Source organism: Podarcis melisellensis, assembly GCF_964234715.1.
Source record: "Podarcis melisellensis genome assembly, chromosome: 2".
NCBI lineage: Eukaryota > Metazoa > Chordata > Lepidosauria > Squamata > Lacertidae > Podarcis > Podarcis melisellensis.
Window position 1 is genome coordinate 39,386,058 of NC_138529.1, and position 248,240 is coordinate 39,634,297.

General features: G+C 45.3%; 4 protein-coding genes across 21 annotated transcripts; 1 reads left to right on the plus strand and 3 right to left on the minus strand.

The window, feature by feature from the left end:
- Positions 1–1,653: 1,653 nt before the first annotated feature.
- Positions 1,654–21,580, minus strand: LOC309360639 (cytochrome P450 2B4-like). Of its 4 annotated transcripts, XM_081895320.1 has the most exons (12): positions 18,159–18,330; positions 15,342–15,600; positions 15,065–15,226; positions 11,753–11,974; positions 8,680–8,842; positions 7,854–8,003; positions 6,803–6,963; positions 5,770–5,946; positions 4,602–4,743; positions 4,068–4,255; positions 3,276–3,417; positions 1,654–1,857 (listed from the first exon to the last, which is right to left on the minus strand). In XM_081895320.1, exons 4-12 carry the CDS (start codon positions 11,927–11,929, stop codon positions 1,670–1,672), a joined length of 1,488 nt encoding a protein of 495 aa, XP_081751446.1. In that variant the 5' UTR covers positions 11,930–11,974; positions 15,065–15,226; positions 15,342–15,600; positions 18,159–18,330; the 3' UTR covers positions 1,654–1,669. The 4 variants fall into 4 exon arrangements, with proteins under 4 accessions (XP_081751446.1, XP_081751447.1, XP_081751449.1 ...); XM_081895321.1 differs by lacking the exons at positions 15,065–15,226; positions 15,342–15,600; positions 18,159–18,330 and adding exons at positions 12,291–12,489; positions 21,181–21,580; XM_081895323.1 differs by lacking the exons at positions 15,065–15,226; positions 15,342–15,600; positions 18,159–18,330 and adding an exon at positions 21,181–21,580.
- Positions 21,581–27,133: 5,553 nt separating this feature from the next.
- Positions 27,134–117,430, plus strand: ARHGAP44 (Rho GTPase activating protein 44). 10 transcript variants are annotated; one of them, XM_081895023.1, is made up of 23 exons: positions 27,135–27,742; positions 75,282–75,321; positions 78,266–78,370; positions 78,682–78,758; positions 79,534–79,645; positions 81,258–81,334; positions 89,127–89,244; positions 89,724–89,792; positions 89,933–90,014; positions 91,478–91,605; positions 91,820–91,931; positions 92,764–92,845; positions 94,555–94,635; positions 97,028–97,141; positions 98,140–98,231; positions 99,077–99,257; positions 102,055–102,072; positions 103,042–103,263; positions 106,261–106,719; positions 108,355–108,503; positions 110,403–110,780; positions 112,813–112,864; positions 115,381–115,519. In XM_081895023.1, exons 1-22 carry the CDS (start codon positions 27,690–27,692, stop codon positions 112,818–112,820), a joined length of 2,757 nt encoding a protein of 918 aa, XP_081751149.1. In that variant the 5' UTR covers positions 27,135–27,689; the 3' UTR covers positions 112,821–112,864; positions 115,381–115,519. The 10 variants fall into 10 exon arrangements, with proteins under 10 accessions (XP_081751151.1, XP_081751152.1, XP_081751149.1 ...); XM_081895025.1 differs by lacking the exon at positions 112,813–112,864 and having other exon boundaries at positions 27,134–27,742; positions 110,403–110,456; positions 115,381–117,430; XM_081895021.1 differs by lacking the exon at positions 112,813–112,864 and having other exon boundaries at positions 78,685–78,758; positions 115,381–117,430.
- A 2,932-nt stretch (positions 117,431–120,362) lies between these two features.
- LOC309360797 (testis-expressed protein 47-like) lies at positions 120,363–137,201 on the minus strand. 5 transcript variants are annotated; one of them, XM_081895690.1, is made up of 8 exons: positions 134,204–134,879; positions 131,401–131,473; positions 130,391–130,497; positions 128,540–128,601; positions 126,625–126,829; positions 125,734–125,890; positions 122,415–122,474; positions 120,363–120,752 (listed from the first exon to the last, which is right to left on the minus strand). In XM_081895690.1, exons 1-7 carry the CDS (start codon positions 134,357–134,359, stop codon positions 122,437–122,439), a joined length of 798 nt encoding a protein of 265 aa, XP_081751816.1. In that variant the 5' UTR covers positions 134,360–134,879; the 3' UTR covers positions 120,363–120,752; positions 122,415–122,436. The 5 variants fall into 5 exon arrangements, with proteins under 5 accessions (XP_081751816.1, XP_081751817.1, XP_081751814.1 ...); XM_081895691.1 differs by lacking the exons at positions 122,415–122,474; positions 134,204–134,879 and adding an exon at positions 135,728–137,201; XM_081895688.1 differs by lacking the exon at positions 122,415–122,474.
- A 126-nt stretch (positions 137,202–137,327) lies between these two features.
- USP43 (ubiquitin specific peptidase 43) lies at positions 137,328–226,230 on the minus strand. Of its 2 annotated transcripts, XM_081895016.1 has the most exons (15): positions 225,267–226,230; positions 206,958–207,098; positions 183,497–183,603; positions 173,285–173,377; positions 171,342–171,477; positions 170,813–170,957; positions 161,770–161,932; positions 157,737–157,848; positions 148,859–148,962; positions 145,789–145,866; positions 145,145–145,274; positions 143,331–143,658; positions 141,415–141,573; positions 139,809–139,967; positions 137,328–138,845 (listed from the first exon to the last, which is right to left on the minus strand). In XM_081895016.1, the coding sequence occupies exons 1-15, from the start codon at positions 225,876–225,878 to the stop codon at positions 137,806–137,808; spliced, it is 3,507 nt and encodes a 1,168-aa protein (XP_081751142.1). In that variant the 5' UTR covers positions 225,879–226,230; the 3' UTR covers positions 137,328–137,805. The 2 variants fall into 2 exon arrangements, with proteins under 2 accessions (XP_081751142.1, XP_081751143.1); XM_081895017.1 differs by lacking the exon at positions 206,958–207,098.
- Positions 226,231–248,240: the final 22,010 nt, after the last annotated feature.

Genomic DNA, 248,240 nt, shown 5'->3' on the forward strand with positions numbered 1-248,240 from the left:
ACTCTGACAGTACCATGACCAGATGCAACATAAGGCAGTGCCAGAATTCTTGTGCAGAAGAAGAATCCAGTTTGACACAAGTGAGAAAACCTTCACCTGCTGAAATTCCCTCTACTACCCTACTATGAAAAACACAAGAGAGTTCTCGCCTTCAATTCAGAACATTTTAATCGTAACCTCTATATTTGCTTCTGACAAAACACAAAATAGATACAAGTTCAGAAAGGTGGAATTTCTGGTTTTGGAAGTATCTACAACCTTTGTCATCTACCTTTTTCAGAGGCTGTTTACGCTTCTCCAGGGTTATCTGGAGGATAAGATGAGGAATCGGATTGTATTTCTGCAATTGGCACCACATCTAGTTTCGCCCTCGGAGAGGTGGGATTCAGGCGTCTAAAGGATCTGTGACTTTTGCAATCTGACCAACACTTCTGACAAATGGAAAGAAAAACCTACAGTTCTCCTGGACCAACACTGCCCCTTCACCTACTCCCCTTCACCTTCAAAAGCATGGAGCTGTACTCACTTCACTAGTTTTGGCAGCAAAATCACCACCTTTTTGACTTGCTTTGCAGAGGTGACTCAGCCTACTGAGCCTTATCATCATGAGTTCGTTGCAGTTTAATATTATGTCACAGTGACATCTCTGCAAGGGGCTTTGAACTGGCAAGGCAAGCTTCCCCCTCACACAGTGAGCACAATTTGGACAGTGAGGGCTTGGGACTTAGGCTCTTTTTGTGGTATTTTTTTTGGGGGGGGGGGCGCTACATAGAATTAGTCAGGAAAATGTGGCCAGCAGCAATGCATTGCCACTTCCAGGGGCTTTTTTACTTAAAACATTTCAATGAACACAGCAAACACTGTGCTTTCTAGCTGCTTCAAGTGGCTGGAAATAGTTTTTAAGGAAAAGGGGGAAATTGACAGAAAGCCCACAGACTGCCGTGTTAAAATGAAGGGGTGGGGTGAATAAAAATCATCATTCTCAGAAAGGTCTATAGACACGGAATCCGATTTGAATGCTTGTGTTCCAATCCAGGCATGATCATTTAAAAAAAGAGAAAATGAAAATGAAATCCACTTTCATCCCTATTAGTAGTTGGGCAATATATTAATATAGCATCCAAAACCAGTTTAAAGTCTATATTGTGCTGTCGGTTTCACAATTTTTGACCTGGTAATATATTGTGAATCACAATGTGTGTGCGCCTGCACGTGTGCCATGCAAAACCACAATGGGGGGAAAACCATGAAGCCAGCCAATGCCTCTACATAGCTCCATCCTTATTTCAGACATTGTGATATATCGGTATATTGCAATATTTACCTGGGGATATTTTGCGATGTTGAAAACCAGATATTGCCCAGCCCTACTTGTAGTTAAACTGAAATCAAGACACCATGTATACTTGAGAGAACAAAAAACCCCTCAATATAATCTGCAGAAGAGAGCAAATGTTTATAACAGTATGAATTAAAAAACACATACACACACTGCAATAGTTGATGATGTGGAACATTTTATTAAGTGCTAATGATCCCATGAACAGTTGACTGGACATTAGGGATTGAATGGTCAAAGGCTCTTCTCGTTTGCCATGCTAAGAAAACTTTTAATACCTATCTAGGGCTGTTACCCTTATTTGAAACTGAGAGGTCTTTTGTCGCAAGATCACACTGAACGTCTGATGGCTTTCATTAGAGGAGAGACATTTTTAGCTCTGAACTCCGTAAACAAAGAGGCTAAATCCATATCTTTTGCAGCTCCAACCAGCTGGAAGGTGAAGTTCTGGAGCAGAGTACTGAAGAACAGGAAGAGCTCCATCCGCGCCAAGGCTTCCCCAACGCATGCCCGCTTCCCTGCCAAAGAAAAAGAAGGCACAGCTAACCAAAGATCTACACAGTGCGTAGGAAACTTGGACTCAGCTCCATTAGTCAACAAAACTATGTTTTGAATGCATTATAAACATGCAACACCAGGTGGTGGTGGAGAGCAAAAATCTTTTTCTATGCAATTTAATCATATAACATTTTAATTTCTGACTTATTTATAGCTTCACTCCTAGTGAATTCATGCAATGTTGGTTTGGGGACTGGAAATACTAATGTACCCCCAAAAATGTACTGCAGCTAGAGTATAGTATATTGAGTCAAATTATGGGAAAAGGTGAGGAATACTAAAATCAAGACTAAAACTAAGAGTAAGACTAAGACTAATAATATCATGATTGGCTTGATGTAGGGATGGGGAAACATGACATTCAGTTCACATTTAAAGCTCAGTCTATCAAATGCACCCTTTTTGAAACCATATGAGAACGGAAACACAACCAATCTTCAAAATTTTCACTTGTACAAATTTTCTGATGCAGTTCCCCAACCACAGAATGGGAGGAATTCAACTTCATGTTTTCCAAACATTCCAGTTTATTTACCCTTTTCTAGCTCCACACTGCATGCACAGTGACTCCTGACCCAGATGTACTTTAATTTTTTTCAAACAATATCATATGTTTTTGTGCCATCCCCTACTCACAGAAAATACCAGGGAGGGAAATATAATTATAAGACTGGCACATCCAACCAGGAAATGACTTTATAGCTCTCATTTTACTTCAAATCACAGTGCCTTTGTGAGGAGAAGCTTGTTAGAAGCTGGACAGAGGGCACTGCCTCCTTGTAAAAAGTGGTGCATGTCATCAGCTTACAACAGGGAAATTGCAAAACATGGGGTCTGTTGACAGCTCAAAATAATCTCAGCATCAAGGGAAATGATGCTGTTTGACTTCCTTTCCAGAGATACTGTACAGAAGAATAAAATGCTGGTCCTTTGTAAAGGTAAAGGTAAAGGACCCCTGACAGTTAAATCCAGTCACGGATGACTCTGGGGTTGTAGCGCTCATCTTACTTTACAGGCTGAGGGAGCTGGCATGTGCCTGCATACAGTTTTTCTGGGTCATGTGGCCAACATGACTAAGCCACTTCTGGCGAAACCAGAGCAGTGCACGGAAACGCCATTTACCTTCCCGCCACAGCGGTACCTATCTATCTACTTGCACTGGTGTGTTTTCGAATTGCTAGGTTGGTAGAAGCTGGGACTGAGCAATGGGAGCTCACCCCGTCGCGGGGATTCTAACCTCCGACTTCTGATCGGGAAGCACAAGAGGCTCAGTGGTTTAGACCACAGTGCAGCCATATCTCTTTCCCTACACTGTCTCTTGAAAGAAAATGGAAATGGCATTGTTTGCACATAAGTTACCACAGGCTCGCATAGTTACCTGCTGAAAAGGCTATTAAGGCATCTTTCTTCTTGAACTGGCCTTTCTCATCCAAGAAATGTCCAGGATTGAACTGTTCTGGAGTCTCCCACTGGAGAGGGTCACGGTGCACAGTTGTGAACATTGGAGCAACAGCTGTGCCCTTCAGGGATAAAAGATGGCAGATTTACATTTTTTGTCTCAATTCATGACTATCTAGGAAATAGCCACACTATGATAAAATAATAAAATGGGGAAGCTAACTTAGAAGAATGGGCTTCCACTAGGGATGAGCGGATTTATTCTGTTCCACTCCTATGTGTCCATAAGTAGTCCATAAGTACACACTGCCTTACATTTCACTCCAATCAATATGACCAGTAGAATTCCTCTTTAAAAAATTATATTCTACATCTTTTTGTATGCACTTTCCCCTAAAATACACATTTATGTACCCATTCTCAATCTAAAATATATTTTTGTGTGCTTTCTTGTGTGCTTCTGTGTGCATTTTCCCACTAAAACATTGATTTTAGTACACATTTTCCCCATTTTCCCCATTTTGTATGCATAGGTCTGTGAAAGACTAATTCCGTTGGTTCATTTTAAAATGTGAATCGAACAAGCAAAATTCTCCTCTATCACTAGTTCCTTCAGCTCATTTGCTTAGGCCAACAAAATCACTACTGATCTCCACTACTGATCTCATCCCTGCCTCCATGAGGGCAGTCCAGGGCCATTTTTACAATCAGTTCCTAGAACTACTCCATTTCTTCTCCACAATTATCATGGCAAAATGCTGGGCCATCATACCTTAGGGAAGGTGAACCCCCTGAATTTTGTATCACAAGATGTTGTACGGGGAATGGTCTCATTAATTGATGGTGGGTATCGTAGAATCTCATGGATAACTGCATTGGTGAAAGGCATCCTCACACGATCTTCCATGCTAGGGGCACGGGTGGCACTCATCACCTCATCAATTTCCTGTTGGACTTTTGCTGTAATGAAAAAGACTCAAGAGATGTATTTCCTGGATTCAGATTCTGCTTCTCATCTGACAGAGTGAAAACCTTGGGCACTCTCCGACATCATGAAAACTCATGCAAACACAAATTCTCCTCTTGGGTGATTTCCACTCATTCCTCTGTTCCAGAGTCTTACCACCTTGTTGATCTCCTGCTGGACTTCTCCTGTAACAAATATCGTTTGGAAAATATGCTTCCAGAATTCTGAGGCCCCATCTCTTCTGGCAATGTTTCTAGCCCTGGACATAAGTGCCATTTGAAGACACCAGGGAGCCCTCAAAACCCTTCCGCTTTAAACTTCTCTGGGGTATCTGAATACCTTGAATATGTGGCAACTTAGCCATCACCATGAGGCCAGAGATCAAGGCAAAGCTTGTGGTTCCTGTCCCAGCCAAAAAAAGTCCAAACACTGTCATGACAAGGTTTTCACTTCTGAAGGTGTCACTAGCAGACCTTTGTTCCTATGAGGCAGAGGGAAAAGGGGGGGGGGAGAGAAAATTTCACTATAAAGAAAGATGGCAAAATGGAGACTACTTAGCCTGTTTGAATGAGCATCATGGGTGAAATCCTGCACTCACCCCAAGAGGTGTTTAATCCAATTACATGTATTTAAAATAGAATTATTTTGAAATATAAAGAAAAGCACTTGCATATCATTTTATTACAAACATTGTGTTGTTTGATTACTGGAATGTTAGAGCTAACCAAGATTACATACAGTGGTACCTCAGGTTAAGAACTTAATTCGTTCTGGAGGTCCATTCTTAATCTGAAACTGTTCTTAACCTGAAGCACCACTTTAGCTAATGGGGCCTCCCGCTGCTGCTGCACTGCCGCCATGCAATTTCTGCTCTCATCCTGAAGCAAAGTTCTTAACCCGAGGTACTATTTTTGAGTTACAGATAGGTAGCCGTGTTGGTCTGCCATAGTCAAAACAAAAAAAATTCCTTCCAGTAGCACCTTAAAGACCAACTAAGTTAGTTCTTGGTATGAGCTTTCGTGTGCATGCACACTTCTTCAGATACTATTTTTGAGTTTGTAACCTGAAGCATCTGTAGCCTTAAGCGTCTTTAACCCAAGGTACCACTGTATATCTGAAAATATATGGGATCAGAAATTATAGGAGTGATAGCAGTAAAAAAAAGAATAACTGGTTATGTATTTTTGTTTGGGCAAAGTAGCTGTCTATGGTACTCATGTAGGCTGTAAACTGAGTGAACCAATTTTATTTTTATCGTAAGCACTTGCATTGTTTAGTACAATGGGCACAGGATACCTCAGCCTAATGAATAGGGCACAGGATACCTCAGCCTAATGAATAATGATAATAATTTAAAAAAGTCTTGCAAGGGGTGGCCGAGAGAAGTTGCTAGGGGAGGAGGCAAAGACAGAGGGGCACTCTGGTTGGCCTGGTATCCCTTCCCCACATGGACTAGGACATGACTGGGCACCCATGCCAGTGCAAATAATTTTTTTGACCCACATACCTTCTCAGACTTGATAAGAAAGCAGTCAATATAGTCACGGATGTTCTGAGGATCCAGCGTCTGCCTGTGTACTTTCACATTCTCACGGAAGAAAGCACACAGCTCATCACAATCAGAAAAAATCTTTTGGTGTCTTCCAGGAAAGCAGTCCAATATTTTAGGAACAGCAGAGTACAGCTGAAATGAGGATGACACATACAGCCTTAAATATTGCAAATCCATCCTTTTATACTATGCCACAAAGATTCTGGCTGAAATTGATAAAGCAGTTGTTTTTAATCACTTATTTTTGAAATCCAGCAGGAACTGTTGAGCTTCTGGTTCAATTTGCCTCATTCCTAAGAGCTGGGGATGATGGGGCTTCCCTTGAAGATTATTCAGAAATGTCAACTGGTCCAAAATCTAGATTACTGGTTCGGGTTCTGTTTAAGTTTCACATAACCTCTGTTTTAAAAAAGCTGCACATGTTGCCAATTTGTTTCTGGGCCCAATTCAATGTGTTAATATTAGTTTTTGAATCCCTAAATGACTCAGGCTCCAGCTACCTGAAGAAAATTATTTTTTTCCTTTCCTGCAGGCTTCCTCAGGTGCTAAGAGTGGCAGAGGGGGTCCTGTGCCTCTATAGATGTACAAACATTGCCCTTGCAATGTTCACAGTTATACTGCATACAGAGGAAAATGGTGCCCAGGCGAATGGGGGAGGGGGAGCAATGGCAAAGTAAAAAGGGGGGCAGGAAAGGAAAGGGAGATTGGCTGCTATTGGTGAACTCCAGGTAAGGTCTCCAACTTTTCTGCTGCCTGCCTTGCTCAAGGGTCCAGTTTCTCCCCTGAAATCCCTGGAACTTTGTGGTTGTGTTAATTTCCATCTCAACCCTGTTGAAGACATTTTCGGAACATTATTTCCATCTGATAGTTAGGCAGGCACACAATTCTGAGCCCTTCGTGCCATAGTTCATACACCAACAAGCTAGGTTTTGTTTTTCCTTTTCCTGATAGTGAGGAAAATGTTTGCAACTCAGAAGGAACAACCTACCAGTCCCAAGATAGTACGAAAAAGGCCAACTTCGTTCTCTATAATGCTTTGGTGCTTTAGGAAGGTCTTGTCTGTGTAGTCAAAGCGAGTCCCAAAGATGACTGATGAGATCACATTGGAAACAGCAGATGTGATTCTAGTTGTCGGATCAAAGCCCTGTCCTGTAGGAGGAACCGAAGACAGTCAGCAAGGCCTGATGAAAGTGGACCCCACCATCTTCAGACCCCAATACAAAATTAACTCTAAAAACTGTTTAAACAGCTTGAGCCTGGTATATTGCATTTCCATTAGTCCCAAGAACCAAATGTTAAAAAAAAATTAAAAGTAGTAAAGTTCACAGCTGTACCCCTGACACCTGAATCTGCCTGATTCTGGGTCCACAAATTGGCTCTGACCCAATATTCAGGGCAACCTGGGCAACACTCAAATTGTAACTAGTCCTAAATCAATTTGGGTGGCTGTGTTAATTTTTATTTTAAAACTGCAATTAAACATAATTTTTAGGAGGTGAGAGGCAGAAAAAAGAGGCACTGGGTTTTCTTCTTTCCCCACCACCACCACCTACCCCATCCACAGTCCAAATAATCAACCCCCCCCCCTTCATTTCTTTGCTGTAACATTCCACTTAATAAACTTATCTGATGCTGATTCTGCTAGCATTGCCTGCAACAGAGTTTAAGGTGGCCCACAAGGCCATGTTGACACTAAATAAAAATAAGTCCAACAACTTTCACTGAAACAATTTGCACACAGTGTGCACACCTAAGAAGTGTTGGTAGATTCTCTCTCATAGGCATTACTGGATTAGTGGAAAATATTACAGTGAAAGTACAACACATGAGTTGGGGTTCACCTGAATGTGGAGAGAGTTGAAAGGACAAATGGGACAAGCTTGCCTCTCTGCTGCCACTGAGCCTAACAGCCACATATTCTAACTATGTCAGAAGCTAACATACTATAAGTGCCCATTCCTATATTCAGTTTAATAAATATCCTCTCCTTGCCCTGGGATAGTGCTTTCTCAGTTTTATTTTTTAATGAGCTAGATTACCTTTTGTGGCTGCCAGTGCCTCCACCAGGCAAACAGCTTCCTCCTGCACCCTTTCAGACATTGATCTCTTCCCCATTCCAAAGTCTCTCAGTGTCATAACCGTGAATCTGCGCAGCTCTCTCCATTCTATGTCACTAGAGTTGACTATCCCTGGGGGAAAAAGAGGTGAAGGTCATTCTGTCAGTTCTTGACCTAACAGGAACCAGCAGGAAGTATCTACATGAAAAGGTAGGTCTGGTGCTTTCCACCTTAACATTTTATCCCCATTTGTAGTTACAATCCAGCAACTATTTGTTGCCCCCAAAAGCCCAGTCCCGTGTTGTGTAACGGATTTTTGTTTCTTTGGTTGAATAAATATGTCCAGTGTCGCATAACAAAGTAAATAATGGATGGTAAGAGACATGGTATCACCCCCTTGTCTGCCTCCAGGCCACAGTGTTGGCTGCTGTTGGGGTGGGAAGGTGAAATCATGTCACCCATGTTCAGAATGACATGCTATTGGCACAGGAGAGAGGTAGCAATGTATACGGTTGCTATTTTCATTTTGCAGACTCAATAAATGGGTGGTGTTTATTTATTTTTTTAAGTGATTGTGTAGGGTACAGCTGCCCTGGATCAAAAAAAGCAGCTTCTTTGGGGGGGAATTGATTTTCAAAAATGGTTCTTTGGAGAAGCAAGCCACAGCAAAAAATAATGCCTTGCTTGATAGTGTTTGCCTTTCTTTTCTTTCTTTCCTAGACATCATGCTAATTATCATGCACATTTTTGGGGACTGCATTACAAATCAAAACAGAGCTAAACTATACATAAAAAATAAGAAGCCTACCGTGGCCTTTGGTCACTCGATCAATGATGGGGCTGTTAATACGCCCACCAAATGCTTCAGCATGATCCACCAGCGCATCTTTTACCACATCAAATCCACAAAGCACGACCATAGGTTTGGGCCCCATCCAGATTGTGAACATAGGGCCATATTTCTCAACCAGCTGAAGGCACAAAGAAAGTGTTATTTAATTAGGCAATGAAACTTCCACTAGAGTAATTATCTTAAGAGATGGTTGCCATGTCTCTTAGGACTCCTGCAGCTTGTTTTGTGCTGGGTTTTGCAGGCATATGCTGCAACATGTCATTGATGCAGTAACAGTGCATTAGTGGCAGAATTCAGCTTAATTAGTTGTTCCGCAATACTTCCTCAGTGTTATTACATTATTGCCATCTGGAGGGAGACTGTCAAGGTTCAGGGAATCCTATCCCTCCCCTAGTGGCAGCCAAAAAAGCAGATAAGCAAGAAGAGTCCTTACCACTTAATATATTCAGTGAGAGAAAGGAATGTAGTCCCTATTAAATAATGGCATTACTCCAAGTAAATTCCAACCACCTTCATCTTTCTTATCCTACATCATCCCTGCGCCAGCTGATCTGGGCTTTCTGCCTCTGAGCTTTCTGCTATACTACTCTCAATGCATGCCTAGTCCTGGGAGAGAGGGGCTCAGGAATGCTTTCCAAAGATTCTGAGTCTGTCGGCTGTCTCTCCCCCGGTGTTTCTTCTTCCTGCTGTTCCTCTCCCAATATTCCCCAGCATTTCCCCTCTGCAGTCTCTGAACTATGTCCTTCTGCAGACCACTGTTCTAAATCTATACTATCATCCTGTTCCCGGGAAGGTTCGGGGGGGGGGGTGGCTCCTATCATTCCTCCTCAGTCCAGACCCTGACAGGTACATTTGTTTATTTCATAAAATTTGCATCCATACATTGTATATACTGTGGTGCAACAAAAGCAACACGCACCTGAACATTTGGGCTATAACAAGCTATAGGATTTGAACAGGAAGCTATGGGATGTGCACTGACTGAACAAAACAATGTGTCCACAAACAATGTGTTTGCAAGTGCAAACATTACTGGAAATCGGATTGTGTATGATGACTCCAATGTCATCATGAGTACAAATAAGCATGAATGCGTAATAAAAAGGACACCTGGATGGCTCCTTAGAGAATGGGCTGCTAGAAGGCTGTTCCTAAATGAGGCGAAACCGCATTTTGAACTGCCTCCATAAAAGAATGAGAATCTTGTGAAATAAATCTTATGTTCAGCCCCACCAACTTCATCAGGTGTTTGATTCACTTTGCAATACAGGCACGTGAAGAAAAAAAATTAGCTGCCCCTTTAACAGGTATGACACTGCAATAGGTATCACATCATACATTTCAGTATGATCAACCACTGCTTCATATCTCTAAAGCATAACCATATAATTATGCCCAGGCCAATCAATGAACACGGGGCCAGGCTTCTTGACATACTGACTGGTTCTGCTTCAGCTTGTTATTAATCACATTTGGTTAAAGGTAAAGGTACCGCTGAGCATTAGGTGCAGTAGCGGATGACTCTGGGGTTGCAGCACTCATCTCGCTCTATAGAGCAGGCATTTGTCCACAGACAGCTTCCAGGTCATGTGGCCAGCATGACTAAACAGCTTCTGGCGAACCAGAGCAGCGCACGGAGAAGCCGTTTACCTTCCTGCTGGAGCGGTATCTATTTATCTACTTGCACTGGTGTGCTTTCGAACTGCTAGGTGGGCAGGAGCTGGGACCGAACAACAGGAGCTCACTCCATCGCGGGGAATCAAATCACCAACATTCCAATCGGCAAGCCCTAGGCTCAGTGGTTTAGACCACAGCACCACCCGTGTCCCTCATATTTGGTTACAACTGCCCTAAGTGATCTTCTAACAATTATGTGGATTACAGTACAATACAGTTATGAATTACAGTACAATTATTTACTCCCATGTGACCTGCCAACCACAATCAGGGTTTTAAATTGTATAAGAGTCTCCATGAGTGGTGGAGAGCTTTTCACATGCTATAGGTATCATGCAGTGGAAGGGACAGGGCTTGGCAATGTGCCTACACTACCCTTTGACTGGATGTGTTTACACATACAGCAGAATACAGCTAGCTTGCAACTTAATGGTTTCAAAATCCCATGTTGGAAACCACCCTGTGATCCTCAGATGATAAGCAGTATAGAAATTTAATAAATAAATAAAATGAAATGAAGTAATAGTCTAATGTATATTACTGCTGCTGCTGTGCTTTTTCTAAATGAATATTGCTATTTCATTTAATGCCCTCTTCAGTTAGGGTGCCTCCAAGCTGTCATTATTATTGCAAGATAAAATCTTGGGTCTATGCAGTTAACAGAATCCTAGTGCAACAAATCCACTTTTTTAAAAAAATGGATTTTTGCTTGTTGGAAAGTAATGGGGAAATGTATTGAAAAGCATGGGGTGAATAAATGACTATAAGCAACCTGCAAGCTAACCAGAATGAATGAATGCTCATTATGATAGAACCGGCCTGCAAGCAAATCAGAACAAATGTGTGATATATATATAGTATTTTTCTGTCTATAAGACACCCCCTATTTTGGGGGACTCCGATTTAAGGAAATGGGGGATGAAGATGTATACGTGTATAAGACACCCCCAAATTTTTGACATTATTTTTTATGGTAACTTCTGTTTAACCTTTGTGGAAGCAAATCAGAATGAATGCTGAATAAACCAATTGTCTGGAGGGATCTTAAGTTGATTCAGGGAAGCTCTAAAGAGCATGCAAAATAGACACATGCCAACAGTAAACAAAACCTAGTAAAATCAAGTAATAAACAGTACAAATAAAAATAAGGAAAGAGAAAGGAAGCAGAAATATGGGCCCCTTCAAAGCATGCCTTTATTATAAGGAAGAATGGAAAAGTATATAAGCAAAAGAGGGAACAATTAACCTTCTGTCTTTCCTCTACACATTGCTTCATTCCAGACCATGGTTGTTTATGCCGTGCCACAGGGACATGGGAACAGAGAGAAACCACAACAAGAAACAGCCTTACCTTTGAATAGTTCTTGTTCAGAGGCATGACATCTTTCTGCAGCAGGTTCCCCAGGAAGAACCAGGGAGTGGGGCCTGGAGGTAGCTGGCTTTTCTCCTTGTACATTTTTAAGGAATAGAAAATGAAGATGAAGAGAACCCAGAGAAGGAACAGAGCTCCTGTTACAGCCACTTCCATCTTCCTCTGAGGCTCTTCTTTTGGTCAAATATATCCAGGAAACTACTAAAGAAAGACAAGGTGAAAACACAGCTGCTTATTAGAACCCCAGCCAAACCCCTCTTCAACCTTCTCCAAATAATCTTAGCTCCTTTATTTCCAGTATGTGCTCCATTAGGAAAGGTGGGTTAATCATCCACATAAGCTCTAGACCTGGGCTGAAAATAGGTTAATTTCTATGTCTTCAACATCAAGGTTGGGTACAGACTTACATGTTACTGACAACAATGCACATTTTCTTTAACACAACCACGAAATAATATTTTAAAACCATAATATCCATGTTCAAACACCACCACCCTCCCATCATTGACAACCTCACCTTTTTATCCATCCATGGGCATCCTAATACCAGTAAGGATGATAGGCCAGACCCCTTGGTGAGTAGATTCCTAGTCAGATCTGAACTGGCATCTCCCAATTTCAACCAGCATCTAGAAGTAATTGCTCTACTTCACAGCAAATAAATTCTGAATATGCCACCAAGTTTTGACTGAAATCAAGTGAGCCACACACCCACCCTGAAAGGAAATATAATGACTTACCAATCTATGTTGTAACACACTGTCCGGAAACTGTGTTACAACACGGATAGTGAAGCAATAACCCTTGTGAAAAGCAGCATTAATTTATACTGCATGGTACAAATAACCAATGTGCAATCAATATCTGATATTGAAAACATATTGGTGTGTTTGTACTTCATTTTCAGTCATGTTCCCCTGCCCTCACCACCAGTAAACAAGTTTCTTACCCGATGCATTTCCTACCTTGGGCATAAGATATGGAGGAAGGAAACAGAATATTTTTGTAGTAAGTTTATATATTTGAGAAATACTTATTGTCATGCCTGCCTCTAGAACATTTTTGTATCAATTAAAAATTAGGGCTAAGCTTTCTTTGTGGAAAAACTCCTGAGTAATCTTATTGCGCCTTAAAATGTTGATGTTATCTCAACAAAACATGTAAATAAACTTAGCAAAACAGGGTGGTCCAAGGGTCAGAGGTAGCCCTCAAGGTCCTTTTTGGTGGCCCTTGGCAACATCTGACGCCCCCCCCCCCAGCACTCAAATTCTTCCCAAAGCCAGGTAAGCAAGGCGCTGGGCTTTAGGAAGGAGGCATGAAGGCCGGCTCTGACAGGGTCCCAGAGTCCTCCTGTCTCCATCACAAAGCCTAGTTAGTGTTTTTCCAGCTTTGAGAAGGAAGTGAGGGGTCTCTAGAATGCTGCCAGAGCCTCATGCCTAGTGCCATGCTTAGGCAGCATGAGGGCTGGTGGGGGGTTGTCAAATTTTGGGCTCACTCACCCCTTCTGTGCATCAAGGCAGTGAGTGGCCCACAGGTTCTATGTCAAAACACTCTTGCCACCCGTTTGGAATGAAAAGTTGGACCAGTCTGGCATAGAACAACATCACCCATGAATAACAGACTGATGGACATGAATTAAAACTAGAAGTGTAGCCACAGAAACAATAAGCCCATCGACCACTCACATAGATGGTCCATTTCCATAACCAAGTGTGAAAGACTACATAAGTGTCAGATTAAGCTATACATGTGAAGATATTCATTTATATTGGGTGAAGAACCCATAGTCCTCCAGATGCAGCTGGACTTCAACTTCCATCATCCTATATCATTGTTCCTGCTGGCTGGGGGTTAAGGGTGGAATCCAATAACACTTGGGGGGTCACCAGTTCCATGCCCCTGGTTCATGCAATGGCATGTGTAATGCTTTTGGGGGGTTGTGTGTGTGAGAGAGTTACTGGACAGGGGAAGAACATTTCTCTTGCTGTGAAATTGAAATGAAGTTGAAATTTAATCCAAGCCAGAGGAAGCAGGGGAAAGTTAAACTTTCCTCTCCTTCAAGGGTTCTTCCCCTCAAAGGTATTTACTGGCATCTATAGCATTAAGTAACAGGTAGAAATGTGCTCTGTCAGTGCTTCCATGCCTGCGGTGAGAAAACCTTTCAGGTAATTCAAACTTCCTGAGGCACATCTTTTCCTGCAATGTTTTGGCGAATGGAGGTAGGGGAGAGAAGAAGCATATTCTTGAGCAAGGAACCCAAAAGATGCTTCCTGCCTTATGTAACAAAGTGGCAGAGAGGGGAAGTGGGGAAGAACAACCCCTGACCCCAAGCAAGTAAACCTGCTTACCTGGGCTACTTCTATATAATTATCTCTCACATTCTTGGTAGCTAAGCACAAGTCCCTGTGGCAACCCAATTGTGTAAGAGTAATCAAGCAAGAGAATAGATATATTCCTTTTGAGGGTGGGCAATAGCATTAAAAGTAAATTTTAAATCAAAGGCAGGAAGTAGAGACAGAACGTATCTTACTCTCATAAAATGAATTGGAACAGTTGTGTGGCATGACAACATGACCCAGAGACAAAAACACAATTCTAAAAAGTTTAGGGATGACAAGAAAATATTTCAAGATAGGCAGTCCTTACAGACCCTCCAAGTTTCCCTATTTTCCAGGAACAATCCTTAGGACGTCCCTATTTTCATCAGAGAAATGTTGGAGAGTATGGAGTTATGCGACTCCCGAGTGAAGGAGATGTAATTTTACAATCTTCAGAAGACATCTGAAAGTAGCCCTGTATAGCTTTATTATGTTTTTTTTTATGTTGGAAGCCAGTCAGTAACCCAGTCAGATAGATGGGGTATAAATATGATGGTGGTGGTCGTGGTGGTGATGATGGAGGGTATGGTCCTAACAATATTTATAGTTTTCCAAGGTGCATCAAAATCTTTACCATTTTATATGTCTGTCTATTTATTAGAATGCACAAAATATGAAATATAAAACTTATGCATTTTAAGACTTTAAAGCATGTGCAGAGTCAAATACAGAGCAACTGTAACACATCTCTTTACCAACGTATTCCTGTCTCAGGGATACTTTTAACAATCAACATTGACAGTGGTCTAGCAATCATCACAATGGCCTTCGGTAGTCAATGATACACCCAGAAGAGGAATTTATGTTGAGACATGGTGGCATGGTTTCAAATGTAGCATTCATATTTAGGTCCAACTTGGATGTATTCCTTAAACATCTTCAAATGTGCCACCAAAGCTTTGCCTCTACCTACCTTCTCAGATCTGAAAAGGAATCAGTCAATATAGTCATGGGGGTTTGGGGCATCCATTGTCTATGTGGGGAACTCCATTGTCTCATGGATGAAGGCACACAGTTTTTCACAATTTTTTTGTCTTACAGGCAGGTAGTCCATTATTCTGGGAATGATGTACATCTGAAATTGAGATGATATGCACAGTCTTAGATATTTTGAATATTTTTAGTGCACCCCAAAAAAGTTCTGGCTGAATACCCCAAACAATAATAGAGCAGCTTTTAAAATGACTTACAGTATATAGAAAATTGAGCAGGAACTTTGGAGCATCTGGTTCACGACACCTCACTTCTTAAGGGACGCTTATTATAAGGCCCTTTGTAACTTGTTGTAACTCTTGATCTAGGCTTGGTTCCTCAGGTTAGCAACTTATCCCACTGAGATGTATGACTGCACCGCAGTCTGTTCCAATATTCATTTGCACTCTCACCCAGCATTTTCCATTCCACTATTATTGGTGTCTTTTGCACAAGTCTTCCTTTCCTTTTCATTGTCTGCTGATGAAAAAATCATGTAATTTTAATGTATATTGCTGCACCTGATAAACATGCATATCTTAGCCATCAACGGATATTTACAAATCAATTTCCTTCCCTGGGTGCACCCATTCAAAGATAATTACTTTTCAAGTGATTCCCCCAACATCCCTAGATGCTACCCACCCCGTCTTCTTTGTCTCCTTCTTCCAGAAGCTGGAATACCAGATGTGCTTGACCAGGGGTGCCAACCTGAATGAAATATTGCAGGGGCCCAGGTAAGCCCCGCCCCACATCATTGATCACATGACACAGTGCGCGCAAATGATTTGCATGGCAATGCCCATCAACTTGGCAGGGGTCTGACCCCTGCAAATATTTTATTGTGGGGGCCAAAGCCCCCACAGCCCCTAGGAGTTGGCTTCTCCTATGTGTTGAATGGTTTATTTAAATACAGTGGTACCTCAGGCTACATACGCTTCAGGTTACATACACTTCAGGTTACAGACTCCGCTAACCCAGAATTAGTACCTCAGGTTAAGAACTTTGCTTCAAGATGAGAACAGAAATTGTGCTCCGGCGGCACGGCGGCAGCAGAAGGCCCCATTAGCTAAAGTGGTGCTTCAGGTTAAGAACACTTTCAGGTTAAGAATGGACCTCCGGAACAACTTAAGTACTTAACCTGAGGTACCACTGTATTAAGGTTCATTATTGTTTCACAAGATATGTATCTCTTTAAAGGCCAAAGTAAATATCATGACCTAGTTTTACAGCTGTGAAGCAGTATAGCAGGTGCTGTTAAGTTGTGTTAATTAAGCTGTGCCAGCAATTGGATATAGTATATAACGAGCAGTGTGTACCTCTCTCAGTACCTGGTGAATGGGTCATACTTATAGATTTAATGTAAGAGGAGTTTTTATTTTGTAATTAAAGCCAAGCAAAAGATATTTTTGTGTTTCTTCATGGTTTCCTGAACGTGTGGTCTCTCCAGCATGCTTCCTGCAGTGCAATTAATCTGCTAAATATGCAACACTATGTGCTTGACTACAAATCCTGCTTGTGGCCTATTTTCATCCTCATCTGTTTGATACAGAACCTGGACCCTTTGCAAAACATGAATGGCAATGGAGAGAGTTTATAGGCTGACAACTGTATGCTGGAAATCATCCTACCAATAATTCCAGCAGTAAACACTGAATTTAGAATTGTATCTTAAAAGGAAATGGGAAACTGCTTGTTCTCAGCAGGAAATGACACTCTAGATCTTGGGTCTGAGTCCAAATTGCTCCCGTTTTTCTGACCCCATTTATTGTCTTTGGAAATTGGAGGTGATTTCCTTGAGGTTTATGAAGGACGATGAAATTCAGGAAAGCAGATAGCAATTCATAGCAGCAATCATTCTCTCTGCTCCCACTCCCTTTCCAACACACCTTCGTTTTTACAAGCACTGCTCTTTCTTCAATACCTGAGGTACTATTTTCTTCAGCCAGAGAAACTTGTATGCAGCATTGTTCTGGGGTGGAGAATGCTGGCTGACATCCACCCCATATTGGTGGCTGCAATTTTGTTTTTAAAGTGGCTGTTATTTTCCCTTCCCTCGCCAGAGCAGCTTCATCACGCTGGCCACGTGACCCAGAAGTGTCTGCAGACAGCGCTGGCTCCCGGCCTATAGAGTGAGATGAGCGCACAACCCTAGAGTCTGCCAAGACTGGCCCGAACAGGCAGGGGTACCTTTACCTTTACCTATTTTCCCTTCACAGTACTCAACAATCACACTGCACCCAGGGGAAATGATAGTCAGGCCAGGCCACTAAAAAAAAATGGGCATTCCTACTGCTGCCGCAATTAAAGGTAAAGGGGTAAAGGGACCCCTGACCATTAGGTCCAGTCATGGCCGACTCTGGGGTTGCAGCGCTCATCTCGCTTTATTGGCCGAGGGAGCCAGTGTACAGCTTCCGGGTCATGTGGCCAGCATGACTAAGCCGCTTCTGGTGAACCAGAGAAGCGCACAGAAATGCCGTTTACCTTCCCACTGGAGTGGTACCTGTTTATCTACTTGCACTTTGACGTCCTTTCGAACTGCTAGGTTGGCAGGAGCAGGGACCAAGCAACGGGAGCTCATCCCATCATGGGGATTCGAACCGCCGACCTTCTGATTGGCAAGTCCTAGGCTCTGTGGTTTAACCCACAGTGCCACACTGCTGCCACCATTAGCTGTGGGAAATAAAAGGAGTAGGAGCAGCAAAATAAGATCTGGTGCTCATGGTGAACAACCCAACAATGTCTTTGTATCATTCATACTTGGATGCCTGAATACATCTTTTAATGGTTTTGGAGTCTTGGAGTCTCATAGCTACTGCAACCATAAACAGAAATCACTGCTTTGGGGTGTACTTATAATTTCGTGGAGCCTACTGCTGACCTCATCACAATGTCAACAATGTCTAGGCAACATGATGACCATATACATACGCAATAGACAATCTTTATAGAATTCCTTCAAACCATAACAAGTACAAAATGAAATCTTTAGTCTAAAGTCTTTGAAAATCTTTAAGTGAAGCAAGGTACCAGACTTTGTGCAATGATAGACATTCTGTGAAGCTTTGTGTATTCAGCAAATATGATGTCCAACACTGAACAGTGATTCCGGATATTGACTACTGTTTCATAGAATTCTTCATCAGCGTGGTGGGAGGATATAGAATTGCTTCATAAACTGAAAATAAAATTTTACAAACGATGACCTGCCTGCACATATCACTTTACAAAAATTATAATACAAACAGCAATGAAAAAGAGTACATATTGAATGAATGTATGTAAATGAAAATATCAAATGCTATGGAACAGTGCTCATGTAATAAGGTAGTCACTGCTACTAACAATATTTTTTTGAAAAACATATAAAGCCAACTCCAGATGGTGCTAATAACAAGGAGGTTGAGTTTAAAGGTACAGTGCAAAGTAAAAGACAAAATACAAATAATCAAATGAAACAATTAAGGTCTAACTTGTTATGGTTTGAAGGTACTTGTTATGGCTCTCTTTGCAACACAGGGGTTTGTTTGACCTCATCGCAATGACAAGTCTGTTGAAATTTTACAGTCCATTCGGAAAATGGATGCTTTCTACAACAAATGTACTTGTGATTTGAGGACTGTCCCCCCACGCTTGGAGATAAGAAAGACACACGGACACAGTATTTAAGGTTAATGGGCTAGAAAAGGCCACAACTTTATTGATTACAGCATGTGAGAGGTATTGGCTTAGGCATTGGAGAAACCTCAAAGTTTGACTCCGCCCCTCAGGGAGGGGTGAGTCTAAAAGGGGTTAACCATCAGTAGGGGGAGCCTGTTGATGCATTCTACAACAAATGTACTTTTGAAATACAATCCACAGCTGGAGCTTTGCATCAAGCCCTAAATCCACTGCTTTCACCCACAGGAATCACCCCATCTAAGTATCAGAAGAGCTATTGGCATGTCAGCATATATAATATGATGTAAGATCGTAACAGCCTTTTCCATAGCAAACGGTAGAATGGGCAGAATTCAAGCTCAAGTGCTTCTGTACTTTGATGTACTCTGAGTATCGGGGGATGGAGGAAATGCTATTCATTATTCATTAGCAATATTATTTCCCCTGAAAATCGGTGTCTGGACTGAATAAATATCACAGTAATCCAGAATGTGGAAGAAATTAACATTGCCAGTTGCTGCTGTTTAACAATATTTCCCCTTTCACTTCATCCTGCTGCAATGGAGTGCAGATGGATCTGAGTTTTAACTTGGAAATGTTTCAAGCAACTTTCCATGTGGTTTCCATTACATAAGAGCCTATTCCTTTTTCTAATTAAGCAAATTCCTTCTCCTTGCCCTGGGGGGCTGCTTTTGGGGTTGGGGGGGGGGTTGGAGGGGAGATAAGCTAGACACAAGAGGTGCTTGCATGGTCACCATTTCCTCCAGCAGGCAAAGAGCTTCCTCCTGCACTCTCTCAGATATTGATCTCTTCCACATCCCAAAGTACCAAAGGGTGGAAATAAAACAACTGGCCCTGCTCCCTCCATATTGCGTAACTTTTGGTGCGCAAACCTGAAAGCAAAGAGGTAGAGATCATTTTTCCAGTTTTCATCATAAGAAGAATGAGCAGGATGTCTCTACAAGAGAGGGGGGTTCTGTCGCTTCCCAATTCAAATTATATTTCCCTTTGTACATGTACACACACACAAACACACACAAACCATTATCTCCTTCATCCTTTTTCCTCTTTCATATTTTTTTCAATACTCCCTTGCACACCAATCTCCCTACATTTCCATATCTCTTCTTCTTTCTTATTCTGTAGCCCCGTCTGTGCACACAACCCATACAGATATACAGTGGTACCCCGGGTTAAGTACTTAATTCGTTCCGGAGGTCCGTTCTTAACCTGAAACTGTTCTTAACCTGAAGCACCATTTTAGCTAATGGGGCCTCCCGCTGCCGCTGCACTGCCGGAGCATGATTTGTGTTCTCATCCTGAAGCAAAGTTCTTAACCTGAAGCACTATTTCTGGGTTAGTGGAGTCTGTAACCTGAAGCGTATGTAACCTGAGGTACCACTGTATATTCTCTTTCTAATAATACAAAAGATGGGGCTATCCTGAGAATCTGTTGGATTATTCAGGACAGACATAAGGAAATACTTCTTCACAGAGCACATAGTTAAACTCTGAAATTTGCTACCACAAGACAAATGGATGTTAAACAAAATGGGTATTGGTAGTATTATTCAGTTTCTGTCTGCTAATGTTGAAAGTCTTAATATAGTATATGGAAAAGGGTAGCAATCAGTTGAGGCCCTTTCACCACAACAGCATTAAAATATCCATAAACATCATATACTAGTGTAAATGTGCACATACAAAAATATATTATATAAGGGGAAATTGCTTTTAGAAATTATTATATTGGCCAAAATTCATATTCCAATGCTGGTGAATTTTCATGAGAACCTAAAAAAGAAAGAAAGATGAAAACTGATGTGGAAATGGGGAGATCTGAATTCAGAATGGGAAACTGAGAAAAACTGGAATTGACAGATCAGTATCAATTAACAGCGAAACCCTATACAATGTAGATTCAGAAGCAAGTCCCATATAGCTTAATGCGACTTCCACCTAAGTTAAGTATGTACGAGATTGCAACCCAAAGCTGTAGCCTGAGACACACTTACTTGGGAGTAAGCCCCATTGAACTCAGTGGGACTTACTTCTGAATCTACACTGTATGGGAGTGATATTGCTGTCCCCTCTAACTAGTTCAGAGCAAGCAGAGGATCCATCATCAGATTTCCGCAGGCTTGCATCAGAGTCAAATCAAATTGCTTCCAATGATTTGCAATTAATGCAGTCAAGCGCTAGCCTTGTAATCAGAGATCTAGTTATTTGAACTAGAAAGGAAAAGCAAATGTACCAAGAGAATATAAGAATCCAAAAGATGCTAAGCTATAACGTAAAAACCAGCTTGCAATCATTGATTTAAAAAAAGCAGATACAAGTGGTTTAAATAAGTAAATAAAAAAAATAAGAAGGGAATCCCCATCCCTGTATATTTACCTGCAGGCTGTTGAAGTCCTTTTGAATTCTGGGTGCCACCATGATTAAAAGACAGGCAGAGAAGAATGCATATGGGCTATTGCTTCCAGGGGAAAGATCCAAGAAGTTGAGAAGACAATCACTGGGTGGGAGAGACCCAAATGTGGCCCCAGAGAAGCTGGAGGGGAGCTTCTCTGTGCTGCAGAAGAAGGGGGGGAAGCTTGGTCTTCGGGTTGTGACAGGGAAGCAAATAAGGGCAGAGCTGCAACATCTGCTGAACATGCAGAAGGTCCCAGGTTCAGTCCCAAGCATCTCTAGACCGGGCTGGGAATATTCCTTGCTTCAAACCCCAGAAAGCCACTAGCAGCCTGTGTAGACCGCATTGAACTAGCCAGCCCAATGGTCTGACTGTATAAAGCTGCTACCTACCTTTCTTTCCTAAAATTCAGGGGGAAGTATTTTCTTGTCTTCTGCTGCCATCTCCTGGTATACCATAGAATAGATAGATAGATAATTTATTACGGTCAAAGACCCACTCACGTAACATAACAATAAAAACAGCGTTCATAAAGATAAAATATACAATCGGAGCAGATTGCAACAATAGCTCATGAGTTAAAATGGAGATATATACCATAGAATGATAAACCACCAAATCTTGCTAAAGGAGAAAAAATGGGCACATCACATCTCCTGGTGCTGTCCTTGGATTGGACAGATTGTGGCAGTTGCTGCTAACTCTCTAACAGGGTTGGGTTAGCAAAACTTGGAAACTGGCATTTTATCATATGTGGTGGGATTGTAAGGTAATTTTAAAAAAATGGGAAATGATATATAACAAATTGAAGAAAATGTTCCATTTAACATTTGTTTAAAAACCTGAAGCATTTTTATTATGGATTGTAGGGAAAGATCTGTCAAAAAAGCTGAAAAACATCTTCATGTATGCGACAACGGCCGCGAGAGTTTTAATAGCACAAGTATGGAAGACTGAAGAAACCCCAACTAAAGAATCATGGCAAGAAAAATTGATGGACTATGCAGAACTGGCAAAACTGACATACAAGCTATGGGACAAGGATAACTGTGACTTTAAAGATGAATGGGAACCCTTTTTCAAAGTATTTGAAGACACAAGAAAGCAAACTGGACTCCTTGGCTGGTTTTGAATAAACATTCACAAACTTTTTATTGATAATTATTATCTAAATAGTTTGAGGATCTATACAACTGTGTAACATGCAAAAAAACAGCATTTTTAGAGAATTCAAAGACTGGAACTGAGGGAAGTCGGGGGTGGGGGGGTTCTGTGGGGGGAGGGAGGGGGAGGGAGGAAAAAAGGGGGGAAATAAGGATGATATGTTTCTGGATAATATGTTTTATTTTAATTTTGAATAAAAAAGTAATAAAAAAACAACCTTGGAAACTGGCAGTTCTAAGTTGGTGTCCAATCAGATCTCTTTCCCCGTAATGCATTCTAGTCCTGCTGAAGGACAAAACTACAGCTCTCAGCCTTCCCTACCTCACAGGGCAGCTGTGAAGATAAAAGGGGAAGGGGAAGACAATGTTGACAGTCTTGAGCTCCTGGGAGGAGAATCAAGAGACAAAGATACCATAAGCAACAAATGTGTGCAGTTTCACAGCTCTCAGCAAAACACACACACATACAACATTTGGACACCATTGATATTAAAGCAAAATCCCCGTGTTAAAAGTCTACAGCAGCTGTAAGATGTTTAATTATTTTATGGTTGTATCTGCAGATTCATTTTGCATATTCTATTTATGTTTTATGGTGACTGTATATAAATAAATCAGCCCAATGATGACAAGCAGGCCAGTGGTGGTTCTGTGGGAGACATGGAAATCAGGAGGGGGAGACTATAGTATCACATTTTTTTCTCAGCAGAAAGGAAACCTCGTTTATTTCAAGGGTGCTACTTCTGAGTAAAATCCATAAATTGTTTTGTTTTGTTTTGTTTAACCCTGTAAAGGCAGCACACCTAGGGAGTGAATGAAACAATGATCATGAGCAAAATGCTTTAACAGACATAACCCAGTATTCTGCTTTTTCTGCTGCCCTGGGTGGAGCCTCTCCCAAGTCTCAGGTGCAGATGGTCAACATTCCTTCCTCTGTTGCCATAGCAGCAGTGATTAAACATCCTTAGCAATGGTGCTACCTGCAGAGTGCTGAAGCATTGGAGCTGCCTTTGCCTTTTGTGCTCTAAGTTTCTTCAGAAATGCTCAACAGGCTTCCTTTTCCTTTTAATGAAAGCTTAGACTCTGTGGGTCCTGCAGGCATTGAGCCTACAACAATCCAACCCCTTCTACAAATCTGTTTGCAGCCCTGCTTTGGGGGTATTTTAGGATAACTCTAGGCATCCACCTAATTACTTAGTGACCTTGGGGGAGGGGGGCAGATGAGGAACCAGGACCCCAGGGATGTGACAATAATTGAGGGGCCCTGTGGCAATAATAAATATGAACTTTCTGTAAGTTTACCTTTTTAGTTCTAGCTGTTTCGAGAGTGCAGAACTTGCATTCTTCCATAATTGTAACCTGAAGTACCCACAAACTGCAACCTCTGCTACACCGAAGGCTTTGAAGATATCAAGAACAATTGATGCAGTTTCCAGTAGCAGCCATTCCCAACCTGATGCCCTCTTGCCATTTCGGCAGTGGCATAGCGGGGGGGTGCAGGGGGGGCCGCACCGGGCGCAACATCTGGGGGGGGGCGCGCTCGCACTCACAGTGCTAAAATCCACGGGTTAGGGGGCACAAATTACTTGCCTTGCCCCGGGTGCTGACAACCCACGCTACGCCACTGCATTTTGGACTACAATTCCCATCATTTCCCAGCCAGCAAAGGTGATGAAGAGGAAGCAGTTCTGGTTTGAGACGGCTGACCAGCCAGCAAAATCCATTCTAGTCAGTGTGGTGGTGTAGAGGCAGCAAGCATCTCCCACCTTCTAGGACAGTTTTAGTATTATTCTATTATGCAATTTGCATTGTTACAAATGATTAAAAGTATACCCCCAGTGAAAATTCCTTTTTTTAAAAAAGGAGCACTGTGATGATTCACACCTTTGAACCCATTCAGAGCTCACTTCTTTCAGGGAAGCTGTTCAGGAGTGACAGGCAAGGACACTGGCTGGGAAACAGAATACTTCCCACTGTTTCTCCCATCCAGCAGCCACGGTCTTATGTGCAAAGTAGTCATGCCACCCTCTGAACCCTGGGCTATTTGCACAAGTATATGCAGAGCTATCCTGTTAATTCTGCTTTACACGCTATGTGTAATTAGCACTTTTTTTAAAAAAAAAAAAGCATTAAATATGTTAATTTGAGCAGGAAAAAGAGACACTATACTCATGAGAAAATGATAGGTACAAGATGTTCTAGAAAACCTTGGGTACAGCCAGCAACTTGCCCAGGAAAAGCAGCAGGAGAAATAATGTAACACTGCAGCTAGCAAAGATTTGCAGCCGAGATGGAGCCAATCGCTCACTTTTAGAGAAACAATAAAACAGCTCGCAAAGCGCTACTTTGTATTTATATCAGGCATCTGCAAGGGATACATCAGTTTTCCCCAATCTGGTGTCTTCCAGCTGTTTTAGACCTACAATTCTCATTGTTCCCAACCAGCATGGCTGTAGCCCTATTCTTTAGTCATATGGCCTGATGGGAAAATAAAAAATGGTGGAAGCCCTGGTAGACACTAGCGGAGGAAGAGGAGTGCGGGGGGAGCGCCCCGCCCTCGGGACGTGCACCAGCCCCGCCCCATCTGCTCTCCGCCCCCCGGTGCCGGAGCATGAAGCTCCGCCACTGCTGGTAGATATTCTGGTGGATGTACCAGCAGAACGTTCAACGAGTTCAGCTGCTGTGCCAGCAAATGAGCTGGCAAAACACCTGAGAAAGAATGGAGCTGTAAGCAGGACCAGAATTAGCACCAGAGCAAAACCATGCCATTGTTGATGGTGCAACTTTTATTGTTATTATTCATTTCATTTTTTATATATTTTAAAGAAAAAAATCTCAAAGAGGTTTGCAACACATGAAAACGCCAAATAAAAGAACCCAGAGTAAAACAATACTGAAGAAAGTCAGATATGAAGCACAGGCAATGACTGTTTCACACATGTTCAGTATGTGCATGCATGCGCACATCTCCACAACCAGGAAATGGCTGGTGAAATGGGGGGGAGAGAGGGAATGGTAATGGGAACAGGGTGGAGTGGTGGAAGGCCCAAGGCATAGGACACCAAGGGAAAAAATAGAAGAAAAGAAGAGGAAAGAAGGAAAAAGAAGAAAAATATAAGGGACTTCTAAATTTCCATCTGTCAGTTACATAAAAGAAATTATTCACACTAGAATGACATCAAACTGATCTACTTTCTGTTAGGCAATATTCTCCCAATCTTCTGGCCCAAATGTCTCAAATTAATTCATTTTCCTTTTCACCCCAAAAGTCCAAAAGCGGTTCTCTAATTATTGTTATTTAAAAATGTCGGCAATAGTTTTTTTATCCATCTAAATGTATCCTTCAGTTTCCAATGCAGTTTAAGTAATTCTTCAAACAGTAAGGAGGAGAGAGAAAAATTCTAAAAGCTGAGGGTGTTTGATTTATGCAACTGAGCCTGCACCTCATCCAAGACCATCTTGGCTGTTTCTTAGTGCCGACCCAGGTCATGATGCCCGAGTTTTCACAACTGTCACCTGCCATGAACCACCATTGGCAGCAGATATGTTCTCAGCTTATGAAAATATTTTATTCTCTTGTTAATTCTGATTATTTCTGCTGTTAAGACAGTGGGGTTTGTTTTTGTTTTTTTAAGTTTTTCATAATACAAAAAGAGAAAATAAACTAATCTAAATTCTTTTATTCTATGGTTCTGTTCTCTGAATTTTTGAAGCACTTTCGCTTGGTTCCAATAAATTTTGACAATGTCACCTAGCTACAGTGGATATGTTCCACCAGTAGTGGTTACCAATGGCTGTTGCCCATAATGACTGTGTTCTCCGTCAACCACTGGAGGCAGGATTCCTCTGCATGCCGGTAGTTGCTGTCACTCTCAGGTCCTGCTTCTAATTAGCCACTGCAACAGGCTGCTGGGTGTAGATGGACCTTTGAGAGAAATCCTTTATGTAGAAAAAAACACACAATATTTTTGTTTTTCGGTGGGGGTGGACTCTACCTTTTATTATTTAAATTGTCTGTCGTGTGGCAATCACTGCTGGTATAGTAATGACTTTACATTTCCTCCCTTATCTTTACAATAGATAAGATGTTATCCTGCCCATTTCACAGCTGAGTTTGAAGCAGCGATTTCTTTGCTCGGCTGACACTGTGCGTTTTGGAGTCGGACGCTGGCAGAAGCCGGCCCAAAACAGAATCCCCTGGAGGAGCGCGCTTTCCCAGGACACAATCCCCGGGCTTTATAAAAAGCGTCTTGAGCAATCCCGGCCTATAGGGATAGATAGATGCCCAGATGTGTCCGTAGAGGGCGAGAGGCGGCGATCTGAGTGTTCAATCAGAATAGGTTAGCCAGAACCAGGTCCAAGTCGCCCATATAAGACGGGGAGCTTCCTTTGCGCTCCCGCTTCCGTGATGGTTGCCGACTTGGGCAGCTGCACCATCCATGCCCCCCGTGGCCGAACCAGGAACATTTTTTTGTGCGCGCGGGGTGGGGGCTTTCAATCCAGCCAGCTCTATCTTGAATTACAGAAACGCGGGCAAATGAGGATGAATAACTGGGTGGTGGTGGTGAGACTCACCGGTTTTTCGCAGCAACACCATCACCACTAGTGAACAGAGCCTCTCATTTCTGGCTCTTTTCGGGTTGAAAGGGCTCCCCACCCCGAGCAGGAATGGATGCTCGGCGCTGCTGTTGCTGCCTCCTTTCCCCTCCGCAGCCCCACTGCGCGGCCGCGGCAAGGTGCTCCGCAGCGCCCCCACCCGGCGCAAGTGGGAAAGCGGCGGCCAGGAGGCGGAGACTCCAGTTCCCAGCGCCCCAGGCCGGGCAGCCGCAGTCCGAGCCGCCGCTTCTCTTCCAGCCTTGTCAGCAGCGCAGCGCGTCGGGATCGCCGCTGAGCTCGGAGAGGGAGAGAGGGAAAAGAGAAAGACGACCAGCTCAGCATGGCCGGCCGGGCGTGGGTCGGGAGGCTGCGCTGAGCACTCGGGGCCGGGCGTGCTCGCTCGGCGGCTGCGCTTAGCCAGAAAGGGAGAAAGTGACGCTCCTGCTGCTGCTGCTGCTGCGCCCCCCAAGGATGCAGGAGGCGGCGATGGTGCTGGCCGGGGGCTGCCCCCCTCCTTCCCCGCCGCCGCCGCTGCTGCTGCTGCTGCAGTGCTAGAGTCCCCGTCTCCCTCCTCCTCCTCCTCCTCCTCCACCTTCTACCTTGAAGAAGAAGGGCCATGTAACCGCCTCCTCCCGCCTCCCCCAGCCCGGGATAGCCACCGATCTCCCCAGCTCTCCCTCTCCTCCTCCTCTTTCCCGAGCCCGTCGCGGCGCTCTCTGGCCAAGGGCGCAACCATGAAGAAGCAATTCAACCGCATGCGGCAGCTCGCCAACCAGACCGTGGGCAGGTAAGGGAGGAAAGTGGTTTGGGGCTGGGGGGTCCAAGGTAAAAGCACATCGCCTCGGCTTACAACGCCCCTTTCTGCCCCAGCGGACGCTGGTGCGCCAAGGAGCGGTGCGCGGGAGGGTGTGGGTTAGGTACCGAGTGCAAATCATCCCCCTCCCCGTCTCTAAACTCGGTTTGTTTGGAGGGCTGTTTTGGTGAAGCTGCCTCCATTACATTTTTTGGTTTCTATATTCCTTCGGTCACAGCTTGTGCATTCCCCTCCTCCCAATTTCCTATGCTTCTTCCCGCCTCTCTCTCTCTCTCTCTCTCTCTCTCTCTCTCTCGTTTACACACCCGCTGAGAGGCTGCTGTGGTTATATTGGGAAAGAGATCTTCATCCTTTGACTGCTAGCCTATGCTTAGAAAATGGAAGGGCTTCTTTCTGCTACCCCAAAGCCCTTACCTGAGGCTTCAAGGTGCTTCCTATGCTGCCTGGCCTCTGCTAGGCTTGTTCCCCAAGTAGTTTCATTCAGGAAGCTCTTGCTGTATGAAAACTCTGCCAGTTCCCCTCCACTTGTATAGGTTTTATCTTAACCAGCTGCTGACAGGCAGGAGGGACAGGTAAGCAAGCTAACAGAAACCACTGGAAGGCATAAAAAGTCTGGCAAGAGGCAGTAATGGCAGTTAGCAGACTCTGCCTTCTGAGTTAAGACTGTGGTCCTAACCTCACTTAGCTGGGAGTAAGCCCTATTGGTTACAGCTGGACTTAGTTCTGAGTAGACATGGTTAGGCTTGCAGCCTCAAGCTTGCAGAAAAATCTCCCTGGAGAGTCTATAGCTATGGGGTGTCCTTTTCACCTCAGTTATTGCTTATCTCAGAATTTCTATCTCTCTCTGCTCACCTCAGGATTTATTGCTGTTTATGCTAGCGAGAATCAGCTGTTATTGGTTGGGGAGCTGGCCTAGCTGGCTTTCACTCAGCAGCTGTCTTTTGAAGGAAGGAAGGGCCAGTGAACCCTGCTCCTGCATGATAAGGGAGACTTGCTTTTGGATATTGCAAATCTGAGCATCTTTCTTCTGCCCTTGCTGTGGCAGCCAGGATCAGTCTGGACCTGTGAGAGTGCTGTGCAGGCTCTGATGTGCTGGCTGGGCCTTCTGTTCACAGCATTTGCTTGCTTTAATGGGAATGCTTGCTGCAAAACCTTTTGAGAATTATACTAGATAGAGGTTCTCTACCCACCTCCCCAATCTCATTCCTGAATTATGTCCCATTTTTTGGATAGAGGTATGAGGCAGATGGAAGGGTCAGAGGGAGAGGGAGGAGCTATGTGGCTTTCATGGAATGTTATAACACAGGCGGCAAAAATTGTCTGGGTAGAAATCTCGCTGTGCTTTGCAACCTATTTGTTTGATTTCTTTTCTTCTCCTGACAGCCTTAATGGGGGGAACAGGGGATGCGCTGAGAAGCTCTTCCAGTGTTATGTCTGCGGACTGTCCAGATGGGCAGTGCATCATTAATTCGCCCCAATCTATCCAGCTGACATGTGTCCATCTTTGCATCGCTTCCGCTAGCAGCTGTGAGCACTGGCTTTCCCTACAGCCTCCGGGGATGGCTAGCCAAATGGGTCTGCCTCTATCTATGGCTTGCAGTATTAGGGAAGGTTTTTATTCTTCATTTCTCCAGATATTGCAGCCCGGCCCTGTGCTACAGCTCCATTGCTAGCATGCCTTTCTGGTAGTTGACTCAGTCCTTGTTGAGAAATCCAATCACGTCAAACTTGGGTTTAATTGTGGTAGCAGAGGTGGCCCTGCTGTGCAGGCTGCTTTTGATAAGTGTGGTGAAAAAGCTCTTCTGCACAGGCAGCAACAATCCCACCCCCAATTTAGTGGTCCATTTTGAATCCCCAGGAAAAAAATGACTCTGCCTCTGAAACAATGAGGTGGGGGTTGGCTTGATTTCCTTTCTCGGCAATCAGTTGGTGTAAGAAACCAAATGCCTTCTTGGTCAGTGACTTGGCTGTGAAAACAGGCGGCTAGGCTGTTTAGCCGAGGGCATGTGTGCTACTTGATGGGGAGACGGCTTAAGGCATTGGTTCTGCTGTTGCAAAGCCTGTCAATGGGACTGTGGAGCCAACAGGCATAATAGCAGCCAATTTGCTGAACAAATGACCTACATTAGACATTGTAGTGGGAGGTGGCTTGGTTGGGGAGGAAACCGATGGGCATAGATGTAATTGTACGATGTGCAAAGGTAATGTGACAGGCGTCATGTGATGGGTTGAAGCTCTATCTCTTTTGCTTGTTGTCTGAATAAAGGTACCACTTCGACCAGCACTAAAAAAGGGGGGGGGGCATCCATTGTGAGCCAGAAGGATGCACCTAGTTTTCTTGTTAGTTGCATATAATAATATTTGTGTGCACGCAGTTGGTGACCTCAGGCCTAGATGTATTATGCATTTGTGTAGAGTCCTTTGTCTAACTTTCAGCATGAATAGCTGCTTTTAGATAAGCAGCAATTAATTGCCCTGATCCAGCTTATCCACATGAGCCATGCATATTTTGGCTGTCCCCAGTGTGACAACCTCTCTTTAATTTTGGGTGGGGGCGGTGGCCAGGGGGAGGGCAGTTGAGAAGAACAGATATTTGACAGACCTGCTGAAACTTCCAGCCAGCTGATGTGACCAAAAGGTTCTGTTACTGACTATCCCTGGGTTTCAAAACCATGACTCAGATCTTTAAAATCACATAATAGGTTTAGAACCAGTGAGATTATATAAATCCTAGTTCACTTTTGTGCATTTTCCCATTTGTGGGAAACAAATTTGCTCTTTCTGGGAGCTTTTCTGCTGTCAGTGTTAACTTTCACTCCTTCTGTTCCTATTTCTATTAGTAAGCTGTTATTTCTGATTAAGTATCTGTCAGTTCTTAGTCACTTTGGTGCCATTCGCTATAGTTAAACAGGATGCCTCATAGACAATATCCCTTATCTTGTTTTGAGTATGTTTGTGTGCACATGTGGTAACAGATCTTGGGCATTGGCTATGTTGGAGCCTGGCCACATGGCAGCATTGCATGCATAGAGACTGCAATGTCCCTCAGTTACTTTGTTTGGAGTCTGTGAGTTTTATATTTATTTTCCATGGAAATAGGATGTATGATAGATAACCTTATGGCCTTTGTTCTGCTTGGGATTCAAAGATATTGAGAAAGAATTGCTGTTGAGTTCACAAGGCAACTTGGCTTGTGTTGGAGACAGTGAGAGAATTTCAGGTTCAGGTTCGTTTTGCTACCTTTCTACTCAAGGCAGTTTACAAGCTGAAGAAACAACAACATATACAACAAAGATCATACATCATATAACAATGCAATCCAATACAAATAAGCCATAATAAGATATGACTTTAAAATAAACAATTTATATTAATTAATGTAATATTCAACAATCCATTAGCATATAATAATACACAACAGCGTTAACTCTCAAAATATCAGCAAACAATAATTAAGCAGAAATTCACTCTCAACAATTACATTGAATAATTACTAAACTACAATCAATAAAAATAACAGCAAGTCACAATACCAAATACATAAAATGCATTACACAATACAATACATTTTAAAAAATTGACTTGAGCAACTGTTATGAAATTATTTTTGAGAGGCTGAGATGTTTTGTGGTTGTTAGAACACTAGTTTGAATTAGGTGGTCATTAGATGGATAAACCATGCTAGTTTTGCTCTCTGTAATACAGAACAAGAGATAATAAAATCATAGAATGATCAAGTTGGAGGGGATCACAAGGGCCATCTAGTCCAAGCCCCTTGAATGCAGGAATCTTTTACCCAGCGTGGAGCTCATGCTCTACCCACTGAGCTATCCTTTCACTTGGCAAACTTCTGTTGCACTGTATATATAAAGGAAATTTGGTTCCACTCATAATGGTTGGATGGGAGGTTGCTGGAGCCAGCGATTGCAGACCTAGAAGGGAACAGTTGTGGGGAGGATGTCATTAGAGGCCTCAGTCTTGCAAAAAGTGTCCATCTTCAAATTATATTCAGACTTTGGTGTTCAAGGTGGCAGTATATACAGGCTCTTTTTCATTAAGGCTCTGAAGTGGAGGCAGAAAATGCAGCAGAAAGTGGAATTGCTTATGGCTTCCTATTGTACTCTATTCCATCCCTGTGCATGTCCTCTGTGGCAAACGGAATGGGTTCTTTCCATTTCTCTACTGCATTCTGATGCCTCATATGGAAAATGAGGTTGCTGGGTGCTGCCCATGATGACAATAAGCTAGAGAGGAAAGGGCTTCCCCTTGCACCTCTTCATTTACATAGTGCGGTGGCCTTTGTTCCCAGGAAGCACTGAGAGGGATAGGGAGCCTGGCCTTCTAGATGTTCTTCGCCGCAGCCAGCATAGCCAGTGATGAAGGATGATGGGAGCTATAGGTCAAACAGTATCTTGAGAGCCATAGATTCCCCATCTCTGATGTAGGGTGTGGATGTGGTTTATGGAGTCTCCTTAGATCTTAACAAACCTTGCTATCTTGCATGACTGCCATTGCCTGGTGACAGTTCATCCTTTCCTCACTTTCTCGGTTGGGGGGTGTTCATCCATCTTATTTTCCTTTATATTCAAATTTCAGGATAAAATGAGGGAGGAGACACAAGGGTGTGACAACAGCACATCTTGCAGGCCTCTGGTACCACTGAGAAGATCTCCTTTTCCCTTCCTTTGCCTCCATGTATTACCTGCTTCAGGAAAGCCTCCAACACCATATGCTGTAACACATGCTCTAGCTGTGCACTGAGTGGACATCTCCACTGAGCTGTGAAATAAAGGAGGCACTGGGTGATTATTTTTTTCCTTTGCATTCTAACCAGCTTGGATCTGAGGCTTCTGCTTCCTTGACCATCACAAAAATCTATAAGAACTATGGCCCATGCCTAGCATCCTCTTCTCACAGTGGTTGACCAGATGCTTGTGGAAAGCCAGCAAGCAGGATTCATGCACAAGAACACTCTGCCTTCCTGTGGCTTCCAGCAACTGGTATTAAGAAGCATTGCAAATAGCCATCGATAGCCGTCTCTTTCATCATACCAGGTTGCCAAGGGAACCTTCCTTTAACAAGGGTGAGCCAAGGCAATCTTTCTCTGTTAGACACACACACACACACACACACACACACACACACACAAACTTTCCTGGATTGGCAGAGTAGATACTGTTTTCCCCCCTCTTGCATTTCCTTAGAACTTCCTTCTTTGATTGGACAGATTAAGGCTGTCACTTGCTCTGCAAAAAAGAGATGGAGAGATGAAGGCAGAGGAGACCATGTTAAGTTAATTTGCATCCTTTCAGCTATGTGTGTTCCAACCCTCTCCCCTTCCACAAGTTCATCCTTCTGGAAGGATGGTGTTCCTCCCTCCCTCTGCCAGAGTATAAGAGCAGTAATGGCTAATCTGCATTGCAATCTCTGCCTCTGCCTGTCAGATCTTGACCTTTTCTGTATAAAACAGAGGTGAAAAGCATAATAAACAACTTCCTGGCAATTTACTGTGGATAGCTTTTCTATCAAACTCCTTTTTTTTAGTGGTATGAAGCTGGTTTCAATCCAGATGCAGCAGAAACCCTGGTTAGTCTTAGTGGGTGAGGTGGGTGTTTGCTTTGGAGAAGAACTGGGACAAAAGGAGTCCCACAGACCACAGTTAATTCCTTATTGGGCTCTTTCATATGAGCGTACAGAATTCAGGTTGGAGTATTTGTCCACTTAGTCCTGTAGTGTCTACTCTGACTAGCAGAGTTTAGCTTCTCAAGAAAGATGTTTCACATCACGTGATCCTTCTAACTGGAGAGGCCATGCATGCAAAATGTGTGCTCCGTGACTGAACTATGGTCCCTGCTCCTTTTCTAACATTTGCATTAGCCTTCTGAACAGGGTTATGGAAGTGGATCCAGCCAGCGGGCCAGCTTATTGAGTTCCCCCACCCTTGGCAGGCTGTTTTGATTGGTGGGTGGAGCCTAATGACCTGTCAGTCATAGTGATGCCAGGTGATCCATGCCACAAACCAAGCCCAGCCAAGCGAGCCTGGAAGTTACCACCAATCAGCTAACTGGCACAATCTTCAAGCTCTACTCCCTGCAGGGGTCAGCTATACTATTGAGTTCCAGAACTTTATGGCATAGCCAATCCCAGTTGCCTTGCTCTGGCCACTGACAGCTACACTGGCAACCTCACCTCCACTTGCCCCATATCTGCCATCATACATATGGGTGGGTGTGCTTTGAGGAAAGTGGCCTCACAAGCCAAACAGAGACTTGTGCCAGCCCTAATTAGACCCAAGGGTCCCAGTTCCCACTGGCAGCTTTAGAGTTTGTATGCCTCTGGCTGGCATATGTTGGAGATTAACAAATAGCTGTATCAATCTCAGTACCATTCCCCATTTATGAATTTCTCAGTGTCATCTGACTGGCCTTTGTGGACTGACAGCAGGCAGAGGCACATGGACCGTTGATCTGACCCAACATGGCAATTCTTAATGTCTATGACATCCCCCCCTCTCCTTCAAACATTCCCGGGGGGGGGGGGGTTAGCCCTGTTCATCTCTTGTAGCAACCTTAGACAATAGCAATTTTTAAACGGCACAAATTTTCATGGACCGCAGGCCACTTCTTTGGATGCATGGCTGTTATCCTGGATTACAGGTACACACATAATTCTTTGTAAGGCTGGATGGAAGAGGAATTGTAAATGGTGAGGTCAGAAGGAAATGGAATGCAGGAGTTACCAACAATGATAACTGCATTATTAATGGTGGCTTCTCTCTCTCTCTCTCTCTCTCTCTCTCTCTCTCTCTCTCTCTCTCTCTCACACACACACACACTCACACACAAAAAATAACACAGCCATCCTGGCATTGGTAAGCTGATTAACACATGCAGCATGGCTAGAACGGATTGTGTCAATGATACAATCCAATTGGATGCCTTCTGAGGTCTGTCACTTGTGGTGGTGCATTGAAAGCAGGTATGGGCAATAAGCAAGGTTGGCTGCCGGTTCAGGAAGAGAGCAATATTCTCGCTCCCTCTCTCCGGCTCCCCTCTCCCCTTGAAACACACCATATGCAGGTTTAAAGCCTACACTACTATGACTCTAAGCAAAGATTAGATTCCACTGAAACTTGGGAAGCATTTCGTCTTCCTCGATTCCTACATTTCTCTGTTTCATTTACTAAGACTCCAGGCAATAAAATGCTGAAACTGCATGCTAAAGGAAAACCAAAAGGAGATGTAGATGACAGAGGAAATGGGCTATTAGGGGATGGTTCAGATGGTTGGAAAGGAGCTTTGTGCAGCAGAGAGGCCCCCTCCACTCCTTTGAGCAGGTGGTTGCCCAAAGACCACGCCATCAAATAAATTACCTGGTAACATTCCTGCATGCACCAACTATATTCTTGAAGAGCTTTCAGCCATGATGGTGGTTCACATGCAGAATGTCCTGTGTGTTTGGAGCAGGGACTGAGATACTAGGCACCAGCACTGGGCAGAAATGTTTTGTGCATGCACAACACTTAGGTGTAGGAGAAATCATGAAAACCTCATGTAGGTATTTGTGTGTGCCACATACAGCTCTTGCACCATGTATGTGTAAATGCATGCTGAAGAGCCACAGCTAGTCACAAATTCCTAAATGCATGAATGTGCATTGGATTAGATGCATGTTTATGCAGCTTGTGCAATGATCAACCACGTGACTTTCCTGTTGCTGTTATTTCCTCCTTTTTATATGCTTGAAGCAGTCCAGCCCCTCAGTTGCGTCCAAAGTACAACTTTCCAGCTTAAGTGTTAGGGCTTGTTGCTGCCCTGGGCTCCTTTGGGAGGAAAGGCAGGAAATGGACTGAATAAGTAATTGGCAAGATAGAGCTGGGTTTGAGTTTTTAAACCCTAAGCTACTACTTGGGGTTTGTAACCAATAAGAAGCAGGCCATTCAGGAATTCAAAATTGGTCATGAAATGATATAATATGTGTGAAATGATATGCATGCCCTTACCCCAAACAGCATACATTTGATTACTTCCATTTGCCTGGCTCTTAAGGCTTTCTGCTTGCAGCAATGCATTTTAAAAGCAAAAATAGTCAATTAAAAAGCAATAAATAAATGACCAGTTAAAACATACATCACCATCCTTTGTCAAACCTTTGCCAGTTGGCTTAACTCCTGCTGTCGAAAGCTGTCTCCTAATATCAGAGTCTTGCAATGTGTTCAGAAGATGCACAGACTCAATCTTAGCCAAATCTCCAAGGGGGGGGGAGTTATGGAACAGCTTCTGTTAGAAAACCTTTTCCCCCTACATGGAGTACAGGAATATAGGAAGCTGCCTTCTACCAAGAACTGATCCATCTAGCTCAGTACTGACTGGCAGTGCCCCTACAGGATTTCAGACAGAAGTCGTTCTCTGCAGTTTGCCTGGCCAAAAAACTCACACCCAGAATGTATGCGAAGGGTCATTGTGGGTCACAGTCTGTAGCATTCATGTGAATTCCTTTAGGGTTAGGATCTTTTCTGTTTCTTAATTTTATAGGGTATGGTGTTGCCGTAAATAGCATTTTTTAATACCATAAAGCAGAATTTAATTAGTGATCCCATTGATGACCTTCTTTCACATGCACTTCGGGAGGACATGGGATGCAGCAAAGGACATTTAGCTCCCTGGAAAAGAATTCAATATTTTGACTGATTCTGGTGATGTAGGTTAATCAGTGTGTGTGTGTCCTGGTCTGCATCATGCCATCTGAGCAAGTCAAGTGTTTAGCAGAAATCACAAGGAGCATTTTCTTAATTTTGTTATGACTTCACTGTTTGTTTAATATTACATTTATAACACACTTTTTCTCTAGTGAGCACCAGTAGCCCCTTTTATCTTCACAGCAACCCTACCAGGTAGGTCATTCTCAGAGATAGTGGTGGTTGGCCCAAGATTGCCCAGAGAGGCTCTATGATTCTTTTTTCTCCAATTAGTCTCTTCATTAATGCTGCCAGATCTTCTTGTTTTCATACAGCAGAAAATAAAATTCATGCTCCTAATGGCAGCTGAGCAGCTGAAAAGCTCTCCTTGAGATGAGAAAGGAAACCCTGGAGCAGAATTTAACTGTTCCACAGGTTGAGCCTGCATTACACAGGTTCCCAAGGTCATCTGGGTGTAAAAAGGGCACACCATAATAACCTTCAGCCCAGACTTCCAAACAGAGGCTCTGTGTCACTTAGGGCTGCTTCTGCAACTTGCCAGAGTGATTGTGCATCTATGTGCACACAGGCAAAGTTATGAGAGCTTGTTTTGAAGCTGGACTTGACTGTATTTTCCCGGGTAACTTTTTACAGACAGCATGCGAGTTCTGGTACTGGACACCATTTAAATATATGCTGCTACACATAGTGGTGGGTGGCAGTTGGAGGGGGGGAGAGAGAATGAATCATTTACCTACTGAACAGCTTAATTTGGAGGCTATGTATTTTATATAAAGCGTTGCTGCCTCAATTGCACTGCTTTCTTTCCTCCTCGTACTCTGGTATCTCCTTCAGCTGAGATTCCTGCATTGCAGGGAGTTGGAGCAGATTGCCCTCAGAATCCCTTCCAACTCTATAATTCTGTTATTCTATGATTAAGACTCCTCCCCCCCTTATTTATCTATTAGGAAAAGTGTTCTGATCATACCAATTTCATCGTCGGAGATGGCTGGAATCGGCTTTGTCTAACAAGGAGGAAGTATAAATTAATTCAGCCAGATCCTCTTCCATATTGCAACTTGCTTGTGAATTTCTCATATTATGAACATTTATTAGAGTAATTAGTCTTGGGGAATAAGTAGTTGGGCTTTTTCCAGCTGTGAGAATCAGTATAAATGTGTTTGAGAAGTAAGGGCTTCTTCTTATATAGCCCCCCTTTTTTTCCAAAATGAAGATGACAAATCAAATGATCAAATATTAATGGCTAAATGTGATGAGGATTTTGCTTTTGGATTTGAATATAAGACACACAAGCACTTTCTGCCTGCCTTGGGGAAATGGGAAACACAGTTGCAGTAAGCATGTACAAATTAGCAGCTGTTTTAGAGTATGTAGACAGGGAGTAAACAAGAACCCCTCAGGGATACTTCCAGGCAAAGAGCTTTTCCCAGAAATTGCAACAGGGAAACCTGCCCTAACTTTGGAGGGAACTCCTGCAGTTCACTCGCAATTCTGACAGCCATCTGAATCAGCTTCTCCCCGTCACCATCCTCCATCTGTTGACCCCTGATATTTTAGGACTCCAGCTCCCATTAGTTATAGCCAGAATGGCCTGTGGTCAGAGATGGTGAGAGTCCAACCACATCTGGAAGGCACCAGGTTGGGGAAGAGGCATGGAGTGGTGAGAGGTCAAGTCCATTGCTGCTTGGTAGCTGTCTTCCAAGGAACTAGATCAACCTTGTCCAATCTGGTGCCCTCCAGATACTTTGGATCATCCCTGATCACTGGTCAATCTGGCTGGTCCAAAACATCTAGGAAGCATCAAGCTGGGAAAGACTCAACTGCATGGATCAATGGCCTCCATCAGCCCTTTTCATGTGCTGTTGCTGTCTGTGTTGCAGACAGCACATCTGCCACAGCTTTGAGGAAGACTAAAGAAACAGGCAACCGCTACACAACACATCAAGCCAACAGCTTGTTGGAACATGAGGCTGGTCCGTACTTTGTATCTGAGTCTGCGGTTGCACAGTAGAGGTGTTTTGTGACATGCCAAGCAAGGCTCTTTGCCAAGGAGCCTCCGATGTGTGGACTGAGTATAGAAAAGGTTCTGCGAGGAACCTGATTTCATAGCACCTACATGTTGCACCAAATGAGGACAACTTGCAGCCCTTGGCCATTAGCTGCTGAGCCCACCAAGCCCTAGGAGAGACCTTTCCAATCCCCTGCTGCCCAGTTTATCAGCCATCAGCTGGGTGCTGAGGAGAACATTACTGTTCCTGTGCTGTGGGCACAGCAATCTCTGCTGCCCAGGGATTGCTGAGGAATGAAGGTTTCATACTCCCCCCACCACACACACACATCAACCCTGATTCAGCCTAAGTGAGGGGGCAGAGAAGGGAAGATATATGTTGAAAGAGGAAGGTGAATAGTACTAGACACAACCACTGCTGCATGTGGTTCTTGGGAACAAAAAGCCTGCCTCAAAATCCAGCAAGCAGAGGATGGAGAGGAAATGTTGGCCAGATAGGGGTGGGTGGCTGATGTGGCCAGAGAAAAAACAGGGGTCAGAACTGTGATTTGCTCATCCTTCCTGCTGACCAGGAGAGCACACTTCAATGTGACTAGCCCCAGTTCTCAATTTAATGTCATCCGATTGGCACAGAGTGAAGTTCAGGACCCTTATGCCCACCCTGGGTAATGCCGTGTGCCAGGGCAGCTTTGTCCCCTTCGACTCTCCCCACCCCCACCCACCTCCTCTTTATTTTTCGTCTGTGCAAGCAAGTTCATTCCATTCATCACATGAGCAGCACTGCAGATATTAATTTAATGTCACACGTGGCTGCAAATAAAAAATAAAAAAATATGGCTCTAGACCCACAGGAGTTTCCTTGGCAAATGCGGCATACATCGAAGAGTGGAGAGGCGCTCCTTTAAATAAATCATCCACTTCAATAATTGATGTGAGGAAACCATGGTGAAAACTTTGTGCAGGGAGCTGGAGGCAGAGAGGAGAGGCCTGCAAATGGGCCTTTCTTTATGGTGACAATAACAGAAGCAGGTGGGACCTGGTTCGTATTAGAAGGGCTGTGTTGAGAAGATGCAAGTTCAGCCCTTTGGGAGGTCCATACTTCTGGGGAGATATTGGATATGGTCAATGATGATATAAATGAGTTTTCTGAGAAGCTGTTAATTTAATGCTTCCTTCCCCAAAGGCAGTTTAAAGGCTTTTGGACCCGACGTCTGAAATGAGAATAGCTGGCTCCCTCGTATGGGTGGGGGAATTGAGATCCATTTTGTTTGCATTGGTTCTGTGTCTTTCCTTGAGAATGAAGTTGTTAATAAATAAAAAAAAATCTGCCAGAAGTATGACAACAAGAGTCCCACTAGTAATAACCAAGTGTACTTGCACGTACAGAAATTAATGTCCATGCTGGTATATATAATGCCAGTGGCAGTCATCTTATTCTTATTATTTATAGAACACCATCAAAGTGCATAGTGTTCTACAGAGCAATACAAACAAAAAGGGAGATCGTTACCCAAAGTAGCCTGCAATCTAAAGATTGACGGTGAGGGAGACAATAAACAGGGAAGGGGAAGGGAGGGAGGCAAGGTGGAAGAGACCAGAATAAGGAGGGAGGGATGTGAATGGAGGCACAGGGTGGAATCCAACATGGCACTGAGGTCAACGTTCTGTCAGCCCAATGATTTTATTAGGAGGAGGACTCATTAGTAGAAGACATGTGCATGAGCCTCTGCTTTTTCAGCGGAGGACTAGGGGCTTATCAGTTGAAGTATTCAATGGAAAAGGTGAAGTCTGAGAAGGGAATTTGAAGGAAGGTGGAGGCAAGAGGCTGTTCAGCAGCAGAGGTGTTCTGGGAATGAGTTCCTGGCTAGACAGAACCAAGTTGGGCTGCACCCAGGTGCACAAGTATCTTACTGTCAAGGGATCAAGCCAATGCTTTTCCTTGGGCAGCTTGCCCAAGGGGAAGGCATTGCCCCTGCCTAGAGCAGTGCTCCATAGTCAGGCTTTAAGGGGGTGCAGAGATGATATGTGTGAGCTTCTATTACTGAGCATATTGCAGCAACTTAGATGCGGGGAAGTCCCTGGGTAAACTGGTTGCCTGAGACTCCTAATGTGCAAGGGATGCCCTGTACTTCACAGTATCAGAATTCCTTTGATGACAGCCCCTTGTTGACATGTGATGTTTGAAGACTGCAGTAGAAGGACTTTTACCTCTTGCTGACTTGGCACTTCTCTCTTTGATTCTGTGAAAAGCAGGAGGAGAGTTATGAGGTCCAGTCGTACCTTGGAAGTCGAACAGAATCTGTTCCGGAAGTCTGTTCAACTTCCAAAATCTTAGGAACCCAAAGGATGGCTTCTGATTGGCTGCAGGAAGCTCCTGCAGCCAATCCGAAGCTGCGGAAGCCCCATTGGACATTCGGCTTCCAAAAATAGTTTGCAAACCGGAACAGTCACTTCTGAGTTTGCGGCATTTGAGAGCCAAAACATTTGGGAACTAAGCTGTTCCAAAACCAGGGTACAACTGTACTTTGGAAAAGTGATGTGGCAGGGAAGGATTTGTGCCAATGCCATTCCAGCCCCATGATTATGGCTTCAGCAGAGTTGCACCAGTGATCACCTCAGCCTTTTCTCTGGATCTCTGGCTTGTTGCTTAGGTCCTTGTTTCAGCTTCAGCCTGAAGCAGTCATTTGCTGCACATCCCATGGAGTTCTTGTGAAGCAGCATGGAATCAATCTTGCTACCTCAGGAAAATTGCCTTCTCTCTTACTGTGGACATTTTTCAGGGCACACTGAGTTGAGTATGTGCCATATGCCAGACATTGGGCTGGCGCAAGTAGAAACAGAGCATAGCACTTTGAGGAAAGATTTTTGTGAATTCTGTTCCTCTTGAAGCTTATAAGAGAAAACAATATACCTCTAAGGACGTGCAGATATGCCTCTGTTGGTGGGTGTGGGAACCACATGCCTAGGTGCTGAATGTGGCCCTCAATATCTCTCTGCTTGGCCCTCAGAGATCTCTCCAGACATGTGCCCTCCCTAGACCACACTCCTCACAACTGCTGCTCTGCAATTTCCTTAAGTGCTTCTGCCTAGCTGGAATATGGTTGTGAACTGTGATTAAGCCTCTTTGTTTGCCTGGATGGAGAGACGTGAGTGTATTTATGTGAGAAAACTCCAGCTTTTGTATGGCTGGAGTCTAGACTACTGTGCAAAAGTAAGAATCACATCTGGTGCTGTTCCCCCTGTTTTTTGCATTGGGACCCACCTACCACTTGCATGTGGCCCCCAGAAGGCAATGTGGCCCTCAGGCTGAAAAAGGTGCCCCAGTCCTGGTCTCAGACCAGTTGCTGCCTGACATAAGTAGCATGCAGGCCTGGAAGCCTGTCTTTGCCCTGTTGCCTCTTGTTACATTTTATTTATTTCTTGGATAACCCCTCCTTGTTTCCCATTATTCCATCCTTTGTTGCTTTCTTGCACATTTTGTAACATGCACTGAGATTGCAAGGGAGTCGCTGGGGAATTGAGTAATGCATTAATGAGCTAACAGATTTTCCAGAAGATGCCTGAAAAGTGAGCCCACAATTGGCAAATCCACTTAGGGTGAAGTGCAAGCTGCCCCACTTTTCCCAGCATGTCCTGGGGAGAACAGCTGGCGCTCTCATTTCTGGAGCTGGAGCTTTTTCTTTCTTTCTTTCTTTCTAGTATTTCTTAACAGAGAGTGGATGTGCTTCTTGAGCCCCGGGGAATGTCATGTTCCAGAAACAAAAGAGTGTGTTTTGCATTCTTTCCATCTATTCGGTGCCTGCCTGAAATTTGCCCCCTCATCTGCTCAGCTTTTCAAGCTCTGCCTTCCTCTTGTATCCAAAGGCTGCTGTGAGTATTTTGAGGCAATGTCAACAATTATCCAAAACAATGGATTCATTTCCAAAGCATTTTGGGCACCCAGCAATCTTAATTTCCTTACCTGGAGTCTATGTGGGACTTTGGACTAGACAGTGGTTTTTGATTGGCTGATTGGCATGCACTGCACTTTACATATCTTTAACCAACTCTGCCCCGAGGACCTGGTGACTATATCAGAATCTAAACCAGGTCTATAGTACAGAATGGAATGAACCATGCCAAATGTAAAACTGTCCAGCAATGCCTGTAGCCTGGACAGTAAAAGCTGGCCCATATAGAAAGATGCTAAAGTGCTTTGACTCAATTCTGAGAAAACAGAGTAGTTGCCAAGAACAGAAACATAAAAAGCTTCCTTATGCCAGGTGAAACTATTGGTCCATCTAGGTCAGAGTATTATCTATGCTGACTTGCATTTCTCTATGGGTTTCAGGCAGGGTTCTTTCTCAGCCACAGCTGGAGATGCTGGGACTTTCTACATGCTCTAAATCCCCCAGAATGCTGTTCTGTTTGGTTTCATCCCAGTGTCTTGATAAGAAAATTAGGTAGAGATGAGAAGGTACACTTAGACTACAGTCCTTCACACATTGTAAAGGTAAAGGGACCCCTGACCATTAGGTCCAGTCGTGACCGACCCTGGGGTTGGCCACATGAGCCGGCGTACAGCTTCCGGGTCATGTGGCCAGCATGACGAAACTGCTTCTCGAGAACCAGAGCAGTGCACGGAACGCTGTTTACCTTCCCGCTGGAGCGGTACCTATTTATCTACTTGCACTTTGACATGCTTTCGAACTGCTAGGTTGGCAGGAGCAGAGACTAAGCAACGGGAGCTCACCCGGTCGCGGGGATTTGAACCACCGACCTTCTGATCGGCAAGTCCCAGGCTCTGTGGTTTAACCCACAGCGCCAACCGCATCCCTCTTCACACATTGAAGGCGTAGTAAAACCAGTGGCCTGCTCCATGGTTTTAGCCTTGAATTTTGGGAGGGAAGAGAAGCAACAGCAGAAATGAAACACCAGGGACTGAGCTGTCCTCAGCCAGTTCTGCTTGCCTGTAACAATGAGAACTACAGATCATGCCCAGAATTCCAGCAAATTCTTCTCTCTGGTTCAAATTAGTAGCTGAATCTCATCCAATTAGATTCCTCCCCGCCCCCAAAGTACCAGGCAGATGTGTTCTTACAATAGGACATTTCCAGCCTTTCCGAGTTGCTAGCCCTTATGGCTGCAGAAGGGCTAGAAACCGTACTGAAATCCCAGAAGCCAGAGGGATGGCTTAATAACAATGCACAGTGTGGTGTAGTGGTTAAGAGCGGTAGTCTCGTAATCTGGGGAACCGGTTCGCGTCTCCGCTCCTCCACATGCAGCTGCTGGGTGACCTTGGGCTAGTCACACTTCTCTGAAGTCTCTCAGCCCCACTCACCTCACAGAGTGTTTGTTGTGGGGGAGGAAGGGAAAGGAGAATGTTAGCCACTTTGAGACGCCTTAAAGGGAGTGAAAGGCGGGATATCAAATCCAAACTCCTCTTCTTCTTCACAATTAAAAACCCAGCAATCAATTTCTGAACAAATGATGCAAAATGAGGGAGCACATAGTTTAGTTATAGAGGTTGCACAATTTGGGGTTTTCTTGGGGCAGAATTGGAATGGCTGTGGCACAGAATTATAATTTTTGTTCAGCATGGAATATCCGTAGTCTTGCCTGTTCAGGAGTTTGGCAGCATCAAGCTTAGAGATGGAGGAGCAATGCTCCTAGAATTTTCTTTGTGGGGAAAAAAATCCTTCCTGATCCTGTTCTGCATAAAAAATTAAATGTACCGCTACATCCAGCTACATCCCTGTCAGAGCTTTGCTGGCAATGTGCATGCAGAGTTGCTGCCGCTGGGGACAAAAGCAGCAATTTATGACTGCGATGTATATTTCATGTGGCTTTAGTGCTTTTCCTAGTAAGAGGCACACTACACAAGGAAAAACTTGAGTGCTAAAACATTTTCTTGCGTCAGAGGAGCAGGCTTCAGCCAGCCAATCTGAGCCAGAAAGCCCTACAATGTTTGTTCAATACTCTAGCTGCTGTGTTTACTACTCAGTTTTAGAAATCAGAAATGTCAGAGCCGCCATCTTCACTGCCTTGCCCAGCAGCGGCTTTCCCTCGTTGTTTCAGGGGTTAAAAGCTTTTGTAATGACAACTAAAAAAATAAATAAAATGGGTCTGCTAGGCAGGATTATCCTTGCCCCTGGTGGCTTGTTACTGCTCCAAAGATGGATGAGTGTGCAGTCTTTCACTGTAATATGTATCCCAGCTTGTGGGATGGGGAACAAGAATCTTTGCTGCCTTCCTTCTATTGTTGCCTAGTAATTTTATTCCTCTAAATGTCACAGGAACTTCCTCTTCTGTTACAGCCCTCAGCATTTGTCCACTGGAAAATGATAAATATTAATCAGAGAATTATAGAGTTGGAAGCGATCCCAAGGGTCATCTACTGAAGTTTGGGTGAGTGGAAGGGAGCCCAGGAAAAGATGCAATATTTTGTTCTAATGAGGGTTCTCTCAGGCTGCAATCCTAGACAGGCTCACTTGGGATAAAGTTTTATTGGACATGCTGTGACTTGCAGAGGATTGTACCAGGTGTGGATAATTTGTGGCACTCTGGATATTGGTCTACAACTGCCTTTGTGGCTGACCACAAGTTATGCTGGCTGGGACTGAGGGGAGTTGTGGCCTTCCAAATGCTGCTGTACTGCAAGTTCCCCATCCCTTCTCAGTACCAATGATGACTTCTGCAGGTGGAGTTCAGAAGAGAGAACACAGTCTGGAACACTGGTGTTCTTGGGAACTGGTTTCCTCAAATAAGCTTTGGTTGCAGAGTTAACCAGCACTTGCATATGGATATTGCATTTAGCTGTATTTGGTCCCCAACTGAGAGTCCAGAGGGAAGTTTGTTTGTTTGTTTTAACCTGCTGCTGTTTTGTTTTTTTGTGGGGTTTTTTTAAACTATTGTTATGGCATTAGTAGATACAAACACATGCCAGGAGGCTGTGGAACTTTAAAACCACAATATGCAGTAAACTCAGTCTGTGGGTTGGCTGGAGATGCGTTAACGGTATAAGTGGGAAAACACACATAAGACACCAGGAAGCACCCAGCCAATGAGCCACCCAAAAGAGAGACAATGTCTCAAGATTCTGATGAGTTTTTATTATTAGTTAAATAGCCTTCTACAGAGGCTTTCTACCAGAGACAGTATATGTATAATATATTTATCTGTCTCTGATAGAGAGCCACTGTAGAAGGCCTTTTGGCTGAAATGCCTAGGGCTATTAATAGAAATTGATCAGTGTCTGGAGACACTGCCTCTCTTTTTAGCATAACTGTATATAAGTTCCATGTCTGCTTGCCTGCTGCCCTGGAACCTCTGCCCTTGTTAAAACTGTGCTTGCCTGTTAATGGGTTTGTGACTGCAATGAAGCCATTGGGGGGTCAGCTGGATATCCATCAGACGCCTTTCTTAGGCTTCTCCATCAGGCGTTTCCAAACTGTAGCCCATGAGCTTCACTCAGGTCATCTGCAGCACATCTGTGGATTTGTGGCAAAAGAAGGCATTGAATATTCATATTGATTTTTAATAGGCATTTTTGTTGCTTCTTCTGATGATTGTACTACATTTGGAATTCTGTGGAATTCAATCTGTTACAGCGATGAAATACAATATGTAAGTAATAAAAGAAGCAATAAACATACAATTAATAATCATGCAGCAGCCACAGCAGATAGAAAAATGATTATGTACACCAAGCAAGTTTCAAGAGCCCCATGGGCAAAAAAATAAATAAATTTGGGAACCACTGTTTTACAGAGTCTGTGGCCTTGACCTAAGAATGTTTATGCATTATACTTATATGCTACCTTTTCTGGGAGAAGCTAAGATAGTAGTGATTGGACAAAGGTTACCTCAGCTCCATGGCTGACTGGGGATTTCAACCTGAATCTCCCCAGTCATAGCCTCTCTCATGACTGGCTCTATGGTTGTACCTCATTCTGTGCCTAGGATCCTCCATTCAATCATTCTCACTATTTTCCCTCCATGCTAAGTTGCCACCAGCTAACAAAACAGCTGCCTAGTCTTCCTTCCCATATGCCCAGCAGTGTGTGTTGGATGCACACTAGTGACTAACATACCAAAAGGGTAGGCCATCCTAGTTTTATGCTTGGGTCATCTGTTGTAGTAGTGTGGTGACCATCCTGGAGCATATTCTTCCTTGGAAGTTCATATAAGGCTGCATGGCTTATTTGCTATTGCTCAATATATTTTGAACCTGGTCTCTTTTCTTACCAGCTGAACTGCTGATAAATTGAGCAAACCCGAGCAAATGGCTCAGCTTCTCAGCTTCTCTCTGAAGCTGTTTTCTCTCTTCTCTACTCAGCCTTCCCTCCCCCCCCCTTGCCTCTTCAAAGTATGCAGCTCCCCTCAAATTGGGAATGTGTTTGGCTGAGAACATTTAGCTGAGTTCTGCGTCCTTAGATTTATTCTCTCCCATCCGCGGCTGAAGAAACATAATCTTCCTCCATGCTGTTCTGTCCCCCGTCTTTACCAAGTCATCAACCGCCTGCCTCCTCTTCTCCCCACCCACTGCCTTAAGGTCACGAACCTTTTCATTCCTGAAATATTTGATTTTAAGTCTTCAGATTTTAAATATCTCATGAGAATCTGTGAGGGGGAGGGATTACAGTGCAGGCGAAGGATGATTCAGCTCAACAATGTAGCTGTGGTCAGGTTTTACTGCTCTCGTGTGGTGTCTAGGATTCAAGAGTTGCCATGGCGTTTCTGATTCTCAGAACCATGGGGAACTGCTCTGGTAGGCCTGAACTCTGTGACTGACTTTGAGCAATTGCCCTCTCTTAAAGCACCATTTGTGTAGTTTTGACCCTGACTAGCCTCTTGGCTCTATACCAGTATACCCAGTTCCTTCATCTTTTCCTCACAGGAATTGTTTTCTATACCCCAGACCATCTTTGTTGCTCTCCTCTTAACCTGTTTCTCTTCCACTAAACCTTTTCAAAATTGTGGTGATCAGAACTGGACACAAGGAGAATAGTGTGCACTTGGAAATTCAGAAGGCAAACAGCACAATTCGCTTTTGTGGCCTGAAGAAGTCAGGATTTTAAGGTTCCCTCATGCAGGGAACTATAGCACTTGGTGGAGTAGAGCGAGAAGAAATCCTAGATATTTTGTTGTTTCCTGTTTGGTATTTGTATATGTGCTTAAAACTAATAAAACAGAATTACCTAGAGAGAGATTCAGGTAAAGAGAGAAACGGGAGAGAGGGAGATGGTATCATAAATGACTTAAAAGAGCACCTCTCCCAATATCTACCAGCCCAAGCCTTTAGGTCTTTGTGGGGAGACCCACCCTGCAGTCCCACCAGCAGGTATAGCTCACTGTGTATTGATGGAGCCTTCTTCTATGGCACCCCAGCTGTGTAATACCATCCCTATAAAGATGCAGGTGGTCCTTGGGCAGACTTTTCAGCATCAGTTGAAGATGCACCTGTTCCTTAAAGCCTTTGGAGAGCCAATATTATCTGGCGTACAACAGTTACTACGTATTCTGTTTACTTCTCTATTGAAGATTACTTATAGTAGCAAGATTTCCATATGATCTTTTTATGCTTTAATAATTGTTGTGTGATACCTTGTATCTCGTCTGATTACTTTGCAAGTCACTTGCAAGTCACATGGGATGAAGGGTAGTTCCGAAATGAAATAAATAAATAATGAATGAATGAATGAATGAATGGTGGTGGTTTAACATCAACTGTGTCCAGATCTGATACCAGAAGCATGACTTTCATACTGTTTTGTGAAGAGCCATTATTTTGCACCTTCACAGTACCCTGTCCAAGGTGCTGACAAATGGACCACCTTGTTTATACTGGACCCTGCAGTACTTGCCATCACTTCTGTTTTACCTGCTGTGACCTGAACCTGTCTTGAACTCACCTTACTAGATGTGACTCTGCCTTATCTGTTGTTATGCTGCTCATCCAGTAAGTGCCACTGTGCCATTATCACTCAGATACTGTGCACACCCTAAGTTAGCTGTGCAAATGCGAGACTGAGGGCATGAATATCCAGATGTAGACCTTTCAGAATGTGTGCTTTCAAAACCAGGATTGCAGGAGTTTAGTTTCTTCTTAAGCAGAAGAAAGTGTGGACCCTGGACCCTGAGAGAGCAGCAGGCAGAACTTTCTGCTTTATGGACCAGTAAAGGACAGAGGGCCAGGATTCAAGTGTTTGTTTCAGGTGTGGCTCCCTGCATTGCCCTAACCTCTCTTCTCCTCCAGTACTTTAAACTGCTGTCAACCTTTCAGCTTAATGGATACTGTGGAAAGGCCCATGGACTTCTCTGTTGCCATTTCCCTCACCATCTCATCAGGGAGCAAGCAACAGGCCACTCACCTCCTTTTGGCTTAACTGTAGGGTTCTACCATTGTTGGGCTTATGTATGATGCTGCTCTCTGCTGCCAGCATTCATTAGAAGCATGAGGACTGTGTGCATATGCAGTATTTTCTGTCACAGCAGGTTAAGAGTGTGTGCATGGGTGATTTGTTTGTTCAAACACTACTTTCTTGCATACCTCTATGGGTATGCTGGTAGGATGGATTTGACCGAATTCTTCCTCCTGTTTTCTCACACTGGGCATCTGCATGTGGGACATCCCATTTGAAAATAGGATGTCCCCACTTGCTCCATGGCAGCTGGGATTCTCCCACCACCCATCCTCAACCTAGAATATGAATCCAGCCCATTTAGTGTAGAGAACAAAGATCTTCCTGAACTGAGAAGCCACTTGGTCACATGGAACATGCTCAGCTTCTTTGTTTTCTTACCACGGGGAAAACAGAGCAGATGAGAGTAGGAGATGAGATGAAAAGCAAAGGCGGCATGGGGGCGGGAATGAGCCTCTCCAACAAGGAGAGAACATTCTCCCTACTAAGCCACCTACAAATATAGCTCTTAATAGAAAAGGCAGCTCATTTGGAAATGCTGTTTTAGCCACACGTTTGCTGCATGTGCCATTGCCGAGTCTGGATCTGCTGTATCTGGCTCAGGAACCTCTCTTTTTTTTTTAAAGAAAGAGAGAGAGAGAGAGAGAGAGAGAGAGAGAGAGAGAGAGAGAGAAAGAAAGAAAGAAAGAAAGAAAGAAAGAAAGAAAGAAAGAAAGAAAGAAAGAAAGAAAGAAAACTAAACCGTAATTTGTTTGTGAATAGCAACCAGCAAACACTTAGAAAACTGGTCTTAGTGACTGTACAGTACTTACCATGATTTAATTGTCTTTGAATGAAATCTTATTGTTAAAGGAGGACTCCAAAGATGACCAATCTAATGAGCTATGTTATAACTGTACCATGGTTAAGATCTAATCAAATGTGTGCAGGGGAGAGACATGCTTTTAAACGAACTGTTGTCTGTTGAAAGCTAAACAAAACAATCTACGAAGCTGGTTAAAAATGGAGAGTACTGTAGAAGAGAATCATGCTGAGTTGGTGCAGTCTTAATTGAAGTAATAATAATAATAATTAGCAGTGTGCATCAGAATTGGATGAATCATGAAGTGAAGCAAGGCAGCTCAGGTGAAGCAGGATCTGCATGAGTCAAAATAGGGGTTGGGGCCGAAGCGCTTCATGGTGCCTCAGTAATCCAGACATCAAAAATTGCTGCAAACAAGCTCTGCTGAAAGCAAAAGTAATGTGTCTCACATTATTACAATGCCAGGGTAGTGAGATGGAGGAACTGAGAGCAATCACTAGAGTGGTGGCAGGCCAGAGAACAAGCTCCATTGTGACTGACAGATCAAGCTCATAATCCAGCAGTGGGGAACCTCTGCCCCACAAACCTAATTAGGCCCACCAGCCTTCCATTTCAACTTCCAGATACGATGTCAGGTGTGGGGCAGGTAAAGATGGGGTTTCTTGCCAAAAGCAGGATTTTCAGGCCCCACCAATCAGCTGATCTTCAGTGCCTGCAAAGTCCTGTGCCATTGCAAGCACTGCTCTTTGCAAGCACTGCCAGTCTACTGATTGTTGCCGTCTGCAAAGCCCTGCAGTTTGCAAGCATCACCAAGCAAATGATCACTGGAACATGCAAAGTGCTGTGCTTTTTCCACAGGTACTTTGAATTCAAACTGCATGGACTAAGGAAAGCAGGTCACCTGTCATTGTGATGTCAGCTGACTGACAGTAGGCGTGACCTTGCCTGCAACTTTCATTGGATTCCACCAATTATTATTTTTTAAATCTATAGATGTTTATGTAAAAATATAAATATAAATAAATGTAACGTAAAGGGTGCCCAACACAAATATTCCGTTATTTGACAGGCTCTAGCAGTTCAAAAGCACGTCAAAGTGCAAGTAGATAAATAGGTACCACTACGGCGGGAAGGTAAACGGCATTTCCGTGCACTGCTCTGGTTCACCAGAAGCGGCTTAGTCATGCTAGACACATGACCAGGAAGCTGTACGCCGGCTCCCTCGGCCAATAAAGTGAGATGAACGCCGCAACCCCAGAGTCGGCCACGACTCAACCTAATGGTCAGGGGTCCCTTTACTTTTACCTTTATCCACTCTTCAGGGGCAAGTATGCCTGCAAATTTTGGCTACTTTGTCAAAAGTAAGGGTATTACCACTATTTTAAAAAATCAGTAGTAAATTGGGAAGAAGAACAATGCATACTTGAACAGACACTGAGACAAGTTAGGCAGTGTACAAGGCCATTTTCTAAAATGCCAGATGGGTCTCTGAACCAAATCTTGTGGTTGATGCACACCTCTAATAATAATTCTTAAAAGCTCAACAAATTTCAAACACAGCTGTTCTCAGAGTTTTTTGAGCTGTAACTTTCTGAGGATTTTCTTTGAAATTGGAGGAGGGAGGCACAAGGAAGCTATTGCTCCTGTGGATGGTTTTAATTGGAACACACTGGGCATTTTATGACTTCGGTTTTCCAAGAATAAGCTGCCTAGTACCAGCTTGTGACTCACGCATCCTCCCCTCTTTCTCGCACTTGCACACATTTCACCAAATTGCTGCTGCCTCTCTGCTTTGAAGGAACAGGGGAAGAATGTGTGGAGTAGGCATTTAAGGAAGATGATGGGAAAGGGAAGGTATAAGCCAGTTTTTAGTTAACAGGTGATTGAGTGCCATGTACTGGGGTGAGGAACCCGTGGCTCATCCAATGTCTCTGGGCTGTCTCCCATCATCATTAGTTATTACCATGTTGGTTGAAGCTGATGGGAGTGGGAGTCAAATAGTCCGGGTTCCCCATCCCTGGCTATTGCACACTAGAGCAGCCTCCAAAGCAATCTCCTTCCCCACTGTCTGGGAGAGGTGAGCACAAAAGAAAGCACCATGTGTGCTTCCCCAGCCTTTTCTTTTCTACTCCAGCTAAACAGCCCTTCATAACCAATATGGTGTGCAAAGAGTTCTCAGTCCAACAGTGATGTTATAGTAATGTCTGCAGTGTCTTGAGGATGCGTTTAGTCTTCTTTGAAAAATGTCCTTTCAAGAGCTGTAGCCCATAGCTATTCCCCACTCATGTGCAGAGAGCGATTTTATTTTTCCCCATCATGATGCAGCTGTAGTGACAACTTGTCGGACTGGCTTAGCATCACTTCGGAAGTGCTATGACATCCTCTCCTGCTCTCAGATGCATTCTTCCCTCCAGGCACAAGAGCATATCGAGAATGATATATCTAAGGAGCACCGCCTGACTTGGTTTCCTGGCCCCCACTCCCATCATCATCATGGCAGACCGTGGTTGGAAGTGACACGGCTTTGCATTTGTAGAATGTCAGGGTTCTTAGGATGGATGTAGCAAACTCCCTCCACCCACTGTCAGAGTGAGAAACCACCCACCACCTTTCCAGAGGGCAGGAGCAAACTTTTGTTTCTTAATAATGCCACACAATTCTCCTCCAGCCTGTACTTTCAGAAAGCTGTCAGTATGCAGGCCTGTTGCTAGTGGGTGTTGTCAGCCTTCTGCCTATTCTGTCCAATGCCATCTTGGAAGCAGATTTCTAGTGGTGGACAACAGAATGAGTTCCATTCCCATATGGCTTGCAGTGCCCAGATGGCTTTTCTGAGAAGTTGCTTCAGCTATTCATACAAATGTGGTTTCTGGTACAAATTTCAAAATTGTGGCACCCAATGAAATGTAAAATCCTGCTATCTGTCTCAAACCCGAGGGTGTGGGGCATCACCAAAGAGATCCCCTTTTATGCAATGCTAGGATTGCATCTATAACACGTTTGAAATTCTCCAGGCGTCAGGCACATTTTGCACCTGGCTATCGGCTGCTTGCAACCAAGTGAAGCTGCCCAGGTGCCAGGATTGATGTCTCCACCATCTGGAGGTGCATGCCTGAGGAACCTTGGATTTTGACTGTTTTCACACAGTAGCAACGTACCCTGTAGATTTCTTTTCATAATATTTTATCTGCATAGCCAGAATGAATTTCAGGAGCCACAGCCAAAATGAATTTCAGGAGCCATTGAAAAATATGACTTTTGAGCTGCCTGGCCTCCAAATGGCAACTAGGTATTATAATAATATAATAATAATTTATTATTTATACCCCGCCCATCTGGCTGGGTTTCCGTTTTGGCAACTGTAACTCTGGTTTAAGGAGGCATTTGGTACCTAGCTTAGTGACTCACTAAGCTAATATATCTGAGTTTCTAACACTAATCTGTAATAGCGAAAGTTTCCCAAAATGTGTGTCATGATCTCAGTGAAAATTGTAGAGGGGAAGGAATTGGGTACCTGTGGTGACATCCTGTAGTGGAACAACCAGTCCAAACTTTTCCTTAATCCAAACACTTTGCAGTTTGGCACTAGCTTTGAGGTGGTTTGAAGCACAAAGAAAAAGAAACCACCCAATTCTCATTCACCACTCTCTCCTTGGGAACTTCCATTCCTGGACTCAGATACTCCAAAGGCTCTGCACTTGAATCTGTTGCCAGGATCAGTGAATGGCCTTTGAATGTGTGACAAAATTGTCTGCTTCCTTAGCTGTTCTATTAACCAGTGAATGGTTAATTGAGAGATTGCCTGCCTATTTCCTGCTCATCTTCTTTGGGATTTGACACAGGGCTCCCTGTTGTGACTTTGGGGGAGGTGTGGCAACAAGGTCTTCAAAGCCCTCTCACCCCAAAAGGAATCTTGTACCTGTATGTGGCTTTGAAGTGCAGCAGCCCATGTCTAATGACTTCCCTATTCCTCTGACACTGAATGTTCCATTACCTCATCAACACACTGGAGATAATTGGCAGGTTGTGAGGAATCTATTGCCTCTCTAATTGGACCCATACCTTTTATGAATGTACAGGGCAAGGCTGATTCCATCTCTGAGGATAGCGTGAGTCGGTGTACCAACCTGACCCATATATTGACATCTGGTTTGTGTAGCCCTCTCAGTTCTTTGCCGGCAGCAGTTTCCACACAGGCCACGACAGGCTTCCGGCCATGTCATTTTGCCACAAGTGTATTGCCAATATGTGCCAGATTCAGCTCAGATCCCTGTTTGACATATGCCACCACAAATGTCGCTTTTTGAGTCCAGCTTGTGGCTGCAGCATACCAATGTCTTGTTGGGTCTGGCGTGGTTGGAAATCCACATGGACTGACTGAAAACCTGCTCTTAGATACCAAAATTGTGAATTGGCCCATAGGGAATGGAAAGTAAGAGCAACTTTTTATAGCTGGAAAGGGAATTCTCAATGGACACAGCTGAAATAGAACAAAAAATACCCTGCACTTAAATAGAATTCAGTATTTAATATTTACTGGCTGTGGGGGCAATGTGGGGTAGGGAGGAAAAGTTAGTGCTTCAGAATTTAGATGGAAAGTTTGCTTGGCAAGCATGCAAATGCTTCCAGCACTGATTCATTTTTTTTAAAATAATCCCCGTGCCAAATAAACTTAGGGATCACTTCCCACTTCTAGATAACATGAATATGCACAATATATGAGAAAGATGCACCTTTCCCCCAGGAAGAATATGCAGCCTGTTTCTGGAAGTTAGTTAGTTTGTATGGGATAGATCAGGCATCCCCAACCTTTGGCCCTCCAGATGTTTTGGACTACAATTCCCATCATCCCTGACCATTGTTCCTGTTAGCTAGGGATCATGGGAGTTGTAGGCCAAAACATCTGGAGGGCACAGGCCTTTTTCTTGCCACCTCCTTGGGGGGGAGCAGAGAGAGAGAGAATCTGAAGAGGCTTAGAACTGTGTCTTGTTATATGACTTTTAATAATGCTCCCCTCCCCTTTAACGTGCTTTTAAAAAACTGTGTGAATTTGTTCTAATGTATCACGTATCCAGGGAAACAGCCATTTATAGCTTGATCCATAGTCCCTGGAAATCTGGTTGCTGAATTTCAAGTCATCTAGTGGATATGTGATTTTCTTTCATACCCATTCTTAGCAATGCTGTGGCTCTGCCATATTTGCTCTAGAGCAGCCTTCCCGAACCTGGTGCCCTCCAGATGCTTTGGACTACCACTGGTAGGAGTTTTGGTCTAAAACATCTGGAAGGAACCAGGTTGAGGAAGGCTACTCTAGAGAAGCAACATCTGGGCTCTTCAAGCGAGGGGGCACATGCATTGCCTCTGCCGTGTTTGAAAACAGTGGGACTGAATATATATGAAATGGGGTGGGGTGGTTTAATTATGCAGGGGGAAAATTATGCAGGGGGAAAATTAAAAAATATGTTGGGTTATATTTGTGTGCCTGCATGGCACACCTGATTCTCAAATGTTTTTTAATAGCCCGTGTTACCTTACAAGCCTCCCCCTCTGTCTCTATGCTGTTTATGTCTAACCTTCTTCTATCTAATCTCTGTCTACTTTGATCTGCCCTTGGCAATCAAGACATTGCAAGTTTTTACCAATGTCCAGTCAAACAGCCGTGCAGAATTCCACACTTATAAACCAGCAGTCTCTAGAATGATTCCAAGTGGAATAAGCATAAGTAAAGTCCATCCATGTTGCCATTTCAACATTTGACCTTCTCACATACTTACATGTCTTTATTTATGGCAGAGCCTGATGTTCCAAAGAGAAAAGGGGGCCATTAAACCAGTTTCAGAATTTAAGGATGAGAAACCCTTCCTGACCCCAACCAAGACAGTTTAAAGCCTTTTATTCATCCTGTTCTGTTTAGATACTATTTCATGTGTATCTCAAATTTTATATTCCTTACCTTCACATCCCTAATAAGAGGGGAATTGTCTTTTGATCTTGATCCTTAATATATGAATGAGTTAGCAAAATGTCCATCATTGTCACCAAGGTAAATGGAAGCAAAAAGAGCGCCTGCAAATTGCAGGGCCCCCTGGATTCATTTGCTTTCATCTGTGGTGGTGTCAATCAGTGGAAGCTGGACCACCAAGTGTCAGAGGCAGCAGAGGGCAAGCTTTTCTCCCTGTGCAGTTGTATCTTATGTGCAGCCTTTTCCTTTTTCCTGTGGGAGAGGATGGAGGCCAAATTACCAAATACAGTGGTACCTCTGGTTATGTACTTAATCACGGAAAGACTATACCTGCCCCCTGAACACTCCAGTTGGCTTGGGAGCTCATATTTGGCCCAGCCTTCAACGGTCTTGCAAAGTGCATTCTACTTTTTGGCAGATAGGAGCCACTGACTTCTCTTCTCTTCTCCTACACTTCTCTTTATAGCCTGCTCCCTTGTTCCATTTCTCAGCTACTGTAGATGTCAGGGAAATGCATTAACTGCCTCTCTTTGTGACACAGATTACTACAAGTACGCCTCCTCAGGTTCTATGAAAAGTAAGGTACAAACATAAGGGAAAATATTAATAGCCATTATTGTACCCATTCTTCCCTTTAGCTGAAAGAGGTATGTTTGATCAAGCCTTTCTTGTAACATGAGTTCTTCACTTTTAAGATTGTTCTAGCTTCTGTTCTTTGTATTTTGTTCCAGTTCTTCTTTTCGGTTCATCATCGGTGCTCAGAAATGTTGCGCCAAACTTTTGCATGTGCCTACTTGTGCGCCATTTAGCAGCACCCAGTTCTAACTTGGCTGACGCTGCATTTCATTGCTTCCCTCTTAAAGTGAAGCCCACTCGGGATTAGGAACAGAAAATGGGCAAATGCAGAATTATTTGGCTCTAGGGTAATTCATCACTGCTTCCCCTCTTTCCTCTGAACAAAAGAGAAGGCAGGAAGCATTCAAGGAGCTTATTTCTGGGTGTCTAGTTCAGCTGAAACTTTCACACTGAGGAAACTTACCCAGCCTTTCTCAACGCAGAAGCTGCTCCCCATCTGTCACCAGCATTGTCAGCACTGCTGGAGAAGGAAAACACTTCGGTTCATTGACAGCTGGAGCTGTGACACGAGCGATTTGGCGGCAGCACAGCTGACAGGGAGCTGTGTTTTGCAAGGGCGAGCAAAGAGTTGCAAGATGGTAAGCTACCATCTTGCAGAACCCATATACCTCTTAAGCACAAGGCTTCCCTAAAGAATCATGGGAACTGTAGTTATGGGTGCTGGGTATTGTAGCTCTGTGGGGTGAACTACAGTTCCCAGGATTCTTTGCAGGAGCTGTGTACTTTACATGTATGATGTGGCTGTGACTCTCTTTATGTTTCTGATGGAAGCAACTAATGGAACCAAATGACCATGATTCTTAGGACCTGAGACACATGGCTCTTGGGAGGTGTTTCCCCACCACCACCCTCCACAATCCCTTGCCTACACTGGCTCCATGCTTGTGGTAAATAGTCTGGTTGTTTCAACAGGTCTTTCTGAGCAGAAGCTGCAGTGTCTAGGGAGTCACAAATTTTGACAGACCTTGGTACCCGCCAAAAATTGTTGCCACAGCCTACCCCTGCTCAGTCCGGCAAAAAGGGAATGGCTTTTATTTATTCATATATTTCTAGTATTTCTTACCTGGGTTTTGTTTGACATCACCCTGTACTCAAGGCCTTGGTGATAGAGTGAGCGTTTGCCCTTTTTCCTAGCTCTGAACTGAGGAGAGGTCTCGGCTTTGTTGTGCCAAGTCTCAGAAACAACCAGCAGCAGGAAAAGAGAAGAAGAAGAAACCTCACTGATCTTTCAGGTGTCTCCAGGGCTTAACACACATTCAGGGAGCTTGTGCTCCATGTTCAGCAGGAGATGGGTAATTCTTACTGATGCTGCACATGCCAAGTAAAATGATGTGAAGGACATTTGTAGACCCTTGGCACTGCAGTGTTGGGTTCTGCTGCAAACCTGAGCTAACACAGATGGCAAGTCACAGCAAATTTATGCTGATAAATTTAAACGGCATAATTTGTTCTAATCACAGAACTTTGGTTTCTTTTTGAAATTATGATACATTTAGAGGTATAGTTAACGTGAATAAAACCTATATAAATTGTAGCATTATCTAACATGTTCTGCTTATCATTGGAAAACTGGGCAATTCAGCTTGCTATGTACCTGGTTGTAGTTTTTTTTATATATATTTGCTTTAAATCAGTAACCATCGCCTTGCAAATCAAATGACAATCTTGAAATTAAGGATGATTTCTGCTGAAAGTGGTTGGGATTGCATCATAGTCCCAATGGCTATGGCAGCATTTTTCAATGGAGACTCGTTAAAGAAACTCGGTTTCTAAAATTCAAGCTGGATTTAATGTCCAAAGCTGCTTCTTTTTGTCAAAGTCAAATGCTTAACAACATCTATGCCCAAGAATAAACCCACCCTAGTAGATACTAATTTAGAAGGGCCCAATGCAAAGGTCTAGATGTAGCAAATGAGTTATTTGCCTTGGGATTGAGCAGGATGTCTAGGGGTAAGCCTTTTGACCATTTAGGTGTTCATAGGAGTTTATAAATGTCCTCGGGCATCCAATTTCAGTTTGCTTCTGGTCTAAGATAAGAAAGAGGCTGATAATCCCACTTTCTAAGTGTGTTACATGTTGGGAGATTTGTGTTGAACCTTTTGACCAGTCTTGGAGATGGAAGAGGCAAACTCCATGCTTGATTTCTAACATGGATCAGAAGTGGGGGGCACACTACAAATTGCTCTGACCAGGAAGCCCATACCCAGAGGTGTGGTGGGAAAGCATTTTGCACATGCTCAAGTGTATGCTTATCTCACCTCTTTCAGAGCTGAGCACTCACTCTGGAAATCGGTTTTGAAATACACTGGTTCAGGTTATGCCTTGTTCACACATCTTGGAAAGGGAGGTGTTACAAAGACGCTCCCTAGCTTCCACCACCCCACCCCCTGCAAGGTAGGACCACTGAAAGGAGCCCTTTGTGTAGTTCACACATGGGGGAGAACCACCACCACCTGCATTCTGATACCTCAGTCTGAACATACAGAAATATGAATTTCAAATATACGGCCGTTCAGTAGCTTTAGGCAGAAGAGTGAGCATGGGTGAGATCTTGCAAGTCAAGGCCTCATACTTGACTTTGTGTTTCTAATTTAGGTATTTCATTAAAGAGTTAGCATAAAGCAAGACAGAAATTATAGGCTGCAATGAATAAATATAAGCAATATATTCTGCTAACTCAAGGTCAGGGAACCTATGGTCTTCCAGATGTTTCTGGACATAGACTCCCTTCGTTTCTGACCACTGGCCAAGCTGGTTTGGGCTGGTGTGAGTTATAGTCCAATAACATTTGGAGGGCCACAATCCCCAACCCTGACTGTTAGGCTCCAACTCACTTCCTCCTGGCCCAGAGCGCCACATAAAATTTGCTAGCCCTTTGCTAGCCATTGGAAGTTTGCTTGTTCCCTGCCAGAACAGAACCTGTGCCACTGGCATGAAGAATTATGCTACACTGGAACTGATTTTAGGGTTTGTCCAGCCTCAAGATGTTAGACCACAAGACTGTCTCACTTGCTGCCCTACAGAGGTTGCTGCACTCCAACTCCCGTTGGCCCCAGTCAACATGACTTATAAGCAGGGGTGATGGGAGCTGTAGCCCAGAAACATCTAGAGGGCTGCAGATTAGCCACTCCTGGTTCTACAGGTATGCAGGATGGCCAGATTTAGCACGTTTTGAGCCCGTGGAAAAAGTTATTGGGAGGTGTAAAGGGAAACCATCTACTCCTTGTTTACCAACAGGATGGAACCAAGGGGAAAGTATCCAGGTGTGTAAGGTGTGTGATAAGATTCAGAAGGAGAAGATTGGGGTTTTGCCTTGTTTCAGGTGGAAAGGAAAGGAGGTCTTTGACTGTTTGAAGAATCAAAACATCCGTATCAGGATGAGATTATCAGGAAAGTTGCAGATGATGACCCCAGAACTACTGCAATACAGTGTTTTGCATCACTCTGGGTAGATTTACATATAAATGACATATGAATTATAAATTGCATATAAATGCATGTGTATGTAGTCTTCCTCTGTTCTGCAGTGATGGCCTGGAGCCTGCAAGGGTAGTATCTGAAGTGGTATATTGGACCACATCTGCTCATTAGGTGACTCACAGTTAGGGAACATCAGAAGATAATTCTAGAGCTGTGTTTAATGAACTAATGAAATTCGCACAGACACATGGAGAGGGGGAGAGTAAGTTTTTTTAAAAAAACAAAAAACCTAACAACATAGACCGCAGCCTAGCAACAGCATGATGCACCAATAGAGAAACTGGAACAGTCAATTCCTCTGGGGGAAAACAAATGTGTTTCCAGTTTGATTTCCTTTGAAAACTGCACAAAGGAAATAAGCAAGGAACTGTTCCTTCCACTCTTCCTGATTTGTTATAGAAGCAGATAAATGTTGTCTGTAAATACAGCGTGCAAGCTAATTCAGGAAGCCCCTTCTGTGCAGAATGATAAATGCCCATACAGCCACTATCCTTGCCTCTTGTGATCTGGACTTGTTTGTAGAAAGCATGTCCCAGAAGGAAGCAGTATGGAATTACACTCCCCCCCCCCCACTGCATGGGCATAGCAAGGTTGTACTGCAGTGGCCTCTTGTGGCACTTTTTTCTCCTTGGCAAAAGCAAGGAGAGGAGCTGGATCTCCTTAGGAAGGTGAGGCCTAGGCACATCTGGTAATGGAAGGCCTTGGGTCAGTCAGTCTGTTGGTAGGTGGCAGTAGAGAGATTCCTTTAGTATAGTATGGTGGAACCAATTTATTTGTAGGTCTCTGTATCTTAGTTCTCTGGTTTAAAATCTGTTGTCAGGAAACCATGTGGGAGAAATGCTCATTGTGCTATTGGCTCTTCTCTCCCATGTTGTACAAAGCTCTGTCCTCCACAAACACATATGTGTCATTTCCAATTCATCTACCATGGCTGTGGGGAAGAGAAGTAATATATCAACACTCTGACCTTCCAGCCAGATGGCATCTGTCCATGCCTCTGTGTTGTTCTGGTTATTGCCAACACCTGTCTCCTGTCTCCCACCCAAACTGGAGACTGATGACCATTCAGGGGTTGAAAAGGCAGCAATGGCTTCAGCAGAAGCTGAGGGCCCTCTAAGTATCAAGTAGGCAAAGGGAAGCATGAATATGGAAGTTGCCTGGCGGGTGATTCCTGGCCAAGTGACTTACCTCAAGGGCTTTGTGCACGTGTCATATTCTCAAAGGGCCTGTGATGGGCTTTGCCCAGAAAGACACTCCTTTAGTAGGGTACTCTGTTTGAAGAGTGGCAAAAGGATAAAATGGCTGCTAGCAATTAATTAAGTGTGTATGTGTAATTTATATGCTGCTTTTCAGGGCAAAGCTGACAAGAATAAAAACTACAACTCTTCCCACCAGCCACTGGCATTCAGAGGCATACTGCCTCCAGCCGTGGAGGTGGAAGATAGCCATTGTGGCCAATAGCTTTAGATAGCCTCATCCTCCACAAATTTGTCTAATCCTCTTTTAAAGTCATCCAGGCTGGTAGACATCTCTACCTTTCATGGGAGCAAATTCTGTAACTTAACTTTGCCCTGTGTGAAAAAATTCTCTTCACTGGATGACCTGAGTTCTAGTACAGTATATATATACCTCTCTAATTTATCCTTTTACTCACCTTTTCTCTAAATTAACCCCCTCCCACTGCTGCCAAAGGTTATACCCTTGCCTCATTGGGTAGTTGATCCCACCCTTGGTAATTTTGGTTTTCCTCTGCCTTCTGAAAGGAGTGAGGCACACTGTTTTGCAACAACTTTGTAGATTATCTACCTGATACTGCAGCTGCTGCATTGCTTCTGTTTGCTCTGTATAAACTGATTTATTTATTTTTTTGCATTGTTTACTCTCGCTAACATCCTGTCTGATATTTGAACCCTCTACTTTGCTCATTTTCCTTCGCCTGAGCAACCACAGTGCAGGTAGATGGCAGCATATGTCTGTTTTAATACTCCTTCCCTTGTGCAGCATGAGATATCAGCATGGTAAACTTGCCTCCCCCCTGTGCTAGCTCACCTACAGGTAGAAGGCCAACTCAGAATGACACCCTTGGGGAAATGCTCTCTGTACAATCTATAGGGGAGCCTCTACTGCTTCTCCGTCTCTGGCATTGTGTGGATTTTTAGGCCTTTCCTGTCCCATTTTCTTCTTCGACGGAGCATAATTTGGAAGTGTGTGAATATTTTTGATTCTTATCAATTCCATATGCAATGTGCCATCATTGTCCCTCTAGCTGTCCTTTCCCGCTGCACTCAAGCTGTCCCTGCAGACTGCTGGAGTGTAGTCACATTTCCTTCATGCCTTCTTGGTTGCTGTGTGCTCATTTTGCATCCTGGCCATCCTCTGCTTTAGAGGAAATGGAAGAGAGAGAGGCTGATTTGATGCCATTGCTTACAACTTCTTTAGAACCTGGGGATCTGGGTATGCAGTACGGGCATGATAGGAGCGCATTGTAAACATGTAGTTATCCAGACTTAGTGGGGTCCTTGATGGGACCAATGACAAACTCTCTGCCCACCTGACCATGGGGGGGGGGACTGGGGGAGTGAAGAAAGGAGCGCTCAATGAGCTTTTGATATTCCTGGCTTCTTTTTGTGATGGATTTGGCAGCTCTCCCCACCTCTCTTTCTCTCCATCCCTCTCTCTCATCCCTGCACCTGAAGTGACTGACTTACGGAAATTATGCTTGTGCGCAATTCTACTGTGATTGCAAAACCAAGAGGTATGTAATGTGCAGCAATTATTTGAGAGATTGGAGACCTTCCGCTTATTTTTTTGAGATGAGTGGTGAGATATTTCATTTCCTTTTACCTTGCCTGAACTATTATTCCCTTTGTCCCTTTCCATTATGTCCATTCCTGAGACCAGCCATGGCATTCCATGAAACCTGCCTTTGCTTGAGCTTGATATTGCCTTTGCTTGAGCTTGATATTTGCTTGAGCTTGATATTGGGGTGGGGGACAGGATAGTTCCCTTCATTCTCATCTCCTCCCCACCCCTTCCTCCTGGGAGCACCATTACTTTCTGCTACTAGAAATCCCTGTGCTCTCCATGTCTGTCATGTTCTGTTCTTCAGCAGATGTTTTTGCCCACACAGTCTGGCTTAGGGTGAGGAGAGCAGATTGCTGGCACACACTCATCGAAGCCATAAAGATGCAGCATCAATGTTTTCTTATCCTCATTTCCTTCTTAATGCTAAGTAACTGGATCCATGAGAGGAGCACTAGGAAGTTGATACAGCAAACCTTTTACTATTTGCCAACAGTATATTACGGATGCACAAGCATTCTGAAGGTTTTAGCCAGTCCTTTTTAATTGATGTGTGCCATGGAATCTGGATGCCCTGTGGCTGCTCCCAAGCTGAGGCTGATTCCTAGTATCTACAAGTGGTGATTCCTTTGGGTGAGTTATCTGTTCTGTTCTAGTCCTTCAGAGAAGCCCATGGAGCAAGTCAGGTCAGTTGTCTCAGCACCATGGAGAGCTCCGAGTGAGCAACTTGCACTGATAAAGATTGAAAGTGAACTGAGAGTTTTTGAGACAATTTTTCCAACCTGACACTCTCCTATGTTCTTCCTCCCTTTGGAGAACTAGAGTCTTTTAAGAGTATTAACCCTCAGGCCTGAAGATGGGCACTTCTCCAGCATACACTACCCACACCATTGAGCTAGTAGTATAATGTGAGATGCATTCAGTTCCTTAAGCCTGCAGGAAGGCACCCATGGCGCTTTGGTTCTATGGGCCATTGTGCTGTGGCATCAGGTTCATTGGACTCATGTCTGCCAAACTCTAGTTCAATGGTGCCCTGCTCACCAGCATCAAGCTCAGAGCCAGAAGCCTGCCTGACTCCTTTCTCAATGACACTATAGCTACAGACTTTGTTTTCTGGTCACTGTTGGACTCCATGGTCATGACATTATGCAGCCAACTTTGTATTTAATCCCCATTTTCTCTTCTCCCCACTTTGACCCACCACACTGCAGCATCCAGCTGTACTTCCATGTTTTCATTCGGCTGATGTATACACAAACGCAGAATTTACAGAAACTTAACTGGTTGGGTGTGGATTCCTCTCGTCATTCAATAACTTTCCAATGGGTGTTCATCAGTCTCTAGTATTTGGATGCTGGAAAAGTTTGAGAATGGATTATTCAGTAACCTGTCGACTCTGTGCAACAGTATGTGCTTTGTGTTGTGCTGTTCTTCATTAAATAAAATGGTTGTGCTTTGATCATGCAAAACCTACTAAAGTCAAATATTAGCCTTCATTAAATAAAATGGTTGTACTTTGATCATGCAAAGCCTGCTGAAGTCAAACATTCACCTTGCAGACTGAAATGCACATTCCTGGTATATGTGGGACCATTGACAACTTGATATTTGACTGAGATTCTTTTAAACGGAATGCCTCCTGATAGACTATGGGCAGGGGAAATTGGATTCAATCTGTCACTTTTTGTCAGCCCCCAGTTGGTTTCAGATCATTTGTCCAATTTCCAACAGTTTGGGGATCGTTTCAAACCCACCAGTTTTCATGAGATCACCAGCTGTACCTCAAACTAGGAGTTTGTAAAGGTGGGTGTGGCTTGTTCATGAGAGAGGAGCAATTTTGGGTAGGAATCCAGCTTGCCAGATGCCGTGTGTGGGAGAGATACTTATTTTGTTCTTGGAGAAGAACACCTACCTGCAGCAGAGTGGTAATTCTTTATTTAAGGAACCTTGTAATGCAGCACTACCTTTATCATACTTTAGCATATCATTTTGTTATTTCTGGCTAAGTCAGGCTCTGTAGGTAAAGTTCTATGCTATTTTTGTTACTTGTTTTTCTGATTCCATGTACTATTTTGTGTTCCTTTTTTAAGCTCTTTATTTACATGGCAGGGATTTTCCTGAAGTTCTTGCTTTACATGGGACATTGAGCAGAATTCAATTTTGTGATATTTCAAGCATTCCATTCACACATAAACCTTTCAGCTTGGCAGACAGAACAACTCCCTTTCCTTTGTGCTGTTCAGAAAGTTCTCCTGATGCCCAACCAAGCCAACTGTGGGAGCATGGGCGAGGAAAAAGAAGGGCAAAAGCCCCAGTGTATGAGCAGAAGCCCTTGGTGATGTTGGAAAACCTTGGTGTTAAAAATAAGGAAATAGTGCATTCCTGGTATTCATCATTTGTTGTTACCATTTACCTCTACCTTCTTGGATAGAAAAATGTGTTGGGATGATAGCCACTACCATGGATTCCAGTGTTTCCCAACCTTGTGCCTCCAGCTGTTTTTGAACTACAACTCCCATCATCCCTGACTAGCAAGACCAGTGGCAAGGGATGATGGGAATTGTAGTCCAAAAACAGCTGGAGGCACAAGGTTGGGAAACACTGGATTAAACAACCTGATTAGCCTTTTCACGTCTAAAAAGTCACTCAGGGACTGGTCCAAATGTGATCTTGGCAGGATCATTGCTTGAGACCATAATAAAGGCTGTCCTCAAATACCTCATTGTGAGGATGGCACAAAAGGCATAAGTTGCTCTCAAGACTTGAGAGAAAGTCCACCTCACTGGATGGTAGAATGAATAGGGTGCTAGAATGAGGGACATTGAGTTCACTGTACTAAACTATAGAGCAGCATTCAACAGCCTCTGGTGAAAATTGTTTTGGTCTGAAATAGCTGTCAGATGTAGTGCTGTGCTGCAAGTTCCTGAAGGATTAACTGTGAAGAGTGAAAATGACATCAAAGATGTGCCAGTGGGGACTCAAAAAAATAATAATCTACATACGTAGAAAGAAAGACATCCCAATTTCCACAACGCTAACTCATCTCTGGCTTCTGAATTGTGGCAAGTGTACCAGAGAGCCATGCTGAACTTGCTTTCACGTCAGTTGTGTTACGCTCAATAACATTTTCTTCCAAGCAACTGTTCTGCTTATGTCTGGTACCATAAGAGGTTGTTAGAAGCAGCCAATCCCAGGAGGAAACAGAATAAGCTCTTCAATATTTATGGGGCAAAGATATATTCAGTAATCCCACAGGGAAGGCACAAAACAGTGGGAAGTGTGTGTGTGTGTGTGTGTGTGTTTGTTTTAACCTTTCCAGTGAGTGGAAGCGTCATTGTGGAGGAGGCTGTATGCGACTCTTCTTCCTCCATTTTTTATTGTTTTCTCTCTCTGCCCCTGTTTGTGGAGCGTGTAGAACAGCTCATTTTCTTAAGCCGTCTGGGAGCTTCTTGCTAAGCCTATTTCTCGCTTTCTTTCCAGCTGGCACTTAGAACATGCTGTTAAAAATAAGCCAACTTGCACAGAAACACGTTGGCTGGCCATCCTTAGCTGCTTCAGAATTTGACCATTGTTCCATCCTCCATTCTTATTGCTGCCAATGCTTGGCTACGGTGCCTTGCTACCTTCTATCCTTTAAAGAAAAGGAAAAAACCAAGTTACAATTTTATTTGCTCAGGCTGACATGTGCAATTTGGGAACCACAGCTCAGTAATGATGGGAGATGATCTTCATTGCTATAGTGTTTGCTTTCTGATTAAGACAGAACTTGTTTGAAGATAGCAAGGCAAAGCCAAGGTTTGTTATTCTGCTTAAAACATACCCCCCCCCCAATTTCTTCCATACTGCTCATAATATTACAGAGTGCCCTATTATGAAAAGGAAAGGGCTCTAGCTTTTAAACCCCAAGGTGGAGAACCAGAATCCAAAACCTAGAGGTCCACAGGTTCTGCATACCTGTTTCGAGTGACTGCTACATCTGTATTTCCTTACTGCAGAGAACTCTTGCGTGGAGCACATGAGGTATCCAGATATCTGCCTAAAGCAGGGAATTCCAAGGCGTAAGTGCAGCCACAGTAAAAGATCAACCCAGCAAATGAATGTAGAGGAAGAGGGCATCCACAAATGATGTAACAGTGCAGGCAACTTGCTGTGGGAATCACCATTCCTTTGGGCACATTGTTGTATGCGGACAGGAGTAACCGAGAGAGTGAGAGGAGGCATGAAGTGGGATATTTGCTCATGCAAGGAATGGTGTTGGTTCATACTGGCTGGTTTTATTCCTCCACTGCCTTTTATGAAAGGGGGAATTGCTGTGCAGCAGCTGCTGCAGATCGCTCTCCAAAGTCTTCTGCTCCTTTTATTTGGCTTGCTGGCTCATAAACCTCATTGTGCTCTACAAGGCACAAACTGTAAATAAATAAAGAATATCACCGCCTTTTTGTCCAGACCTGAAAGGCTGCATTTCCTGAGAAACCAGCTGGAAAAGGTTGCAGGCCCAATAAATTAAAGAATTATAAGAGAAGTTCTCGTGGAATCTGTTTGTTTAGCAGCTTCTTTCTGATTCATGGGCAACCCAGCCCAGCCCAGCATTAGACAATCTGCTCAACTCATGGTCTGGAGGTTTATGAGCTATGTCACAATGAACAGTGGGTCCTCTTGAAAAACCAGGGAGAGCTATATGCAAAAGGGCACAAGTACTTTCTTGTGTGGTTGTTGTTGGTGGTGGTCATTGTTTGTTGAGTTCTAGTTTTGCCACCTTCTTGTTAAATTTTAAAGTGTGACAATTGGGAGCAGCTGAATGAGGAACCTTTAACTTGGCTCTTTATGAATGAACTGCAATGTCATTGTGGAGAGTCTCTCTAGGAGTCTCCCAGGTGCTCCCTCCAGGTCCAGAGGCAGTTGTTATGCTCTGCATATCAGTTGCTAGGGGAGCAGCAGTGGGAGGAAGGCAGCTACTGCCTTTTATGTCCAGCTTGTGGGCATCTGGCTGGCTGCTTTGGAAAATGGGATGCTGGACTTGATGCAACTTTTTGGTCTGATCAGTGAGGTTCTTATTTTCTTGCCCAGGGTCACCTGTGTTTGGAAGATCTGAGAATCGGTTGGCGTGCTGTAGCTGAGCTGTGGAGGCTTCTTTAATTGCTCCTTTGGGTAGCTTTTATCCTATGTTAAGCAGTTGCTCTGTGGGGTTTGTCATCTAAAAGACTGACCATCCAATCAAGCGAGAAGCTTTCTTCCATACAAGCTTGCATCCTCTCATAGTCCTCAGTTCCTGCTGGAAGAAATGCCTTAATAGTGTCCCTTCTCCTCACATTTTGTTAATTGTTTCGTCTGAGATAGTGAAGTATAATCCTTTAGAACTGCCTCAGAGATATATAACCATAGTGTTGATTGTAATAGCTTTCTTGGTAATATGAATGGTTCATGAGAGTGGATGGGGAATGGATTATTTTGAACCATTTCAGAGGTTTCTAGGCATAATAGCAGCAGTAACACTGCATAGTTTGATCTAATTCCCATCAGCCTTACTCATGCACATTTATTCTCCAGGGCAGAATCACATAAATACTTAAAGCACCCACAGCACATGTCTATAAAGATCTTTCTTTAAATCCTTCAGTGAATCACACTCCAAAGCTCCTTGTTGCTTATCACTTGCTTTTTCCTGATATTTAACCCATATTCACTCTTTGTATGATTGGGCCTATTTCTTCTTCTCCTTCACTCCATCCAAGTAGCTCTTCATTTTGAATACTGCTGGCATTCCTGCACAGAATCCTTGTGCCATTTGTGGGTTTTTTAGGCTAAACACATGCTCGGCGACATGCCTTCCGCACCTGTTCTCATCCTTGCAACATTTCAGCATTTTTAATTTGTGAGAAGTACTGTATTTTTGAACTGAGGTGTATAGAGCTTGCTACTTGCTCCAGTAATTCTTATGAGTGCTAAGCAGCAATAATGAATGCCCAGTGCAGTAACAGCTCATGGAGAGATGGGAATCTTTGACCTTATTTAGAATGAGGTGATCAATGGCTGCTAGCCACAATGGCTATGTTCTACCCCCACTATCCAAGGCTGCATGCCTCTGAATGCCAGTTGCTGTGAATTATAAGTGAAGATCCTGCCTGTTGGCTTCCCAAGGGCAGTGGTTGTCCACCGTGAGAGTGGGATGCTGGGCTAAATGGACATTTGGCCTGATCCAGGAGGACTCTTCTTGTGTTCTTAGGTCCTCATAGCCCTGTAAATCTGCCCCCTACTTATGTGCTAGGAAATAAGTTCCTCTGTGCATTACTATATGGCTCTTCCTACATAGACTTATTCTGCATTATTGCTACAGTCCCTGAGGCTGCATCTCTCCCTTCTTCCCTACCTGCCCCCTGCCTCTTGCAGCCTCCTGCGTGTACAACTCTATTGGAAGGGTAGAGGGTTAGCCCAAGCTGTGACTTTTAGTTGTTCAGCTAGGCTATTTTTTTAATGCAGATATTGCAGGGGGCTTGGGGATCACCAAAACTGTGATCATGATGTGGTGGCATCATAGTATCATAGCAGAAAGTTGATAGGAACAGTTCACATAATACTTGAAAATTAAGAATTGGAAAATTGGGGAAGTGGTCTTTAAGGGGGGGCATAAGAAACCTATTGGGGGCAGATGTGACTCATGGCTTAGGCACCCCTGATTTACCTATGCTCTATTCAGAGCATAACAGACGTTTCCTTGCATCAGAGCTAGAAGTTACAAGGCTTTGGCTTCTGCTCATTTGTCTAAAAGGCAACACAGAAAGTGTAAGTACTTCAGAAGCTTAGTGAAAAGCTTGTGGCACATTTAAGAGGTATTTAGTGATGCTTCTGTGTTGTGTGTGATCTGTGATTAGAAAGATAAAAGCCACAGGGTAGGGAGAGTGGTCTTTTGTAATACCATCCTCGGCAGCAGTCTTGTGAATTAGTGGCAATTTGGCTGGCCACAGGTGCATCTTCTGCATGCTTTAAATTGCTGCACGCATTCCTTAGCACAGAGCCCCCTCCATGAGGGAATGGGAAGGGATCTAGAGAAGTGTGAGCTATTCCTCCTTCTGATCCTTCTCCCATTGAGGGTGACCTTAGTTGCTCTGTCAACAAGCCAGCAGGGCTTGAAGAGCTTTTATTTTCATACAAGTTCAGGTAATCCTGGCTGATGACTCTGGCTTGGTTCACATTACCATGACCTGGTGGAGTTATTCTATCCCAGTTCACATTCTCCTGGAATCTCAGTGCATCACCAACATAAGACTTAGTTGTCCAAGAGGCTTTTGGAACTAACTGCTTTGCATGAGGAGTCGGGGGGGGGGAGGTGAGCGAGGTATAAATAAATATATTATAATGATGGTGATGGTAATGTGGCTCATCATTGATATGAAACCATTGGGGAAGGTTTTAGGGGGATTTGGGATGAAGTGTCATTGATGTGCTGATGACCCTCAACTCTTAATTACCCTTCCCATAATTCTCCCTTTTCTCTAAATTGTGAGTGCTGCTGGCAGAAGTTTTAAACCGATGTCCTGAGTTAGTATTGGGCTGGTTGAAAGCTAATAAGCTGAAAAGCAATTCAGATCAGAATTGTTTGCGGGTGGTCCAACTCTCATAAGGGCTGATATTCAAACAGTTCTGGGTGGGCTGGAACACCCCTTGCAGCTTGCAGGATGATATTAAATCCAGGTCTCACTTTGGATGTCCTGGTAGCATCTGTGGCATGAAGTGCTTTTCACTAGTGTAGGTTGGCTCCTTGCCAACAGAACCAACCACCTTTATTCAGGTTACTGCGATGCATGGTGTGTGGGGCTGCTTTAGAAAACCATTCAGAAACCTCAGCTGATCCAGCACACAGTTAACAGCTTGCCTGGTGTAATGGAACATTTGTTGCCTATACTTGAATCATCTTTTAAGAGCAGGCTAACTAAAACACTGCTGAGGCATATCATTGCAAGAGGACACTCTGACCGCACAGGTCATCTTGGAGGGAAAAGCATTCTGCTAGTGACAGTGTATAGGCAGAATAAACATAATGTTGTGCGTTCTTCTTAATAAGTTATCAGCGGACTGAGTGCCAAGGTAATGGTGACATGCTGAAGTCGCAGTGACTCTGTAGTCATGTTAATAAATTATTTAAAAAATTATCTGCACAGTGAGGGCAAAACCATAATTTATAAGCGACATGGATGGAGGAATTGAGGGGATGCTTCTCCAATTTGCAGATGACACTAATCTGGGAGGGGTAGCTAATGCTGCAGAAGACCTAATTGGGATTTAAAATGGCCTTAACAGATCGGAGAGCTGGGTCCAAACTAACAAAATGAATTTCAATAGGGACAAATGTAAGGTTCTGCACTTAGGCAGGAAGAACGAGGTGCACAATTACAAGATGGGGGACACTTGACTTACTAGCAGTACATTTGAAAAGGATCTAGTGGTCTTAGTGGACCAAAGCTTAACATAAGTCAACAGTGTGATGCAGCAGCAAAAAAAAGCTAACGCTATTCTAGGCTGCGTCAACAGAAGTATAGCGTCCAGATCAAGGGAAGTAATAGCACCACTCTATTCTGCCTTAGTCAGACCACACTTGGAATACTGTGTCCAATTCTGGGCACCACCATTTAAGAAGGATGTTGACAAGCTGGAATGTGTGCAGAGGAGGGCAACCAAGATGATCAAGGGTCTGGAAACTAAGCTTTATGAGGGAAAGTTGAGGGAGCTGGGTATGTTTAGCCTGGAAAAAAAGGAGACTGAGAAGAGCTATGATAGCTGTCTTCAAATATCTCAAGGACTGTCACATGGAAGAGGAATCATGCTTGTTTTCTCCTGCTCTGGAGGTTAGGACTCAACGGCCAATGGCTTCAAGTTGCAAAAAAGGAGATTCTGACTAAACATTCAGAAGAACTTTCTGACAGTAAGATCTATTCAGCAGTGGAACAGACTCCCATGAGAGGCAGTGGACTCTCCTTCCTTGGAGGTTTTTAAGCAGAGGTTGGATGGCCATCTGTCATGGATGCTTTAGCTGAGATTCCTGCATTGCAGGGGGTTGGACTAGAGGACCCTTCCAATTCTATGATTCTATTGATACAGCTAGCTACTTGTCTAGACATTCTGCCTCACAATACAGTATCAGAATGTAAGACCTGGGTGTGTCAAGATAGATTATCTGGAGGAGGGAAGATGCGATGCTTACACTGTTACCTTCTGGGAGAGTCATTTATCTTGCTAACTGTATTGCATTGCAGATCAATTTCACAAACAAATTTTACTGCTTGGCATAGTGTCAGCTATGTTCCACGTGACCTTATTAGCACCTTCATTTCATACTGGTAACTCTTTCACTAGTTTCAGTTGTGAGATGGGAGACATTCACATTAGTGTGTGGGAGCAAAAACAAGAGAGCCTTGCGACACCTTAAAGACTAACCCATTTATTATGGCATAATATTTCACGGACTACATTCCCCTACATGAGTTACATGAAATGTTATTGTCTGTGTGCGCATGCACATGCTCACACACATGCATATATGGTTGGCAGCAGCGATTGTAATCAGTGAAGTCCAGTCAGAGGGAAGTGTGCATGTGCGTTACGTGAACTGCAACCCCTTCCTCGGTTCTGCCTGCTTAGGCAGCCCATCCTATCTCTGAACAGCCGGTGCTGATGCAGACTTTTTGAGATACATTAATATGTGGTGATGATGTCATTCTGCAAACATGGTCCCCATCTGCATGGGCATCACTGTGAATGCTAATTGTGTTGGCTTGTTAAGCACGAAGTCACAAGGAAGCAAAGCATGAACAGTTCTGGGTTCATGCGGCTGCCTTATTAGCTGCAAGGCTGCGGGCGCTCAGCATTTAACGTGATCAAGTTTCTCTTTTTATATAAGTGTTCTTGTTAGGGATGCATGACGGACTCTGTGTCTGCTGGCAAGCTTTCTAGCCACAGTTTCCAATAGGAAGCTATGCAGAAGGAACTGAGATTGAAGCACAGCCTATAGAGCAGTGATGACCAGACTTGACCCTCCAGCTGTTTTGGGACTACAATTCCTATCATCCCTGACCACTGGTCCTGTTAGCTAGGGGTGATGGGAGTTGTAGTCCCAAAACAGCTGGAGGGCCAAGTTTGGCCATCACTGATCTAGAGTAACATGCTAACATGTGTGTGTGTGTGTTTTCCAGTGGAGAAGGATTTCTGTTGTGTGACTCAGGGTGATGCTGGGAAAACTCTTAAGACACAAAGGCTACCTGGGCTCTGACTTGATTCACACACACATTTGTTGCTTGATGACTGCAACCTCAAATCTTGGCTTGCATATATGAATGAGCCATCGCAGATAAAATGCTTCATGGAACTTTCACGTTCTGTCACCTCGCTTTACCTTGAGCACAATGTATTTGGTTTACAGTCTCCTCATTTCACCCTCTGCACTTCTGCAGAAGCATGCCTTGTTGATGAAATTCAGAGGTCTAGAAATTTTCTGATTCATTAAATCTCTGCACTCTGCCCCCCTGCCAAGTACCGTACTTTTCCGTTTATAACACACACACACACACACCGTGTATAAGACACCCCCTATTTGGGGGGAATCCAAATTAAGAAAATGGGGGGAGAGTGCCTGGAGTTGTTGAGGGTTTTTTAGGGGGGATTGCTGAAAATTGTTCACCTGACTGTCCTACGCTGCCACTCACATGCGTCACAAAAGCCACCGATCGTCTTTCCCCTCACCGGCAGATGCCAACCATCGCCCACCCAATTGACGCAGAGACACACAATCAAGAACAGCCCTTGCCGCAGCCACCAATAACATGCCCGATAGCCGCTGACAATCTCTGACTCGTGGAAGCAACCAATCCCATGTCCTCCCTATGCACTATCCATGTATAATACAACCCCAAATTTTAAACATCCTATTTTAATTTTAAAAACCACTCGTCTTATACACAGAAAAGTATGGTAAATAGAGTAATCCTTTGCTGTGTGATATATCGGAATCATGCATCTTTTTTTGAAGTACTAATAATTGGCTCTTATCCTGGGGTACTAGTGGCTAATGTAACCAATTGGTTGAGGCAGTGGGAGGAGGAAGGGGGTAGAAAGTTCATCTGATAGATGTGAATTTGGCAAACATCAATATATAGCACTTCTATTTGAAGAAAGGGAGCCTACACATCACAGCTGTTAGAGACAGAACTGACATAAGGTGTTTAGAAAGCTTTCAGATGGGTAAAGGATCTTCAGTGAAATATGAGTTTTGAAGCCTTTAGATTTTATGGTTTCGCTATGAAGATCAAACTGCTGTAAAGCTAAAGGAGAAAGATCTGTTCGGGAGGAATACGATGGGTATACATGGTCTAGAGATAAAAAAAAGATGAAGAGCGAAGAATAGCAGAGTGGGTGGTTACTAAAAAGAGATGAAGGTTCAACTATTATGTAGATACCAAAGGAAGGGAAAAGAAATAAGGTGGGAGTAGCTATAAATTTAAGGGACACGGGTGGCGCTGTGGTCTAAACCACAGAGCCTAGGGCTTGCCGATTGGAAGGTCAGTGGTTCGAATCCCCGTGACGGGGTGAACTCCCTTTGTTCGGTCCCAGCTCCTGCCAACCTAGCAGTTCGAAAGCACGTCATAGTGCAAGTAGATAAATAGGTACCGCTCCAGAGGGAAGGTAAATGGCGTTTCCGTGTGCTGCTCTGGTTCGCCAGAAGCGGCTTAGTCATGCTGGCCACATGACCCAGAAGCTGTCTGCGGACAAACGCTGGCTTCCTCAGCCTGCAAAGTGAGATGAGTGTGCAATCCCAGAGTCGTCCGCGACAGGACCAAACAGTCAGGGGTACCTTTACCTTTACCTAGCTATAAATTAGATATTAGCTAAAACCATCCTGAAGGACGATGGGTTGAGAAGGTTATGGCTTAGATAGGGTAGCACAAGGATGATGTTGGTTTTAGCGCTTTGTTAAGGCAACGGCTTGAGGTATATGCCCGAGTCAGGGATGCTAGGCTGATTTATGTACAAGTACAACAAAAAGCCACACTTAGCTGCGGTTTGCCACATGGCAGTTTTATTTACATTTGAGGAATGCATTATACACAAGGCAAAGGAGTACAAATGTTTGATCTGTGTACTATTATATTGAAAAGGGTCGTTTCTGTGTTGGGAACTCATTGGTTCCTCCCTCCCTTTTAAAGCAAGTTTCATGGATCTATAATGCAGCTATATTTAACATTATGGTCACCTGTATTGAAAAGGATACTGTAGTACTGGAGAAAATGCTGAAAGGGGATATTTAAATGACCTGGGGGTGAAGGCAGAATGTATTAATTATGAACAATGGTTTAGGAATTTTGGAGGGTGGGGGATTTTAATTTTAATTTGGTCGGTGGGGAATATGACTCCAGAATGTAAGAAGAGCCTTTCTAGATCAGACTCAAGGCTCATCTAGTCGGGCATGCTGTTTTCACTAACAAAGATTAAGTGGTTATAGTACACCATTATGTCTAAAATTCACTCAAGGCAACTTACACAATAACAGATAAAAAATACAATTCCATTTATGACGAAGTAGAATACATTTTTTAAAAACCACATCCCGTCAAATAAGAACATTAATGAAACCATTAATAAACAGACAACCAGCTCAAAGATAAAACTCATTCCCCCCCCCACCACAAAGGTTTCTCTGTCTTGAATTACATTTTCCTTCTTTTCTCTCTCTCTCTAGGGCTGAAAAAACAGAAGTCCTAAATGAAGATCTCTTGCAGGTACAGTGTTTATCTTTCTGACATCTTCTGCAATCATTTGATATTGTACACTACTCCATGCGCAAAACACAAATTAAACTTTGAAGAGGCTGGTTTAGCAGGGGCTGTCCTCTAATAAGAAATGAAATGAGCATGCTTAAAATGAAGTTGGTAATAACAAAATTGGATGTATGAGAAATCTATCCATCAAGTCTCCACAATGAACGTTGGAGGATTGTGGAATGCAGTCTCACTGGCAGGCTCTGAAGGTCAAAAAATTTCTCTTGCTTACACCAAGGACCAAGTAGATCCAGTTTCACAGAAGCCTCAAGCTGTAGCACCTCCATATTGACTTAGAAAATAGCATGAATGGGGTGGGGTGATCTTTTTCAGAATTCTATAGTAGCATATATACGTAGAGAGGATACCAAATATAATATGTGCCTCATCAGCAGAACAGTTGCCTTTTGTTCACTTGTGTTCCTTTGGTGGTGAGAGAGGTTGGGGTTGGCCTAGGGTGTGGTTGTTCATTTGTGATTGGCTGTGTTGAACTTTGTTTTCGTGTGTCAGTGGGGTGGGTGGGCGTTTTGGAGTGAACATTAAAGAACCTGCACAAGCAATGCTGACACCAAACCCTACATATAGTAAGTAAAATATTAACACCGTCACCCGACCCCACCCATCTTCCCCCCCCTCCACCTCTTTCCCCCTTTCCTTCCCAAAGTCTCAACAAATGAAACTGATTTGTAAAAATGTTACATGGGGGGGGGATATGAGAGAGACATTGCAAACACCTTTGTAAAACAAGAAAATCTTTAATAAAATAAAAACTAACCTCCCCCCTCCAAAAAAAAAAACCAGTTGCCTTTTATGGCTATCTTTCAAACAGGTGGTCGATGACTTTTTACAGGGCAGGTAGTCTCTAGTGACTCTTCATTTTTAAGAAGGAAAGTTTGGGGCAACTTCTGAATTTAACTTTTCACTGAAGTCAAGGATATTTTACGCTAAAAGTTGGCTCGCAATTGATCACTGGAGACATTGCATACAGCTCAACAATCCAATCTAAGTTACTAAATAAAAATGCAGGATCTCTTTGAATTGTGAAACTTGAGAACCTAAACATGAAAACCTAATACCACTGTCCCTTTCACATTTCAAAGGATTCTGCATTTTTATTTAGTATCTTTGACTTGGACTGTTGAGCTGTATGCAATGTCTCCAGTGAGCAAGTGAGAACCAAAGAGCCAGCTCCCAGTTCCTGGACATGAGCATCTGCCAGTTTATTTTTTTTTATTTTTTTAAAGTCTCAGTAGCAGTCTCTAACATCTTCTCTTTCCAGGCCCCCAAATCAATCCTGGGAGAAGTAAAGGGGTCCCACTACCATTTTTGCTAGAGTGCATGCCAGATAAGCTGTCTATGCCTATTTGCAGAAGATATGGCATCTCCCCTTATGAGATCAGCCAGATAATTATGCCATTTTCCAAAACTGACTAGTCTCTAGAAGCCAGTCACTTACAGTAGGTATTTCAACAGTGGCTTCAGGTACATTCTTCATTTGAACATTCACTTTCGGGTTGCCTCCATAATTCCAAGCCTTTATTTTGCAGTTGTCCTTTTAGCATCTCATTACATTGCTTCCTTTCTTAATACAGACACAGTTAGTTATCTCCATTCAGGAATCACATTTTATTAAGTTCCAGCTTTTGTTTCGAACTTTTAACCGCAGTGGTTTGTCTGTAAATTAATGGGATTAGAATGGGTAAACACACTTATTTTTGGATTACTAATGCACTTCCATAGCTAGAGAGTGGTGTTTGGGCTTGGTAAACCAAACATGGTACAAACCAAACATTGTACTAAGTGCATCATTCCTGAATGCTGAAGTAACATAGGAAGTGACTGAGGATGCCAAAGTTCAGATTTCGCTGGCATCTTGAGTGCCATTTCCTGCATTTCTGAAGATGCTCAAGTAATCAAGGAAGACTGGGAAGTATAGTTTTCTAGAATACTCATACACTCAAAAGTGCCCCTCAAGCATTTTGGAAAACTATATTTCTTGGAGATCCTTTTGCCTGGGATATAGTTTCCAGATTGCCTGGCATCTCTGCTATCACAGCTTATGGGCCTGGTTTTTCTTTTATGTTACTTGTAACTTTTTAATTTAAACACTAGTGAAATCCTATCCAACTCAGAGTACCCTTCTTTGTAACTTCATTTCGGAGCCTGATTCAGAGTGCTCACTTTGAATTTGAGTTCTTTCATGACTTGGGGCCACAGTGACTGAATAACCATCTCTTCCCATATGCACCTAAACGTGCCCTGTGGTCATCAATGTGGGCTCTTCACCAGGTTTTCCTGCTAGTTGGAATATTGTGTAGTAGCAACAGGAAACAGGTCCTCCTCAGCAATGACCTCACATTTAGAGAATGCCTGCCTTGTGGCATCAGGCAACTAACTTTTCAGTCTCACAGATTTTATTAAACCCTCTGTTATGTGGTCTTTTAATGTGTCTGTTTTATTTTCTGGAGACTTTTAAGGTCTGTAGTACCTGCTGCTTGGTATGATCTTTTAGCTTTTTGCCGTGTGTTTACAATGATGGTTATCTTGTTGTTGTCTATTGAATGTATTCTTTTTGAATTGCATTATCTTAATTTGCTTTAAATACTTGTGTACTTCACCCTGAAAATGATAGTTGTTGGGTGGCTAAGAAAAGAGCCAGGAAAGAAATAAATTGTGAAGTCTGATAATGTTAATCAACTATTTATTGTGTCATTTGTTCCTTAATTGTCATATAGTCCAGTGTGTTAAAATTGGCTGCTGATGAATGGAGTATGTAAGTGGACACTTTAAGGGGACCCAGAAGGCAGGGCCTATGTGAACTGAATTGGTTCTCTCTCTATGTCCAGATAGCTGAGAGTTGAGGACAAGCACCTCTGATGTGATGCCTTCTTGTGTTGATCCCCAGGTGGAGAAGCGTTTGGAGTTGGTGAAGCAGGTCTCCCACAGCACACACAAGAAACTGACAGCGTGTCTTCAGGGTCAGCAGGGGTCGGATTCTGATAAGCGCTCGGTGAGAGATTCCAGCACCCACCAGACAACAGAGCTGGGTTCATGTCTCTACGTGTTTCACATGGAGAAGAGGCAGGAGGGAGGGAATCAAGCTGAGAAAACAGCACAGCTAGCTTTCCTCCTCTCCTGTGTGTAAATTGTATGTGAGCATAAGAGTTAGTAAAAGAGGGGTTCGTGGGGTGTTTTTTTTTTATAAACAAATAATATTGTTTGGAAATAGTGTCATTTTCTGGGAATGAAGTGGGCTCAAACTGTGATGTGATGGATTTAAAAACAAACCCTAAATTCATACAGCAGTTGCTTTTGTTGCAGAAGAAATTGCCTTTGACATCGCTAGCCCAATGCTTGATGGAAGGTTCTGCTATTCTAGGGGACGACTCCTTGCTTGGGTAAGATTCTTCCCATTCAAAATACCCACCTATTGGGCAAGATACAACTCTCTCTCGCTCTCTTTTTTAATCTCTTCCAGTCACAATAATGTTCCTCAGCTGAAAGGCCACTTCAGTAGGAAACATGTTGGTGGATTTATTTAAAATATTTATACCCTGCCCTTTCCTTTATAAAACATTTAAGGCAGCTCACAAACAAGAACCGTAAAATGCATTAAAAATAAAAGGATCGCAAGTCTAGCGTTGAAATGAAAAATCCTTTTGCCTGAACCAATTTTAATAGCTTCTTGCTACTTTTCAATTGCCACCCCCTTTCCCAACCAACCTTTTTCAAGTTGGGTCTCCTCAGTCCTATTTCATGTGCTTTAAACATTTAGAGTCACCCTTTCATGTAAAATAGCAAGGCGGTTTATAGCATAAATCAATACAAAAGACAATAAAATGATACTAGGTGTTGCCTCTGCCACGGCACCTTGTCAGGATGCAGCAATAAGTTGTCGTTTCACACCAGCCTCTTTTATTACAAATAAACCAAAGCATGTTAGTGGAATGACACAGAACCATTTTGTGCCTCAGATGATATAGAAGCCTCTTGGCCTGCTGCCTTACAGAGCCTGTATGATTAGTGCTTCAAATCCTCTGTCTGCCACACATCATCTGTCTCAGGCCCATGACCATCTCTGTACCTCTCTCTGTCTGTCTCTCATGTTCGCCTTTCCATCTCTGTTGCTTGCCATACCACTTCAGTGCAATTGTCTGTTTTCATGCCCTGCAGGAAGATGCTGAAGTTATGTGGGGAAGCAGAGGACAAGCTTTCTCAAGAGCTCATCCACTTTGAGCTGGAAGTTGAGCGGGATGTGATTGAGCCTCTTTTCTTATTGGCTGAGGTGAGAAAAAACACAAGCGGTGGCAATTAATAGCTGCAGTGAGCACTGTTTTGGGTTGTTCTGATGTGTTGGTATAAGTCAGGCATAGGCAAACTCCAACCCTCCAGATGTTTGGGACTACAATTCCCATCATCCCTAGCTAACAGGACCAGTGGTCAGGGATGATTGGAATTGTAGTCCCAAACATCTGAAGGGCCGGAGTTTGCCTACGCCTGGTATAAGTGGTATGACCTCTAAAGTAGGGGGGACTTGTGGCACGCCAGACATTATGCACTTTTAACTCCCTTCAGCCCCTGTCAGCATGGCCAGTGATCAGGGATTATGGGAGTTCAAGCCCAGCAAGTTCCCTTACCTCTGCTCTAACAAGAAGGGCCTCTGAAGCAAGGGGGGAATTCTGAAGAAGATTCAAGAAGGATAAGAACCACATCAGCAATGAAGGACTTCTGGCATTTGGCCCATTGGAAGTTGGGTGCAGCAGGGAGCAGGACAGTGCCAGCTCAACAAGTTCCCATTAGGTGAAAAGACTGAGCAGCTAGTAAGGCTCATGGGCAGGTAGAAAGACATGAGTTTGGCTTTGTGAGAAAAACTCAAGCTATGGGTTCATTAAGCAGCAAGGCTGGGAGGGGTTGTGAAGCAGGAACAGGATTATGCAGGGCCAAGAAGTAAGGCAAGAGTAAAAAAAGAGGCAACTCTGGGAGCCAAGAACAACATTTACTTCAGGTTTTAATGTGTGTGTGTGTGTGTGTGTGTGTGTGTGTGTGTGTGTGTGTGTGTTGCAAGGAATATTTAAAAATCATGTCAGATTTTGAATGCTGCCCTCTCTAGGTAAATGCATCCCAGCCTATTTTGAATTAACTGAAGGAATTTCTTTTAAAAAAGCATTGTGAACTTTCTCCTCACAGTGTGGCCTTTGAATCCTGGTACTTTACACCAAAACATGGCAGCCACTTTAAGTTGCTCCATGTGGTTAGCCTTTCTGTTTGTATTTTGCTGCTCCCTTTATTGTCAGAGGAGGGATGTATGTGTTTTTGTTTTGCTGTTACAAGTTCACATGCACAAGACCAAACAAGGAAATACTCACTTTTCAGAAATGAAGCTACACTATTTTTTAATGAGAGGTTGAGTGTATTCCAGAGGTGCTCCATGTTCTTGTGGGTCTACTTTCAAATCAGGCATTTTGGAGCTGAGGGGATAGTAGATACATGCACCACTGGCTAATTAGGTATTCTCTGGGAAAGGGACACCACAGTTATCACCTTCGTTTTTTCCTTTCCTCCCGTCATATTTATTTAAAGTGGATGGGCTAAAAAGTAGCTTTCAGATCCAGATTGAGATAGCTGCCAAGCACTGCTGCCTGTTTCTTTTCCAATTTTCTGCTTTTAACACCAGCCAGAGAGCACTGACGGCAAGTTGTTCTGGGGGCAGTATGTGGCTTCATGTCATCTGGGAACTGTCCATCAGTGGTATATTCCCCCAGCTGCTGGTGTTGACTCTTGACTCCGAAACAGATGTAAAATCCTGAGAATTCACTTTGACCTTGCTTGGATTCAGTGGCAGGAATGTTTATTGCAGTTCTCTGCAGAAATACCCATGTTACTATCATTTATTTTAGGTAGAAATCCCCAATATCCAAAAACAGAGGAAACACTTAGCGAAATTAGTTCTGGACATGGATTCGTCAAGGACAAGGTAAGAAGCATGTTAGCTTTTTGTCTGCCCATCCTTAAAGTACCATGTCCCTTGCTTCATGTTAAAAATTCATGCATTTCTTTAAAAAATTATAAATACTATTGTTTAATGTACATAACAATAATAAAAAGCCATATCAAGTTCCAGTGGGTTAAGCAGCAAATCACAGATAAATGCACTAGTTTTGTTCATTCAATTTATGTGTTGCTTTCTATGAATGAAGGTGTCTTGAAGCAACTTTAAACCATAAAAATGCAATAAGTTTCAAAGGAATTGTTTAAATAAGCACTAAAAAATTCATCCACCAGCAATCAATTACAAAATCGTCAAAATACTATTTCCCACCCAGCAACAAGACAAACACCAAGATAAAATAAAAACAGGCACCATTATCAGAGCACAAATTAATACCCTAACACCTGGGAGAATAAGACCATCTGCCTGGCACTGAAAATATGGCAGATGTTGATGCCTGGCAAATTTACTTGGGGAGAGCATTCCACAAATGGGGGCTCCCTCCAGAAAGGCCCATTTTCTTGTTTTCACCCTCTGAACTTCTTTTGGAAGGGTCACATAGAGAAGGAATTGAATAGGCTCATACAGGGGAAGCTGCTGTTAGCCTTTGAACTACCAGTGAAAACAGAATTTTAAAAATCTGTTCCTGATGGATTTACTGCTAGAATGACATATCTTGTTTCTTGTGCTATTTGCCCATCAGGCTTCTTGTGCTGCCCTCAGTCTTGCCTGCAGTGGGTTATGCTCAACAGCAACACTACGCCAGCGTGGTGTAGTGGTTAAGAGCAGTGAACTCGTAATCTGGTGAACCGGGTTCGCTTCCCCGCTCCTCCACATGCAGCTGCTAGTAGGGTGACCTTGGGCTAGTCACACTTCTCTGAAGTCTCTCAGCCTCACTCACTTCACAGAGTGTTTGTTGTGGGGAAGGAAGGGAAAGGAGATTGTTAGCTGCTTTGAGACTCCTTAAGGGGAGTGAAAGGCAGGATATCAAGTCCAAACTCCTCCTCCTCCTCTTCTTCTACATGAAGAGGCCATGTTTCTGTTTCCCCTTTGGTAAAAGAAGGCTCCCTGGAAGATAGGGTGAGAGCAGTCTGAGATACTTTCAGCTCTTTCCACACACATAGATGGAGTCAGTGAGGGCTTTGGAAATTCCCCCAGCTGTTTGATCCTGTGTACTCCTCAGTCTGTCCAGCTAAAATGTCCTACAAAATTCCCATGCTTCCAGATCTTTTTCTGTCAGAGGATCCAAAAGAGAAGGCTGCGCAGGAGGTTTTACAATCTCCTACAATGGTCTAGTATTAAATTTCTGTCAGTGTCATTCAGTGAGGAGTCTGCATTTGCTCTGACTCTGCTGTTGGTGAAAGAGAGAAGGGATTACCACAACATGTCTTATTAGCTGGTATACTGTGCCTCTGATCCTGCCCAAGGAAGAGCTCTCTTTCCTGCCTCTTCAGCTGTGAAGCAGGTGGCTGAGACTCTCCCTCACTGGGGCAAACAGATAATCTGAAAGCCAAATCCTGTCACTATCACTATGCCCCCAAGCCAGCCTAAGCAGCAGGCTGGTATTTCTGATCATGTCTGGAAAAAATGTAAATTGTGTTTATTTCCTTCCTGGTGCTCCTCGAAAGCAAGCTATTTTTGCCTTGCGCAAGCTGATCTCATTCCCTGGAGGTGCCATTGATATGTTGCCACAAAACTGGAGAAATCATAAGGTCTGCAGACAATTGAACTGGTATTTCTGTGAAGTGAAAAAAAATCTCACCACAGCCACCACCAGGCTTGTTTTGTTTTGATTATTACATTTATGTCCTACCTCTTCAAGAAGCTGCAGGTGGCTTATATGATTCGCCACCTCCTCCTCCCTGTTTTATCCTCAAAACAAGCCTGTGAGATAGGTAAGGCTGAGAGACTGTGACTGGCCTAAGATCATCTCGTGAGTAGGGAATTGGAAACCCTGGTCTCCAGGTCCTAGTCTAACCACTCTACACCACACTGGCTCTGTTCCTCCCATCGCCAAAAGAACATACACTTCTTCACGCATCTGCCAAAAAAGAAGAAGAAGAAGAAGAAGAAGAAGAAGAAGAAGAAGAAGAAGAAGAAGAAGAAGAAGAAGAGGAGGAGGAGGAGGAGGAGGAGGAGGAGGAGGAGGAGTTTGGATTTGATATCCCACTTTATCACTACCCTGAGAAGTCTCAAAGTGGCCAACAATCTCCTTTCCCTTCCTCCCTCACAACAAACACTCTGTGAGGTGAGTGGGGCTGAGAGACTTCAGAGAAGTGTGACTAGCCCAAGGTCACCCAGCAGCTGCATGTGGAGGAGCGGGGAAGCAAAACCCATTCGCCAGATTACGAGTCCACCTTAACCACTCTTAACCACTACACCAAGGAGAAGCTCATGTTTCAGTAAATAAGCTCAACTTTAAGATACAACAAGATTCTTGGTCTTCTCAGACAAATCGGCAGGAAACCAGGGGAGCACCCTGAACTGCCTTTTGCCCACGAGATAGTGTGATGCTGCTGCAGTCAGCAAAAGAACTTTCAGCTGGTCCAATGTCATAGTGTGATCATGGAATGAAGCCTCTTGGGTGCTGCAGCAAAAGGGAACAAGATTAGAAGGGATGAATTTACACATGTGAAAGTCAGAGGGAGGGAGAGGCGGTGTTCTAGGTTCCATAGTGACAGGTGACTATTTTCTCTGTGCCATAAAGGAAAATGCATTGGATATAAAGATGAATGGCTTCTGAGAGATTTGTGTTCTCCCAAAGTTGGGAGAGCCTGATATGGATGGCACTCACCCTTTCACTTTAATTCCACTAAGATTATGGATGTGGTCCACCCTTAAACACATAACGTCTGTGTCAGCATTTAAGCACCGCAAGAACTGACAGCGCCTGGCCCTCAAAGGTGGGAGGGGGAATGATTTGAGAGGAGCCAGAAGGCACTTCTGTTTTCCCTTCAAATTAGGTTTGCTGATCTTTGGGAATAATCTTCTTATTTGAAACTGGTTATAAACAGCTGGTTACTCTGACTAGAAGTATTGAGTTAACTGAGGATTAAAAAAAAATCCTCCCTGATCTCAAGTGGAGGACATCTTCCCACTGCTGGCCACATATATCTGTCTTAATCCTACATGAGACAGAATGTGCTGCTGCTGAATACAGGCTGCTCGTCCATGTCATGGATTTTGGGATGTCTGCCAGTTCACCTGGGAAACCTACTGATGGCTACCAGCCATGATGGCTGCGTTCTTCTGCCACAGTTGGAGGTAGCAGTGTTTCTGGAAACCGCAAGAGGGGAGAACGTTCTTGTGCTCATGCTCTGTTTGCTGGTTTCCCACAGCAACTGTGAGAACATGATGCAGAACTAGACGGGCCCGTGGCCTGATCTAGCAGGCTCTACTTATGTTCATTCATGGCTTTCAAGGATGGGCCCTAAGTTTTTCATCAGGCCAAATCTATGTTTAGAAATAGCTGCACACCTGGTGTCAAAAAGGGTTATTTATGTATGCCACTACTGCGGCCCATGTTTTGTTAACACAAAAATGGAAAACAAGCGAGGTCCCAAACAGAGAAGAATGGCAACTTAAGTTGACCGAATGTTTGCAGCTTGCAGGAGAACAAGAAGAACATGCGTTTAGAGAAGATTGGAAAACGTTTATTGAATATATGGGAAATAACTGTACAGCTAAAAATGCTGGCAGCATTAAGATAAATTCAACAGTGTGAATAAGTTTTGATGGATGTAATAATGGAATACTGAATGGTATAGTTTTTTGTAAAATATGCGGGGATTTGTGATATGCAAAATGAACCGTGGAAAGAGGAGAACGGAAGTCATTGACATCTTAAGGATGTAAAAATGAGTACTTTAAATTGAAAAACAGAAAATTTAATTATGTATATTATATATAATTAGAATTAGAACGGATTGAAATAGCTGCACAATTATTTAGGCCCAGTTCTTGTAGCACGGAAGTTGCTTCAGGGGACCAGCTTTGCCTGAGCTGTCAGGGTAACGTGAGAGGATAACTTCTAAATCTTGGGCAGGCACTTTTATTGTACTGTTTTTAACACCTGCTTTTAAAAACAAAAACAAAAAACCCCCCTCTTATTTAGGCAGGCTGTGATTTAGAGAATAAGACAGCTTGGGACGTAACATTTTGGTTAGAAGAAAGTGGGGAGTTGGAACCGCTCCAGTGGCTTCATTGCTGTAGGAATGGCCCACTAGGCAGCTGTCATAAACCGGCATCCTCAGATCAGAGGCAGGCTTAGTCTGACAGAGGCAGCTCCATTCTGAGCTGGCCAGTGAGGTCAATCAGTGGAACATCTCTGTCTCTCCTCAGCACAGGACTTTACTGCATGCTTTTTAAAATGTTATCTTCTTCAACAAAGCAGTATCCTATTAAGTTCCATCACAGGCAGTAAAGATAAGGATGCAAGTAGCAGATTTTTAGGCTCCCTCATGGTGTTCATTGGGTTTAGGAGGTTTCCATCTTAAAGGCAAATTACTCCTTAGATTATTGCATCCCTTGAGTACTGCTTGCATTTTGGAGTTTCCCAGGTCATTCTTTCCTTTTTTTTTTTTTTATAAAAATTTTTATTAAGATTTTTTACAGATACATATTTAACAAACAAAATAGGTTTCATAACATCTTTTCATTCTATTGCGGACTCCCTCACGTCTCCCGCTTCCACTCTCATCATTAAAAACGAATTTTCCAAGCAAATTATCATCTTGTTTATACTCTTAAGTGCAATATTTAGGTTAAACTCAAATAAAAAATTATAATTTAATGGTAGACAGTTATTTCTGCTCTGGCTTCCTTGTTAGGATTCAACCAAATTACAGTACTTTTGTAAATAAATCTTAAATTTCTTCCAGTCTTCTTCAACCCTCTCCTCTCCCAGGTCGCGGATTCTGCCAGTCATCTCAGCCAGTTGCATATAGTCCATCAGCTGCATCTGCCATTCTTCCAGTGTTGGTAGATCTTGGGTTTTCCAGCTCTTAGCAATAAGTATCCTTGCCGCCGTTGTAGCGTACATAAAAAATGTTCTATCCTTCTTTAACACGTTCTGGCCGACCATGCCCAGAAGGAAGGCCTCTGGTTTCTTGGTGAAGGTATACTTAAATACCTTTTTTAACTCATTATATATCATTTCCCAAAAGGCCTTCACTTTAGGGCAGGTCCACCAGAGGTGAAAGAATGTTCCTTCATTTTCCTTACATTTCCAACATTTGTTATCAGACGAATGGTATATTTTAGCCAATTTCACTGGGGTCATGTACCATCTATATATCATTTTCATTACATTTTCCTTCAGAGCATTACATGCTGTGAAGTTCAGCCCGATAGTCCATAACCTTTCCCAGTCCTCAAACATAATGTTGTGCCCAATATCCTGGGCCCACTTTATCATAGCCGATTTAACCAATTCGTCTTGTGTGTTCCATTTCAGCAGCAAGTTATACATTTTTGAAAGTACCTTGGTCTTAGGTTCTAGCAGTTCTGTCTCCAGTTTCGATTTCTCCACCTGGAATCCTAACTTTTTATCAATCTTAAACACTTCCTTAATCTGAGCATAGTGTAACCAGTCTCGCACTTTATCTTTCATTTTCTCTAAACTCTGCAGTTTCCAATTGTCTCCATCCCTTTCTAGTATTTCCCAATATTTTGGCCAATTGGCCTCCATATTGGGTCTTTTTCGGGCCTTGGCCTCCAAAGGTGACAGCCACCTCGGTGTTTTGTTTTCTAATAAGTCTTTGTATCTTGTCCAGACATTAAATATTGCTTTTCTGACAATATGGTTCTTAAAGACCTTGTTGATCTTAACCTTGTCATACCATAAATATGCATGCCATCCAAATGCATTGTTAAAACCTTCCAAATCCAGCACATCCGTGTCCTCCAGAAGTAGCCAGTCTTTTAGCCAGCAGAAAGCTGCGGCTTCATAGTACAACTTTAAGTCTGGCAGGGCAAAGCCCCCTCTTTCTTTTGCGTCCGTTAATATCTTAAACTTAATTCTGGGCTTTTTGCCCTGCCAGACAAATTTGGAGATATCTTTCTGCCACTTCCGGAAGCACTCCGTTTTATCTACAATCTGCAATGTCTGAAACAAAAATAACATTTTTGGCAATACATTCATCTTAATAGCAGCTATTCGACCTAACAATGAAAGTTTCAATTTTGACCAGCTATCCAAGTCTCTCTTAATTTCAGACCAACATTTTTCATAATTATCTTTAAACAGACTCAAATTCTTTGCTGTTATGTTTACCCCTAGGTATTTAACTTTCTTAACCACAGTTAACTCTGTCTCTCTCTGAAACCGTTCCGACTCAATATCTGTCAAGTTTTTTCCCAACACCTTGGTTTTTTGCTTATTTAGTTTAAATCCCGCCACCCGACCAAAATCCTGGATTAGTTGTAGTACTCTTTTCGTACTAGATTCTGGCTCCTGTAATGTCAAAACTAAGTCATCTGCAAACGCTTTAAGTTTGTATTGTTTCGCTCCGACCTGTATCCCTTCCACCAACCTGTCCCCTCTAATCGTGTTCAAGAGCACCTCCAGGACCGAGATAAATAGTAACGGGGAAATCGGACAGCCTTGTCGTGTTCCTTTTTCAATTTTAAACTCTTCTGTAACCACATTGTTAACTATCAGTTTAGCCTTTTGTTCTGAATATATTGCATCAATCCCATTCTCAAACCCCCGGCCCACTCCCATTTCTTTTAGATTCCCTTTCATAAACTTCCAGGATATGTTATCAAAGGCCTTCTCCGCATCTATAAAAATTAAAACAGCTTTAGTATTTATGTCTGTTTGTAAAAGCTCCAATATATCTATAATGTTCCTTGTATTGGCAGACATATGTCTACCTGGGAGAAAGCCTGCCTGGTCTTTATGGATTACTTTGTTTAAAACCCTCTTGAATCTACTTGCCAAAACGTCTGCGAATATTTTGTAATCCACATTTAAAAGGGAGATGGGACGGTAGTTCTTAAGCTGTGTCTTTTCAGTTTCCGATTTTGGTATCAATGTGATGAAAGCTTCTTTCCACGATTCTGGCGCCTTCTTCCCTTCTAAAATTTCATTGCTGACCTCCATCAGTGGTTGTATCAAATAGTCTTTCAATGTCTTATAGTACTTGGAGGTCAGCCCATCTGGTCCTGGTGATTTGCCCTGTTTCATATTTTGGATGGCCTGCTCAATCTCTTGTCGTGTTATTTTGCCATTCAGAATTGATCTATTTTCTTCTGACAACTTTGCCAGTCCATTTGTCTTTAGAAATTGTTTAATCGCTGCTTCATCTTGTGGCCCTTGAGTGTATAATTTTTTGAAATATCTCTGGAAACACTTTCTAATCTCTCCGGGGTTCTGGATACATCTTCCTTCAATCTCTAAGTTTGTCACTGTGTTTAACTTTTGTCTCCTCTTCAACTGCCAAGCTAGCAGTTTTCCACATTTATTAGCCGACTCAAAAGTTTTTTGTTTCATTAATTTGATTTTCCATTCTTTCCAAGGGTTTGTTATTGTTGCTTCTTCTGATAAGAGAAGCAATTGTTTAGTGGATATATATGAATTTACAAATGGTGATTGAGGGAGAGTCTAAAGACAACCTGAGGAAAGGGCGGGATTGAAAGGTTGTGTGCCTTCAAGCTGATAGTGTGCCTTCAGGCTCTTGTACTGGTGACTGCCCTTGCTAAAAGTTCTGCCCCACCTACAAGTAGGAGTCCTCCTCATCTGTTGCTAATGTCATTTAACTTCTTTCTCCGGCAGGTGGCAGCAGTCAGCCAAATCTTCAGGTTTGTCAAGCAACTTGCAGCCTTCGGGTGCCAAAGCGGATGCTCTCAGGGAAGAGATGGAGGAGGCAGCAAACAGAGTGGAGATTTGCAGGGTATCTATCATCTATCATCTGTCATCTATCATCTATCATCTATCTATCTATCTATCTATCATCTATCTATCTATCTTTCTATCATTTCTTTCTTTATCTCTCTCTGTCTTTCTATTCCTGGTGAAGCATCATTTGTGCCATCTGGAATGTGGCTCAGGAGATGGCTCCAGAGCCACTGTTCTTAGCCCATTGAAGCCTAGTATTGTTGGTGCAGTAGCAAGTACTATCGCTTGGGGAGGAGAGTATTTAAAACTACAATTTTCAGCCATTTGCCCTAGTTTGATGAATAGAACTTTGGGCAAGAGGTAGATCAATGTGTGACTTGTGATCCAATTAACATTCTTACTATAGGTGTGGTTTTAGATTTCATCTGAATTTCTGGAAAGGAAATGCGTATTGCAGCACCACAGCTGTTGCAGTGAGTTTGACTTGGCCATTTTGCATCTGTGTAACTCTTGTCGTTTCTGTACTTCCCGCAGGATCAGCTCTCAGCTGACATGTACAACTTTGTGGCCAAAGAGATAGACTATGCAAACTATTTTCAGACTGTAAGTAGCAGAAAACTTGGCTTTTCATGGGGGGGGGGCACTCATGCACCTCTCCTTCCCCATCTCCCTTTGGAAAACCATAATGCTTTCCAGGGCATGAGTTTTCTTACCAGCTGCCTCTTGTTTCATCTTTCTCCCAGTTAATAGAAGTGCAAGCAGAGTACCACAGGAAGTCATTAGCACTTTTGCAGAATGTGTTGCCTCAGATCAAAGCACAGCAGGGTAAGTGTGATGCAGTGTCTCTTACATTACCATTTGTCACATATTACATGAGAGACTTCAGGGCTGCTCGCTGAGGCAACGTGACTACCATACCAAGCATCAAAAGTCAAGGTGATTCTACCCATCAATCCAGAGCCCCCAGCCTGCTAACGGTTGCCTTTGTGGTAGATGAGACAGTGTGACAGCTTAGTAGTCACAAAATGAAGTAGGTCTGTGGATTGCAGCCAGCCAGAATACTAAAAATAAGAATACCGCCATATATATCATTCCTAGAATTGTTGCCAGCACCTTACTCTAATCAAAATGTAAGGACTCATTTGGGCCTGCTCTTGAGCTCACAAAAACTATAAGGAATCAACAAGGTTAGCGCTATAGGATGTTATCCGGATTAAGGCTCTTTTCTGGGTGTGTTTTGTTCAGTTTGCGAACCACGCTTCATCAGTGAGATCCTAGGATATTATACCAAAATATATTTGAAACCTTAGCCAATACTTTAAACTGACCAAATCTCCTGGAAGAAGACGTTCCATAGGTTGGCTGTGACTGCAGAGGAAAGGCCTAAGTCACTGAGGTTTTTTGTAGACATCAAAGCCTTGAACTGTGCCCAGTACCTTCTTTGCAGTCAGTGCAGCCTGTGTAGAATCAGTATTAGATTTTTACCAGCTGGATATACCCCTCAGCGCTCTGGTGTCTGCCTTCTGCACTAGCTGTGGGTTCCACCCTATCTTCAAAGGCAGCCCCATGTAGACCACATTGCAGTAGCCCTGAGGAAAGTGGAAGTCTAGGTTCTCAACTGTGTTGACGTACCCCCATGGTTCTGCGGGTTCCTCCCTTTAATCAGGCAAGGGGCCAGAAGGAGTTGAGCACAATCCCATGTAGCGAAGTTAACTGAAAGTCCACACTGTACCCTAGGTAAAGGTAAAGGGACCCCTGACCATTAGGTCCAGTCATGACCGACTCTGGGGTTGCGGCGCTCATCTCACTTTATTGGCCGAGGGAGCCGGTGTACAGCTTCCAGGTCATGTGGCCAGCATAAGCCGTTTCTGGTGAACCAGAGCAGCGCACAGAAACACCGTTTACCTTCCTACTGGAGTGGTGCCTATTTATCTACTTGCCCTTTGATGTGCTTTCGAACTGCTAGGTTGGCAGGAGCAGGGACCGAGCAATGGGAGCTCACCCCGTCGCGGGGATTCGAACTGCCGACCTTCTGATCGGCAAGTCCTAGGCTCTGTGGTTTAACCCACAGCACCACCCGCGTCACACTGCACCCTAGTTGCCTCTTAAGGCACTGTTAAGGTGATGAGGCCTGAAAATGACTTTAGACATGTGCACAGAGACACATGGCATTAGCGACAGCTCTGCAAATAAGCCAGGGGTGTGTAGAAGTCCAGCTACTGCATGTTACTGAGAGGGTGAGTTGTGGGTATATCGTGATTGCTTCCTATTTGGACTGCCTTCCACAGAAGCCTGGATTGAAAAGCCCTCCTTTGGGAAGCCCCTGGAGGAGCACCTAGCTGTCAGTGGCCGGGAGATTGCTTTCCCCATCGAGGCGTGTGTCACTATGCTCCTGGAGTGTGGCATGCAGGAGGAGGTCTGTATCGGGCAACTGATGCCCCTTCATGCTAAGGCCTGGGAGTGCTTACCACCACCACCCCCCCCCCATATTCCCATCCCTAGCCCCAATGCTGTGTTGCCCACACTACCTTCCTTGGGATTTGCAAGCTGGACAGACATGTCATTATCGTCTCTGCCCCCCCCCCGCCCCACAACCACACACACTTTTATTTCACATCTTGTGTTTGCAGGGCCTATTCCGGGTGGCCCCTTCAGCCTCTAAACTAAAGAAGCTTAAGGCAGCTCTTGACTGCTGTGTTGTGGATGTTCAGGAGTACTCAGCTGACCCACATGCCATTGCAGGTAAGAGCTGCTCTTGTCTTGGCATACCAGACTGGTGTTGTAGTGAATACTATTAGCTTGAACAAATGGAAGAAGGTTGCTTTCAGTGGCAAACGTAGACAATTAATCAATTATACACACAACTCACTAAGCATCCTTATCAAACCAAAGGCAGAATTGTAACTTGAGTCAATAAGTCACACGCAAACATATACACACCAGACAAATCCTCAAACACACCAAAACTAACATTAATAGTTTTTAAATCTATATTATATTTAAAGCTATAGGTGTATAATTACTGCAGTTTTTAAACTCTTTTCAAATACAGAAATAGCATTTGGAATAAAATCTGAAAAGCAGAGAAAATTTTGCTTCCCCCCCTTTAAAACACAGCTGTAGTTGTGAAACTCCTACAGCTCAAGGCAGTCCACCCCCCCTCACACTAATATGGATACAGAGAGTCATCTAGCCATCTTATTTATTTTATTTATTTATCTAGCCTTGCTATTTATTTTAAGAGCATACGTACACACCGTACTTCATCATATGTTGGGATGAGTAGCAAAAAACCTGCCACATTTACTTTAATACAAATGACCAAGTGGTAGGAAACTCTACCATGTTGTCAGATGGTCATCTATATTAGTTCTTGTGTCCAGAAAGGGAAATATTGATCTCAGCATTAGGTAGTACATTATTTTTGCTCCAGTCAGTTAAGAGCTGGTTTGTCGCCTTCAGCTGTTGCCCCAAACCAAAGAAAGTTCAATGAGGGGGAAAAATTCCCTCCAAATTAGGATGAGGCTTTCTGCTTTGGTAATGCGTGTTCTGTGTTTCTATGTCTCTTGCACAGGGGCACTGAAGTCCTATCTTCGGGAATTGCCAGAACCGCTCATGACATTTGAACTCTATGAAGAATGGATCCAAGCCTCAAAGTGAGTTGTTCACCATTGCTTGAGCCCTGCTTCTTCACCTTCTGGTATGAAAATAGAATATCAAACAAGGTTGAAATTCTGGACGCTTCCTTCAGAATAAGTCCTATTGAATTCAGTGAAAATTGCTTCCAAGTAAACATGCAGATGATCAGGCTGAAACTTGTACCTTATCAGCTTCACTCAAAATTATTGTTTGTTTATACCTTTTTCCCTGACGGGACTCAAGGTGGCTTAGAGATAAAAACAAGAACTGCTCAAAACACAGAAAAATCAGTCATTAAAGTATAATCAAACATGGATAGAATTACAACTATGCACATATATAGAATCTGTTTTAAAACTTACCAATGGTTACAATAAAAACAGCCTGGCACGAGCCCTTTAATTAAAAGCAGTCAGTTCCCAAAAGCCTGTTGAAACAAAAAGTCTTCATCTGCTGGCAGAAGGAGAGCAAGGAGAGAGCCAATCTAGCTTCTCTAGGGAGGGAATTCTGAAGTCTGGGAGCCCACAATATTTGCCATGCAGAACCAGGAACTTCATGGGACAGATCAAACCCATTTGGTGTAATTTATTGTGGGAAATTCCAATCCCCACCCACCCACCCCAAAATTGAACATATTCTAATTATTTCTCCAAGAGCCTCTGCCTATGGACATGTATGTCATTATCATTTATTTGTTTCTCTCATTTATTAGTCACTTTTCAGGGCCACACCCTCACACATTCAGGGCTTCGTTCAATATGCATATATATTCAAATTCAGGGCTCATTGGTGAAATGTGAATGAGTCCCAAGCAACAGATGTCTGCTATGCATAGAAAGGAGACTATTCTCTGACATATGTCAAAGCTGTATGTCTAAGGTTGCCCACCTTAGTTTTCCAAGGAATTCCTCTGCTTCCCACACCAAGACCAGAAAACATTAGTTGCACCTAAGTCACAATGTGATCAATCAATTAGGGTTTCAGCAGGACTCAAATTTAACTAATTTCCTTTGGATCCAGGGCCCAATTCTCAAGAGCTTGTTGTTGTGTCCCAACTACTCCAGCAGATTCAAACGAATTACTATTTTCTTTAATTGGTTTTGCTTCAAATGAATTGCCTCAGCTTGTCCTCTCTTGAGACTAAGAAATGACTTCTCTGCTGCAAGAAAGAGAAGCTATAGTCTGGCCTAAAGCTTCCCTAATAAGATTGGGAATGAAGATGTTATTCCAGCCCTCATCGCCTGATGTAAGAAAAGTGAGCCAAGACTGTCCCTGATCTTACCAGGCATTTAAAGTGGCTACACTTTTCAAAGGTCTGCTTTAAACATTTACATAAATCTGATGCTGAAGTGCGATCTGGGGCTTGTCACTTCAGGGTAAGTGATTGTGCAAGTAGGCCCCACTGCAACTGTTGCTTCCAGTACATGACAAGGAGCAGAAGTCACATTCCCAGAGAGGTGAAATGTGAAGCGCATTGGCAGCTTTCCCAGCAGTGACTGTCCTGTCCTGTCTGTAGTGTGACAGGTTTCAAGTGCGAAATTAATGGAGGGCAAGGGGGCGGCTCCCTCGGTGCCTCATCTGTTCACAACTTGTCTCTATGCCGCTGCCTCAGCTCAGGCAAGCTTAGGAAAGAGAGGCTGAAGGTGCAGAGATATAAAATCCCCATATGGTTTATCCATCGTCCCACTGCTGCATTAATCCCAGTCATCTCATTCTTGCTTCACAGCATACAGGACCAAGACAAGAGGCTGCAGGCCCTGTGGAATGCCCTTGAGAAGTTGCCCAAGCCCAGCTACAACAATCTAAGGCAGGTGTACGCAAGCCAAAGCATATACCTTCACTTCTTCACTGTCTGTCTCTTGCTGACATCAGTTTTACAATTTGCAATTGCTATATGGCCAAAAGGTCCACCCAAAAGGCTATACAGTCATACCTTGGTTCTCAAACACCTTGGCACACATACGTTTTGGCTCCCGAATGCCACAAACCTGGAAGTAAGTTTTCCAGTTTGCGAACAATTTTCGGAAGCCGAACATCCGACGCTGCTTCGGCTTGACTGCAGGAAGCTCATGCAGCCAATCAGAAGCTGCGCCTTGGTTTTATGTTCGAGAACCAAGGTGCCACTGTACCTTTAAAATAATGGTGGGTGGGTGGGGTGTAGGTTGATTAATATTGATGATATTTTGCATTTCCTGGCCTGGAAAGTTTCTGATGCAGCTTCAGTCCCAGCACGCAAGAGAAGAGAAATATATGTGGATGGGTAACCATTGCTCCAAGCACCTATCACATATTTTGTGCCAGGAGTCCTCTTCTCTCACATGGCTTGCCTTGCAAAAAGAGACCAGTGCTTCTCATTTCAAGAGCCAGGCTGGCCTGAAACTTGATCTTGTCTGCACCACAGTAAAGGACTTGCTACTTCTCACCCACTGCCAGCAAGACGTCTTCCCTGTACTTGGGTGTTGGGGAGCCTCAGGGGGAAGCTTGTAATGGCTTTGAAAGCTTGCTGTGTCTAAAGTTGCCACGTTAATTCCACCAGGAGGCCTCTCTGCGACAAGCATTGCAATTAAACAGAGTTGTGTCAATGAGACACAAGAGTGCTTGGCACTGCTGACTCTTTGCAATGCAACTCGAGAAAAACTTTGCCTCCAGCTCACTGCCTTCTAAGTAGCAAGGGATGCTTCCTACCTCAACATCCAAACCAGTTTCACAAGGATCCTCCCTAAGAGACAGGAGGGAGATCTGGCATGCTGCTTTGCTAGAATGATTATACAGGAGCAGATACATGCAATATTTTTATTTATCATTTATTCCTTTCCATTTAGGAATTGCTTCCTACGACATTTCTCAAATAAATTCAACAATACAAAAGCATCCGTAATAAAAACTTATGTGGAACCATTTAATTTATAAAAACAACTTCAAATTTAATACAGATATGGACCAGGATTTATTTTTATTTTTTTGATATTTTTTAAAATATCCTCTTTAAAAGGCTTGGGGGAAATTGGCACCAAAAAGACAATAGCAACGGTGTCTGTCTGATATGTACTTCCAAAAGGTAGGCAGCACCATGGTAAAGGCCTGATTCCTATACTGTGTAGAACAGGCCTCCGGATGAGATGGTATCTGCAAGAGGCATTCTCCTGCAGAGAGAAGTGATTGATTGGGTATATAAAGGGTGAGAAGTTCTTTTAGGTTTCCTGGCCCCAACCTGTGTACAGGGACCATTATCAGCACCTTGAACTTAAGGCCAGTAGTAGTTTTTCAGCTGCGGCATAATACGATAGTGGTTGTCTGCCCCAATGTCATGCCACCAGCTGCAGCTTCCAGGCCAACTTCAGGGGTAGCTCCCACATCGAGGTATTGCCTACAAGTACACTGATGCTAGGGCTAATATACCGTATTTTTAGCTCTATAAGATGCACCAGACCACAAGACGCACCTAGTTTTTGGAGGAGGAAAACAAGAAAAAAAATATTCTGATTCTCAGAAGCCAGAACAGCAAGAGAGATCGCTGTGCAACGAAAGCAGCAATCCCTCTTGCTGTTCTGGCTTCTGTAATAGCTGCGCAGCCTGCATTCGCTCCATAAGACACACACACATTTCCCCTTACCTTTTAGGAGGGAAAAAGTGAGTCTTAAAGAGCAAAAAATACAGTAAGTCACCCTGCCCCTCTTGAAATTCAGAGGTAGAGATCTACAGGCGGTGTTGCAATACTATTTTTCTCCTCTTACGGACTACAGGAGGGGCACCAAGAGGTCTTGATTCCTTAGTGGCAAAGTCAGTATATTTCTTGCTGGAAGTTAGATGTGCCCTGCATAGAAGGGCTAGAGGAGGACTGCAGCCACCAATAGCAGTCACCAATAAGCCATCGAGAGAAAGTGGTCACTACTGTGGCAAGCAGTGCATTCTCCTTGGCTTATATACAGTGATGCTTGAGGCATCCTACATTGCCAGCCCGATACCCAGTAATTTGTACATTATACTAGTACATGTATACTAGTCAATGTGAGCTTCTCCCCCTGGTGGTTGGTACGTGTAAAATGCAAATAATGGCACTTGCCCATTTATTCGTATGAACCCCTGGGAAAGTATCCACTAGTGCATGTCTGTTGGTTAGCAATAGTCTAATGACCCAGTCAGTAGCTGCTGAATGTACACCCACCACTCCATTTTAACTCTGTTGCCTTCCATTGCAGGTACCTGATCAAATTCCTTGCACACTTAACAGAGTACCAGGATGCAAACAAAATGACCCCAAGCAACATAGCGATTGTGCTGGGGCCTAATCTTCTCTGGCCTCAGACAGAAGGGTAAGCGGCTGACATCTAGAACACTGCAGTTCTGAAATGCTAGATAATATAACTAAGAACATACCGGTCCTGGGGCTGGGTTTTCTTACCTTCATTTTGCAAGCCTCTTGTTCAATTTTTATGTTTTGATCCATTTACAACATCTGGATGTCTCTCTCAGGGTGAAGAGCAGGGATGAAGTGAGGGCAAAATGTGGGAAATGAGTTGCAGTAAGGTATGAGAAAAGGATAGGCAGATTGCTGAGTGGAGGAATCACCCTCGCAGCACAATCCTGTGCATGCTTGCTCACAAGGATGTCCCAGTGTGTTCAGTAGAGCTTACACCTGTGTCAGCGTGCATAGGAATGTATCCTTAGAACTCTTCTCTGTATTTTTCAATTATTTGCATTTCAGAAACGCAAACACAGTTGAAGAGAATGGGTAGTTGCTGAGCATCAGCATGGGATAGATCACACCCATTGCCACCATTAATGTATACAAGTCCGATAGTTTGTTTAACAAACACATCACCACAATGCAAATCATCACTATTGGGCATCCGGTGAACAAATGTAGAATATAGAAAGCAATCTGTCCCAATTCCTCTGAAAATGTCTGGTAAAGTATCCAGAGCAGTATCCTACCTTTCGTAGCTGACCGACCTTGGCAGGTTCCTGAGACCAGCCCCTTGCAACTGGATTTGGGAGGAAACAGAAGAATCTGCAGGAGACATGTTGCCTTAGAACCAGGAGCTGGACTTTATCCTCTAGTCCAGGCATCCCCAAACTCGGCCCTCCAGATGTTTTTGGGACTACAAATCCCATCATCCCTAGCTAATGGGACCAGTGGTCAGGGATGATGGGAATTGTAGTCCCAAAACAGCTGGAGGGCCAAGTTTGGGGATGCCAGCTCTAGTCCCTTCAAACCCTGTGATGTTGTCATTTTGTTTTGCCCTTCGGAAGGACCTGTCTTACTGCCCTCCTTAGCTGTCCATTTCTCTCTCCCACCTTTTTGTTTCAGAAACATCACCGAGATGATGGCGACCGTCTCCCTGCAGATTGTTGCAATTATTGAGCCCCTCATCCAGCATGCAGATTGGTTCTTTCCAGGAGGTAGGACTGTCTTTTGTTTGCTAGAGCCCAACTGACCTAAGGCAAAGTGGGCAGAACTGGTGACAGCCAGGCCACAGATTTTATCCTTTTTGGATAGATCACCTCCTGTAGGCACCATTTGTGGTTCCTGCTGTTCCTTTCCCTGATGGCTCACATTCTCCATAGTCTTGGCTACGGATCCTAGAGGTCTCAGCCTGTGCCTCCTAAACCAAAGGTCTGTGCTTCTGATCATTTGCTGTTCCAGACAAGTATCTTTCCATGGGCTTGGTTTCCCTGTTTATGCTTTGCATGGTACTATTGAGAACAATTGTTACCTAGAAAATCCTATATGGGGCTGCTAGGTTCCCCAACCACATTAAAAGTGTTCATGATGATGAGTACATCATCGTTGTTGTTATTGTTGCTCACCTTTCATGAGCAGGTGTCAGGTCGGGTCACAATAATTTAAAATCCAGTTTAAAACCATTCAAACAAATTACCGCCACAGGAATAGGGTGGGCGCTGAAAACACATGTCTCCGGTTTCAAAAGGCCAGGTGAACAGATGCATCTTCTGCATCTGCTGAAAGTTGTATAGTGAAGGGTCCAGATGCACCTCTGTGGGGAGAGAACTCCACAACTTAGGGGGCTGCCACAGAGAATTGTCCTTTTCTTGGCTGCCACCACCAAAACCTATGAGGGCAGCAGAACTACCAAAAGGTGTGTATATGACCAGGAACATCTGCCTCGGGGGGGGGGGTGTATATTTGATTTATACTTATCCTTGCCAAGCCTCTCTCTGTCCTCCCTCTGGCTTCAAGTGGGAGCCACAAGCACGACTTGGCCATTTTGCTCTCTCCTAACTAGATATTGAGTTCAACTTGACTGGGAACTATGGCAGCCCTGTGCATGTGAACCACAACGCAAATTACAATTCCATGCCATCGCCTGATATGGACCACGCTGACCGCAAGCATCCTGACCAGGCCCGGCGACCACTTAGCGTGGCCACAGACAACATGATGCTGGAGTTCTACAAGAAGGATGGGTAGGGGGTGCTTTTTATTTTGCTGCAGGAGGAGTAAGGGGAGGGGAGCTGGGAAGGGGCTGTGCTGGCCTGGAGTCGCTGCTGCTCCGTAGAAGTAGTGCCCATGTTTTCTAGACGTGCAAACACACTTCACTGCCTTGCCACTAACATCCCACCCCGCTCCTGACGCCACACCATCTGCAGGCACCTGGCCCGTGGCCTCTTTAAAGGGAAGCAGGGCTGTTGCACCTGGTCTGTCTGCCTATTCACCTGGTATGTGCCTGGCCCAAGCTAGCTGTATGGCTCTGCGCATTGACTCAACAAGCAACATAGGTGTTCCTCGGGATAGGAAGCAGATATCTACCTCACTGTACTAAAACTGGTCCTGATAACTTCCAGAGTGAAATTTGTCCTACACAGATTTCCTAGTGATGCAGTGAACGTTTCAAAACATGTTATCAGTTGGTTGATGGGTGTTTGCCGTCATTTTCTAAGAGCCTAAATAATAGGTCACATGATCAGCATGCTGGGACATTTGTAGTTTTTGCCATCCAGAACTACTTTGGCGGAGAGCAAAAAAAAGGGGGGGGGAGACTTGTCTTCCACGATTGACAACATACCACCATAGCACCGTTTGCTTCTGCTGCCCATGAAAGGAGACATCTGTGCTGAGATCAGGAGAGGGAGCAATACAGCCATGGGTGAAGAAAGATGCTGAGCTACTGAGATGCCTATTGGGTCCTGTTGACTCTAGCTTCGCATGCATATTTCTTAGCAGTTGTTCCTTGCTGTGGTAAGGTTAGCACAGGGGAGCAGCACTCTGCCTGCTCAGTTGGCCTGAGCACATGCAGTAGTTACAGTGCTGCTCCATTCTCTACCATCTGTAGACCTGAAGAGCTCTTGGTAGCTCTTGGTAGCCAGGGACTAGAGGTGAGAATGGAGTGAGGGAGGAGAAGCTTTCCACCTTTCATACGTTAGAGCCTGTCCTGCTCAGGCTATGTGCATCTGGTCATGGGTCTACAGGTTCTCGCTAACATCTTCTGCATCCTCTAGGTGTGAGCTAATAGTATTAAATGTGTACTGTAAAACACTGATGGTGGTAGCTTTACCATTCTGGAGGAGGAGAGGGAAGAGTGGTTGTTCATTTAGTGAGGTCTTGAAATTAAAAAGCTGTCATTCATTGTTAGAAGAAAGGACAATGTTTCATCTTTCTTTTAAATATGGAAGAGATATTTTGATAGGAAAGGGTAACAAAACATCTCTCAAAAATGAACTAGGTAATGGACCATGGATTAATGGTCCATTGGTTTTAAAAGACACATTGGGTTGTATTCAGCTGTGTCCGTCTCAGAGTAGACCCACTGAAATTAATGGACCCAAGTTAGTCACATCCATTATGTAAGTAAAAACTTCATGTGGCAAGTCATGCACTATCTGCTACCTTCTTGTAAGTTTCTATTTGTCAAAGCAGGCTCAGGGAAGAGGGGGGTGCCATGAGTTTTGTAAACAGCTTTGATGTTTTTAGAACCAAGTGGTATATAAATTGTTTGAAATAAATAAATAGCATGAATTTTATTGCAGGGCGGGGAATGAAGTGTAGCCTGCATGGTGAAAAGTCATCCAATAGTTCCTAGGCCTGCAGTCCCTGCTTGTATCACCTCCCCCAATTAATTTTTTTTGGGGGGGGGGGAATCTTAATCAGTGATTGGAGAGCTTAATATTGGTATGCAGTACACCTTATGCATTCCTGCCTAATCAGTTTAAAGCTCACATTCCTATAATAAACATATGCCGTTTAAAACTTCCTACTTGCAATTCCTCAGTTAGTTTAGTGATTGTTTTTCTTTTCTTGGATTTACAAAGACATTCTCAATTTGGACCTTTTCTCTCCTGTGACTTGTTTTGATCTCTTCAGAATGGCCATGAATGCCCTACTGAGTTTGCCATCCATATGCATAAAGCTTGAATAGTAAGGAACGCCCTTGCCTGATGGAAACTGCATTGTCAGATCTTTTGTGTTTAAAAAGTCTCTTGAGGGTTGGACTTGGAACTGTTCTCAGGCTTAGTTTTAGTATGCTTTACCTGTGTCAATGTTATAGTGATCCCAAGGTTTAGGAAAGGCCTCAGTGAGAAATCTCAACGTTGGTTTTTATTTTTGCATGATGCATGCGAAGGAAATTTAGCTCTCTGTAGAAGGTTGTGGCAAGTACCTGGAGCTGTGCAGTGCAAGAGAAGTCATAGGTTATTTTCCTTATTCCATGAAAGAGCTCTGACAGGAAGGCACAACCTGGAAAAGATCCCAGATAGAGGCTTGATACTGGCTCAGATTAGTTTTGGAAACATTGTAATCCCACTCTTGATGAGCTTTCTGTATGTTGTGGAGTCTTACAGTGCTCAGTGCAGACATCAAATATTGTTAGGTCTAATTTGCAAAGCAAATTCTTCTGGATCCCAGAAGAACAACCATGCAAAGATTATTGTAATCCCCTATTAGGTTCACCTCTAGCCAGCTCATTTCTCCTGCATTCTACACACACACACACACACACACACACACACACACAACTGCAAAACAACTGGCATTGCTTTCACAAAAACCTTCCATTTCCTCAAATTCTACCTTTCACTGAATGTCCTGCTTCTCCACTTAGCAATATGCTTCTCTGCAGCCAAATTGCCCCAATCCCCCTGCTTTTTGCAAGCTGCGGCCTTGGACTTCCCAGCCCCTTTCCCAAAGGCCTGCCAAACTGACGCAGCAGGAGAAGCATTTGGCCTTAGTTTCTGTTACACTAATACCTGTATGTTTCTGTCCATGCAGCCTTAGGAAAATCCAAAGGTATGGTATCCTCTGGGTAGCTCTTGAACCATTCCTACCTTCAGTGTCAAGACCCAGTCAATTCAGAGCACCCACGGCCTTGCCAGCAGAGCAGAAGCCAGCTTCTCCCCGAAGGCACTGAGACGGGAGCCTGTCTTTCGAGTGCCCCGTCAAAATTTGAAGCTGCCTTATTACAGAGTCTGCTTTGCTGGACAGCAGCTTTCCAAGGTCTAGATCAGAGTTTCCCAAATTTGGATCACAAGTCCCACCATCCCTAGCTAGCAGGACCAGTGGTCAGGGATGATAGGAACTGTAGTCCAAAAACACTGGAAGACCCAAGTTTGGGAAACCTTGGTCTTGATAGACAGAAGTTTTTCCTAGCCCTTTTCCCCAAGGTGGTAGCGATGGACCCTGGGCGCATGTGCTCTGTCATTGACCTATAGCCCTTCCCCCTTTCCTGCAGGATGTTGTTTTTCCAGTTTTTTATCATCCCCAATACAAAGGGCATCAATTAATCACAGGTGTCCTGGCTGCACGCTTTTTTAAGATTCCAGATGCTCCCCTTGCGCCCCGCCGTAGATTTTTTATGTTCAGGTCTGTGGCTCTTTGGAAAGGCCTCGTGGTCCCAAGGCTTCCTGATTCTTGTTGATGCCTGGGAGAAGGGTTCTTGTTGATGCCTGGGAGAACCTCCCTTAGATACAAAACTTTACCAACCTTGGAAGGTCACTGCTTTTGCGGCTGCCCTGATGATTGCAAGTGGCCACTGGGTGTCCCAGCAGAGCAGCCTTTGACCCAAATGACCCTCACGGCCGTGCCAGAAACCCCTCTCTAGAGTCTACAGTTAAGTAAATAAGTACGTGGATCCTTTCAGACCTTGGATGCACCTAGGTGGCTTCCCTCCTTCCCCCTGCAATGTAAATGCGTGTGTTTAATGCTCTCAATGATTGCTTCCGAGTTGGTAAGGGACTATCTCTGTGTTCCCCCCCATAGCATGGGCGTCCGGGTGATGGACACCTCATGGGTGGCTCGCAGAGGCACCTCCGTAGTTCGTAAGGCATCCTCCACCCCTCCTGCCATGCAGCCCCCCGCTCCGCCTTCCGATCTTGCTGCTACTCCTCAGTCACCAATTCCTGAGCAATCTCTTGACATTTCAGCTACTCCCTCCCCTACTCCAACTAGCTTCGGTTTCCCGCCAGGGACTGAGAGAGCAAGGTAAGTGCTGGAGGGCAGCGCAAGCAGCTGCCACTGTGTTCTGTGGTCCTGGAAGTCTCTGTGGACACGTCTGCCACTCCCACACCTGCATGGGCCCTCTTTAGTTACGCTTCCGCTTTCACTTTGCAAGAGTGTGTGTGTGTGTGTGTGTGTGTGTGTTCGAATGACAGAGAATTGAGGCACAAAATAATACTTTCCTGTGGCCCAGCTGAATGTAAGCAATTTAAAAAAACAAACAGACCTGTCTGCTCCAAAGATTTTAGGCAAGCAGGGAGACTGGCATCAGGAATAGTAACATAGAACAAAATTCTTTTCCTGGTTTTGCGCTACAGAGACTGGGCAGACCTTCCTATTTTGCCACCTCGTCCTGTTGGAATTTGGCACCAGTAGCATGGAGAGGCTTATTCTGACCCGATATTTTACTGATATCCATTTAAGGCAAAGGTCTGGCTCTGTTTTTAGGGCCCAGCTTCATCCAGCTGCCATGTTGTCATTTTTAGTCCTGGTTTTTCAGACCTAATGCAAGACTTGTGTTATTTTGTGCTGTGGATTCATTCATAAGGGTCAGCTCTGTGGCAAGCTGGAAATGACTGGTCATGTTTGCCACATTCATATGTGCAGAGAGTAGGGGGTTATCCATAGGGGGTATCATGCATATGTTTCTGGTCTGTGCTTCTGCCATAGATGTGCTCCCTGCTGAAAGCAAGCATGGAATTAGACATTTAATGCGTTGCATGTCAACATACCCACTAAAAGCAGGGGAGGGAGTGAGACATGCATGGGAATAAGAAGCTGGCAAAACCATCCACAAAGGCAGGCACTCTCACCTTTCTGTTGCACATATTCTCACAAAACAGGAGGAAATGTGGGGTAAATCTGAATTGAGATCCCTGATATTAATATATATATATATATATATATATATATATATATTGCTTTCGTAGATTTTCACGGGTACAGGAATGCAGGTTTTGGTGTCCTCGGGTGTCTTCCTGTGTAAAAGTTGGGGTGTCTAGGCGACGTTTCGACGAGGTCTCACTCGTCATCTTCAGGCTGGTGCTTTCGGCTTCTTGTTACTGGAACAGAGCAGGATCTCAGTGTTTGAGTTCCTATAAATACTGTTGAGGGGGTGTGGTGTATAGCCTCCAATGTTCTGGGCAGAGATCTGGCTGACACAAGCCACAAAACCACAGCTCGCCCCTACACACGAAGCCAAGCCAGAGCACAACTAAGTGCAGTACAGCCATCTTCTCAGAAAAACTCTTCACAAAGTTCAAGAGGTCAAGACACAAAGACTTTAGCAACTAATCCACACCTAATGACCCACCTAAGTGGTACTCAGGATATCACTCAAGAAATCACTCAGGATATCCCTCAAGTAATTAAGGAACTCAGGATATCCCTCAAGTAATTAAGGAACAAAAGAAGAAAAGGCACACTAACCTGGGAACTTCCTCTCTGCCCAGAACATTGGAGGCTATACACCACACCCCCTCAACAGTATTTATAGGAACTCAAACACTGAGATCCTGCTCTGTTCCAGTAACAAGAAGCCGAAAGCACCAGCCTGAAGATGACGAGTGAGACCTCGTCGAAACGTCGCCTAGACACCCCAACTTTTACACGGGAAGACACCCGAGGACACCAAAACCTGCATATATATATATATATATATATATATATATATATATATATATATATATATTCTGTGTTTATACTGGCAAGAAGAGAAATTTAGTCCCACCCTTGCTACTTCTGCAGCCTGCGGGCTCCAATATTGGCAGCATTCGTCTTGTCCTTCAGGATTCAGAATTTTGTAGTCTTTTCTTTTGACTTTCTATGACATTCCTGGTTCTTTCTCAACTTCAGTTTTTCCAGGCTTGTTCCTTTCCAGTAAATTACCAAGCACCAGTTTGGATGGCACTTCTCTGTTTGTGAGCTCACATTAGCCAGGGAAAGAGGCCAAGAAAGAAGGATGGGGGCAAAGTCAAGCCCTTGATAGAAGGACATGCAACTTCATTAGAACTCATTCCATGCTTCCTTGACTCCCCTGGGGTCTCTCTCACCTGCAATTGCATACCTCACACTTTGGAAGGAGTCTAGCAGTTACACGGCAAACCTTGATGCTTGCCTGGCATTGCATCTCGGTACACTGTCCCGCTGTTTTCTCTGCCATGCTTTCCTCAGATCACTAGTTCTCAATCCAATATTCTGCTTAGGGTTGCCTGGCTTCCCAGTGTAATGAGGCAGCAGGTTCTACTATGCAGTGTGACCCACTTGTTTTGTGACAGATTAGTTTGTCCCAAATTAATTGACAAGAGTAATCAATTTTCTGAATTGTGGGGGACCTTGAATTCCATAGTGAACCCTCAAATGCCCCCTGGCTTGTTTTATTTTCAAATTAGCACTTATGGGCAAAATTCAACCCATAGATACCCATTTCCTTCATATGGAGGAACATTTTCCTTGTGGGATATTCCTCCTCCCCCTACACACACACACACACACACACACACACACACACACACACACAAACAAGCCCCTGAGACAAAACCACCACTCAGGACAACTGGCATCTAGAGATGTTTTCCAGATCTCCCCAAACAACTGTTTAGGAATAGGTGACGTTGGCAAGGCAGACTTTGCACAGGCCTAGTTTCTGTTTTCCTGCAGATGAAGTTTCCAAGTGCCATTTTCTACATTTGGGTGGCTCATGAGAGATAAGCAGAAACCCAGGCCTGGAGCTGTCAGCTCAGGAAGGTGGGGATTGTTGCCCCAGCCACTGTGTACCTTGCAGTTGAAGAGGCCCTCTTGCTTTCCTTGAATTTTTGGTTGTTGTTCTTCTCTCTTCTTCTTCTTCTCTCCCCCGCCCCCACCCCAACCCTCTCCTGGCAAATGCTTATGGGCTGTTTTCGAAACTCCTGTTCGGTTCCTCCCTGTACAAACGCTCTCTGCTCTCTTTTTTTGTTTTTGTTTTGTTGTTTTGGACATTTGCAGCACGGATGGTGTGTCGTCTAGTTGGTCGGATTCCTGTTACATCTACCCATCCCCTGAGGACGACAAGCCTCCCCCATACCCCTGCTACTCATCCTTCCACCACCACCACCCCAAGACTGGCCCACGCGCTAGGCCAGAGCCCCCCTTGCCACTGTACCGGTGGCCAGGGTACAGCCAAACGCTGCCTCCCCCTTCCTCCTCCTCCTCTTCTTCCTCTCCTTCCCCTCAGCAGCTTGACATTAACTCTAACCCGAAACCGTATTTCCTGCACCTCCCTAAGCAGAGCTCCTTCACAGAGTTGCATGGTCCTGAGACTAACCTCTCCTCCGTCTACATGAAACCCCCCCTCACCTTATCCAAACCCGATCCTCCTGGCACTCCTTACAGCTCCCATATGTCAGTCTCTCCCCCCTGGGTCAGCTGCACCTGTGCCAGAGACAGAGGAACCGGGCTCACTAGGTAAATAACCTCTTATTTGACAAATGCTCGGGCAAATTGGGCACGGTGGTGGAAGGGTGAGCACCACTTGCTTGCCACGTACCAGAGGTCTACGCACAGGGACAATGCCTAGGCCCTCCACGCCTCCTCGGTAGGCAATGAGGCCTTCCTGTTGGCCTCCACATTGCTACAGATCTCCTGGAGAGAACTTCAGCTGTATCAGCTGATGGAGCCTGCAAGGGAGGCAGTTCCTTGAAGCCAAATCCAGGCTTAAAATAGGTTCCATTGGTCACCTTTCTTCCCCTGAGAAGTAAAGTTCTGAGACATGCCCAAAGTGGTCTGTAAGATAATTTTCAACACCGTCCCCAAATTACAATTCTCAAAATTTCTTGGGGGAACTATGACAGCCATAGAATCCCACATCACACTCTTTGAATCATTCTGTCTGCATAAATATTGCAGTTTGCCAGATGTAACAACCCTCCCTTTCCTTCCCCCTTCCCACACACACCAGGGCCAATTTTGACAGGCTCAGGGAGCGCACAATGAGGGTGGGGGAAGCCCCATTGCACAAGCAGGATATGTTGCACAGAACTTCTGCTTAAAGAAGTTCATTTAGGTGAATCCCATGCAATAGATATATCTGTAGCTTGGGTAAGCATTTAGTGTCAATAGTCCAACCAACCAGCCCTTTCTTTGGACCCCAAGTTGCAAAGACTTACATCAGAAGTGGGGATTCTGTGGCCTTTCAGATGTTGTTGTTTCACTACAGCTCCTATCATCTCTGTCAACAGTCCATTCCAACTGAGGCTGATGGGAGCTGGAGTTCAACAACATGGGAGGGGGCACATGTTTGCCTAGCCTTGTATTACAAGATTTTGAGTCGGGCCCAAAACAGCTGTGCCAGTCCAATAGCTTCTTTGGGTCCAACCTATTTAGAGGCGCAGGGGGCACCCACCTCGGCCTGGCAAACGTTGAGGCCTTCACCACCCAGGTTTCCAAATACCACATTGAGTTGCCTGGTCTAGCCAACCACCTTGAGTAGCACCTTTCTTGCAACAGATTATTTGTGACAAACTCAGTTCCCTCATTGAGGTAAGCCATGGCTTGCCACACTGCCTTGGGGTTGGTGGCCACTTGTAAGCTAAGTGCAAAGGAACAAACTTGGACAACTGACATGGCCTCAAGTTCAGCATAACAAGTTCACCTCTTAAATCTGTGAGGTGCTCCAACCCATCCCCACCACGAGGAACAGATCGTATTGCTGCTGCTCCTCCTCCTGCCCCACCTGCCCCACAGAGTGGCCTCTCTGGAAAACGGCTTCCCTCCATTTTGTTTCGTCTCATTGCTGTGTACAGAGTGACTGAGAGGGCTGCAGTGCCATTCATGCTCTAGTCATGCTCAGATCTGCTTTTGAAGGTGGATGTGCAAGTTTGTCTGGTCCTTTGGGCGTATGTTCGGGAGCAAGGCATCAAAACGCTTTGCTTTGCAAGCATCATTGGCTTATCATAGCGGAGGGTTATGGGCCTGCACCCTGGGACTGTGGGACAGGAGATGGGGGAGGCCATGGGAGAGGGGGATTTTTGCATTTAAGATGCCCTTCGTACAAAGGGGCTCATGACTGCTGCTTCTTGTCCACCTTTTGTTTCTTTTTAGCACACTAAAAACCAAGGAACTCTCTCCTGTTTCTGGGCAGAAAGGGAGCCCGGTTTGTGGCCCTGCAGCACCATGTGGGACCACACAGCAGTTGCCTGGTCTCACACAGCAGCTGTCCACAGAACAGAGCCCACACACCCTGCGGAAAGGTAGGTATTCACACCTGATAGGGCAACAGGAGTGGGTTCAGCTGGGTGAAATGAACAAAGCAACAACTCTCAGTGTGGTGTAGTGGTTAAGAGAGGTAGACTCGTAATCTGGTGAACCAGGTTCACGTCTCTGCTCCTCCACATGCAGCTGCTGGGTGACCTTGGGCCAGTCACACTTCTCTGAAGTCTCTCAGCCCCACTCACCTCACAGAGTGTTTGTTGTGGGCGAGGAAGGGAAAGGAGAATGTTAGCCGCTTTTAGATTGAGGTTGAATCCTGACAAGACAGAAGTACTGTTTTGGGGGGAAAGGCGGGCAGGTGTGGAGGATTCCCTGGTCCTGAATGGGGTAACTGTGCCCCTGAAGGACCAGGTGCGCAGCCTGGGAGTCATTTTGGACTCACAGCTGTCCATGGAGGCACAGGTCAAATCTGTGTCCAGGGCAGCTGTGTACCAGCTCCATCTGCCTGCGGACTGTCTCGCCAGAGTGGTGCATGCTCTGGTTATCTCCCGCTTGGACTACTGCAATGCACTCTACGTGGGGCTACCTTTGAAGGTGACTCGGAAACTACAACTAATCCAGAATGCGGCAGCTAGACTGGTGACTGGGAGCGGCCGCCGAGACCATATAACACCGGTCTTGAAAGACCTACATTGGCTCCCAGTACGTTTCCGAGCACAACTCAAAGTGTTGGTGCTGACCTTTAAAGCCCTAAACGGCCTCAGTCCAGTATACCTGAAGGAGCGTCTCCACCCCCATCATTTTGCCCGGACGCTGAGGGCCTTCTGGTGGTTCCCTCATTGCGAGAAGCAAAGCTACAGGGAACCAGGCAGAGGGCCTTCTCGGTAGTGGCGCCCGCCCTGTGGAACGCCCTTCCAGCAGATGTCAAAGCGATAAACAACTACCTGAGACATCAGAAGACATCTTAAGGCAGCCCTGTTCAGGGAAGTTTTTAACGTGTGATATTTTACTGTATTTTTGGTTTTTTTGGAAGCCGCCCAGAGTGGCTGGGGAGGCCCAGCCAGATGGGCGGGGTATAAATAATAAATTATTATTATTATTATTAGATTCCTTCGGGTAGTGATAAAGCGGGATATCAAATCCAAACTACTACTACTCCTACTCCTACTCCTACTCCTACTCCTACTCCTCCTCCTCCTCCTCCTCCTCCTCCTCCTCTCTCTCTCTCTCTCTCTCTCTCTCTCTTTTTTAGTGTGTTAACCACACAATTTAATTCCACTAATTAACTGACTGCTTTTTGGCCAGGGCTCCTGTTTTCTCTGTGGGCAACTGCAATGATTGCAGATGATTAGTTCTCCTTTCTGGTGTCCTCATAAGACTGAGAAATCTGGTAGGAAAGTTCCTGCCACAAACACTTGAAATCTTGTCTAAGAAATAAAGTCACTAGAGTGAACAAGTGGGGACCATTGGACAATTAAGCTGGAGAACGTAAAAAAGAGCTATGTTCAAGCCCTACTTCCGCTTTGCATTCAGCATAGCTCTAAGGAAATGGTTCCATCAACGCAAGCATTTCTAGTTGACTGATGGAACAATCTCCGCTCCCCTCGTACACTGTTCTATGAGTTCTCCTAACCCTCTGGAACAGATTTAATGGAGTGCAAGGGGAGGGGAGGAAGTCCCATTGCGCTAGCAGAGAACCCTTCTGTTGGCTTCCACTAGTACAATGAGTTGGTTAAATATGGTCCATGTTCCAGACATGGCTTCCCATGAGCACAGGTTGCCCTTAGGCCTGAGCTTCCATTCACCAGGGCTCAAGAAGGCCTGATGGTTGTATTCTGAAAGCCAGTAGTAAAAAGCTCACCTGACCTCCCAGTGATGAATGACAACCAGCTGTATCTGTGTGTTTGTATGTGTGTCTCTTTCTCTCTTGTCTTCTGCAGTTTCAAAGAAGCTGACCCCCATCCCTGCCAAGGTTCCTTATGGCCAGTCAGGTGGTATGTCCGATCAGTCTACGGGGCAGCCGTCCCCTGCCAGCCTTTCTCCCACCCCACCAAGCACCCCATCACCCTATGGACTGAGTTACCCACCAGGCTACTCCCTGGGCTCGGGCCCACTCTCCCCGGCAGCTGCTCCTTCTCTGTCTTCTCCTCCTTCCCTGACGAGCACTTTAACCAAATCTCGGCCCACCCCTAAGCCACGACAGAGGCCCACGCTGCCACCTCCACAGCCTCCCACATCAAACGCATCCGGCTCTAGTCCGCAGTCCATGGAGCACACAGTACTTGACGGCATGTCCCCCGGGGAGAGCATGTCCACAGGTAACAAAGCAGTGGCAGAGGGACAGCACTCTAGGGGGGTGGGGGGTTGCTAGCAGAGACAGAGTGGAGGAGGGAGCAGTGTATGGGCAGGGCTTGCCAACGTGGCACCCTCCAGTTGTTGTGGGCAGAACTTGCATCATCCTTGATCTTTGTCCGTGCTGGCTGAGGATGATGGGAGTTGTGGTCCTGGGTATCTGAAGGGCACTGTTGGCTTAGGGGGAAGTTCCAGGTCTGCCTTTTGATTGCTTAAGGCACAGCTGGCGAGAAGCACTGCAGAGCCAAGAGCAAATGGTAGGAACAACTAGTACAGAGCACCATAATCCAGTCAAGATTGAGAGTGGAGTTTCCTGGTGGCACAGTCCTTCAGTTTTTTTCTATATTCCACAGGCAAGTGGCAAAGCAACAATTGAGCTATGCTGTACATAAATTCCGGTGCTTGTCACCTACTTAATCACTCAAGCAGGAAGTGATTGCCATTCAAAACAGGATTCTGAAACTACCTGAGAAGCAAGGCCAAAATTCAAGTGTTGCATTTAGAACAAAATATCAAGGGGTAAATTGCATACATGGTGAGGGAATGAGGATCACCTTCCGATTCCAGGTCATATGTAGTGAGTTAAGTGAGCTGAGCTAAAATGCTGCTTGAGGCTGATATGGAAGGGAATACTTTGAACATGAAAGCTGAGCATAACTCAGACCTTTTTAGCCAGGAACTTAGCCTTTCCAGACAAAAGGGACATTGCGCAAGTGCTGCTAATCCCTTCTCCCTCTGAAAATGCAACTCTTTCTCCATGTTTCGCTCTGGGTCCTGCTACGATGGACATGGGTCATTACTTTCTGATGTGATTCAAATCTCTTGCTCTGCGTAGCAAGGCCGGGGAACTTATTTCAAGCGGAGGGCCACATTTCCTTCTGAGTGACCTTCCCCGAGGGCCACCTGGCAGGGACAAAAGTAGGCACAGCAATGAATGCAGATTCTGCCTTTGTACAGGAAGCTGATTTCTACACACGCACCGCTCTCTCTGTCTTCCATCCATGGAAGCAAAGAGGCATTGTCAGAGTTCAAGGGCCTATTCCAGCCAGGCAAAAGCCCTCGAGGAGGGTGTGAAGCAAGGCTGGTGAAGGATGGAAAGTGTGCCCTGGGAAGAGTTCCAAAGGCCAAAGAAAAGGCCTAGAGAACTGCATTGGGCCCCCAGGCCAAAGGTTCCCCATCCCTGCTGCACAGCTATTTTGCCTTTTTTTAACCCCCTTCTTCCCTTCCCTCTCGCAGGCTGTGCATTCATAATTTCAAATGCTAGACTGCACATCTTCAGTAAAAAAAATAACAGTAAATAACCCAATCAGTAGTGCTATTTGGTTAAGCAGTAAAATACCACTGAGGGGGAAATATGTATATTACCCTTGGGAAACCAGAGTGTCTAGAAAGGCCTTCCACAATCCGGCAGAGTCTCTGAGAGAAGCAGCAGTTCAGCCTTCATTTGGGAATTTCAAATATGGCCAAAAATGCAGGAGCAGAACGAAACTGGTCCACTCTTTGGCACACCTGTCTCCGTGCAGGGCTCTATTCCTTGGGTGTCTGCAGCTTTTGATCAGGAGGTCAGTAGTGGCCAATCTTTGTGTCCCAATGGCAGAGTAGAGGCACAGCTAGCAGGCAAAGTCTCAAAACTCAGGGGTGGTTTGACTGTACATAACTCCAGGATGACTTGTGCTTTTGATCAACTGATCCCTGTTCTTTTGAAGACCTGGGGCCTCCAAAACATTGGGGAGGGGTCAACTGCAGTCCGTTCTGGATACGTGGGCCGATAGCGGCTCCTGTTGCTACAGCTTGTGCTTTGGGAATGGCCACGCCTGTGTGGTCAACATTTGAGATGGGTTTTGTGTCTCCAGCTTCCCGCTGGTGTTTTTTTGGTAGGCAGGTGCAACTGCTCTGACTTGGAGGTCTTGTTGTGTACTATTTTTTTTTTTTGTCTTTGTTGCTTTTCCTGTTTCTCTTCTGTTCCTTTCTCCCAATCCTACCATTGTGTCCCTGCAGCTGTTTGAGGCTCGTGATGCAATATTGGATAGGTGTGAGGGGAATGCTCAGGGTAAGCTGGAGTCCCTGCCCTCCTCCCTGAACCTTCTGCCACTACTACTGCTGCTGCTGCTGCCAATGTCACCCCCCGCCACCCCTGGCCCCCATGCCTTTCCTCACAGAGTCACACCCACCCACCCACCCCATCTCGCTGGCCTTGCATGGGGCACGCTGATCCGGAACTGCATGGCTGCTCAAGCCTGCTCTCCACTCCCCAGCTGACTGATAATGATGTCATTAGTAAACTTGCGGGGGGGGGTGCTTCTCACTTGGCCTTTCATGCCTGACATCCGTGTGTGTGTGTGTGTGTGTGTGTGTATGTGTGTGTGTTTAAATGTGTGTGTGTTTAAATATATATATATCTATATATGCAGGCATTCAACTAATTCCTTTCCAAGCCACGGAATTCACTGGCTCCTAACCTTGCTAGCCCCTTTCTTACCAACGTGACTTTCTCCCTCTCCCATTCCATGTGTTATTTCCAAAGGGATGTCATGATATTGCCATTAATGGATATTAATGGCAGTTGTTTGTTGTGGGTGAGGCCAAAGGGGCAACCCAGGAGCAGGTGATGGTCAAGGCTATGTGTGCCACTGCTCAAAAGGATACAAAGCTTGCGGGGTCGTCTTCTCACCCAAGTAAGGACAGCTGCCTTTACAGTATCAGTGGGAGACTGCGGCCCTCCAAAATTTGTTGGGCTCTGGCCCCCAGCATCCCTGACCGCAGCTGAAATCCAGCAACATCTGGAGGGACAGAGGTTCCCCACTCCTGCTTTTTACACTATGAAGGTCCTCAGCTCAGCTGAAAAGCCTAACGAATCACCCCTTGTTCTGAAGTACATCTCCCACAGCTGATTTAGAATTACTTCCCCATTCCCAATTCATGGGGGAATGCTCTCAAGAGTAAAATCATATTATGAGGGTGATTTTTACTCAGTATGCAAGGATCCCATGCAGCTTGCAGGTTCTTGACATACAAGTTCACTTCCTCTGTCTCACAAGTAGCCATGTGGAAGCTATTCCTTTGCTTCTGAGAGAAGCAGTGACTTTCATTGCTTAAAATTATACACAGTGTGACATGCTCCTCCCTGGCTAGGTAGGGACTGTCTGCATCTTAATTGAAATAGGAGGTTTGTCTGACTGGAAAGGAGGGGTGAACAGGATGTTTTGTCATAGCCTATTTGTGTCTTGTGGAGCTCTGGGGATAGGTCATGGCTGTGCATGGGATGTTGTCGTTTTGATAAATCTGGATGCTTTTGTTTATCAACAGATAAGTAAGCCTATTCTGTCCTAATTGCACATAGTCTTCAAATCATCTGTTTGGAGGACTTATCCATCAAATCCTAGCCGCTTTTGGCCGCACCGTGGAGTTACTTCATATGATTTGTGAAAGAGGCATTTAGAGTATATCCATCATGGGGATATGCTGTGAACACTGTATCATCCTTTCGTTTATTCAATGCCGCCTCTTAGTTCATTGGATTAAGCAAGGACCAAAAATATTCTGCTCTGAGAAGACATGTATTTAACAATATCCCTTGTCATTTCTGCAATTGACTAGCTCTTCAGGATGGTTTTGCACATTTATAAGCCAACCTGGTCATTTGGTCCCAATGTGCAAATAAGTTAAATATTTTACTTATTTCTGATAGCATGTCTATGGATAGTAAGCCACCAAAAAGCATGTAATAGAAAAGTGAACCTTGAGAAGTTGAATGGGATACTTGCCACTTAAGGGGATAGCAAAGGGAACAGAGATGCTAAATTCTAAGTGTAAGTTGTACTGAAGTACTGGCTGCCTAGATTCCTTCATTGGAGGGGAACCGTTTTCAGCAAGGCTGAGCTAAGGGGGACAGCAAAGGTGTCCAGGAAGCTTTGGCAAATTTGTCATGGAGATACCCCCTTGCCAAATGAGATTGGGGTCTTGGGGTCTTTCCCCTAAAGACATTTAAAGCAACTTTGCAAGTAACTTCTCAATTCAGTATCCTTCAAGTGATTTGCCTGCCTGTCCACGTACCTGTACGCTAAGTCATTTGTGGCACATGGATGGTGAAAATGGGAGGAGGACTGGAAGGGAAACTGTCCTCCCATTTCCAAACTCTTTCCTGCATGGTTGCCTGGACATTCTCTCTCACAACAGATGACAATCCAAGTTGCTATTTACAGGCCCATGGTTAAGACTAGGTTCTGAAACTGCAGAATATGCTGCTGTCTGCTGCCATCGGCCCAGTTTGCTGAGCTGTTGTTGAGATTAAGAAGCATGTGGCCTAGACCCCGATTCACGCGTGCTTGTGGGGAAGGGACAGCTGTGAAGAATGTTGCAGCAGCAAAAGGCACAAGCCAAGATTATATTATGACATCCCTTTCCTCTGGCATTAACAGGCTCCGAGAACTGTACTTCCTGCTCAGTTTTAAGTTAAAACGTTGACTATTTTTGTCTGTCTTAATCTGTATATGAACGGGTGGGCAGACGTTGCCTGGAGCAGCATGGTAATTCTCTGTCTCCCTGTGTGTCTGTGCCTGATTGCAGATCTTGCCCACCTTGATATCCCTTCCATCCATGTAGAGGTTGATGCCACACTCCACCTGGACCCACTGGGACAAGTCCAGAGACATCCGGTACAAGGAAAAATCAATTCAGAGGAGGATTCGGAAAGCACCGCCCTATGACACAAAAGCCCCTTGTCCCTCTAATGTGCTCTCTTGTACATATCGGTGCCCCATGAACACTACAGAAGGCGATGTTGTCCAGAGACCTTGTCCGGCGGGGGGAGGGGGCGCGGGCGGTCTCTCTTCTGGAGTTCCACTTGCCAGCCCCTTTGTGCAAGACTTGACAGACCTGTGGGCCTGGTGCTAACCCTGGCAAAAGGGCGCTGCTGGTGCAATTTCCAATTTATTTATTTATTTTTGTCTCCTGTTTGTTTAGCCTTATCCAAATTTTGCCTTTTTGACGTGGTGCCTATTTATCTCCCTTTTGAGCTCTTCGGACCCTCAGACCAAGAATTAAGTCCCACCTGCCCTGTGGGGAATTCTGGTGTTGTGCACAGGGCAGAGAGATTCAGGAGCATGGCAGGCTGCTCACCGGCTGAACTCCACCGAAGGCACCCACTGGGTTTTTGGCTTATTGACTTTGGCAGTGTCCTTTGTTACTTCTGCCTCCTGCTTTTGCTCCAGCTGTCCTTACTCTTTCCACTCCATCTGTGCTGGTTCATGTATCTCTTCCTTATAGATTGCGGCCAAGGAATGTTTGTTTTAGAAGCTGAGTGGTGGGGAAGAGAGAGAAAGAGAGAGAGACCCACACACACAAGCAGCGTATACCTATATTTTCTTTCAGTCCCTGAAATCCTGATTTCTGAAATAGCCAGATACAGCCTTGTGAGTCTCTGTGTATCCGCAAGCCTCTAAAGGGAATGGGTGTCTGGCCTTCTCGAATCCTTTACCATTCCATTTTCCCCCTCCCCTTCCTTTTTTTCATTGGTTTTTGCTTGACTCCCCCTGGGGGAGAAGCTAGTAGATGGAAGAAGGGTCACTCTTGGGGGGGGGGGACACAGGTGTTTGGCAGTGGTCAGAAGCCGGAGGGAGTGGTAGCTGTTGATATGGGTGAGTAATGGTCTCCTGTATGTCGGGAAGCAGTTACTCGATTAGCAATAAAAGTGTTCCTAAGCATACCTACCCTCCCTGTATTGTGGTGTCAGAAGTGGAACCTGGTCATGTGGAGTTCTTGTTCACCAGCGTCACGGGCTCATTTCCCCCCTTCTCTCTCTGCTGTGGGCCCCATGTCTTGGCAGCAGCGAAAGGGGAGAAATACCACCAACAGAATATATGTTTATAGTGGCCCGATTGCAGCTCCCCACTGTTGTTTAGCCCAGGGTTCGACTGAGGAGGGCAAAGCTCTCAACTGTGCATGCAAAGGCAGATGTAACCTTTTATCCTTTTAAAAAAGAGATGAGATATATATATATATCTGCTGAGATAGATATATATTTGTATATATATATAAAAGTCTATAAATATATATATATATATTTGGTTTATTTGGGGCCATTCCATCTGAACGGGTGTACAAATGTACAATGTAAATTTAAAGGCTTATCATAATTCTTCCAACACAGGCATACACACAGACCTTTCCCACCCTTGGATTTATGATAAATGTCTCCAAACACCCTCTATTTTTTTGTGTATGTGTGTTCCCCACCCCAGCAGTGTTTTTGCAAGTCTGGGTGCTCTTGCTTTGCCACAGGCTGTGATAATGTGTAGTTCATCACTCAAGGTGGAAGAGGCAGGGAAACAAGTGCAGATTGTTGTTAGAAAGGTGTGGGGAGGAGGGGGGGTGCGAAACGGTACTCTTAACTGCTCTTTCCAATTCGGGTCACTTGGTGTATTTGCTGCTCAAGCAGGGGGCATTGCCGATTGGTATCTTGTGCTGCATCTTAAAATTACTGGCAAGACAGACCCATCCCAAGCACTGAGCAGCTCCTTTCTCGGGGGGGTCTCCTGCTTTCTCCATTTCTGCCCCCCACCCCTCCACTTCCCCAATGTGTGGTCTCATTAAAGTACAATTAATGACTTTTGTGGTATCTCTGTTTCTCTCGTCTGTTGTTTGCTGGGTTTGGATTAGCAGAGAGGGGTGCCTCTTGGCTGCAAACAAAAGATACCTGGGTGAGACAGGCTTATTCAGCAGCGAAACATACATTTTTCAGGCCACTTCAAAAATTAGGCTGAAGTCACAGGTACATTTTTTAAAAGCATTTTAATGATCACTTTGGAAGCGCCCCTCCCTTTTTCATTGGCAGGCAACTCCCCTTTTACATAGGGGCTATATCCTGAGGCAAGGGACGCGGGTGGCGCTGTGGTCTAAACCACAGAGCCTAGGGCTTGCCAATCAGAAGGTCAGCAGTTCGAATCCCTGCGATGGGGTGAGCTCCCGTTGCTCAGTCCCTGTTCCTGCCAGCCTAGCAGTTCGAAAGCACGTCAAAGTGCAAGTAAATAAACAGGTACCGCTCCGGCGGGAAGGTAAACGGGGTTTCTGTGTGTTGCTCTGGTTTGCCAGAAGCGGCTTAGTCATGCTGGCCACATGCTCCCTCGGCCAGTAAAGCGAGAGGACGCCGCAACCCCAGAATCGTCCGCGACTGGACCTAACGGTCAGGGGTCCCTTTACCCTTATATCCTGAAGCACCACACATATAAGTGAAATCACATATACTGGGAACGCCATTGAAAAAGCCTGAAAACACCCTCTAAAGCTCTGGAACCCCCTAAAAAAAAACCAAAATCCGCCAAACTCCACCAGAATCATTCCCTCTCCATCTCTCCACAGGCCTCAAAAGGTCAGTGCAAAGGCTCGTGGGATTGCTAGATGCTGTTTTAGCACCACTTTTGCCAATTTTTGTGCTCGTTTAGGGCCATTTTTGCCTCTCTTCATGCCACTTCCGGGTTCGCAGTGGTGGACGTATGCCTTGAACATGCATAAATGGTGAGTTGCTTGTAGTGTTCATATTCACCATTCATCAGTTACAGTTTCCTTGTTTCTCCAGATGGAATGGGAGAAACGTATTTCCACAGCTGGCTGCCTCTGCTACTGGTCTGTATTGTCCTGAGGCTGCTCTTGGATGAAGAGATGGTTGGTGATGGTCTGATAGTCTTAACTCTTTCCTTGCTGCATTCCCTGTCTAACCCACTGTGCTAATGATTTCGTGATGCCAGTGCAGGTGCAAGGAGGGGATAGGGAGCTGGTGAAGTTGGCCAGGCTTTCCCCCAACTTTCTCATGTTGAGTGGGAAATGGCTTTAGGACAAGGGCAGCTAAAAGCAAGTGTATGTGCAGCAGATGATCACCTGAGGAGAAGATGAATTGAGTAAGGGAGACAGGCCTGTTCATCCTGATCAAAGGACTACTTTCCTAGTGGAAGAAGACTTTTATCAGCCCCAACCAGAATGACCAGTGGTCAGGGATGATGGGAGTGGTATTGTACTACCGAAACATATGGTTTGAAATGTAGGAAAAATTGATTTCCTAATGCACCACCACTAGGAAGAGCCTGAAAAGGTGAGTGGAGAGCTGGTTAAAAATGCCCATCAGATCAAATGCATATAGGTCACAAGTGACTCACCCATACAAAATGCAGCAATGCCAAAGCTACTTTCCTGAATCCCTGTCCATGGGTTTTTTCCTTTTCTTTTTTAAGAAAACATTACATTTTAAAAATGGATTTCTGTATTTCATGTGTGTGCAAGGAGCCTCGATAGTGCTCTGAGTGGCACATGTGCAATCACTTAATGTATCCTGGGCCGCTGAGAGATGTTTTCAACTTCACCACTGCATCCCTAAATAACTTCTGTGCTGCTGGAGCTGTGGGGAAAGCAATGTGCCTCTCATATCTGACCTCCTCCCTGAGCCCCTGTTCTGCCACCGTATCTATTTTAGGGTGAGAGCTCAGTGTTTCTTTCTCCTTCCTTAAAAGCCAACAGCTTCCCCTAACCCCCAATGGCTGCCACCTGTGTGTGGTCACGGTGTAAATCTTAACTTTTTTTTTTAAAAAAAAACCAGTTACATCCCAATTTCCTCCTTTATTCAAGTTACCAACTTCAGATACCCAGGGGCACAGATATACACAGAAACCTTGTTGGCTATAATGGGGCAAATTCAAGCCACAAAAGCTGTAGTTGGTATGTTCAGCATTTAAAGGGGGGAAAACTTCGCCCAAAGTGTGACCGACTGACAATTAGTAATGGGTCATTTCAGCAGAGCTGCTGATCAGGTGGCAATTGAAGCAAACTCTGCCCCATGAAGAAGCCTTATTTCTTTTTTTCCTCCTCTTGGAAGTGGCAGCAGCCCAGGACCCATCTGCTGCCTGCCAAGCACAATTGCAGGGATCTGCTCTCGCTCCATGGGGATTTCCTTGTTTGTGTGTGTGTGCTCCATCCCAAGTGCCAATGTTCCTGCTATCTCAGACGGACCCAGGATCAAAGCCCAAAGCAAATAACTCATTAGGCACAAGAGGCATCTGCGCTCTTAATAAGGTGGCATGATTAGTTGTTGCATGTCCCATCTGTTCTGGATCTTAAGGACACCTGTGGCAGGCTCCCTGAATAGCCACTGACAATGGTAGCTCTCCCCACGTTCCTTTGGCGTTTCCATACAATTTGGAGGCTTAGCTTGGTCAGAATCAAGTATACACTTCCAGAGTGGAATGCTAAATACATTACATCTGGTAAATGAGACACCATAGCCGCTAGAGGGCCATGAGAACTTGTGTCCTGGGCTTTTCAGACTCATGGGCTATCTGAAACCAAAGAGTTGCATTGGTTTGCAAGATGTGAAATATATTGGCATTGTTTTCAGCTCTCCTACCCCACTAGTATGAACTGCCTCTCCTCCACTACTCATTTTATCCTCCTTACAGTAGTTCAAGCTGAAAAATTGTGACTTGTCCCATATCAGCCAGTGGAGATGTGAACACTGGTCTCACAGCTTCTTAGTTCAAAACTACGAACTACTGCACCACACTGTCTTGCAATCCATTCTAGTAAGTGAGATCATGCTTTATTTTGAAAACATTGCCATTTAGATGCTGGTTCTGAATTGAAGGAATGCCTAAGATTTCAGAGCAACGCTAGAGATTTTCAATACTTTCCACAAACGGTGAACTAAAACAACAAGTGAGATGAAAAAATTGCTCAACTGTGTCTCCTTTCATCCTACTCATGCTTCCCAGTGATCACTTTAAAACACCTCCTTTGCTGTTGAATTCTCAATCAAATCTTAAGGTATTCAGTCTTGATTTCCTGCTACTACCACTCTGCTCCAAATGCAATACATTTTCCTTATTGAAAGTGGGTTCTCTTTGCAGCAGCCCATTCAAGATGCAATTTTAACCGTTCTGCCAAAGGCCATGTCGTCTCTGTTATGGAGACAGAAGAAGTGGAGTGTTAGAACCATCTCAAGGTGCTGGAGATTTATGCTAGACCGACTGGGGGCAAGGGTTGGCAAGACGGGGTTATGACTCAATAAAAGAACAAGCAGTGGCTTATGCTTCACTTGTTCCCTTCACAAAGGAGCTGCTCAAAGCGGCTTACAAATTCAAGCAAACAGAAAAGCAATGATCCAGCTATATAGGAAGGTGTGTTTGTGGCTGATGCACTTGAAAGAAAAGGCCATTTGCACTTAGATGGCCCTAACATACAAAAAAGAACAGTGTTGGACACTTCTGTAGGCGCTAGCCCAGAGTAAGCTTGCATCCGTCCCATACTTTGTTTTAAGAATGCAAATGTGTAAGCTGCAAAATGTGATGATCCTCTAGCTTTGATGGGAGCACAGGGATGCTGCCCAAAGTAAAGCTACTTGGAGCACAACAGGTATGCATCTTGGTGGTTCTTGTTTCTGTATTTCTTGGGCGACAACAAGCATACATGAACAAACATACATGAATTTTGACACAGTATACTTCCACAAGCAGAGTGAGTGATGTAGTGTGACCTTAGCCCCTAGAATAGCAGTTTGTGTGAACAGAGTAAAAGAATTAATGGCAAGAGTCAGGTCCTTTATTTAAAAAAAACAAAACAAAAAGAGATACCATCCTGTATAACCAAGAGAGCTTAGTCTGTCTTCCCAGTTTACCCAGCTGCTTTTCAAGAGCTTGTACCTTTTGATGAATGCTGCTTTCAGACCTTTTCCAGGGATCATTATGAGCTCGAGATTCTCTGCTGTTCCTCTAGCAAGACAACTAACTAACAACCACATTTGATCTACAGCATTTTGTGTAGCTGTGGAAAAGCTGTGAAACTCCAGGTGCTATTTGCCTCCCAACTCTCATCAGCCCAGCTAGCCCAATGATCAGGGATAAGGGGTGGTGAAGTCCAACAATAGCTGGAGATCAACTTCCCCTTCTTCATTTAGTGAAGCAATCTTAAAGATGTTGGTGTTAAGAAAAAAATCCCAAAGTTCTTATTAGGCCAACCAAGATGTCAAAAAAGAGTGTGCTGTATGCAAGCTTTTGAGCTCTCCAGAACTCTTCCTCAGGCTAGCTGGCCAAAGGGGGGCGGGGGAGAGACTGAGAAAACATCACTGGTGTTGAAGCATCTGATAAGCATCATAAGGAGTGTGGGAAGGAACAAGCATTAAACTGGCATTGCACTGTGGCCTTCTGAGGAAGAGAAGAAACACATAGTGGAGGCGTTCCCATCTCTAAAATAAGCTGATCTTCATAATCAAACTGCTATCTCCATAGCTTTCTTCCACTGTGGTACAGAAGTGGATTGGCAGCTTTGTTTTGGGATTGGAAGAGGAATCTCTATACCAGGCATACAGTGTTGCATGTTCACACAAACCTGAACTTATTGTAGTGTGATTACTACTATGCAGAGCGGTGGAATTCAAAAGCGATTGCTTCTATAGCAGCGGGTAGCGATGTTAATGTGACAGGTGACTAAAAGTTGTTCCTGTAAGAAGCAGGTGGTGTTAGTCTGGTCTAGCAACAAGTGGCCTGTGACTATACTCATGCGCTGGGAAGCATCATGCAAGTGCCTGCATGCAGTGGGAAGCATACAATTTGCTTTACCTTTACCTTTACGCTGTGCATGAAGAACTTAAACTGATGTGGGATCATCGCTTCGAAACACAAGCCCTTCAACCAAAACAAGGGCTATATAAATGACAGCATTGACTGATTTCAAATTAAACCCTGCCAAAGGTGAAAACCCTTTTATGTGTCTCTTGGCAAGTGAAAAGGGATGAGAGAGAGAGAGAATATCAAATAAATTTTGAAGGGGCATTTTCTCTGTATTGCTCCATAACCAGTGAAATAAATCCACATGCTTTCTAAGTGTGTGGAATTGACTCACATTTAAATCCAAACATAGACATCAGTAGAGGGCACAGAGATAGCAAGTTCCGAGGGCAAAGTCTTCCTATGGCAGCCAGAAGCTCAACTTACCATCTCTTTTACATACACATTGCCTGAAATAAACCTAAGATTCAGGAGTTGGGTGGGGGGAGAATCTGGGTTACAGAGTTGCTTCTTTCTATAGCAATGACGAATCCATTGCCTCTCAGATCATTCACTTGGACATTATCTGGGAGATTGTTTTAATTAGTTCATAGGTATAGACATATGACATAGGAACCATAGCAGAGAGAGGGAGGAAATTTAACTTTGCATGGTACCATTTCCCCATAGCTGGTGTTTTGCCCCATTAAACTTGGAAGAAGAATAGGGTGTCTACTCTATAGCACAAGACATGGATCTCGATACAGTACAGGCATTTGGTCCATCCATATGTTCATTGACGTGTGTGTGTACAACTCAACCAAGAATTGAGAGCATGTGAGCTTTCTGTCTGCAGATCTCCCAGCAGAACAGGGAAAGGTTTCCCATAGGATTCCTTGGCAATGCCTGGATAGTTGCTATTCCTGTTTCATTTGCTGCCTTCTGCCCTGCCTGCATCCAGTTACTCTATTTTAAGGATACCAGACGTTCTCGTTTCCCGGGGACAGTCCCCAGATTTACAAATCAGTCCCCTGACAAAATCCTATCATTCCTACTGAAGTTGAAAAGTGTCCCCGGATTCATTGAAAAACATCTGGTAACCTTACTCTATTTGTCTTTAACTCTCCCCCTCCCCCCCAAAAGCCAGCTAGGCCATTGAAGTCCCAGCTCACCCCTCCTGGCTGCCAATCTACTACTAAACAGTGACTTGGAGGCACACAGAACCAAAATCCACTGGTGCACATAACATATTACATGATGAGAGGAAAGGCTTAACTACTCTGCAAGTTAAAAATAACTTAACTGCCACTGTACTGAAAGATAGGCTATAACACACAAGCAGTCCCATCTCTGTGGAGCCATCATTGTACCTCGCCATGTGATGGAACCCCCCCAAAAATCACACAACACTTCTAATTGGAAGGACCAAGGGGCTGAGCTCAAAATACAGTCATCTTTTGGTTACCTTTATTACTTTACAGCTCTTTTCCTTCCATGAGAATACCAGTTTTAGATGGCAAATTAAATCACCTAGATTTAAGACCCTTTCTCTAGTATCTTGTGTCCTTTGGCCAAACATTTCTCCTGGAAGACACACTAACAAGCCACAAGCAGAATCTGTGCAAATCTCTCTGAAATCCAGAGTTTGGTCAAGTTTGCCACTTTGGAATTTCCTCATCTGCCCTCTTCTAGTAGCTTCGCTAACTACATGGGGCAGTTAGTATTTTGCCATTAGACCCAGGCAAGCCAATAAGCTTGTTGCTATCAAGAATCCTCCAGGATACCTGCAAATATCCTTAGAGGGGCGGAGGCAGATTTAGAGACCAGCTGAGTCCTCTGATTCCTGAGCTTTGCATTTAATTTGGTATGTTACAGCAGGATGCTCAGTGCCTTCTTTTTGCAGGTATACCAGCCTTGCCCTGAATGCTTTGTAGAGAGCCTTGGGCAGGCAAATACCTATTTCAACTTTGAACTCTGCTCTAGCATTTTGCAGCAGAGGGGCTTGAGGTAGCTAAGGCTGTAATCTCTTGCGCACTTTCCTGGAGGAAAGGACGACTGAACACAGCAAGCACCCATAGGATGCTGCGACACCTAAGTGTCTGTTCTCCTAAGATATATAATTGGTTAGATTTTGAGAAGCTAAGCAACTGTTCTCAAAATCTAACCTATTATATTTCTAGCCAGCACATGTTGGTGGGTTGATGAGCCGGGTGCCTGCGGCATATCCTGAGGCTCACAGATTTGAGGTTCAGATGCAGGCTGCATTCACATGGATGTTCACAGTACAGCTGAAGTTTATTCCCAAAGTGTCCATGCAATACAGCTGTAAGGTACTGCTCTAAGTACTTCTGTGTACCCAGGTGCTGCCCATTCTGGGTGCCCAAGTAAAGGTGTTGTTGTTTTTTAAATAAATAATTATTCACTCAGCTTCACAAGGACATCTCTCAGCAGCTGGAAAAGGCAGCAGCAAAAAGATCAGTCTTGGCACTTGCCTTTAAGGTAAGTACAGCGGCTGGGCAGCTAGCCCAAGCATTAGAGACATGATTTGCATGCAGAAAATCCCAGGTTCATGCCTTGGTGCATCCACTTAAAGTATCTCTAGTAGGAACACTGGGGGAAATCTGTTTGGGGGACCTTAAATAATTGCTGCCGGGGCCCCTAAAGAATACCCCCAGTCTACTTCCCTGAATTTTTAGCCTCTATGGGCAGTTCACAGGTGGAGATCATAGGAAAAGAGGGAAGCGTATTCTACCCATTTGCTCCTAAGAAGTACTCTTGCCTTTCAATGTTCTGGGGAATGAGCGCAAATGTATTTGGATAACAGCTAAACTCTAAGCCCTTGTTTGTAAATGTGATCAAATTAATAGTTAATCAAATCAAACCACTTTAAACGTATTGGGCTTACAGTATTTATGTTGTGATAGTTCTGCAATGAATATGAATACAAGGAGCTACCTTTTGCAAAATCAGACTGACTGGCAACAGCTCTCCATGATCTAGGTAGGGATCTTCCCAGGCCTACCTGCAGATGCAGGGGATTAAACCTAGGCCCTTGCTTGTGTGATTTCTAACAGACTAATCTGGCCTTTTTCTCACCATGAAGCCCAAAGCAGTATACATGTGGTTTCCATGTAGTCACCCAGGCACCAGCCAGAAAGAAACCCACTTAGTTCCAGCAACATGGTGGTAGTCTCATGTGCCTTCAGACCATACCCTTGATCATCTATTTTCCAAGTCTATTTACAGTCTGGGTGAGAAGAAACATTTCAAACAACAGCAGGTGTTCTACATCCCCTAGAGACTCTTACCTGTGCCTCTTAGGCCCCTGTCCCACAAAATGTTGGGCTATGGGCCCACCCACAGCCTTCCTCCCTAGCCTTACATGATTGGTCCATACCTGAATCCATCAGAATGTTCAAAGGGGAGTCATAAAGTTGCAGGTACTGAGCTGCACTCAGTAACTCTTGGCATTCCAGCAGGTGGCAGATGGTATCTTGGGGGACAATGAGCTCTGGGACCTTCTCCAGGATGGCATCTTCAAGGTTCTTGGGCTTCTGGAGAAGAAGTTAAGAACTCAGCGTCAGGTGAATCCCATGGTCTATTTGAAGATAGGAACACTGTGCTGGTGGGAATATTTTGCTGACCTGTCCTGTTTTATAACGCTTGGGTCACTTACCAGTCAGTGCAATAAAAGGGACAATGAAAAGAAAAATGCCATTGCATTAGAGGTGAAACTTAAACCAACCTTAATTTTTGATGGCATGGCATCAGCTTCCCAAGCTATTTGAGGAAGAGATGCTGTTGTAGCTTGCTGTTGTTCGAATGGGATTGTTTTGCATATTTTAATTATGGATGCTTATATTTTAATGTTTTAAGAGGAATTTTTTTTTTTACTGTTGTATTTTAATTGGGAGCATTTATGTTTAAAAGTCTGTGCAACTGGTTTTTATACTAGCAGAAGCCTAATCTGGCATTAAGCAGTATATAAATTACTACTATCGCCACCAACATCATCAACTTGGAGAGTTGTTGCCAGGCCTCCTTCAGCCACTCTTTCTCTCACTCCTCCGTGGCCAAAAAAAGCTCTCATCTCTTCTACGTGACCTCCATCATATCAGGCACTACTAGGCTGCATTGCAAATGGCTGGTGGCGGTCTTCAGTCTCTGTGCGTGCAGCGCCTGACATACTAATAATGCATGCTCTGCAGGTACCAAAACAGCGAAAACAATAGTAGAAGAGGCTAGGAGAGTGTCAGACCCATTCTGGCAACGGCTCAAGGGCCCATACCTTGGGGTACCTCTGCAGATGCTTGCCAAGTTTTAGGAGCGTGGTGAGGCACTCGCAGATGATAGCCTCCGTTGGCTCTTCTCGGGCTGCATCGTACTCCTGGTATCTCTCAGGCACATTCAGCACTTTGTAGTTCCACTGCTGGAAGAGTCGGGAAGGGAGATTGTGGGACATGACAAGGATCTTGGCATCCAGGACTAACACTCTGAAACAGAGGCCAAGAAATCACAGCTCAGAGCTTGCACTTTCTTTTGAAACCAAGAGAAAAACAACTATTTGGGGGGTGGGGTACCTCTCAGGACAGAAACAAAGGCAATGGGGCAACCAAACCCCCTCCACCCAGCAGCAGGATTTGGCCTGAGTCTGCATGCACAGCATACATTTAAAGTATGTCTCCATCCACAAAGAATCCTGTGAATTGGTAGCTTAATGGTGCTTGTTGCTGTGTGGGGGTAAACTACAGTCTGGGTGAGAAGAAACATTTCAAACTACAGTGGTACCTCGGGTTAAGTACTTAATTCGTTCTGCAGGTCCGTTCTTAACCTGAAACTGTTCTTAACCTGAAGCACCAATTTAGCTAATGGGGCCTCCTGCTGCTGCCGCGCTGCCGGAGCCCGATTTCTGTTTTCATCCTGAAGCAAAGTTCTTAACCTGAAGCACTATTTCTGGGTAAGCGGAGTCTGTAACCCAAAGCGTATGTAACCTGAGGTACCACTTTATCACATAATGCCATTTAGCAGAGTCGGAAGCGCTAAACAAATACATCACCACCATGAAAGGTTCTAACTCTAGCCTTCCTCTCATAGGCATTAAGGGATTCCTTAAGCTCCTTCGAAGAATAAAAGCTTCAAAAGCTGGAAACTGAGCCAAGCGCAGTGACATCCACAGAACCAGAGAGCTCCTGCAAGGTTGTGACACCCCAGGCCTGATGTTTTCTAAGGGCAGGTTCATAAATGCAAATATGAACTCTTGCCACTCAGTAACTCAGGCCAAACTACAGGTTCATGATGTGATTAACAATCACATTGTGGTTTTTTACAATTAAATATCATGTTGTAATTGACACCACAGTGTCAAGAGAGGCTTAACCCCCCCCCTTCCCAACTGCAATCTCCATAAAGGTCTCATGCACACTCACCCTATGTAGCAATTAGTACTGAGAGAAAACTTCCCATTGATGTCAATAGGAACTTTCCCCCCCCTCCTAATGCCAATTACCGTTTTTATTAAATCACAGCTGGAAAAGGATACGCTGATACACTACCACCACCACCCCACAAATGCCTAGTATTTTATTTTTAATTAAACCCACTACATTATTGCTAATCATGTCATAAATATAATGTGTAGTTAGGCAAAATGTTGAATGTTAAGTATTGCTTCCTTCACGTGATATGAAATCTGTTAAGCTCATTCGCATATAAAAAGCACCACAATACTTGAGTCAGGGAGAAGTAAAGATGTCAACTGCCCATCTGCCTCTCGGTACCAGAATATGTGTTATTAGTGTCTTTATCCACTACTCCTCCAAAAAAGTTTGGGGGCATCCTCCCTCATTCATCCTCAGAACACCCCTGTATGATAGACTAAGCCAAGAGTCCATGCAAGGTCCAAGGTCATGTAGTATGGCAGTCTATCAGGAATTGCTGGAAGCTGAAAGAAACAGTTCCTTTAGTGAAGCCTACAGAAACATTAGCATTGAGGGGTTCAGTCCTTGCATCCTACAAGATCAAAAGGTATATTTAGACTGTGATCTCATGCCTACTTGCCTAGGAGTAAGCCTCGCTGAACTTAATGGTGTTTCTGAGAGGATTGCACTGCTAGTATATCAGATCAAATCCTGTTAATCAAAATTGCTCTCCTGACAACCAGCCCTAGGCTTGAAGAGGGCGCATAATTGCCACCATCTGCTCACCTCTGCTGCTGCTCCATATCCCTCAGGTCTCGCAGGACAGCATAAAGCACATCACTGGATGACTGAAAGAAAAATCAACACATCTGGTTAAAAATGCAACCTAGCAATAAAGCAGGGGCACTCTTCTTGAACAAGTTTGCAGAAGTGCAACAGGCTCCAAATAGCCTGGGGGTTTTCGGATGGTTTGAGGGGAAAGAGCTAAAGCTCAATGGCAGAGCATACATTTTGCACAGGATCATATTAGAAACTTTAAATATCCATGTGCATGTGTGTGCGCGCGCACACACACAATAATAAACCGTAAAAAAGTTTTATTTTTCAAAATGGAACAAAACCAACAGTAAGATGAAAATAATGTTTATTTTTGTATACTTCCACTTTATCTATAATTGGAAAAAAATTCTGCTGCTTTTTCTAATTGCAAAGTCTTTGATCAGATCCTCAAAACTAATCTTGCATAACACATCTGCTTCTATACTTAGTAGAGATAAGACATCCAGCTTGCCTTGTTGCATAATTGTTCTGTTGGAATTTTTAATATAATTCAACTCAGAAAATGAACGCTCAGCTGAGTAATTTGTGACTATTAATGATAAAAACCCAGCAATGGAAAATTTCTCTGGTGTCCCCCTTCCCTTGATGCCCTAAGCACATGCTTATTTTGCTTAATGGTTATCCCAGTCCTGATTTTGCATGCAACCCCCCCCCCCCCAGGGAAAACTGCTCTTTAGTGTTCAATTGGAGCAAACAACAAAGTGGTTTTCTCCAGATTGACACTTGCTCTGATTGAGTACTAAAGAGCAGGTTTTCCCTGGGAAAGGAGTGGGGCAAGAGGGAAACTGCTTGGACCCATGCCTAGAAAGTATGGGTGACGCAGAAAACTGCTGGGAGCCATGCTTTTTAGGCACAGAACAAACTGAAGGGTGGACGAGCCCAGGCTTTTCAGATGGAAGTGAAAGCGCAACAAGTTGTGCTGTGTGTATTGAAGGAGCAGAATTGTGATGTAAGGTTTCCAAAACAATGAAAGAAGGGGCAAGACACAACAACTAACACATTTTGGAACCGTTGATCTAAAACTGGTCCAGATGCCAACTCCAGCTAAGGACTCCTAGGCTGTCCGTTGCCGTGGTTACGAACAGTGAGCGGCTGACTTCACAACATCCAAGGGTGTCTGATAACGAGAAAAAAGCAGGTACTGCCAAGGAGACTACCTCACCAATGGAGCCAACAAACATGAGAGATTCTGGAAAAGGAAGCCCTCTCATGATTTCCTTTGTAAGGCTGCTGAGCACATGGAGGAGCTGCTTTTCCAGAGCCACCGTCTCACCTTCTCATTCCTTGCTATGGCCCTTATCTCAATAATGCAAAGGGTACCATTTCAAGCACTGGTGGAAAGGGACTTGTGAGGAGAGGGCTCTGGCTGGGGGAAATGATGGAGTGGGAGGTGGTGAGAGAGGTGAAAGAGCAGGGTTATAATGCTTGGATCCCAGCTAATGCCGATGTGTGTTCTGTCATTTGGGGCAGGAGTCAATACAAGAGTAAATTCATAGACGGGCCATAGGCATGAAGGACTGATCCAGCAAATGATCCACGAAGGACTGATCCAGCAAACTCAGGACATGAGTGACACAGTCACTCATAACCTTGAGCATAATCATAGAATTGTAGAGTTGGAAAAGGACCATGAGGACCATGTAGGCCAACTCACTGCCATGCAAGAATCTTTTGCCCAATGTGGGGCTCAAACCCACAACGCTGAGACTAAAGAGTCTCACACTCCACCAATGGAGCTATCCCATGTAATCCCAACATATATTTCAACAGTGGGACCACTTCACCAAGAGACCTTACCTCCAGTATGTGTATAACATATGCGGGGTAGAGCAGCAGTAGGCCTGTGACCCCCTCGCTCTGGTAATAGGAGCGCTGAAGACTCGCAAACAGTTGTTCCCAGTACTCTGAGGAGAAGCAAGGCAGGATTGAATCGTTCTTGGAATAGCATGCCAACCCCCATACAGTGGGAACAGCCAGGTGACACCTGTTCCCCCGGCCTCTCAGGCTCGCCCATCCCCTGCCTTCCTTGCTGTAAAGCCAAACTAAAATCAGGCTTGCGAAATAGGAAAGAAAGGTGTGGGTTTGTAGAGCAGGAGGCCCAATGCCTGCAATCCTTTCTTAATGTCTGCATTTTCTTTAAAAAGCCCCTCTTTCTATTAATCTGAGAAAACCTATGAATCTGAAGCTCATGTTAAAAGATGGAAAGTATCCCAACACTTAACCCAATGACTCGGTGACAGCCCTACGAGGATTCTGCATTGCCTCTCTTCGACCGACCCTACAAAATTCCCTACTAATTTTCATTTCAGTGCTGCGCAGGTTAACACTTTACCTGCGTGTAACTTGCCTCAATTGCCTTAGCTAAAAAAAAGAGCATCTCATTTATGCTTGGTAGGCAAAAACAGTTTGCTGACTTTGGTTTGTACTCAAAGACACACATTTCGTCTTGTCCGACAGAATGCCTTCCCTTCTCCTGCCAGCCTGGGGGTTCTCCCAACCTTCTGGAACAGATTTGGGGAGGGGAGAGGGGAAGGGGAGAGGGGAGAAAGTCCCACGGCACTAGTGGGAATACTTGTGCTGGCTTCTGCAACTTAGTTTTATGCAGTCCTTTCTCCTATGTTTCCAAACTTGTGTGCTCCCCCCCCCCCGGCAGCCTCCCAAAGGCCTCTAATATTTGCCCCAGACACCAAGATGGCTAACAAGATGGCAATGGGCAGCCCATTTCATTCATTTGCCTCACCCCATTCTAGAACCTCTTGTGAATTATCTAGAAAGGTGAAGCAGCCAGCAGGAGGATGTTTCCTTACCAGCTAAATCCCTTTTGTCAGCCAGCTCTGGTGAGATCTTGGCCAGGAAAATCAGCCGGTGGAGAAGAGATTTCTAAAGGACAAACAGAAAGCATCTGTTATTGTAAGCTACAAAACTAAGGCATACTATCAGCTGTGTAAAGAGTTACATTTTGAGATAATATTTAAAACATGTTGTTTTTGATATTATTATAAAAATTACCATATTTTTCCGTGTATAAGACTAGGTTTTTTTCCTAAAAAAAGAATGTCCAAAATTTGGGGGCATCTTATACATGGGGGCCATATCCCCCCTCTTTTTCTTAAATCGGAGTCCCCCCAAATAGGGGGCATCTTATAGATGGAAAAATACGGTACCTTTCTTCTGTTATTAATCTCTGATTGTGACCAATAGAATCTCTTTGTTCTCCCTGCCATTTTTTGAAACATCTATTATTGCACATTCCTAATTATTATTTGTGCTTATGGTGATACTAGGGAGGTTATGGGGTCCCACTTTTAATGTCATTTGCTCCTACAAAGGTTTTGGGGCAGACAATAGCATGAGGTTGTAAGATTACCACAAACTGTAATTTAAGAAGAAGAGTTTGGATTTGATATCCCACTTTATCACTACCAAAGGAGTCTCAAAGCGGCTAACATTCTCCTTTCCCTTCCTCCCCCACAACAAACACTCTGTGAGGTGAGCGGGGCTGAGAGACTTCAAAGAAGTGTGACTAACCCAAGGTCACCCAGCAGCTGCATGTGGAGGAGCAGAGATGTGAACCCAGTTCACCAGATTACGAAACTACCACTCTTAACCACTACACCACACTGGCTCTAATTTAAGATTTTGCACTTTGTTTCTTAGTTTAAGAGAGGGTGAAATAGAGTTAGTGCTAAAAAAAAAAATTAATTTCCCTCCCCCTCCCTGCAATCTATTTTCTGCTTGACTTCCTTTGAGTAAACTAAGACATTTCACTCAAAATACTTATTCTGCTTGCATGATTAAGTATGCTCATGCATGAGCTCTTGTGAATGAAGCCTTGCTGCGTAGCCTGAAGTCTGTGTTTGTCTTATAATTAAATAGGCATTCATTATGACAGCCCTGACTAGTTGGGGCTGAGGGGAGTTGTAGTCCAAAGCATCTTTCTTCCACCTCTTTCTCCCCTCTCCGGAACCTGAGAGTGCCTATGATAGCAACGTCTCACACCAAATGTACACCTACCTGTGGATAGGACTCTGTGAATTGAAAACAGAGATGCTATATGTGCCTTTGTTGTCTATGAAACTCTTTCAATAAAAACCATTTAAAATCTGGAGGCACTTGGTTGGTGAAAGCAGACTTATAAACTCAGAAAAGGTGCTTGCAATTTGAACCTAAGCAAGCTTATTTGGAAATAAACCCCACTGAGTTCAGTAGGAATCACTTCTAAGTACTGTAGATATTTATATTGCCGTCTTAAACTTGCTTCAGTCTCACATGGCCACAGCTGTCTGTGCATTCGTAACTCCAAGGCTGGACTGCCCTTGAGGTTGGTCCACAGGGCAGATGTTCTCCACCCCTGCATTGCAATTTTTCAATTGTGTTTTTCAATTTCATGTGTCCAAGCAAGACATAGCCCATTTTCATCTTGTGTACATTTAAATCCACCAATAAGTGCAATTTAAGTGGCTGGTTTTGTTCTCAGAAATGTAGAATGCTAAAGATCAAAGGAAAATGGCCCATGATGTAACTTACCCTCCAACGTTTACCAGGTGAAAACAGAATGATACGTTTTAGATAAGAAAATATTTGGTCACAATGCAGCAGCGAGCAAGTTATGTCCACTAATCCATGGCTCACTTGCCTCACTATTGCCATTTGGAAACATTTAGTATCAATATTGCATTCCCTGTACAGAACACTTTTCATTCAGATATCATACCTTTTTTAAAAAAAATAAAATAAAGATGAGCTCCACACTAAGTTCACTTCCAATTGCTATGGCTTCCAAAAAGGCTGCCTGCTGAGCCATATTGCTGCAATTCAATTGGATGCAATGCTTGAATATTTAGGCCTATGCTTGGAATTAGGACACCTACTAAGAAAATAGGCCCTTCACTTACCAGTAATAGGAACAGCCAGACTGCATGTTACAACACTGACAGGAGGGGCATAGATGTGTGTTTGAATATGTGAGCATAAAGGGTTTGATTTTCTCCTGGTAGGTCACTCTGCTTGGAACCATTGAGGATACACTGTAGATGTCTCACAGAAGACATGGGCCACAAGAAGTAAACCTCTGCCACTTCTCCAAGTGATTCCTTTTTGTTCCAATCTCAGAAAAGTAGAGGATGAGTAAGTGAACAGTGAACATCACTCGAACAGGAGGTTTTGATGTGCTCTCCTGAAACTATCAACTTTCACCTGCTTCTAGGAGGGATAAAACAAGGGCAGCGACTGTGTTGATATCAAGCAAGGGCTAACTGGGTCCCAAGAAGCAGACTGGAAGAGCAACAGATTCTAGTGGCCCAGGACCCATTTTCATCAGGGGTACAAAAAGATGCTTTCTAAGGTCTAATATTACACCACACAACTCATAGTGGGCAAAACGGACACACACTTACAAACTGTATCCACAAAATGTTCATTCAGCAGTGTCATTTTGGACACAGGTATCAGTCCCGCGCACCCCCCTCACTCCACCCAAGCTATTGCTCACAGCTAATATATCACACACTCGAGCCCTGCTCTCTCTCTCACACACACACACTCACACACACCCTCAGCCACAGTGAGGAATTAAGCAGGTACATGGAATCCCTGATCTAGAGTACTCACTGTTTCCTTTGTGCCACTGTGCACTTTTTCATGGAGGAGCTGATCAAGTAAGTTTGTTCTCTCTTCCTCAGATGGTGATGCTTCCTGCTTCTCCCACATCTCGCTCTCCTTCTCATAATGCCCCTTTCCTGAGGCGCCTGCTTTAAACCTTGACATAGTGGCCTGGCTTCTAAAAACCTGATTCTGGGAGATGGAGCTTGGGGAGCTTTGAATAAATCATAGAAATCTATCCAGATAATGTTACACTCTGCATCAACCGTGAGGCAGTTCTGGCCAAACAAAGCTGTTTGTTGACAACCGTGGCTCCTGGTGTCTTAGGAGCAGTGTCAGGCATGCACATTTTTCTCTCAAAGGTGCATTGTCTTTTGGCATTTGGCATTGGCAGGCTAGCTGAATGGGGCAGCCGTTGCTCAGGCAACACTTGACCTCTAACAATAACATCTGAGCCTTGTGGTGACATTTCAAAACTTATGGGCAGGCAGGAGCTATTCTTTTGGGAGTAGAAGTTGGGCTGTTACCTGAGATCCGTTTTTTGCTAAGTTCACCTACAGCAGCATTAACAGGGAGGGAAGACATATTTGTGCCAACAGTGGCAAATTTCAGCCATGGAATTATAATGTACGTACCAATTATTTTTGCACAGAAATGCAAATCTAAATGGTAACATGAAGCAACCAATCTGCTGGCCAGTCAGAAGTTGGGATTCTCTAATGACACACAGCCACATTTCAATGCACTGGCCAGAGACACACTCAAGCGCTAAGGAGTCTTTCACACGTGTAAATAAGCATCCTTCTGTCACTGTCCCCCAAGAAAGTACAGATCTTTTGATGTACTCCATCAAAATATTGGAGGGTCATTCACAGTGTTTTCCCCAAAATGAATAAACAAACAAAATATATATTCGCTTAATTGCTCCAAATGTCTCCAATTTTTGCTCACTCAGCAATGTACACAAGTTGGTTTTTTTCAAAACAAAACAAAGAAACCATGACTTCTTACAGAGACTGCCCACAAACTATGGAATTTGTGACCAAAGTGGGTGTGCACTTATTTGCAAACCCTCACAAAACTTACCTGGTTTCCAGTGTAGGTGCTGGAAAAACAGAGGTGCTACATGACAGTGTATGCAGCTCTGGGGGCTGGAAAACAGTGAAACCTACGTTTGGCACCCAAGATTTCATAAGAATTTGCTTCCTACATCAAGAGGAAGTGCAGAACATTCCATCATCTAAGAACATCCATGACTTTCACTTACAAATCTCCAGTAAGTGACAGCAGTAAGTGACTAAAGCAGAATGGGCCTGTGCAACAAATAACATTTGAGAGGGACGAAAGACCAGGAGCTGACTTCAGTTAAAGAAACTTGTCTAAATTCCCCCTTTTTTCAAACAGCCAAAAGGGTTTTATAGCTAGCCCTATTTAAAGCTCCCTCACATGTCCTTAGGCTCCCATAGGGAGTTTGGTGAATATGGGGCTGGAGGAACCCTGGAAGTATCTCTCCCGCTCATCCCAGGCACAAACCTTCCCATCCACTCTCCGCTTCTCCAGCCGCAACTGATACATTGAAGTCCTCTCTTCAAAGGTGAAATCATCCGTGTGGTATAAAAAGCTGCTGGCTGCCTGGGAGGACGCCATAGTTCACTGTGCTCCTGCTGAAGTTGCTAGGCAATGGCTTAACAAAAGAGCCCCTAGGGAGTGGGAGATGGCTCACTCCATCCCCCATGTCAACAAAGCTCAGCCTGCAGCAGCCTGGTAAGGGGACGCTTACATTCGGCCAGAGACACGGTTGTGCCAGCAAGTTAATGAGTCCAAAGTCATGCTCTCCTGCACGCTTAAGAACATTTTCCAGGGAGTCTGGGAAACTAGGGCTGTCATTCAGGTGTACAGCTTTCTCTTCACAGATGTTGGGGATAGATAGATAGAAACACACTAGGCAGAAGCAATGAAAGCCTAAGACTGAATGCCAACACCCTCTGAAAGAACGTCTGCACAGCAGCTTGCTTTGTAGCTCTAGAAAGGACTGTGCAGCGAGGGCCCCACACCAGCAGTATAAATTGGATTCCGCAGGCTGCGCTGCTTGCACAAGCATCATAATGACACACTTCTGACGCATCCCTCTTTTGCGCTCGCTCTCTCTCTCTCTCTCTCTCTCTCTCTCTCTCTCTCTCTCTCTCTCGTCTCCTTGCAGTCTGGGTTCTGCTCTCTGCACTCCATTGAAGTGGAACTCTCCAAAATCACCAGCCACCTTAGACACTGACAAATCCAAAGATCTCTGTCCTAATTCTCCTTAACCCCTTTGTGGACAGCGGATCACCTACTCCTACTCAATTCCTCCCATGCCCTAGGTTTCAGTGACCAGCCTCGTCTTGTGCTCTTCCCTGCCTACATTCACCCAACCTTTCTATGGGGTGGTTTGTTTTTCTGCTTCCACACCCCCCCCTCCATTGGGGTCCCTGGCAGGGGGTGTGTGAATTTATTATTATTATTATTATTATTATTATTATTATTATTATTATTATTATTGCCTCTATCATTTCTCTACACACTGCCTCCTGGAAGTCTCTGTCAGATCACATGGCTTTGAGTATTACCCCCATACTGATGGCTTCCCAGCTCTACCTCTCTAATCCAAAGCCTTCTCTCATCATTCCACCCCACAGTGCTAACTATCTGTCTGATTATTTCATCATTGTCTCACACTAAGAGTAGACCCAGAAGTTAATGGACCTTTCAGAGGCAAGAATATGCAGGCATATCTGGTTGCTTGAGGTAAGAATCCCGTATGAAGTGGAGCCACAAGCAAGGCAACTTAATAGCAGGAACTCGGATTCCAGCAGAACATCAAACATTTCACATCTAAGACAGCTCTAGTTTGATCATTCTGGTGTGTAGGAAGGAGCTCCAGGAAATGCACAGAGTTGCCCCCAGAGTCCATTTTATACTGTGTACTTTATACATTTAAAGGCTTCGAGAAGAATGCTTCAGAACCCATTTCCAGCATATTGGAACGCAAAAACCGAAATTACCCCTCCCCGTTGCCAGAACATCTGAGTGAACAGACAACCTCTGGATTAACCCACTCAGGTCCACCACTGATCCCCCAAACCATTGAGGCTCATCACGCATTTGAGACATTTTTAATAACAAATAGATCTGTAAAACCCAAAGGCCTGCAGAAAATAGAAAAGCTGGTATTATTGCATAGGGCAATGTCTAGATTCTCCCCATATTTTTCTCTTCCCCATTACCTGGTACCAAAATAAATGCCGTCACAAAACAGCACATCCTCTCACTAGCATCATTAAAGCTATCTCTCGGTACAGAATAAATACTTTTAACTCTAAGATTCTCCCATCTGATCTATCCCTCTCTCCCCGCCCCCCTTCTAACCCCAAGGTTCACAATATCCCTGTTGCATCTTCCTTCCCAGGCAAGGCAATGGTGTCACTCAGCACCCTTTGAGAAACTCCCCATGAAACAAGCACCAAGCACCAGCGAAACTTTCCAGCAATCCACAGATCTTTCCAAAGGCCCTGGCACCTCCAGAGCGCCCAGGGTTGGCACTCTTTCAGTACTTCCACATGAAATCACGGGCTAGTTCAGAAGCTGGATTCGGGTACAGCTAGTCTCCTGCCCAGAGATGCTGTGTGGTATCTTGCCCGCTGGAAAGTGCCACAAGAAACCCCCTCTAGAGTTAGCGGTGGTGTGTAACCCTGCAAGGAGACACTGTTGTTTGCCTTGCCGAAGGAGGTTGACCTGCTCAGCAACCAGTCACTCTTTCCCTTGCTGCTGCAGGAGCTTTGAGCACGTTTGATGTCCAACTCAGAACGGCAGATCCGCCCATTGGGCAGCCCCTCCGTGGAGCTGCGGCCCAGGGTGGAGCCAACTGCTCTGCTGCCAGTGATGGAACTCAATGTACCATTGGAGAGAGATGACCGGGAGGATGCCATGGCTGGTGGCGCAGCACCATGTCTCTCAGACTCACTGTGTCTCTTAGGGTCCCTCCGCAGGAAGCCAACTCTGAAGACAGCCAGCTTCCCCTCTGGCTGCTTCTCGCCCTCAGCATCCCTCTCCCCAACACAGGGCATGAGCTTTTGGTCCTGGGCTCCTCTGCTCTTGGGCTGATAGTTGGATGGGGGAAGGTTTGTCCCAGTGCGCAAGGTCCCATTGATGTTCACTTTGCCCATGGGTTCCTCATCTTTCATTGGAGGTACTGTGCTGAGAGAGAGCACCAGTTTCTTTGGAGTCCGGGGCTGCTCGCCTACATCCTCCTTTGGCTTCCCAGCTCTTTTCATGCTGCTTGTGTTCTCCAAGCTGGTGGGCACTTTGCCAGCGCTCTCTGTGGTGCCCACACCTGCGAGAAGAGGATTGGGCTTTGCTTTGGCGACCGAAGGCCCACTGTCCTCCCCTTCCTTGGTCATGAGGGGGACAATGGACTCATTCGTGAACCGTGGTCTGCGGCCAGACTCCAGGTATTCCACGAGTTCCCCAGAAGGCTCTGCTGGCCATTCTTTGGACATGAAGGACCATCGCAGGGGCACTTGCTTGGGGGCTCCCAGTTTGGCCTTACTGGGAGAAGCTTTCAGGCTGATACTCCTGCCTTGAACACCGCGCACCAGGGGTCGTGACTCAAAACCACCTAGAAAAGAAAATTAAGGTGTAAGCTTGTTTAGAAAAATAGTGACGTTGCCTGCCCAGACTTGTATTCTTGGACCTCAGTGACATTAGAACTTCTGAATTCTTCTCAGGCTCAGATTTTAATCAAAGCTGACCTTTCTCAAATTCATCTCCTTTTTACTCACCCATTAATCCTCCAATATCCCTCCCCCCAAAAAATCCTATTTATCTGGCTGCTGATATTATAACAGCCCTTGGGGGAAATTACACATCCTGGTTGCTGTACACCAGGCACTAGGAGGTAGATATATCCCTCCTGACTTTAGCAAACATCAGCACCAACCAGGTAAGTGAAGGAGGGAGGGATGGGGAAGAGGTTTGGATAACGTGTTGGGGGATGAGTTCCAAAGAGTGGGGAGCTCAGTCTGAATGTGGACCGGCTTGCAAATAAGCTGTTTCTCAATTCTAGAAGCAACAGCTTGGTTTCATTCCAAGCCAACTGATTTGGGATTCAGAGGGGTGGGAAGCTTGCCCATTATCTGGATACAGGATGAGCTGGGCAAATGGATGGACCAAACACAGAGCTGGAGATTGGCTCAAAAGGACTGTGGCAAATTTGCCAATTTAAAGCCGCTTAGCAGTGCGCTAGTTTGCACTAGCAGATGCTAGTGCAAGGAAAGGCATAGAAAACCACCCCTGGTTGTGCAACAGATGACTACTGTAGTCCTGATACCTCCTGGTGCACAACAAGCTTCCACTAGCACAACTATAGCACTGCAATTTGAACTGCACAAGCTTTATATTCATCCTTACACTAGCAGAACAGTCCATGGGTTGCCACTGAGAGCCATTCAACAAAGGGAGCATCCTGCAAGCCTTGTCAACACTGACAAAGGCTAGAGACCTGGTCTGCCAGCTGGAATGAGGTGGACTTTGGACCAGAAAGCCTAGGTGTATAGTGAGCAGCATAGCATGAATCAGGCACCTTTCTCTGGGCAGCTGCTAGCATTGGTGAGGGTAGGCGAGTCCGGCATTTTTGTCAGAGATGGGCAGGTAGCAGAGCTCCGGGACACCAGGCTCTCTCGCTTGCTATTTCCGCTGAGGCGTGCCAGCCAGTGTTCTGAGACAGAGGAACTGGTGGAACCTGCAAGAGAAATCCACAGAATTAAAGAGTTCTGGAGAGAGCCTTCCACCAAGGACTCCCCCAAAATAGGTGCAGCTGTCAAAGTCAGTCAGGGATTATGGGAAGCAGCAAGCTTTGCACAACCAGAGGTCCAGATGGGCCTTCTCTTGGTCACCTAAAACTTGCCATGTTGTGAATGTAGGACTGGGTTGGTTGGAGTGAGGTAAGCCAAGAATTTGTTGAACATTACAAACCGGTAAAAGCAACTAAAAAGCTAGAGATGAAGAGGGACAGTGGAAAGCAGAAAATTACTGGCTGACATATTGAAAGGAAAAATTAAAAAAATATTGCTTTGGGGGGTAAAGGTAAAGGTAAAGGTACCCCTGCCCGTACGGGCCAGTCTTGACAGACTCGGGGGTTGTGCGCCCATCTCACTTAAGAGGCCAGGGGCCAGCGCTGTCCGGAGACACTTCCGGGTCACGTGGCCAGCGTGACATCGCTGCTCTGGCGAGCCAGAGCCGCACACGGAAACGCCGTTTTACCTTCCCGCTGGTAAGCGGTCCCTATTTATCTACTTGCACCCGGAGGTGCTTTCGAACTGCTAGGTTGGCAGGCACTGGGACCGAGCAGCGGGAGCGCACCCCGCCGCAGGGATTCGAACTGCCGACCTTTCGATCGGCAAGTCCTAGGTGCTGAGGCTTTAACCCACAGCGCCACCTGCGTCCCATGCTTTGGGGGGAGAACCCACCAAAATCTCACGTCCACTTTCAGGTCCAGAGACTTTTTGTGTTGCTTTGAGAATCATGCTTCAACAACAAACCAAAAGCAAGCACACCCAATATACATTGTGAAAAGTGTTGATGACACTCCAAAATGGCAACGTTTCTGTTAGAAAAATAACCTTTTTCTTTTATTTTTTTCTCTTTCTTTCTTTCTGTTTCTTTTCTTTTTGTGTGTTTTTATTTAGATTATTTTATCTTCGATATTCTAAAAAGATACTGGGTATTTGATATTAACTTTTGTGTATATTTTTTCAAACTTTAATAAAATCTATTGGGGGGGAGAGAAAAATAACCTAGTGGGTAGGGAGGTTCAAAGAAGTGGATTTGAACTGGGACTAGCTCTGAAATCAGCCAAGCTGTTTCCTGAGTTTTAGAGAAATGGATTGGCTCTTTTTCAAGTTCATCTCCTTTTTACTGGGGGGTGGGGAGGTCTGAAACCCCTTGGGCAGTGGAGGCTTGCCCAACGTGTCCTGCAATGGTCTCACATCAAGGTAAAGCAAGTTTACAGTGACTTCTTTTGGACTGAATAAGGCCCACACCAGCATGAGTCTCAAGACTCGTGCTCTAAAACTCAATACCGTGTCTGTTGGAATTCTGTGTGTTTGTCAATTCCACCAGTAAAAGACATGGAACAGATAAAATGCCCAGAACAGTGTCACTGTATGGGTTAAGCACTGCTTACGCACCTCTAACAGAGCTTCCACCAGACCAGCTTGGAACCACACAGCGTCTCTGGTAGAAGAGGATATAAGCACCACGAGTGCTGACTTCATCCTCCAAGACAGGTTCCACAGTGCTGTCATCATAGCTGTACCAGTGACCATCCAAGGTGTTGCGACAGTAGGCTGGGGACAGAGTAGACAACCACATTAACGGAGACACTGGCCGGTGGGACTGAACTGCCTCCAAACATGTGCTTTATATTGAAGCTGCTGAGAGAGATCCAGACCAACCCTAATGATTATTCTCAGATGGAGGGCTTCAAATGCATCTATTGCAGGAGTGGGGAACCGTTGACCTTTTTAGATTTTGCTGAACTACAACTTCTGTCATCCCTGACGATTGGCCATGTTTTCTGGGGTTGGGAGTTGTAGTTCAGCAATATCTGGAGGGCCAAAGGGTTCACTAGAGGGAGGAAAAGTTGCTGGACAGTGGGATCATTTTCTAGCATGTGATCAGGCCAAGCAGGTAGTCTGTAAACAGAACTGGAGCGTCACATTTATTTCCTGCTTGATAAACATACTTGTATCCACATGCCTGTGATTGTCTCACACAGAGACATTTGTTGTCATGGATAGTATTCAGCATCCTAAGAATCTCAGGCCTGGATTCAACCACCAGCACAAGGGCTGTTCTGCTAGTGTAAGGATTAATATAAAGCTTGTGCAATTCAAAATGCAGTGCAATAGTTGTGCAAGTGGAAGCTTGTTGTGCACCAGGAAGTATCAGGACTACAGTAGTTATCTGTTGCACAACCAGGGATGGTTTTCTATGCCTTTTCTTGCACGAGCATCTGCTTGTGCAAACTAGTGCACTGCTAAGCAACTTTAAATTAGCATGACATTGAATTCCTCCCACAGCCTTGGTTTTCTTTTTTTCAAAGGAGATTTCTAGTTGTCTAACTCTGCAGATAAACCTGAACACGTCTGTGAGAAATGAGATAAGAAGTGCTTCCAGGGAGTGAGATCTGAGCACCTTCTCCTGCCCCACAATTAGCAGAAACAAAATGAATTATACCGTATTGGCCCAAATATAAACCACACTTTTTTCCCCAAATTCCGACCATGAAAAGTTAAAGTGCAGCTTCAATTCACAACCTTAGAAAAATTGGCTTTTACGTTATCACTACTTAAACAGACATATGGTAAAACAGGGGGGGAAGTTTTACTGTCAATTTGGGAGCTTGAGACTGTTGTGCAATTAATTCAAATGTCATTCATCGCTTTCCCCGTATTTTACAGTGCAGTATTGATTTTTTTATTTGCATTTACGGTGCTACGAACAGGTGTTTAACCCACTTGCAGGTCCTCTCTAGTACCCGTAGAATTTTCTTCTATATTTGCCATTTACTGGTATGAGTACCTGTGGAATTTTAAGGGAGCGGCTTATATTCGGGTATTGTCTTTTCCCCCCCCCCCCTTGAATTTTAAAGGTGTGGGTTATATTTGGGTGCGGCTTATATCCGGGCCAATACGGTATGCAGAGCAAAGATCTAAATGAAGATTCATTTAACTATAGTAAACAATGCCTCACCGTGCCTCCGATCTCTTTGGGGCTTCCTGCGCCCTCACTGATATCCTCTTTAGGCTCTGGGGAGGGCCTCTTTGAGAGCCACAAGGGCTCTCCAGCTTCCTCCTGCCATTTCTGGGTTTGAATTGAACTATTTACTTATTTCCCAGCGCCTCACGTTTATGCATTCACGCGTGAGCAAGGGGACACCTGTATTCATTTTGCAGAATTCACCATTCCTTGGAGCAGGATTTTTTTGATCTCCCTTCTCCCATAAATCCCAGCAAACTACCGGTAATCTCCTTCAGCAGCAGTTGCCCAGAGTTATACGGACTCCTGCACTTCCAACACCCACCACCAGTGGGGCACTCACCTGTGTAATGGCCGCCCTGCATGCTGCCGTGGTGATTGCAGACGGCGTACAGGTCGTAGAGGAAGTTGCACTGTCCGCTTTCCAGCGGGGGATGTTTCCAGGGGCCCCACTTGCTGCTGCGGTTGCGTTTGGCCACGTGGGGAGCCATGTCAAGCCCGCGGAGGGGGAAGTGCACCAGCGTGGAGAGCTTGTGGCGCTGCTCGCCCACCTGCCGGAAGCGCTTCAGGTGAATGATGAGGATATCGGGCAGTGTCCATAGGCTGAGCTTCACCATGCCCTGCTGGAGCACCTGGCAGTGAGGGCAGCGCCAGGCATCGTCAGGGGCCAGCTGCGGGTGGGGGGGGGGAGAGAAAGAGAGAACAGAAAACAGACACCAAGGGCTTTGTCAGGTTTAGACACTGGAGCACAGATTCAGCAATCACTTGAATGAGAGGGGTGGGTGGCAACACTGCTTGATGGGCATATTCTAAAGGTAAAGGTAAAGGGACCCCTGACCATTAGGTCCAGTCATGACCGACTCTGGGGTTGCAGCGCTCATCTCGCTTTATTGGCCGAGGGAGCCGGCGTACAGCTTCCGGGTCATGTGGCCAGCAGGACTAAGCCGCTTCTGGCGAACCAGAGCAGTGCACAGAAATGCCGTTTACCTTCCCACCAGAGCGGTACCTATTTATCTACTTGCACTCTGACGTGCTTTCGAACTGCTAGGTTGGCAGGAGCAGGGACCAAGCAACGGGGGCTCACCCCCTGGTGGGGATTCGAACTGCCAACCTTCTGATCAGCAAGTTCTAGGCTCTGTGGTTTAACCCACAGCACCACCCGCGTCCTCTTCTATGCACCCTTATTAGTCATGTTAAATTTAGGACACCCCTGAAGCAAACAGAGTCTGGGAGAACAAGATGAGCACTCCCATCTCTGTTGCTCATGCTGCTGCTGTTAACTAAATTTCTATACTGCTCTTCATCCGAGGATCACAGGGCAGTTTACAATATGCACAACATAGTAACAAACAAAAACAATCCCCATCCCCTACAGTTTAAAAGACTATACAGTGGTACCTCTAGTTACGAACTGAATTCATTCCGGAGGTCCATTCTTAACCTGAAACTGTTCTTAACTAGAGGCGTGCTTTCGCTAATGGGGCCTCTTGCTGCCGCTGCGCCACCAGCACACGATTTCCATTCTCATCCTGGGGCAAAGTTCTCAACTTAAGGTAACTCTTCCAGATTAGCGGAGTTTGTAACCTGAAGCATTTGTAACCTGAGGCATTTGTAACTCGAGGTACCACTGTATATAGTTTAATTAGCCAAAGGCTTGGGAGAAGAGGAGTCTTTTTGACTGGTGCCTAAGGATATGTAACGGGGTGCCAGGCATGCCTCCTTGGAGAGAGTATTGCAAAAGCAAAGAGCCACTGCAGAAAAGGCCCCGTCTCATGTTGCCGTACTCTGAACTTCTCATGGAGGAGCCACATAAAGAAGAGGCTCCAATGATGATGACAGGGTCTGCGTTGTTTGCCATCTGCCAGTCAATAGGGAGAGACCTGCTTCAGTTGTTCCCATCGCAATTGAATGTCCATGTGGTTTAGGATAAACCCTGGGAGACCAGGGTTCAAATCCCCACTCAGCCATGAAGCTCACTGGGTGACCTTGGGCCAAGCACTCACTCTCAGCCCAACCTACTTCACAGGGTTGTTGGGAGGATTAAATGAGGATGGGGAGAACTATGTACACCACCTTGCGCACCTCAGAGATAAATGCAATAAACGAATGATAAACAAGCTGAATCCCAGCATGTCCTTGGCACTCATGCGAGGATACCTGTTCCTCCTTGGTGTAGAGCTGGAAGCATTCGTCCAGGGTGCAACTATGCTGCTGCTGGTGGAGCTGCTGCTTCAGCCTCACGCTTTCTGCATCCTCAACCACTTCTTCCTGGATATTGCCAAACAAGCTGCAAAAATGCAGATGAAGGGGGTCAGCAATGGCTCAGACCTGATTGTGACTCTACTATGGTTAGGCAAATGGGTCTACATAATGCCCGCATGCCCAAGCCAACCACCTGTTCTTTTCAACTCCCATCCAGAGCTTTAATCCATAACATCTCTGCCCAGTTGGCCAGAATTGTGTGAATGGCATGCATCTGCCCTTTGTGAAAACACAGTCTCAATGCAAGAGCATGGGGGGGGGGGGTGCACGCCCTTGGTGAAAAAATGGAAATTAGAGTTGAGGGGCTCTACAGACAGAAGGTAATGCATTTGGCAAATTGTACTGATGCGGCAAATGCCCCATTAAGTCCAGTTCAGGGATCTGTCAATGTGGGGCAAAGAAGATGCAGTGCGGTGCAAACGCCATTTGAATTTGGGGGGGGGGGGGCGGGGTGAAAGTCCTTTAAGGAGACACACTTGTACCCACCACGATGGCAGGCTAGGGAGATTTAACACAACGTACTTGCAATGCACACTCACCATTCTTTGGTGCTCACATCCCACTCGATCACCAGCTTCACATGTGCGGGACCACCAGGACCACCAAACTGAAGCGCTCTGCAGGAAGACAGAGCCATTAGATTTATGCTGCAGGCTCCAATGCAAGTAGCCTTGAATGTAATGATTCAGACAAGTGTATCCCAGGGAAAAAATGGGGAGTCCAGTTAGTCCTGGAGAATCTTGGTTCAGAAAGAATAAATCCGTTGACATTAACAAACAGGACTAACGTAGGTCCATTACTTTCAATGGGTCTGCTCTGAGATGAGCTTAGTTGGATAAAACCCATGGTTTCAAAGAAGCTTCATCTGGTGTTCCTTTGCTTACTGAGACACTTGTAACAGGGAAAGGGAACAGTGCACCAGGAAGCATCTAAGCCTCTGTTACTGCCATACATTCCATATCACTTTGACCTGTGGAGCTTGTTTCTGAAGATCCCCAACTCCAAACTGCTTCAGAAGTGTTTGGCAATTAATCAGCTCCTGCTTCTGGAATCCTGCTATGGAGGTTTGCCTCCTCGAAAGCCTCATATTGTATTGTTCGTGCTTGTGCAAAGGGCTGCAGTGTGGGCATTATGGAGCCAGACTAGTTTGCATGAGGTCCAAATCCGAGGGCCTTCTGGTGGTTCCCTCACTGTGAGAAATGAAGCTACAGGGAACCTGGCAGAGGGTCTTCTTGGTAGTGGCACCTGCCCTGTGGAATGCCCTCCCATCAGATGTCAAGGAAATAAACAACTATCTGACTTTTAGAAGACATCTGAAGGCAGCCCTGTTTAAGAAAGTTTTTAATGTTTGGTGTTTTATTGCTTTTTTATTATTATTACTAATATTCTGTTGGGAGCTATGGGCATAAATAATGGGTGGGATATAAATAATAAGTTGTTGTTCTTGTTGTTGTTGTAAACTATGGCCTTTTCCCATTTGTCTGACTCCCTCCCAAAGTATTTGGAATTCTGTGCATGTCTTTAGTGCTAGGGCTCAGCCCGGGAGGAGCTAAAGTAAGAATGAAGAATTCATCTCTGATCAGGTGCAAAGTGCCATTGAAAAAAACAACAACACACAGGCAATAACTGCAAATCTGAAATGAAGAACTAGGGATAGATCAGGGAACATGGCTGCTCGACTCCTTGGCAGGCTTCAAAACCAGGGCACATCTCTTTCTACAGACTAACCAACGGGAAGTAAAGCCTCTTTGCCATCACACACAGATCACAGAATTGTAGAGTTCGAAGGATCATCTATTTCAACCCCCTGCAATGCAGGAATCAGGTGCCGTGCTGTCACTAGTGTACACCTCTAGCCATCTGACTACTTCCTCATTGCAAAGCCCTGAGACCCGTTGGTGGGTCTGCTCTTCCCCACAGCAGCCACAATGTCCCCATTTTTGCTTTAAAATGTTCAGGCGCAGGAGGCCTACTTGCATAGCCTAGCAATAGGTTCAAGTACCTGCAGCCCTAAAGGGCAAGGATAGGGGCAGGCTAGGCTCATCGCTCCAATTCAGAGCCAAAGTTTAACCTTTTATCTTTCCTGCAACAGGCAACTCCCAGCCCCCAGCCTGGTGCTGTGGTGTGCCCATACCCACAGAAGAGATGCTTAGGTTGGGTTCCATTTAAACTCCATGCCCCTAACTCCCCAATGGGGATCCCCATAGAAGCCTCTGGGGGCCAGTGAGCAATGCAATTAGCAAAGGTTGTGGCACATACACACGCACGGTGACAGCAGCCGGTTCACTTCTCTGCTTCCTGGGGACATTATCTGAGCTAACATTATCTTTGACTAGAATCCAGCTAGCAGCGGCAAGGCATTAATAATTCATCGGCCCCTCCGCGATGGATCGACAGCAATGCACGTCCGGCTGGGCGCTGCTGCTTCAGGACTGCCAGGCCTGGTGCGCAGCCTTGGTGTCAGGAGTTTGAAAGCAGGGAAGATGCCACAGAAGGAAATTAGATGCCCACCATCTACTTAGCTGCACCCACCCGGCAGGACCCCAGTTAAAATGGCCACCTGCCTGGCTTGTCAAGTCAAGGAGGGTAACCAGCACGAAACGGCCACACATAGCTCTGTGCAACACAACACCTGCCTTGCAGGCAGAAGGTTCAATCCTCAACAACATCTCCATGTGGGATTGGGAGACACTCCCTGTCTGAAACTACTAAGCTAGATGGATGCAATGGTCTGACTCAGTATAAGGCAGCTTCCTAGGTTCTCGCATTTACACAGCCAATAGCAGTGTCCATAGTAGCGACCAGGAGAGAAATGACTGCTGGGAGGAGCACAGAGAGAAGAAACGCCATGTGTTTTAATGGTACAGTGTGTACACAGCTTAGGCTAAACAGGTCTTGGGGCCAACATCAATGCATCAAGTTTAGATCAAATGCATGTTAGAGAGGCGACTTTGGTTGCTGTCCCACAACCACAGAAACCCTTTGAAACTTGTCTGAGCATCATCCAGAAGCATTCTTGGAGCTTGTTTATTCTGGATCATGTTTCATATCAGGTGTGGTGTTTTTACATCCTGCGTAAAACTGTTAAAAGTTTTACTTGAACGTGCCATCAAGCCCCTGCACACTGATACCCACCCAGAGAAGAGGAAAGCTTAAGAATCTAAAGAAATGCAGGAGAGTGGTACCTCGAGTTACAATCGCTTCAGGTTACAAACTCTGCTAACCTGGAAGAGTTACCTCGAGCTGAGAACTTTGCCCCAGGATGAGAACAGAAATCGTGTGCCGGCGGCGCAGCAGCAGCAAGAGGCCCCATTAGTGAAAGCATGCCTCTAGTTAAGAACAGTTTCAGGTTAAGAACGGACCTCTGGAATGAATTAAGTTCATAACTAGAGGTACCACTGTAATTCCTTATTACAACAGGAAGCTCTTCTTGGAGCCCAGAAGGAAGAAAGACGAATAGAGGTTGCTGCATAAAGTTAGGGAAGAAGAAGCTCAGTAAACAGGATCCATGACTAGTGAGAGAACAGAATAGGCAGGTCCTCAGTCCTCTGCTCTTTTTATCCCTCCAGTCACTTATTTCTAGCAGTATCTCTATGTCTGATCTCTTACCTGTCCACCGCTGGATGATAGAGAGGCCAGCTGTCCTGGGGAGAGAGGTAGCTGCAAAGTGCAGAGCCGCCAACCACTCGCACCTGGAACAGGCTCGGAGTAGCCTGAAAAAGACAAAGGAAGGGGAGAGAGAAGGAGTCAAAGGATCTGCTCTCCCTGGAAAAGACTTCGGATAAATCAGGGGCTCAGGGTGGGGCAAACAAGGGCAAAAACAATGAGGCAGCTGCACTGTGGGAAGAGCGCTGTGTGGCTAATCTTTTGTGTCGCATATCCTTTGGGAGTAAATCTAGGTGTCTCCAGCAGATTTTCAATGAGTATCTTACTTCGGAATGGTTAACACAGTCTGTTTCTTCTGCAGGGAAGTGGGCTGCTGCCCCTCTTTAGCAATTGCAGGGGAAATGAGTGTTGAATCTGACTATGCTGGGATGATTGGATAAATCTGTTGTAGTTGTTGAGGTACACATTTCTCTAGTACTCAAACAGTTCACTATGGAGCTCATTTCTCAAAGACTCAAACGGTTCGCCATGCAATAGTATCTCAGCTCCAGCCAGTGTGACTACCAGTGCGAGCTATAACCAAATAACACCTGGAGGGCTACAGATCCTCTTCACATCAATTTCTTAGGCTCACCCATCCTAAAGTCAGGTGTGTGGCTAGCAGACAATAAAACTCAGAGCATCCTTTTGTTCATACTATCAAGGGGGGAGGGTTGAAGAAAGAGTGGCAAAAGAAAACTTCCTCTAGTTTTCCAGTGCATGCTTATGAGCAGAGCTGTGATTTCCATTTCCATTTCCAAACAGAAATAGGAGGTGATCAGTATTGTGGACTAATTAATCTAACACAAAGAGTGTGGGTCTGATAATGCACTTAAAGTAAATTGCATGTTCACACAGGCAGATGGATCCTATACAACAACGACCATCTCACTTGGCTCCCGCTCCATCCGAAAATTGTCTAGCATTCCACAACCTTTTCCCCCTGGTGCCAGTTGCAATTTCCCTGTTGTCATACAAATGGACTCATTTACTCCTCCCTCCCGCTCCATAATGCTGTTTTGTCATTAAAACCAGAGTATGATTATCCAGTACATTCCAGATTTCATTATGTTTTGTGTCCAGCTCCCTCGTCTTCTTGACAGAGACTGTAATGAGACCTGATGAGGGGACAAATATGAATCCATTATCTTGACACTGTTCAGATTATAATCCACCCTCCCCTTGGACAGGTGTCAGAAAGAGTGATGTGCCCCCCACCTCAGCACCGCTTGTATTGGGGGTGAGAGCAGGGAGTAACCAGCAACTCTGACCTCCCGCACCTCCTCCCCACCTCATCCCTGGCTTCTGCCAGCAGGAGTTGGTGTCCGCTTCAAAATTAGCCTTATTACATTCCTATCCGCATGGAGCCGAGGAGGCAACAGCAGACCCAATGTTTATAGATCAGCCAATAAAACTGTACATTGCCATGAAGAGAATGCCACACTGGAAGTCCAAAAAGCTCAGAGAAAATAGGCAGAGTCTCTGGAGTGAGAACGACAGAGCCCCAATTATCCACCATCTGCAAGCAGGCTCCAGGATACCAGAAAAACATGGAGGACATATTTGACAAAGGTCAACTGATCAACATCACAGTTCCAGGAGGCAGTGTGTTCCAGGCCAGCTGGTATTTACTGGATTCCTCATTTCCCTAGTATAAAACAAACAGGACTTCCCACTGAGAGCTAGAGGTTTACGAGCTCATTCCTCCACACGACAAACACAGGACCCTGGACACACAGGGGACTGGAAAGGACAACCTCCTCACTGGAACTGGGTATCTGCACACCCTGTTCCTCCTGTCCAGAAGTTCAAGACTTCACAACTGGGTCTCACCACCAGCACTGAGCAACAGGTTGTGCCTGGTCACTTCAAAACATACATTATGCAAACTGGTTAGTTTCGTTGTGCAAGACTTTGCTTGTTAACCAGGGGGAGAGCCAAATAGTTCTGCAGGGTGCATACGCTCTGCCCCCATTATCTTGCCCACTGGAAATCCTGATCAATTTCTCTCTACTACTCCACCCCAATTTAAGACATTGCACAATATATTGCTGACACGTTGCTCTCCTTGCAACCATGCAAGCTAGAAACTCCAGACAGGCATTTTTAGGAGGAACCCAATAAGAAATTTTGCAGGGTCATTCTTAATCAGTAAATCAAACGCCCTTAGCCCTGCCTTTATCTATCTCGCTTTTCCTGACATGCTTAAGGATCCCCCCCCTTTTTTTTTACTCCCAGTCTTGATATAAAGGATAAGAAAAATTGCTCTGCTCATGCGTCACTTTTCTTAGGTCTGGTCTTCAAAGTTGCAGGGCAGCAGAGCCACACCCACCCTGCCCCCCACTTACTTGCCTCCAAAAAGCCAGCTGGCTCCATTGCCTGCACTTCTATAAATATCCCCGGGGCAGCCATGAAAGCAGCAGAGGGCCACAGAGTTAATTAAATACCTGTATGTTTTAATTAAACCTAATTTAATGAAAACAGCTCTTTGGAACCAGGAACCCAGAACAAGCTGTGTTAAGTTACAAGGGGACTTGTTAGCTCCTGATGTAGATGGCCTCCTTTTCAGCAGAAACATGCAAAAGATGGCAGGGTGTGGGGTGTATAACTAGGGAGCATCTCCTAACAGCAGGAAGGGGATGGTGTGTGAGTGTCACTTTGTGACCAATACCCATTGGCAGCTTTACCTATGATGAAAATGCTTAATCCTCTTTTAAAGTTATTTGATTTGGTGGCCATCATTTCATCAGGCGGGTGCAAATTCCAGTTTAACCATGTGCTATGTAAAGAAGGACGTCCTTAATCCACATTCAGTTTCATGGAATGTCCACGAGTTCCAGTTCTAGTTACAGGTAGGTAGCCGTGTTGGTCTGCTGTAGTCGAAACAAAATTTAAAAATTCTTTCCAGTAGCACCTTAGAGACCAACTAAGTTTGTTATTGGTATGGGCTTTTGTGTGCATGCACACTTCTTCAGATACACTGAAACAGAAGTCACCAGACCCTTATATATAGTGAGAGGGTGGGGAGGGGTATTACTCAGAAGGGTGGTGGGAATGGGTGATTGGCTGATAGGTGTAGTAAACCTGCTGATGACTGTTAATGACTGCAATTGGTCTTACAGGAAAAAGCGAGGGGTGAGATGGCTAAAAATAGCTTTATCATAATGAGATAAGAATCCAATGTCTCTATTCGGACCAGGTCTCTTCCTTGGTCATTCCAAGTGAGCTTTCCACCATTTGCCTTTTCTATTCTCTTAAAAAAAATATCAATCAATCAATCAATCAATCAACACCTGTTACCTAAGTCCATTTTTCTTGTTTTGCCACAGATATGCCCAACCCCCTGACTGATTCTTCACCTTATTAAATCCTTTGCTTCCTCAATATTTTCCTGGACACTGAACACTCTCAGTTCCTAACACCACATTATCAGGAAAGAAGATGACAGGTATTTGAATGAGATATGGAAGGCCAGACCTGTGGATAGTTCAGTTGGTAGAGCATGAGGCTGTTGATCTCAGGGTTGTGGGTTTGAGCCCCATGTTGGGTAAAAGGTTTCAGTTGCAGGGGTTGGATGAGCCTTATTGTCCCTCCCAACTCTACAATTCCATGATTCTATAAGGCACTTTTAAGCATGAGCAGCCCATTCATGCAACTGACAATTACTAGGAGCTCTCATCGTGACATGTTAAAAATCACAAGTTTGCCCCTCAGGAGCTTGTCATGGTCTTGTTATTTACCTGTGAGGTCTGTTTGCAATTAGAACAGCCTCCCTTCAAATCCTATGGGGGCTGCACAATGCTCTGCGAGCTTTACAAGGGGATTTTGGCTCTTGTGGGCTATGGGCTATGGCCATTGATTTCTCCTTGGAGGAGAAGAGGCTCTGTTCCACAACAGGGAATAAAATCCTACCATCAGTAGTACAGGAAAGCCCCATGGCCCACCGAAGTGCTGGAAGCTTCTACAAAAACCAGACACAACCTGCTCCCTTTCCAGAAGAAGGAGTTTTTACATGGTGAATTCCATGCTGGCAGAACGGCCTGCCTTTGCGTTGCAACATTTGCCTGCCTCTGTGAGTCTTCTCACCCTTCATATTTCAAGGTGATGACCACGGGGAAGCCTTCCTGCTCGAGCCCTCGCGCAGTCTTTAAGCCAAGGTGTAGCAGTTGGCCTGCTCGTTTTGAAGCTGGTTATTATGAAGCCAATTCATTAAGACTTCATGGACCGCAAACCTCCACTCGCTGCCTGGCCCGCAGCGGGGAAAACGTCTTGGCTCTCAACGCCTCCTGCAAGGGGCACAGTCTTGCTAGGTAGCTCCATCTTAATATTTCATGTCAAGCAGCTATGGGATGGCTCCCTTGCGGATGAACCGTGCTGCTGGCTCACCACTCTCCGTGACTCTTTTGCAAGATGAGCTGCTGCTGCTGCTGCCGCCTTGACAGGGGAAGGGGGGAGGAAATGCAGCGCACACAGCAGAAATGCCCAGTTGCTCTCACTTGTGCAGGCACTTGCCATTAAAGGACAGCTCGCTATAAACACCCAGCCTGCGGCTGGTGACTTTTACTTGGTGCTTTTGTAATTACATTTAACTACTGAAATAAAATACCAGTTACAGGTCTGTTACATGTACCTCAGTGATGTCAGATGCTCAAAGCAAAGCAATCTGGGGAAGATCTGGTGAATATTCACTTGTAGCCAAATTCAGAATCACGAATGGAAACATAGGAAGCTGCTGTACTGAATCTGACCAGTTTGGTAAACAGACTGGCAGTGGCTCTACAGGATTTCAGGCAGTAACCTTTTATAGCCTTTATCTGGAGATGGCAGGTACTGAACTTGGGTCATGCAAAGCAGACACTCCACCCCTGCATTACAGCCCTTCCATCTTATAGGGTGGGTCCAAATAAAAACAACAGAAACTACCCTGATTGTTTTGGATCTGTGTGGATAACTACTCCATGCAGGAAGCTGTTCCCATGGAAAGGTTGACCATGTCTAAAATCCAATCTTCCCTGTCTACTGCAAATTCCATAGGCTTGAAGGGGCCTGTTAAGCTGCTGCAAATACCAGGCTCAAGACATAAAGGACTCTGCATGTGGTCAGATTTAAAAGGACAGCCATGTAGCTATTTGTTTGCTTTTATTTATTTTTCAGCCCACTCTTTCTTTTGCCAAACCGTCCCAAGCAATGCTTGACTTTCGAGTCCATCCTAGGAGATGCATCATTGGAAGGAATGCAGGTAGCCAAGTTTTAGTTAGACTGGTGGAATGAAGGTAACTTGAAACAGCATAAACTGTGCACGTGCTAATGGCGTGTTTTAAGGCAGCTGCTGGGCTCAGGAAGGATGAATTTGTCCCCATGCCCTGATTCACTGACCAGGCGCGTTAAGTAGGGGCATTATTTTCTTCTGAACAGTTCATTACTATGGGCCACCAGACAATGGACTTGCACAGATCAATGGGAAATGCTACAGTCTGCAATAGCAATATATTTCTTTCTGCTCTTCCAAAAGATAACCAATGGAGGAGAATGAATGATACACCGCAGGCTGCTCACCTTCATTTATAAAATATACCTGGAATTTCTGGGGTTTTGTGGGTCTTAGGGGAAAACAGAATGTCCTGGAAATCATCTCTCTACATTTATAATTCTCTCACATTGCCCCATCTTTCTTACTTTGAAGCATACCACTTCATGGGTTGAGTCCGCGAGCCCCTTAATCCCGAAATACATGAAGTGATAACAGAATGCCACTGAGCGTGGACAGAGTGTTTTTCACTCACTGCTGTGTAAGCACAGACAACCCATAAGCACCACTAGGATGGGTGAACGAGCCATGATGGGAGTGGTTTTCCAGAGAGAACCGAGGTCCCAAATGTATATAAATGAACAACTGGACTTCCCATAAAGACTTTGGGATGCTGTGCTTTCTTGGGCATTGAGGTAGCTGTAAGGATCACAGAATCATAGAGTCATCAAGTCCAACCCCCTCAAAGCAGAAATCACAATTAAAGCATCCAAGACAGACGGCCATCCAACCTCTGCTTAAAAACCTCCAATGAAGGTCCACCACCTCCTAAGGGCATCTGTTCCACTGCCAAACAGCTCTTACTGTCAAAGTTCTTCCTGGTGTTTAGTCAGAATCTCCTTTCTTGTAACTCAAAGCCATTGCTTCAAGTCCTACCCTTCAGAGCAGACGAAAACAAGCTTGTTCCACCTTCCATGTTACAAGCTGCTTGAAGATGACTATCATATAGCCTCTCAGTCTCCTCTTTCCTAGGCTAAACATACCCAGGTCCTTGAACCATTCCTCATAAGGCTTGGTTTCTGGGCCCTTAATGAAGTAGAACATTATTTTCTGCAACACCCACATTTGGAGCAATGGCTGAAATGGCTTGCAGGAGGCAAGGAGAGTCTTGGCACCCAGTTCATGCTACCCTGAGGCCCCTGGTGCTGATGAGCACAAAACCACCACCCTCCACTTTTTGTCACAAATTACACTGGAAATGATGGGCTCTGGAGATGAATCTGGAGAGCACCTCTTCCAAAAAGAAAGCCTACTGTTTTCAGTGTTCGACTAGATAATTCAGCTATAGAAGCTGAAATAAAAATAAAAATAGCAGTACTATATGCCTGGCACATCTTCTTCCGGACAGGAGCACACAACACTTCACAGACCACAAAGAAGCGCATCAACTTGCTATCTGCAAGCACAGGAGGGGCAGGCAAGAGCTGGGCCACACATCAGGATCAAACGCTGGGAAATGCCTGCTGTAGCCATTGGTTCTTCTGCAGCTACCCTTTCAAAGCCTTCAGCAAAAAGATGAGAGCGCACCCCCAGCCACAGTGTTCACAAGGGGCCAGCTTAGTCATCCCTTCCAATTACCTTCCTGAGTACATTGCTTTGCTTCCCCCCATATAAATGAATGGTGTCTATTCGCTTCTATGAGAAAAAGTAGAGAGACAAACTGCTGTGCGGCACTTCTGGACTATCACCACCAACGCAGGCACAGAGAAACACCATGCAGGAGTCCCTGCCACCCCTCATAATGGTAGCTCATGTGTAGCAGTGGGGGCTCATGGAGGGGTGGGGTGGGGTGGCAGAGGCAGTGGTATCCTCCCAGAGATGCTCCTCAAAAGGACGCAATGCAGCAGTGGTGAGGTTGAGGGAGCGTTGGGACAACAGCCCTATACACACTCCTCTGGGGCTGTCACTGCTGCTGCCCCATACCTCCCCTAACTTTGCAGCTACCATCTCCCTTCACCCCATTCCTGTTCCCAGTGAGCACATCGCTGTTGCCAGGAGGGTACCACTGCTTCTGGTGTCCCAGCCAACATAAAAGGGAAAACATGAGTCCTTGCCAAACATTCAGCGTGAACACAGACGGGAGGAAATGTCTATTTATAAACATACAACCCCTGAGAATGCTTTTTTCCACTCATTGCATGCAATCGGCAGTGTTTATTGCCACAGTTTTTATTTCCAAATGTTCGGTTTGGAAGAAACAGAGGGGATTAGGAGGCCGGAAGCAGGATTCTCTCCCCTCCGAGAGTACTACACGGTGTCAATCATGCCGGGGAAAAAGACCTGCCAAGCATCTACAAGTGATTACCCTGGATCTGGATGCAATAATCAATCTTCATTTTGCACAGGAATTTAATTTTAGGTCCCTTGTGGCAACCAATTATGATTTAATAAGCTGTAATTTAATTAAAACGCTACCCACTTAGAGCAACTCCAAAAGGCAAGTAACAGACACACAAAAATATAACACTTAAACTAAATCATTTTTCCCCGATGAGGAATTTAGTGTCTTCAGAACTAGATCAAAAGTTTATAATTTTGTCACTGTGCCTTGCTGTAAGTAAGTCCAAGTATGTGTAATGGAAATAAAGCACATTTTCCCCTGCCTTCCTTTCCTTTCCTCTGTCCTTTCTTTGCTATTGTCAATCTAATTCCAGTTTGTAAGCCTCTTGAGGCAGGGACCTGCTCTCTTATATAGAGTAAAGCACCACGTAACACCAATTCTGTGCAACCTTCACTGGCTGCCAATGCCAGGGCCAATTTAAGGTTCTGATGTTAACACTAAAACCCCTAAACAACTTTGAGCCCAAATACTTTGAAGGAGTGCCTCTCTTGGTACCTGTCAGCCAAGGTACTGAGATCTGCTGCCGGTAGCGGGGATCAGAGCACTGCTCATGATCCCAAAACGCAGGACGGGTACTTTTCAGTGGTGGCATCCTGCCCATAAAATGACCCCACCCAGGATGTTTTGGTTGTCACCCTCATTACTGAGTTTCTGACAGTCGTAAGTCACATCTCTTCACTTGGGTCTTTGGGAGAGTTTGATGCTGTTCTGCATTGATTTGGTTACATTAATTAAGGTGAAGGCCAGATTATTGTTCTACATTACTACATTTTTGTGTGCTTCGACGAAACTCATTGTTTTAATGATATTTCTCTACACTGCCCCACGATTCTTGCTGATGAAGGGTAGTTAAGCAAATAAACAATTTGTAATGGAAAAGAAATATACAAATAACTACAGCTACAGGCCAATAATTGCCTGTAAGTGGAGGCAGTTTCCCCTGCCCCATCATGATTTGTGACTTGGGAGAGCGATGGCTGCTTCCTAAGGGATTTGGGGCAGAGGTTAGGATGACCCAAGAGTTCCCTGGCATGCTTACTGACTCTTGGCACTCTGTTCCTGCTTAATTTTTGCTGTGAATACAGTATGTTCTGTAAGAAGCTGCTACCCTTCAAACATTGCATCTCTCCTACTGCCAGGAGCAGGAGAAACAGGGCAGATGCAACAGTGCCTGGACAGCAGGATGGACTCACCTGTACTTGGGCCTCCCTTCTCATCAGATAGCGCATTTTGCCCAGGATGCACTGCTGAAGCTGATCCCACAACATGGCTCTGTCTTCCCGCATCAGTAAAGGTGGGCCAAACCTGAAAAACACATTAGAGAATTGCTGTAGGTTGTGCAAAGAAACTAGCCTTCAGGTGCCTTTTGCTCACTTAGTGATACAAAAGAAGCCAAGGCATCACTCACACACTGGCAGAGGTATCTAAATTTTAAAGTTACTTCCCAATGAAATGAAGGGTGGAATTCAACATCACATTAATTTGATCATGCCAGCGGGGACTTATTTCAGAATAGCCGACTGCCAGAGTTCAGCAAGAAAGATGCTCTAAATTTCCCACTTCTCCTCCTCCCACCCATCATTTTGCCCAGGCCCATTGCTCTCCGGGAAATGCAACTACATTTCAGATGTCAGGGGATAACGGAGCAGCATCTCTGAGGTTGGGATGATATTCTTCCCAGGCTGCTACCCAATTGGAATATTACCATTCAGGCGACCCTCTGCTGACCCTGGACAATGGGCAGCCGGCAAACTAAAGTCCCATTGCTGTTCCTGGGTAGGAAAAGAGCATCCTGCACTCAAGCCACTAATATAAATGCCTGCACTTTTTAAAGCATTCACACCAACGTGCTGCTTGACCTGGGATAGGACCGTAGCTCAGTGATAGAATATAACCTTCCGTGTATAAGGTTCCAGATTTAATCCCTAGCATCTCCAGGAAAGGCTGGAGATGACCCCTGTCTGAAGCCCTGGAGGGTCACTGCCCATCAGTGCAAATTATACTGAGCAGGATGGATTCAGTGGCCTGACTTGCTATAAGGCAGCTTCCTATATTCCCTATGTTTGTTCAGCCAGTTCTCCTCTGTACTTCTCCCCAACTGATACTGCCTGAGAAGGGAAGAATGATTAAGGGGTGACTGGTTGTGCATTCATGTTTTCTTGAATGGCTAACAGTGGTGGTGGTTACATTACCAATCTCAGCTTTCTCTATGTAGACTAAAGGGAAGCTCATCAAGATGAAGGGTGCGAGACCAGCAGGAGGCAGTGCAGGCAAAGGATTGAGGGAAACGGTCTCTCTGTGCTCTCACCCTGTTGTACGTTTCACTAGTCCTCTGCATCAGTCAGCTTTACTGGGTGCAAGAAAGCTCCCCAAGCAATATCCAATGTCGTGATGAGACGTGAAAGCACAAACTAAGAGAATTCTGAAATAACTCGATCGGTTTTGCAAGAGGGGTAAACGTACTATGAGGAATCTATGCAAATAAATGATCTTGCGTGGGTCTCTGGCATAATACTTGACCAGTTCCCCAGTGTTCTAGAAAATCTTGTTTGGCCATTTCCAAAGCAGATTACAAACTTGGCATGCTAGTTACCTGTGAGATATAAAAACAGGTGGGCTGGATAACCTGGAAATGCTTCAAGTCATCTATTGCCAATCAAAATGTCATGTCTGGGAAATTTTGCATTTTATGGCAGATATTTGCTCAGGACTTTCCACTAATTCATCATTCTCATCAGGTGTGATCAGATCTTGTACTCCACAGTCTACTATGAAATGGGCGGGAAGGAGTTGAACAAATTTAGGCTGAGGGCAGGCAGGCTTAGGGACTATGCAAATCGACTAAATGGAAAGCTAAATCTTATTTCCACTTCAAAGCCAAGATAATTGTTTGAGGGAAAGCCTAGGCTGGCCGGATAGTCTGCATGAAAGATTTGGGGCAGGCAAGTCTTCTACTGTAAAGGCTAACTTTCTTTGACAAAATATTTTCTTTTTGGGTTAAAAAACCCCCCAAAAAACTCCACATAGCCCTTTACTAGTTCTGTAACTAAAGGCAAATGAAACTTGGTCTCATATATCCATCCCAGGAGCAGAAAAAACTGTGTGTTTTTCTGCTTTCTTTATTTTCCATGCTAAAACTCTTTTGCTTGTTTTGAAAGTATATAATTTATTTCTTTATGGATCTAAACATATTTGACCTAGGGATTCAAGAGACTGCACTTTTTGATCTGAACTGCTTGATCCCATGCTCTTAAAAGTTCCCCAGGCTGAAAGTTGACAGCTGGGCACTCAAAACTCTGGTGGTGCCAGCGTAACTCTCAGCCAGACTTGACAGATTGGAACTCCAGGCTCCTTTGGTCAGCTTGCAGAACTCAAAAGACTGAGTCTCCTAAGAGCTACAAAGTGAATTAATGGAAATGATAGGAAGAGAAGCCAGGAAAACCTTTCTCCCTTCAAAATCAAATAAAGGGGGGAAACAAGCAAACCACTTGATCTATTGGAGACATATACCCTCCAGTTCCAGTTTAGGGTGGCTAGTCACACATTGCCACAAAAGGGGTGGGGAATGCATCTCCAGAAGAGGTTTGCATACACAAATTTACATTTCTAAATGCAAATTCAGAAATGATTACCATTAAGTTAAACAGAAATGCAACATAATGGGCATGACAATGTACTCAAAGCTCATGTTTTCCCCCCAAAGAATTCTGGTAACTGTAGTTACTGTAGGGGTGCTGGGAAGTGTAGCTCTCTGAGTGGAAAACAACAACTCCCAGGATTCTCTGGGGAGAAGACATGTGCTTTAAATGTATGTCGTGTGCACAAGTGACCTCTTTGCCGGCTTAATCTGATATCCAGCTGCTAACTGTTGATGGGCAACTTCAAGATCTCTGCTGCCCCATCTTAAGGTTCCTGTAAAATAGATGACCCTTCAAAGAGAAAACCGCCCCCCTCCCATATAGAGGACTGTCCTCTGAAAAAATAGGAGACATCACCACCCATTTGCGGCAACGTGACAGAACCAAAAGTGTATATTCAAGTAAGTTCCTGGTACCTTCTCCTCTAATGCATCTTATAAGCTCTTTTCTTGTTCTGACAACTATCAGTACCCCATTTCCTGAGCCCTGCTGTTTGGCTGAATAAATGGGGTACGAAAAGGACAGACAAAAGTTCTAGGAATCAAGCCATATAGTTCTTGTCCCTGCAAAAGCACTTGGGTTGGGAGGAGGGGAGAGGGAGACATGCCTACGTAACACGGAAATATTGCTAGATAAATTGCCCTCCATAAAGCTCAGCATGTTACAAGCCGTTTCCCAGCCGATGACTGGTTTATTAGCCACTGCAAGCATGCAGAGCGTTACTTAATGACATTTGGGATGTGCAATGTGAATTCATTACCCGCCTACAGTGCTTTTGCATCCAATCGCCCTCCCGCAAGCTCCTCGCAGCCATCAGTGGCTGGTAAACCGAGTGCAGCTCTTCCCCCCCACCTCCATCCACATCTCCAGCATGGGAAAGAAATGGGCTTTTGAAGGAACAAGTGGCACACCGGGCAGAACACCGCTGCAGGCCAAATGGTCCAAAGCGCAGCTCAGGACACTCAGCGGTTGTTTCTCCAGACCCACTGCACAGCTTGATTTGGCTGAAGCGACAGCGCTCCCATTCCAAGCCCCTTCGTCACCAAGTGGAGACAATTAACTTGCCACTAGGCTTGCTTTATCAGAGCTCAACATTAATGTTACACAGCCCAGATGTTGTGCCAAATGACACAAAGGAAACTGCTCTTAACAAGCCCAGCTGCTGCTTCTGTGATTGCTTCCGGCTTTTTCAGAGCTGCTAATCAGCAAGCTGGGATCTAGAAGACAAAAAAAAAAACAAGCAACTAACTCACTCCCAAGCTCGAAGTCCCATCCGTCTGAAAAGGCCTCTGCAAGCCTGAGAGTAACAGGGGACGGCCAACAGGTCAAGCGCCCATTTCAGGAAAGGCACCTAAGAAACTGTGTTATGCTGTGTCAGACCATTGGTCCATCTAACTCCGTTATTGTCCACACTGACTGGCAGCGGTCCTCCAGGGTTTCAGACAGGGAGTCTCTCCTAGCCCTACCTGGTGATGCTAGGAATTGAACCTGGGATCTTTGGCATGCAAAGCTGAAGCTCTGCCATTGAGCCACAGTGGCAGAACTCTTAACCGTTCTAGCAAGAGCTTTCCTCCTGGGCAGGACTTACCGCACAGCTTGCTGCCCTGCCCCAGCCACATTACAGACAAGGAGCAGGATCCTGCCCCCTCCGCCATGGTGCAGGAACTCCGATGAAATGGCCCCGTTATGAGCCAAGCGCTGGCCTTCGGGCTCAGAAGAGTTGGGAGAGGATGGGAGGCTGTGGGGACAACCTGGGAAAAGGAAAGAATAACGCACATGAGTAAATCCCAAAGGCATCCCTCTCCTCTACTGGACAACTACTTTGGGAATGGCTTAAAGAAGAACATAGGAAGAGCTGATGGATCAGGCCAGTGGTCCATCTAGCCCAACATCCTAGAGCAGCATCTGGGAAGCCTGCAAGAAGGTCCTGCACACAATTGCACTCTGCCTACCTGCGACTCCCAGAAAGGTACTCAGAAGCATACCTGCCTTCAGTCATGGACACAGGGCATAGCCATCATGGCTGCTATCCATGGATAACTCAACCTTCCATGAATTTGTGCAATGTTCTTTTAAAGCCATCAAAGTTGGTGGCGATCAGCTTCTCCTGGGGGAGTGAGTTCCAAAGTTTAACTATGAGCTTTTAATACCATTCAGGTATACTGAGCCGAGGCCATTTAAATGTCAGCACCAACACTTTGAATTGTGCTCAGAAATGTGCTGGGAGCCAGTGAAGAACCTTTAGGACAGGTGTTATGTGGTCCTGGCAGCTACTCTCAGTCACCAGTCTAGCTGCTGCATTGTGGATTAGCTGCAGTTTCCGAGTCACTTTCAAAGGTAGCCCCACGCAGAGCGCATTGCAGTAGTCCAAGCAGGAGATAACCAGAGTACGGTATGTACTACTCTGGTGAGACAGTGTGCCGGTAGGTAGGATTTCAGCCAGCGTATCAGATAGAGCTGGTAGACAGCTGCCCTCGACACAGAATTAACCTGCACCTCCAAGAACAGTTGTGAGTCCAAAATGACCCCCAGACTGGTCCTTTAGTTACCCCATTCAGGACCATGGAGTCTCCCATACTTGCCTGTCCCCGTCCCCCAGAAACAGTACTTTTTACTTATCAGGATTCTATCTCAACCCAATCCTCCAACTACCCCCAGACAATCACATAGGACATTCACTGCCTTCACTGGTTCTGCTTTAAAAGACAGGTAGAGCTGGGTATCACCTGCATATTGGTGAACACTCAACCCCAACCCGCTGATGACCCCCCCCAATGGCTTCGTATAGATGTTGAAAAGAATTGGGGAGAGGATGGAGCCCCAAGCCACCCCACAAGTGAGCGCCCAGGGATCTGAACACTCATCCCCACACACCACCTTCTGGACAAGCCCAGGAGGAAGGAGTGGAACCACTGAATAACAGTGCCCCCAGCTCCCTCCCACCCCCCTACCATTGTAAATAAAACCCATGAGAGCTGCAGGGTTGGGGGGAAGCTTCCTGATTATAATAGATAGCAAGGGAATAAGATGACTCGAGATTTGCGGGCTCTCAATTTCCAGAACTTTCATAGAAAATCTAGACCCAGATCATCCGAAATTCATAAGATATAGGACATATTGCCTTAGAACAAAGGTTTGACAAAATGATTCAGATTAATCCCTTCCAGATCTGCGATTCTGCAAGGAAGAATAAATATTAACACTCTCAACAAGTTGGTGTCTATTATCACCAGCAATAAACGCTCACGCATAATCAGTCCAATCTGCACCTCCAATTTGCAGCTAGATCTGCCCACCTCCCCAGATCTGGGCTGCACAATTCATCAAAACCACCTGGCAACAGGGCTGTCCAAAAGGCAGGATTGCCATGAACTTCATCTCCCGGATCTGCGTGCGCTGTCTCCTCTGATGTTTTTCAATTAAGGCCTCTTGTTTAGCCCGGAGAGGCAATAAATCACTGCCACGACACTTTGTCTCCAGTTTTCCTTCTCATTTTGCATATAAAAGCTAATCCATCCCAAAATGCAGCCATAAGTGCCAAGGATCAGCTCATCCCCATTCTCCTCTCAGCATCCGGCTTCTTCCCCACCAAACTGCCTCTTGAAGCCTCAGCCTTGCAAAGTCCATATCCTGTATACCTGAAGGAGCGTCTCCACCCCCATCGTTCAGCCCAGACACTGAGATCCAGCGCCGAGGGCCTTCTGGCGGTTCCCTCATTGCGAGAAGTGAGGTTACAGGGAACCAGGCAGAGGGCCTTCTCAGTAGAGGTGTCCACCCTGTGGAAAGCCCTCCCCTCAGATGTGAAGGAAATAAACAGCTATCTTATCTTTAAAAGACATCCGAAGGCAGCCCTGTTTAGGGAAGTTTTTAATATTTAATGCTGTATTGTTTTTAACACTTGATTGGAAGCCGCCCAGAGTGGCTGGGGAGGCTCAGCCAGATGGGCAGGGTATAAATGATGGGTTATTATTATTATTATTATTATTATTATTATTATCATCATCATCATCATCATCATCATCATCATCATCATCATCCAGGGAAGTATCTCAAAATTCACAGCTGCGGGATTCTCAAATCGGACCTGACCCCACCCCCACTCACCTCCCCCTCTCCCCCCCTTTTCTTCCTAATGTCTCAACAAACAAAACTGATCTGTAAAAAAATGTTACTTGGAGAGAGAGAGAGAGAGAGAGAGAGAGAGAGAGAGAGAGAGAGAGAGAGATTACACATACTTTTGTAAACCAAGAGAATTTTTAATAAAAATACATTTTAAAAAATTGGGATGAACTTGGAAGTCACGTTTGGCTCATTTATCAAATCAACAGAATGAAGCAGTAATGTGCTTTCTGGCCTGTGGCTCCACTTCAGGCTGAAGGCAGGGGTTGCATGTTTGAATGCTTCCTCCCCCCCCCCCCGAAACAGACTCAAACACCTGTCATGTATGATCTAGTTGAGATCCCTGTGTTGCAGAGGGTAGACTAGATGACCCTCAGGGTCCCTTTCCAACTCTACAATTCTATTACTCTATGATTCTACACACAGCAGGTGGAAGCATGTCAAATATTTATTATTGTTTCCCCAAAAAACTTCTGGGTTTCTTTAGAAGAGGCCCCATCGTTCCCCTTTGCCTCTCTTTTCTTTTCTTGTTCTTTGCGGGCTTTTAGCCTCGCTACACCCTCCTGCCACTCCAGGATTCACAACACCTCCCAGCTCCCTGACTTGGAGCTCTTTGGATCTCTAGTGGCATTTTACAGACTGTAAAACCAATTTATCTCGATTCAGAGCCTGACCTTTCGAAGCACGGATGGCTTGGCTGCCTGCCAGGTCCATGGGAGGCTAAAAATAACTTCTTGTATTAGTCACAAAACAGAGATGGGTCCCCTTTTGGCAACACACTAATTATAAAACTGTATTGATCACAGGTCTGCCATGCGGAGGATGGAGCAAGCTTGTTTTCTCCTGCTCCAGAGGCTAGGATCCAAACCAATGGATTCAAAGTTACAAGGAAGGAGATTACAACTAAACATCAGGAAGAACTTACTGGCAGTAAGAGCTGTTCGACAATGGACAGAGGTGGTGGAGTCTCTTTCCTTGGAGGTTTTTAAGCAGATGATGGGTGGCCTTCTGTGATCTAGGGTGATCTAGTTGAGATCCTTGCATTGCAGGGGGCTGGACCATATGACCCTCTGGTCCCTTCCAATGCTACAATTCTACAATCCAAGTGAGTCTCTAGAGCAGCCTTTCTCAACCTGTGGGTCCCCAGATGTTGTTGGACTACAACTCCCATCACCTCTAGCTAGCAAGGCCAGAACTCAGGGATGATGGGAGTTGCAGTCCAACAACATCAGGAGTTCCCAAAAATCATTGTCCCCAAAAGGTACCCAAAGCACACAGCGGCATGAGTCCACCTGTGACATTTCAGTCAAACTCTAGAGATCCAGTGACCCTCCCATCAACCCCAGCCAGTGGTCAGGAATGATGGGAGTTGTAATCCAACAAGACCCTTGCCATAGAGTTCGGCTGAGCTGGCACAGGTGGGTTCATGCTGCCACCACCTTCCAATGCCTAGGGGCATCTTCCAGGGACTGTGGGTTTTTGTGTCTGTGTGTCTGTGTGTGTGTTTGGAGATGCTTCATGTTGTTGCTCTACAGCAGACATAGGCAAACTCGGCCCTCCAGATGTTTTGGGACTACAACTCCCATCATCCCTAGCTAACAGGGCCAGTGGTCAGGGATGGTGGGAGTTGTAGTCCGTAAACAGCTTGAGGGCTGAGTTTGCCTATACCTGCTCTACAGACTCACTCACTACCTGTGATAAAACAGAATTTTGCAATTCATGTGTTTCCAGGAGGGGATCTGTCTCCTTGTTGTTGTTTTTCCCAGGTACACCTGCCTGAGCTTGCACAGTAGCCATGGAACTAGAAGAAGGTAAGAAGAGCCTGCTGACCAGACAGGAAGACTGCAAGCTGGAGATGAATGCACAAACACCTGCAATTCCCAACAACTGGTCCTGTATGGGAGCAGGCAACTTGTGAAAGTGGAGGGGGAACTCTAGGGCTTTTCACCTTCTTTGAGACACCTGCCAATGGGAGGTGGAGTCCAACATCATTCTCAGTCCCATCTTAGGCCTGCCACCTCTCTTTCATCTCCCTGCTAATAACTGGAATGAAAGCAATTGCAAACAGCCAAATCACGTCTGTTTCCATTTCATCTACGTTAGGGGAGACATTTTTCCCATGGGCTTTTTTCCCCTGAATGGTTCGATATAGCTGCATTATCACCACAAACCTAAACCATTTCCAGTGTTTCAAGCTTAAACTGAGAAACCTTGGAATGCTGTGCAGGAGAGGGTATGGGCATATCTTTTCCTGCTGTACATCATGAACTAGTTCACAGCATAACATTCCCCAAATGCCTGAAAGGCAGAGGCAGAACACCATAGTAAAGCAGGCTTAGGGGCAGATAGCAGCTTCCCCCAACCTGGTGCTCCCCAAATGGCCATGCTGGGGGGGAGGTATCTGGAGGATCCCAGGTTGAGAAAGTTGGTCTGTACCTATCCTGTAACAAGTGTTCCTAATGTTCATATCTCTCTCTCTCATATATATATATATATATATATATATATATATATATATATATATATATATATATACTCTTCACAAAGTTCAAGAGGTCAAGACACAAAGACTTTAGCAACTAATCCACACCTAATGACCCACCTAAGTGGTACTCAGGATATCACTCAAGAAATCACTCAAGATATCCCTCAAGTAATTAAGGAACAAAAGAAGAAAAGGCACACTAGCCTGGGAACTTCCTCTCTGCCCAGAACACTGGAGGCTATACACCACACCCCCTCAACAGTATTTATAGGAACTCAAACACTGAGATCCTGCTCTGTTCCAGTAACAAGAAGCCGAAAACACCAGCCTGAAGATGACGAGTGAGACCTCGTCGAAACGTCGCCTAGACACCCCAACTTTTACACGGGAAGACACCCGAGGACACCAAAACCTGCATATATATATATATATATATATATATATATATATATATATATATATATATACACATATAATTTTAAAATAGATACATTTCTGCCAGGAAAGCAAACAAACCAACAAACAAATATACAATCAAATAAACAAACTATGAATTGACAGGCAGTAGCAATATATCAAACCTATCCATTCTTAAGGAAATCAGCCCTGAGTGGTCACAGGAAGGACAGATCCTGAAGCTGAGGCTCCAATACTTTGGCCACCTCAAGACTCCCTGGAAAAGACCCTGATGTTGGGAAAGATGGAGGGCGCAAGGAGAAGGGGACGACAGAGGACGAGATGGTTGGACAGTGTTCTCAAAGCTACCAACATGAATTTGACCAAACTGCGGGAGGCAGTGGAAGACAGGAGTCCATGGGGTCATGAAGAGTCAGACACGACTAAACAACTAAACAACAACAAAGCAATATATGAAACAACACAATTCTTATCACTAACATCCTTTGTACTCCCAATGATGTGAACGATTGTAAAACTTGTAAAACAAGAAATTAAAAATGACTTCCAATTAGTCTCGCTGTACTTTATCTGTTGATTATCTTATACCGTACAGTTACATATTTCTTATATAGTTTCCGTTAACTTCCCTACAAACTTATAATCATACAATGCAAGGTTCAGTCTGATTCTGCCAATAAGTTTTCTTTTATACCATAAATTTTTTAGTACTTTCTGTCTTTTTTTTTTTTTACAAGTGTTCCTAATCTAATGCTGCCTTTCACCTGGATTATAGCTTTGTAGTCCAAATAGTGCTTCCTAGAGCATGGAGCTGATAACACCAAGGTTGCAGGTTCGGTCCCTGTATATTCCTGCATTGCAGGGGGATTGACTAGATGATCCTCAAGGTCCCTTCCAACTCTACAATTTTATGATTTTGTGATTCATATTGGTAACAAGTTAGGACTAGGGAAACAAAGCATACTAAAATGTAAGAGCTTTTCCTGATAAAATATGACCTTGCATATTTGGTGCAAAAGAAAAAGAAAAGAAAACCCAACTGCATACAGAACAATACGCACCAGTTACTCATTGCAAAATATCAGCTTGTTGTACTTTATTTATCTTTTGCCACAACAAGGAATCATAAAGAATAGAACAGATGGGAAGTGGGGGTGGAGAGGGGGCGAAATAGCTGCAGCAAACAAACACTGGGAGAAAAGAAAAGCTCTAGTGAACTGTGGTGTCTCCCAGCATTGAAACACTCAGAAAAATTAACAGGTTTATCAAGTGTTTGCAAGGAGGTTACGTGATGTCACTGATTTACTGAGCATTCATTTCTTATTTGTTTGCAGAGAAGTTAGACAACATGCCATACAACTTTTATCCCACACTTCCCAGTGTATTTTTCTACCACTTTGCTTATTACAAAAAGGTCCCATCTGGGGGAGTAAGCCAGTTTGCTTTAAGAGCACCATATTAACATTCATTCATTCATCAACCTGATTAATCAACCTGAATTTCCTGGTACATGATCTGAATCCCACCTGAAAATAGCAATGGTCTGGAAGCACCCTTTGAGCAATTCACTGTTCAGAAATCAGCTTTCCCAAATGGCCCGGGGCCACCTCTGAATGCATGTGTGGAGCTACTTTTGTGAATGCACCTATGTATCAAACTCGCCTTGTATGCAGAAAGTTAATGCCTCCTGGTGAAACCTTGCAGCCTCCATGATGCGCAAATTTTCCCAAGTTGGCAAAGAGAGGTGCTTTCAAACAACTCTGAGATGACCCTAGCAGATGAGGACTATACCACACGTGCTCTCCAGACTCCCCCAAAAAGAAGGAACCAAAGAACACACTTGTTGCAGAAAAGCAGGAGGAGGCAAGCTTAAGCTGCATCAGTTTCAACAACACCCACTTGTGTGTTCAGTACTAAACCACTTGAAACTTCTCAGAAGGAAATCAGGTCAGGAGGCTGAGAAAGAGGACCAAGGGCACAGGAGAGGTTCCTGGGCTGATCAATGCATCAGCATCCATCCAATTCTTCTCAGAAGCAGCTGTCCCATTTTGTCAGTTCAGACCTGGTCCCGGCAACTGCGTCTCAGCCTTACAGGTGTATCACCTCTTCATAGTCTGCCAGAGCCAGCCGAAAGCAAAACAAAGAGCGGACTCAAGGAAAAATGCCTTTTTGCACAGCTAGGTAGTAAAGCTGCCAGCGGAGGCGGAGAAGGTCCTCTGACTCTGCAGGGAAAAGGTATTTCCCAGAGGCCTCATGATGCAATCACAAGACTGTAGATCTTAATAAGAGGCCGTTAAAGTGACAGAGTCTCGGCGCCCCTAAAGCCCACTCATTCTGAGGCTATTTGCTGTGACTGTGGCTAATCTGTGCTGGCTGGAGGAGACAAGGGCAAGCTGATGGATAGAGCCAGTCTTCAGTTAAAAGTTACTGGCCTCCTTGTGATCCCATCAAGCCAGGAAAACTCTCTCCTCTTGCATCGGGCGTCTCCTCCTCCTCCTCCTTTCCTTCACGCTGGCTTCTGAGTGCCACTGTGCAAAGCATCCCAACCTTCACAACATCAGCACAGGTACTACGTTCTTAACAAGTGCCGAGTAAATTGCCCGGCTCTGAGGCTGTTACTTTTGGCAGCAGTATCTTTGCTCAGTCACTGAGCATCCTGTCCCTCACACATGATTGTCACACGGCTGCCTGGCTTTCTCAAGGCCATGCTAGATATGGGCATCAACAGATCAGTGTTTTTAAACCTGGATCTGCTGCCATGGCCAAGAACGTGGGTGGGGGAGATGGGTGCCCCTGTTTAAGGAATAAAACTGATGTGTGGGTGAGAGAAGCTCTTCTCTCAATTTATACCCCCCAGCCCCTCTCCCTTCCTTACCCCTTGACTTCCAGTTGGGGGGGGTCCCATTACTGGAAGTGACTCGAGCAGGGAGAAAGGCAGCAAGCTGGGGGGATGAAAGGAAAAAGCCTGAGGAAAGTGGGGGTTAGCTGTACACAGCACTTTTTGCCCCTTAATTTAGGCTCCTCCACAAAAGGCTTCCTGTATTATTGCATATCCTGCAACATTCTGGGAGGGCAAAGCAAGACAACCACCCACCCTCGCCCACCCAATCTCCACTCACCTTTGCCCTTGTCCACCTGCTCTCTGCTCACCCTTGCCCACCTGCCCACCAGCCACATGAATCCACATGAACCCTGGGGCGAAGGCAGAGGCTGGGGCACCTTCAAAGCCAATGGGGCCATCCCACATAAAACAGGGCACTTGGCAGGTATGTTATTGCAGCAATCTGGATTTAAGAACACAGCTTTGTTGATGTTGATATTTGGTTTGGCCCTCAGGCTGAGCACAATATGGAATTGGCAGGGGGATAAATTCTCAGTGGAGGGAATTATTATTTTCTTCAACTTTTCACCATTTGATACAAAAGTACCTAAAGCTCTGAGCGCCAGGCACCTCCATGTGGAGAGGGGGGAGAGAGAAGCCAGCTGGACAAGAGCAGGGGCCCAGGGTCCTGGGGATGGAGAAGAACTTGGCCTCCTCTCCAGAGCTTATTTGACAGGCATTTTTGGAGGGACATTCAGAATGCATTCCAGCAGCAACAGCAGGACACACCTGAGAGGCGGGAAGAGTTGGCCCTGCTGAAGGAGAGAGGAGCCTGGAAAGCGTAGACGTTGTCGCCCTCTGCGATGGTGTTCAGGTCCTCATCGTCTGAGAAGGAGCACCGGAATCCTGACTGGCCCAGCTCAGCCAGGATCACCTGGAGCGGCAGAGTGAAATGGTCAGGGCCTTGCAAGGCTTGAGGACATAGGCAGTATATGAGAAAGGAAAACCTCCTTGGCTTATACAGTGGTACCTCGGGTTACAGTCACTTCAGGTTACAATTGCTTCAGGTTACAGACTCTGCTAACCCAGAAATAGTACCTCGGGTTTAGAACTTTGCTTCAGGATAAGAAAAGAAATCGGGCATCGGCAGCGCATCGGCAGGCCCCATTAGCTAAAGTGGTGCTTCAGGTTAAGAACAGTTTCAGGTTAAGAACGGACCTCCAGAACGAATTAAGTTCTTAACCAGAGGTACCACTGTATGCAGTTTGCAGGGAACAAGGGCACCCAGAGCATGGGGGCAGGAACAAGTCTGGCTTACCTGGTCAGGTGAAATCTTGCCTTCCTCTGCCACCATTTCCCTCAGCTTTGCCACGGTGCTGAGGAGAGGCACAGCCAGGCCCACACGCACAAATCGCTGGCTCTTGGATTGGAAGACAAGGGTGACGTTCAAAGGCCTGGAGGGAAAGGGAACTTAGAATGGTGCAGCAAAAATGGCAGCCCTGCCCCACCCTGGTGAGATACAGGATGCATCCAGAGCCCTGGGACCCATATAAATTATAAAATTATTGTTAGTTCTGAAGGCAGCCCTGAACAGTGAAGTTTTTAATGTTTGGGCTTCCCAAACTTCTCAGGGTTCTAGTAAACAAACATCAAAAAAGCCTAACAGCAAAGTAGATCCTACAAGCCTGTAGATCTGCCCATGCCTGCTTTAGATACACCCGTCTCTTCTCTCCTGCATGCAACCCTCTGTCTTCCTTTGCTCCAGCAACAGCTGACAAACGGGAGCTGCCTACCAGAGGCCTGGGTAAGCCCTCTAGCTATTAAAGAAAAGATGCACCAAGCATCAGCCATGGCAAGCAGAACTGGGAGCGCCGTTGCTGGAAGTTGGTGACTGGCTGTGACTGCAAGTTTTTAGCTGGAGGGGAAAGTCATTACTGGCTCATCTGCAGTCTGCACAGGACAGATTCCGCATGTACTCCTGCACCATCAGAAAAGAGATGTCAGAGGAGTCTAGTTAGCTCCGCATTTGGGAGTGAAACTACCCACTGGGGTGGAGGAACAACAGACCCATCTGTGGATCAAAAACAGATAAATGTGAATAATGTGGATTAATCTACAGAGGGCGAGTGAAGATTAAGCAGGTGGGCGGGTCTATAGAATTTATGAACACAATCCAACACTCCTGGTAAGCACCCAAACATCATAAAGTGAAGTCTCTTCCTGGGAAAGTATACAGAAATAAAGATGGCTGCCCCATGTACCTATTGGGGTGGGCGCATTTCCTCATTCCCACTCAACACAACATCCTTGTAAAGTTACCAAGTAAATGGAGGAAAATATCTTCCCCCCCCCCCCAGGACTTACAGGTTATGGTGATGGCTTACATCTTGGGAGCATTTTTAAAGGCTTTAAAAAAACTTTCCTGGTTTTAATGCTTGCTTTAGTAGAACCATGCCGATAAATGGACAGCATGGACTAGTTACTGCTTGTCTGCTGTTGGCTGGTGTGTGTGTGTGTGTGTGTGTGTGTTTGCTGAGCCAACATGTACAGAGAGAGACACCGTTTTGCTGGGGGGGAGTGAGGGGTGAACCCTCAAAAGTGCAAGTGAACAGGGCTATCTCTGTAGGTGACCATTGCAGTTGCCTTGCCAACTCCAAACAGATGTGCAGAGGAGCCTGTTTGCACTGATTCTGAGAGGGGAAAGGTCCTGCTTTGGTTGGACAAAAAGACAGTCTGCTTTCTCCTCGAGGAAAACTAAGAATATGCAGGCTTTTCAGCACCTGAAATGGGGCTGGTGAAGAAATCTGCCTGGGGGGAATAGCAGGCCACTTCACTGATCTTTACTCAGAGAGGCTGGACCAGGGATGCCTGAGCAATTCTGTTTTTGCTAATTTCACTAGGAGCTGACCTGATAATCCTCCCCCTCCCAGACTAATGTATGAATCGGAACTCAGGCTGTAGTCCTGGACTCACTTCCATGGGAGTAAACCCCACTGAACTCAAAGGGAGTTTGCGGATCAAGAACATATCAAAATGCATGCACATTTTGAAAGAAAATAAATTTCAAAATACATTTTAAAATGAATATTAAAATGTGAATTTTCATGTAGCTTTTCTTTGAAATCATAGATTCATGCAGAAGTGGGGTGCAAGGGAGTTATGGGTCAATGTATGCAGAAGAGACACAGACCTGATTAGAATGATTCACCATTTCCCTAGTTATGATCTGGGAGAGAAAGTGTGGGTACTTGGTTCACATACCTGGTCTGGCGCAAAGGGATGGGCAATGAGATGCACAGGAAGGGATCAAAGGTGTTGCTCTGCTTTAGGCAGTGAGGGCAAGTCAAGGAGGACCTAGAAAGGGAGGGAGAGAAACATTGTCAGATCCCGTGTCAAGGGATAACTACACCAGTGAAAATGTAGGGCTGACCTCACATTTTGTATTCTAGGAGTCTGAAGCTCATATCTGGCCTCAAGGCTTGAAAGGAGAACTTGTGGAATGCAGAATAACTAAGGTCCTCGGAGGTCACCCCTTGTCAAATTTGCCCGTTAACAATTTGGAAATAAACACTGCTGAGGTCCATGAGACTTGCTTCCCAGTAAATTTGTTTAGATTTACCATTTTAATCTCACAGGTACAGTTTCATTGCTCAAGCCAAAGGGCTGTTCAGGGGCCCCCTTGTTCTACAAAAAGAGGGTTGAGTCAGTAGACTCCCCACAGAAGAATGACCACAAGGGAAATCTGCACTCAGTCTATGAGTATTATCAAAAGCAGCATGATACTGAAGTCACTTTGAGGAGCTTAAGATCAGACAGTTAATAGTTCTAAATTTGTATCCCTGTAAATTGACTTGCCATAAATGAATACACTCTTCCCTGTCCCCCAGGCAACAACATTTTTGGTTACTACACTCATGTTCATCCTCTATGTCACTGTGACCACAGCTAGTGATTCTTTTATCTACAGGGTGGATACTACAAAATATTTCGAAGCTCTTATCGCTGAATGAAACTTTTCTCTCCCATAGTTGCCCTGGGGTGGGAACATGTTTTACACACATGCTGAAAAACAAAGCTGACCCCTCAGCTCACATCCAACACTGAGTTCACTGTAATAACCAAATCACATTTTGTTCATCCAGCATGGTGTCTCTTCCTGACACTTGTTTGTAGCCTCATAGCGCCAGATCTGTTTTTGTGATGGAGACATTCTGTGCTTCACCAAGATGATTTGTGGCTGACTGAAGCAATCCCCTTGATGCATATCAATACATACCCTTGGTTTCAAAGAACAGATGAAAGACCAAAGCTACAATACTGCAAGCAGGGCTTATCCCTGCTCTTTCTAGGTCCACCCTTTAAAGCTCCAAGTCAGAGTGGTTTTTTTTGCCCCACTGCTTTCCCCAAGAAAACTGCTCTTTAAGGCTGAATCAGAACAAATGGCAATTCGTGTTGTTTGCTCCAGTTCAGCAGTAAGGAGTGGGTTTTCCACAAGTAGCCCTCCACCTAGCAGGGCTAGCCCATTCCACCAGAAGCGGACTTATTTCCTCAGCAGTGAACAGAGCTGATCATCGGAAGTGAGACCAGCTTTTAATGAGATTGGCTCAGTGGTGCAAGTCCTAGCCAGTTAATGGGATTGCACCTAACAAGATTACCTGGGAGTTCAGGCTCCAGTATGTGACATAAAAATAAAAGATTTCCCAAAAGGAAGAAGTGAGGGTTAGACTCAACATGCAGGGCTGAATCCATTCTAGAAAGGAAAACAATCAGCTACTCCCTAATAATAGAAAGTTATCTTCACCTACCTGGATACTTCAGGTAAGTCCCTTTTTCATCAGTGGTGCAGTCTCACTTAAATATACTAGTGCGCTTTCAGAAGGACGCAGGTAACACCCTTCATCATATCATGCCACCCAAAAGCACTACTGCATCTGCTTTTCTGTAGCACAGTTTTGCTAAATGTGTACCAGAAATGACCCAAAACAACCCCTTTGGACATGCATTTGTAGGCATGGAAGCAACGTGCATTACACAACATAGGATTTGGCATGGTAGCCACATTCAGTTAGACCAATCCATTGCATTAACAGAGTTCTAGCAGATACATGTACAAGGCTCAGCTCTTGTACCTGTGAAGGAACAAAAATGGAGAAGGTGTTTGAATGCTTGGCCTCCCCCCATCGAGAAACTGCAGCCAACATCTCGAGACTAATGGCCAAACTAAATGTGACAGGAGATCAGATTGGCCAATGGATTTTTCTTTGTTATAAGGTGTTGCAGGGGAGAAGGAAAGATTTGGATCAAGGGCACAGCACTGGGAGACAGTCTAACCCCCCACTACCGCCATCATTTACATTTAAATTTGCCCTCTAGGAAGCTGGTATTTGTTATGGAGGGCTGGGGAGTCAGGTATTGTGTAGCAAGAGCCGCTTTGCTCAGTACTTAAAGCTTGCCCTATCTCCTTCTTTGCAGCTACCCTTGAAATATTATTTTAAAAGACACCGAATCCTATTTTTATCTGCATTCTTTTGCTCCCACTCACTTTCACACAACCACACTGCATGCACTAGCAGTCTGACTTTGCCAAGGTGAAACCATCAGGAGAAGCAGACCACCTCCCCTCTCTCCAGAATTTGACATCTGGTGCACTATTTGGCCTCCAAATCATCATCACCACATCATCATTTAATTAATGAGGAACACAGCTCAGTCAGTAGATAATCATAATCTCAGGGTCATGGGTTCACGCCCACGCTGGAAGAGGGGATTCCTGCATTGCAAAAGGTTGGACTAGATGGGCTTTGTGGTCCCTGCCAACTCTGCAATTCTATGATTCTATAAGGAAAGCCCCCAAGGCCCATCTGGTCCACTAATGTTCTCAACAGTGTCCTACCAGATTCCTATGGGAAGCTTACAAGCAGAACCTGCGTGCAATAGCACTTTCCTCACTTGCGATTCCCAGCATGTCAGAGGCATGGTGTCTCTGATCCTGGAGTTAACACATAACCATCAAGATAGCCTTATCCCAATGAATGTGCTTAATCCCCTTTTAATGCTGCCAAAGGCAGCAGCCATCATTACACCGTGTGATAGCAAATTCCATAGCTTAACTGTAAGAAGAGCCCTAGCGGATAAGATCAAAGGGGGAAATGGATGTCTCTGATTGCAATAGGACTCCAAGTTCTCTCTCACACACACATTTAAGGAAAGGCCTCAATATAGGGGAGCCGGAGCACATTTCCCACGCAAGAAAGGCTGAAGCATTGGGGGAGGGATTCGTTTAGAAAATGCCTGAAGGGGGGGGGGAATGGCACTGAGGTTTACAAAATTATGCACGGAAAGAGAAACAGAGAGGGAAAGAGATCCATCTCCCCCCCCCATCCTTCTGCCATAATAGTAGAACTTGCGATCACACAACGATTCTGATGAAGGGGTAGATTCAGGAGGGACAAAAGAAAGTACTGTTTTCACACAGCTAATGGAATTTGCCACCAGAAAGATGTGGGGACGGGCGCTACCTTAGATGTCTTCCAAAGAGGATTAGAGAAATTCGCAGAGGGGGAATCGGTCTGTCAGTGACTATTGACCGTAATAGCTCAACCCCAAGCTCAGAGGCAGTTGCTGGGCGGGCGGCGGGGTGGGGGGGAGGTCAAAGAACAGAAGAGGGTTGTTCCCTTTGTATCTGGGCTGCGCAGAAGCATCTGGCTGAGCACTGTGGGAAAGAAGATTCTGTGCTAGGAGGAACTTTGGAGTGATCCAGCGGGGCTCTCTTTACCTTCCCTGATCACAGTGCCAGAATACAAGAATGGCTATCAATGGCGCTGTGGTGGCTCCCCCCACCCCCCACCCAAAGACCATGCATGAGCAAGAAACACTGGCAAACTCAATCTCCCGCCTGCTGCCATTCCCGCTCAGGTACCAAGTTTTGAAGAAGTGCTCTATCCAAGCTCCGCAGGGATATTATATATATTTAATGGAAATAGCCAGTTCACCTCCCGAGCTCTCGCTCTCATGTCCTCCCCCCCCTTCAAACGCACACACACATTCGCGTCCTAAATTAAAGTCAAGCCAAACTCCGAGCCCTACTTTTTCCATTCCTTCACCAGCCAGCTCAGAGCGGAGCAGCACTGCACCGTTAATAGATCGTTTGCATATAGACAGGCTTTGACGCACAGATCTGAAGTTGGCAGGCTGAAAATGAAAGCAGCCCTTTTTAATAAGCATTAATGGGAAAGGGATTAATTGGGGAGTGGAGAGCCGCTTGGCATGCCTGGCGTGTCCCTCTCTGCCAACCAGCAGGATGGGAAAGGGGGCCTTTGGGGGGGCACATGGGGTTAGGCTGGGGGTGGGGGAGGCTGGCTCAGCGAGGAGAGATCTAAAGCTCTTCTGCTTCACTGCAGAAGGTGGATTTCTTAAATCTGCCTCTGATACCATGGAAATTGCAACCACCACATGTAGGCGCTATCGGAGAACAGATTTGCAGCAATTTTTTATGATGTGGTCCGGAGCAAAACTACACAGCCTCTGCTAACCGAGGGTGCAATTGTGTTGACTATTTAAGGAGTCCTGGGTGCTCCTTTTTATTTTTAATTAAAACCTAAACTTCTTTCAATTTTGGAAACCGATAAAATGTGTGCATTTGTTCATTTCTCTTCCGCAATAATTGTTCAGCTCCACTAGGCACATGGAAGGGCATGGAGATATAAAGAGTAATGACACCCTGTTGCTTCCTAGCTGCCTGTCCTTCCCTCGCACACCAACCTGCCTCCCTGGCTTCTGAGATTACACCAACCATTGCCCACAAAAATAATTAAACTCACCTTAATTGCCATAAGGGCTAGAAACCTGCCCCTCTCCCTTTGCAAATCTCAGGCTACTGAATTTAATGCTCCTTGCAGAGCACACACAAAACACACAGCACAGGCAGAACCCCACGTAGAGCAACTGCCCTGCACTTCTATTAGTTTTTGTGATGGCTCACGCTCGCTAGGAAATAAAGCCCGCCAAAATGAGACTTCTCCAGAGCTCAGGAAGGGGCCAGTTCTGTCACACGGGGCCATTTCAATTTCCTGCTGGAAAGGCTGTTTTTGTTCACAGGATGCAAGCTGGGAAGTGGCGTGTGGCATGCAAAGCAACGCAGGGTGGGATGAGGGTGCCTTTTTCTCTGAGCGCATTTCCAGGTGGAAATGCTTGCTTGCATGGATATCAGCTGGGGAAAGTAAGGTGCTGAAAAAGTGGCTTCCTGGAGCCTAGCGTGTGCTCCTGCGGCGGCGTTTGCCTAGCTACCACCACGCCAGCCACCCTTTCAAACACTACAACGGGTTGCCATGGAGATGGCTGCAATGTCACACGGCGGAGCAAAGCAGTGCAAGTCTGAGACTTGGGAATGAATATGGGGGATTGGGGGGCTGGCCTCTCCTATCTCCCACCTCTGCTCCTCCAGAATGGGAATGGGGTTAATGCAAATTCCCCACCTCATAGGAAGCAATAGCTGCAAGGCGCCACTGTAGCAGGGTGTCAACAGCCCTGAGAACACCTCTGGTGGGCTGAGGGTGTGACAAGTGAACTAGTTAATATCCATTTATTAGCAAAATATCTGTCATTATGAGGGAAGGGAGGGAAGGTTTGTGCATTGCCAGGATCTGTGGGGGAATACAAATGTCTACTCTGTGGAGCTCCTTAGCAGTCGAGGTTTGGCAAAAACCATTCCTGGAATGTGAAAACAGTATTATTTAGACAGTCCTTCACAATCTGCATTTCTCTTTTTAACCAACCAATATCTATTCATGCTTTGGATTATGTTTTACGGATTTTATATTTTTGCGTGATATATTTTACGAAGGGGCAGATTATAATATTTAAATAAATATAAGTCACTTGCCAACTAGGCAAAAATACAGAGCGCACATTACACTGGGCCACACAATCACTCTCACACCCAATCACTGTTCAGTGTGTGATGAGATGAGCTCTTCCACTCAACTCAACACTGTACGCAGAACTGGATGTCTTGAGCAGGCAACACGCAAACAGATGTAGCCTTCATTTCCTTCCCCCGAGATATCTTTATGAGGAAGATCACTCTTGGGTCGTCCACCACTGAACGAGAGTTTTAACACAAGTCACGTATTCAAATGTGACACACTTTATCCTCTGCCAGATGACACTTGCCCAGATTTTAAAATGCAACGGAAACCACCTTGGACAGCGCAATCTGTGGCCCCAACTAACACAAGGCATTCTGCAGATCTGGTAATGGGCAATTTGCCGACTAAGTGACAGGTAGAACCAGCAACAATGGATGGGCCACTCAGACAGATGGAGCATCTGACTTTGCTCCAGTTCCATTGGAAGGGGGAGATCTCCCACACTGATTGCTTTTGCCCCTGAAGTGGCACCCATTGCTGTCGACACAAACTTCCAAGGTTTTTTTGGCATACGGCGTGGGGTTCAACTGAGGCCACCCTCCAGAATGCAGAAACTTGCTTCATTTAGTTCTCTCCCTACATAAGGTCCTCTAAGCACAAGCTGTAGAGGTCCACATGCACTGGAATAAATTTAACTTTGCAATCTCTAAGCCACTTTACTCTACTAAAGCCTGTTTGACATGCTCCAGCCCCTTAATGCAGCAGCCTTTTTGGTTAACAGCTGTCAGCTTCATTCTGGCTCCACAAGTGTCACTTGCTCCACCAGCTTGCGTGCCGCACAGAGGACAAGTCCAGGTGTCATCAATCTAATTCCATGAAGATTTTGCCAGCATCTGATTTTCTAAGCACAACTCATCTCAAAGGGTTCTTAACCTTTCCAGAACCCACTTTCTGCTTGCTGGTTGTTTTAAGGCACTTCTTCTGTTCTCCAAATATAACAAAGCAATGCAGATGTGGTTCGGGAATAGGGATGACCAAGCCTTATTCTATGGACCAAAAAGCCCAGCTGATGCACTTCAAAACTGATAAAACTGGAGCCAAGCCAGGATATGTTTCCATATTTTCACACAAGCTCTGGCAGCACTGCACAATACTCAAAGGAAAATACTGGCCTGAAGATCTGTGGTGCTAGCTAACAGCAGCTGCTCCAGTTTTGGTCATGCTGTGATAGCAGCTGTTGATCCTATCACAGGTACTAGATAACAGCATCATAGCTGTTTCTCTTCCTACCTTATTGGTAAAGACTGGAGTCTCTCCAAATAAAGGCTGGATGTGTATGTCCAATTCTCCAGGAAACAATGGGATTTTGTTGGCAAGAAAATATCCAAACACATAGAATTCTATGTGCTGCAGAACAAATAGGCTTAACAAGCAAACACAGAAAAGCATGAGAGATAACCAGGAAACCAGGATACAGAAGTGAAAGTGCTTCTTCACACAATGCAAAAATAATAAAAAAATGTGTGGTCATGCAACTGGCGAGTGCAACAGGCTAGATCAGGGATGGGGAACCTGTAGCCCTCCAGATGTTGTTAGACTACAGCTTCCATCATCCTTGACCATTGGCCAGGAGAGCTGGGGTTGATGTGAGCTGGAGCCAACAACATCTAGAAGGCACTAGGTTCTCTATTCATCTTGCAGATGGCCTTTAAAAATTAAATGAATTCAATAATTATCCGTGGATAGGAGCAATAATAGTTTTGTGGAACGTTTGCATTCAGAGACAGGGTATCACTGAATGCCAATTGCTAGGGACCAGAAGCAGGTGAGAACAATGTCCAACTGGTGTGCATCCCAGAGGCATTTCGTTCATCATTGTGAGAAGTGGGTTACTAGAGTAGATGAACCTTTGGTCTGATTTAGCTCAGTTCCTCTTATGGAAAACCTACTCAGCAGCTTAGAGGCAAAACAATTCTTCCTATCTCTTGACTTATTCAACACTTTGACTTGCACTTTTGCTTTTCTGAATACTACCCAGAAAAACATAGGGGCAGAAACCAGTGCAAAGACACCCACTAGCACAATGTTGATTCCTCCTCTCCACCCAAAATCCACTCGGGGGGGTTAAGAGAACCCCCAGAGCAACACAGGTGGGTGGGTGGGTGGGTGGGAGGGAAATCATTCCATTGGACAAGCAAAAATGCTCACACTGATGGAATGACCATATTAGCACAATGCTCAATTCCTCCTGTAGTTTGTAACAGGGCAAAGTCGAATTCAGATTTAGCAATTATCACATTTGGAGCCTGCCACAATATACCTGTTCAAGGCTACATGGCTGCAGAATGTGCACAGATCAGAAGAAGCAATATAGACAGGGCTCTCCTTGAATGAATGCATGTAGGTCAGGGGCAGAATTTGTTATCTCCAAACCTATGCATGTTCAGCAGCCACACGATAAAGGAAAGCATGAGTGTGACTGAAATGTCTGTTGCAACAGTGTCTCCAAATTTCTTAATAAACACTCAAAAATTCAGAACCTGCTCCTGGATATTTTGTAAATTCACAGATACGTACCTTGCTTGCAGGACCTCTGCTGGCCTGACCAAGCATCTGGGCCACAGCAGTGGGAATAATACAGCTAATTCAATTTGAGCCCAAGTTTTTGAAGCAAGTCAAGTTCACAGTTGGCTGAGTTGGCTAGAATTCCAGATTCCAGGGCTTGGAGTTTTGTTTTCTACTCTTCCCTTCAGAGTAGAAACAGCAGCAGCAGCAACAATGGGTGTTGTGATGCCTTAAAGATTAACAAGTGCACACGTGCCAAAGACCTCTAATCCTCTAGGAGTGATCCAGAAGCCCTGTGCCTTCAGGTTCCTTGCCATCCCTTCTCAAGAAGAAGATGGAAAGACCACATGGGGGAAAGGATCACTGCATTCCTCAAAGGAAAAGCTCAGGTTTTATTCGCAGGTCAGAAGAAAAAAAAACTTGATGGCAAATCCTGGCTCTTTTAGCCACCCATATAAGAAGCAGAGTGTGTGCCCCTCTCCCCGTCCCAACTACAACAATGCCCTTTTGGCAGGACAGCTGCTACGCAGAACCCAGAGGAAGGGCCTGAGCAAGTGAAATGGGAAGAAACCCCTACAGATGTGCTACGTTTTAGAATTGAGTGACACCTGTTACTTCAACAAAAGAATCAGAACACAAGTGATAAGTCTGGATGGCAGCATGCTCAGCTAACGCATCCACATGTTCTCCTTCTGTTCGCACAACCCTTCTTTGGGAAAGAGATGCCAATGCCCTTGAGATACTGGGAAGGGTGGAGGCAAGTCCAGCACTGGCTTCCACTAAATTCTGATGATTGGAAGACAAATGTGGGAGCCTCGTCTGCTTCCTTGGCTGCTGTGTCCCTGCTCCTCCTGTGGCCTAGAGCAAGGGCTCACCCTATTCAGTGCACAGTGGGGTGGGGGGAGAGAGACTTACAATGGAAAGCTCTGGCGAGCACTAGTCATTAATGCCTTATCTTTGAGAGCAGCCTCACACCGGGAGCTTCAAACTTCACTCCGCTCCCAGCTCTTTCATCCCACCGCCAGAGACACAAAACAGCAGTGTCAGCAGCAGGAGCCTCGTGCATGTGCGTGCATTCTAAGGAAAGCACGGCTGCGATGCTTCCCTCGGCCTGCATCCAGCTCAGGGTGGCTGAAAGAGTCAGGAGCTGCTAGGCTTGCAAGATTGTGCTAAGGCGAGTCACCCCTGGCCACACAAAGGGGGACAGAGCCGTGCCATGTTCTGTTCCATTCCACACTTCACTAGCCTCTCTGTCTGCACAGGGGTGGTGTAAGGAAAGGGGGACACTTCTTCTGAAAGAGGGTACTTGCTGTTGAAGTCACGACCTGCAGCAGGGGTGCATGCAGTTGCACGGGTGCAAGGGTGTGCTTGCAGTCCAATCATGTCCCTACAATTTTTTGTGCAGCTCAGATGGACAAAGGAAGAGAATAATACCACAGTGGTGCAGGGAGTTCAGAATCAGTCACCTGATTATCTCCAAAACTAACCCACTGATGCAGTACAATGGTACCTCGGGTTACATACGCTTCAGGTTACATATGCTTCAGGTTACACACTCCGCTAACCCAGAAACAGTGCTTCAGGTTAAGAACTTTGCTTCAGGATGAAACAGAAATCACGTGGTGGCGGCGCAGCAGCAACAGGAGGCCCCATTAGCTAAAGTGGTACCTCAGGTTAAGAACAGTTTCAGGTTAAGAACGGACCTCCAGAACGAATTAAGTTCTTAACCCAAGGTACCACTGTATTTGTGAGTGCTACACTCTCACAGTTGCTGTTGCAAGCAGCTGAGAAGGAGGCAAGCCAGATCTGGTATGTCCAAGCTAAACCACTGTTTCTCGCTCACCCTGCACTTTCTGCTAGTCAGCTAGTATGCTCCTTAGCTTAAACTCAGGTCCTCCAGGACTTTGGCCTGCCTGCCAGCATCTCCCACATGTTCTGCCTTGGAGGGTGCTCTGAAACATGGATTTGCACACAATTCTTGGCCATTTTTGGAAGTAACAAAATGCTGGAATGCAATGAGTAGCACTTGCTCCCTTTTTACCTGTATTGTGCCTGGAAGTGGTTCTGCACAAAGCTCTGGCCCTTTAGCAGCTGGGCGGTTGACTGAGCACTCGCATTATTGGAGCCCTCTTCCTGCCCAGATGGAAGCTGCAGAGAAAATAAGAGAGTACAGTTGAGTTACAGGACTGGGGAGCCTGCCCCCCCTCCAGATCTTGTTGGACTACAACTCCTGACATTCCACCGCCACTGAAAACACCTCCCAAAACATTCTCCCAATGGACACTCAGCCAAATCTGCCACCACAGTTCTGTCTTCTTAACACTGTTTTAAAATGTGGGTTCTTCCAGCTCGTTGTCCCTGCTTTCCTCCCACCTTCTCTCCCTGCCCTTCCATCACCACCACATTTCTCTCACTTTTTCACATCTCCCACTCCCTTTCAGCAGCAAAATCACGTATAAAAGGGGGAATAGAGAGAGTTGGTTAGGTGACCATGTTTGCTAACAGGCATTTAAAAAAAAAAAAAAGAATTCTGGCAGGGTTCAGTTTTGATGGGTTTTCATAAACATACACATATTTTTTGTCCTTCTCTGTGAAGTTGTTTGGATGAGAGAAGAGGGTGCAAAAGCTCAATTACCAGCTTCAAGGTGTTTGGGAATCTTTCACTCTCTCCTCATTAAATCAGGGAGAAGCAGGCTGAGCCAGCACCTGCCAGTCCCAGAACAGGACAAACACATTTTGTTGCACGCAGTGTGACAACAAAGGGGAAAAAAATATATCTGCAAATAAAGCAGGCAGGTTGGTCTCCCTAGGGACTAGAAAGGGACACCTGGTCAAGCCCTATTCTTAGTAGAATGTATACTAAGCCGAAGCATGCAAGCAACTTTTGCCACCCGAGTCCAGGACCAGTCAGTGGAATCCTATACTACAGCCTTCCATGTGGATGGACCAACATTCCCATCAACCATTGGCCACTGGCTTCTGGAAGAGCAGGTCCCCCACCCTTACTACATTACCATTGCTCTGCAGCTACTGTTTCCCACAAACTGTTTCTGCATAGTCAAGGCTCCATTTTGCAATGAAAGCGTATGCCAGTGACACTTCTGCCTGGGGCTTACACAAACACACTAATCTAAGTGCTACCAGCATGGAAAGTCACTGTACAATCTGGGAGATTTGCGCGGTTGCCGCTTGCTGTGACACGGTGCTCTGAGCATGCAAGCAGGCTTTTTCAGCAGCCACTGAATCTGAATTGGGCCTCAGTGACCTCACGGCTCAGGAAGCAAGGCTGCCCGCATCTGCCCCCTCCTATTAAGACAAAGGAGATTTAACATTTTAATGGATTTCTCAAACGTAGCAGGATGGAAGGAAAAGAATTCATGATGCTATTAATCAAACCATTTGCCCTGTCTGGAAAAGTGTTGGGTTTTTTTCCCCCTCTATGAAAGCAAAGGAGAGAATTTCTCTTGATACGCAAGGAAGAACAACAGAATAGGAGGGTAATAGCGCCCAGACTCTAGGAAGCGAGGAGATTTCCCTAAAATGGGAGTTGATCTCCTAACATGGTGACACATTGGCTCAAAGAGAACTGCAAGAACTCAGTTATCTATTCTGTATTTTAATGAATGCTTTGTCATCTTTCAAATCATGCTGTTACCCACACAAGATGAGTTTTTTTATTATTGATAAAGTGAAGTAAATATTTTTAAAAATTAAAAACCTAATGGTTATGTTCTTTGGAAGATTATTATTAGGGGATCCTTCAAGCAAAAGTTCACAATTCTGGACAATGTATTTGAAAGATCTCTTGCTCCTATCAAGTCCCCCTTGCCGTGCAAAGAAGCAGGAGAGGGTGTTGGGAGTGCTGCGGAGTAAAATGCATGCAAGTAAACAATGAGGCCCATGAGAACAGTATGATTCTGGACTGCACCTCACACTTTCTGCAATGCAAAGGGTCCCTCTAGATCAGCCTTTCTCAATCTGTGGGACCCCAGATGTTGTTGAACTACAACTCCCATCACCCATAGCTTGCAAGGCCAGAGCTCAGGGATGATGGGAGTTTTAGTCCAACAACATCTGGGGACCCACAGGTTGAGAACCGCTGCTCTAGATGCATCTCACTATGGTAAGGCTTCTCAGAAGGTTGGTAGCTTGGACACTGTTGACCTAATATTGGTTCTCATGATGAGACCTGAGTAAAGGGGACTTATTCCAAAGGACTATCAGGAAAATTAAAGTGCAAGGTGCCATACTCTTAAGGGAGTTGTTATGCACCAAGATCCTTTAAGATTCTCCTTGCTTCTCCATTACATTTTTTCCTGGGCTGTCATTTTTTAAGGTGGGGAGGGGTGAAGATGGCTATTCCATCCCTCCATTTTATCAAGTCCTTAAACTTTGGCATTCCTGTGTTGTGGAAACAGCCTCGGCCATCAAACAGCTGCCACAAACAGCAGAGAACTAAAGCCACCTTCACTTCATCCGATGCAAAAGAGGACATGGGTCCTGCACCTCTAATAGTAGACAATTCCCACTTCTGCATAACCACTAGAACACCAAGGTGCATGTCCTCTCTTGCATCTGACCACCAGCACTCCTAAAGGGTCACAGAAGAGTTTAGCCTTTCTGCATGGCCCACATTCCATAAGAAGAACTTTCCCCTAAGGGAGAATTCAAGAGATGAAACTTGGCTGAGTGTGGGTGCAGCCACACTCCCAACACCAGCATTGCTTAATGCTTATTTGGGTGGAGCACGTTTGGAGCTCTGCAGATGTGCCAACGAAGCCCACGTCCCCACCACACTCCCAGCCCCACCACCATCCTGTCCCATCCAGCTAAGCTGCAACAATGCCAGCGTTCAGATGGCAGATCCTCCACCACCTGAGTCACTAAGGCATGCAGAAGACCTTACACTGCAGAGAGGCTAGTCATACCGACATCTACCCAAGAGGCGTCTTCTACACCGGTCACCTCAGAACCAGAGAGTGCTATCACTTGAACCAGTCCAGGGATGACTCAAAAACAGGAACACCCTGGCACCTGAACAGAAAGCAAATCATGTCCAACTTTTTTAAGGTCTAGGTAGGTAAGCACAGAGAGGAGCTGTGTCACTTCCGTTGAGATATCAGTTGGCTTTAGCTCTCTGTCAGCTGTTTCCTAACAGCAGCTGTTCCAGCAGACTTCCTGAATTGTTTCCACCCCACCTGGTCATTATAAGAACTATAATTTAAAATACTGCTGCCTGAGATTATTTTTTCCTCCTCCCTCCCCATTCACAGGAACATAGGAAACTGCCTCATACTGAGTCAGTGTTTAATACATAATACAGTACTTATCTGGCCGGATCTGGAACTTCACAATATCTGGACATGGCTTCAATTTTGCATCTGAATTTGATACATTTTTTTCCGAGTTCTGACTATGTCAAGCCAGAGTGTACCACTCCAGACTGCAAATTGGGAGCTCACACAACTGAATGCAGAGGATTTCCGCACCTTCAAGTGTTCCCTTCTGACCAGGGAATAGACATTTGCTGTCACAGACTGGTTGGAGGAACCAGCTGGGAAACCCTCAAGGGAAGAAGGCTCAGAGTCAGGGGACTGGTGGTGGGATAACAATGAGTGGTCAGAGGGTGAAGACTGGGAGAAGCTGTCTAGGCTGAAGAGGTAACAGGGATAGTGAGTGCCGGGGGGGAGAGATTGTTGCAAAGAGAAGTCCAAATTCAGAGGCAAAAGCTCAAATAGGAGAGGAGGGAGGCCAAGAGGCAGAGATGAATCTGGCTGTTGAAGATACACAGGTGTCTCCTTCTCCTGCTGCAACAAGCTCCCCTCCCCCATGGTCTCCCAGAACCAGAAGAGGCATAAAGAGGGCAGAGGAGAAGTTACCGTAGCTTCATGCAGGCATAGTGTCAGATTGCTTGGGGAAAACCCTGGAGAGAAGAGGACTTAGGCAGCTGTGGGGAGGTGGGGACCTTCAGTCTCCGCAACTGCTTCATGGGGACAAGACCTGCCAGAGAAGAGTTGCTCTGCTCAGCAGGCCTGACATCCTGTGCAAATGCTTTTCTTTCTTTCTTTTTTTCTAGCAAAGAGTTACCTCCAATTTGCTCAATGTAGTTTCCTGCTGGCTTGCTTCTGTCACTTACTGAGACCCTTAAATACAGTGGACCTTGGGTTAAGTACTTAATTCATTCCAGAGGTCCATACTTAACCTGAAACTGTTCTTAACCTGAAGCACCACTTTAGCTAATGGGGCCTCCTGCTGCTGCTGCGCCACTGTTCTTAACCTGAAGCACTATTTCTGGGTTAGCGGAGTCTGTAACCTGAAGCATATGTAACCTGAAGCGTATGTAACCTGAAGCGTATGTAACCCAAGGTACCACTGTACTTAATTTGTTCTGGAGGCCCGTTCTTAACCTGAAACTGTTCTTAACCTGAAGCACCACTTTAACTAATGGGGCCTCTTGCTGCTGCCGCGCCGCTGGAGCACAAGTTCTGTTCTCATCCTGGAGCAAAGTTTTTAACCTGAAGCACTATTTCTGGGTTAGCAGAGTCTGTAACCTGGAGCATATGTAACCCAAGGTACCACTGTATATCCCCTGTTGAATTAAGTCTCATGGATGCCCCTTATACCACTGGGCAGTTATGTCTTGCTTCATTTTATTGCTTAAATACAACTTTGGGTTGCAAGAATACAGTGGCTGGTGACAACTTATGAAACTGACTTTTGTATGCTTAACAAAGCTTTGCCTGGAGATACAATCTCCAAAACAACCTTTGGGAGTTTAGCCAAGATTAGCCCAAAATTACACAATTACGGGAGGTCACTGCTGAATGCCACTTTGTGTTTGCTCCCTTTCAAAGGGGACTTTCTGTCTTCCCGTCAGCTTGACCCACATCCAACGCAACCGAGCTACAGGTGCGTAGGTGAGAAGGGGTTGGGTTAATGCCTGGCCGTGGGCCCATAACAATTGTTCCATTCCTGGAACAAGACGGAGTGTCCTTTCCTTCTTGAAATTGCATAACACCTTTAGCTTAAGGCAGTTTAAGTCAGCTCTAATACTTTGTGCAGAGGTGTACCTAGGGTCCCTTGCACCCTCAGCAAGGAGCTATATTGGTGGGACACAGACCCCCCGGGGGGGGGAATCTAAGAAGCAGGCAAGGTTGCCTGGACAGGAGGAACATGCCTCTCTGCCTGCAAGCCACTCCAATGGCCACTTTCCGTTCCTCCTGCAGCAGCAGCAGCAGCTTTTCCTGCTGGAGATTCCTTCTGTGGGCAAAGCAGCAACTGGTTTTCTGAGCCAGTGGTGGCACTCCAGATGTCATGAGAGGACTCCAATACCTGACAGGTGGTTTTTGTGCCCCACCCCCTGTACCTGCAACCCTGGTAGGGGGTGGTTTTGCCAACCCGTAGGCACACCTCTGACTTTGCAATTACAGGTACTTCTTTCATCTTGCCTTTTTGTCATTCTACTTCCAAATAAACAGCCTCTAATCAGAGCTGTAGCTTTTTTGGGGGGGATCCAGGTTTTTTGCCCTGGGTGAAGCCTCCAAAGGGGCACCAGTCTGTGTGTATGCAAATACACTGGGGGGGGGCGAAACTGGGTCTTTGACCAGGGTGAAAATGAGCCTAGTTTCATCCCTGCTTTAATAAAAAGACTCCTGATCTTGCCTGCTGATTCATGGGGCATGGCCCCAATCTTAGAAACTTAACCACCAGCTTTGCATGCTGTGGTGATCCTAAATATTAAAAGTTTGAAAATACAAATGCACCCACTAAGAGACAAGGGATGCCTAGCCTTCGCAGACCCCAATGTGTCTCCAGGACGGTCTACCTACTTGGGTTTCTTAACTAATAGATGTCAACAAAATCTTGGTCCGGAGGCTGCTTTGACTGGGGCTCACTCATTCCCTATTGGGTTTACTCTGTCACAGTCAGAGCCAAACTACGTAACACCTTTCAATCACATAGTTTGCCCTTGAGTGCAAGGCTCACAAGAGTTTTCTTCCACCAAGAGCCAGATCAGGAACCTGGGATGGGGGTGGAGAAGCAGCAGTGGCAGAAACAGCTTACCATGACCGCGGTATGTGTCGGCAGTAGCAGCAACAACCTGCAAGGCCTCATGGCAGTGGCACAATCACCACCACGACAAGGCTTCGCAGGCGGCTGCGACTTCTGCTGCTGCCCACTCCTGTGGCGAGGCTTTGCAGGCTGCTGATTATTGTGCCACTGCTGCCAGGCTGCTGCTGCTGCTTCTGCCCTTTCCCTGCCATTGTTGATTCTGCCGTCACCAGGCTGCTACCGCTTCTGTCGCCTAGCAGGTCTGTTGGCAGTCTGGCAGTCCCAGATTATTTGTATTCATTATGACTCAACACCATACGCTGGCTTGCCCTGAATACCACCATTTGGTAGCCAAGCCCAGAACCAAAAGTCCTATTGGGGTGCATTTTGGCTTGCCTGCTGCTGATAGTGTCCATGAAGTGATTGATAATATCATCAGTTATCAGTTTTATACACTTATGTAGTAGCATTTGCCAGGACATTGTCCTGATCACCTCTGAGTGGTGCCTTCCTTATTTCAGATATCGTGATATGTCAATATATTGCGATGTTTAGCTGGTGATAGATCACAATATTGAAAACCAGTTGTTGCCCAGCCCTAATAAGCAGTATATTTGTTATAATGATGAAATAGATGGCACAGGCTGAGTGGAGAGACAAGTATCCATTAGTACACCACAAGCTGTTGCCTGAAATGGTCAAAATCCTCCAGTAGAAAGAACTGAAGGCTTGATCTTTACTACAGCTCCGTGTGCTAGTTCCCATCAAAGTGAGGTGTGGTATCAGGATACCATCTTTCCTGTGCAACTCCCTGCCCTTGGGGCTTACTACTCCACACAACAGCACATTGTTTATCCCCTTGCCTTTCAATTATCATTCTGTTCCTTGGAGTCTATCGTTATACACTTTTACACATGGCTGCCGCCTTTGAAAGGCATTTGGACACTGCAGGTGGTGCAGAATGCTGTTAGCAGGCCACTGCAGAGGGCCAGCACTGGCTGCCAGTTTGTTTCTGAGCTGCTTATCACTTTTAAAGCTCTAAAACAGAGGTGCCTTACCTATGGCCTTCCATATGCTGTTGGACTACAACTCCCATCATCTTTGGCCATTGACCATGCTGACTGCGGCTGATGGGAGTTGGAGTCCAGTGACATCTGGAGGGCTACTGGTTCCCCAGTCCCTGCTGCTTGTTCCCATATGATTACGCCTGCCCATGGAGGTCCTCAGGAGTTGCATACGCAGGACAGGGCCTTCTTAGTTGTAGCAACCAGCCCTTGGGAGCTTCTTCTCTGTCAATTTTCAAGAAACTGGTAGAGATCATCCTGTTTTAACAGGCCTGCATCATGGGCTGATTTGCTCCCTTGCCCAGATTGTTGGCTATTGCTGATGCCAACTGCTTCTGCCTCTCAATTTTATGCTGCTCGGTTTTATTGTGTTTACTGTTTTACCAATACATCACACAAATACGCACATATTGTACTTTGTAATAGTCACATGCTGCTTTGGGAGCTGCTTTGGCCAAACAATGGCTTCTACATTCGAATACAAATAAATAAATATAAATGCAAAGTATGTGCGCAAACAGCATGTCAGCTGCTGCCAGCAAGATGCATTAGTCAGCTTACCAAATTACAGCCCATCCACGTTTTAACAACCAGGCTGATAACGCCAGTTATACTAGCTAATTACTACACAGCAAGAGGTAATTTGGGCGCATTGCAGCTGAACACAAACACCCCCACCTGCCTGCATTTTACATGCATATGTGAGCTTGTGCATTCACACACAGTGGGAGCGAGGTTGCGGGGCTGATGATAGCTGGTGTCTGCATGGGATTACTGGCCTGGAATGACGACTCTTACTGAAAATGAACTTTAAGGTGGTCTTTAGCCAAATTCTCTTAACTTTTTAATCTGACCTGATAGCTACCACTATGCACCATCACTCCGGGCTCATTTCCAGGGTGCAAATACCTAAGAGAATGCATATGTCCCAGCATGTTCAGGGCAACCCCACCCACCTCACCTGAGTGACCATTAGGTCCAGTCATGGCCAACTCTGGGGTTGTGGCAATCATCTTGCTTTATTGGCCGAGGGAGCCGGCGTACAGCTTCCGGGTCATGTGGCCAGCATGACTAAGCCGCTTCTGGCGAACCAGAGCAGTGCACGGAAACACCGTTTACCTTCCCTCCGGAGCGGTACCTATTTATCTACTTGCACTTTGACGTGCTTTCGAACTGCTAGGTTGGCAGGAGCAGGGACCGAGCAACGGGAGCTCACCCTGTCACGGGGATTCGAACCGCCAACCTTCTGATCAGCAAGCCCTAGGCTCTGTGGTTTAACCCACAATGCCACCCGCATCCCTCCTCACCTGAGTAGTCTGGTCTTTTTCCACAGCTCCTTTCCCTCAGGTTCCAGGTAATAATAATAATTTATATGCAACCCATCTAACTGGGTTGCCCCAGCCACTCTGGTCAGCTCCCAACAAAAAAACAGTAAAAGCACAATACGACATCACACACTAAAAGCTTCCCTGAACAGGACTGCCTTCACACACCAAGCGCCTAGCACACAACACACCAAGGCTCCACAAAAAAGCACGTAAGGGCTACGCACATTTCTAAGCACCTACTAAACTGCAAAAGCTGTGTGCAAGCCAGAAAGAAAGGTGTGTGGAACAAGTGCAGTCATGGGTTTCACAATGCCATTCCCTCAAGACAAAGGCCTTGTCAGAGCCAGTGGAATCAGGAAGGTCACTGTGCACAATGGACAGTGTCTGGAAAAGCAAAGCAGCGATTTTCCACACAGAGAGAACATGCCCGGCCTTAATCTGGACACTCTTAGATGGAAAGCCCAATGGTTCTCAGCCATCTAGAATAACCAGCTCTAGGACAAGGATGAAGAGCCTGCAGCATTCCCTAGTGTTGCTGGACTACAATTCCCATCATCCCTCATTACTGGATGGGGAGTCATCAAGTCCAAGCAACATGAGTTTTTTCACCCGTACTCTAAGAGAATATAGGTGGCCAGCCCAAGATCCCCGCTCTCACAGAAATGCAGAGCCACTGAGAGTAAAACCATGCTTCAAGAGAACAAGATAGGAATCCACTCAAAGAGAGGGACAGAAGCACAAGAATAAATATTAAGCGAAGGTTTTAGCAGGAAGTTTAGTTCATGACTTGGTGTCTTTTAAGTTCATACAGCTTGCTCCATTTTGGTCACGTATGTTTTGGCTGGCAAAAAGAACAACAACTCGCAAACTTGGTTCCCTGTTGTACAAAGAAACAGCTGCAGAGAGTTATTAGATATAACTACTTTTGTTCAGAGTTGCTGAACAGGTAGGCGGACCATCCAAGTCCTGGAAATGGCTCAGGGTGGCTGCTTTAATGACCACCAACGTTGCTAAGCTGCCTCCAGTCTAAAGAACCTAAGCTGTGTCAAGTCTTTAAAATCACTCTTTATAAATGATGTTATTCATTACAGCAGAATTATAGCCAGTCCTGAGCTGTGTGTCACACCTAGCACCCCGCATGCTCTAGATTACATGGTTGGTTCTCCAGTCCATGTATCTATGGAAAGTTACCTTTTAGTGGCTTAGGTTGGTACATACACTGAACTCTCCCTCCATTAGACACAAACACTAAGATCTGGCCTATACTTATTTAAAAAAACAAAAAACAGCCTGTTCATGGTATCTTATGCCCATCATGACCATCAGGTGTACCACCTTCTCAAAGCAGTTCTTCTGCCTGGTGTGGTCCATCCATGGGGACGGCCCCAGGTTGAATCCCCAGGTAGGATTGGAAGAGACCCAATAAAAAGGAGCCAAATAAAAAGGCTGAGATGGTAACTGGAGTAGTGAAGCTACCAACAGATGAGGAGCATTTTTGGGGGGGTGGGGGCTGTGTGGTGGCCACTTTTGTAGAAGAGCAGAAATTAACTCCCAGTGGTTTCAACTAACTAAGCTGTTGGCTTCAGAGTTGCAAGCACTCCCCGCTTCTTTTTAAAGGCTGAGCACATCTGCTTTTTCTCTCTCTCTCTCTCTCTCTCTCTCTCTCTCTCTCTCTCTCTCTCTCTCTCTCTCTCTTATCTCAAGGTTCCTCTAGCCCTGGAGCTCTTGCTGAGTGACTGCATGGAATCAGAGTTCCCACTCTACAATTGAAGAATCCACGTGGGTGTGAAAGTATCTACCCCACCCCCCTTTCTTCCTCCGAGACTGAATTAGCAGCTTGGGAAGGAAGCCCTGAATAAGCCGCGCATTGTGAGAGTGCCAATGCAATCAGGCCAAGGGAAGGATCAGTGATGGCTAATGAATTCTACCATCTGCCCAGGGTAGAGGTGGCTATTTAAAGGATGTGAAAGAATGATGTGGTGGGGGCCAGGCCAATGCATTTTGGCACCTTAGATGAATAGCAAAATGGTGGCCCCCCTCGCCACCACAGAAGAAGAGGGGAGTGAAGATCTACATCAGGAACAAGATGGGAATAAAGATCTACATCTGCTCCCCCTGTGGATCCTGCTGCCTGAGGCAGTTGCCTCTCCTTGCCTCGTGGGTGGGCCAGCACTGAATGCAGTTCTCCTGGGAATGCAGCTGAGGCAGCTCTGCTTTCTGAACCCAGGGCATGGCCAGAGAAATAGGCATGCAGTTGGCATGAGAGAAGGAGACACAAAACGTGTGAACAGAGCATGGGGCTTGGCATGTTTCTGGGTCCTGACAATGTGGTGATGGATGTCCCCATAGAAGAAACGACCCACTAAAGTCTTCCTTTAGTGTTCCTCAAACTTGGGTCTCCAGATGTTGTTGGACTACAACTGCCATCAGCCCTAGTTAGCAGGGCCTGTGGTCAGGGATGTTGGGAGATGTAGTTCAACAACAGCTGGGGACACAAGTTTGAGAAACACTGCCTTAGGGGGACAAAGGGAGTGGCTCTGTGCCAGAGGGCAAATAGACCTCCCTCAAGGCAAGGGCCCCTCCCTCAACTCAGAATTAGTTAGAAACACAAGAGCATTTGAAGTAGAGCTTTAGAGTTGGAAGGAGAGGAGCTGTATTTAGAATTGCATTTGCCTGGGGTGTGAGGAAGAAGTTGCAGTCTGTTAAACGCAGCAAGCTGGAGCAGAGGGACAGAGGGCCATGGCTGATTTCTGCTGGCACCCAAGACTGTGGCCATGGGAGACGCAAAGACCCTCTTGGAGTGTTAATGCTGTGAGCCCCTTCATCACAGCCTTAGGTTGTAAATATGCGAAAATAAACCACAGATCATAAAGACACACGGTCTCCGCTGTGCCTCAGTTCCAAAGAAAACACAAACCCTGGGTAAGTGCCTGGAACCCCTGGAATCTTCCACCACCGTGGTCATTGGAGTGGTGTGTAACAATCATAGCTGTCAATTTTTCCCTTTTCTTGTAAGGAATCGTATTCGGAATAAGGGAATTTCCCTTTAACAAAGGGGAAAGTTGACAGCTATGGTAACAATACCTTTCCCCATCCCAATTATTGCTCTGGAATATATGCTAAGGGCTGGTGTCCTACTGTTAAGATTTGCCTGTTGCAGGAATCTTCAAATTGACCTCATGTCTATTTGCCCTCCAGCTTTCCCACCCTCCCCCAAAAACCCTCCACTTGTGGTTAAGTCAGGTTCTAAGAGCTTCTTCCCCCGAGGCTGATGTCTCCAGTGGCAATTAGGGAAACACAGTGCTTTGTGCAGGAGGAGTTCAGTGCCCGCCGCATGCTCTGACAAAAGGCACATTTTCAAACTGAGATAAGTGCCAATTAATTTTCGCTTCAGCTGCTAGGCAGCCTCGTGTATCTTGCACAAAAGCAGGTGATTTCCTCTTGGTAGGGTACCGTGTGTTTGTGAGAGAGAGAGGGAGAGAGAAAGAGAGAGAGAGCATCTATGTATGGCAAGGAGACAGAGAGAGGTGTGAACACATGCAGGGGGAAAATGTTTGTGGGAGAGAGTGCATAGGCTAAGAAGGCACATGACATAGTCAGTACAGCTCTGGCTTGGCAGAGAATTACATTCTTTTGACAGCTGCATTTGATCTACTCATCAATCTTTACAATAAGTTAATAAAATGATTTTTATTTTTGGGGGGAGGGGGAAATACCTCACATGTGACAAGTACCTCAATGGGCAACAGACAAAACCTGTGAGTTTCTGTTAGTTACAGCTATGTACTCTTCGTCCCATGAAAGGGAAGTGAAAACATGCCAGATTGTAGGTATCTACAGTGGCTAAGGTTAAGCATTCTTCCTGAAATTAAAATAATCCAATACAGTGGTACCTCGGGTTACATACGCTTCAGGTTACATACACTTCAGGTTACAGACTCCGCTAACCCAGAAATAGTGCTTCAGGTTAAGAACTTTGCTTCAGGATGAGAACAGAAATCGTGCTCTGGCGGCGCGGCGGCAGCAGGAGGCCCCATTAGCTAAAGTGGTGCTTCAGGTTAAGAACAGTTTCAGGTTAAGAACGGACCTCTGAAACGTATTAAGTACTTAAGTACTTAACTGTACAGGGGACCTAAAGGAGTTCCTTGGATGCCACCTCCGCCCATCAGACCACAGTGTGATGGGATTGCGAGAGCCTGAGCTGGAAAGACCTTGTAAGCAGAAGAGTGTCCACAGGTGCTTCAAAGGCAACTCCAGAGCCTGAGCTCTGTCACAGCTGAGAAGCCACTCTATTTAAGGTGGGAGGAGAGCAGAGAGAGAGAGAGAGAGAGTTCACGCACATGCCTGCAGTGCTCCAGGAAGCACACACTCCTGTCTTCCCCAAGGAACCACCTGAGCAAATCACAGCCAGCAGCAGAGCAAGAGATAAGGGCTGCACAATCAAACATTTATCTCAGCATGTAGGATTACAGTGCGTTCAGCCTCGGAAGGTGCAATGTGCCCAGCCTGACATTGCTAGCAAAAGCAAAGCACAGAGATACGGGATCTTGTTGGAGATGTAAACCAATTGCCAAGATCCAGGCTTATTACACGATGGGAGCTCGTTAGGGGGGGTGGCAACTGCCCCTTCCTCTTGTTTCTGGCTCACTTCCCAAACCAGATTTGTTCTTCAGCACCTCTTCTGATATTATTGTTTTCCTAACAGAGAGACGCTTCTCCGTGGGGAAACTGCATCAAAGCCAAGCCTATCATCACTGGGAGGCTGTAGCAACTCACAGAAGATGCCTTTTTCTTAAGGAAAAAATCAGCAGCTTCCTAGAGAACGTAAAGTTTGCTCATAATACAATTCCCTCCCTGAAGTGCTATTGTGGCAATGTGTGGTAGCAGTTATCCTCCCACCTCCTCTATAACTAACTCTCTCTCTCTCTCTCTCTCTCTCTCTCTCTCTCTCTCTCTCTCTCTCTCTCTCTCTCTCATTCTCTCATATTTGCAATGCCCATACAGAAAATTGTTTGAATTTGAATGGTTTGAAAGGTCAGCCCCCTTTCTCCATCATTTCTAGACTCACAACTGAAGGATAGATTGATTGATTGATTGATTGATTGATTGATTAAATAAATGAATAAATAAAGCAAGCAAGCAAGCAAAAAGACAGTTTTGTTTGCCAACAGATGCCTTTAACAGGAAAACCAGTTTTCAAGAGTCAGCTAAGAATGCTTACATTTAAAAATGGCTATACCATTGCTCATGTATGACTACCTAAGTAGATATCTAAGGGAAGCATACTCCTGCTATTTCTGCCAAATGGGAGTCAAAGGAATTGCCCAGTGTTATTTACACTAACTGGTAACAGCTAATCAGGGTCATGGGGCAGAGGACTTTCATACCTGAGACCCTTTCACTTGAAAATCCAGGAGCTGGACCCATCTGTAGTTGTACAGACTGTCCCCATTGATTTCTTATTGTTCTTGTACTTTTATTACAATTGTTTTTACTGTTCTTTTAATGTAACAATAATTGCTATATTATTGTTAGTTTGGTTTTATATATCTGATGGGTAGGATAAATATGAAATAAATTAAAGTTAAATGAAATATATCTGAGGAAAGCTCATGTCTGGTAGTGGCAGTTGGCATGAGCACAAGTGCTGTTGAAGAGTCCAAAAGTGTGTTTTGTTCCTTGGTTGGTTTAAAAAATCTGTTTCCTGCCCTTCCACCCAAAGGGTGGCAAACAACCAAGTAGCAAAATAACAGAATTGAAAATAAAATATAAATAAATAAAAGGTATTTTAAAAAACATTGAGAACATCTAAAAACATACTGCGACAGCTAATAATTATTGCTAGGAACAGTATATTACAGCTAACAAATGCCTGAGTAAACAGGAAAGCTTTTTAACCTCATGAATGTTAATAATGAAGGAGACAGACTCAGGGCACTCCACAGATGAGGAACTGCCACTAAGAAGGCCCTGTCACAGGTAAGCACCAACTATGCCTCCCTGCTGAACACAGGGGATGAGGGATACTGAGTCTGTTGAAGAGTCCCAATTTCTACTTAAAATGAGGGTGCATAAGCCTTTGAACAACAACAGGCTATATATTGCTTTCCATTTAAAAAGAAAAAAACCCAGATCAGTATGGGACCCCTACCTCCAGTGCAAGAGGCATCTGCCATGGGAAACATTCAGAACCAGGCAGAGGGCCTTCTTGGTAGTGGTGCCTGCCCTGTGGAATGCCTTCCCATCAGATGTCAAGGAAATAAACAACTACCTGACTTTTAGAACCCATCTGAAGGCAGCCCTGTATAGGGAGATTTTAAAGGATTGGTGTTTTATTGTGTTTTTAATATTCTGTTGGGAGCCGCCCAGAGTGGCTAGGGAAACCCAGCCAGATGGGCGGGGTATAAACTTAATTGATGATAATAATAATAATAATAATAATAATAATAATAATATATTCTCCCCTTGACAACTAGTTGGTGCTCTTGTCTCCTACACCTCCTATCCAAATACCAGGGCAAATCACAATTTGAGCAGGTCCCAGAAAAGCAAACAATAGTGCATTCCTGTACATGTCTGCTCAGAAGTAAACCCCACTGCGTTCAGCGGGGCTTACTCCTGCGTAGAGAACTGTGGTCTGAACAGATTAAATCTGCTTTGCTAATAGTACATTGCTCCAGCTTCCAGTTTCACTGTGTTGCGTCACATAATGCAAGAAGGACGGTGTTCATCACACGCTCAGCCCAATGCAGCCGAGAAGCATCAACTGCAATGCTTGGTTTCTTGCTGCATATTTCCAAGCTGGGTTTTGTGCAGTTAGTGTCTACGGTTACTGATTTGTCTACCCTGGTGTGCAGTGACACTCGGCAACAGGCCCGCTGGCATACTTAGCAGATTCCAAGGGGAGCCTCACCTAGCTGGGGTGCAGGTTCTAAGCCACCTGCCAGGGGGAGAAAAAAGAAAAAGCTTGTGCTTTTTTGGTGGTTTCTCATCCTTGCCTAGGGGTAGCTGCCAATCACACTTTGACACCTGTCACAAATGCAGACAAGCCGTCTAGACAAATGCATCTGATTAGCATTAAAACAAGGATGGATAAATATATTTATGAAGGGTGTTATGTGATAAAGGTTGATCTGATTATTTCTTCCCCTCTTTCTGTAGTATCCCTAATAGCCCCAACTGAAAATATGATATAGTGCTAGGTCAGGGGTGGCTAATCCGCAGACAAGATCTGGCCCACAAAGACATGCGGAAAGTAGCCTACCGGTCTCGCAGCTTCATCTCCCAATCTGGTCAGAAGATATGAGTCCTTTATCTCCCAGTCTCAGTGCTGAGATCAAGAGATAGAATCCCTCTGCCACTCCCTGAGTTCTCTGAAGAGCAGCCAGAGGGATCATTTACTTCTCTACTTAAGTGCCAAGCAGCACAGTGCTGAGACTGGAGATAAGCCCCTCCGCCTGCTCTTTAAAGTAAAAGGCAGCCTTCTCCCTCACCCTCATTCCACAGCTGCCCTTTTACTCACAGGCAGCAGGCAAAGGGCTGATCTCTGATCACAGCGCGGTGGTGCTTAGTGCTGGGACGGGCAATAGAGCTGCTCTGTGGAGATCCTTTGGAGATTCCAGGGAGTGCATGGAAAAAGGGTAGTATAAAAACACTGAGGGAGGAAACAAGCTGTTTACGTGGAGATCAGATAAGAGGGTAAGAGTTGCAAGGACATGCTATAAACTGAGAACCAGCCAAATATACTCCTCATTACAATATAATTTATATGATGTGCTTAAAAAAAAATCAACTGCATACTTGAAAAAGTCAAGAGAAGATAACCTGATGTCAAGAACACTCTCTTTTTAGCCTGGAATGTGTCACTCTGGAATGCTGTTGAAGTAATATTTAAAAAAGCAAGAGAGAGACTATATGTGCATATGTGTGTCTTTCATTCAATTTACAAACACGGAAGATTAAAAAAATGATTTAGAGACATTTGCATCAGCAACGCCAGATTGGTACTAGTCTCCCAAACATCTGCAACATCTCCTTCCAGCAGCAGGAGAGAACCTTAGGACCATGGGCATAGCCGAGGGGAGCAGCTGCCCCCTCCCCAGATCAAGTAAAACAATAGAAATACTTAACTAGCCCAATCACATCAATTCTGCCCCCCTAACGAAAGCCCTGCCCCCCCCAAAAAATCCTGGCTACGTTCATGCATATTTCTTGCTCCTCCACCCAGATCTGAAGTTCTGGTTCTTCCAGGCTCACAGATGTAGCACTTAGCTGTAGAAACTGCCACCAGGCAAGATAGTCTTGCAGTAATAGTGGCGCTTGGTAGAACTACTTGGCATTGACATGGTGGATTTTTGAATGTCTATTTAACTCTACATCCCTTATCTCATTAATTTTTACAATATCCCTGTAAGGTAGGACACTGCTGTTATCTCCATCATGTAGAACAGGCTACCATTGCCCCCTGGGGAGTGTTGCCTAAGTGCAGTCTACATCCCCGTTATGCCATTATCAGCAAATCCTGGAATGTACACAGAATAAATGTACAGCAAAATCACACCATGTAGGGGAAATAGCCAGCCCTTCTGTGTGCAACCTCTAGGTACTCCTATCTCTGTCTTAAATACTCCCTCCTTCATTACAGGGAAGTGAGCAAAGCATGCAGATCCTACACTTTCCTGAAAATACAAATACAGTGGTACCTCAGGTTAAGTACTTAATTCATTCTGGAGGTCCGTACTTAACCTGAAACTGTTCTTAAACTGAAGCACCACTTTATCTAATGGGGCCTCCTGCTGGTGCCACACCGCCAGAGCACGATTTCTGTTCTCATCCTGAAGCAAAGTTCTTAACCTGAAGCACTATTTCTGGATTAGTGGAGTCTGTAACCTGAAGCGTATGTAACCTGAGGTACCACTGTATCAAGAATCCAAGTGGAAAAATCTGCCTTTTTCTGGCCAATGAGAAATGCAACCATTTCTCACTTCTCTTCCCTTTATTGACAAGTAACCAGTACAGTACCCAAAATGGACCCATTTCCAAGGCACTACAGAATACTAAGTTTCACACCAAACCTCTCCAAACCAGCTCTTGAGTGGCTTATCTAGGCTAACAGCTGCTAAGAGATTCACTATGCATTTTGGAGCAAACTTATCTGACTTGCACCACCTGAAGCAGTGCTTGGATTGAACACACACACACACACACACACACACACACACACACACACATATAAATATGTGGAGTAGTCCACATTTCTGCAGGGTCTGGTGGTCATAGAATTGTAGAGCTGGAAGGTATCCCAGGGGTCAACTAGTCCAACCCTCTACAATGAAGAATCCCTGACCGACAGCTATCCAACCTCTGTTTAAAAACCTCCAGTGAAGGGGAGTCCACCCCATTCAGAAGTAGTCCATTCCACTGTCAAAACAGAAAGTTCTTCCTAATGTTTAGTGGGAGTCTCCTTTCTGGTCATTTGAATCCATTGGTTCAGGTCCTACCCTCCAGAGCAGCAGAACACAAGCTTGCTCCATCATCCATGGGAAAGCCCAAGGTTTGGTTTTTTTATATAGTCCTACAGTCGCTTTGAGATAAGTGTTGTGTGGCACCACACAGGTTAAGAATGCCTTTGAAAATCCCTCTGTTAAGTGGCTGTACATAATTCCATGCTGTGCCTTACAGGGTGAGGGGAGATGGCCTGCCCCCATGCCAAATGAAGGTTGCCTTTGAAAGTTTTAAACATAAGAGCATTCACGCCATTCCCCAGAAGAAATCCATTAAGTCCTAAGATTCTCCCGACTTGAGACTAAGAAAGCAGAGAGTGATGGCAGCTACTGCATAATAGGACAAAGAAGGACATCTCAATCTGCTCTGCCTCACAGGACAGGTGGGAGGCTCCCATCGTATACAGCAAAACAAGTCTTTTGACTGATGGGCTCTAATACCCGCTCCCTGATCTCTCTCCCAACAGAGAGGGTGTGGACTGTTTGAACATTTATTCAAACAGTTGTCCTCAGCAAAACACAACACACAGGAGCCATTCGCTCAAAAGTGTAGTCTCTGCACTATCTGAAGAAATACCCCCTAACTCCAGCTCAGTGTGCATGAGCCACAGACAGCGAGGCACATTCTGTAGCTTGCTTTAAAAAATAAATAAATACTATTTTTGCCAGCAGCAAAGCAGCTGCCACTCCAATCCAGAAAGCTGCCTGAAAGTGTAATTAGTGGCAGATTAGTAGTGGGATTCTGATGGGGATTCACACAATGAGGAGAGAGGCAGAGAAAGACTTCCTTCACCTACTTGGCGTAACTCTATGATCCATCTGGAAGTGGCCAAGTCTACCTGGAAGGTCAAAGTGGTTAGCCGGGCCCAGTGGCGTAGCGTGGGTTGTCAGCACCCGGGGCAAGGCAAGTAATTTGCGCCCCTAACCCGTGGATTTTAGTAGGGGCAGAGAGCTGCGAGTGCGAGCGCCCCCCCCCCAGATGTTGCACCCGGTGCGGGCAGCACCCCTGCACCCCCCACGCTACGCCACTGGCCGGGCCTTTGCAGAGTTTTCCATGAAATGGGTTTGCTGAGCCATTGCTTGGGCAAGATGGTGCAGTCCTTGGTTTACTGTTTTTCGTAGGCAATTCTCCTCAGATTTCAAAGAGCTTGTTATTAAATCCAGAACTTGTTTAGAGATACATCTGTCAGCAAGTCTGTCATCTGTCACCATGTGAACTATTAACTGAAGCCTGAGGATTCCACTAATAAAAACTACAGTCGTACCTCAGAAGCTGAACAGAATCTGTTCCAGAAGTCCGTTCAATTTCCAAAACGTTCGGAAACCAAAGTATGGCTTCTGATTGGCTGCCAGAAGCCCCTGCAGCCAACTGGAAGTTGTGGAAGCCCCACTGTATGTTCGGCTTCCAAAAATAGTTCACAAATCAGAACACTCACTTCCGGGTTTGCGGTGTTCGGGAGCCAAAACGTTCGCGAACTAAGCTCTTCAAAAACCAAGGTACGGCTGTATTTGTCTTGTTTCAGTTAAGGCTGTCCATATATCAAATAATTATCAGCTGATTGACTACCTGGCTTTTAACTGGTTACATGAAACTAAAAATTTCAGAGTCCCTGTGCCCCAATACCCACAACCTGACTTTATAGAGTACAAAAATGAAGGCCCCTAATGGTAGATATGTATTCATGGAAGGCTTCCTCTTTGAATTTCGCTTAGTAACACTGGACTCAACTTCTTCCCCCAATTCTGAACAGCTCCAATTAAAACAATATCTCTTCCACTGCCTTTGAACATTACATCAAGTGACTTGAAAGCCCCCAGATGTTGTTGGGCAATAATTTCTGAACCCGTCGGCCATGTTGGCTGAGGCTGATGAGAGTTGGGAGTCCAACAACATCTGGAGAAAGGTTGAGAAAGGCTGCTTTAAAAGACTCTAGCTCTCCCTAAAGGCGCTAAGCTTAGCAGAGGTCGACTTACAGGCAGAGGCACACAAGGCCTTGCTTCACTTCAAAACCTTGTGGGAACAAGTTGATCACTAGGAGCTCTCCTTGGTGCTGAAATGACAGATCTGCCTTGCTCTGTGGACTCTGCCACAGGACAAGAATAGAACACTGCTGCAAAGTATATTGGACGAAGATCATTTAGAAATATCTTAAATGGATTTTGCTTATATACCTAAAGAGGAAATGTATCGCTATTCTTTGTTACCTGAAATTAATAATTTTTTTATAATAAAAAAGGAAAAAAAATCTGTCAGAAAATACATTTACTGTTTGTTGGGTTTGGAAATAAAACAAAATAAATATTTTTTATAAGTAGGTTAAAAGCCACCAGAGGACACTGGATCAGGGCCATCACACTAGAAGAGAAGGACTGAAGCCTTTCCTCCATGCTTCCCCCCTCTTTCCTCCATGGTTTCAATGCTGACACCAAAGCTGTTCCTAACTTCTGAGGGGTCTCAAGGTCAGGTACATAATGGACCTGCCTTTTTCACCTCTATGGCTAACAACAGCTGAGGGGAAGGTTTAAGTTAGGGATATGGCATAGCACCAAATGGTTAATCATCCTTCCATCAGCCCCACATCCCTTACCAAAGTATCACCAGCAACCTGGCACTGATTTAAGCAACAACAACATGGGGAGGAATTCAGTGTTGTGCTAAGGCTATCATTCCTCCAGGACAAGAATTTCAGCTTGCCAGATGGAACAATCCCCCTTCACCTCCCCCAGTGCACTGTTCCAGGGGGTTATCCCACCCCACCCCAGAACCAATCGCGAGGAACATTGGGGGGAAGAGGGGAAGAAGTGCTGCTGGACAAACAGAAGTCCTTGTGCAGCATTTCCACTGGTGGGACTCATTAGTTGAATGCCACTTATGGGATTTTATTTTGAAATAAAGTTTAAAATACAGGCAACAAACACAAGAACATACATTAACAAGATCACTAATTAAGGGAGTGAAAATGCACTGATTACAGTACTTAGTATATAATATGTACGCTTGTGGGACAATTAGAAGGAAACAGCCTAAGGGGAAGCACACTAACTATTGAGAGAGTTTGGATGTGCAAGTTATGTAGTTGAATCATAGAATAGATAGATGATAGATAGATAGATAGATAGATATAGATAGATAGATAGATAGATAGATAGATAGATAGATAGATAGATAGATGATAGATAGATAGATACCATGGATAGAGATAGAAATATTGACACACATACGCACACGCACACACACATATTGGATGATTTTAACCAAAGAAAAAGGTGGCCAGAGATCTGAGCACACATTCCACATGTCACATCTAGCTTGGTCTTGACCGAGTAGTATCCAAAAGTGTAAATAGCCGGCAGGGGAAAACATCCAAAAGTGACAAAAATCCTTATTAGGACCAACAAAAATGCCACAAAATAGGGAGCAAACTTTTGAGGAGAACCAAAACCAACTCAGAGATTTGAACAAGCTCATAACTTCCAACCATACAGATCAAAACCTGATCTGGGGGAACCTGAGGCCCTGCAGATTTTGATGGATGCTAACTTCAATCAGGCCCTGCCAGGATGCTCAGTAATCAGGGATGATGGGAATTGTAGTCCAGAAACATCTGAAGGGTCTCAGGTTCCCCATTGCTGCTTCAGATCAGGGCTGAGGAAGCCATGGCTCTCCAGCATCCCTGACTCTCATCATCCCTGACCATTGGACCATGCTGGCCAGGGCTGTTGAGAGCTGGAGTCCAAGAACATCTAGAAAGCCACAGGTCAACTAACATATTGACTGAAGTTTGCAACCCGAATTTTAATACTTTGGCATCACGTTCCTGGGTGGCACATTTTGTAATCTTGGAGGAGATTTTGTTCTCAGCCACACACCCATCTCCAGCCAGAAAGGAACCAAAATGTATCCAGGAAACAGATGCCAGGTGCTGAAAGGCAGCCCCGGCACTTCAAGATTCTGCACATGCCAATAATAAGGGAAAGGGAAAGGACCCCTGGATGGTTAAGTCCAGTCAAAGGCGACTATGGGGTGCGGCGCTCATCTCTCTTTAGGCTGAGGCAGCCGGCGTTTGTCCACAGACAGCTTTCCGGGTCATGTGGTCAGCATGACTAAACTGCTTCTGGCACAACAAAAAACCATGACGGAAGCCAGAGCGCACGGAAATGCCATTTACCTTTCTGCAATTGCGGTACCTATTTCTCTACTTGCACTGGTGTGCTTTCGAACTGTGAGGTTGGCAGAAGCTGGGACAGAGCGATGGGAGCACAGTCCATCACAGGGATTTGAACCGCTGACCTTTTGATTGGCAAGCCCAAGAGGCTCAGTGGTTTAGACCACAGTGCCACCTGTGTCCCTATGCCACTAATAAGAGCAAGTGGCTAAGATGGAGAACCAGAGCCTAGATCCTTAGGATGAAAAGTGAGGAATGGAACAAGAAAGAGGGAGAGGGGGCTACTTTGGAACAGCCTGGTACTGCCACAGCTCTAACTTGGTAACATACTGATAATCAAAGCCAGGGTAGTTCCACCTTAACCCCCCACCTAACACCTGCAGGCCCACATTCACAGGGAAGAAAACACTGACTCTATGTCCTTTTTTATTCAAACACTGATTTGGATGTCCACATCTGGTAAAACCTTGTACAACCAAAGATCAAACCTGGTACAGCCTCCTTCCTGTAGGCCCTAAGGAGGTAAACAAGCCAAAGGAAAGGTTATTACATTTAAGTCCATCAGAAACCTGTCCTGGTTTTAAGGCAGGATGACGTGTCCCACCTCAGTCAGCTTTTCCCTGTACCAGCCCCATAATTAAGGCAAGAGTCAGGTAGAGGAAGGAAAAATGTGTGTTTTGCCAGAGGCTCGTGTTGATGGGTATCCGTCATGTTCTTACTCAGGCACAGCATAGCAGTGTGCGAGAGAGAATGTGTGTGCTGTAAGTCACAATGCAGGAAATAAGTTTGACCCAAGCACTTGAAGTGTGTAAAGCACTGTGACGCAGAAACCGGCAGACACATATCTACAGATACCAAATTGCATTGGCACACAGATAGCTCCTGGGATAATGGAATTCCGGTCTGTCAGTCTACCATCTCCTCTTGAACCACTTCCCAGTGTGGAAGGGAGAGGAAAAGTCTGAAAGCTGAGCAGGAGGGGAAGATAACAGACTGCATTTGGGAAACCTGCAGCCTTTCACCTGGGAGTGAGCACCCACTATCTCTCTAAGGAACTGGGGAAATGTAACTACTTCCCTCTGTTTTAGTGAAGCCATCATTGACTGTTTGGCATTTAAATTCCACCCAATTAAATACAACCTCCTGGTAGTTCACAAAAGTGAAAATCAGTAGAACGTAAATAAAATCAAAGCTTAAAAAACAGTCAATACACCAGTGCTTTTGTGACATTAGCAGCCGGTCCCATTGTCACCTGGGAACTATTTGCACATTGAGGGAACGCCCCTCAAATGAAGGAGAAATGAGATGCAAAAGCTACTCTATGCACATTCCTACAATCTGATGTGTAAAATCAGAGAGCTTTCAAGGTATCCCCTGCCAGGCACTGACCTTTCCAGACACCTTGAGTTTTTGATTAAGAGACACCGAACACAAGTCTTCATGCATACGATCCAGCAGCCACAGTAAGAACTCCAGGGCATCGTGCTGTGAGTTTCCGCGGAACTGTGCGCCATACTTAGATACGACATTCTGCAGTTAAAAACAAAACAAAACAAGAGTTCAAAGTTAATATTTTGTATGGTGTAGGAAAGGGGCCCTAGCCATGGAAGGGTAAAAAATATTCATATGCCTTGATCCTCCTTGACATCTTCCCTCTACTTGGGCTAAGTTGTGGGTAATCAAAAAGAGCCAAGAGCAGCAGAATCACATTAATCAGAATAAGGCCTCATCAAAACAAGATGTTTGGACTCTACCATTTCAGAGTGCAAGTGGGGGCTGGCACATCAGAGAGAAGGTAAACCAGAAGTGTTCTCCCAGACACACCCACTTTCTGTGGGGATGGAACTGTTTGATATGGAGAAGCAGTCCATCAAGGGAGGCCCCCAACTGCAGTCAAAGTGGTACAGTCCAAACAAAGGTTCACCACCTGAGTGAGAACAAGCCCTAAGAGTCACACTGAGTAACCCTGGAAAAGTCACTCATTCGCTTGACTGAAATAAGAGAAAGGGCACAGCCCAGATGTAGGCTTGTCACCTAAGCAAGAGCTCAGCCTGAATTATGCAGAGCACATTTGCATGACTTATGCTGTATAATCTGGACCAGCTCCAAGATGGCAGGATTCAAAGAACATGGTGTTATTTGTAGCAAGGACAGCAACAGCGGTAGGCAAGGACATGGAGGAAATTTTAAAGGGAAGGGACACAGGAAGAAGTAGCCATAGATGCGGGGCAGAAAAATATGTGGGATAGTACCCCATGGATTCAAAGCTTTCCCCATTCTACTGCCCTATATGTATCTAGGTAGCCTCAGCTAGGCAAAGGCAGCCACAAAACTCGCACAAGGCCTACTCCTTGTGGAGTAGGAAAAAAATGTAGAACATTTGTTGGACCAGATCTACAGGTACAGTGAGGGGGGGGAGTATTTGATCTCCTGCTAAATTTGCCCATTTGGCCTCTGACGAAAAAATGACCAGTCCATAATTTTAATGGTAGGTTTATTGTAGCTGTGAGAAACAGAATAGCAACAGGAAAAACCCCAGAAACCCAGAAGACAAAAGTCAGAGATTGATGTGCATTATAATGAGTGAAATAAGTACAGTGGTACCTCGGGTTACATACGCTTCAGGTTGCATACGCTTCAGGTTACAGACTCCGCTAACTCAGAAATAGTGCTTCAGGTTAAGAATTTTGCTTCAGGATGAGAACAGAAATCGTGCTCCAGCGGCGCAGCAGCAGCAGGAGGCCCCATTACCTAAGTGGTGCTTCAGGTTAAGAACAGTTTCAGGTTAAGTATGGATCTTCGGAATTAATTAAGTACTTAACCTGAGGTACCACTACATTTGATCCCTTTGCAAAAGATGACTTAGTACTTGGTGGCAAAACCCTTGTTGGCAATTACAGGGGTCAGACATTTCTTCTAGGTGGCCACCAGGTTTGCACACAACTCAGGAGGTATTTTGTCCCACTCCTCTTTGCAGATCCTCTCCAAGTCAGTAAGATTTCGAGGCTGATGTGTAGCTATTTGAACCTTCAGCTCCCTCCACAGATTTTTGATGAGATTAAGGTCTGGAGACTGGCTAGGCTACTCCAGGACCTTAATGTGCTTCTTCTTGAGCCACTCCTTTGTTGCCTTGGCCGTGTGTTTTGGGTCATTGTCATGCTGGAATACCCATCCTCGACCCATTTTCAATGCCCTGGCTGAGGGAAGGAGGTGCTCACCCAAGATTGGACGATACATGGTCCCATCCATCATCCCTTCGATGAGGTGAAGGTGTCCTGTCCTCTTAGCAGAAAAACACCCCCAAAGCATAATTTGTCCCCCTCGATGTTTGATGGTGGGGATGGTGTTCTTGGGGTCGTAGGCAGCATTCCTCCTCCTCCAAACACAGCGAGTTGAGTTGATGCCAAAGAGCTCGATTTTGGTCTCCTCTGACCACAATACTTTCACCCAGTTCTCCTCTGGGTCATTCAGATGTGCATTGGCAAACTACAGATGGGCCTGTACATGTGCTGTCTTTGAGCAAGGGGCTCTGCAAGATCTCAGTCCTTCACGACGTAGTGTGGTACCAACTGTTTTCACAGTGACTATGGTCCCAGCTGCCCTAAGATCATTGACAAGCTCCCCCCGTGTAGTTCTGGGCTGCTTCATCACCGTCCTCCTGATCATTGCAACTCCACTAGATGAGATCTTGAATGGAGCCCCAGACCAAGGGAGGTTGACAATTATTTTGTGTTTCTTCCATTTGTGAATTATTGCACCAACTGTTGTCACCTTCTCACCAAGCTGCTTGGCAATAGTCTTGTAGCCCGGTCCAGCCTTGTGCAAGTCTACAATCTTCTCCCTGACATCCTTGGACAGTTGTTTGGTCTTGGTCATGGTGGCTACTTTGGAATCTGCTGGAATGATTGCTTCTGTCGACAGGTGTCTTTTGTACAGGTACTGTAACGAGCTGGGATTACAGGTAAGACCTCTCCCTTACAGCAGGTGCTTCTAATCTCAGCTTGTTACATAAAGTGAAGAAACCAGGTAGCCTGACATCTGGCTGGTTGATAGGGGACCAAATACATATTTCACTCATTATAAAGCAAATCAATCTCTGACTTTTGTCTTCTGGGTTTCTGGGGGTTTTCCTGTTATTATTCTGTCTCTCACACCTACAATAAACCTACCATTAAAATTATGGACTGGTCACTTCTTCGTCAGAGGGCATACGGGCAAATGTAGCAGGGGACCAAATACTTTTTTCCCTCACGGTAGCATCTGGGTGTAATAAGTGTGAATGGTTGTAAATCTGGTCAATACAATGGAGTTGCGAAAAAGAAACCCTGCAGCTGAACTACTCTTCAGTTTCACATTTCCTCCTCACTTTTTAACTTAACAAAGCAGGAACTTCTCCAAGGCAGAATCGTGTTGAGCTATGCAATACACATCAAACCTATTTCTACACCTAATGCAGTAGGTTTCCTTACATAATGACACAAGTCCTTATTCTTTCTTTTTTTGCTCTTGAAGCTACAAAGAAGACTACAGTGGTACCTCGGGTTAAGTACTTAATTCGTTCCAGAGGTCCATTCTTAACCTGAAACTGTTCTTAACCTGAAGCACCACTTCAGCTAATGGGGCCTCCTACTGCCGCTGCGCCGCCGGAGCACGATTTCTGTTCTCATCCTGAAGCAAAGTTCTTAACCTGAAGCATTATTTCTGGGTTAGCGGAGTCTGTAACCTGAAGCGTATGTAACCTGAAGTACCACTGTATTTCTCCCCTGCTGAAAAAAAGGTCCAATTCTTGCAGATAATCTAGCAAAAGTTTTCAATTTATTTATTAGGTTTCTCACCCACCTTTTCCGCAGGAAGCACAAGGTGGCATCCACAGCTTCCCCCTGCCCATTTTATCCTTACAACTACCTTGTAAGGTAGGTTAGGCTGAGTTGCATGGCTGAGCAGGGATTTGAGCCTAAGTCTTCCTAGTCTAAGACAACCACTAAAACACATTGGCTTTTTAACAGCTATACCATGCTCGTGCCCTAGAAAAGCTTATCCCACAATGTGTGGCAATATCCTCAACATCATTACCATGTCAATTTTGTGCAAGTGATCTTCCCCTGACTTACCAAAACCAGAATTGCTCACTCCACATTTCAAAAATCATAATAATAATCCCCAGACCAACCGAGTTCCTAAATCATGTCCCTCTGCAGTTTGACCCCTGCTTATATTTCACAAGGAAAGAATTGGGATGACACGGTTTATCCCCGCAGCAATAGAAGAGGATGCTAAATTGATCCCCAATGTCGGATCTACAGGAGACAAACACAGGCTCTCTGCCTGCCTCTGAGTTGCCCAACAGTTACCATGACAACCAAAGCTACACTGTTGGGAACCCAGGAGGGCGAAGAGAAGAAGAGTTCAGGATCTTTCTCCCTTTTGCCTGTCAGGGCCACTTTGCTCTTTCCTCTTGGAGGCTACACCTTGGTGCCCTACCTGCAGCTCCTGGGCAAAGAAGTCCTCCTAGATCACAAAGCAAAACCCGCCACTTTCTGCTGTGCTTTGCTGACAAGGGGACATTTCGAAAGAGCCAATTATCTCTGCTATGAAGAGGAGTCTAGTCAGTTGCAGCTCTGAACATCACCCTGGCCAGCTTAATAAAAACTGGAAAACCTTCCTCTGACACACCATTCCTGTGCCCAAAGCCACTCACTAGGAGCGGCTTCAGGTACCCATGAAGCCACCCCACACACTTTGTTCTGGCAAGGTGCCTGTGCCTTTAAGAGCTGTGGGATGGGCACAAACTCACAAGGAGAACTGCTCCTCCATCTATGCTGGGAAAAGCAGTGGTCTGTCTCTCATGAAGCTGGTAAGCAGTGGTGGCCTAACAGATGCTTCAGCACTATGATTCCCATCTATCCCAGCAGTGGTGTAGCGTGGGGGGCAGGGGTGGTAGCCCAGGAGGCACTAATTATCAATACCCGGTGGTGCCTCAGTACAGCTGTGTACTTCAATTTTAGTGCTCCGCTGAAACGGCTTCTCCATGCAAACCAGGAAATGGCTTCTCCAGACAATGGAAGGACTCTTCTTTTCTTATCTCTGCAGCCACGATCTCCTGGGTGACAGCGCACTGTTAGGCGTGTGTACTCCATCCATTTCCCTCTCTCCCACCCACCCCTCCACATGGCCCCAGGCACTGGCAACCCACGCTACAGCACTGGTCAGGTGCTGTAGTCAGGGCCGTCTTTAGCAGATGCGCCGGGGTGCGAATATCCACCCAGCACCCCCAAATTACCACAGATAGTGTTGGGGTGGCCGTAGCTGCACACTACCAGCCATTGGGGGGCGCACAACTCTCCCCTATGCCGCTACAGGAGAGCGATCCCAGCAGAGGCTTAGGAGGGTTGGGAGGGAAGCCAGCAGTATGGTTGGCAGGGCACAGCTTCCATCCTAAGCCTCTGCGGGGATCACTCTCCTACAGCGGCATAGAGGAGAGTTGTGCGCCCCCCAATGGCTTGGGAGGGAAGCTGCATGCCCGCCAGCCTTATGGTTGGTGGGGCACTGCTGGCGGGCATGCAGGGAAAGTGGAAGCCACCGGCAAAGCCCCAGCACTCCCCCACTTGCTGGGGCGCCCCTGAGAGGCCGGCGCCCTGGCGCGATGCACCACTAAGCCCTATGGGAAAGGCGGCTCTGGCTGTAGTCCAGCAAAAAATAAATAAATAGAGCAGTGTTTCCCAACCTTGTGCCTCCAGCTGTTTTTGGACTACAATTCCCATCATCCCTTGCCACTGGTCTTGCTAGTCAGGGATGATGGGAGTTGTAGTTCAAAAACAGCTGGAGGCACAAGGTTGGGAAACACTGAAATAGAGGACCCACAGTTCCCACCCCTCCCTTAAAGCCAGAGGTGCCCTATTGGGAGGCCAGCAGTATCAACCCTACTTGCAACCATCAGATGCAACCGCTACACAAGGCGGAGCTCTCTTTGTGCACGATGGCCAAGAGTTGCATGGGTTTCCCCCCTTCAGTTCTGTCCCCAAGCTAGGTACTGAAAAAGCAGAATTGCAATGCCAGAGGAAACCCAAAGTACTAGCCTGCTAGAGATTATGATGCTCTAATGTGACAGCCTAAGTCTCCAAGCCTACCCCGATGCCATAATTGCGGAAGGGATGACCTTTTTAAGAATGTAAATAAACACTCTGTTTCTAAATCAGAAGGAGGAGGAAGAGGTACATCTAGTCCCACATTATCGCTTCTCTGGCAGGCAGCCAAATGCCTCTGGCCACCACATGCAAGCAAGGTATGAATGTGATGGCCACTCCTTGTTTCTTCTCAACATCTGGTGATCAGAATTAGGCTGTCTCCCCACCACCACCACCACCACCACCACCCTTTCCTGTGCAATCCAGGGCACTTCCACGCCTTAAGGATCTATCTCCTGTGCTCCAAAAGGTCTTTTCCCCCTTACTCCCCCATCTCTCCACACTAACGTCTCCCACACGCTCTATTTCAAGAGCAAGCTGCTCCCTAAATACTGCTATGCTTGTTTAAGTGTGACATTCAGTATGCCGAGACGGGAATACTAAGAGCCTGGAAATATGCAGCAAAAAGCATGCACAGAAAGAATGTGTGCCAAGCACGGGGCATTGTGCCAGGCTGTACTGGAATGCAGGTGTACAAAGCAGCACTAGTTACAGGGCTGCCCACACCACACCTGAGCTTCAGTGAAATGGGCTGGGCTAAAATCAGGCAGGTGAGATGAGACTCTCTCACTCCCCATAGGATTTTGGGACTAGCCAGGAACAGCAGGAAGGTGAAAGCTTCTGAAGAGCATTATGAGGGTGGGGAGAAGGTGCAGCCCTTCTCAGCTGAAGGGCTAAGAAGTGTAAAATTATCGTGGCACATGCCAACTCCAAAGGAAAGGGATTCAATCGGCATTTGATGTCCAGCCTACACTTGACATTATCAGGAGCCACCAGTGATGTGCATGGCTGCCCATGAGGACAGCCATCAAAACTGCAGTTTGGAGCATCTTTGTAACCTCAGGCTGTGGACTGGCACCACTCTCCCAGGCTGGTCATTGGCAGAGCTACAGACGGCTTCATATTTCAGCTAGGACGTAGCCTTCCTGGTCTGGGAGCATTATCAACAGCTTACCCCTTTCATATCCAGATCCTGGCTTGACCTCTGCACAGCTCCTGTGGCGAAGGTGTCTATGTTTATTGTGTGCACAGCTCCTGTGGCAAAGGTGTCTATGTTTATTGTGTGTATGTTTATTATGGACAGTGAGATTTGGGGACGGGAGAAGGGGAAGAGAACACCATTTGATTTTCCCACCTCAGTCTTGCACCCTGTACCCCTGCAGTGATATTATGTGACAGGACTCACTTGCTGGAACAAAAGTCGTGCCTGAGGTAAAATTGGAAAGTTCCCTTCAAGGATTCCTCAGCATAGTGGGTGGAATTCAGTGTTGTACTCTGCTGAACGTCCTTGTCAAGCATTGCAGCTTCCTAGACTGCCCCCAAGTGTTCTGGGTGTTCTCCCAAAACACCCCTCTGAGCCAATTTTTGGGTGTGCAGGGGGAGGAGAAGAGGGGAGCCCAGTTGTGCCAGAAGAAGCCCAGGGCTTCTGCTGATGTAACACGTTACCCAGTGAGACTAGAATGCCTAAGGGTCCCTCTAACAGGTGAGGTCAGATGTGAGACATCGCCAGCATCCTCTACCTTTCATTTCTCCAGGTGTTGCTGGACTCCAGCTCCAACCATTCTAGACCACTGGCCATGCTGGCCATGGCTGGTGGAAGTTGGGAGTCCAACAAATGCTGGAGGACCACAGTCGACTGGTCTCTGCTTTAGGAGACCAGATCCATCAGCGGCCATCTTGCCACACACAGTCCAAAAGCCTAGAGGGCAGGCTGTGGAAGCAGTTCATACCTGCTTCCTCCTCAAGCAAGGCTCTTTCCCGTGCTCTTTGGGTAGTGCAGAGCAATTAAACGCTAACAAGCCCTTGATTATTAACGGAACTATATAGCCAACTGAGTGTTAACAGATCTGCCCTCCAGATACTTATCTGTAACATGTAGTGAAACCTCAGCAGGTAGCTCATCGCTGAAGCCTTGTGGCTGCATAATAACCATCCTATTAAACAGAAATTAAACCCAGACTTGCAAGGGAAATATTACTATAACAAAACATTGTTCTCAGCAGCCTCCCTTGGCGAGCCTATACATCATGAAGGAGTGGGCAGCAATCACCAGAAATTGCTGTGCTGCACAACCCACAAAAAGGCAGGTCAGTTACTCTGCTTCATGCTACACGCAGAGGCTACTGTGTCTGTGCAAACTAACATTTAATTTGGGAAAACAGGAGGCAGGGGAAATTTATGAGAAATTTCTGGTGGTGAAGTGTCTAGGCTTTTTTAAAAACTTAGGCTTGCCAACTTTTTGAACTCTTCCTATACCTGTGCCCCTACCCAGTGCTTTAAAAAAAAATGTTTAGGGGTACTTTCATTTTCCTACTCATATTGAAATATTGCCCCTCAATGAGGCCAAACTTAGATTCACAAAATGTTTAGCGGTATGCGTACCCCCAGGGAAAAAAGCACTGCCCCGCCTGAGATGCAGTTTCCCCCACCCCCACATTAAGAAAGGCAAGAAATGTAGAAGTCAAATTAAGCACGTCTGGTTATTCCATCACCATTTTGTCTCCCTCCCACTTTCAGATAGAATGATGGGGGTTAAATTCCCCTGCATCAAGATTGGTCACCGGTTTTCCTGATCTCTGAAGGGGCAGTATGGAGATGTGGCTGATGAAAACCGACTGCTAATTCAATGTGGGCATGGCCAAACAGTGAGCTGCTGAAGTATTTCAGTCTGAGCTGGAAAGGGGGGAAGAGTAAAACTTTCTCCAGAGAAAATTTATGCAACCTTAATTGTTGAATTCTGGCAAAAGTGCTGCTCTAAAGTAGGCACTACTTACACACACACACACACACACACACACACACACACACACTCAAAAGCTTCCAACCTAAAGACTTTCTATCAATTATTTTCTGGACACCCGGAAGAAGGGATGTTGGCAGATGCAATGGTGTGGACTGGTTGGACCTGGGAGACCAGGGTTCCAATCCCCACTCAACTGGTGACACACAGACACCCTCTTTCTTTCTTTCTTTCTTTCTTTCTCTCTCTCTCTCTCTCTCTCACACACACCTCCTTTCCAGCAAACAGGAAGCATGTCTACAATTCAAGAACACATTCAAGCCAGGCAAAAGCACTCTAGGAAATAACAACGTTGGAGTGGTGTGGGGCACTCCTGGTGGTGGGATGTGACCTAGGAAGAGTCCCAAGGGCCAGATAAGAGAGGCCTAGAAGGCTTGATTCCTTATCCCTGCAGAAGTGGGTCCCGGGCCTGCAGCTGGAGGCCAGCATTCTGGAGACAATAACACACCCAAACTGCCCACTCTTGTGTCACAAGAATACCAAAATTATGCAGAACACTATACATTGCATCTCCAACTCATGAATATATAACTGCAGAACAAATGGTGAGTGGCAACTCACATTAGTGATTCCCAGAAAGATAATTGTGTTAGTCTACTGCAGCATAAACACTAGAAGAGTTTTGTGGCCCCTCAAAGGCTAACCATTTTATTAAGGCATAAGCTTCTCTTTGTCGCTGTATATAAACCATTCCTTTCAGCTGCTCTTATAACCCAGTGTCTTAAGTGAGGGAATGTGGATTTTAGTCATGTTCGTGCGTGGGAGTAAACAGCCTCAAATTCAGGTACTCCTGGTTAACCGATTTCCGAAATGAGTTGAAAAGGACTGTTGCTTTCATCTCTTGAAGTCTGGGATCTGAATGCCTGCTGTGGGCTTTGTTTAATTCCCACACACACCTCATTTATTGCTGATCAAGTATGTGCCAAAGAATGAAAAGGAAGGTCAGTGGTGTGGTAGTGGCAGCATTGCGATGAAAAGTATGATATTACTGGTATGGGCTCAGCAGAAACATGGGCAATAAATAAACATGAGCCAAACCATCTCAGAGCAGACCAAACTGACAGGCATCTAGCCCTGTTTGATTGTCCCAGCTGAATTGCTAGGACAACAGGTACCATTTTCAGCACAGGACAGAGTATGCCAAACAGGATTCACCAACTATTCACAGAAGCCACTGAAAGAAGGGGAATGGCTCCACACAGTTTGGAGCTGGAGGAGAGAAGATCATCTACACAACCCTTATTTGCATGTCCCTCACCTCACAATACCCAAGAATGAGAACAGAGGTTCCTAACACCCATAGGCAAATTATTAGTAAAATGTGGAGACAGCATTTCAGAAACCCAATAAAAGTATTGCTCATTTGTCTCCATTTTCCAATGGAGGCCTGTGAGAATCAGATCTTGGATCCTTCTGGCCCCAATAACTCTACTGTCTGAGGAGCAAACCACATGTTACCTTATCCCACTGAAACTGGCCCATCCATTGTAATCATCATCAGAAATACTACTCCAGGTATCTCCACCAATCGAGCTTAGGTAGAAAGCTGCTGGAGACAGGGACTTTTAAGTTGTGGCACCTTGTTGGTAGGATACCTTTTCCAAAGCAGTGTGCCTGGCACCTGCACTGTTTTCTTTAAGGAGCCAGGTAAACCCCATGTCTTTCCTGATGGAATTTTATTGCTAGCTTGCCATTCTTGCATCATGGCAGCCTTGTTGTTACGGGAGGTCGTCTAGTACTGCCTATGGGTTCTATGGGTTTTATTACCCATGAATGCTGCCACGGATAACTTGGGAAAGCTGGGCATACATTTATTAAATAAACTAGAAAGGTGGGATATAAATATATTGCCCTGGTAGCTGGGTTTTGTAAAGAAAAGTAGATCTTTGAAAGGACATATTTCCACAAAGAAGCAGTGGGGCAGAAAGTGATACTTAGCCCTTTCAAGGATTATTCCAGAACCTGCGCTCTGGCAATGATGGAGGGATATTTTTGCCCTCCAAGGGTATTGTGTTCTCAACAGGAGGATGCACAGCCAGGAAGCTGTGCTATTTTTTTCAAAACACTCCTGAAACTGCAGAGTATACATAGGATGTGTTTACCCTTGTTGCTCTTCAAACCTTTTTTTAAAAAAGAAACAGTACTGGATTAACCTTCTGGTACTCATACAAGGGACGCGGGTGGTGCTGTGGTCTAAACCACTGAACCTAGGGCTTGCCGATCAGAAGGTTGGCGGTTCAAATCCCTGCGACAGGGTGAACTCCCATTGCTTGGTCCCTGCTCCTGCCAACCTAACAATTTGAAAGCACATCAAAGTGCAAGTAGATAAATAGGTACCACTCTGGCAGGAAGGTAAAGTACGCTGCTCTGGTTTCACCAGAAGCGGCTTAGTCATGCTGGCCACATGACCCGGAATAACTGTCTGCGGACAAACGTCGGTTCCCTTGGCCAGTAAAGCGAGATGAGCGCTGCAGCTCCAGAGTAGTTCGACACTGGACTTAGCTGTCAGGGGTCCTTTCTCTTTTTTTTACTCATACAGCACAGTGGAATGCACAATTGGAATGTGGGCTTCTCAGTCTAAGCAGTGATGTAGTTGTAAATTTTGAATGACAGGAGTTTGTTGTGATGGCCTCCACAGCTGCACCCCTAAAGAGAGTCTATAGCCTTGTTCTCCAGGAGAGTCCAAGAATGAAGACAGCTGTGCTAGTTTACTGTACACACCCAAAGAGTGATAGTACACACCGCATTACTCAGTCTTGTTAGGATCAGCTGATAGTCATAGAATGATCAGTTCGCAAAGGGTGATCCACAAACCAGGCCCACCTGTCCCACCACCTGATATCATATGTGACATCAGGTATGGGCCAGGAAGAGACACCGCTGGGTCGGCTGTGCAATTCAGTTCCCCATGGGGAACCCGATCACTCAGGTGATCCCTGCAGAAAGCAAGGTTGAAGGCACTGCCCATCTGTCAATGTTCACCTACAGGGGTGAGGACAGAGAAAGATGTGGCCTTCTGGGCCAAAAAAGGTCCCCTCCCACCAGGTTAGCATTTGGGCTGAGGAGTCCATCTGGCTTCATATCTCTGATCGGCCATGAAATTCAGTGTGTGACCATAGTTAGACCTCAGTCACTGTCTGCCCCTAGCCTACCTCATAGGGCTGTTGTTATTATGAGGATAAATTGGGATGTTCTGCACCCAGGTAGCTCGGAGGATCTCTGGCTGATGATTTCATAGAAAAGGAAGTACAGTGGTACCTCGGGTTAAGAACTTAATTTGTTCTGGAGGTCCGTTCTTAACCTGAAACTGTTCTTAACCTGAGGTACCACTTTAGCTAATGGGGCCTCCTGCTGCCGCTGTGCAATTTCTGTTCTCATCCTGAAGCAAAGTTCTTAACCCGAGGTACTATTTCTGGGTTAGCAGAGTCTGTAACCTGAAGTCTGTAACCACTTGGTTACGGTGGTAACCAAGGTACCACTGTAAGTCCTGGAGCTGCACCCCACCCACTTCCACTGTATCATGGGGACTAAGCATAGCTGAGGCAAACTTATGTGGAAAGTGCAAAGTGGCCCAGGGATGATCTAGAGCGGCTCAAGAGCAGCAGAGGTGATGGATAAAGATTCCGCTCTCACTCTTGAAATGCCCTGAGGTTAAAAATGCTGCTGCAGAATGAGAGCACTGGATACTGAAGAGGGCTTCAAACTCAGCATCTGCGCTTGGATGTTTAAAAAGGCTGTTACAGGAGCAACCCAGTTCAATCCAAGCAGCCAGAGGTCCCCTGCCTGTCTGCCAGCAGCCCGAAGCCTCCCTCCTCTCCAACTGATCATCAGGAACGGAGCTGAATGAAAAAAGATATTCTCGGGTGTTCCCAGGGTAAGGTTACCAAAGAGGCTCCTTGTAGCAATCGGTTCCCAAGTGACCAGACAACAGGGGATTTGTGAGAGAGACTCAATGAGGCCCCTACACTCCCAAGTCCTTTTATAAACCAGAAGTGTGCTAGGCAGACTCAAGTGGAACTGGAAAAGGGCAGATTCTGTTCTGCGGGAATGCGAAAATTGCCTGTGATGGCACAGGCACAAGAGGAATTTTCTCAACAGGACTCTCTACGCTCACCGTCTTTTCCCTGCACAGTCTCCTTCCCGGAGTCCTTTGCCTTGCTGTTTCCTAGAAACAGAGCCCGTCACAAACACATCACTACTCAGCCTCACAATAAATAAACAGAGGGTGTGTACGCGCTAAAGTACCTTCCCACCCACCAGCAGTTACAACTGTCATACATGGACTGAGGTTGAAGAAGGGCATTCTTCTTTCAGCTTTTGGAGATGGCGATCCGCTTTTAATCCCCCAAACTCAAACCCTCAGCTAAAAAATACCACATAAAGTATGTCTGGCTGGTACATTTCAGAAATGTGAAGTGTTGTCTGGAGGTCCTAAGTTTTATGTTCCCATTTTATACCAGGCCCCTCAGGGGAAATCCTCCCTCTGCACGGCTTGGTTCCCGGCTCCCATTCAAGTAAGAGAGACCACGTCCGCCTGGCATATATGAAAAGCTGGTGGGTTCCCAGACTGACAGCCAGCAGGGAGTAGAATTGGCTCACGAACATATATACATCATTTTGATTACCCAATTCTCAAGGGCTGGCAGATGAATGCGTGGGCTGATGCCAAGGAAAACCTGCATGTGAGGGGACACTGGGCAATGTGGAAGTTCTTATTTATTTCTGCAATGTTAGCTAGATCTGTGACAATCCAGTCACAAATATGTGTGTGTGTATCAGCAATTGTAAAAGGAGCCTATGGAGGCTTACACAAAAGAAAGCCCTACTGTGTTCAATGGAAGTCACTCCCTCCCCAAGTAAAATGATAATAATGTTATGATTTGGAGGGGGGAATAGGCTGTATGCCCAAGACCCTCCTAACCCCTGGATCCAGCAAGTGTTAAAAGATCAGCCAGGCTAGCTTCCTGAAAAGGTGATAGCCTGGGTGATGGGCCATTAAGGGGAACAAAGGAAAAGGGCTCTGTGTGAGATGGCAAATAGGTGGGGCCCCTCCCTCAGCCCGCAGATAGTTAGAAGGACAAAGGCAGAGTTGAGAGCAGAGAGCTGGCATGATGAGGGTTAGAAGCAATCAAACTAGGAACTGAGAGAGACAGAGCAATGTTTGATATCTGTTTGAATCCAAGGCCACAGCTTCAGGGGGAGCAAGGCCCTCTGAAGGTGCTAATGCTGGGAACCCCTCCGTCACAGGCTCAGGTTGTATATATCAGAAAGACACCACAGTCTCCACTGCCTCATTTCAAAAGGAAACACCAACCCTAGGTAAGCACCAGGAATCATGTACAGATGGAGACTAGGGTAGTGTACAACCATAATAATATTGCAGAGAATGGGAGCCTTCATCACAAAAACCCATGTCTGTTAAACAGTGCAAACCAATCATCATTCCCACCACCTGTTGTCATCAACAGGAGATACTGACACCTTTGTCCTTGATAATCTCAGGTAAGTCATCACCATATCGCAGATGCTGCACTCAGAGCCCCTGGGAAAGTCATGCCAGAGGTGAGATATGAACGATCGTGCCATGTTTCAAGTTCCACATCCCAAGCCACTCTCTACAACCATTCGAAAGCATCGCCAATTCCACAACCTATGGCCCATTTGTAAAGTTTATGTTAAAAGCAAAGGCAGAGAACCTGTGGCCACCCAGGTGATGTTAGACTCAAACTTTTGCCCTGGGCAGAATGGCTAATGGTCAGGGAGGATGTGAACTAAATATAGTCCAACAGCTTTTGCAAGGCCAAAAATTGAACATACCTGCCCTAAAGTGCTATACTGAGAATCTGAGGCAACACGATACCTGCCTCACCAGAGACTATTAGAGTGTCAGGTATGTGTGCACAAGAAATACCTGATATTTCAACGGTATCATGATGATTGACTGTAGTTACAAACAGGAAGCTCACGGCTTTCCACAGAGAATTCAAATTTCCTTCTGCAGCCTGAGTGGCATGATGCTAGCAACTTGTAACAAGAGTGCAGTGAAAACAATATGGAGAATCAACTAGTTTTAGAAATTTGCATCTCCACTACTATGCTTTGTACAGATGTTGATGACATAAGGAGGAACTTGAGAGGTTCTCCTTTTGAAAGTATGCAGAGCATCTGCCAACTGTAGACCTGCACACTCTGTCTAGTAACACTGTTTGATTACTAAACATTTAGTATCTTTATTATTTAAACTTACTAGACACTTTTTTGCAAAAAGTAACTCAAAGCAACTTACAACTAGAAAAGTAAATAGCATAAAACTGAGACAGAGTAAAATCCAAAACTCATTTATATTTTTAAAAGGAAGAGTTAAACATACACACACACACACTTGATGGAGGCCACAGATAATTAAAAGCCAAAGGCCTGATAGAAAATTAATGTTTTGGCCTGGCACACAAAAATATGTGATGATGGAACTGGGGTGCCTCCCTGGGGAGAGTATTCCGTTAGTGTGGAGTCACCACTGAGAAGGCCCATTGATACATGTGTGTGAAGAGACACCAAAGTGATGCATTTGAGGTGCCACCAAGTTGCATTTTTTGTTTTTTTGTGGTGTTAGATATATGGTGGCAATTCAAGATGTAAGTAAGCAACTGTCTTGATGCTGCCATCATTGAGTGAGGATGTGGCTGCTCCAGCTTCTTACCACGGAACCACAGAATTGTAGAATTGGAAAGGACCGTGAGGGTCAGCTAGTCTAAAGCCCTGCAATCCAGGAATATTTTGCCCGATGTGGGGCTCAAACCCACCACCCAACATTGCCCAGCACATCGTCTTTCCACCACCATTCTCCTTACCCAAAGCTGTTTTGCATCCAACATAAAACAGGAATTTTAAATGAAATTCAGTATGATTAATTTGGAAATACCGTAAGTCTGAAGGTGAGAGTGTGTCATCATCTTCAGGGGCTGAATCAGGGGCTGAATCTAGCCCCTTCCTTATCCCACCACATGCCCCATTTTAAGGTTCGGTGTTGAGACATTTTTGTTTCACATTCCACTCTGAGAATTTTCTCCAAATAGAATTTGAAATCTATGTTTCCAGAAACTGCCACAAAATGCAAAGTGCTGAAAGATTCAGAAGCCTCGCCTATAATTTAGTATCCACCTGGGGTTCCTTCTTAGCATACAGACCCTGTGCATGGTATAAAAATAATAATAACCAGATGACGCTGAAACAATTTCACCTTTGACAGTGGCTTGCTGCATCAACAGGGAAAGAAACACACACACACACACACACACACTCCACTCTAGTATCAGCAGGACTGTCAAGGAGCTGAATTAGTAACACAAGATTTGCCAAAGCTACAGCTCAGGCATTTGCTTCAAAGAAGCCTCTGACAGCCAGCAGCCAAATGTGAGCATCAGAGAAGGAGAAAAGGCTCACCTCTGAAGAAATACAATCTGTCAACAAAAGTGACCAGATAGTAGCTTCAAAACAACAAAAATAAATCAGAATCCCTCAACCGCACAGAACCTCCTGATCCTAGCTCCCTAGGTCCACTATTCTAGAGAAGGAATTCCCAAAACAAAACAAAAAATTCCAGTGGCAATTCCTCTCCCTTCCACCCATGGAAGAGAGGCCTATCTTTCACCATTGCTACTCAAACCCTCCACAGCGCGCACTCATCTGTCTTTTCTTCAGTAAACTACAGGCATTTAAACAAGCCAAGCCACCAGGGCAAATCACTGGCTCAGCACACTGGACCATGCTCAGCCCCCTAATGAAGTAGCTGAATAGTCTATGCATCACTTGATTAGGAGATGGGTGGAATTCCTCTTGCAAGCAACACCTGGGACTCCCACCCACCCCAAAATAAATGCTTCACCCCTGTATACCTGACGGAGCATCTCCACCCCCATTATTCAGTCCAGACACCGAGATCCAGCTCCAAGGACCTTCTGGTGGTTCCCTCATTGCCATGTGCACCTGTAGAATGCCTTTCCATCAGATGTCAAGGAAATAAACAACTATCTGATGTTTAGAAGACATCTGAGGACAGCCTGGAATAGGGAAGTTTTTACTGTTTGATGTTTGACCATATTTGATGTTTTAATTTGTTGGAAGCCACCCAGAGTGGCTGGGGCAACTCAGACAGATGGGTGGCATATAAATAACAATATAGTATTGCTGTTATCGCCGTTATTATTTCTTGCCAGTCAGATTGGGGCTGATATACAGGCAACCATGCCCTGTGCCAGGCAAGGAAATTGTGGACTTGACAATCTCTTCCCTTCCAGTTGGCGTTTCTAAGCAGTTCTAGAATCAAGTCTGCTTCCCCAGATTAATTGCTCCTCACCCCTCAGAGTGTGAACCCACCTAAAGGCAAGCAGGCAGTGCTGACACAGAGTGCAGAGTATCATGCCTGACTGTTCCCAAAGTGCTGTGAACCTAGCTGGGGGATCACAAGAACTGGTTGGGGTGGGAAACCCAGAATGGTCACCCGAACAGTTCTGAACTTCCAGCAGTGGAGACATCCAGTTAGGGTGACCCATTCAGCTTCATGGCCCTCACGATAGAAAAATGGGGTTTCAAGAAGAGAAGGAGGAAGGGAGGCAGTCCCACAGCAATTGCTCAGTAATGAGTATTTCATTTCCAACTTCAAAGCACAACTCACAAATGCTGAGCACCGTACAAATGTTCAGCAGCACCACAGACTTCAGGAGAGCTTCCCAGGTGTGCAACGTTTGCAAGCAAAACACTCTCCAGCACATCCCTACCTCCAGCGCCTTTGCCCAGAAAAAAAGAAGGCAATGAGGGTTTTTTAAATGGGGGAGGTTCTGGGAGGGTGATAATGGAAGCATTTCTGTGTCTGGTGGAGCCAAGCAGGAGTGAGATTCTTTATGAAAGGCTCAATCAGACACACAAATATTTCTCTTACTACCCTCCCAGAAATTTATTTATTTATTTATTTATTAAATTAAAAATCCTCAAGATAAAAAGTAGCATTTTCCCCACCTCTGGCTATGGGCAAGGACCTGACCAAGTTGTCACAACACCTGCAAACACTATGTTTACATAGAACAGGAAGAGCTCAGGCTGCTGGAAGTATGAACTTGGAGCAGGGTGAGATCACAAACAATCTGGAAATTCCTCACACAAAAAAACACATAAGAGCATTTTATTCTCCCACTTCTTTTTTTGTCTTTTTAAAAATCCTGGTTAGCCTCCCTGATGTGGCACCACGTGCCCATCTGTTAGCAATGCCCTCCAACTCCTCCACCTGCCTAGGCAGTCAACCTGGCCCCATTGCCAAATCCGCCTGCAGCACAGTAGCTTGCTTTAAAGCGTGCGGTGTGACTAAACAGGTGGCTGGAGAAAAAAGAAAGAGAGAAGAGTGTGTGTGAGAGAGAGTGAAGGAATCCTTCTAACTCTGCCCAGTGAAGCCGTTTGTCACCAAGGAGCACAACTCGAAGTGCAGAAACTGCGTGACGGTTAGCAATCCACCTGTGAGCAGTCCAGCGTCCCCGCAGTGCCTGGCAGAGTTGAGGTCAGACCGCTCAACGGCGCTCGCCGGAGCCAGATCCTTAGCAGCAGGTCACACTGGGGATGGGGGGGGGGGTTGGAAAGACTGCCTACAGGTTAGACGCGGAGCCTCTTTCCCGTGGTGGCCCCCCGGAGAGAGGGGCAGATCCCGCGCAAAAGTGCGCCCCCTACCTTGAAGTCCGCGGAGAGCTGCGGCGTATACTCGAGGGTCCAGAGCGCGCGTACGAGCGCCGCCAAGTGCTGGGTGACTTCCCCGGAGGCGGCTCCGGCTCCGGCTCCAGGTCCGGGTGGCCCTTGCTGGTCGGGCAGCGCCAGCAGGAGGAAGGCGGCCAGCAGCTCGGTGTGGCTCAGGCACTGCACCACGGCGTTCAGGAAGCACGTGTTGCCGTGGTTCTTCAGCCCCTGCGCGCCCGGCGTGAGCGGCCGGGGGTCCCCGGGAACGGCCGCCGGCAGGGGACTCTGCGCGCCCCACGACAGCCGGGCGCTGCCGCCGCTCCCGCCGCCGCTGGCTTGGCCTCTCTCGCGCTCGGGCCCGGGCGGGCGCTTGAAGCCGCCCTCGTCGTCCTCGGGCTCGGCGCCTTCTCGCCGCCGCGCCTGCTGCTGCTGCTGCTGCCGGGCGCCGCGCAAAGTTTGCAAGAGGCGCCGCGCCAGCCTGCTCAGGGCGCGCACGGCTCCTCGGCGTCGCCGCCCGGCCCCAGCGTGGGGGCGCTCTCCGCCGGCCACCCCGTCCGGGGGGCCGGGCGCGCCCGGCCCGGGCTTCTCGCCCGCCTCTTGCGCGCCCATCGGCGCCAGAAGGGTACGGCCACCCGCTCCGCCGCCGCCGCCGCCTGCCGGCGCTTGCTGCCTTCTTCTCCCCGTTGTTGTCGTCGGCTACCTGCGCGCTCCGAGCCTCTCCGCCCTCCCTCCGCGCTTGCCGGCTGGGCAGGGCAGAGAGGCGGGGAAGGCGAGCGGGCCGGGCTCATGGCCGGGGGCAGGCGGGCATCTTGCTGCGCCCCTCCGCCCAAGGCACGGCGCTTTCCCCGCCTCCTCAGGTCGCCGCCCGCGGATCGGCAGAGCCTGGGGAACAGGGGAAGTAAACTCGGCGGAGGGGGTGGATCGCGCGCGCTGAGTTTGGAGGTGCGGCGCCAAGCGCCTCCCTCTGCTGGGAGCTCGCCCGCCTGCCCGCCCGCCCGCCTGGTTCAACAGCGGGGAGGCGGCGGTTCTCGCAGGCGAGGCGTTACTGCTGCTGCTTCTGCTGCCGCTAAGAAGTGGCGTCCGCTGGAGCCCGCCAGGCGCACGGAGCAGGATCGCCTGGACCAGGCAGGCTGGGTGGGGAAGGGCAGGCAGGCAGGTGTTGCCGGCGAGGGTAGTGGCGGCGGCGGCACTACCTACAGCCTGGCTCGTCCCTCTTCCTCCTTTGCTCAGGTGCTCCACAGTCAGTGGCAGATGACTGGAGCGGCTGGGGAGGCGGGGAGAGCGAGCTAGCTTGCGGCTGCGTGCGGCTGCGGGCCACCGGGAATCCTGGAGAAGCCAGCCTCGCCACCTTCGCCTGTGCCAGGTGGAGGTGGGCATCTCTTTCCAGCTTAGGAAAGATGTCAACATTACAACGACAACATACCGGTACCCTACCGTAGCCTCGGGTTTGTGGTTCCTACCCTACGGCCATCATTGCCAACTGGAGACAGAGCAGGTCTGTGTTTTTGCACACCGCCACAAACTCACAGGTGCAGAGCGATCCTACCGGTCCCAATGCCTTTGCACAGGGTTATGGTGGTAGAGTCCATTCATAAAGGAGAAGGGCATGTGAAGGGCCATTTCCTACCAGATCCATGTATCCCGCACTGCTCCAATTGGCCCAGATTGGCAGACCTTGTGAGAGGAGTTAGTGGGGATCAGTTCCCATACCAATGTTGCCCCACCACAGAAGAGTTGGGGTGATACTGATGTGGACATTCTTTAAAAAGTAAGCACGCCAGCTCCACCCCTGTGAGCTCCCCGGCTTCAAATATTATGCTGCTCTGCGAGTGTAAGAGCTGGTGGTTGACAAGAGTATGCCAGAAATAAGTCTGTGGGTGGTAGCAGCTGTATACAGGCAAAGTGTTGGTGCACGCAGGGATTTCAGGCAACCCCCATGAATCCTTTACACATATGACTCACCCTGTAGGTTAGAAAATGCACACAAGTAGTAGACATATGGGGATAGCAATGTCAGTGAATCCATGCAGTTTTCAGTTCAAGCCGCACCTCTGACATGAAGTCATAAGATGCCTTAGGCAAGCCATTACCAACCTTGGCCATTACTTGCCTGATGGGGATATTGGCCTACAACACAGGGTTGTTGTGCAGATTCCTGATAGGAGAACTGCTCAGCTCACTAACAGCTTCATTTGGAAATATAGGTTACATGGATTAGTTCAGCATATGGGTGTCTAATTGCCACACAGGTCAGGCATAATATGTATGTTAGTGGTTCATCCACATTAGTAACCCATTAAATGTTGGTTGGTTAAGTTGCAAGATGGGCACACAGTAGTCAAACAGCTACTTTGCTAGTCATCACCTGCATAAAACATAAACCATCTGTGATAAGGGCCAATTTGCCTGCACAGATTAGAGCACAGCAGTTGCTTGCCATCACTGTCCACATTGGCTCCATGCCTATGATCAGTGAGGGCTGAGCTGGGTTCAGCTCTTAAGCCAATTTTTGAAAACTTTGGCTGCTGAGGGCTTGCAGCCCTTCCATATGAAAACAAGTTATATTGTTCATAAGATGGGGATACACGAGAGTGTTTTAAGGTGGCTAGAAGTCTTACTGAACTCAACAGGACTTGCCTCTGAGTCCTGCACTGTAAACACAATCACTTTTTAATTTGGGAAACTTCCCTTTTGGATCCTTGTTGGAGACAGACAATCTCACTTAGAACATCAGGATCTCTCAGTTCCCCTTGAGTTCTTTAAGAATTCAAGAGGACCTTGAACGTTATGTGAATTTATTAAGGAAGTGGGCGATCTAGGGCTGAAAACTGGAGGAAGGTTCATTCCTAAGCAGTTAGGCAATGGGAATACTATAGTGTGGTCATTCATTCCCAAACTGTGTGACCAGGCACACAACTGTGTGACCTGAAGAAACCAGTAGTTATAAGAAATAAACTAGACAGTGGCTCTGCACAATATCCATGGCTGAAGTGCCATGCATCTCTATCACAATCTAGTGCAAAATCCATCAAGAGTTCCTCTTCTGCAAGGTCTTCTGAAATGAGCAGAAAGGAAAGGAGGCGACTTAGGCAGCTGTGGGAAGGCAGGGACCTACAGTCCTTGCAACTGCCTCATCAGGGCAACACCTACTGGGAAAAGTTGTTGGGTTAAGAGCGGTGGACTTGTAAACTGGTGAATCGGCTTTGATTCCCCGCTCTTCCACATGCAGCTGCTGGGTGACCTTGGGCTAGTCACACTTCTTTGAAGTCTCTCAGCCCCACTCACCTCACAGAGTGTTTGTTGTGGGGGAGGAAGGGAAAGGAGAATGTTAGCTGCTTTGAGACTCTTTAGGGTAGTGATAAAGTGGGATATCAAATCCAAACTCCTCCTCTTCTTCTTCTACTACTACTACTAGGCCTGCACTGTTTCGGTTTCTTTGAATAAAAAGTTAACTTCACTGACACCATGTTTTTTACCGCTGACCTACACCTGACTCTGACTCCTGACACACAGATACAGCTGACGGTTTCCTGCTCCTATTGATGCCTTCCTGTATTAGGAACAGCTTGTGTTGGCTTTCACCTTCCATTTCTTCTTGCACTGCTTGTATTAAAAGAAAAGAAAAACGGCCCCAAAAGCAGCCCCAACACTTTCAGCAAAGGTAAAAGCAAACCTATGTAGGTAAATTACCGAGGAGAAGCCCTTTGTTTGAAAGGGCTGCCTGGCCCCAAGCTGGAAAAGGAACCCTAAAAATGGGAGCAAGGAGGGCCTTGAAGTTGCTGGTCAACAGTGAGCACCTGGGCAGCAGATTGAGCAGAGACGGATCCAGGTCACTTGGTCACAGTCTATTGTAAAAAGCATTTCTAAATTTTTGTACTCACACCCACCCACCTATTAGCTTATGCAAATTGCCCTCTTTCTGCGTGGTATACAAGTGGCCACGTTCTATGAAGAGCCATCATCACCCCATTATTATTATTTTAATCTGCTGCTTTACCAGAACCTAACGACACTTTGCTTAATGGATATAGCAAAGACTGGCCCCTGTCCAGATTCCCCCACCCCCATTCACTTTCATTGGGAACTTGCATGCTGACCATCCCCTGGAACTTTTACAACAGACATAAAATCCGATGGCAATAGAAGGAAGGCATTCAGCCTTTGCACTTCCAGCTCCAGCTGCTATCCCTTTGCATTTGCAAAAAGCCAAGTCCTCAACTCAAGGGCAGAACCCCTTAGTATGGCTTTTCAGGGCCAAAGGGAAAAAGCCTTATCTCATCTCAGAGCAGAGCATCACTTGGCAGCAGCATATCAAGAACATCCATGCTGTAGATGGACGAAGCCCCTGCTTGCCTTTGACAGCCTCTCTCTCTCTTTCCCTTGCCGGAAGTTGTTTGGTCAATGTCTGTGGATGAAAAAAGTGCACCAAACAAAAGGAAGATTTCCTCAAAGGCAGCATCCTTCTCACCAGCACAGATGTGTTCCATTAGCAATATATTGCTCTGTCAATTAGAGCGACCATCAAATAAGAGTGTTTGATATAAATATTGGAGGTGAGGCAGAAGTCAAATCACAGCTCTGCTTCGGGCAAGTCACAATATCTCCAAAAAATGCTTTGTCCCATTGCATAGCAAAAGGGGGGGGGATCTTTGAAGCAGGTCATTTCTGAAGAGCTCTGAGAAAGTTTCTGTTTTGTTCTAAGGCAGGGCTGGGGAACATTTTTCAGCCCGGGGACCACTTTTCCTCCCAGGCAACCTTTTGGTGGGTGTGGCCAAAAGCAAAAGTGCTCAGAGCAACAAATGTGAGCTTTCACACTCCTCTCTTGTCCATCTAGGCAAACAAGAAGCATGATCATGTTTTAGCCAGGCAAAAACACCCAAGCGGGGTGCTAAGCAGATGTGGTGAAAGGTGTGGCCAGGGGAGAGTTTGAAGAGCCAGAGAGAGTCCTGGAGGAGCACATTTGGCCCTCAGTTCCACAACCCTCTTCCAAAGAAAATCTGGTCTTTCTAGCCTTTATGGTTGCAGAGAATAGGCAATCTTCCATAAAAGGAGCTGAAGAAACCAGAAGGAGACTAGGTGGCCTTTACTCAGCTTCCACCTTCCTATCATTACCAGTTCCTGCCCCTATTGCCATTTCTTGCTCATGAGTCTTGATCTTTGTTTACTTGCCAGTACTTGACCCAGGGAACCAGCAAGAAGAGCACGACCCCATCCAGGTCAGCTTCTCCACAGCTCCCTCCAGCCAGCCACCTTCCATATGGAGCAGGTGGGGAGGAAGATGGGGGGAGAAACAAGCTGAGGAACAAGATGAGGTGTGACACGTGCAGTCTTCTGTGGCTTTGTCGCTTTAGAGGAAAAAACATTGGCTTTTATGATTTTCACAGCACAAGCAATAGCAATGGCAGTTTTTAAAAGCATAGGGGGGAAACCGCCCAACTAGTGACCCAGAATATTTTTAGCTTAGTCGCCGAACTGAAAAACAGGGGCATAAGAAAGTCTCAAATGATAACCAACTGGAATTCTGGTGCGAGAGCAAAACTTGCACAGAAACCAAGCACATCTCTGCATTGCTAAGCTACCCATTGTCTTTCAACAGCAGAATTAGGGGGGGGGAGAGATAGCATGTAATCTTAAGCATTCTAGCAATGTCACAGTGGCACACATTAGGCTTTATTTCGTTTACCAGTAAAAGCAAGCTTTCTTCCCGCTTTGGTCTTCTAAGCTCCCAGTGAGCTAGAGAGATAAAACGTTCATAGCAGGTATCAAGTGTGGCCTATATGACTCGGTGCCTGTTCTGCATAAGACCCAGGCAGCCTCATCAGTTGCTTGGGCACAAGGTCAGGCCTCAGAGAAGAGCTTGTTACCTGGTGTCAGCTCCAGGCTGCTCAGAGGCACTGGGTTTCTTTGCTGTCAAGTCAGGTGCAGAGTGACTGACAGGTGTGTGAGTGTGAGAGAGAAGCAGAGCAGAAGCACGGCAACCTGGATCTGGTTGTCAGGTAAATGCTGATGTCTCTCAGATGGACAGAGAGTCCCTCTTCTAACTTTATAGTTAGAAGCTACAGACCATAATGTAGCACACTGATTTGAGTCAGGATGTACAGCTTAGAAAGGCGGAAGAGGCCACCTTCCATAATAGGCATGTCATCCTTATTGTAGCAATGCTGTGAGGAGAAGAGATTCTCTCTGGGCATGGAGCCAGCGCCTCTCTTCGATCAATCCTTCCCCTAACAAATAGGTCAGTCAGCGTACCTGTCAAATATAGCTGTTCTAGGGCCTAATCTTGCAAAGACTCATTGCAGCCAGATTAAAGGGGCATTCAGACATGTGGAATAGTGTGTTTGTTTTCCTGATTATAATTGTTTTCATATTCCTTGCAACTCTACAATTCTATCATCCTGCCCTGTTTTCTAATGTTCCAGTCACACTGCAGTAACCTGTTGCATTATGGAACTGTGCCTTTTTGAGTAATGATACTGGCATGCCACAATAAATTTCATCCACACCAGTGGGCATGGTGTGACACAGTGAACATCATCGGACAATGATGCTACTCCCCCACCCTCTCTGCACATGTATGTTTCTGTTTCCCCATGATTCCCCCACAAAAAAACAGCAGGAAAGAACTGTATGCTGATATATCCAAATTTCATCACTTTATTCCCACAATTTTCTGGGTTAATTTTCTGGGCAAATTGGTGTGTTTTTTCTCTGAAATCAAATAGCAAAGAGTTGAACACTAAACATGTTCTGTGTTCCACTAGCTTTCAAGAAGTGACTTTTACATCATGTGGATGTTCAAATATAATGCAGAAAGTAATAGTTAAGGGGGCGCAAAAATTGTGAAAGAAAGATAGAGAGAGCCAGGTACTTCCATTGTTAAGGAAACGTCAGGGAAAGATTGAAGGATGAGGCTTACTTAGACTCTTAAAATGCTATTAGGCTCACCTGGTATTTTTCAGGGCCTAGCTTAACAAGAGGTGGTTAGCACAAGAGATTAATGAGGGACTGCTTAGGATCTGGCTTAATTCCCAAGCAGAGAAATGAATTGTTTGCTGCTGTTCACCCTTTAATGAGACTACCTTAAAGGTAAAGGTAAAGGGACCCCTGACCATCCAGTCATGGCCGACTCTGGGGTTGTGGCACTCATCTCGCTTTATTGGCCGAGGGAACCAGCATACAGCTTCCAGGTCATGTGGCCAGCATGACTAAGCCACTTCTGCTGAACCAGAGCAGCACACGGAAATGGCGTTTACCTTCCTGCCGGAGCGGTACCTATTTATCTACTTGCAGTTTGACGTGCTTTCAAACTGCTAGGTTGGCAGGAGCTGGGACCAAGCAACGGGAGCTCACCCCGTCGCAGGGATTCAAACCACTGACCTTCTGATCAGCAAGTCCTAGGCTCTGTGGTTTAACCCACAGTGCCACCTATGTTCCCATTTCTTGGTACTGCACCCTAAAGACTCCATTAGACTGTAAACAAAGCTCACTGAGGTTACATCCCAGAACATTATTTTATTTTTGTGTGTTGGTTAGACTTTCCCCTTGGTATTGCTCAGAGCGGGGATTCAAACCACCGACCTTCTGATCGGCAAGTCCTAGGCTCTGTGGTTTAACCCACAGTGTCACCCGCATCCCTTGAGACTACCTTACTGTTTGCTATACAGTAATGAGGGTGTCCTGCAGGCACCCTGTACTCGCCCTCTTAAGACACTGCCCTGCTGCACGATTGATGTTTTAGGAATGTTTCCGGCTGATTGATAGAACTTAGGTCAACTCTGGTCTAGGAAAAAACATTCAGTGATCCTGGGTGTCATAAAAAAGGCCTTGGGAACATCATTACATCATTATACAATGTGCTGGCTTGGGGCTGTTTGCACAACTTACAAAACTCAAGGTCTCGTGATGCATGCTGATGGCTACATAATATATGGTGTCCACATCATAATTCAAACTAAGATTTCCCAGAAGCTGAGTTAAAAGACACCTGGTAGGCTGAATAGGCAAGCCCCCTGCAGAAGACTCTCCAGGATCTAAAGTGGCAATTAGTCACAGAGTTAATCCTAAAATGCCACCGAAGAGGTTCAAACTTCCTTGAGTAACAAACATGCCACTGCCTGTGATTATTATCGTTGTGGTGCTGTAGTATTATTTTTCCTGCTGTTATTATCCACTGCTGTATAATTGTTGTTGTTGTTGTGCTTGTTTGTCAGTTAATAATGCACATTCCTTACTATGTTCATTCCCATAACAACCCTGGGGAGTGAGAAGTGGGGCCATTGTAGTTTCCGGTCAAAACAGGAGATGCCCCAAGCAGCAGTTGCTTCTAGAATCAGGGAGGCGCTGTGACTCATGCCTGCCTGGAACACTTGGTTTTCTCTCCCTTTGTGCCAAGGTCCTCCACATCCAAACCCAAAACTCTTACCAGACACCGGACTTTTTTGGACTGGGCAGCAGGCTTCCATTGTCCAAATGGAATTCCTGGCTTTTGTCGTCATCTCCTAGCACACGGAGCTGGAAAAATAAGTTCAAGTGTGTCAGGGGTGAAGAAACCTTTTTCAGCCTGAGGGCTTCATTCTCTCATTCTGGGCAGTCTTCCAGGGCCCACGTGCCAGAGCCAAAGGTGGGTAGAGCAATAAATGTAATTTTTAGCTTTTGTACAGTAGACTAGTTTCTACACACACACTTCTCTCTGACTACCAGCCAGACAAGCAAGAGGCATTGACAGAATTCAAGGCCACATTCCAGCCAGGCAGAAATACTGGCCTGGGAAGCATTTGAAAGGGCATATAGAGAGGCCTTGAGGGTCAAATTCAGCTACCAGGCCTGAGGTTCCCCATCCCTGATGTACACAGTGTGATTTAAAACCAGCAAGAAAATCAGCCAGCTGCCATTTCTGGCTATTTTCGTTGTTTGTGCTTCTTACAGTGAAGAATGGGGCATTTTCATCGTCGTTTTTCTGGTTGCTAAAATGATACTACAGTATCATCCATGGTGCTGAAAGGCATAATCTGATCCCTCTGTACAGTCTGACAGGTCATGCTCCATCCTGAAAGAATCCTTGTGACTACCAACATGGCAGACACACAAAGGCATTTCTGGTGTCTGCCCCTCCTCCCCCCCCCCAAAAAAAATCTGGCCCATAGAGCATAGATGAAAACTTTTCCCTTTTCTTGCGAGGAATCCTATTTGGAATAATGGAATTTCCCTTTTAAAAAAGGGAAAAGTTGACAGCTAGGCCATAGAGAGAGAGGCCAGAGCCTAAGCATCTTCCGGAAACTTTAAGACAGGGGTGGGGACAATACACACATAACAGAAACCCTCACTTCTCCCACCTGAGCAGAGCTTTTAAGCATGGATTGGGCCAGCAATAGCCACTCTCAGCTGCACTTTCAAACACATCCCTCATCAGATATGGCAACCTCCTGTCAGGGAAAGGAGCGTGTCAAAGGTGCAGTTTGGGCACCTGTCAGGCAACCCAATCCACACCTTTTGCTGTAAGACCATTTACACACACTGGTGTTTGGTGCCAGTGCTTAATGCCGGTTTAGGAAGGAAATTAAGAAGAGTTACTGCTGACTCTTTTTTCTGATGGGATTTCTGTGGTATTAAACCAGTTGAATGAGGAGAAATCTGCATGCAGAATCTTCGCTTGTCACACACATAGCTGATAAAGGCACCAGATCCTGCAGGGGGGGGGGGGACTTGACAATGTTTAATCTTGATCTGTTTCATTTTAATGTGACAATTTCATATGTTTTAAAATATATTGCTTACTGATTCATGCCTCTGGTACTAGGCAAGTTAAAGATGTAAATAAATTAACTAAGTATCCAGTGGCAGAGATTAACAATGAATCCCATGGAAATGATTACAGGATTATGTCATAAAAGTCAATGCACTGAAACAGTCCTCCCGCATCTTATCTGTGTGGGGATTTTTTTCTGCAAGGGGAAAAAAAGAAAAAAGAAATCCAAATTCTATTACCTTTGAAAATGTATTTCTTCTTAGATAATTAACTTTCTGCATCTTGATCTTTGCCGAGATTCAGAAGAAAAATGCCATTCAATTAGGAATTGTTACAAAAGAGCATTTTAGTTGAAAAGAAGCTATCTTCCATCATGACGTAGGAAAGAAGCTGCCTGTGTCAAATCAACCACCCGCAGAGGAAATCCATGGGGACCAGGCAGAATCACCATAGAACGTCAACTGCATTCTGGTTTGGGGAGAATAAGGCTGATACTTTGAAGATAAGCAAGTGGGGGTGAAGGAGGAAGGATTAAAAATACCCCAACGAAACCGAGTCGCCTTGCCAGGCAGATACAGTTTAAAGCAAGGCACATATAACTCTATGCTACACCTTATTTGCTACACCTGAATGTCTTTGATTGCAAGGAATGTGAGGGGGGAGTTGCACATACACACAGAAGGACAGTGTCTTTGCCCTACATACCTATATGTCTGCAGGTGATTCAACAATCCTATTCTAGCCTTGCCAGCTCTTGAAATACAAAGGATCAAGGAACAGCACAGGATGAAGCTGGGAACTCATACAGGTGGAGCCACAGGGTACTGTTGATGTTCGGTGTAGAGCATGGGCATAGCCAGGGGGTGCAAGGAGGAGAAGCTGCCCACCCAAAATCAATAAAAATATGTAGCTAACTGAGGTCCTGCTCCCCCTAACAAAAATCCTGGCTACACCCATGGTGTGGAGCTTTTGCCTATGAGATTTTACTTTCTTGGGCTCCATGATCACTGCAGATGGTGACAGCAGTCACGAAATTAAAGATGCCTGCTTCTTGGGAGAAAAGCAATGATAAACCTAGACAGCATCTTAAAAAGCAGAGACATCACCTTGCCAACAAAGGTCCGTATAGTTAAAGCCATGGTTTTCCCAATAGTGTTGTATGGAAGTGAGAGCTGGACCATAAAGAAAGCTGATCACCGAAGAACCGATGCTTTTGAATTATGGTGCTGGAGGAGACTCTTGAAAGTCCCATGGACTGCAAGAAGATCAAACGTATCCATTCTTAAGGAAATCAGCCCTGAGTGCTCACTGGAAGGACAGATCGTGAAGCTGAGGCTCCAATACTTTGGCCACCTCATAATAAGAGAAGACTCCCTGGAAAAGACCCTGATGTTGGGAAAGATGGGGGGGCACAAGGAGAAGGGGACAACCAAGGACGAGATGGTTGTATAGTGTTCTCAAAGCTACGAACATGAGTTTGACCAAACTGCGGGAGGCAGTGGAAGACAGGAGTGCCTGGAGTGCTCTGGTCCATGGGGTCATGAAGAGTCAGACATGATTAAACGACTAAACAACAACACCACAAGTCCCCTGTTACCAAGTGGTACCATCCGCAAATTATACCAGGCCCCCACATCTCACCCAGTGTTGTCTGTACTGACTGGCAGCAGCTCTCCAGGATTTGAGAAAGGGGTATTTCCCAGCTGTACCTTGAGATGCCTGGACCGCGTATCTGCTCTACCAACTAGCTGTGGCCTCTACAATTGTGTCACAAACAGCACAGAAAATAAAAGAATATGCAGAGCAGGTAGCTTAAGAGAATGAGCCAGGTCACACACTAACAGGTCAAGTCACACACATATTATGCTATAATGCATATGTGCATTTTGATCTGCAGTACATGGCCTAGGTAACCTTTCTGAGTTATAATAATGATATAGTCAAGGGTTTGAAGTTTCTAAAAATCATTTTACCCAATGGGGGGAACAGTGAATCCATGGTAGAATACGAAGAAAGGAGAAGAGCGCAGATTGTTCAAGAAAGTGAGCAAAGCAAAATGCCCAGAAGAAGGAGGAGGAGGAGAAGAAGAGGAGGAGGAGGAGCTTGGATTTGATATCCCGCTTTATCACTACCCTAAGGAGTCTCAAAGCGGCTAACATTCTCCTTTCCCTTCCTCCCCCACAACAAATACTCTGTGAGGTGAGTGGGGCTGAGAGACTTCAAAGAAGTGTGACTAGCCCAAGGTCACCCAGCAGCTGCATGTGGAGGAGCGGAGACGCGAACCCGGTTCCCCAGATTACGAAACTACTGCTCTTAACCTCTACACCACACTGGCATAGCCTCCAACATTTCTCCGGTGAAAATAGGGACGTCCCATTCCATAATGATAATTTTACTGTTTATACTCCACACTTCTTATTGGGTTGCCCCAGCCACTCTGGGCACCTTACAACATATAAAAAAAATAATAAAACATTAAACATTTTTTTTAAAAAAACTTCCCTATACAGGATTGCCTTCGGACAGCTTGGGGGTCGGATAACTCCAAACCCTCCAACATTTCTCCAATGAAAATAGGGATGTCCTAGGAAAAGCAGGACATTCTGGGATCAAATCAGAAACCAGGATGGCTTCTCAAAATCAGGGATGTTCCTGGAAAATAGGGACACTTGGAGGGTCTGCAGGGGCACAGTGCAGAAATTAAGCATGGAGAGATCAGTCAATCAAATACAAATACACGCCAGGTCAGTTACTTAAGCACTGGAGAAAACAATACAAATTCTCAAGCATAGGAAACTTGGTGAATTAAGATTATATGAAACACAAACATTTATCTCACTTTCTATCTCTGTTCCATCCCCCCCAGGAGTTGACATTTGGCTTACATTTATTGGCCAATATATATATTGGAAAATTCAGGAAAAAATAAAGAAAAAGGAAAAAGAATGCATAAATTAAAACCAAAAAAAGTATGCAAATGAACAGTGACAGCCTCTCCCCTTTTTGTCTATGGGAGAGAAACCCCACCATGAATATTGTGGTGGATTTTTATACCTGCCTTAGGGATTCTGGTCAAGACAGACTAGAGTTGACAGCAATTAAATATTTCCCTTTTCAAAGAGCCTTTGTACACCCCCTGCTCTCCGAACTTTGTGAATTATTCCGAGTAAAGCTGGCTTCAAAGCAGGATTTGAGACCGACATTGAATTAAGTTTGCTGTGTTTGGATTTGCTTTTGTGGAATCGTGCAAACGTTAGAAACTGCTTCACATGAATTTTTAAGAGACACAGCATGGGATGGCTTTACAGAAACAAACAAGGAATTCAGGTCTGAGAACCGCTAACCTGCCCGGTACCTGTTATTTGCTTCCCTCTGCAGCTAATAGCAGTCTCAGGACCACTAAAGTAATGGCACAAAGAAAAAGGGGTTAACCCCAGAAGCAGTGAACCTCTTTTAGCCTGAAAGCCACCGGTCCCTAGTGAACAACCTTTGGTGCATGATAATTGTGGGTGGGGCCAGAGGCAAAAGTGAGCAGAGTAAGTGTTGTGACTCCTACCATCAGAGGTTTCTGCCCACTCTTAAAGCTCTGTTCAAGGAAGGAAGAGGAAATACACAGATCAAAGACACATTCCGCCCAGACAGCATCGCTCCAGGAGGGCATGGTGCCAGACTGGTGATAGGTGTGGCCTAGGGAAGAGGACTGCTATAGGGAGAACCATGAGGACCAGATAGAAAGCCATGGAGGACCACATTTAGCTCCCAAGCCTGCTGCTTCCTATTCCTGCCCAGCCCCAGCACTGAATTTTCAATCCAAATCTGAAGAGAGGATGGGTGTTACTGCTTTTTAACTGGGAGGGGGGTAATCTTTCGAGACCTGACCACAGATCTCCCTTGTCCCGTTTAAGGCTCTTTCTGCAATGACAAAAAGCTGGAAGGGGAGGGTCTTTCCATTTGTATTTCACCCTTTCAAGTGTCCCTATTTTCAATGGACAGTCCCAGATTTACAGAAGCCGTCCCAGTTTCTGATTTGATCCTGGAATGTCCTGCTTTTCCTTAGGATGTCCCTACTTCCATCAGAGAAATATGGGAATGGAGTTATGCTACCCCCCCCCCCGAACCTTTAGAAGACATCTGAAGGCAGCCCTGTATAGGGAAGGTTTTTTGTGTTTTTATGTTTTATTATGTTTTTATATATGTTGGAAGCTGCCCAGAGTGGGTGGGACAACCCAGTCAAATGGGCAGAGTATAAATAATATAATGATGATGATGATTACCGGTAAATAGGACAGCCCTCTTTTCGTCAGACAAATGTTGGAGGGTATGCAAAGAACTTAGGGGTAATACAGGTGGTGTTGTCTGCAACATACTTGTAAAATATGGGCATCATACATTGTCGACCCTGTGCCAGTTAGGGTTCCCAGGTGCATGAACCCGTGGACCTTTAAGGATCTGTAGGACAGCCATAGTTTAGGTTCTTCCTGCAGGAAACACTAGTGCGAGACCTGTGTTTCCTGCTGCTGTCATCACTTGTGGGGCTAACTTACCTGAGTGTGAAGGCTAGGCATGGCATTGTAAAGGGAGGGAAGGCTAACCACCACCACCCTGTGCCTTTTCATCAGTCAGAAAGCCTTCTGATGTCACCAGCCTTTTATTGCCTGGACGAGAAGTATGACTTCAACATCACATGGGGAAAGCGACAGCAAGACCATCTGTTATTCTCCAGGTCCATGAAAGTAATGTAACTACTAAGCAATTATTCTGAGGCGTGGGTGGCGCTGTGGGTTAAACCACAGAGCTTAGGACTTGCCGATCAGAAGTTCAGCGGTTCGAATCCCCGCGATGGGGTGAGCTCCCATTGCTCGGTCCCTGCTCCTGCCAACCTATAAGTTTGAAAGCATGTCAAAGTGCAAGTAGATAAATAGGTACCGCTCCGGCAGGAAGGGAAACTGCATTTCTGTGCGCTGCTCTGGTTCGCCAGAAGCAGCTTAGTCATGCTGGCCACATGACCCGGAAGCTGTACACTGGCTCCCAGCCAATAAAGCGAGATGAACGCCGCAACCCCAGAGTCGTCCGTGACTGGACCTAATGGTCAGGGGTCCATTTACCTTTACCTTTAAGCAATTATTGGGATGGATAGATTTTGAGATAGATATTTCCCATCACCCAAGCAAATGCAGATTAAACGGGGGCGGCGGGGAGAGAGAGAGTTTGAGAAATGTTTTTTTCTTCCCTCTGGGATTTGTGTCTCACATCGCTGAAAGCAGGTAGAAGATGCCCCGCTTCCACAACCCCCCCCCCCAACTTGGCAATCAACAAGGCCTAGAAACCAGAGGAGGAAGTTGAATGGGGAAAGGAAGGATAGCCAGAGAAACCAAACATGACTGGAATTCGATGACTAAAAGGGCTCTTTGTTAAAGGAGAGTTAAAATAAAACCATGACTTCGTGTAAATGCTGCAAAGGTGGGCGGTGCAAATGTGAACTTGGGTTTCTGTTTAAGAACAAGTCTTACAGCATTTTTACTTCTAAACACACACGTACGCAGCGCTCAACATTTCCAGTTTGTTCCCAGGGATGTTGAGCTTCAAGGACTTCTTTTGATGTAACTTTAATTCTTTGGGGAATGCTTAGCTCCCTCACCCTCATGTTTCAGGCAACAATATTAATCATATCTTTGACCTCCACAGATTCAGTAACTAAAAAGAGTTGTTACTCAGGTTCACATGACACATGTGAGTTCAATCTAAATGGAGAAAAAATGTGGCCTGCTGCGTTTTAAGCTGTTGACGGCCACACACATACTATATCTTTAAAGAACACTTCCCCCATCAAAGAATCCTCAGCACTGAAGATTAAAGGTGCTGGGAATTGTAGCTCTGTAAGGGGCAAACTACAATTCACAGAATTCTTTTTTTATATTACTTTGAATGTGCTTCAAAGGTATAGTGCGTACACAGAGTATACACAGCCTCTGACCGCAGTCTTAACCCTACTTACCTGGGAAGTAAGCTGCTCCATTGAATTCAATAGGACTTATACATTATTAGGATTGCACTGTTATGTTACCATTTTCCAGCTGGTATCTTACAGAATGCACTACAGTGGTACCTCGGGTTACATACGCTTCAGGTTACACACTCTGTTAACCCAGAAATAGTGCTTCAGGTTAAGAACTTTGCTTCAGGGTGAGAACAGAAATTGTGCTCCGGCGGCGCGGCGGCAGCAGGAGGCCCCATTAGCTAAAGTGGTGCTTCAGGTTAAGAACAGTTTCAGGTTAAGAACGGACCTCCAGAACAAATTAAGTACTTAACCCGAGGTACCACTGTACTTGTGCAGAGCTAATATTGACAAAATATCAGAGAACAACGTGTAAAGTATTTAACAGAGATGGGACGGACAGATAGTTTTCTCTCAATGTCCTTTATTCCAAGTAGGGTAGGGTGTACTGGTCGGTTTCTATTTCTCTCAGTTTCTCATTTTTCCAATAGGGTTGGAAAAATCCACACAGATAAGTTGAGCTTTTCTGCCCAGACCCTGCTGCTGACTGCAGTATTCCAGATATGTCCAGGAAATTGCAGCTGTATGGCAACCCTAAATCTAACATTCGGTTTTCCACATTAGTTTGCATTTCTTAGTGGAAATGCCAAAATTAAATGGAATTTAATGAATCCCATCCAAGGGTACTGAGTCCCAAGATGTGTATTTTTAATGTTCAGGATAGTCAGATAAGCCAACCATCTCCTAAAAGCAGCACCCAGATTTCTACCTTGACAATGCCTGTCTCTATGCTTGTGGGTACAAAGCCAGCTAGTGAGTTACTTAAGACTCAGACTTGATTTGTCAGCGTGTGGAATATACGGATTTTATATATAAAAAACTGAATTATTTCCATTTCCTCTGGAGATTTCTAACAGATGCACACAAACATCTAGGTCTGTCATTTCTAAGGTATGGGTCGATAATTCAGGCATATCAAAAGCAATAGAAGCATTTTCATTAAATATGTATAAAAACCAGCCTAGAAATACTGATATCCCTTAAATTCGTTAGAATGCCAAACATTTAACTCTGGAAAAAACCAATTCAAATTTTAAAATGTGCTGCTTAGAATGATATTAAAATAGGATTTTCATTCCATTCCCTCCCCACCACCCACAAAATGCATAAACTCTAAACATTCTATTTTGCTTAACTATTTTCAAAGGTCAGCAGGAGCCCAATTTTGTAAAAGATTAAGATAAATATTCCAATTCAGTGTTATAAATATGGAGCAGCTTTGACTGGCTCTCGGATTATTTCCAGCAGATGCAATATTCAGGACTCGGGCTACAATGCTAAACACACTTTTTCCTGAGTGTAAATCCCATTGATCCCAGTAGCATTTACTTCTGAGAAGATGTGTAAAGTATTGACTGCATAGCTGCAACCTGAATTTCACTCCCTCTAAATCCTATTTGCTGATTTGTGACTTTGCACTCAAATTACATTAAACGTACAGTACTAGTGCTGTTCTAAAGATACATACCTTCTAGGCACACCGAAACAAACAGGACATTCCTTTTGCGGCACAAGATCTCAACAGCCATTTTGGATGCTGTGTTCTTACGAGCTCTTGCCCTGTGCTCTTGCCCCAGGAAAAAAGCTGGAAAAGTGAGAGCGAGGCACAGGTCACATGACTCACGTCCCAGTTTTGTGTAGGAAAAAGTTGGAATGTACGAATCTAGTAATCTTGATCATTCTATTGACCATGCTGTTCCCAACCAAAGTTGCCAGTTTCCCCTGAAGATTCAGGGGCCCCTTGTCTTCTTTCTGAAGGTGTGGCCAGTGTCCTGTCCAAAGAACAGAGCCAGGATATCAACAGGTTCCATGTCTACTTGTGAACCCTTAAAATCACGTCCTGGAATATTAAAATGTAAACAAAGCACATGGACCTAGGTAGCAGACAGCAGAAGTTACATCACAAAATTGACTTAGATCAGGGCTGACAGATGTTAAACCATCTTGAACTCTTTGAAAATTGGCCCAGGCTCCATTTAATTCTCACCTGAGCGCACACACACTGAATTTCTGCTTGGTAGTGAATAAAGTTACTCTTTGTGTCCCGTTGACAGTACTCTTACAATGGGTGTGCCAGCCTGTGGCAATTCAGTTTCAGTCGAAGATGTTCCAGCTGCTTCTTGATTGCCCTCCAGCTGAATGGGATTTCCCACTTCACTATGCAGGTGAGCAGAGAATGTCATCTCTGAAAGCACCCATCTCTAAAAGGATTAACCTCTGTGCCTTTGTTCAGGCCAGCAAATGGGGGGGAGGGAACTGTGTGGATTAGTTAATGTCTGGAATAGCCACATTAGCATTACATTCTGAATTACTTGTATGTGCAAATGGAATGTTAAGACTCTCTATATTTGGTGCATTCTTAAGAGAGTTGTTGGCCCAAAGGCAAGTAGTACAGCTTGCTGCAACCTGCTAATAATTCAGTCACATCTTTGAGCGAGGAAGAATCTCCTGAAATTAAAAGTGATGCCTGCAAAGGTCTCCTTTATCTTAAAGCTTCCTGCCGGAGTTAAATTATACATAACAAAGCAAGTTTAGCTGGTAATTGTATTAAAAGATGGAGGTGGGGCAGGTATGAATGGCAGTGAGACAGGTGAGGGCTGCTTTCCCTGGGAGCTCTTATCAACCTGAGGAACAGCCATAGACATGCTTCATTGATTTTCAACATGAAAGGTCAGCTGCTAGCTCAGTTACCCTTCTGCTGTGGTAACTTATGCACTATGTTTGCGGCGGTTTCAGTGATGAATATGCATGGGAGCCAGCTGTTCAGCTCCACAGAGCTTGTATTTCCCAGCTTAGTTCTGCTCACCCCTTCAGAAGGAAAAATCTAGGATCTTTGTAGGAAGCAAAGTGCTACAGTGCACAGATAAAAACAATCAAATGCAGGGGATACCCAGCTAAAGCCCTCCTCTCTCAACTGTTTCAACCTCCCCAATGATGGCTAAGCATGCCATCCCCATTAGTACTCCAAAGGACAATGGATTTACCTTCATTGTACATCAAAAGCTCACAGAAGAAGAAGAAGAAGAGTTTGGATTTGATATCCCGCCTTTCACTCCCCTTCAGGAGTCTCAAAGCGGCTAACAATCTCCTTTCCCTTCCTCCCCCACAACAAACACTCTGTGAGGTGAGTGGGGCTGAGAGACTTCAGAGAAGTGTGACTGGCCCAAGGTCACCCAGCAGCTGCATGTGGAGGAGCGGAGACTCGAACCCGGTTCCCCAGATTACAAGACTACTGCTCTTAACCACTACACCACACTGGCTCACACAGCTATACATCCTGGTTGCTCCCTCTCCTGCTGGTCCCCTGCCTGCTGTCCTCACCAGACTACACCATGGGGACAACTAAACTAAGCAATGCAATCTGCCTAGCAGGGGCCATGCTATGTCCTGGGAATATGCTGGAAGGATGGTATAAAAATACTCTTTAACAAGTCAAAACCAAGCTTGCCAGGCAGAGTCTACTCTAGTTCTATGAATGACGTGAATCAGATCAATAGGAGAAGGGATAGATAAAGACATGAGTTGAGGTTCTCCAGGTGAGTCCTGCCCAGAGGAAACAAAAGCTCACCTAAAATAGAAAACGTTTCACTGGCCAGCAGTGAATGGAACAAAAAGTGCTCACATTGTACCAAGAGGAATGGGTGGCTGGTGGAAGATCAAGGTATTCAGGTCAAGGCATTCAGAAAGGGAAAATAGATCCAGGAGGAGTTAGGGACGTGAAGAGGCAATTTGGATCTTGAAACTTTGCAACCTGCCTTGGGAATGTTTAACGGATGGAGTATATTTATTATATGCCTATAATAAATCAATTACATAGCAAATAATGTATCCCTTTGGAATCATTTGCACAACAGTAGGGAAACCCATCTCACACTTAAGAGAATCGGTTTTCATAGGTCTCTATAGATATGAATATGCCATGGAAATACTGGATACAGACATGCATACAAATCTAAGTTTAATACCAAATCCTAGAGACTCTGAACTCCCAACGAACTCTCAGCCTCTGTTCCTTATCTGTTAAACAGGACTGATAATAGTAATGACCGACCAGTTGTGTGCATGATGGCAGAGAGTGTAAATAACTGTTCAGACCAGAAATGGAAGGATTCCTAATGATAAAAACCTAATCCAGAGAAGGCCTGAAGAGGCAAAGTGGCAGTCTGGCTTATAACACACACAAAAATTTCTCCCAGCCATCTCCCACAGCAGAATTGATTTTACAAAGCAGCTGTTATAAAATAAATTTAATATGTAAAAATCCCAACCTGAACTTTTCCCAGGCGGTGTAGAAAAGTATTTGGGTGCCCTCTAGCGGATACTTTGGCAGGTACAATGAATAACAGTACCCCTGTACACCTTTCATTGTTACAGGGTGCAGTTACACAACTTGATTTACAAAAAAATGCCTTTTCCCACTCAAGATTATGATGACTGAAGAGGCAGCAAAGAGAACTGAGTTGCAGTGGGAGGAATCTGTGCTTCTTGTTAGGTCATGTGATCAAATTGCCCAAATCCTTCTTTCCTGCCCCACCTTCAATCACACACATTTTCCTGCTGAGCGGTTGGTAGGAAAAGCTTGGGGTCTTTTAGGATAATGGAAGCTTTTAGCCACCAGCTTCAATAAAACCACAATTTTGCCTCAGATTGGAGCTCAAGGAAACCTTGAGCTAGCGAGGAAGAACATTGACTGGAAATCATTTTACGCGTGTCAGGTCTGCAAGTCAAGAAGCACAAGTCAATCCCATTTGCTCCAGAGATGATGCTGTGATGTGAGGCATGTGGAGGAAGGTGGATTAGGAAAAGGAAGGCAGAGGTTCTGAGATAAGGAACAAGCATAGCACAAAAAATAAGGACACCGGGGCTGATTCACCAAAGCAGCAAGCTTGTGAGAACAGCCTCCACTGAAATTTTGTTGAAAGTGATGTGAGATTGCATGATGTGCTTGCATCCATGTGCTTGATGGAGAACCCGTTTTGTACATGGAAACCATTTGATGCTATGGCCCCAAAGTTATGAACACAGGTGGGTAAACTCACTCTCTCACCTTCAGGCAATACTGCGAATCAGTTAGTGCAGATGCTATTTGTGAGGAAATCCAGCTTAAAATAGTTGCACCTGAAGCATAAGAACCAAAATCACCAACATACAGATGCCTGGAACTTGTTTTTTAAAATGCGACGCAGAAATGAAAGTTATACGAAGTAGACTGCTTTGTGTGTTGACCCTAACTGTGGGTGAATGCAAAGGCCGTATTCCCAAATCTTGCTGGATTTCAGAAATGCCCCACCCAACTGCAGCCTACTCTGCACTACATTCTGCTGGCTAGAAAACACTTTGACAAGTGGAAAATTGTGGGATGTAAAACACAGGAGCAGTCAATGACAACATTCCTAGAGTGTACATGTTAGAACATGGGGAGGGATGTCTGTCCAGCAAGCAGGTAAACTTCCTGGGGACGGACTTCCTCCGCATGTGACCAGAGGTGGGTGTGGCCTCACCTGTGCAGGTAATGATAAAAGCACAGGGCAGGCAGCCATATCTCTCTCTTGCCTCTCTCTGCCATTTTTCTTCGATGAAGCAACATCTAAGGATGCTCTCTTGGCTCCCAGCCAAGAGAGGAGATAAGGCCTATCTTGCTATAAGATAGTGTCTAAATGTATGTAACCTTTTTAAGCTGTGCCTTCTGGGATCATATTGTGAACAGAACGTGAGTAAACTCTTTTATACTTTTATAAAGACTGTGTAGTGTCTTGTATTTTAAGAGGGATTAAAGGGGAAATTACCAGAGTAATTATTATAGAGGTTCTAGCGAACCTGTGCACACGTTACCGTTGCAAACTAAAAAGGGAATGTTTATAAACTCTGCTGATATTTTGGGAACTTGTTAGCACAAGTTGGATAAGGATATAATTAGTCAATATATCCTCTCCTGCACCCCAGAACATTCCCATAAAATTGCATGCCAGGGTGATGACAAAGCAAGCCCCCTTTCCCCCAACAATTAGTTTTCTACATGCAGGGGAAAGCATTCAAATTTCCACATTGCAGCCTTAAGTGATGCGGCCCAGATTTGTTACTGGGGCATAAGGAAATCTCTTCATTATCTGTCTCCAACTGGGTCAAAGTTGCTGACCTGCTGTTAAAAACCAAATGGCAAAACAGTCCCCACTGTGGTTAATGTGCTTGCTGCTGTACAGGAAGGCATGTCGGAACTATTCAGAAGCACGCTGCAATGAGATGGATGCGCATTCATAATTGGGGAAATGGGCAGCAAGCAGGGATTATTCCATGATCACCATATATGTTAAAAGGAGCAGCCTCACAGCAGGCCTGAAACAGAGTAAGACTTTTCCAGGAATTTTGTTGGATTAATCTTACCGTTGAGAGACAAATCCACTGAACTGACAAAGCTGGAGTTTGTGAAATGGGTTCAGCTGCTTTTACAGGCTCTGACTTTATTCCACAGGAGGGAAAAGATACTGTAGATCAGGGATGGGGGGAATTTTAGCCTGAGGTACCTCCCCTCTGGGGAGCACATGACGGTGGTAGCAAGGGGGAGCGGCAAAAGCAAGCAGAGCAACTAATGCAAACTTTGCCTTTGTACACCAGACTAGTTTCTGCACACACTCACCTCCCCCACCCTTGAGTCCAGGAACATTGCAGGCAGGCAAACATGCCCAAGGGGAATGCAAGGCAGGGTTAGTGAGGGGTATGGCCCAATGAAAGAGTGTTTTGCTAGGCAGGGGATGTGGCCTGGGCAGAGTCCTGAGAGTCAGGACCAATTTGGACCCCAGGCCTAAGGCTCCTCACCTTTGCTATAAAAGGGTAAAGGGACCCCTGACCAGTAGGTTGAGTCGTGACCGACTCTGGGGTTGTGGTGTTCATCTTGCTTTACTGGCCAAGGGAGCCAGCGTACAGCTTCCGGGTCATGTGGCCAGCATGACTAAGCTGCTTCTGGCGCACGGAGCAGCGCACGGAAATGCCATTTACCTTCCTGCAAGACTGATATCTATTTATCTACTTGCACTTTGATGTGCTTTCAAACTGCTAGGTTGGCAGGAGCAGGGACCAAGCAACGGGAGCTCACCCCGCCACAGGGATTCAAGCCGCCGACCTTCTGATCGGCAAGTCCTAGGCTCTGTGGTTTAACCCACAGCACCACCAGCGT

What these genes read in the sequence shown, in the direction of transcription:
- LOC309360639 (XM_081895323.1), bottom strand. Translation starts at nt 11,929, where the DNA reads ATGGAAGTGGCTGTAACAGGAGCTCTGTTCCTTCTCTGGGTTCTCTTC. An exon ending in TTCTTATCAAGTCTGAGAAG is followed by an intron (nt 4,744 to 5,769) that starts GTATGTGGGTCA and finishes TCTGCCTCATAG; the next exon opens with GAACAAAGGTCTGCTAGTGA. An exon ending in GGGGGTTCACCTTCCCTAAG is followed by an intron (nt 3,418 to 4,067) that starts GTATGATGGCCC and finishes TTATCCCTGAAG; the next exon opens with GGCACAGCTGTTGCTCCAAT.
- ARHGAP44 (XM_081895019.1), top strand. Translation starts at nt 27,690, where the DNA reads ATGAAGAAGCAATTCAACCGCATGCGGCAGCTCGCCAACCAGACCGTG. An exon ending in CTCTTTTCTTATTGGCTGAG is followed by an intron (nt 79,646 to 81,257) that starts GTGAGAAAAAAC and finishes CATTTATTTTAG; the next exon opens with GTAGAAATCCCCAATATCCA. An exon ending in AGTGTGGCATGCAGGAGGAG is followed by an intron (nt 91,606 to 91,819) that starts GTCTGTATCGGG and finishes TTGTGTTTGCAG; the next exon opens with GGCCTATTCCGGGTGGCCCC.
- LOC309360797 (XM_081895688.1), bottom strand. Translation starts at nt 134,359, where the DNA reads ATGTCAAGGTTTAAAGCAGGCGCCTCAGGAAAGGGGCATTATGAGAAG. An exon ending in TGACAAAAGGGATTTAGCTG is followed by an intron (nt 130,498 to 131,400) that starts GTAAGGAAACAT and finishes GCTTCTCCTCAG; the next exon opens with AGTACTGGGAACAACTGTTT. An exon ending in GATATGGAGCAGCAGCAGAG is followed by an intron (nt 126,830 to 128,539) that starts GTGAGCAGATGG and finishes CCTCTGTTTCAG; the next exon opens with AGTGTTAGTCCTGGATGCCA.
- USP43 (XM_081895016.1), bottom strand. Translation starts at nt 225,878, where the DNA reads ATGGGCGCGCAAGAGGCGGGCGAGAAGCCCGGGCCGGGCGCGCCCGGC. An exon ending in ATCCCTTTGCGCCAGACCAG is followed by an intron (nt 171,478 to 173,284) that starts GTATGTGAACCA and finishes CTTTCCCTCCAG; the next exon opens with GCCTTTGAACGTCACCCTTG. An exon ending in TATCATCCAGCGGTGGACAG is followed by an intron (nt 145,867 to 148,858) that starts GTAAGAGATCAG and finishes GTCTTCCTGCAG; the next exon opens with AGCGCTTCAGTTTGGTGGTC.